Source organism: Tasmannia lanceolata, unplaced genomic scaffold (assembly GCF_043159265.1).
Source record: "Tasmannia lanceolata isolate RefF3 unplaced genomic scaffold, GAP_Taslan_0.1 ptg000003l, whole genome shotgun sequence".
NCBI lineage: Eukaryota > Viridiplantae > Streptophyta > Magnoliopsida > Canellales > Winteraceae > Tasmannia > Tasmannia lanceolata.
This window is the reverse complement of record NW_027518680.1, coordinates 3763160-4051517: the sequence shown is the minus strand read 5'-3', so window position 1 is coordinate 4051517 and position 288358 is coordinate 3763160. Positions and strand designations below refer to the sequence as shown.

Sequence of the window (288358 nt, the reverse complement as noted above, 5' to 3'; positions counted from 1 at the left end):
AATACAATGAAAAAATCCTTTTGCAGGTAGGTTTGGTAAATAAAATTTCTAGTTAATGTATGATTAGAACAGAAAGAAAAATTCCTTTTGTTGTGGATGACATACCTGTCCATTAGCTGTTCTTTAGGAGGAGTTGGAGGAAGGCCTGCCATGAACTTATTTCCCCAGTCAACCTGATCACCTGCATACTTTCTTAACCACTTTCTGAAGCCAACCACAAGGGCATCTGACTTGGTTGGCACAAAACAAGCCTTTTGCCAATTGGAAGGCCTGGCTTCGGCTATCTTGCGCTCCTGCAAAGAAACAATAAGTGAAGTGATGCAAACTGAAAGTGATACATGCTTCAAGGATAGCCGTCAGAATTTAATGATAATGGCATCGCAGAAACTATTATGAATGCCATGTGGATAAATAAAAACTTGCAGGGGAACTAAAAGCAAATCTGAATGAATTCTTTAGGCTCATGAAAGAGGGGATCTGATTAATATGCATGTCACATGGCATGCACATGTTCAATGGAAGAGATCGGTTTGTAAATAAAACAACCAACCAAAACGATCACCAATGAAAACAAATGGATCAGTTATCAACAACATCAAAGGATCACTCACACATTTCCTTTCGAGAACTTGGGACCATAGTTAATAGAAGCTTCCTATTTGGGTGGGAAGCTCACTTTGGAAGCTAAATTCTTCTCGTTTTCCAAATTTAGAGGAAGCGCACTTCCCACACGCTTCCTCTTAATTAAGGGTATACTTCCTATTTAGGTGACTGTTTTTTTTTCCTAAAAGAGTGGTTTCTCCTTTTGATAATGCCGAATGAGTGTAATTAAAGAAATGTATTAAAAACTTAAAAAATGTTTCAAATAAAACTTATGTGGGTCTTTTTCCAAAAAAATTAACATGAAATCTACATGAATAAAACAAGTAAAAATATAAATAGCTAAAACTTGTAATTAAATAGCTCTTTACTACTTGTAACCCTATCATGTATTAACTCTTTATTCCTAACCCAATTTAACCATATCTCTTTCTATACGCCCTTTGTTAGCTTCCAATAGAGCTCATTACATGTTTCATATCGACTTTTGATGCCTTTTGGTACATGTTTCCTCTGTACTTGGAACTTTTCACTTCCCACATTTTCTCTTTTCTACGCCCTCCCGCTTCCCGCTTCTGATTCCCAATAGCTCCTCGCACTCGCTTCCCACTCGCACAAACTAAGCAATGTTGTTAGTCAACAAGATTAATCAAACTTCAACATGCCAAGTGTTGATACTGGTATCCTTTTGCATATGCTCAAGCACATCAGTCTTTGTGGATACACAACTATTGCCACGGGCCTTTTATAGGTGAGACCTGTGCTATTTTATAGAATATGTACCATCACCTGTCTAAATACTGTCATCTACATATGACCAAAGCAATACCATACCATGATTAGTTATCCTGATAAAGAATGGGTCATCCATCTACGAGCTCAGCTTGTTTTGATACCATATCCTACTGCTTTTATACAACACACCTTTCACCTCCTTGTTTTGGTACCGTAATGCCTTGCTTCAGTTTAGCTTTATCATTGTCTTACAATTCCTGGTGAGCCCAAAAACCAATGAACGAGTCTAAAATAGAGAGAGTGTATCATATAAAATAAAGCGCTCTAAATATCAGCTCCCGAGATACTTACCTACCTACATACATGCATACACAGGCATACAAATATAGAGATACATAGATACATTCATACATACGTAAGAACTTCAAAATATTAATGGGAACTCTTAAATCAAAACCCTTCCGTCTATAAGAGGATTCACATTACACCCATTGAGAGACCGAGCAGTTCAATAGTATGAGAAGTGGCAAAGACAAATGTAAATACAAAATAGTGATTTCCATTCCACTAATCAACTGAGAAATCAATCTGCAATATAACAACATATAAATGGTCAAAATGACATTTGATAGATTATATAACAGATAGAATTTACCAAAAATTAAACAATTGCAATCCAATATCTGTATAAAAGATTCATCCATTATCGAATAAAATCATGAAACATATATGTGGGCTAAATGGAAGCAAGTTTACCCTAAGAGACGTAGTTTCATTTCTTTTTAGCTGGAATCTAATGGTCACTTTTTATGATACATGACTAAGAGACGTAATGTGATTTCTTTTAAACCTGTTCTGGGAATTTTCACATTAATTACATCCAAAATTTTATACAGAAATACATTTTTTTGTAAAAGGATAATAATGCTTTCAAAACCTTGTTATACAAATTAAAAGTAAGTTTGAATAACCAAAGCAAACTTCCAGCATCCACTTCTATTAAATTTGTCTGTTTCATTTATATGGTAACTCGGTGTGAAACATACCGAAGCACAAAGAAGATAGAGTTTAAGCAACATGAGAGGAGCAACTGGACAAATTAAACATCAAAATTCATTTCAGTGTTAGACAGATGCAATCTGTTAAGAGTCTTAAGACACACGAACCTTGGGATGCATGCAATGGCGGCATAGCCACATAGAGATTACAATGTTACATACGAGAACATTTGTATTCATACCATGTGAAATGCAAGTCAGAAGGAGCTTTCACTTGTTCTTGATTTTAAGTGACATTCATATGAAAATTATTGAATGTCAACAAAGCATCTATTAGTATGCAGCGGGAAGATCATGAGTTAATAAAACATCTTTATTCACTAAGAAGAGGTTGAAATTACCTCCAAGTGAAGAAGATACAAATCAGAATCAAGGATCAGATTTTGTCCCACATGAAAAACCCATCGTGGAAGAAGTCGATCTAACCAAATTGAGAAGTTTCTTGGGAAAACCCAAATTAATCGGCTTTTTCCTGGACTAACAGGAATACAAATAAATATCAAAAGAGCTCTCTGTTGTCCCTGGCTGGTATTAGCTGAAATTTCCTGAATCAACCCAAATAACAAATTAACAATAAATACGGATAGAGTTTGTGAAAATAAGTAAAAAGTCTATCATTCAATTTATGAATACCAATAAGAGAATCTAACACATTGCCTCTTATGATGCCCACCGATGAAGGAGATCCATTAGTTGGCTCCCACTTTGGAAAAGCATAAAAAACGCAAGGTGCTATGAACTTGCTATAACCATACTCCTGCTTTGCCAGGAAACCAGTGACATTTAATGTCTGTACAGTTATCTCCATAGGCCTACCACCTTCTCGATCAACCTTAGGTGTGAAAGAAGTTTATGAGTTAGGGAGACAAGCTCCATAAATAAGACAACAGTGGTCACAACTATTACAGAATCATAGCACAATATTATAGGAAGTTTTTCTACACAAAACAGTTTAAATTGTCTAAGGTTAAACTACATAAAACCAACAAACTGTCCCAGAATTTAGTTGTTATATTTTCTTTGTGTCTTCAGGACCACCTCGGTTCTGTTTTTCATATATATATATATTATTCTGCCCTTTTCAAAAAAAAGAATTTAGTTGTTATATTTATACCCTGTCTTTCATCTGATAAAGCAATAAGGCATCGTTATATTTGCCTTCCTATGGTACAGAGCATGCTGAAACAATGTATCCCACTAGCTAAACCAGTGTACAGTGATGAATATGTTGGCAAATGTAAAATTTCAGTCTGCACAGTATGTGTTGGTTGTGTTTGGCGGTATGGAGGGTGCAATGGCACTCATTTAGTTTCCTTCTTGAAATTTTAATAGTGAAATAAATTACTAAAATGCAAATAGAATCCTAAAAAAACAGAGAAATTCGCTTACTAAAGAAAGTTGAGACAATTGGTAGTTGGAAAAAGAAGATTTCTTTTTTTTTTAAAGGAAAAAAAAAAAAAGATTTCTTACAAAACCATATGCCCACTAAGAGAAAATTTCTCCATAAGTTTCATTAAATTAATTGAGAGAATATATCAACTGGAATGGGAATACATTCCCAAGAACGTATCTACCTGTGTCTCAAAGAAAAGACTTAGATATTAGACAATTGTCTGAAATGATATGTTGGGATGACAGGCACACTGTAATGGCCATGTAAATTGCCACATGGGAACATATACTAGGCAATATGACCAAAGATCCAGCCAATCTTGGTCGCCATGGCCAAGATCCACTCTGTCTAGGCAACAAGGACCACGAACAGTGATCTTGGTCTGATGTGCTGACTTGGCTCCTGTGGAGCAACAGCCCCATGATCTAAATATTTATGTAGGATGTGTTACTTGCTGTACTGTGGCCAATGCACAAAAAAAGAGTGCAGGTTGGTTCCAGATTCCGCGCCACAGCATGCATGCCCATGGGGATGCAGTCATGCAGGGATGTTCGAAAGAAATAGAAGAAAAAAATAAAAAAGCAGTAGAAAATTGACAGATAAAAAGTGAATAGAGACGAAAATACTAAAACAGGAAAGCCAAAATTTAACGCATAATGAAGAAATCCATTACCACAATCATTCAAAAAAGCATATTACGATCTTATCTTAGATCTAAATCCTTAACTTGTTGCTCAGGCAAACAAAAATTCTCAAACCTATTGGATTCTTAAGTTAGAAATGGTAAGATATACCGTATATGACACAAAAGCATCCTGCCTAATTCACTAATTCGTGGGAAGATACTTAATTTTTGTATTTGAAAAAACCGGACTGGCTCAGTCGGCATTATATCTTGTGCGACACTATATGTTGGGCTGACAGGCAGACTGAAATGGCCATGTAAATAGCCACATGGGAACCTATACTAGGCAATATGTCTAACTCTTTTTTTTTTAATGATTAGGTGATATGTCTAACTATCTACCGAATCTGGGTTGCCAAGAGCTAAGATCCACTCTGTCCAGGCAACAAGGACCAGGAACAATGATCTTGGTCCGATGTGTTGACTCTGCACATCTAAAGGTCTCAACAACCCATGAACAAAATATTTATGTAGGATGTATCATTTGGTCTACTGTGGCCAAAGAACAAAAACAACAGTGCAGTTTGGTATCAGATTCCGTGCCAAGGCAGCCCATGGGGACGAAGGGATGTTTCCAAAGAAATGAAAGAAAAAAAAAAGAGAAAATAAGTAGAATTTGACACAGATGCGCGCGCGCGCACACACACAATAAAAAATAAAAAACTGTTCGAAAAAAAGTAGAAAATTGACACATAAAAAGTGAGTAGATACAACAAGACTGCCTAGAATAGGAAAGCCAAAATTTATAGTCTAAATAAGGAAACCATTAACACAATATTAGCAAAATCATCTTATGATCTTATCTTAGGTTCAAATCCTTAACTTGTTGCTCAAGCATCCAAAACTTCTTAAACCTATTGGATTCTTACATTAGAAATGGAAAGGTATAACCCCCACCCACTCCAGAAATGGAAAGGTATAACCCCCAACCACCCCTCCCTTCCCCCACAAACTGACACACACTTCTCTACCAACTGGCTTAAATTTAATAAAAAAATCACCAAAAATCCCCTAAACAACATTAGTTGCCAAGTTCCAACCCAAACAAAGACATAAGCACACCTAACTTAAGAAATAAAAAGTAATCACTTTACAAATCTAATAAGAAAAGCATACAAAAGTGCTACTTTTATGCACACAATAATGACAGGAAGAGATAAGCATACCAGAGAATCAATTTACCAATCTAATAGGATGTCAACACACACACACAACCCTATGATTGGTGGGAATAAATATCAATCTTTGGAAAAAAGTCTCAAAAGCCTCAAATTTCCAACATAAATAAAAGTAGATGTAATTGAAAGCCCATGAGTTGAATTACTGTATTGATTCTCTTCCTATAACCAATAAAGGAAAAAAATGCCTTAGTAGTCAATGATAATCTAGATAAAATGCTTTCAATGACAAATATGAGAGAAGAGGCTATCCAAAGGTACATATCTGGATTTTGCTTTCGCATTTTTTGGCATGGGCATTATTCCATAGTGTGCATAAGGAACATGAGCAGGATCCATGAGATTTTCAATCAAAACTTCATACCTGTAATCCCAATTTTCTATGCATCAATGCATGGTGTACATATTAAAAAAAAAAAAAACTAAAAGTTCAAGGCACTTCAAACAAAAACATAATGAATCAACATCTGTAAAACTGCAAAACATACAAATGTTATTGTAGACAACCCCATTTTGTTTCACTTAGTTGGCGATAGCTATTTGTGGTGATTCCGATGACGAAGCTACGATGCACCTTCTTGTTCAAAGAACTTTGCTAGCCCCCAAACTCAGGCGATCCGGGACAAAATCCTATTTTGCAAAAGAGACGAACCTTTCAACAAAGAAACCTTCTTTTGAACTAATAAGGCCTGGACAATGAAGGGAATACTCCTCACATTTTCAAACAAAACCAACTCAGAACAAACCTGGCTGCCAGAAACCCAAAGTTTCTAAAAAAAATTGTATTAGAGTATCCGCGATCACAGCTGCGATCGCAAATGCCTGGTATAAACCCCTTTTTAAAAAGTTACTTTTTACCCTATCCAAACTTTCAAGACATGGGGAATAGTCCCACATCACCCAGAACTACCCAGATCCCGAGATTTGGGGCCTATAAAGGGTTCAAACACAAGAAAAGTGCATCAAATGTTGCCTTGGGTCTTGTGCTTAAAACATTCCAAAGTAAGAGAAGGTTCCATGGGACCCTCCAATCTCCTCGAGAAAAGCACATGAGACTGCCGTCTCTTCCGTCCTGATCATGCTTGGAGCGTAGGACCTGGTGCGGCTGAGGAATCACCATGACACCTGGACACGCCATACGTTGTTGCATTCTGAGGGTAATCTCTTGCCCCATCCTCTTGTCTTTTCCATTTACTTAGATTAACATAGATTAATTATAATTCTATTGCATTTAGTTACTAAATCTAGTTTAGTTGATCTTATTGCATTTAGTTGTCAAATCCAATTTATTTAATTAATCTCATCTAGTCATTAGAGATTTAAGGGTATAATTTATTAACCCTATTTAGTTTGTCAGGGTCGTGGCACCTCGAGGTAAGGGCCTGAATTAATGCTTGGACCCCGGGGAAGCTCAATTTGAGCCTTCAATTTAAATTGCTCTATATTCCTCTCATCTTCCCCCTTCTTTCTCTTTTACCAGGATATGAAGCCATGCTCTACTAAACCCCGGATTGAGACGTGCGTGGACCCCGAGGAATCCTGGCTCAAGCATTTAGTTTGAAATCATTTCTATTCCTCCCCATCTCCCCCTTTCTTTTTCGTTTTAACCGAGACATGAAGCACTCTTTCAGAGGAAATACGCTTGGACCCTGGGGAAGCCTGGCTCGAGCATTTAGTTTAAAATTCTATCTATTCCTCCCCTCTCCACCTTTCTTTTTCTTTTTAACCGAGATATGAAGTCCTCTTCCAGAGGGGCTAGGCTTCCGAAGGCCTAGCCCGGATTCCACTTGAATCTCACACTCCCACTCTTAGAAGCAGGAATCTTCCCTCATGGGTGTTGCTCCCGCCCCGGAACCATGATTCGGCGCTCCTTAGGAAGGAACTTCTCGGGAGAGCAACCTCGAAGAGACAGAAACCGCTCCCATGACACTCCCAACATGCTCCTATTACTCCATTAGTCCTACCATCATCAACTTCCTTGCATCAAACTCCTCCAACTTTTCAAAGTACTTCATTGGAGCAAGCACAAAGGCAACTTTAGAAGGCACGAGGATAGCGGGCACGAAAATGAAGATGATAAGAAATTACTGCTTTTTGACGTACTTCAATTTTGAAAGATACATATGAAAATAGTTAGAAATTACTATTTTTTATATACTTGAATTTTGAAAGTTATATAAAGAAAATATTACATACACGCTCCGCCCCCACCTCCGCCCCCGTATCAGCACCCGCTTCGTGCTTCTAAGCTCTCACTCAACTAAAAAATCGTGGGGAGAGAGCCAGAGGTATCCATGCACGGACCGAAAATGCCTTGCCATCGCATCGACGATCGCAATACTCTTTGCAATCACATATGCCTCAGACACAATTCATTATCCTCCACCAATGATATGATGTCAAACAAGATAAGGTTTGATATATTCATTGGAGTGAGACTGGTTTCTTTTCCATTGGCAAAGGAACAGCATTTTGTGGCTATGGCCCTGATTATGCATGAACACTTCAAGAACCAATCAAGCAGGAACACGAGTGGTGGTGGAACTTTATTCAACCGGCGATCTCATAGTTAACAAGTTTGCTTTAATCCGCCACAAATTGCAAACCGAGTTGGAAAACTATCTTGCAAGTTTATGATATTCCAATCTTAGTTTCAATGGAAATGTAGAGAACCATGAATGATCTTGGGCGCGATGTCTCCGTATTGGCTTTACATAAAAATCATTGCACTATCAATATCTTGGGCGCGATGTCTTTCGGCTTTCCGTTTTGTATCGGCTTATGACCTTTGGGAGGGGTGGAAGGAAGTTTGTTTTAGTTCGGATAATAGGCCTCGGATTGCTCAACGGTGGGAGACTCCTCCTTGTGGAATGCTTAAAATGAATTTTGATGGTTCGAGTCTTGGAAACCCGGGACCGGCCGGGGTTGGAGGTGTGTTTCGCAATGATTGTGGTGGAGTTGTGTGGGCTTATTCTGGCCCTCTTGGAATATGTGATGCTTCGGAGGCCGAAATAAAGGCGGCTTATCAAGGTATCAAAAGAATTGATAGAGAGAACATGGACAAAACTATTGTGGAGGGTGATTCACTCAATGTGATTCGGTGGTTAAGTAGGGCGGTGTTGCCTCCATGGAGATTCTATTCTATTTTTGATGAAATAGAGGATTTAATCTCGGGTTCGAGTATTGTGTTTAATCATGTGCGGAGGTCCGCTAATGGAGAGGCGGATGGTTTGGCTAGGGGTGGAGTTAGTCGTTCGGAATTGGAATGGTTTGATTTTCTCCCTCCGTGAGTATTATTTTGTAATTTTTCTTTCTTTTTCTTGTTTCCTGTATTCTCGGGTGTGGTCCATCTCGGTCCCCCCCTGTTCTTTTTATGATATTTTTCACCATTTCAAAAAAAAAAAAAAGAGAACCATGAATGATATACCCTTTCAGCTATATTATTTTTTGGATCGAATCATATTTTATTAGTGCATTGAGATTATCAGAGGGGGATTGTCAGGCCCGTCGTACACCAAAGTTTTAATTTCCAGATTTCTACTTTAACTTGCTTCCTCAATTGAAAAATCTGTCTTCTGTGAGTGAGAAAGGATTGCTGCCAACTATATGCCAAGAGAAGAATTGGTTCTGAGATTGACCATTGGACGTATCTTCCTTCCCCAGTGGAAACCAACAATTTTCTCACTAAAGACAAAAGAGGAGCAACGTAATTCCACTTTATCTCTTAATCATCTTTTACTCTCTGGTTTTTCTTTGGGCAACTTCTTATATGCTTTTCTCTTTCTTGCTTCTTTGCACTCGGTGTTTTCCCTCAGTCTTGTTTTCCCCTTATTCCCCTGTCTATAATATCTCTCGCTTATCTAGAAAAACAAAAAATAAACAGGTAAAATATGAAAGTGCCATGGAATGATCCAATAACAGATTCTTGTCGGCTGGATTAAGAAAACTCCTTATAAATCGGAGTGTTATCATATTGCAACCATGCCATTATCTCCCACATTTTAGTGCGGTGCCTCAAAAAAATATTTAGTGGAGATTTAATGATAAAGAGGTTGATTTATTCCCAAATGCATAATCCAAGTAATGCAGAAAACCTCACTGTGGTAGCTCCCTGTCAGGCCAATCCACAGTTTCTGGGTAAGCATTCGGTGCAATTGCTACATGTGTGATTCATTTAATGCAACATTGAAAGAAACCAGGTATTCAAAATCCTCAAATAGTTAATGTGTCATTATAAAGTTAGCGCACAGAATATTTTATAGAACTGATAGAAACCACCAATCCTACTGCAATACAACAAAAATAAAAATAGAAACATGGCTTCAGAAGTCGGACAATCAAGGTTAAAGATCAAGAATGACATACCCATATGGAATATCTCTATTCCCAAATGAACACGAAAAAGACGGGTCATCCAACTCTGGGATGTAAGGAGGTTTTTCCTTCATCAGGATATCTTTGTACTGAGGTTCGGTGCTTGGCCAAAACCACACAATCTTGTTCTGCTCACAACTTGGATAAACGGATACACATGCCTTCTTAAAAGTGTGAAGCTGCACATTTTGTGATAAGGTCAATTCCAGTCACGTACACGACAATTCACAATAATAGATAAACAACATACGAGTTGGTTGCCGATATTTACAGTACGAGATAAATTTAATTAGACAAAAAATAAGTATTACACTGAACACAAATTAGTAAATGATGCGTGTGCAGTAAAGAGTCCAGTAAGCGTATGCATTTCCTTAAGACTAAATGTTTCTGGAGATTACAATGCTTGAATGTGGATTAAGCAGAACGATTAAAATGGTAATCTAGATATGTTACTTGCATAAGGGTACCTCTCTATTTTCCAGATTCTTGGTCCAACAAATCCAATTACAGTTGGTAATAGCAAGGACCAAACAGCGTCCCATACTTTTTTTTTGTATTTTGAAATGAACCCCCATACTGTTGTTGTAACTCAAGCAGTCTGTATCACACAATGCTCAGAAAGGAGTAAAGTCCTAGGGTCTAAACTCACAAATGCTTTATGCACAGCTACAGAGGAGCTGGAGTATGTCTACCTCAGACTATGGGGTCAATCCTCATATCTCGATGAATATGACCTCCCACAGCACAAAATGTTCGGATTAAGATTTCCTCTTTTTTTGGGACAGATAATTCATTAAAAGAAACAAAGAGGAATACGAAAGGTACAAGAATGGCTGAAACAACATGAAAAGGAAAAATAAAAAGAAACAAAATGAAACCAAAAATTATTTGTTCAGAAAATTTTAAAAAAAAAAACAACCTCTAAAAGTATAGATCTTCTGAAATTAATTCCTATTGAATAAAAAACTCCATTCACGTTTTTTTCACATGGCCCACCAAAACATACTAAAGCTTTAACCAAAAGTTAAATAAAAATCACTAAAAACTCCATCATTCATGACAAAACAGCTAGCCAATATTTGTGACAGACAAAGCTCTTTATGGCCCCTGTTGACTTCAGCATGATGTTTATGTTATTGTTGCCTTCGGGCATACATTTGGAATTTTGGATCTTCGCCATCCCTTTCTTCCATCGAATCATTTTTGCTACATGATGGGTTTATTCATGAACAATTCTTGCATCACGAAGCAGCCAGTGTCTGCCAGACATTCAACTCCAAACCAAACTATTTTGAATTCATCCTTGATCACATGATTCTCACCACATGGACCCGCATAAGCCAAGACTATCCTACCATTAGAATCATAAATGAATCCCCAAAAGCCTCCCACTTAAACATCAGCATTGGTATATGGATGACTGTGCTGCAGGAATCAAAATTGAGTTTAAGCAAGCCTTCACAGGGAGCAATCTACACCAGGTTTTCTTTGAGACTAGATGTAATCCTTACATACACTGAGCTATTCATATACTAAATTATTAAAATATATGTCAACAAAAAACTTAGATTTTGAAGCTCTTTCGAGACTTCAATAATTATATCATTAATTTTGCTACAAAGGGTTTACAATGTTTAGTAAAAACCCTTAAAGAGCTTCCCTCTTTCCAAATTAGTAAGATAGATAGAGAAAAAATTTCCATAGGCGAATCAATCTTTTGTTAGGGCGACGCTAGAGGTCTCTAATCAGCTTTTACATTGTATCTAAATCCAATGTAGATCCTTCTCCTAGAATACCTCCCCAATCATATTCAATTAATAACATATGTTACTGTGGAACCCGATCCGAGAGAGGCCGGGGGACGTGCCCCCACGCAAGTCTCAGGATCATCCACGTGAAGGAGAGCTCCGCCAAGGAACTCTCGAAAGAGTGCCCCTCACAGCATGAGCGGCGATGTGAAGTGAGATACCTCTCGATTCGGGGACTAGCCCGGATTCGAGACGCACCTTAAACAAAGAAAGAGTCGCCATCCAAGGAAGTGGGGCCTGGATCCCATGATGTGCTCTGTCGCAACAGATAACCAGAGATATAAAAGGTCCGTGCCTGATGACGAATGGGGAAGGGATTAGGCGCCCCCGATTCGCCCAAGTGCGAGCACCTGGTCTCTTATGCCATTTATTATTAACTTTGAAGAGTTTTGGGTAAAAATCATATGAAATGGGAACGAATATCCCCGAGATAACGTCTAGCTAATCATGCATATCTCGGAGATGAATAAGAAGCACGCACAAAAAGAAATGAAAGATATGACACCTAAGAATAGCTAGGTTATGAGTGTCATGCCTAATTGGTGTCTATGTTCTGGTGGACAAACACATGCATGCTACAGCTAGAAGTATAGGATCTGTACATGAAAGTAAGAAAACACAGCAAAACATACAATATGACAAACCCTAGACTCTAATGCGATAATTGACTCGGACCAAGATGGCCATCCATCTTAGCTGCACTACGTATCCCGGCCTCGGGAAGAATCAGAGCCAACGTAGTTCGGCGACCTATGCTAAACTACAATGCCTAACCTTCTAGGACCGCTATCCTAGACTCGATCAACTAGACCTGACTAGTTTTTAAAGTTTCTTGCGCCATTACTTAAGTTCAAGTGAATGGTAATTTTTAGGACTCCCTATATGTCCTAACTAATGCGAGTGGACCCTACACCCTATGTGTGACTAGGCTGTGCGTTCTAAGGAAAACCATGGGCTCTCTAAGCGCGTCCTAGTCTAGCCATCGGCTCGACTAAGTGTCTAACCGACCACGACTCGAGGCCTCCTAACTCTGAGGACACTCACACGACCAGACACGGCAAAGCAACATAATCAGGACAGACTCCTAACTCTAAGACACCCCACACGCCTAGGACAGACTCCTAACTCTATGGAAAGATCTTTTGAAAATTGCTGGTAAGGTTATTTTGAAGAATTTTTGAAGTTTTGAGAGGTTTGAAAGATTTTGAAGCTTATAGAAGTTTTTGAAGTTGTGAAAGGTATTTGCAAAAATGGTAAAGTTGCGAAAATTGTGACTGAACTCAGAATGCCAGCTGCATGCCTGAGCTGCCTACGTACCCCTCAGCTAGGGATCAAGCCATCCGTAGTTCGGACTAGATTTTCCTAACTACACTCTCAATGACTCAAGATTTTTGCGATTTTTGATTTTTCAGATGCTTTTGATGTTTTTAAGTTTTGACACAAGAGGACGGAATCCTATCATCATAAGGGTAGGATAGACTCCTGATATCCCGCAAAGGTTGGACAGCATCCTATGCTTTGCGGGGAATTGTACAGAATCACGACTCTGCAAGGGTTGGACAGCATCCTATACCTTGCAAGAGCAAATAAAAATCACGTGATTTGATGAGAGGTTGGACAGAATCCTAACCCCTATGATGATATGACAGACTCCGGAAAGACTGAAGGACTGACTCCTGTACTGACGACTGACTCTGGAAGATGGAAGAACAGAATCCTAAACTCTACAAGGGTAGGACAGACTCCCAAACCCTAGGGTGGTAGGACTGACTCCTAAGCTCTCTAGGACTGACTCTAAAGAGGAAGAAATCCCTTCACCTGCGAAGACTCCAAGGCAGGAAGGGAAGGGGTTGGCTCAAGAAGCATTTCGTCATAGCCTGCGCCCGAAAAAGACAAATTCCTAGAGGCAAAGAGTTCTAAAACCGCGAAAAAGACTGATTCATGTTGCCACTGTACAAGGAATTTTCTCTTTTGCAATAGAAAAAAAACAATTCAATTGAGACCTTTGTTAATGTGCGATCTGAACCATGAACAGAACCTGCTTGGGCTTAATCAAAATATTCAACTGAAACGTGAAGACTACTAAAATGCTGTTTGTAGCAAAAAAATTATACATGAAAATCTGCTTCACATTATACCAGTAATCCTTGCTGCTTAATTCATAAGCTGACTATATATATATATATATATATATATATATATCAGTGTATTAGGAAGGAAGTTAAACTTTGCCAGAATACTATTTCCATGGACAATTTGTATCCACAAAGGCCTTGTAACCACAAAGGCCAAAGAAAAAAAAACATATTAATCTCAGGGCCTGATCAATGAAAACAAACATAAATTGAGTTCTTGCTATTATTAAACATGGTTGTACTGATATTATCAAATTTTTTTTTTTGAAAAGGGAGCTGCACTTGCATATTAATCAAGAGCTAAGAAACTAAACCAAAATCATGAAAGCAAACACTTGATTCTCATGAAACCATATAAATGGGTGTGATCAGGCTTCACACACCAAATTACCACGAATTGCTTAACACCATTGGAAACATATTTTTAAATAAAAGGGGAAGGTATTACCTATGACAAGATCGGATGATATTGACTCCGGCAATTCCAGCTCAATCCCTTCTTCTTCTTCTTTTTTTTTTTTTTTTGAAATCAAGACCCTAAAAGGGCATTCTGAAGTTCCTCAAATTGGGCATGGATTAAGCTCATCCACCCTTCTTCTACCCTCTTTTTCTTTTATACAATCCAAGCCCTAACAAATCAGCCCCTTTCTTTTCACAGAAACCCTAGCTTCCAACATCTAAAACATGAAAAATTGGAGGAAACCTGGCAAGGCGAAGAATGTGGAAACAAGAACCGAATGGGGTGAAGGTTAGGGTGATCGGAATTTGGATGGTTGAAGAATGGTTTTGAAGAAGAAAAGGGGTTTGGTGGAGACAGAGAAATGGAGGATATTGAGGTTGAGTAGCAGAAATGAGGTTCGGCCGCCGGATCTGACGAGGATCACCGGAGAAGATGATGCCACCGGTGGTAGCCTCCCTCACTCCCTCTTTCTCCCTCTCCTTCCTCTGTTTTTCACGAAAAATGGAGGTTCTGATGGTGACTTGGATGAAATTACAGAGGTGGTGGTATATGGGGTAATGGGGTTAAGGGGTATATGGTCGAGATGGGTTTGAGGAAGATGGTGGCTGAGGGTTGGGCAAGGTGGAGGCACGGAGATGCTTGGGTGGCCGGCGGCTGGATTTTGGGTTTTTCGAAGTGGGTTTGGTCTCAAAAATGGGTTTTGGGGGTGGTAGAGAAGGTGGCTGGGTGGAGAAGAAATGGGGTTGTGGATGGGGGTTTGGTGAAGATGAAAAGGCCGAGATGGAGGCGGCTTGGCTGGAGGTTGGAGGGTGGCCGGAGGTTGGAGGCGACGATGAGGGAGGTGGCCGGAGGTCTGGAGTTGCAGAGATGAAAGGAGAAGAAGAAGGTGGTGGCTGGCGGAGCCAAGGTAGTGGTGGCTGGTGGAGCCAAGGTAGAGGTGGCGGTGATGGCGGGTAGAGGTGGTTTGGTTAATGGAGGTGGGGTGGAAGAGAAGGTGGAGATGGGTTTGGCCTTGCCGGATTTCGGCTGGCGTGGTGGTGAAGCGGAGGGTTTCTTTGAGGTGTTGAGAAGAGGGGAAGAAGAAGAAGGTGGGGGAGGGATAGGCTTGCCGGAGAAGATGGCGGCTGTGGATTTCTCTCTTCTTTGCTTCTTTCTCTCTTTTTCTCAAACGAAAAAATCCTCCCTCCCTTTCTCTCTCTGGTTGGTTTTATAACCCAGATATTTTCATGGGTGTGATCCTAGCCATTCATTGCAAAGCTCATGTGCCTTGTGTAATTTCAACCTTTGATCTCTTCCATTGTCTTTACAAACCCTAATAAAAAATCTCTTCCTCACCTCATCCTACCCACACACTTTCCTTGTTGATCCTATGGCTTAGAATTATTACTTCTCAAGCAAGCAATGTGAACATCCAAGAATACCCTTAAAGATGGGTTGATTTCCTCTTTGCCCAAACCCCTATTTTGAAGAATGATATACTTGCCCCCCCCCCCCCTTTTTGCTCTAGACAGCCCCATCTAGTGTATTTTAACTACTCTTATCTCTACAGGGGGGGTGGCTCGGGTAGAAAAAGGGGGCGGAATAAATTTTCTTCTTCTTTGATTTGCCCATGGTAAGCTAGTATTGGCACACCCATGCCCTGCTAATTCATCCTCCCTTTTCATATTTCTTTAAACTACGCCCAGCTCGAGCTCGAGACACGGGTTGGGATGCGACTTGGGTTGATTCGTTAAATTCGGGTTGAGATTTTCAACTGGCAATCGGGTTAGGCTCGGATTAATTCCATTCATTTTCCGCCTGACCTCGGGATTTCATTCGAATACGCGGGTTTAGGGCCCTGTCAAAATGGGGTGTCTACAGTTACCAAACTTCATACAAACCAACCCAACTTCCAAAAGAAAAACCACGTGTTAGACCATTCAATGTTAACTACACTGACCTATTTCATAGTCTTATGACCCAAAATATGATTAAACATCCAAAACTCAAGTCTAAGGCACCCAAACTTAAAAATTACCAAGAAAATCAATTTTGTCACTTACACAAAACGCCTGGTCACTTAATAGACAACTGTATCGCCTTCAAATATTTTGTACAAGATTTAATTACTAAAAAAATCAGCCATCATTCATCAATGACAACTCTCTCGCACCCACACAAGCTCAAAGTTAACCCTCAATTATCCAACCACATAGACAATATTCTATGTTATAATCGATTCTCGTTACCCTCATTCCTCTATAATACATTCAATTCTCTCTGATCACCCAAAATCACAACTCACTTTCACTGATAAGCATTCTCGTGTACAATCCATACAAACTACTCCACCATTGACTCATAAAATTTCTCTATTTTATCTACTCCAATCTTCTTAGGCTCATAGGTCTTCATTTAATGGCATCCTATTAAACACCTTCGTTTCACCCACACTCTCACCATCTTATTTGAAAGATATCACACACTTTTCAACAGATTTTCCTATAAAACCTACAATTAATAACATTCAAGTTAGGTCGCAACCACAAACCCATACACCTATTGCCTTATCTACTCCTCCAATCTTAACATCTCCACCATCAACTCTACAAACCCATCACTCAAATGCTAAACATGATTATAAACTACATCGAAACACGAAAATCGTCTTATTTGTAAATAAGAACCCATTTTGGTTGTTGGGATACAATCAATGCGAATTGAATTATAAAAAGGAGGAAGGAAACATTACATTCCAATTTGAATTTGAATCCATAACCCTGCAAAGTATCAATTACATAAAAAATTTTGTGAAAAACACAAAAAAGAGTAAAGGGTACAATTTAGTAAAAAAAGTTACCAGTGGGCCATCAGGGGGCGCCTGAGGAATGAATTTACAGTCCCCAACTCCATCAAAACACCACCCATGATAGACACACTGTAACCGACCCCATTGATCGATTCTTCCTTCAGAAAGAGGTGCAAGACGATGAGGACACTTATCATCAAACACTTGCCATTTTTCCTCTATTTTATCCCACCACACCACCACGTCTAGACCCAATACAGTCTTAGCATGTGGGACCTTCTTGTCCAAATCACAAACAGGCATGAGTGGATACCAATTTGAATACCAATCGAATTTTACATTCTCTTCACGGATTTCAATCTCTGGAGCAATTGGGTCTGTGGGCTTGGATGAAATAGTAGAAGAAGAGGAAAAAACTTTGAATTGTATTTTGTTTCTGCATTTTGAAAGGGGATGGGATTTGGGATGCTTGGAGGGGATTGGGAATATGGGTTTTTGATAATGGGTTGAGGGCTTTGTTGGGAGGGTTGAAACGTGAAGAGAGAGGGAGGAGGAAGGGAGAGCTTCCATGGCAAGAATGGAAACCAGAGAGCTCATTTGAGATTTGACGTGCGTGGCTGTACTAAAATATATGGTGGTGTGGATTAATAGTTCTCGGACTACTTGAAATGGAAGTCCTCCTCATAAAGAGGGCACATAAAGGGAGATATTTTTTCGCCCCAATGTAGGATTATGCAACCCCTTGACGCTTTTGGACGTCAAATCATGTTGACAAATGGGGGCGCATAATCCTACAGTGGGGGCGAAACGTTAGCTTTGAATATTGACAGAACGGTGATATATTACCAGTTCAGATGATCCGAGGGAGTGGCTTTATTTTCTCGTAATTATATTTTATTTGAAATATCCTTCCCAACCGGGAGTAGATTTGTGTGTTGGAGAATGTGAGCCACTCACATATCGTGTATTGATTTGAATTTCATTAATTTAATGAGGCCCTCTTGGTTTTAGATTTTGAGAATTGATTTTTGAATCCAAATATGATTATTGGACTCAAAAAATGAGTTTTGAACTCAAAATCAATTCTCAAAATCCAAAACAACCAGGGCGTTATAAATTTAGAGAATTCCACCCCACCAGTCTTAATACAAGAGATCTGTTGGCCTTTTTGTAATGGGCATTCTGTGCATATCTCTGAAAAAAATTGCATTTATATATATATATATATATATATATATATATATATGAGGAAATGGTTTGTGTGCAGCTGCATAGATAAGCTATACGTGCATGGCTGCACAAACCATAGTGGGGGCCACATTTTTTGGGGGATCCAAAGCATTCATTTGGAAGGCCCGTCCATGGATAGGGTGTGTACCAAAAATCAGTCCTATAGAATCATCCTAACCCAATCAAACTTGAAAGGGAAAATGGACAGACACTGTTTCTGCCCATTTTTTCCTCCACAAATGGCAGGGTTAGGATGATCCTAACGGGCTGATTTTTGGTACAGCTGCACACAAACCATTTCCTCTATATATATAAATAAGAAAACGGTTTCTACACACGTGTAGATAAGTTATCTACACACTAGCTTAAAATACAATGGAGGCCCACATTGTTTAGGTGATCGAAACCATTCATTTGATTGGCCCTCACATAGATAGGGTGTGCACAAAAAATCAGCTCCATAGGATCATCCTAACCCTTCGAACCATGAGGGCAAAAAATGGACAGATTTGTGAAGGTTTATATGCGTCCATTTTACCTCCACAAATCGTAGGGTTGGGATGATCCTATGGAGCTGATTTTTTGTGGACACCCTATCTATGTGAGGGCCAATCAAATGAATGGTTTGGATCACCCAGACAATATGCCCCTTTAAGCTAGTGTGTAGATATTTTATCTACACTTGGGTGTGGAAACCGTTAAACTAAGGGAGTAAATATAGGAAAAGCTAAGTAATTTCAAACTTTAAAAATGCATTTTTTCCTACAGCCATTAAATACCTTAAAAATATATAATTTTATTGGTTATTTACTTATTTAGTATCTTATAAGTGTAAATTTCCCATTAGCTATTAAATGTACCTATACACAAATGGAAAACTTCCAATGCCATGCCAAATCCCCTATGCTAGTTAAAAAGTTATAAAAAAAATTCCCAATCCAAATAACGTAGGCTAGTTAAAACCTTATAAAAACTTCCCAATATAACTAGTAAATTTACACTCTCTACTTTCTATTTATACACCATAAATATTAAGGCTGTTGATATCAGCTCGATCATCTTGATCAATGGCCTAGAATCATTTGATGTCAGTAGGGATGCAACTCGGGTCAATTTTTGAGATTTCGGATTGAGCTTTTACCTTAAAATCGAATCGGGTTGGGATGATTCCAAATCATTTTTTAGAAAAAGCTCAACCCGACCCAACCCAAGTTGCACCCTTAGACGGTGGACTAGAAGCACTAGGTTGGACTTGTGATGGCCAACAAGATTCATGAACCCAATGTGGAGAACGACTTGACATCAGTACGATCTTCACCGCACACATGGCACATGTGTAAGATGATTGAGAAAACTAATGTATCTAGGGGGGACTTCACTTGAGTCCAAAAGATGCTGATAAAAAGCATTGTTCGAATACTATCAAAAGCATGTGATTGGGCCTACCCACATTACATCAATTAAATGCGGATTGTTCATTAAACGGACCCGACCCAACCGAAAATCAGTCATATGCTGGACTACTACTAGGAAAGATCTTTTGTAAGAGTATATTGCTTTCGATGTGGCTTCATTCTTTTGACGTAAAATAGGCTAAGACAAATTTTATTCCCATTTCCACAGAGCCTAAGGATTTGTTACTTTCGATGTAAATTTGGCATAAAACAAATTTTCCGTCCATTCCTATGGGACCATGTTTTCACTTTAAAATGGGCGTAAAATTTGTTTTACGCCCATTTGACATCGAAAGAAAGATAACCAAGGAAATCAATCATCATATTGATGAACACATTGGGACGTGTACTATCATCCAGTCCATAGATTTTGCTGCTTGTCCTTGTTTCCACTGTAATCAGATGATTCCAGACCTTTGATCAAGCATGACATAGAATATATTATTTTCAAAAAAAAAAAAAAAATGATACAAAATATGCCCTTTTAAGTTTTCTTCATGCCCTTGATTTTTGCATGGCTAATGAGATGTCTATTCAATTTCAGACCAAGACCATTGGGTAGTCCTATCAAATCAATGCCCCAAGCACATATGCCAGCCACTTAGTATTGATTGTCAAAGATGGAATCACACATCAATCACATTACTAATTCCTTCTCTAACCTCATCTTATCATTTCTTAAAGCAATTGATTTTTCATTTTGTTTAATTTTTATTAAAAGTCCTTCAATAAAATCTCACATAACAAGGTTCAATAAGATTATTTTATCTTAAACACAACAAAAATGGTAAACCTTCATTGTATACATTCTTTTATTTTCTCTCCACTTAGTCCTGTGAATGAGAGGGTTCTTCTTGCATAGTTCAAATCTCTCAAGTCATGCAGAATGTAAAGAGAACGATGGTGCATCAGGTTTTTGTATAATGGTAATGTTGATATATAATGGAAGGGTGATTTTGCTAAGATCTTTTCGACCTAACTTTATTTCATTAGATGCACAAATTCACCTTAAAGAGAGCAACCCAATCGTGTCTCATCTTGCCTTATAGAAAAGTTATCATAAACCCATCAATTTTTCTCTGCTTACACAAATTTAGATACATCATACATTTTTATTTATCAAGAAAAATCACCAGTAATTTGTTATAATTGCAAAACCTCTGCTATTTACTTTAGAACGGTTATAGCTCCATGAAAAAAATCCGTCGGAAAAGACAGATCAACAACAGATGTGATATATTAATTGAAACCATGACTTCTATCTATTGATTTTTATTTCGGTAGATAATCATATCTGTTGCCCATTTATATCTACCATGAATTCAATTGTCTTGAGTAATAGATGCACCGGTTCCTAAGAAGACAGATTACAGTATGCATTTGGATCCTTTTTTTTTACTCGTATATAATTCACCAGGAAACCACAGGAAGAATTTGAAGCTTGAAATTTCTTTAAAAGAAGGTAATGTTCTTATTAAGAGAAGAGAGCAAAGAAAGGATAACGCATAAACAGAAGAGTCCAGACTTGTTCCAAGACAAATCTGGGTTCCCTGGTAACTGGACTGCAAGGAAGTTTGATAGCTCTATTGCTATGAGGAAGGTAAGAAACCAAAGATCAGAAGCTTATAGAGTTTATAGAAGCAGGAAAGCACACATTTGGGTTCACTAATAAGTGGACTGAGCTAGCTCTTTTATAATGGGGAAAGTTAGAAACCAAAGCTTAAAAGCTCATGCAATTCACTAGACAAATAAGCAGACCCGAAATGAGCCAAATCAGCTAAATTGTGTAAATCTCAATCTCAAAATTGTGTACAAAATTAAAAGATCCATCCATCTTCGGATCAATCCTGACACAAAACTGAAAAATCCCAACTTGCCCTGATTGCCACACGGCAATATTTTCAATACAATCTCGAGACCCTAATGCCCAGTGTGACATGGCTATAACTTTAGCACTTAATATTAAATACATGACATGGATATGATAGCCCATTTTGAAATTTCTGAGCGTCATAGCTACAAAAAGTGCTATGAGTGCCTATCCACCAACAGGAGCAAATTCAATTCAAACTCATGACTATACCTCAATCACGTCTGCATCTCCCTCATTTTTCTGACTCTCCTTAATCATGAAAGCAGCACTCATTGGAGGTTTATCTACGGGAAGAGCACCTTCTAAAACCTTAACCACTTCCCCCATGGAAGGTCTAAGAGATGGTTGATCTTGCATACACCAAAAAGCTATCCTAATTGCGCTCTCGACTCCTTCCCATTCCACATTCCGCTCCAATTGTAGATCAATGGTTCCACCCAATGTCCCATCTCCACACATCTCATAGGCCAAAGAATGCAGATTGCCTACATCAGAGTGACTCTTGCCTACAACAATCTGTAGCAGCATCTCTCCAAACATGTAAATGTCTCTCTCCGGTAGAGTCTCCGATGAAGAAACAGTTTCCTTTGCTGATAAGCTCTGTAGGCCAAAATCTGTCACCTTAGCGACCAACTGCTCATCAAGCAACACATTCTGTAGTTTGAGATTTCCATGAGCTATGCATTGCTGACATTCTGCATGTAAATAAGCAATGGCGCGTGCTACTCCAACGGCAATATCGAGCCTTTGCAGCCAACTGCCCTTGTTTTGGTTCTGACTTGAGCTGAGAAGCCACTGATCAAGAGAACCATTGCTTATGTATTCATAAATCAGAAGCTTGTATTTTGGTTCAAAACAAAAGCCTTTTAAAGCGACCAAGTTTCTGTGATGGGTTCCACCTAATGTAGAAACAACCATTCGGAAGTCCTTCTCAGATGCCACAACATTATTTAGCATCTTAGCGACCACCGACATTTGGTTGGGAAGGGCAGCCTTAAAGACAGTTGGACCAAGTTGGTCCATGAAATTGTTGGTCAGCTCCTTCACTTCTTCAAATGATAATCTGATAAGAGCACTGTAATGAGGATTCATCTGAGCATCCTTCTGAAAGGGAACTCTACTTTGAGCCTTAATTTGTCTTCTCCGATAGATAAACCAAAATAAAAACATCTCCATTATAAGAAAAATAGATGCTGTTATCATGAATAGTACAACAGTGGCAACTATAAAATCCTCATGGTCATTGATCAGAGAAATAGACTGATGAGCTGATAATGGAATTGATGGATCCTTATGCAAATTAGTTTCTTGGGTAGACACTGCCTGAGGAACTAGACATACCTTTAAGAAAGATGTTGAGGAGAGAGATGCGTATCGATATCCACTAATAAAACCCGTTCTTTTGATGGTGCAAAGCCCCGAACCATCGTTTTTCGCAGTTGCCGCAAAGCAAGAACTGTCTTTCAAGCAGTACTGTTTGCACGCTACCATGCTTAACATGATATCAACATCGTGAGGAGGATAAAGGCCATAAAGAAGAGTCTGTTTCAAAACCAACATGCTTGTACCCATCTTGCAATTACCCACATCAACCATTTTCTTACACCCATAAGAACCATAATCCCCATTGGGAACGATTACCGAATTGAAAGAATCCTGAACCAGGCAATCACAAACAGGTCCAGTGGAATTGTAACCACAAATGCTATACAAACCACATGAACCAAATACATTGCACTGGTTTTCAACAGCTTGCCACCCAACCTTCCATGTATGAAGAACATCATCCCATGAATAAATCCTCAGGTTTCCATCGGCATCAAGCCGAAGATGCCTAAAAACCACAGATGGTTCGCTTAAATCCTTACTAGATTTATACCAGACAATTTGATTTGTAGAATCAAACAACCCCAAAACCCCATTGGACTCAAACCTTGCTTCCTCAACAATAACAGATGAGCTTAGTTGACTACTCCAATAGGTAACATTGCCATCCCACACAAGTGCAACGTCACCGGAGCTCCGAACCACAAAACTATAATAACCAGCAATATAGTTTTTGGAAGGGGCTTGAAGGGCTTGAGGGAAATGGAGAGACTGTCCAGGAAGGAGAGTATCAGTTGGGCTGTGAAAGCTCTCCCAAACTACTTTCTGCCCAAAATCCCTAAGAATTAGGTTCCCATTGTTCAATAGACTAGCCCCTTGAACTCCCAAACTACTAGTATTGCTGTTCCAAACAACCACTCCATTAGGGTTATCAAACAAGACAAAGCTTCCATCCATTGAAAGCTGAAATGTGGAGTTCTGAGAAACCCTAACTCCCCCACCAACAGTCCAAACAGGAAGCACCTCTTCATCACTTCTTTCTCTAAGATTATACCAAATACCCACAACAAAACCATCATCTTTCTGGTAATCAGGCAAAAACCCAAAAGCAAAAACCCCATTTTCAGATACCCAATGCCTTTCCTCATACCCAGAAATCTCAAATCCCAGAGGGACTGAAACCAATGAAAAATCCTCACAGAACCCACAAACGATAGAACCCAAAAAAACCATTACAACTAAAACAGACCCAAAACCCCCTAGTAAGAACTCAAAGAACAGGTTTCTGCAACACTTACCTTTGAAATGCTTGAGGGGGGTTTTAGGTTCCAACCCATTTCTCCAAATTCCATCCATTCCAGCCGAGAAAGGTTGGTGGCTAATATCCAAATTGATAAAGTGGAATCAAGGAAAGCGGATGAGGATATTTGAGTATAAAGTGGATACAATAGCCAAAGAGGCTTTGAGATAAAGGAAACTTTTGAGGAAGGAATGAAGGTTTGGATTCGAATCTTTGAAAATTGATTTGATGTAAAGAAGAAACAGGAAACAAAATTCAAAATCTTATTGAAAGGAATGAGAGCCCATTCCAAGGAGAGACTTTCCTGGTTTTCTTCCACCAACTATAATATTCTACATCGATTTTGTAGTATAAAAATATTTTTCTTGATTAAGGAGCTAAATAAAGCTGTTAGTGAGATTGTCAGGAGAACAAGAGCTCCTAAAAAACAACCTTTTCATAGGAATGACAAAGATATTGTAGTAACTAAAATAGGGAAGGTAAAGTGTCTGGTCAAATTATTTTGTTTCTTTTTAGAGATTTGTGCAGAAATTGCAGGGTTTTTTTTTCTTTGTTTTTTTGGTATTTGGTCTCTTGCAAAAAGACAAGTCACCCAACTGTGTACATGCACCATGTGCACCCTCATATTCCCCACTCTAATGAGTACATGCACTATGAATCTTACTAGTGGGAATTGATGTTAGAAGAGATATTAACAATATGTAGACCTGGCAAACGGGTGGGCCGGGTCACAAATGACCTGGAATGTTGCGGGTCACAAGGCTAACCCGAACCCACACGTAAGGGCCAGGTGGACCCGCGGGTCCTCAGTTTTTTTTTTTTTCATTCGCACACTATAATAGGATGATCCAAACCTTCCGTGTGATGGGCCATAACGTAATAGGTTGTACACCGGCCCGGCCCAGTTTTGATGGGACCCGTATGGGGCAAGTCAAATTTTAATGGGTCACTAATTTAGTGACCCGGACCCGTAAGTTACAGGCGGGCCGGGTGGACCCGCCGGTCCGGGTCACTTTTTGCCAGGTCTAACAATATGTCACACTCCTGAGACAACATTTTGATTAGGATGATCTAGACCTTTGTCTGATGGGCCACAAAATTGGAGATGCATATAGGGGTGTCAATGGACCTTGTACGCGACGCTAATGAACAAGATATGGGGACAAAAATTGGATCTGAACTGTGTCCATTGGATCTATATCCTAATTGTGTACAAAGTAAGAAGGACCAAAGACAGTTCGATAGATGATTCAAAATAGATCATGACCAACTCTAGAAAGTAGATCCGAAATGTACTCCCAAAAAGGATTTGACCATCGATGAGAGTTCCAAGCAGATTGTAAGCAAGAAATAGGTGGATCTGATCTAAAGTAGATCCGTAGACACCCCTACAGGCATGTGTAATTGAGACCGATGATCTTGTAAACCATTGTAGGGTACCCCACATTGTCCACGCCGAACTTGCATCCCATCGGTAAGCTTTTCTAAGTTTAACAGTAAACGAGACTTGGTGAATCATCCAACCAAGGTTGGGGAGGATGATTATGGGCCACACTTGTGTTGTCCTGCTGAATCCACATCCCGATCATGTCCAGATAGCATAGATGAGCCCAAAAACAATGCTTCCTTCACAATAGATGATCCTAATCCTCTAATTTTCTTTTTTCCTCAAAATTTATAATAATGTACAGTATAGGAATTTGTTAGGGACCATCACAGAAGGCATTTCACGGAAGGGCTGTTGCATGAGAGTGCAGCCACATCAATTAATAAGACAGAATCTGTTGAAAAGTGAGACTGTGGCTGCACTCTCATGCAACAGCCGTTCCACGAAATGCCTTCTTCGATGGTCCCTAGCAAATCCCTATATTATATGGTATTAGCTAGGTAATTTCGCAGAAAGCCATTTTTTCGCAAGAGAGAACGACTCACTTTTCAACAGATTTTGTCTCATTCCTTTAATTCATCTGAGTTGGCTGTTAAATTCCCGTGAAATTCTAGCAAATCCCTTATAATTGTATTATATGTGGGCTTTGCTAGTGACTTTCGCAGAAAGGCATTTCGCACTTTTTAGCAAGTTTTGTCTTATTCATTGGATTCATGAGGTGGCAGCTCTCACATGCAACAGCTAGACGTAAAATGCCTTTCTGCAAAAGTTGCTAGCAAATCCCATCTTTTGTTGTATAACATTTTTGCAATTTTATAGAATTTAAACTTATTTTTTCAAATATTAGCAGATATTTTTGATATATTGATTCTTTTTCAATATTTAAAAGGAAACTGCTAGCATCCATTGCAAAGGGCATTTCGCGGCTGGTCTGTCGCACATCAGACCAGCCACCTCGTGAATGGAGACAAAAGCTGGTATGTCGCACGTCTTCGTTGAGGTGCCTGGTGTGACATGCAATAGACCAGCTACGAAATGCCTTTCGCGATGGACCCTAGCAAATCCCTTTAAAAAATTAAAATAAAAAATATCAGCTACTTTATCGGACCAATAATCCATATCAAAGATGATTTGATTCATACTAATGTCTTGTGGGTGGGCCCTCTATGCATCTAATAGAGGGCCCATACTTTAACGGTCAATTTCAAGTCATTGATGAGTCGATTGAGATCATCTAATAAGTGTCATGTAGGTGAGTCTGTTTCTCGAGTAAATGAAATAAATTGTCCATATTATGTCAATGTCATGTAGGTGAGTCTGTTCCTCGTCTTTTATTAGCCATTGCAAGTTGTTGATCAGATAACTGGGATTATCCAATAGCTTTGATTTCGTGATGGTGCCTTCTCAACAATAGGGGGCCTAACACCTCTATCATGGGCTGAGACATCAATATAGTATAGGCACCCTTAGATGGGCTCATATATTAGAAATGGAGTGTTTTTTGTTTTCCCGGAAGGAGGATATGGGGTTACATACTCTATTTACACTGAGTGCATGTTTGACAAACAATGAATTTTTACACTAAGAGCATGTTTGACAAACGTGAATTTGTTTCATGCTAAACTAGTTTCTGAAGTGGGGGGATAGGACGGGTGAGAGAAGGAGAGACTTAAGAGGGCGAATGAGTAGAGGATGAGAAGTGGTTACAAAAACAAAGAAAAAAATCAATCAGATATTGAGTCGAGTTTGTTTTTTACACTTTCCTTACCCTCTCCTCACTCTTTAGTACCCCTTGTGTCAATCCATTTCCCACCCTCCCTCACCATTGGGTAATCTTAGGCTCTGTTCACTTGCGTTCTCAGGAAATCAAATCCCGGAAAAACACCTCTTTTTTTTCCGAGAAAGCTAAAATAATGGTGTTACTTGTTTTCCCGAGAAACTAACAGGATTAGGTGGAAAATATCAAAAATGACATGGAAAATTCCACAAATGATGTGGAAAAGAATCTTTTCTTACAAGTGTGAGAAACCATTTCCCACCATTTTGATGAGATTTTCTTTCCCGAGAAAACAAGTGAAAAAAGATGGGCAAGCAGTTTTTCGGGAAACCTTTTCCTACACAATTTCAAATGATGTTGGGCACTCACAATTTAGCCTATCCTTTTTCCACCCTCCCTCACCATTGGGTAATCTTAAGGGCATGTTTGTCAATCACGAAAAAAAAAAATTCCATGGAATATTAGTGGGTCACAATTTGGCCCATCCCTTCCCTTATTTTTTTCGTTTTGTAGTGCTCCCATTCAATACTCTACTTATAAGTTTTTAGATGAATGCTATTCTGAAGGGGTGCCCTTTAAAAAACCAGCCACAAGGGCGCCTCCGAAGGATCCAAAAAACAAAGAAGGCTACTTAAAAATCGATCCTTATAATAAAAAACAAAGGTGGCGTAGGCCCAATTTTAAGTCCAATAGTAAGTTTTGAAATGAAAATCAATCAATTACATTGGATTCGGCCACACGAAAAAGTGGAATGATTCAAATATAAAGTTCATTGCATACTTGCATCTCAATCATAACTACAACATCAAATGTGGAATGATTCAAACACAATCAAATCTCAATGAGATGGATCGTTATTCAAATATTTTTTCATAAGGGGGCCCTCATGGCTGAGGTTCGTTGCTTTATTTGAATTTTCAATCATGAAATGATTTTTTGAGAACCTTTAAATCAGATTGGAAAGCCCTTTCACTGATCGGGATATCGCACCTTAACTCTACAACATAATTGAATTAGTATAAATAAAGGACACATGGGGAGTCGATTTATCAATTTGGGGAGTTACAGCATTGATTATTTTTTAATTTAGCAGCAGTTAAGCGGGTGTATTATTTATTTTTAATTTTGTGGTTCAAAAGTCGAGTTCGACTCATCATTTCATTCCGGATATCATTTAATTTTTTATTAGAATAAAATCTTTATTATGCCTTTTGTTCAAGAAACACTAGACAAGGGAAATGATATCTGCACTTAGGATTTTTTTTTTTTATAATGGCACTCCTCTCTCCATCTCGCATTTTAATAGTCAGATAGGGGTCCAACTCGGGCTGTTTTGGGGGAAATTTGGTTGAGCTTTTACCATGAAATTGGGTTGGTTCTGGTTGGCTGAAATTCCTTTTTTTTTTTTTAACAAAATCTCATCCCGGCTGCACCGCTGTAGTCAAGTGCTGAGAGATTTGTAAGAAACCACAAGGACCCACTTAGAAAAGTGTGAATCAAAGAGTTCCCAAGATAATGGTTGTGTTGGGATTTTAAACCACAAGGACCCACTTAGCTCCGTTTGGTTGCCGGAATTTTTTTGGTTCTTCGGATTTTTGTGGAACAAAAAACTTCGTGGGAGATTGGTGGGGAAAAAAAACTCCCTGGAAGTATCCTAGTAAAATAAAAATCCCATATTTGGTTGACCGGACTATGGTGGGAAAAAATTGTTGGGAAGAAAGAAATCTTCTACAAGCTTATTTTTGGTTCCTGGGATTATTTTGGTTCCTGAAAGTTTTTTTTTTTTACTTCCTGGGGTTTCGTGTAGGGTTATTTTGGTTCCTGGGATTATTTTGGGCCCACCAACCAAACGTCGGTTTCCTATGAAAATTTCACAAAAATCCCAAGAATCAAAAAAGTTCCGGCAACCAAACTTAGCTAGGGCTAGAAAAATGGAAGGTAGACAAGGCAAGATGGAAGGTAGACAAGGCAAGCTGAAGTTTTCTCTTATGTACTTTAGTTTCCATACTTGTGCAGTTGGCTACCAGTATTTACTCCCAATGAAGGCAATGATTCAATGCCTATGCCAAAAACAAGGGTTTCAGCCCGAGTTCAAGATTACCAGTGTGCACACACCTAGGGTACGTCTGTTTGGATGCCACAAACCAGGCATCTACTGGAAGAGCCCTGGAAGTAGGGGTGGCACATCAGCAAGAGGAAAAACAAGAGAAAAGTGAAAGACGGCAGAATCATGTTTAATCTTCTTATATAGAAGATTAAAAAACACAAAGACACCCTTTTAAATAAAAGTACCCTTTCATTTTAAATTACTCTCTTAAATAATCAAAATGTCTTTTCACAAAAAAAGTTTCTATTGAATAGAAGAGAAATTATACGGTGCCTGATTGTGAAATCCAGTGCAGGACTGCAGGGGGTCACCACCCTTGATATATGATCCAACGGCGGCCCAGTTTTTAAGAGGATGCTGTTAGATCAAATATCAAGGGCTGTACTTCTGACATACTGCTTGCACTGGACTTCACGGTGGGGCACCATATAAAACTCTGAATAGAAATACCATTTCAAAAGAAGAAGTGTCTCCTTGAATAGACTTGTTACTATCTACCTCGTCAAACTTAGTTCTAAAATAAAATAGGGAGATGATAAATTCGCACCCCCTTTAGGATAATTCGCATCACTTCTAACGCCACAATTCACATTAAGAGGGGTGTGTATTATCCTACAGGGGTGCGAATAAATCATCGTCCATAAAATACTATAAGACCAAAATTTAGGCATTTCTGTAGGCGAAAAAATGCTTTACAAAAAAGTCACTTTTACTGTCCTTTAAACATGCTTATTGGGACCCACTTCTACGTCATTTATCTGATCAGTAGATCAACGGCAGCCACAAGGTCAGACTATGCCATTCAGAATACCTTGATTGGACGATCCTGCACCCTTGATTCCTCAAGCCTCTTCTAGGGTTTTACCAAAAGGAGGGAGATATACCATTGAATTTTTAAGCTTATTGAGATGGGATCAAGGCCGTGTGGGCCACCTCATGATGTTATACAACATCGACGCTCTTGATCTAACATATCTGCCCCTTCTAGGACCCCTTGCCTTTTACTGTTGATCATAGGAGTGACCTTCTCCGTGGCTGTTCTCATGTCAGTATGTCCTATATATAATAGCACGGGACTTGCTAGCGTGTCAAAATGTATTTCGCATATGGGCTGTTGCTTGTGAGAGCAGCCACACAGGCTCACTTTCCAGCAGGTTTTGTCATCATTCATGAGGTGGCTGCTCTCACATGTCTGCGAAATGCCTTATGTGATGGACGCTAGCAAATACCAAAAAATCCGCCAACAATAATCTTTCCCATTTATTTTTATTTTTATTTTATTTTTTTCATTTTACACAAACACATGCAGTGCTGATGCTACTGATTTGAAACTTTTGTTTTTTTTTTTTTTCATTTTTCTTCCTTCGAGTTAGTTTACTTTTTCACTTTATATTTGTTGTTGGAAAACACAAAACAAATTGCATGCCTGTGTGTTCTCGTAATAAAAAAAAGACTGAGGGCATGCTTAGTGATGCTGCTCAAATTTGCAAGTGTGTACACGGTCCTGATTACAAATTAAAAAGGTAACTTGAACCACGGAAGTTCAAATTTTGTTTAGAGGGACCTTCAATTTATAATGACACCCATCTAAGTAAGCTTGCCCTGTTTGGTTTATGGGATTTTAGTGGAAGAAGTAGTCAAAGGGGGAGGTGACAAGCATGGAAGTTTTGTAGGCTTGTCTTGGGGAGAAGAGTAGTAGTCAAAAGGAAAAAACGGTAAAGGCGCTTGGTTGCTAGAATATGTGTGGAAATATTTGGGGTGTCATTATCATAATGGTGGTAGAAGAGAGAGAAATAAAGGAAAAAAACAATGATTATAAAAGACAACCAAATTCTACTCTTTTTCTCATATAAAAACTCTAAAAATGAGGTTTGCAATTTGAATTTTAGTTGATGGGACAAATCGCGTCACATCAGCACCACCTAAGCAAAAGTGTAATAATGATGTCCCCTCGATGTTGGGTAGTCAAATGGAATTTGAGCCCAAATTTGACAACCAAACATCTTCCGGCATTTCAGAATACCTCAAAAGCCCAGCCGTTATCCATTTTTTTTGCAACCAAACAGGCCAATAACGATATCATTTTTCTCAAACTCATGGAGATGATAAAATTTTCTTCCGAATATACTTTAACATGAAATATTTTTCCCGCAATCCAAACAAGGCCTAAAAGAAACTAGTTCAACAAAGACACTTGTAAGCGAGGTTTTTATGAGATGTAGATGCCTCATTTTGTGTCCAACTGACCTGACCACAATTGAAACCCCTAGGGTTGCATTATAATGATGACTGTGTGCTTAAGTTATTGATGCTCATGTATTTTGATATACTTAGTAGACTTCGAGCATTAAACAACTAAAGACTATAAAAGATATCAAAACAAAAATTTTCAAGGTAGAAGATTAACAGTTATTTTAAACTGTTTCTCAATCAATGTTATCAAATGGTTGGATAAGAGATCTCCCCACAAATGAAAATTTTCAAAGTTTATAGATAAGATTTGTTACTGTAAAGAGGGCTATATATCTTGTTCGCTTCAATCACGAACGGAGATTTTTTACCCTCTTGAGCATTACCATCATTGTTGTGATTTTCTATCCTATATATATATAGTGTTCTTTTTACTACTATGACTAAGACATGGTGCCCTGCATTTTTAATAAAATTTTACCATTTCGAGAAAAAAAAAACTCTCTCAAAATCCTAGGCTTCAAAGAGTATTTTTGCAATATTAGAAGACATGGAAGGGAAAAACTGTGCCCGGGAGCTGTTGGAATGAAACCGACTAGAATGGAAGGAGAAGATGTGATTTAAGAGAAGATAATTGTTCTCTTGATGTCAAACACATAAAGAAAGAAGCTCAAGTTGATACACTAGTCAAGAACCTTCAAATTTCGCCAAAATGGCTGGCAAAGGAAGAAGATATAAGGCATAATATTTAGGCTACACTTCAAATCGAAGATTAACATTCCTTAACTATAATTAGCTTCCCTAAGCTATCACTGACACAATTACAAACGAAAAGTAAATGCCTTACATAATTCCAAAATAAGAAACTAAGTTCCTAGAATATTAACTCTCACAAAGGAGATTTCCAAAGTAGTCAAGTCCATGTTATAAGCTCCCAATGTAGAAGAGTTTCAATGTAGGAACAACAATGGTTGCATGACAAGCTCCGTGCATGTAGTAATTTCCAAAAAAGTCAAGTGGTCAAGCTTATATTTCCAACGAGAGCATCACTCGACGGAGGGTATATACCCAAACTCAAAAGGTTGTGAAAATATATAGTAAATGAGGTTGAACTATTTCCACCCCTTTTGGGTTTCTTTCCCCTTGAAAATGTCTTAATTTTGAAGAAAAGACAAACATTAGGGGTCAAAATGCTGTGTATGTGAGAGAGAGAGAGAGAGAGAGGGCCGGAGGGGTGTCGTGATTGCCTACCGTATTAACGAATTAGTCTTCTATGAAACATAACATGGTTCCTTCCGTGCATTTTAATCCACGGACTTCCATCACCCTCCAAGAGGAAGTATTCTAAATGAAACAAAAACCCAAACGAGAATGACGTACTTACCATGCAATCCAACGACCATGGTGCAAAAATACCAAGGTAGCAGTCAAACATTAGGTGAGATGTTCGTTCCCACGCCAAATCCCCAAAATAACCACTAAACGAGAAAACCCATCACGTAATCCGTAGATTAGAGATAGCATGCCGGGGCCCACATGGATTAGTCACTAACCTGTAGTATATCAACATCCCCGCATCGTGTGGTTTGCTTTTTTCAAAAGCGCCCTTCAGTTTAGCATTCTTCTATTAGAAAATGAAACAGCAACTACACTTGTCTTTCCTTGGTAATCATCAATGATAATAGAACAAATTAAGTGAATTAAAAATTTTGCAAGTAAAGCAAACCACACGATGCGGGGATGTTGATATACTACATGTTAGTGACTAATCCTTGTGGGCCCCGGCATGCTATCTAGTGTGGTGATGGGTATATCAACATCCCCGCATCGTGTGGTTTGCTTTACTTGCAAAATTTTTAATTCACTTAATTTGTTCTATTATCATTGATGATTACCGTGGAAAGACGAGTGTAGTCGTTGTTTCATTTTCTAATAGAAGAATGCTAAACTAAAGGGCGCTTTTGAAAAAACTAGGGATGCAACTTGCGTGGGGCACAACCAAATTTCGGCTCGAATTGGGTTAGCATTTCCTCAAGTTGGGTTGGGAAAAGCAAACCCTATTTAATTTCGAGTTAGGTTAGGGTTGAGGCCTTGGGTAATCCTACTCAACCCGAACCCGAACCCGACCTCCGTCCTCTAATTTTATCATGATTTTAAAAATCTTAGGATTATGTTTATTTTTGTATTGTTTTTAACTTTTACCCAAATTAGCCTGACCCAACCCGACCCGACCCGACCTGATTTGAAAAAAAAACAGGTTAGATGGGTCCAGTTAGGATTGAGAGATTTAGCGGTGGGTGGTTTAGGATTGACCATCCTTGACCCGAGACTAAGGTTGGATCAGGTTAGGGTTGAGGGAATGCTATCTCAGACTGGGCTAGGGTTGACCTTAACCCAGCCCAATCTGGCCCGAGTTTCCCTCCTAGCAAAAACTCTTCCATGAAAATGATTTTGCAAAATCTCAAATACTCAGCCATGACTAGCCTTTGCAAAAACTCACCTGTAAGCCATGAAAGTGCCTTTGATTCTCTCGCCCACTGAGTTTTATTTTCTATCCGTTGTACTCTTTGCGCTCCCATCTTTCTCAGTCGGTTGCTTCTGATTGAATAAATTCTTGCATTCCAAAAAAAAAAAAGGAAAAGGGTGCCCCACTACCTTAAATATATGGAAGGTAGGAGGAAGTAAGACTCAAAATTTGGGAAGTCAAATAAAATAGGAGCATGAAATAATAAAGTCGTCAACGGCGAATCAGAAACGTGAAAAAATAAAGGAGAGAAGTGGTATTACCGAAACAAGGGTGTGTGGAAATCATCTCTGTTTAAAAACTATTATTTGGCAGAGCATATATTAAAAACAAATTGTAGGTGCACCTATCAAAAGATAGGGTGTATATGTCCGTCCTCCAACTTAATTAATGACTTCATGGCCATGGGCCTCGATTACGGCATTCTACCTATGGTAACAAGTAGAAATAAGGCACGCTCGGGCGTTGTTCGAGAAACAAGGGTATTTTGGGAAATTCATATGTTGTTGGAACAACGGCAACGACTCTCTTATAACCCTATTAAAAGGACTTCTCGAGCTTCAGTTTTTAATCAGAAATTTCGAGAAGAAGAAGAATAGATTTCGCGATTGAAATGTAAGAAATCATGTCATATCTATCAGTTTTTAATCTCAAAATTAGCTGATTTTGCTGATCTTCAAATCATTTTCTTTCTCGAAATTCAGTTAGATTCACTTCCATTGATCTAAAAATTATCTGATTTTGCTGATCTTCAAATCATTCTCTTTCTCGAAACTCAATTAGATGTACTTATATTGATCTTACTACGCTAATTAGCTTCATTTACTCGAAATTAGGTAAATTCACCTTCTAAAAATTCGATTGAAATCAGACGCCGTAGATGCTTATTTTTCCTTAAATCAGCTTCGATTTCATGTTAAAACAAGATTAAGAACTATTTTTTAATCTTATGCTAACTGCCTCAAAATTGTCAGTTTTTACTGATCTTCAAATCATTCTCTGTTTTGAAATTCAGTTAGATGCACTTGTATTGATCTTTGTATGCTAATCAGCTTCAGTCACTCGAAATTAGGTAAATTCACCTTCAAGAACTTCAATTGAATTCAGACACCGAAGATGCTTATTTTTGTTTAAATCAGATTAGATTTCATTTCAAAACCAGATTAAGAACTCTATAAATCAAGTCAAATCAAGTCAAGTTCTTTACTCTATTTTGTTGAAATTAGGTTTTCTTCTTTTGCATTCAAGTTAGAAAAATTCCTGACTATTCACATCTGCCTTTTCCTTGAAGAAAATCTACTCAAGGAGTTGCAGAGCAGGAGAAAAAGACAACGAAAAAGAAGAAAAGCTAAAGAAGAGAGAGAGAGAGAGAGAGAGAGAGCTTTGATTTTAGTACCAGGTGTGAGGCGAGAGCTTCGATTTGAGTTACAGGTGGAAGACAATGGCGATATTGAAGGAGCATATACTGAAAAGGTCAAAAAGCAAATTATTTTTTTTCTTCCCATTGGCCGTTTTGGTAGTTACCTTTTGTTCCGATCATACCAACACAAACAAACATCCACTCTTCTTATTTCCAATTTCTCGCGATATGATGTTTCACATTTTTTTTTCAATTATAATATCTCGATAAATTAAAACTGGCTAATTACTGAAGCACCCTTCATTTTTTTTCCATTGACCAGGGTGCTTTTTGACAATTTGCTTCAAAGATATGGTGGATTAGGAAGATTTGGAATAGGAAAATATTAGGTGACCGGAACCGATTGTTCGTACCAAATTAGCAACGAATTTCTTGCTAGGTTACAAAATTGCGCACGATTATTTAAGAAGAGTACCTATCTAGGGAAAGTTACTGAGGCTATTTCGGTCATTTTATCTTGGCCCACATAGACATTCGTAGTGTTTTAGCTGATACCATTTGTATTTCTAGGGAACTTAACCAGGTAGAACTCGCTCCTAAAAGCTAGCCATTAAGGGGAGGGTGCCCATTCCCTTATAACCTATCCCCACCTATTTCACTTATTCAATGTGGGACTATTTGCTTCGGGTTGAAACTTGAAAGACAGCTCTAAGTAGATCAGACTTGCCACACATTTGTTTAATAGACAAGGAGAATTCAGTCATTAAAAGTTAAGTTTTCTCCAAACTATCGTGGCAAAAACTAACTCACGTAAAAATAGAAAATTCCCATCACCAAGCAATCAAGCACACGTCTATAAATAGCTCCCAAGTACCCTCTCCAATTTCCATTTTTTTTCTACTGCATCAGGCAAAAAAGCGCATTACAGAGAAAAAAAATACGAAAAGAATATAGGTATTCTCGATATTCAATGCTACTTTTATCTTTGCAGGATTTTTATTTATTTTTGTATTGAAGAGTGCCAAGCCTGCAAATTCCTATATATTCTTTTCTTTTCTATGGGGATCAAAGAAATTCTCTCTCCTTTTTTCTTTTTTGTTTTATATGCGATCAGAGCCGGCACAAGATTCTAATTGCAAACTATAATTTCACTTCTTCTTTTTTGGATTCTCGAAAGAAGAAGAAAAAAACATGGCCATTGGGTTTAGAAGAATATGGTGTGTTTTTTGTTGCAGGAGAATGGAAGACAAAGGTGGAGAGGTGAGACGAATCCACATCGTTTATTTCCTGAGTCGGATGGGAAGAATCGAACACCCCCATCTCATCCGAGTTCATCATTTGAATCGGAACGGTGTTCGTTTGCGAGGTCTGAAAAAAATTTCATCCGAAAAAAATCTCTCTTCTTTTATTTCTCTATCTCTTTTAACATTTTTCTCCTCTTGTTTTCTTGGTTTTAGATGTGAAACGATGGCTTTCAGATTTGCGTGGAAAAGACTTGCCTGATTCATTCTCCTGGTCTTACAAGAGGTTGGAAAATGGAAAATGGGTGTGCTTGGATAATCACTAAGAAATAATTCCCATTTTTTTCTATGCATTTTGGAGTAGGGGTATTGGGTAGTTTTCTGTTTCTTATCATTAAAATTCAAAATCTCTAAGGAAAATTGACTTTTGCAGGAGGTACAAGACAGGATATGTTTGGCAAGATTTGCTTGAGGACGACTTAATCACACCCATTTCTGACAATGAATACGTCCTCAAAGGCTCTGAAATCGCTGTTTTCCCTTTTGGTAACCCATTAAACCCCTTAATCCCCTCCATATTCCCTATTAGTAACCCATTAAACCCCTTAATCCCCTCTACATTTCTAACACTAAGTGGGGCCTTGGATACACGGATTTTAGAATCTTGGATTTCACCAAAATCTTGAATGGGAGATGAGAAAAAGGAGACCAACCGTCTTTTTTCTAATTTCTCGCCCTTCTTTCCGACATCAAGAGAGCAGGTGACCGTCCGTCCCATGTTTCCTGGTTTTAGAAATCTCGGGGGATGGAGGAGAGATTTCTAAAAATCCAAGAAACGTTGTCAGTACGGCAGCTTGATCATTAACCCTCTTTTACACTATTTTCAAACTAAAACCTGAATTCTAAAATCCGTGTATCTACTGCCCCTAACTGAATTATATTAAAACTAATTAATTTGGTTTAAACCCATTTAACAGATCCCTACTCTTTCGTCGAGAAGGCATCATCTCCGATCCAAAATCCTGATCCAGTGGAAGACAAGCAACAGCAATTTCCACAGGAAAAGTTTTCCAACAAACCGGAAACTAAGGCCGATATTTCGTCCGAAATAGAAGTGGAGGTGGACGATACGAGCAAAAAGGAGGTAGCTTTCAAAGTGGAAGAGCAAGAGAAATTTACGGAGACTGAGTCGTTGATAGAGAAAGTGAAGGAGAAAGATGGGGTTTTTTATTCTTCGTCCTCGTCCTCTCCTTATTCTTTGAAGAACAAAAACAGGGAGAAAGCGAAAAAATCACCCTCGTTCTCAAAGAGCAAGAGCTATTCAAGCGGAGCTTCACAGGTTTTTCGGAACCTGTTAACATGTGGTGCGGTAGAGACGGATGATTCAGCTGTTATGCTCATAAACAAGCAAAAGAAGACAGAAAAGGAGGGTGGAAGAGAGATTTGTAAGGGAGATGTTTTGGGTGGGTCCGAGAGGATTCTAAGCGGGGCTTGGAATCAGCAACAGGGTGGCAGGTAAATGGGTGGAACGTACTAAAAAGAAGAGACAGAACCAAAAAAAAAAAAAGGGCAATTATGGATTCGCACCCACTGTATGATAATTCGCACCCCAGTTACGTGAATTGGCCTCAAGAAGCGTTAAAGTCTGCCATCTAATTCACGTAAAAGGGAGCGAATTATCCTAGAGAGGGTGTGGATTTATCATCGCCCAAAAGAAAGCAACCTCTTGTGTGAAAAATGAAAACGACCATATTTTTGGCCCCACGTGTCCGACGTAGATGTGATTTGACCACTCCCGTTGACCCCACTTGATCAGATGATTTTTAATCGGACCGTTCATCCAAGAGGACAGTTATCCTAATCCAATTCATTGTTTTTGAGTTTTGAACGAACAATCCTAGCCCTTGCTAGTATTTTTATTCAATTGACCATTTGAATGGTAAAAATCGAATTTCTAGGTAGTTTTGTACCTAAACCCGCATGTTGGGAGATGATAGCTGCATCCTAACGGAAAACGAGCTACTCTAAAATAAACGGTCCACGCAAATCAAATCAGTAGGTGTGCGAATATCAAATGGATTAAAATTGATTTCGTCGATTTTTATTTTTATTTTTTTTAAATTGACTGTTTCATTCTTTTTTCTTTTCTTGCGAGGCAGGAAAAGCTTTAGCGGCACGAACACTTCGAAGAAGACGAGCGAATTCGGAAAACAGAAGCCAGTTTCTGCTAGTTATAAGCCTGTCGCCGAGCCGAATTGCTCGTAAGTGAAAACTGATTTTCTTTCATTTATCGCATAAAATATCAAAATATCCACTTATTTTCTTATATTATTCTGTTAAGAATTGTCACTTACTTGTTTTGGCCATTCCCACCCATCTATTTTGATTTGGAATTTTCTCATTGGCACATACAACTTACAGTTTTTCATTGCATATATGCTATATGGTGATAAGGTCACCTTGAGTTCTTGGCAATAATCTATGCATATGATGTACAGTTTCTACACTAGGCAACCAATTCTTCTCTGTAGTAGTGATGATCATACTTTGGGAAATGATATCCTCCCCCCCCCCCCCCCAAATAAACGGATAAAATCCCCGTCCCCCTTAACAGTTTCTTTGAGAATGGTTCACTGCTTGAGAATAAATTCAGCCCCTGTAATGTTTTTCTTTGCCTTTAAAACTTAACGAATAATGTTAAAAAGGGGGGGGGGGGGGTGTGGGTTATTTCTGGACGGATGAGATTGATTGTGTATTGCATTTAAATTTGCACAAAATAAATCACCACAAGTCAATGAGCTACACAAACTACTAGAGAGGGCAAGGGAGATAAATGTTGCGCGCCTTAGCTACTGGTGAGTTACTATAAAAAAAGCCGGTCCCACGACGTCTCGGACGGGTCCAGTTTCGGACCCACTTTGTAACTGCTTTCACTCTAGTTGCTCCAAGTAACTCTTTTTACAAGTCACTCCTTTCTTGGCTTAAACACTATATTTGGTATTGACTCTAGAACCGAATGTTAAGAAACCTAATCAATATGTATACGTCATAAGATAGTAAAACTGTTCAACATCGTATTAAAGAATTATCTATATTCCGTGCATGGGAGGCCGGTCATCAACCTTCCCAATCACCACACCCAAATTCCACTTGTAAAGTGGGCAATGGGATTAGAGAATTCTGTATATTGTTTGAGTAGCCGATCAGATCAACCTCCCCAATCACCACACCCAATTGCCATCACCGAATAAAAAGTCAATCTTATTCACTCCAATAAGATTTGCCTTCCTCAATTTTTTTCATACCTAGAAAGGTTTGAATAAGACTCGTTCCTTTATTCTAGTAGAGATTCTTTTTTATTCTTTCGGTTCATTGCTTGCTATTTTATTGATATCTCATGAGGAAATGACATTTCCACCTCCTTTGTTTGTCTTTTCCGGAAAATGAAATACAGTAATTTTTAAGAAGGGAAATGATTTCGCTACCATGTTTTGATAAGATGTGCGAAGGCGCACCTTATCTTTTAGTATTTAAAGGGCTGTCAGAAGATTATTTTGGTTTTCAAAAAGGTCTTACCGGCCTTTAAATACTAAACGACAAGATGTGTCGCCCATCTTTATCAAACCACGGTAGCGTTGAAATCATTTCCCTTTAAGAAAAGACAAATAGGGTACTTGCAGTTCTTTTGAGTTGTTCATCATTCAAAACGCACATCTAGACTGCCATGATTACATACAAAAGATCTGACAAAAATTAGATTACAGATAACTACAAAACAATCTATTCTAACCATGCAATAAATCTAGAATACATAGAAGATCCGAAATTTACCTCGATCTGGCATGAAAAATCTTAAGATCTAATAGAACACAGCAGAGACCAGACCCTTTATATATAGAAAAGGCCTCTTAGTGTTCCATTCATAACTCTTAGAAATTTAATCTATTTAATTAACTACTAATTCTATGCAGTTAATTTAGGACTACACTAAAATATCTGTGTTTTTAGAATAAGATGCATTGATTAAGCTTGTACCCATTATTATTGATCACTTTATCAATAGTTAAATCTAGAAATTTCACACTTAGTCCCTATTCGTTTGAGATTGTGACAACCGATTGTGGGCTTCCAACCTATTCTCGGGCTCAAAATCAATTTTGAGTCGTTTGAGATTGTGACAAGCGATTGTGGGCTTCCTACCTATTCTCGGGCTCAAAACAGGGCCTTAATCTTACTCTACAATCCAGTCCACTAATGTGAGGTCAACATTGACCACGCATAAGATCTTACAGTATGCATTTTATTCTATGCCAAAGCGTGCCATAGACTGGGCTTATGGAGCCTCCTGATCCAGGCAAAACCCCCTCCCCCAAGGGATTTGAAGGCGAAGAAAGGCCGATTCAAAATACCCCAACTGAAAACTTTCATAACTTCGTGGGCGATCTTCACGAAACCTTTCTGAAGACAAAAGCCCTTCAGAAGGATGGTTCTCCAACCCCTAAAATCTGCAAGGAAGACAGGATCCTCTCTTCCCCTGCTCCCAGATTTTCTGAAAAATCAGATTCTCCCCAAAAGATTCCTTCATCGCATAGGTTCCCTTGGCACTCCTCGACGCCCTTTTCCGCAATATCCGATGGATCCCCCCTTCTCCATAGCCTTAATCTCGAAATCAGTCTCTTGGAACCTATGTCTGAGTCCCATGTTCAAAAAGGAACTCGAAATCACAAAATCTTTTCAAAACCTGCCAAACCCGCTAGTGCCGTTTCACCAGCCAAGAAACCCTCTCCCATCAGGAGCAAAACCTATGCTCAGAATGATTCTCTCACCACGGAGGAATTTTCCCCCCCTCCAGCTCCCCTTGTTAACCATTTTTTTCATCTTTCAACTCCTGGGTCAGATCCTTTGCCTAAAAACTCACCCCAAATCATCCCCACCCCCTCAATCCAGCTAGAAAATTTCCCACCCCTTGTCACTGGAATCCAAATTTCTAATTCCCCACCTCAGTCTGCCATTAACATCCCCGCCCCGCCACTCCTCCCCACCCCGCCCTCTGAACCTAATGGAAACCCCTGGAAAAATCTTTTCATCAAAGCAAAGCCTTCAACATCAACCAATCTGAGAAGAGCCTTTCCAAAAGAGCCTGGACTCACCAAGTCCTCCATCGATTTCTCCATGGAAGAAGTCAGCATTGGCAGTAACAAATGGAACCACTGCCTCGTCGGATTCTTCCTGGGAAGAAGGCCATTTGTACAGCATCTTCAAGAAAACCTGCAAAGGAAATGGAACCTTAAGGGTAACATACAGATCTCCACCCTAAGAAATGGCTTCTTTCTCTTCCGGTTTAGCTGCGGGGAAGATTGCGATCAAATTCTCGAAATGGGAGGACACACTTATGCCAGTAGACCCCTCATCCTCCGTCGATGGTCTCCAGGGCTACCTCTCGAACAACCTGAACTATCTACTGTTCCTATTTGGGTAAAACTGCCTGGCCTCCCCTTACAGTACTGGAACAATGAAGGTATTAGTAAAATTGGCAGCGTGATTGGAAATCCCCTCTACATGGATTCCAAAACAGCGGATGAAACCAGGTTAAATTTTGCAAGGATTTGCGTTGAAATCGAAGCTGGGGACCCTCTCCCAGATTCTATAGAACTACATTCTCCCTTTGGAGTCGCAACCCAGTCATTTGAATACGAATGGAAACCTCAGTCTTGCAATCTTTGCAAGATTTTCAACCACTCAACTGAAAAATGCCCTGTTTCAGCAAAGACCAATCCCAAACCTGCCCAGGAATGGAGACCCATTTCTCGAAAAGAACCCCCTAAAGCTCCCTCTGCCCCTTCCTCTGACCCTGATCTTAACCAGGATACTTCTACCCCCGCCTCTTCCCCTAAACCCCAATCCCCACCAAGAAATGAGTCTAATCTCTCCATTGTAACAACACAGAACCCATTCGACATCCTCAATTCAGTTGACACTGACGAAAAAAATTCTGAATTCATTTCAGAGGATGAAGATGTTAGTGCCACCTCTGGCCCCTGTGCAATCCTCGGGAACAACAGGTCCTTGGGTCTTGATGGTCCCAGCTCCTCTGACCCTCTTTCTTTCCCAGGCCCCTTAACTGATCCAATAGAAAATACCCTCCCTCCTTCTGACACTGAGCTGAAGGACACCCACCCCGAATCCTCTGATCTCCCTTCCTCCCCCCATGTTGATCACACAAGATCAGCCCAAAACTCCCCCCTGCAAAATTCTCATGATTAAGCTTGGGACCTGGAACATAAGAGGGCTTGGTACCAAAAATAAGAGAAAGGACATAAGAGATATTATCCGTAAAGAAAAGCTTCCATTTCTCAGCATCCTTGAAACTCATGCTCCTATCCACAAAATCCATGAATACATGTCAGAAATGTGCAGTGGTTGGAATATTTCAACTAATTATAACAGCTCTGATAGAGGCAGAATTTGGATCATTTGGAACCCAAATTTGGTGCAGGTAAGAATCATCCAGGAAGCAAATCAGTTTATGCACTGTGAGGTTAGATTTCTTCAAACCAATATCACCCTCCTTGTTACCTCTGTCTATGCTCTAAACAGAGGAACTGAAAGGAGAGTTCTGTGGAATCATCTATCTCTCATTGCTAGAAGTGTCTCCCTCCCATGGATCATTATGGGAGACTTCAATATCATAAGATTCGCCTCTGAATTCTTGGGGGGAACTGGTCCCTCGGCTCGTGATATGGACGACTTCAACTCCTGGATTGATGAATGCTCCATCTCTGATCTTCGATCCTTTGGGCAAACTCTTTCTTGGAATAACAAATCGAATGAGAATAATTGGAAGTTTAGAAGGCTAGATAGAGTCCTTGTTAACGAAGAATGGCTTTACCAATACCCCTCCTCCTTCGCATCTTACCTTCACCCTGGGCTATCTGATCACACCCCTATTACTATCCAGTTAAACCAATCCCCTCAAATCCCTAAACCTCCTTTCAAATTCTTCTCCATGTGGCTTGAAGACCTCTCTGTGTTTGAAGTCGTGGAGAGAGCATGGAACATAGAGATCGATGGATCGCCTCTATTCATTGTAGTCAAAAAGCTCAAAGAAGTGAAAGAAAGTCTAAAAATCTGGAATCGTGAAAATTTTGGCAGAATAGACATTGAAGCTCCTCGGTTGAGACTGCTCCTTGAATCCATTCAAGAAAAGATTGCATCTTCCCTTTCGGATCCGACGTTGAGAGATGAAGAAGTCCGGATCAAAGATGAATACATTAGGACTGCTCGAAAGGAGGAGGCTTTCTACAGGCAGAAATCTCGATCCCAGTGGCTGAGCCTTGGGGACTCGAACACTGCTTTCTTCCATGCGGCCTTGAAAGCCCGAAAAAACCAAAACTGCATACAAGGCACTGTTACTTCTGATGGGTCCATTTCAACTAATCCCGAGAAGATAGCAGCAACTATGGTTGAGTTCTTCTCTTCTCTTCTCAACAAGGAGGAATCATCCCAGCCAGTCCATCCAAGCAGCATCCCCGAACCGACCAGATTTCTTTCGGAAGCTGACTCTCAGTGGCTAACCAGGAAATTTTCTGCTGACGAAATCTGGGATGTCATCCAAAGCTCCGATGGGAACAAGTCTCCTGGCCCTGATGGATTCAATGGGTGCTTCTTCCAAGCTTTCTGGTACTTAATTGGGCCTGACATTGTTAAAGCAATCCAATTCTTCTTCCAAAAAGGTAAAATCTTACCTCAACTAAATGCCACCTTTCTAGCTCTCTTGCCCAAAACCCCTGATGCGAGCTCCCCAGAGAAATACAGGCCCATATCTCTCTGCAATTTCTTGTACAAAGTCATCACTAAACTCCTGGCAAATAGACTTAAACCCATTATGGATAGCCTCATTAGCCCTTTCCAGTCAGCATTCATTAAAGGTAGGAGTATCCATGATAACATTCTCCTAGCTCATGATTTATGTCATAATTTCCACAGAAAAAACCCGAAAAAAGCAATGTGTCTTAAATTAGACCTCAAAAAAGCTTTTGATAGTGTCAACAGATCCACCCTGATTTCCTTCATGCGAAAAATGGGCTTCCCAGAACTATGGTGTCGGTGGGTGCATGAATGCATATCTACTCCCTCCTTTTCTGTCCTAGTCAATGGGTCTCCTCGGGGATTCTTTCGGTCTTCAAATGGCCTCAGGCAGGGTGATCCCTTATCCCCCCTGCTCTTCAGTTTTGTAATGGAAATGTTATCCTGTCTTCTATCCTCCTTCCAAGCCCAAGGCCTAATTTCCTCCCCCTTCTCTAAAGGAGATTTATCCATTTGCCACACCCTATTTGCTGATGATGTTATGATCTATGTTGAGCCTAACATCACTTCAGCTGCAGGGATCCTAAAATGCTTAGAGTCATTCAAGATTTGCTCGGGCCTTGAATTTAATCCTGGCAAAAGTGAGGTCTTCTTTGCAGGCATCCAAAACAGCAGCAAGAGAGCTATTTGCAACATTCTTAAGATTGGAGAAGGAAAGCTCCCAATAAAATACTTGGGTCTTCCCCTAATCACTTCAAGGCTCACCTCTAGAGATTGCCAACCTATCATGGACAAGATCAAACAAAGGATCTCGTCGTGGTCATTCCGTCACCTTTCTAGAGCTGGCAGAGTGGAGTTGGTTAAATCCGTTCTCAGCACTTATCAAATTTATTGGTCTGCAGCGTTTCATATCCCCAAAGCAACTCTCAATAATATTGAGAAAATCCTTCGAAACTTTATCTGGGCAGGCTCAAATCTTGAGAAATCTCATCACACAGTATCTTGGAACACAATCTGTAGCCCCAAATCTGAAGGAGGCCTCGGGATCAGAAAGGTATCAGATTTGAATCTGGCCGCCCAGATCAAACAACTTTGGCTCATCCTTACCAAGAGAAACTCTCCCTGGGTTACCTGGTTTGATCGGAAATATATCAGAGGAAGAAGTTTATGGACTCTCCCCATGCCTACATCCCCATCCTGGGCAGCTAGAAGCATTATAAAATCTCGTGACATGGCCAGCAAGCATGTCTGCTTCATTGTCGGATCTCAGTCCCCTCTGCAATTTTGGACAGATCCTTGGCATCCGAATGGTCCCCTCTCTGCCCAGTCTTCCATTACGACATCATTCATTCCCCAGAAAGCTTCTATTGCTGAGGCTAAATTTCAGGGTGGGTGGGATTTGATTCAAGTGCTTCCTCATCTTCAAGAGCTTAAGCAGATCATCAATTCTGGTCTTTTCACTAAAGCTGCTAATTCTAACCCGATTTGGAAGCCGGAATCTGATGGCAATTTCAGGCTACGAAGTGCTTGGAACACCGTTAGATCTCCTAATCCTAAACCTCCTTGGGCATCATCAGTTTGGTTCGCCGGTCACACTCCGAAGTTCAGTATCACAGCTTGGCAAGCTCTTCAGGACAAAATGAGTACCAGAGATAACCTTCATTTCCTCGGCCCCAACCTTGATCGCTCCTGCCTTCTCTGCAATTCTGCCTCCGAAAGTGTCAACCACATTTTCTTCAATTGCTCTTACTCGGCATGGATATGGCGAGTGATTCTCCGCCGCATCTCAGAGAGAAGAAAGCAAAAAAAATCCCTATCCGATGAGGAAAACTGGATTCGGAGCAAATTCAAGAAAAAAGGGCAGACCTACACCCTTGTTCGAACTCTTCTCACTGCTTCAATCTACTTGCTCTGGCAGGAAAGAAACTCAAGACTATTTCAAAAAAAAAAAACCCATAAAAGGTTCCTTTTAAGTAGAATTATTAGTGCAACTAGGTCTCGCATTTTGGCCCTCAAGCTGGAAGATGAAGACTCTGAAGAAAACCAAAGAATTTCCAACTCCTTTAATCTTCCCCTGTTCAGCAAAGCCACTGACCCAAAATTCTGCCATTGGGAGCCTCCTGCTGCCTATGAGATCAAGTTGAATCCGGACGCCTCCCTGGCTAGTGAAACCGCCTCGATTGGAGGCCTTCTCCGAGACCACAAGGGTACAATCCTATCTCTCTTCTCTGTTAACTGCAATCCTCACCCAATCCAAGAATTAGAAATTGAAGCCATCCATCATGGCATCAAATTAGCCATCAAGCACCAAGTTAAGAGTCTGTGGATAGAATCTGATTCGCTCATCGCTGTTATGGCCATAAACCTGCTTTGGCCGTGCCCATGGCGGAAAATCCCAACACTCGAATCAATTAGATCCATGCTCATCTCTTTTGAGAGCTGGAAGCTGACCCACATTTGGCGTGAAGGCAATAGAGCAGCTGACTTCTTATCCAAACCCAACTGTATCTGTAAAGGAGACTCAATTTCTCTTGAATTGGTTCCACAGGAACTTGCAAAAATTATTTCTGATGATGTATCGGGAATGATCTATCCTAGATTGTAGATTGTAAATTTTCCTTTTTCTAATATAGCTGGTGGGGGTCTGCCTAACCCCAAATTACCGATCAAAAAAAAAAAAAAGCGTGCCATATAAAAAGTCCCTACACCAAACTTAATTTCTTCTCTTATGTCCAAGTGGATCTAGTGTAGTGATCCCACTTTTCATCATCATAAAGAGTGATAAAGCAATGGTTGGCATGTCGGCTGGCATCGTGGGTTTGGTCCCCATATATGGGAGTTCGAATCCCCAGGCTAACCCGATGCACGTGGTTCAAGGTAGACATGGCAAAAAGTGACCTGGACCCGCGGGTCCACCTGGCCCGTCCGTAAATTACGGGTCCGGGTCACCAATCAGTGACCCGTTTGAAATTGACCCCCACCCGGCCCGTCAAGACTTGGCCGGGCCGGGTGGATCCGCGAGTGCCCATTGAGACTTGGAAAAAGGTTTTATTTTACCCTTTTTCGGTAATTCTCATATTTTTTCATTTTCTTTGTAGTTTTTTTCGTAATTATCATATTTTGTTACATTTTTCGGTATTTTTTTCGTATTTCTTCTACTTTTGTGCCATTTTGCCTTAATTTTTCTATAAAGTTTAGTAACGAATTATTTTTATCTATTGCTATTATTTATTGCTATATAGCAACCTTTGCACAAGATAACTCTCAAAAAGTCAACATGAATGGGCTAACATCACATGATCACATGTAATTGGAGAAGGCAGCGTTAGAGAAGGCGGCTAGCAAATCCCTTTATAAATAAATAAAAATCTTAAAAAATTATGTCAAAAATCCGGGTGACCCGCCGGTTGACCCTGCCCGTACGGGCCGGGTGCGGGTCCAACCTTAGTGACGCGTAATATTTCCAGGTAGGATTAGTCCATAGCCCTAAAAAGGGGTGGGATACCCTATTTCATTTTTTTTTTTCAAAAAAAAAAAAAAAAGAGTGATAAAGCATACAATCCCTGGGACATCTACCTTTCCACTTGAATCTTTTGCTGCCAGATGAGCACACATGGTCTTTTTCTTTGCCTACCAAAAAGAAATGTTTTCTTTGACAACTTATTTTGACTGGATTGATGCAGGCAGTGTGGAAAGGGATTCAAGCCAGAAAGGTTACATTCGCATATGAAATCATGCAAAGGTTTGAAAAGCAGGGGTAAGAGTTTAGCTTCAGGGAAGCTCTCACAAGCATCAACTGAAGAAGAGTTGGGCAAGAAAGCGGCAATTTCAGGGCCTTTTTTGACCCGCTAGCCAGTTATATCAGTTCAGATGAGTCCAGCGAGTTTTTTACGAGCTCCTCCTCATCTTATTCCTTCTTTGCCTATTTTATTTACCCAGAAAAAAGGAGAAAAAAAATTAAAGAGAAGAGATTATACACCATCAACTACCCTTTGCTTGCTGTTTGGGCAAAAGTGGAACATGGAAAGGGTTTGGTGTTGGACACTAACAGTGAGTTCCATTTGCTTTGGCATTTCTGTGGGTGGTCAGATCGAGGATCCCACTTCTTGTAGAGTTGTAGCCGGTGATTACTGTTCACGGCAGCAAAATTAGCTTCTTCTTTTTTTTTTGACAGGTATTGTTGTGTCCAATACATGATCATTTCCCATATAAAAATCTATGCTTTCTATAGAAAACTGTATTTTGGGTGTTTGTACTGCTTGAGGAATTTCATCCCTGCTTGTAAATTTATAGGAATTTCAGCACCGAATCGTGCTATTTGAGAGATTTATAATGATCTAAGATAGGATTTGGATAAAAATTGTGAGAGCTTATTTGTTCATATCTTCCACTCCCCCTCAATCATGACATTCCAAAGGGAGAGTTAGCATGGAAATAGTTAAACTTAAAATAGCAGGGTTCAAGTTTTGTTTGGGGTTGAGCCTTAGCTCAATTGGTAAGGCTTTGTTCTTCAATTTAAGGCTTTGTTCTTCAACACCTTGAAGGCGGAGGTTAAATCCCAGCTTACCAACTAGAAAAAAGTTTTATTTAGAGGGGCCTTCATTTTATGATAATATCCCTCTAAATTAAGCCATAATCATCATTTCCCTCAACAGTTACATTAATTAGTGAATTTTTCCCACCTTTTCCCCACTTGCTTGTAGAGATCCTGGCCCTTCATCTTGCAGGCCTTAAGAAAATACCATAATTAATTTGCTACAGAGAATTTTTAAATAGAGGAGCTTTTGGGAAGGAAGATGAATCATTCAATGGGACCCAGCGGAAACAACTATGATCCAATGCACAAGTGCCATATGTGATCGGTGATGGGGACCAATGATCTGATAGTCCATCAGAGGGTAACCAAGGGGGTTCAGTTCGGATGTTAGAGGTGGATCTCATATTCTCATGTGCAAGATAAGGCGTGCAACAATCAATGGCTTAAAAATATCTGCAGGACTTTTTCACCATGCTTGGTTAAAGGTTCAGAATCATACGAAAAGGGTGGGGTCAAGGGCAATAGGCTAGGCTTATGATGGCCAACAACATACATGGACCCGTCTATTTATTGGAAAAGGTAACAAAGCAACTATACGGCCTACTGCTATTAAATCAGCACCGCCCATGTAAAGCTGGTGCTTGTTGTTGCACAGGGCGCTAAAGTCCAGGATCTATATGTGGAACAATAGGCACAAATAGATACTGTTGAACAATTGGCAAAGGAACTATATGCAGTAATAAATTATGGAAGTATGCAACTGCTAAAACACTAGAGCTTTATATTAAGCTTCAATAAACATGGAGTTCTCACTAGCATTTAAGACGAAAAGTAAAACTGAAAATAACTCTTTCAAATAAGCCCCTCCCTAATACCTACTCATGAATGCTGTCTCATTCATATACCAATTCAAAAGTACTTCAAAAGGAAGTTAATAACCTGCATCAACACAAACCAAACAAAATCCCAATGAGAGGGGAACACAGCACCTTCAACGCAACCTCCTTGCTTCTCTTTCAGACTCGAGCAGGGTAAGGATGTCTCCTTCCCTAACAGGCCCCTTAACATTCCTCATGATGAGCCGATTCTGATCATCAAGAAACTTGACTCTGACCTGAGTCACTTGTCCTCTTGATCCCGTTCGACCCATCACCTTGACCACCACGGCAAGCTTCACTTGAGTATCCATTCTGCAAGCCTAAAACAAAATATTGCCACTTAGTAAGGAATCTAATTGGAATGCTGACAGAAGAACGGGCACATGATTTTTCTTTCTTTTTTTTCTTTTTTTCGAATGGTAAGAAAGGGGGCATGATTATTCATTAAAAGATAAAGATAAGCGTGTGTGTACGCTGGCGCACATATTTTTACCAGGGAATACTGTTTGCAAGTAATAGAAGGGTTGAAAATTTTCATCAAGTGATCAGAAAACTTAAGACAACATACAGTCAGAAAATATGCATTATAGGCAATGCATCTATGTGGCCAGAAAGTAAGCAAGTCACCTCTTCTCACTTTAGGGTGCGCTCAAGAACCAAATAAAAGAAATGGAACATTATTTGAGAGTATTGCAAAACAAAGGCAATGAAAACATTCTTAAGGTATTTTTGCCCTTATTGGTACAAACCTAGGGTTCGTGGATTAATATTCAGGGAACTTTAGAGCATAGAAATAGCTTTTAGTTCAAGTTAATAGCAACACGCATTCTCAAAACTAAATGCATCTTTGCCAACCTAAATCTAAAGCGGGGCTTCCACTATGGATCGTTGCCGCTGAATGTTTTTTTCCTGAATGGCTGTAAGTTACGTTATTTTGATAGTTGTTCTTTTGATAGTTGTTCTTTTTTCACTGCAAAATATTGATTGTAAAATAGAGAGTGGGCCCACTTATTTTGGGAAGATTGGGGTGTCTATTATATGAGGGCCCATATTAGATGCCTAGATAGCCATCTGTGGGTTCCACATGATGGCTGGGGTAAAGTTAGTAGATTTTTTGTTTATCTTCTACCCAACTATATGCATCATTCATATTTTCTATTTATTTCCCCTACGGTTTCCAGACAATTAAACCCCATCTCACATGTTTTCTTTTTCATTTCCTTTCTATTTCTTTTCCATTTACTTTCCATTTGCCACATCATTTCCATTTCCTTTCAGTGGACCAACTGAACGAGGGGTGCAACTTGGGTCAAGTTCAACCCGAACCCGACGTGTTCAACCCTATTTTGGCTCGGGTTGGGTTGGGTTGGGTTAGGGTTGGGAAAAGCCAACCCGATTTAACTTTGGGTTGGGTTAGGATTGAGGCCTTGGCAACCCGACCCTACCCAACCCCGACCCCCGATTCTGATTTTATCATGATTTTCTAAGGATTATGTTTTTTTCTTGTATTTTTACGTTTCTCCCTAGATGAACCAGAACCCAATCCGACTCAACCCGAACCCGACCCTATTTGAAGGCGGGTTGGGTTAGGGTTGAACATCCTCAATCCAAGGCTTGGGTAGGGTCGGGTTAGGGTTGAGGGAATGCTGTCTTGGGTTGGGTTAGGGTTGGCCTCAACCCGACCCCAAGCTGCACCCCTAAATTGAACAGACCCTCAACGCAAGTTGGCGGAAAAAAGTTGTTTCTGCCTCATTTTCTCATAAAGGAAAACAAGTGAACAATCCCTAACAGGCTTAAAATACACCTGGAAATTAAATTTGGACCTTAAGAACCAGTAACTAAAGATACCCTAATAGACAATTAGGACAAAACTAAGCTCTTAAGGAGAATTTGATCAAATACCTAAGATGGCATCATGGTTTACAATTTCAGCCGAAATATTTCGATTTTGGATGCAACAGAAACGAAGGACACTTGGATTCGGAAAAATACCCATATTTCGCAAGAAATTTTGAGATTTCGGCCAAATTTTTGAAATTCAGTTAATATCGAAATATGCGAAACATGCAACATTACAAAAAAAAAAAATAGTTTCTATCGAAATGTCGACAGAAACCCTGGCAAAAATCAACTCCATTTGCAGAAAAGAGAAGAGCAACGAGAATCCTTTTAAGATATTTCTAAAAATGACAAGATAAAATGAAAACAAACCAGTGGTGAAGAATCTTACGTTGACTTCGGCTGTGAATTCTTACCGAAATGCTTCCACGATTTAACAAGATTTCAGTAGAAATTTCGAATCAAAACCGAAATGTTTTTGTTTCGCTAATGACCGAAACCGACACCGGAATTCAAAACCTTGGATGGGGTATAGTTATGAAACTAACAAGGAATCTGAGGTCTGTGCCACAATACATGTTCGGTACAAACCTAGGGTTCACAGATTAATTTTCTAGGAACTTAGGAGCATAAAAACGGTTTCTAGTTAAATTTAATAGTAACACACATTCTCAAAACTAAGTAACAACACATGATAGTAAATAAACAGCAAAGGTTTTAATTATAATTCATAGCTTTAACATTCCATCATCAATAAACAGCCAAGGAACATTTTCAAAAAAAAAAAACAGCCAAGGGAGTAACAAGAGTTGGTAAAGAGACAAACAAAGGGTTGTAAAATAATTGAAGAGGCTCACAAATGGGAAAATATGGTTAGTGGTAATAAAATACGAAAGTAGAAAAAATTCGTACATGCCCATGTAGGTGGCCTTCAAGAGAGGAAATAGATATAGCTAGAGTAATCCAGATGTAGGTGGCCTTCAAGAGAGGAAATAGATATAGCTAGAGTAGAGAAAAAAGAATGATCAATATCATGAAAGATCTAGATTATAAATATCAAGATAAAAAAAGGGGTCAAGATAAAAGAGAGAAAAAGAAGATCGGATCCAGTGAGGATCAAGATCACGATCAAGAAAAGATTAAGATCAAGAAAATGGAAATGCAAAATCAGAGGGAGAGAGAAGATAACAAGGAAAGGGGGAAGCAGTTTATAAACCCAACCGGAAAGCATAGAGAGGGAATGGAAGAAAAGGATAAAAAATGAGAATACAAAGAACAAGACAAAGTCTCAAAGAAGCAAAATAGAGAGCGGCGTGGATGAATGTAAGAATAGATGAGGGGGGTTAGATAGATGGTGGAAAGTGAGAGGAGAGGGGGAAGGGTGAAAGTGAAGCAAAGTAGGATTTTAGGTATTATAAGAACCTTAAGTGGGATTTTAGGGGATTAGCTAATAAGAAATAAACCAAAACGCTATATCAGAGATGGGTTTAACAAGATAAGTACATCGTGGAAAGGGGCTTAGGTGCACCATAGGCTGATGTGGACATCCCTCAAATCTAGGCTAAAAAGACTAGTCTCAACTCAACTAAGCCTTTGTCCCAAACTAGTTGGGGTCGGCTAATGAATCCTCTAGAAAATTTTCACGAAGAAGGTGAAAGGATCTACCCAGCTCAAATTGACTAAGTCTAATCCTGACACTAGTTGGGTTCGTCTACATGGATCATTTTCTTCCATTCTATCCTATCTAAGGTCATGTTCTATGTTATGTTCCTAGCCATCAAGTCTTTCCTCATTGTTTCTACCCAAGTTGTTTCCGGTCTGCCCTTACCTCTTTTTACTCCAACTTGGCACACGTCACTTCTTCTCACTGGAGCATCCAATGGCCTACGTTGGATATGCCCAAACCATCCTTAAGTGGTGCTCTCTCATCTTCTCCTCAATTGGTGCCACCCCCACACCTTTTTACGGACGTCTTCATTTTTAATTCGACCTAACCTTGTGTGGCCGCACATCCATCTAAGCATTCGCATCTCCGCTACACTCATCTTATGCACAAGCTGCTTCTTGGTGGCCCAACAATCTGAGCCATACAGCATGGCTGGCCTCACAGCTATCTTATAAGACTTTCCCTTCAACTTGGTAGGTATTTTACGATAGCAAAATACTCCTAAGCATGCTTCCACTTTAACGAACCTGCTCTTACTCTGTGGTTAACATCCTCTTCAATCTCTCCTTCCTTAAATCTAGGCTAAATAAGAATGACAATAAATCAAATAAAATATTACCAAGAAGGAAAATAATATGATTTAATAATCTAATAGAAAAATAATAAATCTGATGAATAAAATGATGGCCGGATCATATCACGTATACTACCACCACTAGAGTATATGTATTCTCAGTCAAATATTTGTTATATCAATAACCATTGCACATGGAAACATAAACTAACCTTTACAGCCTGGGCATGAATTTGCATATGAGAGAGTCTTTTTACCGATTAAGGCATAGACCTGCTAACTAATTTGTTCAAATGGAACAGCTAGTCATATATAGAAACTTCTTGCGGATTAAGAGTGTCTTGCTGACTAATTTGTTTAGGTTTTTATAATATAGTAACGTGGACCAAACAACTGATTCAAATAATCAAAAATACTAATTCAAATGATTATTGAACCCAATCTAATAAGATTATTTATAAGTGGACACTGATTCAAATAATCTAAAAATGTTTGTCAATCGTTAATTGTGGTAAAACAATTAAGCATCATTCGTTTTCCGAATGCCCTTTGAAAAGAGCACGGAGAATTTGCATGATTCCAAAGGGCAACCAAGTCAAAGAAATCCCCTAAACATCATTTCAGTTAAAATCAAATTGTACCAGTAAAAAACTCCAATCACAGAGGTGAATTCAGATCAATAAGAATACTTAAGCCAACATCAACAAAACATTTGATCCAACTTTCCTAGAACACCTATCACCTTAAATACCAAATGACTGATTTGGAGCATCCTCTGCAACCCTTGAAATCGTGAATTTCTTCACTCAAGAAGAAACTTTTGAACAATGTTAAAATAGAAGAAATCTTCCAATTCAAATTTGATTACTTCCTTTTTATAGAATCTATGACTTCCCATCTTCAAGATGTAGAGGGGGCAGAGAGTAATCTAGGGTTACGACCACACAACTTTAGCGAACAAAGATTGAATTGGAGTATCCCATACAGTCACTAAAATTATGGATTTCTTAGCTCTAGAATAAACCTCTGAAAGGTCAAAGACTCAAAGCTAAAGAATTCTTCCAATTTAAATTTGATTTCTTCCTTCTTCGGGAAGGGAGCTATGATTTTCCCTCTTCGAGATGTAGAGGGGGCAAAGAGGGATCTAGGGTTTCTTCATTTTCTATTAGAACAAAATCTTGAATTAGGTTTGGATTTTATTTTTCTATCTCCCCCACCTTCTTCAAGAGGAGATGCCAAAAAAAAAAAGGAATCAATCTCAACAAAAAAAAATTCCAAAAACGGAAGTAAAATGCGTGTCTTGAAAGAAAAAGAAAACGTCAAGTTTTGCTGGCAAAGTTTAGGACACTCGAGGTTTTTGCTAGCACAGTTTAGGACACTCGAAGGGTATAAAATGGAGTGTTGTCAAAGTTGGGAAAATTCTTGCGCTAGATCCTAAATTAAACAAGGAAAACTAAAACCAATAAGAAGTGTCCACAGAATATCTTCATCGTTGCTTTTTCATCTTTCAACCCATGAATTGGGCAAAATGAAAGGTGTATGAAACTAAATTCTCAAGGGCTGACATTGAAATGATAATCCTTATGAATGGCAATGAGCCCATATCCTTTCGATGGTGATAGTAAATAGTCGTTAATGGTACTACCGCTGCCTGTATTACCAGAGGTGCTACTTACATCGCCATGAGGTAATGATCATGTGAAACATTCCAAAGAATCAGACATTCTAAGGAAATAAACCTTCGATGGAACCTGCAATTTTATTTCAACTAGCCCTGACCATATGACAGAATACACATTGACACAAATAGCAACCTCAGAAATTTAAGACATTCTATCTTTGAATACAACTCAACTCAACTAAACCTTTGTCCTAGACTAGTCGGGGTCGGCTAATGATTCGTTTGGAAAATTTCATAAAGAAGGTGAAAGGATCTACCCAGCTCAAATTGACGAAGTCTAATCCTGACACTAGTTGGGTTTGTTTACATGGATCATTTTCTTCCATTCTCTCCTATCCAAGGTCATGTTCACATTCTATCTTTGAATAAATCAAACAATTCATACCATTCAAAAATAAATAAAAATCAAACAATTCATGAGCAACTCCGGTCATCCAAGCTTCAATTTGAACCTTGAATCATTATCTGGTGACCTTTATTCAGTTTATACAACTGTACAAGCAGATTAAATATTAACAATTCCAATTCCAATTCCAGCAAGCATATACCATAGACATAGTAAAAAAAAACCTGGAGACCTCCACAATCCAAACAACCTATGCTTGTCTAAGTTTTAAAGTGCATACTTGTTACAGTCCTAAGTGGGGGGCCGCCTAGGTATGGGACTGGGTGGGACCCAGCCTGGTATGGGATAGGTTTAAAGGGCCTTGCCTAACGCGTTCCATCAACTCTGGAGCTTTTGGCGTATCGATAAGGTACCTAACATTTGCTATCAGAGCAGCTACCACGTCCCGTGTTCAAGTCACGGAAGGGGCGACCTGTGGAGAGGACTACCTGGAAAGGGCTACCTAGTATTAAAAATAATAAAAAATAAAAAAAAAACTAGAGTAAAAGCCGTCAGAGTGAAGTTGCCACAGAGTGGACCGCCGCGGAAGGGGCGACCTGTGGAAATGACTACTTGGAAAAAAGGCCAGAGTGAAAGCCGTCACAGAGTGGGCCTCCGAGGACAGCTGATTTGGAAGCGTGGTGGTATGTTACGGTCCTAAGTGTGGCCCCCCTAGGTATGGTACTGGGTGGGACCCAGCCTGATATGAGACAGGTTTAAAGGGCCTTGCCTAACCCGTTCCATCAGCTCTGGAGCTTTTGGCGTATTGGTAAGGTAACAATACTAACTGTGAATCCTTAATCATTCTCTCATTCTATCTCTACTTCCTACTTCCCACACGATTCTCGTATCTGCTTTATCCTATTTACCACATTTTCCCTAACGAGACTAAAACATCTCATTAACCTAAGATACAAGCACAATAGAATCAACCTAGTTAGAGACCTGTTGGATTTGCAAAAGAGAAAAAAAAAAACCCTAAAAAAATAACAAAATCGGAGTATGTTATTGCGAAATCAAAACGTATCATAACAAAAAAGGAAACAGAAGGAAATTTCACTCCTAAGACACAAGAAAAAACTCCATATCTAAAATTGCTTAATAAAAAACGACAAAGATAAGAGATCAAACCGGACTAATTGATTTAAGCAGTTAGATCTTCGATATTCTTGAAAACCAAGATGATAAAAAACAAAACCCTAACTGGAATACGCACCTGAAAGCAGTGGAGAAGACGATCTCTCTCGGCCGCTGCTCTCTCTCAAGAAACGAAGACACAAAAAACCCTAGGTTTGGTTTTTATATAAGGGACTGGAGGCGTATTGAAATGATCAAACATTTGAATGATCTGAACCGTCTATTTTATAGTCCTTTCTTCACATCTACCATAGCCCAAAAATCGTACGGGGAATGCAATTTTTTTCCCAGGAAATGATAAATGCGCTCTTTTCTAAGTAAAAATAAAAAAAAGGGACAGCCATAGGATGATCCAAACAGTTCAATGGGCCACAATATAAATAGGGCAATGATATTTTCACTCACCTGCAGTACGCATTCGCGCCCCTTTTAATGTGATTTGACGTCATGAAGCGTTAAAGTTACCCACTGTTCACATTATAAGGGGCGCGAATGAGTACTCCATGGAGAGTGAAAATATCATTACCCTATAAATAAGGGATGGTACCCAAAAATCATTTTCATAATACGGAGTTCCTCTATAGATTGGAGGGCTAGGATCAGCCTATGAAAATGATGATTTTCTGCACACAATCTATTTACGTTACCCTCCTATTTTCACCTATTTATAATTAGAGAAATTGTATGGTGCCTAAGCGGGCATGCTTCTCCAAGCGGTACAACAAACATGGCACCCTTAATATTTGACCCAACAACAACATTTTAAAAAGGGAAATGATATCACCACTACCATATTTTGATGATGCACTCCTCATTTTATTAGAAAGTACGGTGTGGCCCGGACCATAGGATGATCCAACCCGTCTACTAGATGGGTCACAGCCTAAAAAGGTTGCACTCAAAAAATCATTTCCATAGGTTGCGACCCATCTAATGGACAGTTTGGACCATCCTATGGTGCGGGCCATACCATACCTTTTAATAAAATGAAGAGTGGGATCGTCAAAATATGGTAGTGGTGATATCATTTCCCTATAAAAAAAAAACCGCATTTTGTCGTTAGACCAAATATAAAGGGATGAGCCGTCGCTCGGGCACCATGTAAAAACTCTTATAATAAAGGGATGTTAGGTTTCATCTATTTATAATTAGGGAAAACAGCAGTCCGAACAAAAATAGATATGAATGGATGACAAATAGATTATCTAGTGTGTGCTTATGGGGTGAGCTAAGGAAAAACATACAAATTTAGGCCATGGGGCAACCATGAATTTTTTTTTATTTTTTTTTTCCCATGATAAATGGGCACGCCTGGCTACCGGGAATTGTTTTTCATAATTATATGGGTACGAGGGTGGAGTGGCTAAAAATCAAGAAACCAAAGTATCCAAAACTAGTGTCTGGATTTTTCGTCACTCCTCATCACCGAATACATTAGTTTTCGGTATTTGGTTTGCTGATTTTTAGCCCTTCCATCCTCATTTCCACTCGGAGACACCAATTTATCATGAAAAACAATTAATGGTAGCCAAACGTGCCCCGGTGAGAAAGGGATAGTGTGTGGGGGGAGAGAGACTTGAGAAGACGCAGATGAGTAGAAGGGTTGAAAAGTGGCTAAAAAACAAAGGAAAAGTTGATCATATTTTGGGTAGAGCTTTTTGTTTACTTCTTTTTGAGGCTTTTTATATATGACTCTCCCCACACTAAGTCCCTCTTATATATATCCCTCTCCCAGCCTCCTTTACCATTGGGTAAGGCAATATTATTGGAAAAGAAATTCGTGGAAGCATAGTTTGGCAACTATGAAAAAATATTCCATAGAATATGAATATTATTAGTCTGCCATTTTGTGATAGGCGGGTTGCTAGGGACCACTGCAAGGCATTTTGGAGGCAAGGCAGAATCTGAGCCCAACCCGTGAAATGCCTTCTGCGATGGTCCCGGAAGGGTGGGAGTGAGGATAGCATGAACAAACCCCGGAAAACACAGGGGAAAAAACCTAATTCTATTGTTGCCAAACGTGCCCTTGTCATATAAAAAAACCTTTTGGGGAAAATTTATGATTGTCTAATTGTCACAAATTTTGGGCCATTTTGGAACCAATCAAAGGTGTGGCCTCTCAAATTAATTTTCCTTTCTGGCATCTCTTCTCTGTTCACTTGTTTTACCTGGAAAGGAAAATAAAAGGTTTCCTAGGAATTTGACGTGGCATTAGGAAAAGAAATCGAGGAAAACTGTGTAGGAAAAGGTATCCCGCGCCTGTTCACGTGCGCAGGAACTGTACAGGAAAAGGTTCCTGAGAGACTGCTTGCCCACCGTTTTTCACTAGTTTTTCCGGGAAAGCAAATCCGACCAAAATAGTGGGATTTGGTTTCCCACACTTGTGAGAAAAGAGACATTTCCACATCATTTTTGGCAATTTCCATGTCATTATTTGACATTTTCCACCTAGGCTTGTTACTTTCTCAGGAAAGCAAGTGAACACCAGAATTCTGTCTTGTCAAGGAAAAAATAGGTTGTTTTCCAGGGATTTGCTTTCCCAGGAACGCAAGTGGATAGAGCCTTAGGAAAAGAAAAGGTTTCCAGGGAATCTGATGTGGCCTCTGTTCACTTGTTTTCCCGGGAAAGAAAAAGAAAAGGTTTTCCGGGAATCTGACGTGGCATTAGGAAAAGAAATCCAGGGAAACTGTGCAGGAAAAGGTTTCCCGAGAAACTGCTTGCCCACCCTTTTTCACTAGTTTTCCTGGGAAAGCAAATCCCACCAAAATAAAGGAAAAATGAATCTCACACTTGTGAGAAAAGACTCATTTCCACATCATTTTCCCAATTTCCATGTCAGATGTGACATTTTCCACCTAGGCTCCTTCAAAATCCCATGAAGACAAATGAACATGCGAATTTTAGCTTTCTCGGGGAAAAAAGGGGTGTTTTCCCGGGATTTTAAGTACAAAACAGCAGTTATAAATACACTAGAGTGGGTTGTCCCAAGTAAAGGCGAATATGTCACCTCCATAAATAATAGATGGGGTCAGAGGGTCCCAGCATTTCTTCACCACACACTCTATTTTGGTAATTCCACCCGCCCATAAACAAAGATCGCGTTGTATGTCTCCTCTCAAATTGGCGAGTAAAAACAGACAGCTTTGCGTTGTCTCCTGATCTCGTTTCAAATTACCTTCACACCTCTGTTGAGTCTGTTCGGTTCAGCAAATAAAGAGCGAAACATATGGATATAAAAGGGAAGTAGCGAATATTACTGCCCTAATTTCCTCAATGGATCTTCTCTTCTCCTCTCGCTCTCCATCTTCCCTCCACACTTCTACCATTCCCGTTTACAACACCTCCCATTACCCCAGAATACCCATCAAACCCACACGCAAATCTATGTTGTGCTCTCTGCAGACCAATCGAATTACCAAATCCAGCTACTTTGAACCTTCTCCTCCCCCTTTTTTATCTATTTCAGGTGAGCCCATTTCCTTCAAAATCCATACTGGACCACTCCCACGCAGACATAATGCGCGTTTCGCCATCTGGGTATGTTGTTTTCCATCGATTCGACCATGAATTTAGGTCTAAACTTGCTGATGAATTGAAGAGTATTGCTTTTGGTAGCTATAATATAACTTCAATTCGACTAATTGGGTTAAAAGGGTTTTGACTATATAAGGAATGCACCTCATTTCAGAAACTAAGTATGTCTTTCACCATTCGTCGAACTGCTGATAGTCATACTGGATACCTAATTTTCAATACTCTGGTATTTATTTACTCTGTGATGAATCTCTTTACTGGTTATATGAGCCATCGCCTTCACATGGTATCGTTGCGTCCTGCACAAAGGCATGCTCACTAGTTCAATATTGGTACATGGGAGCATGAAAGAACAGAAGTGTGACAAGTCTGCTTCTTGCTCTCTTAACCAACTTTCTTTCACGTCGAGAAACTTCGCAGGCAAATCCTGCACAAGTAGATGGAAAAGTAAAAACAATTGCAAACCACAAGATGAATACCGAGATTTTACATGGTTTGGCCAAGATACCTACATCCATGGGTGAGCAAACTCTAGGCTAATATGAAGCGCATGGATTCAAGTTATGCCTAGGAATGAGAGACAATTCCGAATCAACTTTGTCTACGAACAAGGAAGCTATAAGTAATGCAACTATGAATCTCATGGAGAGTTTGATCCTGGCTCAGGATGACACAATCTTCAACTATGAGGAAAAAAACAATATACAAGGATTACAACTGATCCCTATTCAGAAAAGGATTACAACTGATTAACATAAAACCCTTAAACCCACAACCTCAGGATGACACAATCTCTCACTCCCTCCACACCTCTCTCTCTGTTTATTCTCCCTTGTCTCCTCTCTGCAGCCACCACACAAAGAGCCACTCCGCCAAGAGAAAAATGCCTCTCTCTTGCCTACTTTATATCTTAGGTTTTCTAAAAAACCTAAAAATGCCTTTCTATTTTACCTTTCCACTACACCATGGGAAACAAGGCAACTTTCCCAACAGCCTCCAACTCGGATTGTTTACCAGCCACCTAAAGATTTTCCGTTGATGTTGTCATTGGTCCGTTGTAACTGCAAACCTCTATTGACCTTTTGAAGTACCAACTTCACACAATCGAACCACCCCCACCTGATTCGATCAACACGATCAATGCACATATGTAGCTGCCAACCTATTGACTCACCCCGTCAACTCTGGAGAGGGATCTTGATTCATCCTCCCCAATCCAAGAATTGTCATCTTGCCATCATCTGCAAGCTGGAAACTCATCTCTGCACCAACTACGAAAGAGACCCTATGCGTGTGTATGACAATCCGTTTCCACATAACCATCGAGATCTTAGGAACACCAGTCATTGTATCCATGACCAGACGATAGCATGCGATACACTCAGTATCCATCATCTTCTCTGGCTTCCTACCATTTCTCATCAACTCCTTAGCCAGGCCCCGTTGGATAAGGATGCCCTTCACCCTCATCCGCCGTAGGGTGAAACTAACCTTTCCGTTAAACATGTCGATGTTAAATTGGTAGAAACCGATTTTACCGTCATCTCAGATCACCCTTGTTACAGAGCTCCACCCCAAACAAGAATTTCTCGGACAATTTTTTTGAGACCAATGATAGCTCGAACCGAGATCCAACCATGACATCCACGGTCACTCCAACTTGGGCCCAATGACGATTGCTCCAAGTAGTCTCCAACCACAGCTCTAATACCACTTGTTGAGGAAATCCGCGGGGAAAATCCAGCCTGATCGTACACAAGTAAATGAAAAAGTAAAGATAAGCGCAAACCGCAAGATGAACACTGAGATTTTATGTGATTCGGCCAAGATGCCTACATCCACGAGCGGGAACACGATCTTCAACTATGAAGAAAAAACAATATACAAGGATTACAACTGATTCATACTCAACTCACTAAATAACAAATCCTCCGGAAGAGGTCTAGAAATGCCCTCAGATGAATACAAAGATGTATAGAAGTTTAAGATCACGTTGGTAACCTCATCCTTCCCCGACACCTTAATTCCGTTATCCTCCAAATACTCAATCCTATTTTTCCGCCTTCTGGCACTAGCCAATGCGTGAAAATAAGCCGAATTCTTATCCCCTTCCTTTAACCACCTCACTCTCGATTTTTGACGCCAAGTGATTTCCTCATGAAGCAGCAAACCTTTGTGTTCTTCTTTCACTCTTCCCAATTCCTCCCTAGAGTTGACATTCCCTAATCCGGATTCCTCCAAAGTGGCTAGCTCCTCAATTCTACACTCCAACCATACCTTTCTATTCGAATCAACTAATCTCCTCTCTGCTACCCATTCCTTCAATTTTTTCTTTACATGTCTAAGTTTTTGCCCAATAACAACATCCGCAGGCCCCGGAACCTGAACGGATGCCCACCACTCCCCCAATCTTTTCTCCATATGGGGTAACTGAAGCCACGCGATCTCGAACCTAAAAGGAGGTGGTCCCCAGGATTCCAATCTTGGATCCAAAAAGAGTGGACAATGATCAGAGACAGAATGAATAAGGGCCTTTTGGTAAACCTCAGGAGCCAAATTCATCCAACAAGGACAAATGAGGAATCGATCAATCCTACTATGACTATCTCCTCTGTTCCAAGTAAACCTTGCACCAGTCATGGGAAGATCAATTAAATCATGGTTTGAGATGAAGTCGGCGAAAGCGACCATATTCTGGTTAGATCTCCGACATCCAAATCTTTCGCCGACAAATCTAATTTCATTGAAATCCCCCCCAATACACCAAGGGTAGGCCCATCTATCCCTAACTCTATTCAATTCTCCCCATAACAATCCCTTATCAGCCCAAAGAGAGGGACCATAAACACCAGAGAACAAGACTAGAGCTGCATCCACAACCCGCCGGAGAACAATAGAAATTGAAAATCTACCCTTCCATTCCTCCGACAAAACCCAACTAGATTCATCCCAGGCTATTAAGATACCACCCGAGGCCCCAATAGCTCCAACAAAAGAAAAACCCCATTCCAAGCTACCACCGAGACTTTTAATAACATTCCTATCAATTACCCCTAACTTTGTCTCTTGAATGCAAATGAGCTCCGGTTTAATTTTCTTGACTAACCCTTTTACTTGAGCCCTTTTAGCTAAAGACCCCAATCCATTTACATTCCAGGATAACATCTTCATAGAGAAACAAATTTGACAGATTTCCTCCCCTTCCTCGCACTCTTTTTCCTATTGGAAGAAGAGCTCAATGCCTCCACATCAACAAGAGGGACACCATAATTCACTCCGGATTTTAATCTAGTAAGCTCCCTCAGCTTTTTCTTAGAAGTGTCAGACGAACACCTCCTAATATTATCATTCCCTTCAGCATCCCTGATCTCAGAACATTTGATCATATCACGAAACTCCTCCATCGACCCATGATATATCACGCCTAGTTTTTGGCTAATCCCAACCGTATGAGTGACAGACCTATCTATATCCTCCTCTCTATCCTCCACCCCCGGTAAATTGGAACACTCAATCTCAAAGATAGGAACATCATTACTGATAAAGTCAGAATTATTATCCCGAATCAATTGCTCCGCATCAGATGAAACACCATAGGATCTCAATGAAAGAATACTAGAATATGGACCAGGGTCTTCACTTATCAGATTGCCAACCGGACTAATAGCATCTTTATTGCCTAATGCTGTATCCTGCATAGCAACATAAGAGGAAAAATTCGTATTACCCAAACCCGAATTGAAATTGTTTGTACCTTCTTCTGACATATCGCGGGGGCAGCAAGCCTCCAACTCCAGCAGTGGTAACGTGCCTTTGACCCGATTTGGATAGCCCCCCGAACCATGACTATATGGGTTATGGGGGCAGGGTATTTGCTTTTTGGAAGAACTCAAAAGCGAGTCCCCTATTCTCTTAAATATAGCTTCAACAGGAACCTCAGATTGTCGTGAAGTACTCTGATCAGGCAAAATTGGATCCGGGAGGGCCTGCTCTTGCATCGGCCCATGAACACACATATCCAGCTCTCTGCCAATTTCAAGATCAAACTCAGGGTCTTGGGTCGCAGAGTCCCTCACTCTAGATGACAGGATGAGATGATCCTGCCTACAAGGGATAAGGGTTCCACCACGCTTTGTAGGAGAGAACTCAATTAATGGAGTCATTACCATAGTGGAAGTGAAATTTCTTTTCTTCGTAATAGCAGGAGTGATGGGCCGGGCCATGCAGGAAGAAACCCTCTCAACCAAGCCCACAATATTGTCCACAAAAAGGTGCAACTGGGCTCGAAGTTCGTTAAAAGGCTCAACCACTTGATCCAAAGCCTCATCTATACGACCAATGTTAATAGCCTTCGTCCTCGGGCACCTGTCGGTACACATTTCATTTACACCGGTGATACCCGGTAGAGAACTCTCGGTATTTGAAAGCATCTCATTAAAGCTGGAAGCGTGCAAACCAAGGCACTCAGCTAGCACGTGATGTGCACACTCCTGACGAGATTCCCGCCCATCTCCAACCACTGGGTCTGAGGCAATTGGATCGAAATTTTGAAAGTCAAAAAAAGTGCTAACATGTTCCAGATTGCTATTGTAAGCCTCTAAGCGTGCGCCTTCTCTTACAAAGCTAGCATGTGCACATGTCTTCTCCGGGAGCAAGTCCGGCTGACCATCTTCACTCTGAGACAACCCATCTTCCACATACTCATCCACCGAGTTCTCCGAATCGCTAGTCTCGGTCGATTTACCATCTTCTAGGGATCCAATGTTTACAGAGACACCTTTCTCACACTTCGCCCACATCGTCTCCCCCTCAACGCATACCGGGACAGCCACGACCACCGGACAAATGCCACTAGTAATAATCCGGATTTTAGCCTTCGAATAACCCCTTCCCGATTTGCATGAAGGGTCTGTCTCAATCACCTTGCCAATCTTCCTCCCTATTTTCATAAAGTTTTCTGTGCACCAAGCTTGAGGAGGAATCCCAGAGATATACCACCAATCCTCTACCTCAGAGCTATCAAATTTCTTTGTCCATACACATAACTCCACAAAAGGTGAATTAGACGCTGCAGCCCATGCCATTTGAGAATCTATCACAGCCACCCTTTGATCTTGGATAATAATCACTTCTGATTTATCAATTTTATAGACCTTAACAAAACCCTCCAACACATTTCTTCTCCGGAGCCAATCTTCTAAGGCCGGAACGTCCCCTGACCATCCCGCTCTGATTTTACCCCACAAGCTCCGATTTGCACCTTTAATAGAGACCATTGGTACAACATCACCACTCTCAGGAACTCCCATGACTAAGTTTTGAGATAGAACATCAGAATCAATCTTGGGGGTATGACCTAAAATTTTTGGCTCCATTCTCGAACTTTTGATATTCACGTCCAGGGATGACCAAATTTTTCCGCAGCCCCAACATTCCACACGCTTTCTGAAGTTTAAAAACCCACATCGGCAACATCTCCAGTCCCCACGATTCTCACGGCTTCTCTTATCCCCCATTCGATCTATCCTTTTTTTCCTACGATTCTTCTGATCCTGCCATTGAAAATCCTCCTTTCTCACAAGCTTTTCTTTCGGCAACATTCTCTCACACCTTTGGGACTGTTGTTGGGCAGTGATGGGATTCTTACTAGGGTTTGTTGAGACTGAAGTGTGAGGGAAATTTCCAAAAAGGGTCTGATTTTTGGGTGGAATAGAAGGGCCTGAGTTCTTGCTAAAACCCTGGAAAGCCATTTCCTTGAACAGTTACTAGACCCTTTCTTATTCGAGAGATTACATGCTTCTGGATTTATTCTTTCTTAATTGTAAAACCCTGGTTTCCTCTCTTTATCTTTCTTCCTCCCATTGCAATACAGAGAGAGAGAGAGAGAGATGAATCACATAGCAGCAGCTGAAGAACGCATAGTCTCAGAGAGATTGAAAAGGAAACTGAATGAAGTAAATGTAGCAGCCCAAAATCAACTTTCAGTAATACAGGACCATGTCAATTTCAACCTTCAGGTTTTTCCTTCTTCTTCTTTTTTGTTTCCTTCCTTCTCTAAAACTTCTTTGGGAATCTTCAATTTTTATCAATCTGGACTTTTCTTCTGACTGTTTCATTCTCTTTTCTTCTGAATTTTTATCAATCTGGACTGTTTCATTCTCTTTTCTTTTCTTGCGAGGCAGGAAAAGCTTTAGCGGCACGAACACTTCGAAGAAGACGAGCGAATTCGGAAAACAGAAGCCAGTTTCTGCTAGTTATAAGCCTGTTGCCGAGCCGAATTGCTCGTAAGTGAAAACTGATTTTCTTTCATTTATCGCATAAAATATCAAAATATCCACTTATTTTCTTATATTATTCTGTTAAGAATTGTCACTTACTTGTTTTGGCCATTCCCACCCATCTATTTTGATTTGGAATTTTCTCATTGGCACATACAACTTACAGTTTTTCATTGCATATATGCTATATAGTGATAAGGTCACCTTGAGTTCTTGGCAATAATCTATGCATATGATGTACAGTTTCTACACTAGGCAACCAATTATTCTCTGTAGTAGTGATGATCATACTTTGGGAAATGATATCCTCCCCCCACCCCCAAATAAACGGATAAAATCCCCGTCCCCCTTAACAGTTTCTTTGAGAATGGTTCACTGCTTGAGAATAAATTCAGCCCCTGTAATGTTTTTCTTTGCCTTTAAAACTTAACGAATAATGTTAAAAATGGGGGGGGGGGTGTGGGTTATTTGTGGACGGATGAGATTGATTGTGTATTGCATTTAAATTTGCACAAAATAAATCACCACAAGTCAATGAGCTACACAAACTACTAGAGAGGGCAAGGGAGATAAATGTTGCGCGCCTTAGCTACTGGTGAGTTACTATAAAAAAAGCCGGTCCCACGGTCCCACGACGCCTCGGACGGGTCCAGTTTCGGACCCACTTTGTAACTGCTTTCACTCTAGTTGCTCCAAGTAACTCTTTTTACAAGTCACTCCTTTCTTGGCTTAAACACTATATTTGGTATTGACTCTAGAACCGAATGTTAAGAAACCTAATCAATATGTATACGTCATAAGATAGTAAAACTGTTCAACATCGTATTAAAGAATTATCTATATTCCGTGCATGGGAGGCCGGTCATCAACCTTCCCAATCACCACACCCAAATTCCACTTGTAAAGTGGGCAATGGGATTAGAGAATTCTGTATATTGTTTGAGTAGCCGATCAGATCAACCTCCCCAATCACCACACCCAATTGCCATCACCGAATAAAAAGTCAATCTTATTCACTCCAATAAGATTTGCCTTCCTCAATTTTTTTCATACCTAGAAAGGTTTGAATAAGACTCGTTCCTTTATTCTAGTAGAGATTCTTTCTTATTCTTTCGGTTCATTGCTTGCTATTTTATTGATATCTCATGAGGAAATGACATGTCCGCCTCCTTTTGTTTGTCTTTTCCGGAAAATGAAATACAGTAACTTTTAAGAAGGGAAATGATTTCGCTGCCATGTTTTGATAAGATGTGTGAATAAGATGTGTGAAGCATCTTATCGTTTAGTATTTAAAGGGCTGTCAGAAGATTATTTTGGTTTTCAAAAAGGTCTTACCGGCCTTTAAATACTAAACGACAAGATATGTCGCCCATCTTTATCAAACCACGGTAGCGTTGAAATCATTTCCCTTTAAGAAAAGACAAATAGGGTACTTGCAGTTCTTTTGAGTTGTTCATCATTCAAAACGCACATCTAGACTGCCATGATTACATACAAAAGATCTGACAAAAATTAGATTACAGATAACTACAAAACAATCTATTCTAACCATGCAATAAATCTAGAATACATAGAAGATCCGAAATTTACCTCGATCTGGCATGAAAAATCTTAAGATCTAATAGAACACAGCAGAGACCAGACCCTTTATATATAGAAAAGGCCTCTTAGTGTTCCATTCATAACTCTTAGAAATTTAATCTATTTAATTAACTACTAATTCTATGCAGTTAATTTAGGACTACACTAAAATATCTGTGTTTTTAGAATAAGATGCATTGATTAAGCTTGTACCCATTATTATTGATCACTTTATCAATAGTTAAATCTAGAAATTTCACACTTAGTCCCTATTCGTTTGAGATTGTGACAACCGATTGTGGGCTTCCAACCTATTATCGGGCTCAAAATCAATTTTGAGTCGTTTGAGATTGTGACAACCGATTGTGGGCTTCCAACCTATTCTCGGGCTCAAAACAGGGCCTTAATCTTACTCTACAATCCAGTCCACTAATGTGCGGTCAACATTGACCACGCATAAGATCTTACAGTATGCATTTTATTCTATGCCAAAGCGTGCCATATAAAAAGTCCCTACACCAAACTTAATTTCTTCTCTTATGTCCAAGTGGATCTAGTGTAGTGATCCCACTTTTCATCATCATAAAGAGTGATAAAGCAATGGTTGGCATGTCGGCTGGCATCGTGGGTTTGGTCCCCATATATGGGAGTTCGAATCCCCAGGCTAACCCGATGCACGTGGTTCAAGGTAGACATGGCAAAAAGTGACCTGGACCCGCGGGTCCACCTCGCCCGTCCGTAAATTACGGGTCCGGGTCACCAATCAGTGACCCGTTTGAAATTGACCCCCACCCGGCCCGTCAAGACTTGGCCGGGCCGGGTGGATCCGCGAGTGCCCATGGAGACGTGGAAAAAGGTTTTATTTTACCCTTTTTCGGTAATTCTCATATTTTTTCATTTTCTTTGTAGTTTTTTTCGTAATTATCATATTTTGTTACATTTTTAGGTTTTTTTTTCGTATTTTTTCTAGTTTCGTGCCATTTTGCCTTAATTTTTCTATAAAGTTTAGTAACGAATTATTTTTATCTATTGCTATTATTTATTGCTATATAGCAACCTTTGCACAAGATAACTCTCAAAAAGTCAACATGAATGGGCTAACATCACATGATCACATGCAATTGGAGAAGGCAGCGTTGGAGAAGGCGGCTAGCAAATCCCTTTATAAATAAAAAAAAATCTTAAAAAATTATGTCAAAAATCCGGGTGACCCCCGGGTTGACCCTGCCCGTACGGGCCGGGTGCGGGTCCAAGCTTAGTGACCCGTAATATTTCCGGGTCATTTTCACCCAGCCCGGCCCGGCCGTTTGCCAGGTCTAGTTCAAGGGTGGGTGATTGCATGCATCCGTAGGATTAGTCCATAGCCCTAAAAAGGGGTGGGATACCCTATGTCATTTTTTTTTTCCAAAAAAAAAAAAAAAGAGTGATAAAGCATACAATCCCTGGGACATCTACCTTTCCACTTGAATCTTTTGCTGCCAGATGAGCACACATGGTCTTTTTCTTTGCCTACCAAAAAGGAATGTTTTCTTTGACAACTTATTTTGACTGGATTGATGCAGGCAGTGTGGAAAGGGATTCAAGCCAGAAAGGTTACATTCGCATATGAAATCATGCAAAGGTTTGAAAAGCAGGGGTAAGAGTTTAGCTTCAGGGAAGCTCTCACAAGCATCAACTGAAGAAGAGTTGGGCAAGAAAGCGGCAATTTCAGGGCCTTTTTTGACCCGCTAGCCAGTTATATCAGTTCAGATGAGTCCAGCGAGTTTTTTACGAGCTCCTCCTCATCTTATTCCTTCTTTGCCTATTTTATTTACCCAGAAAAAAGGAGAAAAAAAATTAAAGAGAAGAGATTATACACCATCAACTACCCTTTGCTTGCTGTTTGGGCAAAAGTGGAACATGGAAAGGGTTTGGTGTTGGACACTAACAGTGAGTTCCATTTGCTTTGGCATTTCTGTGGGTGGTCAGATCGAGGATCCCACTTCTTGTAGAGTTGTAGCCGGTGATTACTGTTCACGGCAGCAAAATTAGCTTCTTCTTTTTTTTTTGACAGGTATTGTTGTGTCCAATACATGATCATTTCCCATATAAAAATCTATGCTTTCTATAGAAAACTGTATTTTGGGTGTTTGTACTGCTTGAGGAATTTCATCCCTGCTTGTAAATTTATAGGAATTTCAGCACCGAATCGTGCTATTTGAGAGATTTATAATGATCTAAGATAGGATTTGGATAAAAATTGTGAGAGCTTATTTGTTCATATCTTCCACTCCCCCTCAATCATGACATTCCAAAGGGAGAGTTAGCATGGAAATAGTTAAACTTAAAATAGCAGGGTTCAAGTTTTGTTTGGGGTTGAGCCTTAGCTCAATTGGTAAGGCTTTGTTCTTCAATTTAAGGCTTTGTTCTTCAACACCTTGAAGGCGGAGGTTAAATCCCAGCTTACCAACTAGAAAAAAGTTTTATTTAGAGGGGCCTTCATTTTATGATAATATCCCTCTAAATTAAGCCATAATCATCATTTCCCTCAACAGTTACATTAATTAGTGAATTTTTCCCACCTTTTCCCCACTTGCTTGTAGAGATCCTGGCCCTTCATCTTGCAGGCCTTAAGAAAATACCATAATTAATTTGCTACAGAGAATTTTTAAATAGAGGAGCTTTTGGGAAGGAAGATGAATCATTCAATGGGACCCAGCGGAAACAACTATGATCCAATGCACAAGTGCCATATGTGATCGGTGATGGGGACCAATGATCTGATAGTCCATCAGAGGGTAACCAAGGGGGTTCAGTTCGGATGTTAGAGGTGGATCTCATATTCTCATGTGCAAGATAAGGCGTGCAACAATCAATGGCTTAAAAATATCTGCAGGACTTTTTCACCATGCTTGGTTAAAGGTTCAGAATCATACGAAAAGGGTGGGGTCAAGGGCAATAGGCTAGGCTTATGATGGCCAACAACATACATGGACCCGTCTATTTATTGGAAAAGGTAACAAAGCAACTATACGGCCTACTGCTATTAAATCAGCACCGCCCATGTAAAGCTGGTGCTTGTTGTTGCACAGGGCGCTAAAGTCCAGGATCTATATGTGGAACAATAGGCACAAATTGATACTGTTGAACAATTGGCAAAGGAACTATATGCAGTAATAAATTATGGAAGTATGCAACTGCTAAAACACTAGAGCTTTATATTAAGCTTCAATAAACATGGAGTTCTCACTAGCATTTAAGACGAAAAGTAAAACTGAAAATAACTCTTTCAAATAAGCCCCTCCCTAATACCTACTCATGAATGCTGTCTCATTCATATACCAATTCAAAAGTACTTCAAAAGGAAGTTAATAACCTGCATCAACACAAACCAAACAAAATCCCAATGAGAGGGGAACACAGCACCTTCAACGCAACCTCCTTGCTTCTCTTTCAGACTCGAGAAGGGTAAGGATGTCTCCTTCCCTAACAGGCCCCTTAACATTCCTCATGATGAGCCGATTCTGATCATCAAGAAACTTGACTCTGACCTGAGTCACTTGTCCTCTTGATCCCGTTCGACCCATCACCTTGACCACCACAGCAAGCTTCACTTGCGTATCCATTCTGCAAGCCTAAAACAAAATATTGCCACTTAGTAAGGAATCTAATTGGAATGCTGAAGGAAGAACGGGCACATGATTTTTCTTTCTTTCTTTCTTTTTTTTTGAATGGTAAGAAAGGGGGCATGATTATTCATTAAAAGATAAAGATAAGCGTGTGTGTACGCTGGCGCACATCTTTTTACCAGGGAATACTGTTTGCAAGTAATAGAAGGGTTGAAAATTTTCATCAAGTGATCAGAAAACTTAAGACAACATACAGTCAGAAAATATGCATTATAGGCAATGCATCTATGTGGCCAGAAAGTAAGCAAGTCACCTCTTCTCACTTTAGGGTGCGCTCAAGAACCAAATAAAAGAAATGGAACATTATTTGAGAGTATTGCAAAACAAAGGCAATGAAAACATTCTTAAGGTATTTTTGCCCTTATTGGTACAAACCTAGGGTTCGTGGATTAATATTCAGGGAACTTTAGAGCATAGAAATAGCTTTTAGTTCAAGTTAATAGCAACACGCATTCTCAAAACTAAATGCATCTTTGCCAACCTAAATCTAAAGCGGGGCTTCCACTATGGATCGTTGCCGCTGAATGTTTTTTTCCTGAATGGCTGTAAGTTACGTTATTTTGATAGTTGTTCTTTTGATAGTTGTTCTTTTTTCACTGCAAAATATTGATTGTAAAATAGAGAGTGGGCCCACTTATTTTGGGAAGATTGGGGTGTCTATTATATGAGGGCCCATATTAGATGCCTAGATAGCCATCTGTGGGTTCCACATGATGGCTGGGGTAAAGTTAGTAGATTTTTTGTTTATCTTCTACCCAACTATATGCATCATTCATATTTTCTATTTATTTCCCCTACGGTTTCCAGACAATTAAACCCCATCTCACATGTTTTCTTTTTCATTTCCTTTCTATTTCTTTTCCATTTACTTTCCATTTGCCACATCATTTCCATTTCCTTTCAGTGGACCAACTGAACGAGGGGTGCAACTTGGGTCAAGTTCAACCCGAACCCGACGGGTTCAACCCTATTTTGACTCGGGTTGGGTTGGGTTGGGTTAGGGTTGGGAAAAGCCAACCCGATTTAACTTTGGGTTGGGTTAGGATTGAAGCCTTGGCAACCCGACCCTACCCAACCCCGACCCCCGATTCTGATTTTATCATGATTTTCTAAGGATTATGTTTTTTTCTTGTATTTTTACGTTTCTCCCTAGATGAACCCGAACCCAATCCGACTCAACCCGAACCCGACCCTATTTGAAGGCGGGTTGGGTTAGGGTTGAACATCCTCAATCCAAGGCTTGGGTAGGGTCGGGTTAGGGTTGAGAGAATGCTGTCTTGGGTTGGGTTAGGGTTGGCCTCAACCCGACCCCAAGCTGCACCCCTAAATTGAACAGACCCTCAACGCAAGTTGGCGGAAAAAAGTTGTTTCTGCCTCATTTTCTCATAAAGGAAAACAAGTGAACAATCCCTAACAGGCTTAAAATACACCTGGAAATTAAATTTGGACCTTAAGATGGTCCCAACCAGTAACTAAAGATACCCTAATAGACAATTAGGACAAAACTAAGCTCTTAAGGAGAATTTGATCAAATACCTAAGATGGCATCATGGTTTACAATTTCAGCCGAAATATTTCGATTTTGGATGCAACAGAAACGAAGGACACTTGGATTCGGAAAAATACCCATATTTCGCAAGAAATTTTGAGATTTCGGCCAAATTTTTGAAATTCAGTTAATATCGAAATATGCGAAACATGCAACATTACAAAAAAAAAATAGTTTCTATCGAAATGTCGACAGAAACCCTGGCAAAAATCAACTCCATTTGCAGAAACGAGAAGAGCAACGAGAATCCTTTTAAGATATTTCTAAAAATGACAAGATAAAATGAAAACAAACCAGTGGTGAAGAATCTTACGTTGACTTCGGCTGTGAATTCTTACCGAAATGCTTGCACGATTTAACAAGATTTCAGTAGAAATTTCGAATCAAAACCGAAATGTTTTTGTTTCGCTAATGACCGAAACCGACACCGGAATTCAAAACCTTGGATGGGGTATAGTTATGAAACTAACAAGGAATCTGAGGTCTGTGCCACAATACATGTTCGGTACAAACCTAGGGTTCACAGATTAATTTTCTAGGAACTTAGGAGCATAAAAACGGTTTCTAGTTAAATTTAATAGTAACACACATTCTCAAAACTAAGTAACAACACATGATAGTAAATAAACAGCAAAGGTTTTAATTATAATTCATAGCTTTAACATTCCATCATCAATAAACAGCCAAGGAACATTTTCAAAAAAAAAAACAGCCAAGGGAGTAACAAGAGTTGGTAAAGAGACAAACAAAGGGTTGTAAAATAATTGAAGAGGCTCACAAATGGGAAAATATGGTTAGTGGTAATAAAATACGAAAGTAGAAAAAATTCGTACATGGGCAACTGGTAGGGCCCAAACATTGTAATCCAGATGTAGGTGGCCTTCAAGAGAGGAAATAGATATAGCTAGAGTAGAGAAAAAAGAATGATCAATATCATGAAAGATCTAGATTATAAATATCAAGATAAAAAAAGGGGTCAAGATAAAAGAGAGAAAAAGAAGATCGGATCCAGTGAGGATCAAGATCACGATCAAGAAAAGATTAAGATCAAGAAAATGGAAATGCAAAATAAGAGGGAGAGAGAAGATAACAAGGAAAGGGGGAAGCAGTTTATAAACCCAACCGGAAAGCATAGAGAGGGAATGGAAGAAAAGGATAAAAAATGAGAATACAAAGAACAAGACAAAGTCTCAAAGAAGCAAAATAGAGAGCGGCGTGGATGAATGTAAGAATAGATGAGGGGGGTTAGATAGATGGTGGAAAGTGAGAGGAGAGGGGGAAGGGTGAAAGTGAAGCAAAGTAGGATTTTAGGTATTATAAGAACCTTAAGTAGGATTTTAGGGGATTAGCTAATAAGAAATAAACCAAAACGCTATATCAGAGATGGGTTTAACAAGATAAGTACATCGTGGAAAGGGGCTTAGGTGCACCATAGGCTGATGTGGACATCCCTCAAATCTAGGCTAAAAAAGACTAGTCTCAACTCAACTAAGCCTTTGTCCCAAACTAGTTGGGGTCGGCTAATGAATCCTCTAGAAAATTTTCACGAAGAAGGTGAAAGGATCTACCCAGCTCAAATTGACTAAGTCTAATCCTGACACTAGTTGGGTTCGTCTACATGGATCATTTTCTTCCATTCTATCCTATCTAAGGTCATGTTCTATGTTATGTTCCTAGCCATCAAGTCTTTCCTCATTGTTTCTACCCAAGTTGTTTCCGGTCTGCCCCTACCTCTTTTTACTCCAACTTGGCACACGTCACTTCTTCTCACTGGAGCATCCAATGGCCTACGTTGGATATGCCCAAACCATCCTTAAGTGGTGCTCTCTCATCTTCTCCTCAATTGGTGCCACCCCCACACCTTTTTACGGACGTCTTCATTTTTAATTCGACCTAACCTTGTGTGGCCGCACATCCATCTAAGCATTCGCATCTCCGCTACACTCATCTTATGCACAAGCTGCTTCTTGGTGGCCCAACAATCTGAGCCATACAGCATGGCTCGCCTCACAGCTATCTTATAAGACTTTCCCTTCAACTTGGTAGGTATTTTACGATAGCAAAATACTCCTAAGCATGCTTCCACTTTAACGAACCTGCTCTTACTCTGTGGTTAACATCCTCTTCAATCTCTCCTTCCTTAAATCTAGGCTAAATAAGAATGACAATAAATCAAATAAAATATTACCAAGAAGGAAAATAATATGATTTAATAATCTAATAGAAAAATAATAAATCTGATGAATAAAATGATGGCCGGATCATATCACGTATACTACCACCACTAGAGTATATGTATTCTCAGTCAAATATTTGTTATATCAATAACCATTGCACATGGAAACATAAACTAACCTTTACAGCCTGGGCATGAATTTGCATATGAGAGAGTCTTTTTACCGATTAAGGCATAGACCTGCTAACTAATTTGTTCAAATGGAACAGCTAGTCATATATAGAAACTTCTTGCGGATTAAGAGTGTCTTGCTGACTAATTTGTTTAGGTTTTTATAATATAGTAACGTGGACCAAACAACTGATTCAAATAATCAAAAATACTAATTCAAATGATTATTGAACCCAATCTAATAAGATTATTTATAAGTGGACACTGATTCAAATAATCTAAAAATGTTTTTCAATCGTTAATTGTGGTAAAACAATTAAGCATCATTCGTTTTCCGAATGCCCTTTGAAAAGAGCACGGAGAATTTGCATGATTCCAAAGGGCAACCAAGTCAAAGAAATCCCCTAAACATCATTTCAGTTAAAATCAAATTGTACCAGTAAAAAACTCCAATCACAGAGGTGAATTCAGATCAATAAGAATACTTAAGCCAACATCAACAAAACATTTGATCCAACTTTCCTAGAACACCTATCACCTTAAATACCAAATGACTGATTTGGAGCATCCTCTGCAAACCTTGAAATCGTGAATTTCTTCACTCAAGAAGAAACTTTTGAACAATGTTAAAATAGAAGAAATCTTCCAATTCAAATTTGATTACTTCCTTTTTATAGAATCTATGACTTCCCATCTTCAAGATGTAGAGGGGGCAGAGAGTAATCTAGGGTTACGACCACACAACTTTAGCGAACAAAGATTGAATTGGAGTATCCCATACAGTCACTAAAATTATGGATTTCTTAGCTCTAGAATAAACCTCTGAAAGGTCAAAGACTCAAAGCTAAAGAATTCTTCCAATTTAAATTTGATTTCTTCCTTCTTCGGGAAGGGAGCTATGATTTTCCCTCTTCGAGATGTAGAGGGGGCAAAGAGGGATCTAGGGTTTCTTCATTTTCTATTAACAAAATCTTGAATTAGGTTTGGATTTTATTTTTCTATCTCCCCCACCTTCTTCAAGAGGAGATGCCAAAAAAAAAAGGACTCAATCTCAACAAAAAAAATTTCCAAAAACGGAAGTAAAATGCGTGTCTTGAAAGAAAAAGAAAACGTCAAGTTTTGCTGGCAAAGTTTAGGACACTCGAGGTTTTTGCTAGCACAGTTTAGGACACTCGAAGGGTATAAAATGGAGTGTTGTCAAAGTTGGGAAAATTCTTGCGCTAGATCCTAAATTAAACAAGGAAAACTAAAACCAATAAGAAGTGTCCACAGAATATCTTCATCGTTGCTTTTTCATCTTTCAACCCATGAATTGGGCAAAATGAAAGGTGTATGAAACTAAATTCTCAAGGGCTGACATTGAAATGATAATCCTTATGAATGGCAATGAGCCCATATCCTTTCGATGGTGATAGTAAATAGTCGTTAATGGTACTACCACTGCCTGTATTACCAGAGGTGCTACTTACATCGCCATGAGGTAATGATCATGTGAAACATTCCAAAGAATCAGACATTCTAAGGAAATAAACCTTCGATGGAACCTGCAATTTTATTTCAACTAGCCCTGACCATATGACAGAATACACATTGACACCAATAGCAACCTCAGAAATTTAAGACATTCTATCTTTGAATACAACTCAACTCAACTAAACCTTTGTCCTAGACTAGTCGGGGTCGGCTAATGATTCGTTTGGAAAATTTTCATAAAGAAGGTGAAAGGATCTACCCAGCTCAAATTGACGAAGTCTAATCCTGACACTAGTTGGGTTTGTTTACATGGATCATTTTCTTCCATTCTCTCCTATCCAAGGTCATGTTCACATTCTATCTTTGAATAAATCAAACAATTCATACCATTCAAAAATAAATAAAAATCAAACAATTCATGAGCAACTCCGGTCATCCAAGCTTCAATTTGAACCTTGAATCATTATCTGGTGACCTTTATTCAGTTTATACAACTGTACAAGCAGATTAAATATTAACAATTCCAATTCCAATTCCAATTCCAATTCCAATTCCAGCAAGCATATACCATAGACATAGTAAAAAAAAACCTGGAGACCTCCACAATCCAAACAACCTATGCTTGTCTAAGTTTTAAAGTGCATACTTGTTACAGTCCTAAGTGGGGGGCCGCCTAGGTATGGGACTGGGTGGGACCCAGCCTGGTATGGGATAGGTTTAAAGGGCCTTGCCTAACGCGTTCCATCAGCTCTGGAGCTTTTGGCGTATCGATAAGGTACCTAACATTTGGTATCAGAGCAGCTACCACGTCCCGTATTCAAGTCACGGAAGGGGCGACCTGTGGAGAGGACTACCTGGAAAGGGCTACCTAGTATTAAAAATAATAAAAAATAAAAAAAAGCTAGAGTAAAAGCCGTCAGAGTGAAGTTGCCACAGAGTGGACCGCCGCGGAAGGGGCGACCTGTGGAAAGGACTACTTGGAAAAAAGGCCAGAGTGAAAGCCGTCACAGAGTGGGCCTCCGAGGACAGCTGATTTGGAAGCGTGGTGGTATGTTACGGTCCTAAGTGTGGCCCCCCTAGGTATGGTACTGGGTGGGACCCAGCCTGATATGAGACAGGTTTAAAGGGCCTTGCCTAACCCGTTCCATCAGCTCTGGAGCTTTTGGCATATTGGTAAGGTAACAATACTAACTGTGAATCCTTAATCATTCTCTCATTCTATCTCTACTTCCTACTTCCCACACGATTCTCGTATCTGCTTTATCCTATTTACCACATTTTCCCTAACGAGACTAAAACATCTCATTAACCTAAGATACAAGCACAATAGTATCAACCTAGTTAGAGACCTGTTGGATTTGCAAAAGAGAAAAAAAAAACCTAAAAAAATAACAAAATCGGAGTATGTTATTGCGAAATCAAAACGTATCATAACAAAAAAGGGAACAGGACGAAATTTCACTCCTAAGACACAAGAAAAAACTCCATATCTAAAATTGCTTAATAAAAAACGACAAAGATAAGAGATCAAACCGGACTAATTGATTTAAGCAGTTAGATCTTCGATATTCTTGAAAACCAAGATGATAAAAAACAAAACCCTAACTGGAATACGCACCTGAAAGCAGTGGAGAAGACGATCTCTCTCGGCCGCTGCTCTCTCTCAAGAAACGAAGACACAAAAAACCCTAGGTTTGGTTTTTATATAAGGGACTGGAGGCGTATTGAAATGATCAAACATTTGAATGATCTGAACCGTCTATTTTATAGGCCTTTCTTCACATCTACCATAGCCCAAAAATCGTACGGACAGTGCAATTTTTTTCCTAGGAAATGATAAATGCGCTCTTTTCTTCCCAGGTAGAAAAAAAAAAAAAAAAGTGTGGGGGGGGGACAGCCATAGGATGACCCAAACAGTCCATTTGATGGGCCACAATATAAATAAGGCAATGATATTTTCACCCCCCCAGTACCCAGTCACGCCCCTTTTAACTTGATTTGACGTCAAGAAGCGTTAAAGTTGCACACTGTTCACATTATAAGGGGCGCAAATGAGTACTCCAGGGGGAGTGAAAATATCATTACCCTATAAATAGGGGATGGTCCCAAAAAATCATTTTCATAATATGCAGTTCCTCTATAGATTTGAGGGCTAGGATCAGCCTATGAAAATGATGATTTTCTACACACAATCTACTTACGTTACCCCCTATTTTCACCTATTTATAATTAGAGAAATTATATGGTGCCTAAGCGGGCATGCTTCTCCGGGCGGTACAACGAACATGGCACACTTAATATTTGACCCAACAACAACATTTTAAAAAGGGAAATGATATCACCACTACCATATTTTGATGATGCACTCCTCATTTTATTAGAAAGTACGGTGTGGCCCGGACCATAGGATGATCCAACCCGTCTACTAGATGGGTCACAGCCTAAAAAGGTTGCACTCAAAAAATCATTTCCATAGGTTGCGACTCATCTAGTGGACAGTTTGGACCATCCTATGGTGCGGGCCATACCATACCTTTTAATAAAATGAAGAGTGGGATCGTCAAAATATGGTAGTGGTGATATCATTTCCCTATAAATAAATAAAAACCGCGTTGTCGTTAGACCAAATATAAAGAGAGGAACCGTCGCTCGGGCACCATGTAAAAACTCTTATAATAAAGGGATGTTAGGTTTCATCTATTTATAATTAGGGAAAACAGCAGTCCGAACAAAAATAGATATGAATGGATGACAAATAGATTATCTAGTATGTGCTTATGGGGTGAGCTAAGGAAAAACATACAAATTTAGGCCATGGGGCAACCATGAAATTTATTTTATTTTTTTTCCCATGATAAATGGGCACGCCTGGCTACCGGGAATTGTTTTTCATAATTATATGGGTATGAGGGTGGAGTGGCTAAAAATCAAGAAACCAAAGTATCCAAAACTAGTGTCTGGATTTTTCGTCACTCCTCATCACCGAATACATTAGTTTTCGGTATTTGGTTTGCTGATTTTTAGCCCTTCCATCCTCATTTCCACTCGGAGACACCAATTTATCATGAAAAACAATTAATGGTAGCCAAACGTGCCCTGGTGAGAAAGGGATAGTGTGTGGGGGGAGAGAAACTTGAGAAGACGCGGATGAGTAGAAGGGTTGAAAAGTGGCTAAAAAACAAAGGAAAAGTTGATCATATTTTGGGTAGAGCTTTTTGTTTACTTCTTTTTGAGGCTTTTTATATATGACTCTCCCCACACTAAGTCCCTCTTATATCTATCCCTCTCCCAACCTCCTTTACCATTGGGTAAGGCAATATTATTGGAAAAGAAATTCGTGGAAGCATAGTTTGGCAACTATGAAAAAATATTCCATAGAATATGAATATTATTAGTCTGCCATTTTGTGACAGGCGGGTTGCTAGGGACCACTGCAAGGCATTTTGGAGGCAAGGCAGAATCTGAGCCCAACCCGTGAAATGCCTTCTGCGATGGTCCCGGAAGGGTGGGAGTGAGGATAGCATGAACAAACCCTGGAAAACACAGGGGAAAAAACCTAATTCTATTGTCGCCAAACGTAGCCTTGTCATATAAAAAAACCTTTTGGGGAAATTTTATGATTGTCTAATTGTCACAATTTTTGGGCCATTTTGGAACCAATCAAAGGTGTGGCCTCTCAAATTAATTTTCCTTTCTAGCATCTCTTCTCTGTTCACTTGTTTTACCTGGAAAGGAAAATAAAAGGTTTCCTAGGAATTTGACGTGGCATTAGGAAAAGAAATCGAGGAAAACTGTGTAGGAAAAGGTATCCTGCGCCTGTTCACGTGCGCAGGAACTGTACAGGAAAAGGTTCTCGAGAGACTGCTTGCCCACCGTTTTTCACTAGTTTTTCCGGGAAAGCAAATCCGACCAAAATAGTGGGATTTGGTTTCCCACACTTATGAGAAAAGAGACATTTCCACATCATTTGGCAATTTCCATGTCATTATTTGACATTTTCCACCCAGGCTTGTTACTTTCTCAGGAAAGCAAGTGAACACCATAATTCTGTCTTGTCAAGAAAAAAATAGGTTGTTTTCCAGGAACTGTGCAGGAAAAGGTTCCCGAGAAACTGCTTGCCCACCGTTTTTCACTAGTTTTTCCGGGAAAGCAAATCCGACCAAAATAGTGGGATTTGGTTTCCCACACTTGTGAGAAAAGAGACATTTCCACATCATTTTTGGCAATTTCCATGTCATTATTTGACATTTTCCACCTAGGCTTGTTACTTTCTCAGGAAAGCAAGTGAACACCAGAATTCTGTCTTGTCAAGGAAAAAATAGGTTGTTTTCCAAGGATTTGCTTTCCCATGAACGCAAGTGGATAGAGCCTTAGGAAAAGAAAAGGTTTCCAGGGAATCTGATGTGGCCTCTGTTCACTTGTTTTATCGGGAAAGGAAAAGAAAAGGTTTCCCGAGAATCTGACGTGGCATTAGGAAAAGAAATCCAGGGAAACCGTGCAGGAAAAGGTTTCCCGAGAAACTGCTTGCCCACCCTTTTTCACTAGTTTTCCTGGGAAAGCAAATCCCACCAAAATAAAGGGAAAATGAATCTCACACTTGTGAGAAAAGACTCATTTCCACATCATTTTCCCAATTTCCATGTCAGATGTGACATTTTCCACCTAGGCTCCTTCAAAATCCCACGAAGACAAATGAACATGCAAATTTTAGCTTTCTCGGAAAAAAAGGGGGTGTTTTCCCGGGATTTTAAGTACAAAACAGCAGTTATAAATACACTAGAGTGGGTTGTCCCAAGTAAAGGCGAATATGTCACCTCCATAAATAATAGATGGGGTCAGAGGGTCCCAGCATTTCTTCAACACACACTCTATTTTGGTAATTCCACCCGCCCATAAACAAAGATCGCGTTGTATGTCTCCTCTCAAATTGGCGAGTGAAAACAGACAGCTTTGCGTTGTCTCCTGATCTCGTTTCAAATTACCTTCACACCTCTGTTCACTTCACAGTAAGTCTTATCGGTTCAGCAAATAAAGAGCGAAACATATGGAAATAAAAGGGAAGTAGCGAATGGATCTTCTCTTCTCCTCAATGGATCTTCTCTTCTCCTCTCGCTCTCCATCTTCCCTCCACACTTCTACCATTCCCGTTTACAACACCTCCCATTACCCCAGAATACCCATCAAACCCACACGCAAATCTATGTTGTGCTCTCTGCAGACCAATCGAATTACCAAATCCAGCTACTTTGAACCTTCTCCTCCCCCTTTTTTATCTATTTCAGGTGAGCCCATTTCCTTCAAAATCCATACTGGACCACTCCCACGCAGACATAATGCGCGTTTCGCCATCTGGGTATGTTGTTTTCCATCGATTCGACCATGAATTTAGGTCTAAACTTGCTGATGAATTGAAGAGTATTGCTTTTGGTAGCTATAATATAACTTCAATTCGACTAATTGGGTTAAAAGGGTTTTGACTATATAAGGAATGCACCTCATTTCAGAAACTAAGTATGTCTTTCACCATTCGTCGAACTGCTGATAGTCATACTGGATACCTAATTTTCAATACTCTGGTATTTATTTACTCTGTGATGAATCTCTTTACTGGTTATATGAGCCATCGCCTTCACATGGTATCGTTGCGTCCTGCACAAAGGCATGCTCACTAGTTCAATATTGGTACATGGGAGCATGAAAGAACAGAAGTGTGACAAGTCTGCTTCTTGCTCTCTTAACCAACTTTCTTTCACGTTGAGAAACTTCGCAGGCAAATCCTGCACAAGTAGATGGAAAAGTAAAAACAATTGTAAACCACAAGATGAATACCGAGATTTTACATGGTTTGGCCAAGATACCTACATCCATGGGTGAGCAAACTCTAGGCTGATAGAAGCGCATGGATTCAAGTTATGCCTAGGAATGAGAGACAATTCCGAATCAACTTTGTCTACGAACAAGGAAGCTATAAGTAATACAACTATGAATCTCATGGAGAGTTTGATCCTGGCTCAGGATGACACAATCTTCAACTACGAGGAAAAAAACAATATACAAGGATTACAACTGATCCCTATTCAGAAAAGGATTACAACTGATTAACATAAAACCCTTACACCCACAACCTCAGGATGACACAATCTCTCACTCCCTCCACACCTCTCTCTCTGTTTATTCTCCCTTGTCTCCTCTCTGCAGCCACCACACAAAGAGCCACTCCGCCAAGAGAAAAATGCCTCTCTCTTGCCTACTTTATATCTTAGGTTTTCTAAAAAACCTAAAAATGCCTTTCTATTTTACCTTTCCACTACACCATGGGAAACAAGGCAACTTTCCCAACAGCCTCCAACTCGGATTGTTTACCAGCCACCTGAAGATTTTCCGTTGATGTTGTCATTGGTCCGTTGTAACTGCAAACCTCTATTGACCTTTTGAAGTACCAACTTCACACAATCGAACCACCCCCACCTGATTCGATCAACACGATCAATGCACATATGTAGCTGCCAACCTATTGACTCACCCCGTCAACTCTGGAGAGGGATCTTGATTCATCCTCCCCAATCCAAGAATTGTCATCTTGCCATCATCTGCAAGCTGGAAACTCATCTCTGCACCAACTACGAAAGAGACCCTATGCGTGTGTATGACAATCCGTTTCCACATAACCATCGAGATCTTAGGAACACCAGTCATTGTATCCATGACCAGACGATAGCATGCGATACACTCAGTATCCATCATCTTCTCTGGCTTCCTACCATTTCTCATCAACTCCTTAGCCAGGCCCCGTTGGATAAGGATGCCCTTCACCCTCATCCGCCGTAGGGTGAAACTAACCTTTCCGTTAAACATGTCGATGTTAAATTGGTAGAAACCGATTTTACCGTCATCTCAGATCACCCTTGTTACAGAGCTCCACCCCAAACAAGAATTTCTCGGACAATTTTTTTGAGACCAATGATAGCTCGAACCGAGATCCAACCATGACATCCACGGTCACTCCAACTTGGGCCCAATGACGATTGCTCCAAGTAGTCTCCAACCACAGCTCTAATACCACTTGTTGAGGAAATCTGCGGGGAAAATCCAGCCTGATCGTACACAAGTAAATGAAAAAGTAAAGATAATCGCAAACCGCAAGATGAACACTGAGATTTTATGTGATTCGGCCAAGATGCCTACATCCACGAGCGGGAACACGATCTTCAACTATGAAGAAAAAACAATATACAAGGATTACAACTGATTAACATCAAACTCGTAAGCCCACAACCATTTCCCTGTCCTCTCAACCGGACTGTGCACAAGAGGAAACCTAGAAAAGGTATGTGTGTTGTGCTGTGTGTGTGTGTGTGTGGGGGTGGGGGGGGGGGGGCACAAAATACATTTTTTTCTTCTTCTTCGCTACTTCTAGCAACACCTAGGGCCCTAGGAGTCTTGCCTAGGGCTCCAATACCTTTTTCGAGGTTTCATGAGAGAGAGAGAGAGAGAGAGAGAGAGAGAGAGAGAGAGAGAGAGAGGGAGGGAGGGAGGGAGGGAGGGAGGGAGGGAGGGAGAAGAGAGAGAAGAGAGAGAGAGAGAGAGAGAGAGAGAGAGAGAGAGAGAGAGAGAGAGGGTATCTTCTCCCTCTCACAGAATAACAGAATATATATGTGTGTGTGTGTGTGTGGGGGGGGGGGGGCTTGCTAGGGTCCATCACAAAAGGCATTTCGCAGAACGTCTATTGCATGAGGGAGCGACCACCTCATGAATAATGACAAAATCTGACAAAAGTTGTTGGAAAAGTGGGCCTATGTGGCTGCTCTCTCATGCAACAGACGCTCCACGAAATGCCTTTTGTGATGGACCCTAGAAAATCATTTTATATATATATATGTGTGTGTGTGTCACGCCCCGGTTAGTGTGCAGATATTATCCAGTTCTAGGTCACAACCCTCCCCAGTTTTAAAACGCGTCTACACAGGGAGAGGGAGAATCCACATATATAGCCCAGAAACTTTTCCTCCCTTTCCGATGTGGGATCTCACAATCCACCCCCTGGGCCCCAGCGTCCTCGCTGGCACACCGTACTAGAGGGAGGTCTCGCTCTGATACCATTCTGTCACGCCCCGGCCACTGTGCAGACATTGTCCGGTTCTAGGTCGCAACCCTCTCCAGTTTTAAAGCGCATCGCCGTCTACACAGGGAGAGGGAGAATCCACATATATAGCCCATAAACTTTTCCTCCCTTTCCGATGTGGGATCTCACTATATATATATATATATATATATATATATATATATATATATAGAGAGAGAGAGAGAGAGAGAGAGAGAGAGAGAGAGAGAGAGAGAGAGAGAGAGGTTAACCTCATATAAGCTTGTATGAGGTGGCGCTCATAAAACATAAGACGCCCACTTTGTTTGGATGATCCAAACCTTTCATTTGCAAGGACCCATCATAGATAGGGTATGTACCAAAAATCAGCTCCATTGGATCATCCTAACCCCTCCAAAAGTGGAGGAAAAAATGGGCAGATTTGTGGGCAAAAAGTGTATCCATTTTGCCCTCCACTTTTTGGATGGGTTAGGATGATCCAATGGAGCTGATTTTTTGTACATACCCTATCTATGATGGGGCCTTTCAAATGAATGCTTTGGATCATCCTAACAATGTGGGCTCCTTATGTTTTGTGAGCACCACCTCATATAAGCTATATGAGGTTAACCTCAGGAACCCTTTTCTCATATATATATATATATACACACACACACAAGGGAGCCCTTGCATAAAGAGCCGCAGAAGGGCTCTTGATTGGATCCACGTCATCAAATATAACTGATTTTACTTTTTCAACCAATTTTAAATATAACCGAATATGATGTGGATCCAATCAAGAGCCCTTGTGCGGCTCTTTATGCAAGGGCTCCCTTGTATCTATCATTGCTCATATATATATATATATATATATATATATATATATATATATATATATACTCCTAGTAGGGTATGTAAATTACACCACTCCTCTAACAAAATGATAAAGCGAAGTATATGCTTGCTATTTTACTTTTTAATTGTTTTCACTTTAATTTTGAAAGTCTTATAAATATCAAAAGTATTAACTTGCATTGTCTTTCAGTTTGAAAGCTTGGACTCAGTCTGTTGTAATTGAGAGAAATTATAGTTTAGTTTATTGACTGAAGTAAATTATAGCTTAATTTTGGCTTTCTTGGGAGTAGCAATTGCTCAAGAATTTACTTGTTAGCTGTACACTAGATGCAAAGATTTTGATTTGTCAACCTTGGCGAGGACTTTTTTCTTTGCAGAATAAAAACAATTATGCAAAAGATTGTACTTGAGAATTTTTGCATTTGACTTAAAATTTTTGCAAAATGTCTTGTACCCTTTTTATGTAAATTTCATCCTTCTGTTTCCCCCCCTTTTCTCTGTTTGGAAAAACCGAATTGAATTTCTGTTTTAGCTAAGCTGTGTTCGAACATGCAACCTCAAGTTTGTGACACTGATCACATTCCAATTGAGCTAGGATCTGATAAGAATGTGCTTGCTGCATGCTGCAACACCGGCTTTGGTTTATAGAATTGAGTTATTCTCAAATCTGGATATGGTCAGCAAGTGAAAAACCTTTCTTGCTATTTTAGCTATTGTGCAGATACATATTTTTCTGCATTTTGTATTTAGGTTGATTATACTTTATACTTGTAGTGAATATGAGGTTTTTAACCACGATGAGACAGTATTTATTGTCTTTCCCTATTTTATATCATAGTTATTGTTTGCCAGTTGCTCCTCAAAATTGTCATATTTTATTATACTCTCATGAGAGCGAATGGTAGGCAGGCATGTACTCAAATTGGTGCTTCTGGATATGATCCCTTACTGAAAAAGGTTCTGGAGTTCAAAGATGCATTTTGGAGATTTCTAAGGCCTCATACAATCCGTGGAACTGCACTTGGGTCTACGTATGTATATTTATCTTTCACTATCTCAGTACATTTCTAAATATGAAGAATTTGTATCCTTGCTTATACCTCAGATAGCCTCACTGATTATAGCATCATTCTGATGTTCACTTTTTGTTCCACTGACAGAGCTTTGGTCACAAGAGCCTTGATTGAGAACTCACAGCTGATAAATTGGGGGCTTCTGCCTAAGGCACTGTGTGGACTTCTTGCACTTATTTGTGGGAATGGATATATAGTCGGCATCAATCAGATATTTGATATTGGAATCGATAAGTATGTACAACATCTATCATGTAGATGTAGATTATCATGTTACTTGATTCTTTGTACAATGCCATCATCACAGTTTTTTTTCCTCAAACTCACATCTTTTTGTTTATTCGATACTAAAAGATATATGATGACATTTTTCGCGAACCATCTTTCCTCTGCTTGGTAGAGTTTTCAGCAATCTTAAATCTCTATTTCTTTGTTTCTGTTGGCAGGGTAAACAAGCCTTATTTGCCTATAGCTGCAGGCGACCTTTCAGTTCAGTCGGCATGGATTTTGGTGTTATTTTTTGCAGTTATCGGTCTTTTGATTGTTGGGTTGAACTTTGGACCATTTATTTCTTCGCTTTACTGTCTGGGTCTCTTTCTTGGCACTATTTACTCTGTTCCTCCATTTAGATTGAAGAGATTTCCGGTTGCAGCATTTCTTATTATTGCCACAGTAAGTTACACTTCTCTTAACCTTTTCTTGTTTCCTATAGCTAAAATATACAATGATTGGTAATCTATTACGAGGAAATATCTAGACCATCTTCTTCAACAATATCAAAATTCCTCTATTTTTTAAGTTGGTAAATGTAGTCATCATGGATTCTGAGAAATATGTAGACCATTTTCTACTTTAAATTTCCAAATATCCACAATTTCTTCCTTAGCACACTAAGAATGAGTGCACCGTGCATGGTCAAGGTTTATGAGATTTTTTTTTTCTTATGCTAATGGGTCTCCTAACTCAAATTACATACCTCGTCCAAGATTGTCAGAACCAAATTATACTTTAACACAATCACATATATGTGTCCACGGAAGAAGAGTTTCACTATTTCGGCTTAGGGTTGCAAAACCCTCCTTGGCCAAGAAATCACAAAGAAAATATCACACCCATAACCCTCATATGTGACTTATATATCAATGGCACTACCTTAAGGGGCCGTTTGGATACGCGGATTTTAGAATCTAGGTTTTAGTTTGAAAGCAGAGTAAAAGAGGGTTCATGATCAAGCTGATGTATGCTGTCTTGACAGCGTTTCTTGGATTTTAAGTAAGAGATCCAGGTTTTAGAAATCTCTCCCCCATCCTGAGATTTTCAAAACCTGGAAACATGGGACGATCTCCTGCTTTCTTGCTGTTGAAAAGAAGGACGAGAAATCAGAAACGAAGGCTGGTCTCTTTCTTCTCTCCTCTCCCATCTACAATTTTGAGGAAATCCAAGATTCTAAAATCTGCGTATCCAAACGGCCCCTAAGAAAATTACCGAAGTACGCTCACATTAGTCCGTCATGGTACCGTATAATGCCATGATACAAGACATTTACACAACACTTAGGTAGAAGAGTCATGCATGCCTAAATGGTTTTTTTTTTTTTTTAAATTTTATCAGTACATGATTTTGGCAGCTGAGCCTGATGCATGCAAGTTCAGAAGAGTTGCAGTTTGATTTTTGAACTATTGTCTTCTCTTTCTTCTCTTCATCTTGAGAAATGATAAAATGATATCTTGCATTTATAACTCTTTCTTAATGCATTTTCTCACCCTTCGTCATTGGAATGTGAAAGCTTCAGCATGTGCGTTCTTTCCCTTTTTCTTTTCTGGTCTTTTTTCAGTTATTGATTACCATTTCGTGTTTATGGCGGATGGTTGTTGCAACTTCTCCCACCATTGTTTTGCTGCTCATTAAGAAAATGTGAAACATTGAGTTGACCTTTCAGTTTCACTTTTGTTTTTTGTTCTCTCATCTGGTTTGTATTGGACCATTTCACCTGTTTTTTATGGGTGTGGCCAAACAGAAATATTATTATTATTAAATTTTTTTTTTTTTGGAGTTCTTTGATCCAGTATCCTCTACTGAACGAGCTGCCCTGAGGAGTCTCCGTGGGAGTTTTGAGTTCAATCAAATGTTGATTCTTCCAACCTTTTCTTTTCAAAGAAGTCTGATAGCATGAAATGTGGCTCATTTCAATTGATCAATAAGATAGGGACCATATATTAGAAATTTATGAACCATTTCAACAAATAAAACTATTTAAATCAATGACCATTCAAAAAAAAGTGATTGTATGCTTTGGTTCATGCAACTGGAATTAGACTTAAATTTTCATTTTATTTTGTATGAATTACAGTTTGGTTTTGCAACATTTCATCTTATTTATGCTCCTATTCGTTGAAAACTGAGCATCTTTAAAATTTAATTCCTGGATGTGTTCTTCTGGTCACCTTTCTCAGTTATTTCATGAAATTGGATTTGGCAGGTACGAGGTTTTCTTCTTAATTTTGGTGTATATTATGCCACTAGAGCTGCCTTGGGCCTTGCATTTGAGTGGAGGTGCTTGTCATTTACTATTTCATTGTTTAGGCCAATAAAACGAAGCCATTTGCATATCTCTCTCTCTCTCTCTCTCTCTACACACACACACACACACACACACACACACACATATGCATGTGTTTATACATGTGCGTATGTACATTCTCACATACATCTCCATACACACACATGTGCGTTTATACATGTGTACGTAACTATACACATATGTGCGTTTATACATGTGTGTATGTATGTATACTATAAATGCAAACACACATGTATATATGTATGCATTTATACTTGTGTGTACACATCTATATACACACATGTATAAATGCATACACACATATGTATAGCTATGCGTGTGTTTAAAAAAATACATGTGTGTATATGTACATCTACACATACATACACACACATGGAAAATTCTAACTTCCACCCTGCTTTAAAAAGTTAAAGAGTTGGGTGAGGGATATAATACACACACATAGTGCAGGAATGACAATTAACAAGGTTCTCTCTCTCTCTCTCTCTCTGTGTGTGTGTGTGTGTGTGTGTGTGTGTGTGTGTGTGTGTGTAGATAATACACACACACGTGATAAAATCCAATGTTCACGTAACCTATTTCTATCTGCAGCTCACCTGTTGCTTTCATCACAACATTTGTGACACTGTTTGCATTGGTCATTGCAATAACAAAAGATCTTCCAGATGTAGAGGGTGATCGCAAGTAAGTTAAGTGACCATCCTCTTAATATGGATGCACGAGATGGAATGTTTACTTTTTGCCTGTGGAAGCTTTTGAAATCCTCTCCTATTTTGTTTTTTCTGGTTGTGGTTCCCTCAATGAAGATAATTTCTGATATAATTTTGGTCATTCTCTTCTATTGGAAATGTCCTGGATCAATACCTTTTTTTCTAAGCTTTGAATTTTATATGAAGACATGATGTAGTGACTGATTTACTGTCTTCATCATAGAAAGCTTAGTTACTAATTGACCTGCCACTATGCTAGGTGTTTATGTACGGCGCTTAACACGACTGCCAATGTCGATTTGTTAAATGCTCATTTTTGTTACCTTATGGGAAGGCATCTGGAATTGCTTTGTACGTGTCGTTGCATCTATGCCAAGATGAAGTCCAGTGACATCCTTTGTCACGTCACGTGAAATTACTTGCTGTCTACTTTATGATGGTTTGGTGTTAGGAATATTAATTTGTTGTCAGTTAGATATTACCAAACTACAACGTGAATCAAATATAGAAAATTTCTTGATTTTGAGAAAAGGAAGGTGGAGTTTGACTTCTATATTTCCCAACATTGTCCTTTGATTTTGCACAACCTTGTTTTCTGTTAACTTAATCTGATGGAATCCTTCCACTAGCTGAAGCTAAAAAAAGAAAGTACCAAAATCTTGCTTACATCTTTCCATCTCATCTGTACCATTTATAGGTTGTTTGAGCATCAATTCATGAGATGGGATGATGAAAATGGAGAAGTGGCAATTTGATGTTAAATATCATTGTACCTCAAGATCACGTCAAGCTCCACTACATTGAGCACCGTCTTTTGCTTTTGCTGTGCCACAAATATACCAACCTTAGGTTAAAATGTCCTTTGTTTTTATTCACTGTCAGAGTTGGAGAGTAATGCTTATACTTAATGCCCATGCTTTGTAAGGAAATGAAGCAAGTTGGTGCTTCATGTACTTTTTGGATTTTAATTAGTGTTCCCTCACATGTATGAGGCAGGAGCTTTGATTTTTAATTATTGGTTCTTTTTTTACTTTTTTAGTGAATTGTGTAAAAACTTTATTAAATACCCCGCCTCGGGAGGCAAGCTGAAAGGTGTGTTGAAAGGTAATCGTATGACCGCCGATGTGTTCTAACCCCTCCTCAAGAGCAACATTGAGTCTCCATGGAAAACTCATCTCGTCCTTAACCCATTCAGTCACTTTAAGTGAATCACCCTCAATAATCACAAAATCAAGGGCATCATTAGGATCAATGAGTAGTATCCCATTTCTTAAGAGTCAGCACCTCTGCCTATTTCAAATCTTTGATAGCAATCGAAATCGAAAAAGCACATCTAACCCCACTGTCATGACCACAAACAATGCCCCTAATACTCGTCAACTTCAGATATCCTCAGCTCGTACCATCATAGTTGAGCTTTAGAGCACCAGGAGCTTGGGGAGAGACTTCCTAAGAGAACCAAAGATCCGAATCTGTAACCATGGTTTTAAATTTCGGCCGAAATACCGAAATCACCCAAACCCAAAATTTCGGCCGACCAACCAAAATCACCCAAACCCGAAATTTCAGTACAATAATGAAATTTGCTTTGATTTGTTACCGAATTTCGGCTGAAATTTAAGTATTTTGGCCGAAATTTCGGTTTCGGCTATGTCCAAAACCAAAATCGAAACTGAAATTTAAATCCATGTCTGTAACAACTCTGGACTCGGTACCATCATTGCCCAATGAAGGATGGAAGAAAAGATCATCTAAAGGACCAAATGCATCAATTTAGTAACCCCCCTGAAGATACTGCACTCACCTTCCACACAATCCAAAGTGTAGCCATAAGCCAACCTGTTCAAACTCTTCCCTCTACCAGACTGGGGAAAAGACCACACTATGAACAAGAGAGCCAACTAACTGAGAGGAACGTAGGATACCCCAACAGGGATGAACAAGGATCCAAAAATCTCACTCGGAAAATCACAATGAATTAGAAGGTGATCGACCAACTCCACCTTGCCACAAATGGCGTATCAACTGATGGTGACACGGTCCCTATCTCTCAAGTGATTGACTGTGATGATATTGTCTAGGCTAGCTATGTAGCAGAAGGCAATCACCTGACGGGGAGCTGAAATCTTCCATGCCCTATGAGAGGGGGTGTAGGGACCAACGGGGCCAGCCAAATGAGAAAAGAAGGATCTAATTGAGAAGGGACAGTTGGGACATAGTCCACACACATTTGCAATTCATCATTCAGAATTTTTTTAGCAAAACTACAGCACGCTTTCTTTGTGGTAATTATGTTCCATCATTGGATTTCTCGAATTCTATTCGAAGGAAGTTATGCTGATGTCTCAAATCCTTGATATCAAATGTTTCTGTTGGGAAAGGTGCCTTATTTCCCTGACTCTTTTGGGAAGGCAGAAACAGAACAAAAATAGAAAGTTGTTTTTTAGGAAAAAAAAACCTAAGTATAGAAGATGCTATTCATCACACGAATAATGGTGTGTGGCTGCAAGAGAGAGGTGTATCTCTTTTGGTGTCACAGCTAGAGAAAGGCAAGGCAAGAGGTGTGTTCGGCTGCCTTTGGTAAGAGAGAGAAAAGAGAGAGAAGGGAGGGAAAGAGAGAAATAGAGGAAGAGGTAGAGGAAAAGTGGGTTTCTTCTTGGATTTCTCTTGGGTATTCTCTTCGGGTTTTCTCTTGGGTTATTTCTCGGAGTTCTCTTGGTTATAGTCTTGGGTTTGAGAGAAGCAAGGAAAGGGTTGCGAGTTTGTGGGTTTGTGATTAATCCATTGTAATCCTTGTATTTTGTTTTTCTCATAGTGGAAGATCGTGTTTCTTGCCCGTGGAGTAGGCTTGGCCGAACCACGTAAAATCTTGGTGTTCATCTTGTGGCTTAATTTGTTTATTTTATCTTTTCCGTTTAATTTGTGCACGATCGGATTGATTTGCCTGACGGATTTTCTCAACAGTTTCCTTTTGGTTGCTTTTAGTCTCTAAATGCCAACACTGCACTCCTTGTGATCATATCGTCAACATTCACTATAACCAAAACTATCAATGATTGAGTGAGCTTGACAAGGAAAGAATTATCAAATTTGCTTCTACTATACTTGTTTTCTTCCTCAGAGCATGATGTAGTTTGTCGAACCATGCACTTGGATCCTATGTTATTACATAAATTACCTTCTCGAATCTGCGCACATATTTATTTTTGTCTGCAACTTCAAAGCCTTTTGGTTCTTCCACGTATACCTACTCCTTGACGGATTTGCATGCAGCCATGCATGTATACTCTTATCTTCAACTTCAAAGCCTTATGGTTGTTCTACATATGACCCCTCCTTGAGAAAACTGTTAAGAAACACATTCTTCACAATTATCTGAGAGTCCACCCAAATATGTTGTCTGGGGCTATTATGAAGTAAGAACACACTCTTATACTCTCGATTATTGGAGTAAAATTCTCCTTGTAGCCAATACCACATCTTTGATTATACTTCTTGGCCACTAGTTTGGCCTTGTTCATATCGATGTTTCCATCATGATTTGCTTTACTCTGTAAATCTGTTTGCAGCCTAATATGTTTATGTTTTAGAAGTTTAGTCAGTATCTACCATATGTTTCCTTTAATCTCAAGGCCAATGGTTGGTGGGTCATAGTGGGACTCATCAAACGATACATGGAGTGAGATTAAAATCTTCCTCGTAAACAATGGATAACATATGTAGCCCTTATGGTGATCACTCTAGCCTAAAAAGATGTAAGCGATAGTCTTCAGGAGAAAATGACCAAATACTCCTAACACCTAAATTAACCACTCCTAACTAAAAAATATATAAATTAAAAAGTTCTCTACATTTATTGATCATCATTTCTAATTTCAGTTTTTTAATTATTGAAGTTCATATTATCACCAGTAACTGATTTTGTAAGCTGTTAGAAGCATAGAATCCTCACAACCTAAGAATAAGTTATTTTTTTGCTGTTGAATGTTGTTTATCGTTTGTTGTTCTTATAATTCATTAGATCATCTTTTATTTCTTTTTACTCACTTTATATTTTTTCTCTTACATATATGTGAAGTGCTAGACGCTAATGAAAAGAGTAATCATATACAAATTCGTAGAAGTTGAGAGAGAGTCACCGTTTACATCACATTGTTATATATAAGGTTCTGCTTTGTCAGGTTAAAATGCACTGTGCTCTGAAGATGACTACATCTTGTGCATCTTGATTAATTAAAGACTCTATTTTATTGTAGCCAAATAATATTCAAATTAGTTATCATTTAAAAGATATATATATATATATATATATATATATATATATATATATATATATATATATATATATATATATTCAAACTAGTTAATCCATCTACTCATTTATGCACCTGTTTGATTTTATCATGGCTCTCATTTTCATTAAAAAAATGCCTTTTGTAGGTTTCAGATATCAACTTTGGCAACAAAGCTTGGTGTTAGGAATATCTCATTTCTAGGTTCTGGGCTTTTGCTGGCAAATTATCTCGGTGCTATATCTGCAGCAGTTTACATGCCTCAGGTGAAGGCTACTTAGATCATTTTCTTTCTACTGGTCTTAATTTGTACGTGGTTGTTGACAGTTTTGTAGATGAAGCCATTGTCTTAGTTCAAGTATTCCAGGACCAAGTTGCATTACATTTCTGTTTTGCTTGATAAAGCCCATCCAGCAAATATGTCTAGTGTTTGTCTCACATTGCATCTTATGCATCTGATTTCAAGACATCTAAGGCCAATTTTTCTGGAAACACACCCAGTGTTTCTGCAGACTGATTCAAAGCATTTTATCTGCTCCATTTGTGTATTTCCTGACTACCTTTAAATTTGTCTTGCAGGCCTTTAGACGCGGCTTGATGATACCTGCACATGCCATCTTAGCAATGGGTTTAATTTTCCAGGTCTTTTTTAATCATTTCTTGTCAGGTCTTTTTTAATCATTTCTTATTGTTGGACATAACATGCATTCCCATATAGAATTCATGTTGAAAATATGGTCTTATACATCTTGTGTTGAAGATTTAAAGAGAGTGACACACATACACACAATATTTTGTGAATTATGAATCTATTCATTGTGTAAAGTCATTTATGAACGGTAAAATTTGTTTGATTAAGCATTTGTTTTCTTGTGTTTGCAGGCATGGGTTTTAGAACAAGCAAATTATAGAAAGGTAAAATGTAACTACACTTGACATGAAGTTGCATCAATAGCTACACTTCAAAATCAACCTTTTTTTTATTTAGAATTTGTCTTGAAGGAATATTAGTTATAAGATTTGCTTAGAGGAAGGACAGAGATTACACAAGATGTCAAACAAAAGTTAGCTTTGAAAAGGGCATTGATAGGTAATTTAGAATTTGTCTTGAAGGAATATTAGTTATAACATAGAGGGGGGACAGAGGATACACAAGATGTGAAACAAAAGTAGCTTTGAAAAAAGGGCATTGATAGCTAAGTAGTTGTGCACAAAGTTGACCCAGGAAACATATCCCAATTCCCAAGCAACAATGTTGTTTGGATATGGATGACGGGTATGTTGTGCATGTGATCGTGTTGAGTGCTAGTTCAATAATTGGTTGTTATCGTATTGAGTGCTAGTTCAATAATTGGTTAGTAATAAGAAGTCAAACTGATTAAGCATGTTTAGAGTGTCGATGACCGCTGTCATCCATTCATTTAGCTGTATAAATATTACCTCTTAGGCCAATGTAAGATACACGTGCTTTCCATATAGATATGTCGGTGACACCAGTTCTGGATCTGGTCTCTTTTGAAGCCTGATCTGCTTAGCTTTGAAGATAGATCCAAATCTTGGCAAACACGTGAGTGATGGGTTTGCCAATCCTTCCAATTCATGTTTTCAATTGAAGATGATCTTTGAACAATTTCTTATGAATATTCTTCTATTATATTTTATATTTTAAAATATGTTACAGTCCCCTACCTTTGTCTCGAAGGGATATCCTGTCTATGTTTGTGACCCTGAAACATGCTCTTTCAAAGATAAAATTATGTCAAGACATCACATGGCTCGTAATTGTTATGCATTATAGTTTGTTATCTCATTCCTGATCATACGATCTTCATTTTGCAGGAGGCAATTGCGGGGTTTTATCGGTTTATTTGGAATCTCTTCTATGCCGAGTACTTCATATTCCCTCTTATCTAATTAAGTGGGGATCACTTATTTGCTTATTTACAGGGACATTGGGAAAAGATAGAGAGGGAATACTTGAGTTTTGTTGGGTATGTGTCGTGTATATATATTCACAAGGACCAGGAATCATAGTCATAAATATCTCCAACATTTTAAAAAACATCGCAATATTTTGCGATTTTTTGATAAAACAACATAATTTAAAAATTTTCCCGATATTTTTCAAATCGTCAAGAGACCTTCATTTATTATTTTTTACCGCAAAAAATATCGTGAAAATGTCGAATTAAATTCACGATATTATATGTTTTCCTAATATTGTTCTTAAATTTTATTTTTATATATTTTAAATATTTTATTTTTCTAGTTTTCCCGTATAAACTCGAAATTAGCAAGAAAAAAAATTAAAATATCTCGAGATACACTCTTCCCTAAAAATTCCCAATACAAATATTTGTGATTATGCTTGGAATGAAGCTAATCCCTTCATTCCTCCAACTAAACATATAACAATTGGTCTGCAGTTCCCTTTTTCAAGAGAAACTGTTCATGAGTCGAGTACAAAGCAAGCAATAACATATATTTTGGTTATGATTGGAAAAGTTCAATATTGGGTGATCACAGCCATTCAATTGATGAGATGTGAATGATAAAAGTCTCCTTATGGTTGGTTGGGCCTACCTGACAGTGTCGTGCATTTCTTACTTTAGATTTTCAAATCTATCTCAACAAGATTTCAGCGCCCGCCCTGCATGAACATTATTCATGTGAAAAATTCATGCTCTGTGGATTGGACACAAAATTTTGTTCCATAAAACTAAGGAGCAGCAATAAAGCAGAGGAGGAACACAAAAATATAAAACACCACAGCTTCTTTGTGGTCCTCGGCCAATCAACGTTAATGGGTCTGATCCATTCGAGGCTGCTAATCGAACGGCTATGATCATCTAACGAGTGAGATTTTCTAATGGGAGAATCAGAACAAACTTTGGTGTTCAAAGGGGACGACCGTTCTTTCTTTGCTTAATTCCAAGGTCTCCCACATCTTGGATTGGAAGGGAGAGCTATAAAAACAAGAGCCACTGAAGATTTTGGTGAAGAAAAACTCGAGAAAAGAAAGTAAGGATAGATTGGTAGAGCATAAAACAAACAAGAGGATGTTAACCTTTGAATTAAAGTATCAAATGTGCTCTCTCACTCATTTATACTTTCTTTGGTGAGAACTCACATGAGCTTTTTCTCTTCGACCTCACATTTTCTACGTGATTTTATTTGCTTGAAAGCTCATAAAACTTCTCTCATCTTTTAATTGAGATGCTCTCCTAAGGACTTGTTTATTTACTCAAGTTTCATGTAATGTTCTAACTAATAGCATGTTCATTCAAACTCTCATCTTTGAAACCTTATGCCATGTTTCATGTGATGTTCCATGGAGTTTTTTAAATATGTAATCAAACAATGGAAAAGTAGGAAATTTGGGAAAAGTTTTTCCTTTTTCAAACATTTTTTTACAAAAAATCCAAACAGGACCTCAATGGTTGGTGAGAAAAAAGAAGCCATGGCCTGTCTTTATCAAGAAATCTTCTACAATTTGCAGGGTTAGAATCTGTAAATTGGGGTGAATTTTACTCCATGGACCATCTATAGCAAGGCGTAGGAAGTAGGTAGTTTTTCATGACCTAGGTCCCCAAGAAAAGGTCCAAATGAGTGTATTAATACAAAGGCGTTGACAACAAATCAGTCTCAAATGTTGACTGCGAGGCATCACCATTACCATCCTTATCCATGAAGACTTATTCTTGATTCAAGCTTACCCAAGAAGAAAATGTGAAAAACTGAGTACATTAGGCATCACCATTACCATCCTTATCCATGAAGACTCATTCTTGATTCAAGCTTACTCACCAAGAAATGTGAAAAACTGAGTACATTGAATATCTAATCTTATTATTATTGCCATTATAAAAGAAAAGGGAAATGATATATGTGCCAAGTGTTTCGGTAAACATGCGCTCCACTTGTTTGTCGTGTAGTATTTAAAGGGTTTAAAGAGCTTTTTGAGAACCGTAATATCTTCTGAAATCCCTTTAAATACTACACGACAAACAAGTGGAGCGCTTGTTTATCGAAACACCTTGGCGCAGATATCATTTCCTGAAGAAAATTCTTCCTTTGACTAATGTATATGATATGGTGACATTTTACGCATAGAGGTCATGCAACGCGAACACCTCTATGCGTGAATTTTTTGGAAAAGTTTGGAAAGGAAAAAATTTTCAGCATTTCTTATTTTTTCATTGTTTAAGTACGCATAGAAATTTTTTTTTAACTTGAACAGAGTCTCAATTTTTATTTAGAGAAGCCTTTAATTTATGGTGATATCTATTTAAATTAGGGCTGCAACTCGGGTCGGGCGGGTCGGGTTTTGGAGAACCCAACCCTACCCGAGAAATATCTCGGGTCGGGTCGGGTCGGGTTTTGGAGAACCCAACCCTACCCGAGAAATATCTCGGGTCGGGTCGGGTCGGGTTTTTTTTCGGAAAACCCACGATTCCCAAACCCGGCCCTACCCATGATAAATCTCGGGTCGGTTCGGGTCGGGTCGGGTTTTTTCACGTTGACGCAAATTTTTAAGGAAAATTCTTGTTTGGCAAGGCAACTCAACTCATAGAAGCAGAAATTACACTCACATTACACTTGAATCAAACAATGATGTAATTACACTCACATTACACTTGAATCAAACAATGCTGTAATCAAACAATGTTGTAATTACAATCAAACAATGCTGAATCAAACACTTGAATCAACTCAACTCATAGAAGCAGAAATTACACTCACATACAGTAACAGTGGGTGCGTGGGTTTTCACTTTTAACTTTGGGATAATTACATTTACACCCCCTCTAGCTTCTGACACATCCACTTCTACCCCTATAGTTTAAAACGTGACAAATACACCCCTGTAGTTTCAATTTGTTTAAGGTTTGCCCCCTCAGCTGAAGGTTCGTCCATAGATTGAAGGGTTAGGATGATCCGATGGAGCTGATTTTTTGGGCACACCATATCTATGTCAGAACCCATCAAATGAACGCTTTGGATCATCCAAATAATGTGGGCCTCTACCCGAATCCAAACACTACCAAAAAATCATCCAAATAATGTGGGCCCACATTGTTTGGATGATTCAAAGCGTTCATTTGATGGGTCCTGACATAGATAGGGTGTGCCCAAAAAATCAGCTCCATCGGATCATCCTAACCCTTCAATCTATGGACGAACCTTCAGTTGAGGGGGCCTACCTTAAACAAATTGAAACTACAAGGGTGTATTTGTCACGTTTTAAACTATAGGGGTGGAAGTGGATGTGTCAGAAACTAGAGGGGTGGTAAATGTAATTATCCCTTTAACTTTTAACTAACAATAGAAAAAAATGTACATACTATAACTTATGTAACTCGGGTCGGGTCGGGTCGGGCCCCTTCAAACCCGGCTCGACCCGAGATTCATGCGGGCTTTTGAATGCTGAACCCGGCTCGACCCATGAAGACTTATTCTTGATTCAAGCTTACCCAACAAGAAATGTGAAAAACTGAGTACATTAGGCATCACCATTACCATCCTTATCCATGAAGACTCATTCTTGATTCAAGCTTACCCACCAAGAAATGTGAAAAACTGAGTACATTGAATATCTAATCTTATTATTATTGCCATTATAAAAGAAAAGGGAAATGATATATGTGCCAAGTGTTTCGGTAAACATGCGCTCCACTTGTTTGTCGTGTAGTATTTAAAGGGTTTAAAGAGCTTTTTGAGAACCGTAATATCTTCTGAAATCCCTTTAAATACTACACGACAAACAAGTGGAGCGCTTGTTTATCGAAACACCTTGGCGCAGATATCATTTCCTGAAGAAAATTCTTCCTTTGACTAATGTATATGATATGGTGACATTTTACGCATAGAGGTCATGCAACGCGAACACCTCTATGCGTGAATTTTTTGGAAAAGTTTGGAAAGGAAAATTTTTTCAGCATTTCTTATTTTTTCATTGTTTAAGTACGCATAGAAGAAAAAAAATAACTTGAACAGAGTCTCAATTTTTATTTAGAGAAGCCTTTAATTTATGGTGATATCTATTTAAATTAGGGCTGCAACTCGGGTCGGGCGGGTCGGGTTTTGGAGAACCCAACCCTACCCGAGAAATATCTCGGGTCGGGTCGGGTTTTTTCACGTTGACGCAAATTTTTAAGGAAAATTCTTGTTTGGCAAGGCAACTCAACTCATAGAAGCAGAAATTACACTCACATTACACTTGAATCAAACAATGATGTAATTACACTCACATTACACTTGAATCAAACAATGCTGTAATCAAACAATGTTGTAATTACAATCAAACAATGCTGAATCAAACACTTGAGTCAACTCAACTCATAGAAGCAGAAATTACACTCACATACAGTAACAGTGGGTGCGTGGGTTTTCACTTTTAACTTTGGGATAATTACATTTACACCCCATCTAGCTTCTGACACATCCACTTCTACCCCTATAGTTTAAAACGTGACAAATACACCCCTGTAGTTTCAATTTGTTTAAGGTTTGCCCCCTCAGCTGAAGGTTCGTCCATAGATTGAAGGGTTAGGATGATCCGATGGAGCTGATTTTTTGGGCACACCATATCTATGTCAGAACCCATCAAATGAACGCTTTGGATCATCCAAATAATGTGGGCCCCTACCCGAATCCAAACACTACCAAAAAATCATCCAAATAATGTGGGCCCACATTGTTTGGATGATCCAAAGCGTTCATTGGATGGGTCCTGACATAGATAGGGTGTGCCCAAAAAATCAGCTCCATCGGATCATCCTAACCCTTCAATCTATGGACGAACCTTCAGCTGAGGGGGCCTACCTTAAACAAATTGAAACTACAAGGGTGTATTTGTCACGTTTTAAACTATAGGGGTGGAAGTGGATGTGTCGAAACTAGAGGGGTGGTAAATGTAATTATCCCTTTAACTTTTAACTAACAATAGAAAAAAATGTACATACTATAACTTATGTAACTCGGGTCGGGTCGGGTCGGGCCCCTTCAAACCCGGCTCGACCCGAGATTCATGCGGGCTTTTGAATGCTGAACCCGGCTCGACTCGAAACCCATGATACCTGAACCCGACCCAAGCTATTTTCGGGTCGGGTCGATGCGGGTCGGGTAAAACCCGGCTCGAGTTGCAGCCCTAATTTAAATAAGCCATAACCAAATCATTTCCCTCGAAATTGTGGAAAGTAAAAAATGTCCAAGGAAAAGCTTTTCTGCGAGAAATATTTTTCCTGTAATCCAAACATTGCCTTGCCAGAATTTTTTTGGTTCTTGGGATTTCTGTGGAACAAAAAACTCCCCGGGAGATTGATGGAAAAAAAAAACTCCATGGAAGTATCCCGGTAAAATAAAAATCCCATGTTTGGTTGACCGGACTATGATGGGAAAAAATTTGGTTGCTTGAACTGTTGGGAAGAAAAAAATTCTTCTGCAAGCTTATTTTTGGTTCCTAGGAGTTTTTTTGTTTTTTTTTTTTTTTTTTTTCAGGGTAGGGTTTCGTGCGGGGTTATTTTGGTTCCTGGGACCAAAAAAAAGTCCCAAGAACCAAAAAAAATTCCGGCAACCAAACGGAGTTGTTTTAGATTTTAAGAAATGATTTTGAGTCCAAAACTGATTATTGGACTCATAATCAAATGCAATTTGAGTCCATTTCTTCAGATTGGAGGAAGTCATTTCAGGGTAATATGAACCCTATTGCCCATATCATCGGCCATGAAGCCCTTGAACAAAGTGGAAGTCTTCATCCACATCACTAGGTATTTTACAAATGCATCAGATATTTCAATACTGAATCAATAAAATGAAATGTACTTTACTAATACTTTACAAATTTCATGCCCACAATCACTAAGGATCTACAAAAACAAATGCCAATGAAATTATCTATCTTCACTATTCATACAAAAGAATAAGAGAATCAAAGAAGATCAATTTTATCTAAAAGTGGTTGTTGTTGCTACTGGTTTCTTTTAACAAAGAAGACACCAACCCCCTCGGACTAGGCGTTGACATGTTTCGAGGGGAGAAAGCTCTTGAGTTCCCAGCACTTCTTGGAGACAAGTTAACTTGCTCTAAAGCACGATTTTGAAGCTCTGTAGGGTAGTCCCTCACGCATCCGATTCGAGGTCCAGCTCCCGTTGTCCATTTGAAAGACAACTGCCTTCCAAGTTGATAAGACTTCATTCCTTTCTTCGAATTGATCCTGCGGAGGATCGATTCTTCTGGTACAACTTCTTCTGCATCACCCTGATCCTCAAATAAATTCCGCTTATTGGACATGTAATGTTGTTCACGACTAGATGATTCTTCTACTGTTTCATCACCACCTGATTGAGATTCAGTTGAGAAACTGTTGCGACTTAGACCTCCCATAGGTCGACCTTCTGTCTCTGAATGCTCAAACAAATTCATGTTTTTTGGTATTGTAATGTTAGAAAGATGTGTCTGTATGTTAGGAGGTTGCTTTAACTCAAGTTCCTGTTCCCTGTTGGTGTTATTTGTTTCCATCTCAGTCATCTCTCGACACAAGTCTAGTTCAGACATGTTACTTCTAAGACCCCCATGTTTGCTCTCAAAATCGTCGGCCTCGTCTGTTGGACTATTCTGAATGAGACAGAAATAGAGGGAATGAATTAGTTTGTGCCTTTTTTGCCCTTGAAATTATACGCAACTATGTACCATTTCAAAAAAAATTAATTATAGGCAGCTATGTTTATATTCTAACCTTGACATCAGTGAGATCAACTTTTCTTTCCTCGAGAAAGGTAACAAAGTCCTGAAAATTTTCCTTGGTTGGGCGATAATGCCCGCTGTGTGGCCAGACAGCCTGTTCAAAGATGTGAAATAAGCATCCATATTATCAATCATATACTCGTAAAACTATAAAAATCTGCAGAAATCGGCTTAGGAAGTCATACCTTTAGGATTCCATTTTCTACGACTAATCTCCCAGCGGCAGATGTCGCTCCTCCAGCCAAAAAGCTTGAATGTTGAAATACCCCTTTTTGTTTCTGAAGCATGAAGAAGGCAAACAGATGAAGTAAATTCACACAGAATGCAAACATATTTGTGTGGTTTTGTGGGGAATAGAAATTCACCTGCCCGACGTATAAGTTCTTGCTAGTGCTAAGAACAAAGATCCACTTAGTATCTTTGGGTTCTTCAGTTGTATCAAGGAGACTTCTGTTTTGTTTGTAGAGAAACTTCCCATCCTCCACAATAACTTCATACGCCTCTCTTTCTTTCTGCAATATGAGCCAAAACTTTTCACTAAGTTGTAGTTTATAAGGACAAAACCTTAATATATCGAGTGACTTGATTTGTGTCACAGTTACATCCACCAAATCATTTCCAATTTATACTACAAGGAGATGGGTCTTACAAAAGGTGACTCACCGGACCGAGATATTTGATGCACTGTTGTTGAAGCTTCGGTCGAGGGCATTGATCGAGATTGAACTCTTTCCCCTCTCCCACATCCAACCTACAAATACAAAAGTCATTTCCATGAGCCTTTCGCCTTGAGTGGTTGGAGAGGCCATGGTATTTCGCCTTGAGTGGCTATTTGTTAGGATTTTTCCGCTTTGCTATATTTAGCCTTGGGAGGAGTATTTCAATACGGCTGATGAAATTTTGGTATTTTGTGGTGGGGAGATTATTGAGTAAAGGTAGGCATGGTGTAAGACGATGGTACCATGGAAATTCTCTGGGTCGCACTTGGTATTCTTTCGTTCTTGGTATAATGGAGAAAAACAGGCTATGGGTATTGTATTAATTTCTGCTTTTAAGTTTCCTGGTCCATGGTATGCCCTGACCAGCCTTTCAGATACTTTGTAATACAGGATGGGACTTCTGGTCCCCAATGTAATCTTAGTATCAATGAAAATTGTCATCTTTAAAAAAAAAAGAGTCTAAAATTTTAAGATTCAATTGAATGGCTAGTTCCAAGTACACATACATAATCTTTTTTTTAAAAATGTATTGATAGGTATTGTGTTCTTCAAAACTGACCAATAGAAGAACATCTGCCTGCTGTCGCATTGGAGCCAACTATCATAATAGAACTGGAGATTATGCCCATATCGATGGCGTGGATCAATCTGTGTACAAGAAAAAAATATTACACTTAGATGACCTACATCGACAAGTCTAACACAATCTAGACAATGCTTACAAGTTGGAAACAGTAAATAAACTACAAATCACACACAATTAAGACACAAGTCGTGGTTCGGCAAGATCGCCTACATCCATGGGAGAGACCATCTTTCACCGTGACCAACAAGTGCAAGAGATTACAAGGAGATAATCGTCAATTCCTTAACCCAATCCTTACACGCTCAACACTCACAACCCAGGAGATCAAACCCAAGAGCATCCAACTTCCAATTGAATCCCCTTCCTTTTCCCACACGTTCAATCTGTCTCTCCTCTCTTTGCATAATATATAACAATACCTTATATAGCCTGGGTCAAACACCAAAGCTTCCCTACAAGCTCCTCTCTCTTTGTTTCTTATTCAAATAAGGAAATCCCCATGAGGAAATAAAATCTTAGTCAAACTAGGATGGGACACACTTGTCTCCAGTGGGATAAGAGACACAATCCCAACAAATACAAACTTATGAATATGTACAAAAGCATGTTAAAGCCTTCATATTCAAGACATACCGCTTCGAGCCAATGCTGTAAAGCAAGTTTCCGAGCCTTCTCATCCTTGGATAAACCTTTCCCAACCTACAATAAAAAGCAGAAAAGCTTACAGCCTAGACATAATATAAGAAACATATGATAACAAGTTTTTGCCAAATTCTTTAACATTTCATCCAGACATAGCACATGATTAGTTACCTTAGCAGCCCTGGTTCTCGCCCTCGACCAACGAGAAATTGCTGATTCTGGTTTACCAATGTCAAAAAATGACACCGAACTTCGATTGAGTGCTGCAAAATCTAACAACTTCCACCTACAATAGGCATTAAAAATTTAACATTTAAAATGTCGAAGAGCAAAATAAGGGAGAAAAATCTTAATAGGAGATCCAAAGAAACATACCAGCACTCCTCTGCAAGAACAGCGCAATCTGCAAGCTTTCGTCTTGTGCGAAAGCTTTTGTACACTTTCTGCAACTTAATTGCCGCTTCATGTTTTGGGCTGTTCAAGCCCAATGTGGGTGACCCCGGGATCCTCTCAGTTAAACTGTTTGAACTCTTAAACCGATTGCCAATTTGTTGGTCATTGAAGCTATCAGATCTCATTGCACATTCCTTGGCCAAAGAAGGGGTCTTTATGGAAATCATGGTTTTCAAATGGAAGGGATCCAACTCCCTTCGCTTAAAACTCAAAGATCCTTCTATGATCATCTTTCCAGACCCAAAAGGATCTAATACGGTGGGTTCAGTACCTTGACCATTGAAACTTACTGATCGATACACGGTCTTCACATCGTCGCCCTTGAAACTGATGGATCTCACAATAAGAGCTTCAAACTCCTCATCCAAAGCATCATAATCAGCTCCAGGACAGGAGAAAGTTATCCCCATTTTATCAAAGAGAGATTCTCTCTTGAACTTTTGCTGACAAAAACTAGAGATTTTACCAAAAAGATCTGTGGGTTTTGATAGGCCAGAAATGTCAAACAGATTTCCTAATTCCTGATAAGACAACAAAGTGTATAAAAATTTTGGTATGTCTTGCATTAAAAGTGATTACTACATATACAACAGCATTCAAATCAGACTTTTCAAAGCTATGAAATACAAAAATAAAACAGACAGAAAATTGAAAGAGGGTTATGAACCTCAATCAAGAAGACCCAAAATTAAAAAACATGAATGTGAAACAAAATCAGGAAATAAAAGATCTCAGAAACTAATTCAAATGATGCAGGCAAGACCTTTCAAAACCATCTAATACAAAAATAAACAGAAAAAAAAATGTTATGAACCTCAACACAGAAAACCCAAAATTAAAAAACATGAATGTGAAACATTATCAGGAAATAAAATATCTCAGAACGTATTACAAATGATGGAGGCAACAAAATGATCCAAGAAAGATCTTCAAACACAACTTATTTCTACTCACTCAAACAAAAATAATAAATCCAAAGAAATATGTTGAACACATATTCGCCACGCCAAATACACTCATAAATTCAGAGAAATATCACCAAACCCCCTTCCATCAACAAATTCAAAAAATGAAATATCAAAATTAATATTTTTAAGGAAAGAAGTAAGAACTAAGAGACTAATCTAAATGTCGCAGGCAACAAAAAATGACCAGCAAATGATCTTGAAACACAAAATGCATTTAAACCAAACCAGAAAAAATTCTAACATCCCACACAAAACCATTTCCACAACAAGACATAAACTCGGTAAATCTGAATGAATACACAAAACCCATTTTCATTCAGCTGCATAAAAATAAAAATAAAAATATAAGGAAACATAAAAAACCCACTTCCATAGAAGTAAGCAAATTCAATAAAATCCAAATGACATAACAAGCAAACAAAAATAAAAAAAAACATGTTATGAATTAAAATGGCGCATACCTCTATAGGGGTCCTCGAGATCAGCTCAAAGATGAGAATGCCAGAGAGAGGTTGGAATGAGAGAGGGAATGAATGAAGAAAGAGAGGACCCAAATGAAGAGATGGGTTTGTTGTGGAATATTGGATACAAAAACCCCGATGAAAATAGGAAGTTGGTTTTTGAGGCTTGAAGGGAAAAACGGGTCGTTTTCCCTCGCTTCCCTCGCTGGGTATACGGTATACCTGTCTGATTTGTGTTAACTGTTAAGTTGTGTTTTCCAAGCTAATCTCTACCGTCGAATTTATAGGCGAGGGGATGAGAGAGAGAGAGAGAGAGAGAGAGAGAGAGAGAGAGAGAGAGAGAGAACAATACATGAGATCCAAAGTCTCCAACCACGTGTTATTGACTTTCCAAGTAGTTTGTCGTCTCACACCGTAAAAACCCAGCGGTCATTTCCTATTTCTTTTTTTTTTGGGGTAGGTATGATGGGGTTAGCCGACCAGATACTGATCTTGTTATTAGTATGGATTTGATATTGGCACTCCCACTTTTCTGATTGGTCGGTTGGTCCGAGGACCAACTATAGACTCTGAAAATAAAAATAAAGAGTCACTATAAATAAATAAAAAAAGAAAGAAAGAAAAAAGGAATGATAGTGCAAGGGTGCCCTTGCATAAAGAGCCATAAAAGGGCCCTTGATTGGGTTCACATAATTTTCTGTAACCTTTTAAAATCGGTTGAGAAAATGACTTGGATCCAATCAAAGGCCTTTTCCGGTCCTTTATGCAAGAGCGCCCTTGTAACTATCATTCCTCTTAAAAAATGGAATTCATTTATCATCTTTCTTTGTGATTTGCTAGGGACCATCGCAGAAGGCATTTCACCGGCCCGCTGTTGCATGGGAGAGCAGCCATATATGCCCATTTTTGTCTTATTCATTTAATTCATAGCTGGCTGCACTCATGCAACAGCCTGTCCTCAAATGCCTTCTGTGATGGTCCCTAGCAAATCCCTCTTTCTTTTATTCGAAGTAAGCCATTTCACAGCTGACTTTTACATGAGAAATCAGCCACCTCATATGTTTTATTTTCATGGTCATTATAGAAAACTTTAGTTTTAGTTAAACATGTCTTTGTTTTTTTTTGTTTTTTTTTAAATAGCAATTTGTATTAAATGACAAGGAAGCACCCGAGAAGAGGCAACCCGGAGAACAAAAACAAGAAAGAAGAAATAGGGAAGAAGAATAAAAGATACAACAAAAATAACAAAACTAAACTACGGAGGGATGATCGAAATAGGGAAGATGATCCTTAAACATATCTTTGTTTAAGGATTATATCATGTCAAAGACCCCTCATTATCTAGGGCTTGTTCGTTTAAGATTATAATAACTGATTGTGAGTGTCAAACCGATTACTCTACTCAAAATTACCTTTTAATTTGAGTCCAATAATTGGTTTAGCACTCACAATCGGTTGTCATAATCTTAAACGAACCAGCCCCTAGTAAGCCATAAACGTAACAAGATAAATCAATTTACTCCTTTTTTGACTTTGAAAGAAATATGCAATTTGATCTTCTTCTTTTCTTTTTTTTTGCTCTGATATCCATATTGGAAGGGGAAATTACTTCCTACTATCATCATCAACCAAAGGTGGGATAACAATAAGGTGCTGTTTGTTTTGGATTTTGAGAACCGATTGTAAGTACAAAACTGATTATTGGACTCGAATTTATGTTTAAATTATGGGCCTACCATATGTCATCTCGAAGCTACAACTAGTAACGTGGCGTATGTTGCAAGCTATTTAAAAATACAATTATTAAAAGGAATTTCAGTTTATTGTGAAGTATTATTAGTAGAAGTTATGTTTTATTGCATAGATGATGTAAATGCACACGAAGAATGCCAAGTCTGTCAAATTTCAATTAGAAGGAAAACGACCACTACGTCAAATTAGAAAGGACAAAATTTCAAAGGGTTTGTAAAAGAAAAAACACATGAAGTTTCCATGCATTTTAAGGCACGACTGACTTCACAATTGACTTCTACAAACCTAAAATATAAAATGCACTTTCTATCTTATCTCTTGTGATGGTGAGTGAAAATAACGTGCCCTAGAAAGGAATGTATTTGCAAAGCACAGTGAAAATTTTACAATAAACTAATTTTAAAAAAATTTACAATAACATTTTGGGCAGTGATAAATCGACCCCCCAAAATGATAAATCGACTCCCATGTGCCTATCTCTCTCCTCTTTCTCTCTCTAACCCAGAGGAGAGAGAAAGACACATGGGGAGTCTATTTATCACTCCCCTAACATTTTTTAAGAGAGAAAAATAAATCCAAATATTAAAAACATAAGGCATTTAATGGTAATGGAAATGTACTTGTATAAGATAGTTAATTGCAATAAAAACATATAGATTTATAGGGCATTAAATAGTTTGAAGTTAAGCCCGGACGGGTGTGGCTCTTCGGCATAAGTCTCGGGTATGCTCCCTGGAGACCAGTGATCGAATCCCACCCGGACTTGCCCGATGCACGTGGTTTACGGGCGATTGCGTGCATCCGTAGGGACTAGTCCTACTCCCGAAGGGGGTGGGGACATTCTACGTTATCAAAAAAAAAAAAATAGTTTGAAGTTCTACCAATTGAACACAGACTGCTAACACTGTGCATTAGATTAAGAATTTGAATTTTAGTCAAATACACACCATTTTTATTTCATGAAGCACCAGTTAAACCTAACCCTAAAAAACAATTATGTTCTGCTTGTAAGAACCCAAGTTTAAAACCCTTAACCCTAGACCCAAAATCCAATTCAGAACATTTGATTCAGCCATTTAAAAATACAAGGCAGTGTCGGAAAGTACTCCACCGCTGTGCCTCTTAACAAAAAAAGGAAAATAAACTGATATCGGCACCCTTACATAAATTCACAGGCCTCTGAAGTCAATGAGTTACGCCCCGACTTTCTTACGGTGAGACAAACACATCGTCATATCCAACTGGAATTTCAAATCCCTATGCAGAGTACTTTAAGACGTACGGAGTCTCACTGTGTTCACGTGTCGATAGCCAAGCATATCGCTGAAAGGGCGCCGGTAAACGGATGCGAAAATGGTCTGTTTATTAAATTCTCGCCATGCTATGTTTTGATATCGGCACCCTTGTTTTATTTTCAAATATCCTCACACATTTTGCTGGCTGATATGTTCCCAATAAAAGCTTGGAAGTTGATTGGATTTGTTCATCCTAGTAAAATGATGCCCACTTATGCCCAGAATTAGGGAGTAGAATTGGCAAGTAATAATTTAAGGGTTCTAATAACAAGTGCCCTAATTAAAGGCACCCCGTTAAGGTGCATTGGAAAAGAAATTTTACAATCATTTTACACATATTTTCATACTTTGACGCCCATTTTAATTATTTGACTAATTAATTAGTTGAGGTTAGCACTTAACATGAGGATTAATTAATTCAAGGTGGATATACATATGCATAAGGATGATCACGGTCCCCTATCCGTGTGATGCACATGTACATTAATCTGATCTATTGATCTGGGGGATAGCCATGGATCCAATTCTAAACCCTAGATCAGACTTTAAACAAAAGCCGTGTTTTAGGATATTTTGTTAGAAAATTGCACATGATCTATAGATAGGATCTTCGCAAGCAGCCAGAGGGCAGCAGTCACATCGGGCCGGGCCAGGCCATGGGCGAAAAGTATATGAAATTAACATTATAATCATGCTTATTCATTTTTTCGACCAAAATTTTGATTAAGTCCATTCGTTGATACCCTTAATTATGTTCCAGTAAGTCGCTTGGCAGGTGACCCATCACCTCCAAACAACTGCAACCCATGTAAGGGTTTGTCCACATAGTTGAATTATTACTTAATTACACACCTAGAAATCCTTAATATTTTTTATGAATGATAAATGCTAAACTGAAGTGTGCCCTAGCAAAAACCAGCCGCAAGGGCACCCCTTTAGATCCACATCACCAACATGCATTTATAACAGCATTGAAAATGTAAAAGTAAAGAAATAATAAGGGAAATGATATATTCACTCCCTTTTCTCTCATGGGCCACCCCCTCTTGTGTATTTATGACTACTCTTTTTACACTACAACGGAGTGGCCCGAGGAAGAAAAGAAGGCAAATAATAAATGCACCCTTCACTTTAGCATTCCTCTATTTTTACGATCTCCCAAATAAGGTTGTAATGAGTTGATTAATTAGAGCATGGGAATCAGGGGTATTCTCATATTTTATAAGATTGAGGGAGGTGAGTTCCCTAGCTCTTGTAATTAAATAAGAGACATAAGGAGCTGGAACGCATAGACACAGAATATTAGAGTCAATACATCAAAACAGCTGTATTTGTATGTCGGGATTTTATTTTCCAAATCTAACCAAACGCCTTAAATTCTCCGTTTCTATCTCCTTTTGAGTCCAACGCGTCTTCTGCACAACACCACCGACCCTGTCACGAGACTCTTATGTCTCTATCCAAATTTCATTCGGCAATTTCTTAACTTTTTGCCCTTTTTCTGGCTGATAACAGAATAGTACGTAGCAGTGTTGACTAATCCTTAAATAAACCATTACCTACAAAATACCACCCAATATGCATGTCTTGCTTCACGTACCTTGGATTTAGGCCACCCTCAATAATTTATGAATAGCATAGTATACTTAATCGGACGCCAGGGAGGATAAGTGGCCCCACTTGACCTCACCCCCCCTACTTAAAAGTCAAAACCAAGTGAAAGCTTGGTGTAGGTGAATCTTGAAACGCCCAATTTAAGATGGACAGTGATGAGAAGTTGAGACCGTGATCCTTTTGGAATAGTAATCGGGTTCACATAGCAAAATGTTTGGTACATAAGATTATATGCAAATATTTTGCAAAAACTTTGGCATATAAGATTGTATGCAAATATTTTTCTGGAGGTGTTCAAAGAGGCATTAGAGCTCTTTTGTGAGCTGCCTCATGGTTTAATATATGCCATATATATCTAGCTCGTAGTCATGGAGTCAAGATTCACATGTGGAAACTCCATGACTAAGAGCTAGATATGGCATATATTAAACCACATCTTGACTCCATGACTACGAGCTAGATATATATGGCATATATTAAACCATGAGGCAGCTCACAAAAGAGCTCTAATGCCTCTTTGAACACCTCCAGAAAAATATTTGCATACAATCTTATATACCAAAGTTTTTTAAGTTAAATATGATTATATATTTCCAAATAATGTCCATTTTCACATAAGATTATACTAAAAGAATCTTAATTGTAAATAAGGAGCAATTTGGGTGGAAGGTTGGAGCACAAACAATTGCAAATATTTTTCCGGAGGTGTTCAAATAAGAATTTGCTTCATATCTAACAATATTGATATATTGTTAGATATGAAGCAAATTCCCTTATACTTCAACTGCGAACACTCTCTCCCACCCCTGGGAACACTCTCCCCCCCCCCCCCCCCCCCCCCCCCCATCTTTTTGGGTCGATCACACACACAGCACATGTGGCCTCTCTTTTGGGTTGGCCATGCTCTTGGATCTTTAACATCAAGGAGTTGTTGGGTTTAGAACTCAGGACCTCTCGTGAGGCAATAGCTCTGGATCCTCTGATACCATGTGAAATGACCAATTACTTCAAAAGCTTAAGCTATTAGAGTTGGTGTTATTTAATCATTTATCCTTCAACACCAACATCCCAAACTAATATTACTTTGTTGAATGATGGTAGTACTAATGTAACTTTGTTACGTTGACCATGATGGTAGTTTATTAAAGCAGTGCTAGTTTGATTTTAAATCCAAAACTGATAATTGCACTTGAAATTGCATTTAATTTTGAGCCCTATAATCAGTTATGAACTCAAAATCAATTCTCAAAACCGAAAACGAAGAGGGCCTTAGTAAACATTGCCTAGGCGTGTGGATACTTTAGAGTGCATTTGTGTGCACATCCAAATTACAATTAAGAGGCAAACTGCAATCTAAAAAGTCTCATATTGCACCCAAATTGCAATTTAGGTTTACATCCAAACGAGGCCTCAAGAGTGTTTCTGTTGATATGTGCTTTTGCGTGTACTAGATTATATTTGGTGTTAAGGTTAGCATAGCCGGACCAAAACATTTATTTTGTCCAAAAACAAATATGCTCGAATCAATCCAAGCCCAATTACAAGGAAAATTTTGGGTCCGATCTGGCATGCTGAGTCCCCTAGTTAAGTGACATTATTCCTTTAATTTACAAAATAGCTTCTTTGGCATGTTGATTACTTGGATTAAGAGGTATAAGTACGTGTATGGTATGTGCCACTGAAGTGAAACACATGGATCATGTGTAGGGAAAACATGGATGCTCAAAGAAAATCCATGAAATGATTCCATTTGAGAATTAAGAGCCCGTTTGGATGCCGAGAAGATTTTGATTTGGATTTCTCACATTTAATTTGCAGCCCTTTTTGCATTGTAATTTGGATCGGATCAAATTCTTGGATTTCTAACTCAGCAGTTGACAGTGAAAAAAATCAGATTTCTAAATTTGCTGTGGAAATAAGAAATTGGAAATCCACATATATGGCAGTTTCCTTCACCCTCTTTGCTCCTCTCCACAAGAAAGTACAGCCCCCCCCACCCTCCCTTCCCTCTCTGTCTCCCTCTACATGAGCTGCCGGATCTACTCAATTTGTATTCAAAACTCAATTTCAAATCAAAAGACAAAATAGGAGGTATCCAAATGGGCCCTAAGAGTAATTTCTAATTATTATTCCAAACCAAGTCATACATGGTAGCATGCTCGTAAATGTTAAGTGGGTCAGCTTTGGGAAATGACCCATTTAGCACTTACAACTGGCAAGTGCAAGGCATGCTCGCACTCGGATTGGGATGACTAGAAAAATACAGGTAATATACCTATCTTCTCTCACCAAGTTTTCATGCAAGAACTGGGGCTCCACAAAGCTTCACGTGCATTGACCTTAAGGGGGGGTTAGTCGGGAGGGATTTCAGCGATCTTTGGCGGATTTGAAGAATCCGCTGTTAGTCGTAGGTGCCTTTTTTAGCGAACTCTCAAATGCGCCCTTAGTGGAAAGTTCGGCAAAACATGAACTTTCACCGCTGCGCGAACTTAAAGTCACGGGTTATATGTAAAAACCTTGCTTATAATGTTCACCCCATCGAGGTGAAACTTTAGAAAGTCCACACGTTTACGTTTTCGTTTTCGCACAACCCGTCTCTCCAAAAAGAAGAACGAACCCTCTCTCTCTCTCTCTCTCTCTCTCTCTCTCTCTCTCTCTCTCTCTCTTTGTGTGTGTGTGTGTGTAAAAAGAATAAACCTTAATCTCCCTCTCTCTCTCTCAAGAACAGGGTATGCTAATCTGCCTCTCTCTCTCTCTCTCTCTCTCTCTCTCTCTCTCTCTCTCTCTCTCTCTCTCTCGTTTTTCCTTCCTAATCTCATGAACCCTAATCTTACAGCTTGGTCATGGAAAAAAGAAAGGAAGAAAGGGATTTGTTGTGGTCTCCCCCTGCTCTTTGTCTTTCTTCCATCTCCTATTGTTTTTGCAATCTTGGGTTTGAGGGATTTACCATGCCTTTGTTTTTCCTATTTATTATGTTGTTTTTAAACTTTCTGCTCTGCTCTTTTTTTATTCTTTCTGTTCAGTTTTAATCTCAGGATCTTGAGTGCTGAAGGAAGGGATTTTTTTATATCTCTGGATCTTGAATTTGCTTGTATCCATATATAATAGACCAACTAGCTCAGTGAGTAGCCATTGTATGAACATGGAGAAGTCTCATGAGATTAATGGAGTATTGGTCACTATCAACTTTCCATCCCAAGGGGTTTTCATAGCTAACGAATACTTAGGATCAAGAAAGAGGGAAGAGAACCAGACATCCTATGCAAGCTGGACCTTTACGAGACCATGTTGATTGGAACTCCTTAAATTACATACTAACTAGGATGGGTTAGGATGTGCACTGAAAGTAGTCATCAATTCCTATATACAGTAGCAAACACATGTTTTAAGTCCGGACTGCAAGCAGACATCTATGTGTTTTTTAGTGTGCATTTTGCAGCAATTACTTCTGTCACTAGAACTGGTAGCTTGGGATTTCTCAAATGTTTACAACATTTTATTGCATTTAAATGTCAATAAAATGGGGAATAACTTCTTATCATGGAAACTTAGTATATGAACCATCTCTATCACCCAACAACTGCACATGCTAATTGATGGGCCACTTCTTGGATGGGTCATAACCCGACCTGTATGCAAGAACTGATGAACATGGTAATGGGCAAAGATAAATAAAGGGTATGTTGATGAGATGGTTAGGACCACTTGATTGTTTGTGATGGTTTTAAGGCTATCATGTATGAAAGAAGTAACCATTGATCCATCCGTTGGACTGTTTAACATGGTGCGTGCATAGATGTAGAGATGGTTTATTACTCTGAGTTTTGGTATATAGCTTATTGCTCATGTCTTCACTCAGATGTAAGATGGTATATAGCTCAATATACGCGTATGTGCACATCCTCAAAAACATCCCCATGATTTTCTTTGCAAGAAGATCTTTTTGTGAATATGCATTTGTGCCACAATTACTTCTGTCACTTGAGTATCTCATTAGATTAACAACATTTGAGTATTTGTTGCAAGCTGCAATGCCTAGTATCTCATCATATTAGCTCAAATGAGTTTCTCATGTCTATGCTATCTCTTGTAGAATGTGCTTTTTTCAATATGTTGATCATATTAGCTCTACTCTGAGTTTCTCAAGTAGAATGTGTTTCTTTCAATGTGTTTCTCATCATATTAGCTCAAATATGAGTTTCTCATGTCAATGCTATCTCTTGTAGAATGTATTTCTAGCAATGTGTTTCTCATCATATTAGCTCAAGTATGAGTTTCTCATGTCAATTCTATCTCATGTAGAATGTGTTTCTTGCAACCTCCTAATTTCAAATTATCAAGATTCTAATAAACATTAATTTGTTTGTCTCTATTGGCATGCCAATTATGAATGCTTTTTCATTTTGTTAGTTGCAAGTGAGAAGACAACATCTCCCTATAAGCTAGAGAGAAGACATTATGTTTGTGAATTTGATTACCAATGACCTTTCACTAGGAAAAGAGAGATAAAAGCTACCACACCAATGTTCACGCAATCAGATTCTGTACTGGGCAGTTGATTGTTTGTCTTAATTTAATGTGATAAGTGCTGCATTTGACCATAGAGTGGCAGCATTGGCAACTTATCTTTTTTGTTGAAACTATAAATTGTTATAAAGATTATATTCTCAAGATTCTAACAAATATCAATTTGTTTGTAGATGTCAAAGCCAGGAAGAGCCAAGGGTGCATACGAGCAATGGAGTATTCAGGAATCTCGAGAACTACTGAGGATATTGGTGGATGAAGCCAATAATAGAGCAAGGCAAACCGATGGGTCTTTTTCCAAGAATCACATCACGACTAAAGTCTTGCCAATGTTGAATTCAAAATTTCGATGTAACAAAACATATGACCACGTTAGGAATAAGCTCAGAGTATGGAAAAGAACTTACAAACCGATTGCAGAGTTAATGGCGTCCAATTCAGGATTTGGTTGGGATCTATTTAGTAAAAAAATTACGGCCCCAGAAGAAGTTTGGGATGCCTATATTGCGCTAAGAAAATAATTTATTTTATAATTGTTGTATTTTTTTTACTGGAAATAGTAACTAAGAACAAATTTTGTCTTTCTTTGATGTAGGCCCACCCAGAGGCTGCCATCTACAGAATAAAGACAATTGAAGAGTTTGAGGACTTGAAGACAATCATTGGCCAAGGATTCGCTGTTAGTTCATACGCTGCACAGGTTTCAGAGACTGGCATAAATATAGGTAATGAGGGAGATGACTTTTTTAATGTTATGTTGGATGATGATATAGGCAATGGGGTAGATGCCTTTGCTGATGATGCACCTTCACATGTGCCGCCTAGTCATTCTACCTCATCCTCAATGCAGCAAAAGAGTAGCCATGAGGGGGTCACTTCATCTTGTCAGAGGGCACGACTTGGTACAGGCCTCAATGAAGGGCTTGTAGAATCATTTACTGAGCTAGTTAGAGAAATGAAGGACCTTAATCCCAAAAATGCCAACCACGCCAATTGGCTAAAGGCACTGAATGAGACTCCAAACCTAGAGCGCAACCTTCGTTATAGGGCCCCTGAGTTCTTTAATACCCCAGAATTCAAAGAGCAATTTGTAGATATGGATGTGGAGGCTCGCAGGGATTTTTTGTTCTGGAAGTGCGAAAATAAAAGCTAGTAATTGGGAGCATGAGGAGAAAGTTGCTTATTTAGACTGACATCTTTTTGTGATTTTGTGGGGATGAAAGTTACTAATTTAGATTGATATCTTTTTGTGGTATTGTGGGGTTGAAAATTGGTTATCTAGACTGATTTGTTTTTGTGGTTTTGTGATATTGTGGGGATGAAAGTTACTTATTTAGACTGACATATTTTTTAGGTTTTGCGGGGATGAAAGATACTAATTTAGACTGATGTCTTTTTGCGATTTTGTGGAGATGAAAGTTACTTATTCGATATTTTGGATTTATATGACAGTTTATGCAATTCTTCTTTTTTTAATATTATTATGTGGTAAAAGATGCTTTGGATTTTATGGATTGATAGTGTGATTTTTCTTAATTTTGTTATATGTTAAATGTGGTAAAAGATACTTATTTTTTTGTTGAGTTGAGTTGAGTTAAATGTGGTAAAAGATACTTATTTTTTTGTTTATCGGATATTGTTCTTCAATTTATTCATGCAGACGAATTATGTGCAACTGCGTTGTAATCGTTATTTCTAAGTAAATGTGCAACCAACTATTTCAATGAAAATTTTCTAACCATTCAATCATAAATCTTGGAGAAATGCTTACCTAAATGGGCGGTTCAGATCCGACCTTGGAATGATCCAGCTATCCATTTGATAAGTCTTGCTTTGGGTCTCTTGTGGCCTCCATTGGAGATCCAGAGCAGGCCCTATTAAGTGGGCGGTTTAGATCGACGGTATAGTTGGCCAGATTTTGGGGCTATAGGAGATCCAAACCAAGCCCTATCAAGTGGACGGCTCAGATCAATCTAACAACTAACTTATTACTGGCTTAGACAGGTGACCCTATGACCCTGTCCAAAGTGAAATGACTACTTTGGCCTTGCACTTTGTAGGACCCACTAATGCATAATATTACTTAGATATTTTAGTAGGGCCCACAAATCCATGGGATCGTAGTAAAAATAGATTATTAAAAGTCAAGGACTTCAAATTCATGTATTGTTGATGACTAACGGGTGATTTCAATGTCTGCATGACTCTAAAAAGTCCCGCTGGAGTCCCCAAAGTCCAAAGTGTCCGCACATTAAAGTCCAAGTCCCCAAAGAGTCATGGACAATATGGAGAAGTCCGCACATTAATGTCCGCACATTTAAATCCCGCACGACTAAACCCCCCTAAGTGTAGTGAAATCTCTCTCTCTCTCTCTCTCTCTCTCTCTCTCTCTCTCTCTCTCTCAATGCTTTATTGGGATTGGAATGAGTAGTAGACCAGTAGTAATGGTGTTTCTAAGAAATTCAAAACCCACCACGTCAAAACAATTCCTTTCTTAGCATTGGAATGAGTGGTAGACTAGTAGTAATGGTGTTTCTAGGAAATTCAAAACCCACCACGTCAAAACAATTCCCCTTCTTAGCTTCTAGCTTTACACCCACAACTTCCCCTACAAGTTAGCCGCTGACTTCCAATCTTTTATGACGTGGTCCTTTCAACTTCGTGTCTTATCTTGATGCGATCCGTCTCATCTTGTTTTGGCACCGTGCGAAGTAAAAAAAATTAATTGCTTATGGCCCACAACTGGAAAATTTTCACGATAGTAGCCTACGAGGTATGACGATACCCTGCACCAATCCTGCAAGTCTCACAACTCTGCAATTCAAGGCACAAATCTATGCCTTGAACCGATACGTAGGGACCAAAGTCCCGCAAGACAACTCCAACCTTCTTGAAGCGAGGCAAGGTCCTGCAATGCTCTGTTACGATAAGCCTAAAGACTTAGGCGCTCACACCACCGCATCGAGGGACCATTTGGCTAAAGCCACCTTAGCACAAAGTCATGGAAACGCATAGAGATTGACCTAACCACAAGGCGAAACTCTTTTGCCCTAATTGAATTATTGGAAGGTTTTTCTCTTTGGAGGATTTTTTTTCCTTTCCATAATTTAGAGGAAAATTATATGGTTATAACTAATTTAGAGGGAAATCATCATTAGTTGTAGGTCAGTCTAAATAAACCTTGAACCACACTAGTTTAAGTAATTTTCTTTCATGTGTATTGAAGCAATGGAAGAGCAGGAAATCTTCAAGCGTTTTTCCTTTCTAAACTTTTTTCCAGAAAATCCTTGCAAGCCAAGCAAGGCCTCTATTTCTCACGGATGGTTGCTTGTCAAAACGTTTTCATTTACATGGACTGTCTCCTAATGGTGGTTACTGACTTGGGAAAACATACTATAGATTACTAATTTGGCCTAAAACAGGGATCATGTGTCAATCCACGCTAAAGAAGCCCATCCCAATTACTAAAAAATCCCAACAAGTGCAATGCAATGTAACGGACTTACTTATAAATCCAACAAGGCCCTTGAAGAAAAGGTATTTGTCGTCCAAGGTCCTTTAGTTTTGGATTTAGAGAGTAATTATGAGTTCAAATTTGAGTCCAATAATCAGTTTTTAACTCAATGAGTTCTAACAATCCAAAACAAACATGGTTTAAGATTGGGTAGGCCATGTTCGTTTGAGAATGACAACGAATTGTGGTTCCCAACCCAATTATTGGACTAAAACTTAAACGTGGTTGAGTCAAGTAATAAGTTTGGGGAGATGAATTTTTTGCCCCCGTGTAGGATTATGCGCCCCTCTTTTTGCGTGAATTATGGCAGACTTTGACGCTTTTGACGTCAAATCACTTGAAAACGGGGCGCATAATCCTACATGGGGTGAAAAAAAATCATCGCCCTAAGTTTGGCACTTACATTCGGTCGTCGTAATCTTAAACGAACAATGCAAGTGTTTTGGATTATGAAAAGCAAAAAAAAATTCAATCAGAAATGCTTTTCTTGCAATCCAAACAAGGCATCGGGTCGTATACCATTTGAATGGAGCAAGACGTCTTTATCTATGATTTATACAAATTTGCGTAACAGACCCGATAACTCCTAATTATATCTCACTCACTCTCTATAGTCTATACAATTTGAATGGAGCAAGACGTCTTTATCTCTGATTTATACAAATTTGCGTAACAGACCCGATAACTCATAACTCTCTCTCTCACACACACACACACATCTGAAAAATTAAATGATAGGAGAAAATAGGTGAAAAGTTCAGCATTTCCTAGTCTTTTCTTTACACTGATATCCTCTCTTTCTCTCTCATCTGACAAATCGAATGAGAAGAGACTTTGGTTGGAGAAAGAATTAACATGACTAGTTGAGCTAAGTCAACCATGAGAGCATTTCCGAGCCTTTTCCTCTCTCTCTCTCTCTCTCTCTCTCTCTCTCTCTCTCTCTTGTGGGAGGTTTGACAGAGTACATGAGAGGAGATTAGCAAGAGAAAGAGAACACGGAACTAGTTGAGCAAGGCATACACCATCATCCTGTTCCCGAGTATTTTCTTACCACTTGTATCTTCTAAATGCTCGATTGGGATTGGAATGAATAGTAATAAATGATGCTTCCAAGAAAATTCAAAACCACCAAGTCCAAACAATCCATTCATTTGGCCTCTCTTATCTTCTAACTCTATGCCCGCAACTTCTACAACTATTTTGTTCTAGAACTTAGCCAATGACCATTCAATCCCTCTTGTTTTACCTTCATGTTAAAGGTTTTATTTATTTATGGGTTAAAGTGAGCATGTTTTTCACAGATGTTGGTCGTTGATTAGTTGAGACCAGTGGCAACAAGGCAAAAGATCTCCACATCATGGATTTTTTTTCTTTTCAAACACTCATTTTTGTATTCCTGTATGTGGTGGCCATCAACGAAGAATCCAAGGGCCTCACCACTATGACATTAGATGGTTTGATGGGTTTTCTATCATAGGTGTAGAAGTCAGAGGAAGGTGATCTTCAAAGCTAATTTACCTTGAAAAGGGAGAAAATAGAGTTTCGGGATATGCCGATGAAAGTAAAAATGTATGAAATTCAAAGAATAAACAAAATGATAAATATAGATCTTATCACAAAAAAGGAAAGATAATGACTCAAATCGAAGGTACATTTTAAAATTACTCATTGATGAAACTTCTTCCACACAAACACAATTTCAAAGTAAACCCTCGATCATCAATCGCATACCTGCAACAACATCATAGGTCAGTCATACTCTCCACATTCAACATCAGCACTTTTACCTCCATTCAGTCATAGATAATCACAACTCTCATACACTTGGCATCTTTATTCAATGCAACCTGTACAACTCTCGTATGAGTTGATCCAACCTTTCAATAAGTTGTACATGGATGTGTTGAATATATGTTAATTTGTATGAGAATTTATATGATGGGTGGCTGTGAAAACACGTGAAGTCTCAGAAAACAGGTGCAGCCCACTTTTTTTTGAAGATCCAAACCTTTCATCTGTTTGGGCACAACGTAGATAGGTTGTGCCCCAAAAAATCATTTCCATAGGATGATCCTAACCCTCCGATCTGTAGAAGATTCCATAAATGGTTTTTGGAAATCTCCATATTCAGATCAGTTCATATCGGAGGGTTAGGATCATTCAATGGAAATGATTTTTGGGGCACAACATATTTACGTTGTGCCCAAACAGATTAACGGTTTGGATCATCAAAAAAGTGGGCCGTACCTACTTTTTGAGACTTCACGTGTTTTCACGGCCACCCATCATATAAATTCTCAATTTGTATAGAATAATAAATATGATTACATTTTTCTTAAGCTGTGATATATTTTCATTGGTTATTTTTTGGTAAGTAAGTGAACTTGAACACACAATCTTGCGCCAACATAAAGCAACTTCCACTGAGACATGGGCATATGCCTTTGTTATTGGTTATTTGCATGCTTATAATGATGAATGTTATAAAACTAGGACAGTTAGCCAATTTGTTACTTAATTAACTAACGATCATCAAAAGATTGGTCTGCTACTCGTACAGAAAGACCAACGTCGTTGAGTTGGTTTAGGCTAATTGTGGAGAGGTGAGAACCCACTCTAATTCCATAAGAGATCAAAATGAATGTAGGGCTATTTATATATTGGGATGGGATATCATATATGAGGCAGGCAATCCGAGTGGATGAGAACTTAACGAAACACATAGTTTGAGATTGTTTGAGTCTTTTGAAGTATAACATGACATGTTTCATACCACACGGGCAAGAGAACAGTACATATAGTTAATAATCTGTCCATATTTCTATTACTGTGTAAGAAGTCAGTCTCATTGTTGACCCTTTGCACCCTTAGCACCCTCCAGGTTGTTAGGAGGCTGATGTTGGGTGGGTGTAACTTTGGAATGTTTACCCATGACCATGATTGATGCGGCCAACTAGGACATTATTGGGAAAGTGACTAGTCTGATATTAAATAATATATAAGCTTAGAAAAGATTGTGTGATATTACATTATGACAATTGTAATATAGGGGAAATCTCTATTTTCTAGCATTAAATTCTTAATAGCATATTTTACTTTGACATTTCCATATTATGATTCACACTATAGATGCTAGAAGTATAATCCATGTAATAGTGCTTTGAATGATATTGTAGATATTTCATTTTGTTCTAAATTGGCCTGATAAGGGTCAATAGTTGAAGATATAGTTCCAATGAGATGTGTGTCTCCAGGGGCGGGGCTACATATAGCGTGGGCGTGCTCCGCTCCCCCTCTCCAAGTGTGGGGGTGGCCACGGCCACCCAATGGAATGTTCAAATATTCTGAACTTTTTAAAATGAGAAATTATATGGTGGCCGACTGTTAAGGCCCATGAAGGTGGCACGATGGACGTACTATCGTTGATATTTGATCCAACAACAGCCTCTTAAAAAGTGTGTTGCTGTTGGATCAAATATCAAGGGTGGTACCACTTTGATGGTCAGGCACCATATAAAAACTCTTTTAAAATAGCTCATCTTTCAGGCCCCACCCTCCCCCCGGTTTCCCTCACTCTCCCTCTCCTCTCTTATGTGTGCTGATTGTGTTTGAGCATAATCCCTCTAGGCTTTGGTTGGAATGGAGAAGTTGGATAGTTTTATCATAATTAATCTAGGCTTCATTTGTCATAGATAAGTGAATGTCCATGATCCTAAAATTCTCTCTCCGGTCCTGGTCATCTTTATCTGTCCCCATATCTAATAGGAGTAATGATGTGAATGCCCAAGGGGGACTAGTAAACAACTCCTTATGTGTGCCGACTGTGTTCTAAACCTTCGAACTGTTCTCATTGCGACCATATACGTGTGACTTCACAGGTGGTTCATATGTCCATGGAGAGGTTTTTAAAATTTACTTCTGAAACACTTATTTTCAAATTTTCCTAGGCAGCATGCAATAAAGAACATCCAAATTCTGCCACAATCATAAAGCAATATGCTTATTCATAAATCCAATAATCCAATTTTACACCTTAACCATCAGATACAAGCCTTCTTCTCTAACACTTGAAATAGTCAATACTAATATTTCCAAAAAGAAACACATCAATTGCCTATTTTATCTCATAGCCCTAGACAATCACATTCTACCAAAAAAAAAGAATATTTGATCCATCTCTTCACAGACTATAAGAAAAACTCTGTCACACTCAATCAACTCTAGCTCTCAAAACTACCTATCATAATATTCACTAAATCAAAAGACCAATAACAAAATTAAACTACTGCAATACTAATAAGAACTCTGATTCTCTACCTTATTCATATATCACAATCTTTGTCCTGTAAACAGAGTAAGGAGAAAGGGCTTCATTCACAGCCAGGAAGGGGGATTCACTGCAAATACTACCTCGGTTCATTATTCCTGACACAACGGTCTACTTCTACAATAAGAAATTTTTAGGTCATAGACATGGAAATGTCTGTGCAATCTAGATTGTTGATCTTGCAGCAGCAGCAGCACATCACGACACGGCCCACATGGTCTTTGTCCCATGCCGAAGGAAAATCCCATGCACAATAAAAGGACCACAAAAATCATTCATTTAGCTTTTCTTAGTGGAACACTGATCATTTAATCAAGGTGTGCTCAACATAATTTGACTGGCAATTCTCTCCAACCAATATCCCAACACTATACGCATTCGATTTACCACCCTAATGGGCATTTTATCGAACATCTGGTGAGCATTGTTTAAATCGTCAGTTCACCATTGATTTTGCTCCTTCTGGGTTGATTCCTGTTAATGGGTGTTGGATATATTCGGGTTACCTCTTTCACCTTCTTGCCATTCCCACAATATTCCCGTTGCTCTGTTACCGTTGCATCCTTGTTACTATTTATATTCCCTTGACAGATATGTAATCTCTATGAATGAAACACAAAAGAAACAATCTCTCTTCCCGTGGAGTAGGCCATTGCCGAACCACGTAAAAGTCTTGTCCCATTTGATCTGCTGTGTATTTTTAATGGGGAGGTTAGAAAACGAGTGAAATTGGCAGTGATGAGTGCAGGGTGTGTGGTTTTATCGTTTTTATCTCGATATAAAAATGAGCTTCGATGAGCTCGAGAGAGCTTAAGCTCAGCCATGGGAGAAAAAGGAATAGAGATTACCTTGCTTGCACTAGGAGAGATCAATCGGGACAGTTGTTGAAGGAGGTGCGAGTACATATCGAGACCGAGAGAGAGTTGGTGCGGTGGTGATTGAAGGTCACGAGAAGAGAAAATGAGCGAGAGAGTGAAGATAGGAACATAGTTCTATCTTGGAAAATGGACGTTGTTTTCTGGAAGTAAAACTTTTTCCAGCCAATTTTTTTTCCTAGGTGCCCCAGATGTTAGAGGGAACCTTGTTTGGAAAGCAAGAATTTTTTTTCCTTTTCACAGTTCAAAGATAAATAATAAGAAAAATTCTCAAAAAATTGTGATTTTTATCTGAAAATCTCAAAAAATGGTAGAGTTGGCTAATTTTTCAAAAAGGGGTGAAACGCATCCCAATGAGTGTTTAAGGACAAAAATGCCCTTATGTTGCCTTTCCCTCCAAGAAAGTAAGCAACAAATCCCAATGCATTTCACATACCATTTTGACTTTTTTACCTTCTTCTTCCCATGCCAAAATCAAACTCCATTGGCTGTTGTAAAAATTCCAAACGAAATTCCGTTGCAGAGAGGTGAAACTCCCCTCTCCTAAAATGTAGATTTTATTGGATCTTTTATTTTTCTTTGGCTATCAAACATAAGCTTCGCAAGTAGGTCCATTGTGATACATTTGCATACATTTAACATGTTCCTTACACTGCTATGGTGTATTGTCATCATCTTATTTACTTGTTAGGGATTTGTTATGGTTGTGTTAGGCATTTGTTATTGTCATCATCATCTTTCCAATGCTATAGTGTATTGTCATAATCTCTCTATCTCTCTATTGCCCTCTGTGTTTCTATTTGGAGTAAATCAGGATGAAACTCATGTCTATACAATTACAACCACTATTTAAATGTGTAGAAGCAATATTTTGTTCTTGGAACCACTGTTGATATCTGGGAACCGGTATTTAAACACTCAGAAGCAGCAATTATACCTATGAACCACTATTTACCACTATGTGGTGGTTCCAAGGTATAAATAGTGGTTTCAGAGTAGAAATATTACTTCAGACAATCTAATATTACTTCAGTAGATGTCAAAGTTGCAATGAATTTATGAACAATGGGTTAAATAGTTGTCTAAACAGTAAGATCTTATCGTGGTTCATAGTTTAGATGGCCTAATATTTGTTCCGTTTCGAGAGTTTAAATTGTGAAATTGAAATAGTTATGCAGTCAAAACCACAATAAAAAGTGAGAATGACTGTATTTATTGAATTTTAAATACTCGGAACTACTAATTAGACCTATGAACCACTAATTATACATAAGAACCACTAATTTTACCTAGGAACCACTATTTACCAATATGTAGTGGTTCCAAGGTATAAATAGTGGTTACAAGGTAGAAATATTGCTTCACACAATCTAATATTACTTCAGTAGATGTCAAAGTTGCAATGAATGTATGAACAATGAGTTAAGTAGTTGTCTAAACAGTCAGATCTTATCGCGGTTCATAGTTTAGATTGCCCAATACTTGTTCCGTTCCGAGAGTTTAAATTGTGAGATTGAAATAGTTATGCAGTCAAAACTACTATAAAAAGTGAGAATGACTGTATTTATTAGATTTTAAACACTCGGAACTACTAATTAGACCTAAGAACCACTAATTATACCTAGGAACCACTAATTTTACCTATGAACCACTATTTACCAGTATGTAGTGGTTCGAAGGTATAAATAATGGTTCCAAGGTAGAAATATTGCTTCACACAATCTAATATTACTTCAGTGGATGTCAAAGAAGCAATGAATGTATGCACAATGGGTTAAATAGTTGTCTAAACAGTCAGATCTTATCGTGGTTCATAGTTTAGATGGCCTAATACTTGTTCCGTTCCGAGAGTTTAAATTGTGAGATTGAAGTAGTTATGCAATCAAAACCACTATAAAAAGTGAGAATGACTGTATTTATTGGATTTTAAACACTCGGAACCACTAATTAGACCTAGGAACCACTAATTATACCTAGGAACCACTATTTACCAGTATTTAGTGGTTCCAAGGTATAAATAGTGGTTCCAAGGTAGAAATATTGCTTCACACAATCTAATATTACTTCAGTGGATGTCAAAGTTGCAATGAATGTATGAACAATGGGTTAAATAGCTGTCTAAACAGTTAGATCTTATAGTGGTTCATAGTTTAGATGGCCTAATACTTGTGAGAATGACTGAATTTATAGGGTTTTAAACACTCATTATATATAGGAACCAATAATTATACTTAGGAACCGCTATTTACCATTATGTAGTGGTTCCAAGCTATAAATAGTGGTTCCAAGGTATAAATAGTGGTTCTAAAGTAGAAATATTGCTTCACACAATCTAATAGTATTTCATTGGGTGTTAGTGTTGCAATGAATTTATGAACAATGGGTTAAATAGTTTTCTAAACTCTCGGATGTCTGTGGAACCCGATCCGAGGACGAGTGCGGCGAGGGACGCGAGGTCCCCACAGCAATCCTCAAAGATCTCCACAACGGAAGAGAGCTCTGCCAAGGAACTCTCGAAACGGATGCCACCCTCACAGCATAGCATGAGTGGCGATATAAAAAGAAAGAGATACATCCTGATCCGGAGCCAGGGCTCGAAACCGAGATATATCTGAAAATAACTCAGAGTCGCCATCCATGGACACGCCATGGAACCAAAAACAAATGCTCTGTTTGCAATGGATAACCAGAGATACAAAAGGTCTGTGCCTGATGACGAATGGAGAAGGTCCGAAGAGCGCCCCCAATTCGCCCTAGTGCGAACACTTGGTCTCTTATGCCATTTTTCATTAACTTCGAAGAAGTTTGGGTAAAAATCATGTGAAATGGGAACAAATATCCCCGAGTGAACGTCTACCTAATCATGCATGACTCGGGGATGAAATAATAAATACACATAAAGTAAGATAAAAGATGTGTCGCCTAATCACAACTAGGTTATGAGTGACATACCTAACTGGTGTCTAAGTTCTGGTGGACAAACACATGCATGCTACAGCTACAGGTATAGGTCTGCACAAGAAAGTAAGAAAACACAACAAAACACACAACATAACAAAACAACAAATCCTAAGACTCTAAACGATCTAGCCCAAGTCCTCGGATGGTCTGATATTCATCCAAAGAAGCCTACGTATCCCCGCCTCCACGAGAATCAAGGCAACGTAGTTCTTCGCGCCTATTCTAAGCTATGATGCCTAAGACACCTAGCCCTCTATCCTTAACTCGATCTAAAAGACCGGACCAATTATTAAAGTTTATTGTACGATTATTTAAATTCCAGTGAATTGTGAATTTTAGGACACCCTATATGCCCTAGCTAAATGCAGGTTAGCCCTAAGCTAATGCAGGTGGTTCCTACAACCTATGTGTAACTAGGCTGTGCCCTAAGGAAAACAATAGGATTGCTAACGTATCCAAGACCTAGTCATCAGTCGGCGATGTGAATCGCCAACTGACCGGACGGAGGCGTAACAAACCCCTAACTCTAACACAAACACAAACAAGCACACAACAAATCAAAGACAAACTCCTAACTCTAAAACTCTCTATCTAGGACAAACTCCTAATTCTAGAGGAAGATCTTGTTGAAAACAAGGTTTTAAAGGTTTTTGAAGAAGGTTTAAAATATTATTTACAAAAGTTTGGCTGGACTTGGGATGAAGATCCCAAGCTGCACTACGTACCTCGTGAAAGAGGATCAAGCCAACGTAGTTCGAAAATCGAACTCGCCTAATACGCTTCTAAAAGAAACACTCACACTTCAGATTTTTTAAGGTTTTTTATATTTTCAAATATTTTTAATATTTTTAAAGTTTTCAAATGTTTTTGAGTTTTAAATTTCTAATGTTTTTTGGATTTTAAAGTTTTTCCAATACTCTAAACCTTTAAAAGTTTTCAATCTTAAAGGGAACACGCAAGAACAACCACAAACTAGGGCAAAGCCCTAAAGCAAAAGGGGAAACCCCGAATAAGCAACTAGCGTATCAAAGAGATGATCCACAACAAGAAAGATAGTGCCCCAAGAACAGAGAAAACGATCCAAGATCCCAAGCAAGCAAAGCTCTAACAAGACTGAGTTAGTCTCTAATCAAAGTTAAGAAAAAGGTTATCAAGTAAACTCAGATTTCCATTCAATTATTATAAAAATAAATCAAGTGTTAAGCAAAGAAGAATTTTCAATTAAAAAATACACAACCTATAGCAATCATAAAATGATAAACAACATAAATTAATCCAGACCAGCCGCTGGATAGCCTAATAAAGCAAAAACAATATCAAACACTTCTATGCCCAACCACAAACACCACCCCAATATGGGGATGAAATCAGATGATGCTAAAGTAATCATCTGATATCATAATACACATGATAATATTTCTAATCCCGCCTTGAAATCAGACAGTACTCATGTCGATAATATCGAATAGAGTAGTCATCTGATCTCCTTCTTTCCTAAAACAATTTATTTAAATAAAATTAAACAAACATGATAAGCTTCAAGATAATCTCACCTGAACAGTCCATTCATTATTGTCTTCAGAACCTAACTCAATGCTCAAGATAAGAAGAGTATTAGAAATATCAAAAGATTATGATAATTCCAATTAGCAAAAATTTCAGTGCATACAGGGGACATCAACTTGTGCAGATCCAAGTGCGAAGCGGTGAGCCACAAAACATAAAGACGGGCTCCAAGTAACCTTATCATTGCCCAGAGAAGGGTTCTTTTTTTTAAAAAAAATGGTTAAAAGAAATCCAAAAGGCTGGGTAGGCCTACTAAACAAAGAGGGGAGCGCTACTTGGATTGAGCGAGTCCCCTAAAGATGGGCTTGGGCTAGCGCCTTCATCGCCCACGGCGATCTGAGATTACATACCATCTTCAACAATAACAGCAAGCTAAAAGCTCCAAAACTATGGAAATAGACTATCCCTCAGTAGAATAGATGAACTTATAACGAAATCAAGAAGTCGTGGATTGAGTAAAGATGGAAAGTGGCAACTTCTCTTCCCACGCATTTGCGCTTTGACCATCTGCTGATGATTCACAAAGGGCTAACAATTTATCCTGCCCAATTGCCTTAGTAACATCTAGTCAATCTTGACAGACGAGAAAAGATAATGAACAAAGTAGAAGGACATGAGAAAGTCGATCATGCCAGTGGATAACATGATAACAAGGGCCATGGCTAGTGAGTAGCCAAGGTACAGAAGAGCTGACACAAGACCACTCAAACTGCGGAGGTTAAACATCCAGTAGTTGATAGAATGTACGAATACGCAGAGGGTAACGAAACTAGAAGCAAAGAATGCTTTCCGCCACCATCACCAGTCCTCCACACAGAGTTGCATGCACGTCAAGACCACGGACACCTTGGCATAAACGATAACAAACCAGAGCATGACGACAAGCAAGAAACTGAACACATAGTAAAACTTGCCAAACCAGAGGCTAGAAAGGATGAAGAAGAGCTCAATGAGGAGGCTACCATCATTCCTACAATCCGAACGCCATCCCCAACCATCACACAAAGAAGCTTCAGGCAATTTGTCTCTCTAACTGCATCACCCACAACAAGCTTCCACCCAGAGAGCTCCTCATTCATTTGCAATCATCAAATGCCTCAATTATTCTACACAATCTCAGAGCTTATATTCGTCAAATACGATCAACAATATCACAACGAATTACTGAGCTTGAACCCCTACCTAACACTAGATTAAACAACATAATCCTCCTTAAATTCAGCATGAGATCTACAAAATAATCGCCTACTTGCTACAGCCCCAAGATTGGATTAACAAGAAAATTTTAAAACAGGTTACCTGATGAAGATTTAAAACCATTAGCTTATAGCTGCAGTTGAAGAGATCTCTTCTGAAACAGATTCTGATTTACGAGCTTGGGCACGAATCTCTCAGCTAATAGCCTTCTTGATGCTCTTCTACCCGGCTGCAAGAGGGGATATGCCGATCTTGACCAAAATTGATGGAGATGAATAGGCCTATACCAAGATGAGGGTTGCTGATGAAGATAAATCAAGTGGATTTGACAAAAATGGTAGATTCTAATAATGGCTGAGAAGGAAAAACGAAATGGGTTTTGGAATGGGTTGAGAAGAGGAGATGGGTTAGAAATGGGAAAACAAGGGGATTAATGGTTTGGACTCACCGGATTCTGGCAATGTGATCGGAGAAGAGGGAGGCTGCGTTGGTGGCTTGGATGGGTGGAGCTCAAGCTCTGCAAGTTCTCCCTCTCTTCCTCTGCTATTTCTCTTCCTCCTTCCTGGATTTTCTCTCTGGAAGAAAGTGAGGAATAGAAAGGGATTTAGAAATGAGGTGGGTTTCGATGAAGATCAGGGGAGTGCTCGGTGAGATGAAGGCTTGGGTTTGGGAGATGTGGGTTTCAATGGGGGTTGGGGAAGATGGTGGAGATTTAAGGTGGTGGATGGCGGAGGCGATCGGTGATGACCGGCGGAGATGGCGGTTTCCTCTCCCTTTCTCTCTCTGCAAGCTTCTCTCTGCAATTTCCCAGGCGAGAAGGGAAATCCACCTCTAATCTTTAAAAAATGAGGGGTTTTGGTGGCTGGCCGGAGGATTTGATGGACGGAGATCCAGCGGATCTGCCGGAGAAGAAGGAGCCTCACTCTCTCTGCTTCTCTTCTCCGATCTCTCTCTGTTTCCAACAAAATGGGTTTCGAAATGGGCTTGATGGTGTGCTGAGAGAGGGGGTTTGATGGAGATGGGGTTCGTGAGGGTAGGTAGGAGAAGAAGCTGGGAGATGGTGGTGGTTATCGGATTCACAGTTGAATGGGAATGAGGTGGTGGTCGGAGGTGGGTTTGGGAGAAGAGAAGGAGTTTGAATGGTGGAAGAAGACCGGAGCTCCGGCGAGAAGGCCGGAGGATGAAGCTCTCTCTTGCGGCTGCCTTACGAAGAGAAAAATCAAGCCCCTCCTTTTCTCCTTTTTTTTTTTTTAAACCCTAGTTTGGTGGAGGCTTTATACTTAGGTCTTTTTTTTTAGGTTGATCTTAGCCCTCCATCTCTCTCTCTCTGTTTGGCTGCCACGATGAGACTCCCCTCTTTGAAAGCCCTAATTTGCTTGCTTGGAAAACAAGCAAGATGCTAAATTTACACCCCTCCTTATTCCATGGACAGCCCATACATAGTATATTTGTAACTATTTTTTTTTTCAACATAGGGAGTGGCTTAGGAAAGAACATGGATCAGCATTTGGGTCCTGTTTCATTGTATACGATGTTAATAATGGCACACCCTGGCTGGGTAATTCACCTCTCCTTTTTGCATTGGTCTTGGGATAACAATAAGAATTGGGGGGGCAACTCGGGTTAAATTTCCTGGGATTCAAGCTATGCCCTCAACATAAAATCGGATCGGGCTCAGGCCAATTAACCTCATTTCTTCACAAAAATTTTAACTTGAAATGACCTGAATTGCACATTTAAGCGCGATGTATCAAAGTCGGCGATTCAAGGCTCGAATAATAAGGTACCGGCATCAAAGCCATTTAAGCTTCATAACAATGGTCAAAGATATTGGGGAAACTAAACAAGGGTCTCAATAGGCACTTGGGGACCATTCAGGCTTCAAGAGATTTCGAAAATTATCCACCAATGAGAATTCTTCAAGATTTATTTCATTTCGGCACTTCGACTCAACTTCAGAAATGTATTCGATTTTGGGGAAAAGGGTCCGGTCAAAATGGGGTGTCTACAGATGTCATGGTGGTTCATAGTTTAGATGGCCTAATATTTGTGAGAATGACTGTATTTATAGGGTTTTTAACACTCAGAAGCACTCACTATACCTAGGAATCACTAATTATACATAGGAACCACTAATTATACGTAGGAACCACTATTTACCATTATGTAGCGGTTCCAAGGTATAAATAATGGTTCCAGAGTATAAATGGGGGGGGGGAGGTGTGGAAGTGGACTTTATGGGGAGTGGTTTCCACAAACGACGTTTGGTTTTTTCTTAAAATCGCATCGAATCGGGTAGACCCGTTTTCACTTGTTTTACACCTGTCTGACGGAATTGTGGAAAGGTCGACCTGCAGGTCGACCTTTAATTAGTCTTCCTACCTGTTTGGTCAAATGGTGAAAAGGTAGACCTGCAGGTCGACCCATTAAACCAATTTGGCACCTGTTTGCGAAAAATGAAAAATGAACGACCTTCCGGCGAAAATCTCGTCTTTTCCGGCCAAGAGCTCGTCGTTTCAAGATGAGGGAGATTTCAGTTTAAAAAAAGAGTAAAAAACAAGAGAGATAAGGGAGAAGGAAAGAAGATGGTAGGTGAAAAGTGCCCAAAGGGCATTTTCGTCAAAAAACACTCATGGATGGGTTTCCCCCTTTTTTGAGAATTTTCCCTAAATAATATGATTATAGTTAATTTAGAGGGATATCCCTTTAATTAAAAATTGGATAGGTTGGTTCGAGATGTCCCTATCCCTATTAAATAGGGATATTGTTTTGAAAGCTTAGTTCTCCCTCTCCGGTTGTCAGATCGACTTGAAACTTTAGGAAGTGACTCGTCAGTCGGAGATAAACAAAACGGTGCCAGCCGCTCCCCAGAAAACTTTTTCGGCCGGCCGTGGTAACCAATTTTCTTGGAGTTTGTATTGGTAAGCTCCCTATACAAACTCTTAGGTCCCTTTTTCCAATGTACTTCAATATAGCTTAGTTGTTCTACATTTCCTAATGTTTAGATAGTATGCTTAGGTACTATTGTTACTTTTCCCAAATGCTTTAGTTCTTCTTTCCCAATTAAAAACTTTTTCTCACGAGCGGTGAAAGGAAATGAGAAAAAGGGAAAAGTAGTTCCTAGGAAAGATCTTTCTGGGTGGAAAGGGATTTCATTCGGCAGGAAAGATCTTTCTGAGTGGAAAGGCTTTTCATTTGCTTTTCCGATTTAAGAGCCCCTATCATATATTCATATAAAAGACCCAAGACACAAAACAGGGCACATGACAACTCGTCACTTTCTTTTGTGGAGTTTTCGCGAAAGAATTCTTCTACTTTGCTTTATTTGCAAAAAGAGTCTTTTAGTTTGAAGATTTGCAAATAGAGTCATCAGATGTGAGTGAATTTCCCAAATCAAGTCATTCCATCAATTTGTGACCAAAACACCCCAGTGGATTTTTTTTTTTCTCATAAAAGACCAAAATGTTCTTATACTTCAAAACGGACAAAAATTACCCTGTAAAAAGACCAAAATACCCACGACAGTCAATCATATGTTTCGAATCAAAGTTGTGGGATATCATTTCTATATATATACATGCTAGTATTCTTGGCCCATGACGTGAATGTAAATAAAAATAAAAATGGGCCCACCCAATCAAAACAAGGTGTAGAATGGTGGGTCCCACCCTATCCATGGGCTCAAGTGGAGATTACGTGGGACCTGCCCCATCAAAATATGAGGCAAATGGTGGGCCCCACCCAGTGCATGGGTTTGAGTTGGGTTGATGGCACCCACGGTATCAAAATAATTCACCGGCATTTTGGTTTTTTACAGGGTAATTTTTGTCTTCTTTTTTTTTTTTTTTTTTTGATTGGTAAGATGGGGTTAGGCAGGACCCCAACCAGATATCATAAAAGGAAAAGAGTACAAAGATAGGGGGGCTCGAAGGCCACACCACAGGGAACAAACTCCCTTGGGATTACAGTTAAGCACCCATCAGCGTTGAAAAAAGTGGGCCTACAAAATAGGGGGCAATCCACAGCCTGGAAGGGACAAAAGAAAATGGACAATACCCAGATAACAAAATAAGAAATTGTACCCGAGTCGTCGTCGGAAGTGATTGCGACCAGATCTTGCGGCAAGCAGTGTAGGTGAATGTCTTCTCCTTACATCGATCTGTCATGATTTGATATGAAATCTGCACCTCTGTTGCTTCTCGCCATGAGTGGGCAAGAGAGAAGGCCGCAGGGATTTGCACACATTGAATTCGAAGAGAAAGGGGAGATTACAACCGAAGGTAGGATTTTCCAGAAAAATCCTCTGAGAGAATCACAGAAAGATCAGAAGGCATGAGGTTAAGAGGGATCGGGTTCCCTTTACATAAACAGTTGCTTTTTGAGAGGTAATCAGCAGCTCTGTTACCCTCTCTCCAAATATGAGAAATTTTCCAAGATTCCAATCGATTGAGAACGATGAGAAGGTTCTCTAATGCGGGAATTAGCTTCCAAGGGCAAGGCCATTCTTTTCTAATTATCTTCACTGCCAGGAGGGAATCAGATTCAATCCATAGATTTGGCGTGTGCCAGGAGGGAATCAGATTCAATCGCGTGGAGGGAATCAGATTCAATCGCGTGGGTCCCACAGACTGGCGACTCTGCTGGGGATAACCTAACTTCATTACAATTCCAAAGGATTACTCATTTGAATCTATTTCAACTGGCTCATGAAAACTCTATCTCTTTTATGCTTGTTAGATTAGTTTGTATGCTTTATTTTCTCATCACATTTACTCAAACTTAATCTAACAAAACCTGAAGGCATCATAGATTGCGCGAACTTATTGCACACACTTACATCACTTTCATCTAAACCCCTGCATCTCACATGCACACACGTCCTATTTTAGGAACCCGGAGTGTTATCTAGCATGGTTGACTGGGATTTCATCACCTGGTGCCTCTGTGCTAGAGAAGCATTCCACCCTTAGCCTAGTACCTTTATGGTACGTAAACGGATCTCTTGTTCACGTACTGATACGCCGGACACTGGTACAGTATATCGAACATGGATTCGCGCTAAGGGAACTCTTGGCCTTACCCCTAGATTAACCCACACATGCATGTAGTATACGAACACATGTGCATCACGTGTGTGAGCCTAGTTTAGGATATCTTACCCATTTGTGTCTAGATTAGGCCGTAGTCCATCTTTCAATGGCTACGATCGGTCCTAGGTACACAAACAAAGTCATGAGTCGAGATCCTCTCTCCACTCCGCTAGATTAGGGTTAGGGTTGATGCCTTCAGGTAACACTGATAAAATGTGCGAAGATTAAAAAACTTTTCCTTTGGGGTTAGGATGTAAATCCCATTCATTTCCAAAGATCTCATAGGATTACTCATTCATGATCCATCTGTTGAAAGCAATCTTATGCTATCTCATCTCATCTTGATCTCATCTTGTTGTTGATATCCATCATTCAGATTTTAGATCTGGTCCTTGACCCTACTTTTGTCATTCTTATGGCCATGGTCTATTATCTGAGCCATTGATTGATCCAATGTTTATCATATATCTTTTACCCCTGGATCATATCGAAATCATTGATGAAAAAGTTTGATCTCACCTGTATTCTTTGAGTGCATGATCGTTGTTGAGATCGAAACTTATTTTGATTAAGGATGTTTATCGTTCCTGACTCTTTCATTCCCAAAAGAAGAACGGTTATACCCAAAGAACACCTTAAGGAATAGATTGAGGATTCTTTCCAAATTAACATACCCGTTGATGTATTTCAAGATTACTCTTTTCTCTATTTGTTCAGAATCTTTATCTCATGATTATTGATCTAGTATGTTAACTTCCAATCAGGATTCTGAAAGATAGCAACCATCGCTTCAAAAAAGGGCACCCAAGCTAAACCTACCTGGTCTAGACCTACCTCAGTGTCTAGACTTGTTCGTCATTTTGATCCCACTGTGTCACCAACAGCACCTTTACCATCTTCACCAGAGTTGTCAGGTTCTTTTGAAGTCAACCAAATGGCTAATGATCCAGTGGACCCCATGATAACTATACAGGAAATGTTGAGAAATATGTGTCGAGATATAGCAGGGTTGAAAGATGAGGTGACTCATCTAAAAGACCAGAGTACTCAAAAGGTCTCTACTTCTAAAGATCCCACCATTCAGCCTCCTCCGGCCACATCTCCTAACCTCACCAGACCAGTCATCTCTCCCGTAGAGATCGATCTAGAAGATGAGCAATATGCTGGGGAATACTTTGTCCCTCCGGTTAACAAGGAGAATGAGTTGTTCGATAAGTATGAGAAGATGGCTCGTGACATTGAGAGCATGAAGGTTCAAGCGTCCAAGGGATTCGATATTTCTGAATTTCTGATGTCCCCTAATGCCATATTCCCGCCTAAGTTCAAGGCACCAGACTATGACAAATATGATGGAACTGGGTGTCCGAGAAACCACGTCAGATGGTTCATCACTCTTTCCCAGCAGCATGGCTTAAGTCGAGAGCAGATGGCTCATTTGTTTCCTATGTCTCTTATAGGGGTAGCCAAAAGATGGTTTTTGAGGTTGAAACCAGAAGAGATTAGGACATTAGAAGAAATCTCTAACCGATTCGTAGAACAATTCTCCATGGAGGAAGGGATCGAGGTCACTAAAAGAGATCTGAAGCTGTTGAAGCAGAATCCTCAGGAGACATTCACATCTTTCATTAGGCGCTGGAGGCGCAAGTCTGCCCAACTGAGCCATAGAATGTCAGAGGAAGACCAGATAAAGTTGGTCCTCAAGAGCTTGTCCCCGCAGTACTTTCACTTCATGGCGCCGCAGCACTATCAGAATTTCGATCATTTGATTAAGACCGGCACCCAGATCGAGGATGCTATTGCTAAGGGCCTCCGAGCCAAAACGCTATCTGATGTCTGAGAGGGGAAGAGGCCTATGATCCAACCAAAGGAAGTACAAGCAGTCAGTTATACCAGACCAGTGGCCAAGCCTGTTGATGAAGTTGTTAGACCAATGGTGACGAAGCAGTTCAGGCAGTTTGACCCATTACCATTTCCACTGCCCATGATACTTAAGAAGTTGATCAGAGACAAGAAGATCAGACTTCCGGATGTCAAACATGTACCTAATCCGCTGCCCGGAAACTGGAGAAGGGATCAATACTGTGAATATCACAGGGGCCCGGGACACATGACTGAGAACTGTTTGGCCTTGAAGCACGCGATTCAGAACATGATCGATAAAGATGAGCTTGCAGTTGAAAGGCCGAATATCACTCAGAATCCTCTCCCCAACCACCGTGCTGTTGCTCCTCCCACTACAAACGCTATCTTTGTAGATGAGCCCATCCTTGATCCCTCTACTCTCATTTGCGCTATTACATCTGATAAAACATATGTTTTGAAGTTTGACGATGAAGAGCTCAGAGAATTCAGAGAAAAAGAACCTTATGTGCTGTCGTTTGACGATGCTGAACTCACTGAGTCATCTTCAGCCCAGTCATATGCGCTTCAGAATGTTGGTCTGGAAGAAGCAAAGGAAGCCACCTATGTTCTAAGGATGGAGGACTTTGAAGAGGATGTCAGTAATGCACCTTATGTTTTCAGAACGGACGAAGACGAACTGCTGTTGCTGGATGATCAGTGTAACGAGATGCGTCACATGACCCGAGGTGGGCGAGTGTTCAAACCACCAGAATTGAGTGTAGAAAACCCGGCAGGGGTTGCAAGAAACTCAGAAAATCAGAGGCAGAATAAAGTGAGCGCAGACGAAGAAGATGAGAGCCTGTTAAAGCAGCTGAAGAAGACTCAGGCTAATATCTCGGTATGGGGTTTACTAATGGCCTCATCGAAGCACAGAAAGCTAGTCCTTCAAGAGCTTAATGCAGCACAAGTTTCTGTTAATACCTCACCTGACGAGCTTGTCAGTCTCGTAGCCATGGCCAGAGCTGCGAAAACATTGTCATTCGCTGATGACGATTTACCTCCTGAGGGCCGAGACCATACTAAGCCTCTTAAAATCACAGTCTTCTGTAACAAGAAGAAGGTGCCAGAGGTGTTGGTTGACAACGGCTCTGCACTGAATGTTTGCCCATTAAGCACCGCAGCAACCCTGGGGTTCAGTCCTGAGAATTTTATTCCATCCGAGCAGGGTATTCTAGCATATGATGGCACTCGCCGAGATGTAATCGGGACTTTGGTCACTGAGATACAGATTGGCGGAGAAGACTTTGAGGTAGAATTTCAAGTCTTAGATATTAAGGCTTCATTCTTACTGTTGCTTGGCCGTCCTTGGATGCACAAGGTCGGGGTTGTTCCGTCTACTCTCCACCAAAAACTGAAGTTCATTCGCAGGAACAGAGTGATAACGGTAAAGGGGGATCCTGATCTCGAGATAGGGCAGATCACTCCGGACATAACTGGGGAAAGATCCGAAGATATCAATTTGACGGGGTTTTCACTAGAGGTGACTACGATCACTTTCAAAGAGGCTTTGAATGAGGAAATTTGTTTCCTGACCAGTACGAATTCGAATGTCATCAGAATGATTCGCCGACAGGGCTATATGCCAGGCGCCGGGTTAGGCAAATATCATCAGGGTTTGACCGAGTTTCCTGTGTTCAAAACATTCAATGGTTTGTTCGGACTGGGTTACAGCCTACAAAGAAGGAAATTGTAGAGATGAAGCAGTTGATGCTGAAATGGGCAGAAAACCGTCGTCGGGGCTTGGGGTTACCAATGGCACCCATTGATTTGAAAATGAACGGCCGATTCCGAAAAGAAGGCGCAGCCTTTCCTTTCTGTGGCTTTGCAGAGTTTTGGTTGGATGAGAGCACAGGGCAGATGCTTCCGGGGTTTGAGATTTTCTTCAATCTTGAGCTAGAAGATGAGCCAGTGGGTATGCAGATTGTAGAGACAGAGTCTGAGGCTGATTGGACAGAGCACATAGAGCCGAGTCTTCTGAATTCACTTTTTCAAGAAGGGTCACAGACTGTGGCCGTGATTGGCAGGAGCCCGCTGATACTAGACCCAACTCGTCTTATCACCCCGGCTGAGGAACCTCTGACTAACTGGACTTCTCAAGTCCTACCCCAGGTTATTTTCCAGTACAAACGAATCCCTTCAGAAAAGTCAGTCGTCCATAAATACGTGTCAGTCTCCGGGTTTGATTCAGAGTCTATATCTTCTAATGAGTCTTTTGATGCAGGTACCATAGATGACCATTCACCTGAGATCGGCGACGTTTCTTCCTTTTCAAGCGAGATTGAGTTGGAGTCTGTTCATAATAAAGCATCTGTTGCTGTTTCCTTTTATAGTCCTGAGTCAGTTGACGCAGGTGTCAACATTTCCATCGAGTCTGTAAAAATGAGTCCAAAGTTCATTGTACCCCCCGATGAGGGTAATTCGTCTGTTGATGTATATGATTCAAATTCCAATGAAATGAAGGATTCTTCTTTTGAGTACATTCCTGTCTCTATTTCATCTGCTGAATCTGCTCTAAAATCTGATAATCTTAATAATAACAATCAAGACTCCCCCTCTGATGAGGATGCCGACGAAACTCCCCCTGAAATCAGACATATGATCCAACAGGAGGAGAGTCGCCGAGCAAAACCACTTGATGAGGAAGTTGAAACTGTGAACATTGGTGATGAAACCTCAATTCAGGAAATAAAGATCGGCAAAACTTTATCTCCTGAAGAACGTGAGGAATTGATCACCCTGCTTAAAGAGTTCAAAGAAGTTTTTGCTTGGTCTTACGATGATATGCCAGGATTAAGTGAGGAAATCGTCCAGCACAGATTACCCTTAATCCTTGGTGCTAAGCCAAAGAAGCAAAAACTCCGAAAGCTCAAAACAGAATGGGAGTTGAAAGTCTATGAAGAAGTGAAGAAATTGTTAGAAGTAAAATTCATCCAGGTGGTGGAATATCCTGAATGGCTCGCTAACATAGTACCGGTGCCCAAAAAGGACGGGAAAGTCAGAATGTGTGTTGATTTTAGAGATTTAAACAAAGCAAGTCCTAAAGATGACTTTCCTCTTCCAAGCATTGATCTCCTGGTGGATAACACTGCTGGACATGCTCTTTTATCCTTTATGGACGGATTCTCAGGGTACAATCAGATTAAAATGGCACCTGAAGACATGTTGAAGACAGCGTTCATCACTCAGTGGGGTACATATTGCTATAGAGTGATGCCGTTTGGCTTGAAAAATGCTGGTGCTACATATCAAAGAGCTGCCACGACTCTTCTTCATGATATGATTCACAAAGAGGTTGAAGTTTACGTTGATGACATGATCGTAAAGGGGAAGACTCGGCCTGAGCACACTGTTGCCCTGAGAAAGTTTTTTGAGCGGATCAGGAAGTATCAGCTTCGTCTGAACCCGAGTAAATGTGTATTTGGCGTTACGTCAGGAAAACTCTTGGGGTTTATGGTCAGCGAAAGAGGGATCGAAGTGGACCCGCAAAAGATCAAGGCGATTCAAGAAATGCAGCCGCCGACGACAGAAAGGCAGATCCGAGGTTTCCTTGGCAAAGTTCAGTATCTGAGACGGTTCATAGCACATCTGACGATGACGTGTGAACCCATTTTCAAGCTTCTGAAGAAGAATTCCTCGAACAAGTGGAATGAAGAGTGCCAGGAGGCTTTTGAAAAGGTTAAGCAATGCCTATCATTGCCCCCTGTTCTTTCGCCAGTTATTCCAGGCCAACCGTTGTTGTTGTACTTATCTATCACGGATACAGCGATGGGTTGCATGCTTGCTCAGCAGGATCTTGAGTCTAAGAAAGAAAGACCCATTTACTACATCAGCAAGAAGATGCTAGAGTATGAATTAAAATACACTGTTTTGGAGAAGACTTGTCTCGCATTAGTTTGGGCAACCCAGAGGCTTAGACATTATTTGCTTTCAAACAAGGTTCTTCTGCTTTCACGAATGGACCCTCTAAAGTACTTGTTTGAGAAACCTGCCCTTACAGGAAGGACTGCAAGGTGGTTATTGTTATTGTCTGAGTTCGACATCACTTATGTCGCTCAGAAATCAGTTAAGGGGCGGGTTATAGCTGAACAATTGGCCGATGCTCCAGTTGAGGAGAATGCTGTTCTAAAAGCCGAATTCCCTGATGAAGAAATTATGGATATCGAAGAAGAAGAGGTTCTCAGCACCAAGTGGTTAATGTACTTTGATGGAGCCGTAAACAGTCGTGGGCAAGGAGTAGGTGCAGTCTTGGTCTCCCCGAAGAAAGAATACATTCCTATCTCCATCAAGTTGCAGTTCGAGTGCACCAACAACATGGCAGAGTACGAAGCCTGTATTGCCGGACTTGAAGCAGCCTTAGCTTTGCAGATTCAAGATATTGATGTGTTCGGGGATTCCATCCTGATCATTTACCAGATTAATGGGCAATGGAAAACTCGAGAAGATAGATTGATCCCTTATAATATGTATTTGGAATCTCTAGTCCAGAAATTCAAGAGCGTCACATTTACTCACTTATCAAGGACCAGAAATCATTTTGCTGATGCTTTGGCCACTTTGGCCTCGATGTTAGATATCTCCGCTACAATGGAAGTTCAACCGTTAGCCATCAGACTGCAATGGGCACCTGCGCACGTAAATGCTATAGAGATTTCAGCTAGATGTCCAGATGGGAAGCCTTGGTACACAGATATCAGAAACCTCATTTCAGGCAAGGGTCATCCTCCGGAAGCTTCAAGCAAGGAAAGGAAAACTCTCCAGAAGTTATCTGCGAATTTCATCATTTGCGGTGAAGAGCTGTATAGAAGGTCATTTGATGGCATACAACTCCTTTGTGTTGATGAAGATAAAGCTGCGGAGCTTATTGAGCAGACTCATGAGGGTGTTTGTGGACCTCATATGAACGGGAAGATGCTATCTAGAAAGATCCTTAGACTTGGATTCTATTGGCCTACAATGGAAACAGACTGCTTCGCATTTGTAAAAAAATGCCATAAGTGTCAAGTCTATGCGAATCTTATTCATGTTCCTCCTTCGGAGTTGCACTCCCTGACTTCGCCGTGGCCGTTTTCGGTATGGGGAATAGACATCATTGGGAAGATTTATCCGAGATCCTCGAGCGGACATGAGTACATTCTGGTGGCTATTGATTATTTCACAAAGTGGATAGAGGCTGCATCTTATGCTTCCATCACTTCGAACACAGTTGCGAAGTTCATCCGTACCAATATAATTTGCAGATACGGAGTACCTCACGAGTTGATTTCAGATAATGGATCACATTTCAAGAAAGAGGTGTTACACCTGTGTGAAGAGTTCAAGATAAGGCATCACAAGTCGTCTCCTTACAGGCCGCAGACGAATGGGGCCGTTGAAGCAGCAAATAAGAACATCAAAGTCATTATCAGTAAGATGACTGAGACATATAAGGACTGGTCGAACAAACTTCCTTATGCCTTATGGGCTTATAGAACATCGATCAAGTCTTCAACAGGCGTGACTCCGTATTCTTTGGTGTACGGAATGGAGGCTGTTCTCCCTGTTGAGTTAAGAATCCCCTCTTTGAGAGTGATGGTGGAGGCCGATCTGCCAGAGTCAGAATGGGCAAAGGCCAGACACAATGAGCTACAGATGATAGATGAGAAGAGGCTGAGAGCCTTGTATCATATCCAGGGATATCAGAGACGGATTGAGAGAGCTTTCAATAAGAAGGTTCGTGTCCGAGATTTGAAGCCTGGAGATCTTGTATTGAAGTCCTACAGGGCACCGGTATTTGACCCAAGAGGAAAATTCAGGCCAAACTGGTCTGGTCCTTACATTGTTGATGAAGTCCTGCCTGGAAAAGCCGTAAGACTCCTCAATGAAAATGGAGAAAAATTAAATGAACCTACAAACCTGGATCAATTAAAGAAATATTATGCTTAAATACACTAGGAGGCCATCCTTGGACGATTTAAGCTTCAAGCCATACCCAAATATTTTAAACTATTTGCAAACCCTTTGGGCCTAGAAAAGAATGAATGATGAAACCCCCTTTTGCTAAAAGAACCTTTGAGCCAAAAGAAAGTCAAAATTTATTTGTTAAACTTAAACCAGGGGCATCTTTTATGACTTTTCGTCATAAAAGATTTTACGTCCGAACTACACGTGACCTGATTCCCAATTTCTTTGGGGATACGTAGGCAGTCCGAAGGATCCAGATTCGGTCAAAATACATGCAAACATACCAAAATTCTAACCGGTTTGAACCTAAGCCTACCCGAAAGTCCTTCTAGTGTACTCAGGCCCAGGTTTGTAGAGAAACAGAAATAAAGAAAAATGATGGAGTCTTAGACCCGCTAGACTGAAAACCCACAAGGGCGGTCTAGGCAAAAGTTAGGATCATTCACCCGCTAAGCTGAAAACCCGAAAGGGCGGCTTAGGCAAAAATCAGGGTACTGAGCCTGCTGGATGGAAAATCTGCAAGGGCAGACAGTCCAGGCAAAAATTAAGGCATGCGGTCCGCCGAATCGAAAACCTGAAAAGGCGATTTGGTCATGGCAGTGACTTCATGAGGAGATGGCAGAGCTTTAAAAGCCAGCTTAACTTTCAGCTTCTTTGGCACCTTCTCAAAGTCTAAGTAGGCGCCATCAAGACTTCTTCTGATACTCTTTGAGTTAGAGAGGTTGAAACCGAGCAATCTAAAGGGATAATAGCCATGACGAAAATACCAAAAAGGGGGTTGAAGTACCTTTAAACGCGGTATTCAAAAGATTCCAAGAGTGGTTGACTTTTACCATTTAAAAAAAAAAAAAAAAAAAAAATCTTATCAGACTAAGAAGCAGATTTCAGTCTCTCTTAATGTTCGAGTCGTGTGTTCGTCAGTTGTCTCGTTCGTGGTTTGTCAAAGTGTTTCCTTGTTGAGTCGAGGTCAGTTGTCAGAATCCTGTTTAGTTAAAATCCCTCCCCAAGCCGGGGTGGCAAGAAAAATAAAGGGTAAAGCAGAACTCTCAGGAGAAGCAGAGAATTTGTGGCTTTTGTGAACAAGTACAAAGTAGAGCAGAGTTCGGAAGATTGATAGGCTTTTAGCCCAGTTCCAACGTTAGCAGATGGCAGTGATGAAGCAGGATTTTGAGCAGAACCATGTTCTTGTATTTTTAAGAGCCTTATAAGCCCAAGTGTTCATCAGAAAAGTTTGTAACCCCAAGTGTACATTAATGAAAGCCTTTGGCCCATTTTTCTTGTGTTGCTCTCCAAATGAATTTTGTTATGGAAGTAATCATACTAGGGGCATCTTTTATGACTCACGTCATAAAAGATGTCAAATACACATTGATATTTGAAATGGACATTCTCCTCAAATAGAGACTAGAGAGTTTGAACATGCTCTTTTGGTTCAAGCTCTCCTGTCGAGTATTTGGTTCGTGCTGCTTTGGTAAAGCTTCAATCTCTAAAAAAAAAAAATAATAATAATAATAATAAGAAGAATGACTCTTTGAGCGTGGCATTTGGGACTTTTTAAGTGTCCGCAGTGTGTCCCTACCTAACAAGTTGGGAGTCAGGCATACCTGCGAGGGGGTTTGTATGGATCCGTGTTGCATGACGGGCATACAAATCTGGATTTATATGGAACCGTGTTACACCACGGGCATATAAATCTGGGATCTTATGAGATAATTTAGCAATTCCTTTGTTGATGTGAGACTCTTTGAGTAGTTGAGACCCTTCGAGTGTTACAGACTCTTCGGGTAGTTGAGACTCTTTGAGTATAAATGTTTTGTGTTGATTTGAGACTCTTTGAGTAGTTGAGACCCTTCGAGTGTTACAGACTCTTCGGGTAGTTGAGACTCTTTGAGTATAAATGTTTTGAGACTCTTTGAGTAGTTGAGACCCTTCGAGTGTTGCAGACTCTTCGGGTAGTAGAGGCTCTTTGAGTATAAATGTGTTTTGTGTTGTAATTGAGACCCTTCGAGTGTTGCAGACTCTTCGGGTAGTTGAGGCTCTTTGAGTATAAATGTTTTTTGTGTTGATTTGAGACTCTTTGAGTAGTTGAGACCCTTTGAGTGTTACAGACTCTTCGGGTAGTTGAGACTCTTTGAGCATAAATGTTTTTTTGTGTTGATTTGAGACTCTTTGAGTAGTTGAGACCCTTTGAGTGTTACAGACTCTTCGGGTAGTTGAGACTCTTTGAGTATAAATGTTTCGCCATGATTTGAGACTCTTTGAGTAGTTGAGACCCTTCGAGTGTTACAGACTCTTCGGGTAGTTGAGACTTTTTGAGTATAAATGATCTTTGTTGATTTGAGACTCTTTGAGTAGTTGAGATCCTTTGAGTGTTAGTTGAGACTCTTTGAGTATAAATGTTTTTGTGATGTATTTGAGACTCTTTGAGTAGTTGAGATCCTTTGAGTGTTATAGACTCTTCGGGTAGTTGAGACTTTTTGAGTATAAATGATCTTTGTTGATTTGAGACTCTTTGAGTAGTTGAGATCCTTTGAGTGTTACAGACTCTTCGGGTAGTTGAGACCTTTTTTTAGTATAAATGTTTTGCGTTAATTTGAGACTCTTTGAGTAGTTAAGGCCCTTTGAGTGTTACAGACTCTTCGGGTAGTTGAGACTTTTTGAGTATAAATGTTTTGCGTTAATTTGAGACTCTTTGAGTAGTTAAGGCCCTTTGAGTGTTACAGACTCTTCGGGTAGTTGAGGCTCTTTGAGTATAAAGATTTCTATGTGTTTGAAGCTCTCTGAGTGTTTGATTTGAGACTCTATGAGTGTTACATACTCTTTGAGTAATTTGATTTGATATTGTTTGAAGGGTTGATTTACGTCTGCATCGATAGTGGTCTGCTTTCTTTGAGGTAATTTCATTGGGTTCGTTTTCTTAAAAGCTTTATTTTAACAGAGTATGTTTGTGTTTGCTTTAAAAGAGTCTTTGCGTATTGATTTAAATAGTTGAGTTGTGAGTATTAGAGAGAAGCCATCTCATTGAGATGTCGTGATTGTCGAGTTACGGGTCGGTGAGAGGTTATCTCCCATTTGCTTGTTGTTTATGAGTCTCTTAATGTTACTTTGTTGTGTGCCCTTGTGAATACCACCCTTAGAAACCGAGAACCCAAAAATTTGCTTTGCTTTTGGGTCAGTCAAAATGTGTCGTCTGTTCAGCTTTGCCATTCGCGTGTTACACACGCTCTGCCAAAGAGGGGCATCTGTAGACACCCCATTTTGATCGGACCGAAGTTCGCTATGCTTGGGCGAAACCCCATCCAATCATTTCCGCCATGTTTCGCACTTTTCCGTTAAGTGTTGAGAGAGATTATTCCCAAGAATTCGAGCAAGAGAGAATTTGGATCCGATTGATGGGCCCGTCTTGAGCATTTGTTTAGATTTGGATCAAACAGGGTGGCCCGCGCATTGTTTTAGTGAAAAATGAGTTTTGAACCTACTTCGATCCAACACCTAAAGATGATCATCAAGAGAACGGTCAAGATCTCAGAGAAGTCGTTTTAACAACCAATTTTGTTACGATCATCAGGTTGAGTTACTCGGATCAGCCCATTGAAATGATTTAGGAGGACACAACCTACTTAGGTAGGGGACCCATCCATTGGATGGTCTGGATCGTCATAGAGGAATGATTTAAGGGGGCACAACCAATTTACATTGCGACCCACCATTTGAACGGTCAAGATCATCAATTGTCGCCCATCAAATGGACGGTTCGGATCATCAAATGGGAGTGATTTAAAAATGGGGTAACATATTCACATTTTGATCTATTGGATGGCTTGGATCAGCCCATAGGATTGATTAGCGGAGCACAAATTAAATCACATTGTCGCCCATCAAATGAACGGTTCCGATCATACTTTGGAGTGGGGCATATGATTTTATGCACAATTGGGAATTTGGTCACATATGGGACCCATTTGGATTATCTTTTACCTACTCAAAAGGACTTTAAAAAACATGCATGGGGCCACACACATGTCAAAATTCAATGTCCACAATGGTGGCCACCTACCATGGAATATGTCCACAATGGTGGCCACCTACCATGGAATAAGTCCACAATGGTGGCCACCACCCTCCCATTCCTTTGCTATAAATGGTTCAATGAGGGTGAGTAAGAGGAAGAACTCATTTCTCTTCTATCATGTGTTCTAACAAAGTTGCTATGTGGGGTTGAAAAGAAAAAAGAAAGAAAAAGAAACAAGAAAAGAAGAAAAAGAAACAAAAAAGAAGGAAAAAGAGAAAGAAAGCGGAAGCGATCGCACGGAGGCGGGATTTTCGAGTTTTTCGGCTCTCGGATTCGGCGAGGATTTCGATCACAGGTAGGTACACCGTTCTCGGAATTTTTTTTAGAATTATTTGGTATATTTTCGGATTTTTGCATGATTTTTAACAAAGAAAACTAAACGATATACTAAACAGATTCCAAAAATAATGAAATTTCGTGGGAAAATAATATGATAATGATACATTCTACCATGAATTTGTGAGAATTTTTGGATTTTGTTTGGTATATAATTTTATGCTTTCTTTGAAAATCAGCAGATTTTGGGGGAATTTGTACTGACATTAGATCACAAAGAAAATTCTTAAAATTTTTACAGTAGTCTTATATCTCATATTTCTTGCTTCTATAAAAGTTTCAATTACTTCGGATCTTGTTTTACATGGGATGTAGTGTTAATTCATAATCTGGTCTAACAATTGAAAAATCCGAAACTGATAGTAAATAGTTTTCTAAATTCATGAAAATCTCACAGCATGCTACTTTCACTTATATCTTACTAATTTAGAAATTTCATGGAATTTAGATTTCTATTTCTAGTAGTTTCTGTGTTATTTTTTCAATCTGGTCAATTAATTGTTAAATCAAAATTAAATATGAGCTTAATGTAAAAAACTATTAAAATCTTCCAGCAAGCTACATCTCATCATATCTTGCTGCTGTATAAGTTTCAACTCATTTCGAATTCGTTTGCAACAATTTCACTTGTAAAATCACTCATATGCTTAAAATTGATAAAATCCATTGAAAATCCGAAATTAATTGAAAATCACCTGAAAATCTCTAAAGAACCTTAAATCTCTGTCATATATTAATCCTTAATACATTGAAACAGAAATCTTGGGATCTTTAGATTTCCCTGGAAAAATGGCCAATGCATCCATAATCGTATCTCAATTGCAACCGATCTTTGACAAATTTGAATACTTAAGCTATAGCACGTTGTTGGCTCCGAGGTTCACTGTCCACGGAAATCCTGAGATATGCCAGGCAATAAGATGCTATAACCTAAGTATTAAATTGCGCAAGGAAAGAGCGCACGATTCCCTTCGTTGGATGCTATCCTGGGCCGAAACTGGTGAACCCTAGAACCATTGGTAATCCTTGAATGTCCAAAAACTGAAAATCCTTGAAATCTAAAATTCATTAACCTCGAGAATTTAAATCGATTTGTCTTGTGTCTCTCGGAACCATTGGATTATGGTTTCCGTCTTAAGAACCATTAGAGCCCACTTTAGGAACACTGGTGTCGTGTAGTGTCCTAAGTTTTAGGGAGTCCTAGAGTTAGGAGTCCAGCCTCATCACGGACGCTTGCTATGTATAGCAACCGTGCCATAGGTCTAGTTACACTAGTCACCCGATCTTTCCGTAGGACAAGCCTAGTAAACTAGGATGTAGGCTAACCTGCATTAGTCTAAGGGACAACTTGCATTTAGATAAGAATCATATAGCATCTTAGATGGAATCCTAAAATAATAAAATCCTCAACTTGAATTAAATAACTTCTCTTAAAACTGTTGAAACAGTCAATCCCGTCTAGGTCGGTGTCTTAGTTGAGTTAGGCATATGTAGCTTAGCTTAGGTGCACCGAACTACGTCGACTCTGATCCCAGTGAGGCTTGGGTACGTAGGCAGCTTGGATGTTTGATGGCATACCACCCGCGAGTCGGCACCACAACAAATTGTGGTGTTTTGGATATTAATTTTCTTATAAATGCTTAATCAAATCATTTAGGGCTTTCCATGAAATTAGAATTCTAGGAGAACTTTCACTTAGATTGAACCCAGACAAATTAATAAATCAAGACACACATTTAGGATTCCCATTGAAATTAGATTTTAGGATGCATGTCACTTAGTTCGCACATTAACATAGGGTTGAATGAGCCATTTAAAATAAATTTAAAAGAGTTAACTTTTAGAATTGAAGACCGATTATCGGGCAGGAATGGTGCATATGGTGGATAAATCCCCATACCTTCCATTCTTGTAACCAGGTAGCGAGTCTAGATTTCTGGTTAATTATGGGTCCTAGATCCCACATCTAGGTGGCGACTCTGTCAGTCTCTTTTGTGTGGAATTCGGATTGTCTTAGTGATCCCAAGTTCACATAAAAGACGAATTAAAATCAATAATGAAAGGCACACGCCAATCGCGTGTCTGCCCTCACGTATAACTATATAAAGACATTTTGGTCTTTTTATTAGTTTAGAAAATCCACCTTGGTTATTTTGGTCACAAATTGATGGCACGACCTGATTTGCAAAATTTATTCAAACGTGATGACGCTTTTGCAAATTGACAAAATAGGAGACTCTTTTTGCAAATAAAGCAACGTAGAAGACTTCTTTTGCAAAACTCCCTTGTTTTTTCCTCTCTCCAACTAGCTCTAGAGAGAAAGCATCAAACCCTAGCTCTCCCCAAACCCTAGCTTTTACAGGAAATCTAGAATGGCGATTGCAGACATAGGTACAGAATCAAAAGGCGTCCATTACTTAGCAAAGTGCGTTCTCAGGGGAAGCGTCGTTCTTCAGGCCGTTCAAGGGCATCTCCGTTCTCCTTCCTCCTCCGATGTCGTCTTTGGAAAGGTATGCCCTAAAATCTTCCCTTTTCCCCTATTTTCCTTCTGAGCACTTGAATTCAAGGTTTCTGATGTAATCTACAACTGACTGACCCTAATCGGCACACTTATCTTTCATTAAACCTAGTTTATTGTTGATAATTGCTTTCAGGAAACATCGATTGAGTTAGCAGCGATTGGTGAAGATGGAATTGTACAGTCGATTTCTGAACAGACTGTTTTCGGTACGATCAAAGATCTCGCCATCTTACCTTGGAACGAGAATTTCCGTGCGTCATTGCCACAGGTTTTTAAAGTCTCTTTACTCTTTATTTCTCAAAGCAGTTGATTTTTTGTTCTTTTGATTTGATTGCAACCGTTTTTTTTAGACGCATGGGAAAGATCTTTTAGTTGTTCTTTCAGATTCTGGGAAGCTCTCTTTTCTTACATTTTGCACGGATATGCACAGGTTGTCTACTCTTTCTTTATTGCCTGGTTCTTAATTTGAATATGAAGTGATTTTGATTCGGTATTCGTTTAATGAAAGTTGACTCTTGTTGTAGGTTCTTCCCAGTGTCACATATCCAACTTTCCGACCCAGGAAACTCAAGGCATCAGTTAGGAAGAATGTTAGCTGTTGATTCCAAGTAAGTTGTGGATAGGGAATTCTTGAGCATTGTTTTTATTTTTTTTATTTTTTTTTGAATATGCAAATCTTCTTATGTTATGGTCCTAAGTGGGGTTATAGGGCTGGTTTGTGGGCCTAGCCTAACATGTTCCAATATGCCAGAGCTGATGGAGTACATTGGGCTATGCCCTTTAAATCCTACCTAGGCAGCCTCCACATAGGACAGTAACATCTTATCAAACAAGATTCGTTTGTTGTACTTTTCCTTTTATCCATCAGTCTATGAACAGACTGGTTTGTAATACGTGCCAATAATACTAATCGTTGTTTTATGAACAAAAAGCCGCACATGATCAGCTACAAGTTATTGTGGTTTCCAATTACTTTCTTTCCACTACTTTTTCTTTCCTTTGCTTTCAAACAGACGCGAGTTTCATCTATGCTATGCGGTATAAATGACCTTTTTGAAGAGGCAAAGTATAAGGATATTTGTAGTGTCAGGTTATCATAAAGCTAGCAGGGGAAATTTCTAACAAGAGATCCCGTTGATCGTTGGCTAGCTTATTAATTTGGTTTGACTAATTTTGTTAACCACTTGAAGGTTCCAATCAATGTAACTTTTCCATTTTAGAAACCCTTGTTTTAGTAATGATTTCTTTTTACTAATTTATCTCCTCTGGCGATCTTTTCTTATTACATTTCATATTATAAATAAAACTTCTGATGGAAATATGAGTGTCTCAAGGATCTAGCAAATGCTCACCAAAGTTGGTGGTATTGACTGGATGGGAATTAGAGGGATGCCGTTTTGGGGAGGTAATGTTTTTTTCTTTTTAATTTGTTGGAGAGCTTTGAGCGTATTGAATTTATCTTTAGAAATGAGTTTACTGAGAGGTGACCTATATTATTCTGGACTTCCTCAAAATGTCTAGCATCCCTAAGAGACATTTTTTTTAGTTAGGTGGAAGTCCGTGTGATCTGTAGTGGTGTTAGGCTGATCCCTAGAATCAGTGCTTCTAAGTTATGGAATGATGGTGATTCTCTCGACACTATTCATTGGCACAGGATGGAGTATTCCCCATCTTGGACGTTTGGATCCTTATTCAGAGAGATCCTTGACATTTTGAAGGAAGTGGAATGTAAATTCTCTCATAGTCATAGAGAAGCAACTTCTCCATAGATTGCCTCACAAATTATAGTGTTTTGATTCCAATATTGATGTTTGGGCATGGGATGCCTATATTCTAGGTATTTTAGCTTGGTTACGTGGTTTGTTTGTTTGTTTTTTTTTTGGTGGTGGGGTTGCGCTGCTGCTCCCCCTTTGTTTGTATGGGATTTTGCCCTCTTTTCTTCACTCTCTTTTTCTTAATCTTACATATTCGAGAAAATAATATTTGGGAAAATCTTGCCAAAAAAAAAAAAACAATTAGAAAATGGTAAAAAAGGTGAAACTTATAAATTTAACAATTTAATATAATTGACATGGAAAACTCGTATAACACTGGGATAATTTTAAAATATTATTAGGAATCTTTGGCATCTTGTTTTTTGAAATTATTGGGAGAAAAACTGTAGACATATTGAAAGATTTTCAAACTCTACAGACATTTGTCACCATGCTGTCTACACATGACTTGTGCTCATCTTGCTTTTTGTGCTGCAAAATTCTTCATATTCAGATGGCGTTATGCTTGATTTTGGACATTTTGGTTGTGTGGAGTACTACTGGAATTGGATATTAAGATCTTCGCGGATCATTTTGAATAATTGTTTTGTGAACTATAAGATTACTTTACCTATATGTAAATAAGGTTGCACATGAATAGTCCATTCATAGGTTTCGTAATATAATTTTAGTGTCCAAACATCAATTCATGGAATCAATGGGTTTCTTTTGGTTTGAATTCTTCCCTACTTCTCCGTAGTTTATTTCTCCATGACTTTGTTTTGAATGATTCTTCTCCATCACTTTATGAGGGGTGCTTGTGACTTCATTGAATGTTTCTGACCCGAGTCCTCTACTCTTGGCAGTGGCTGTTTTGTTGCCGCTAGTGCATATGAAGACCAAGTGGCTTTGTTCTCTGTGTCTATATCAGCTGGCAGCAATATTGTTGATAAGGTCAAATTAACCTATTCTCTGATTAATCGAAATTTCTGAACGAGTTTATATCAGAATGAATCTTAGTATAGCATCTTCTGATTATTTATATTCAACCTATCTGATATGTTATAGTACTTATTTCAGATTTTGAAGATCTTCCCATATGTCAATTTCAGAAAATCCTCTATCCGCCAGAAAATGGAGGAGATACACGCACAGGAAGGGATAGTGAGAGACACAGTATCTGTGGCACGATTTGGAGCATGTGCTTCATTTCAAAAGATGTCAGGCAATTAAGCAAGGATGGATTTAGTGCTATACTGGCCTTAATTGTGCATAGGTATGACATTGTTAATTTATGTCCTGTTGTTTCTTGTACTGCTCAAAGCCTCAAAAGTCAAAACAGTTGCAGGAGACTTTTGATGCAGTGTGGACATTAATTTAGCTCATTTGCCCGATATTTTTTTTAATGTTTGTGACCTCATGAGGATTAAAACTTGTCATTGCAGGAGGGGCTCAGTGCTGAATGAGCTGTTGTTGTTGGGATGTGATCCTAGGGACCATACTGTTCATGTTATTTATCGGCATATGGAACCTGGGCCACTAGCTTTGAGCATCGTTGAAGTTCCTCATGCTTATGGCTTCGCTTTTGTGTTTAGGGTTGGCGATGCACTTTTAATGGACCTTAGAGATCCATGCAAACCCTGCTGTGCTTACAGAACAAGCTTAAATCTACCCATCACGGTTGAAGAGCCAAATTCTGTCGGAGAGTCTTGTAGAGGCCTTGATGTTGATGATGAAGGTATTTTCAATGTTGCTGCCTGTGCTTTACTGAAGCTGAGAGATTCTGGTATGGATATGGTTCAGGTGGATGATCCTATGAGTATTGATAGTGAAAGTGGAAATGTAACCTCAACCTCCAAACTAGTGTGCTCATGGAGTTGGGAACCAAACAACTTATCAAGCTCAAAGTTGATTTTTTGTTTAGATACAGGAGAGCTATTTATATTAGACATTTCATTTGATATGGATGGCATCAGAGTTAATTTATCAGACTGTCTTTACACAATTTCACCTTGCAAGACACTTTTGTGGGTTAAAGGTGGGTTTATTGCTGCATTTGTTGAGATGGGAGATGGGCTGGTCCTCAAGTTGGAAAATGGAAAGCTAATCTGCAGAAGTCCTATTCAAAATATTGCACCAATCCTGGACTTTTCAGTTGTGGATTACCATGACGAGAAACAAGATCAGATGTTCGCCTGCTGTGGAGTGGGTCCAGAGGGATCATTAAGGATTATTCGAAGTGGTATCAGTGTGGAAAAGCTTTTGAGGACTCCACCTATTTATGAAGGCATAACTGGTACCTGGACAATGCGGATGAAAGAAAGTGATCCGTATCATTCTTTTCTCGTGTTATCATTTGTTGAAGAGACCAGGGTATTATCGGTCGGTTTAAGCTTTTTCGATATAACTGATGCCATAGGATTCCAGCCCGATGTTTGCACTTTGGCTTGTGGCCTGTTGGCAGATGGGTTACTAGTCCAGATCCACGGGAATGCTGTAAGTCTTTGTTTGCCTACAGCGGCTGCTCATCCGGAAGGTATCCCTTTATCTGCCCCAGTTACCGCATCTTGGTTCCCAGATAATGTGACTATAAGTTTGGGAGCAGTTGGGCGTAATTTAATAATTATTGCAACATCTAACCCTTGCTTCTTGTTTATTCTTGGGGCCAGATCATTATCGGCTCACCATTATGAAATCTACGAGATTCAACATATTAGACTGCAGTACGAAGTATCTTGCATATGCATACCTCAAGAAAGTTTTGGACATGATCTGCAAACTTCAATGACTAGTTTAACAGATGATAGTAATAAGGCTGCCCTGCCAAGTGAAATGGAGATTGTTAAAACTTTTGTTATTGGAACACATAAACCTTCAGTAGAAATTCTGTCATTTTCACCCAAAGAAGGCTTTAGAGTCCTTGCTATTGGGGTCATTTCACTAACCAACACAGTGGGAACTGCTATCAGTGGGTGCATACCCCAAGATGTGAGGCTCGTATTAGTTGATAGGTTTTATATTCTTTCAGGATTGAGAAATGGAATGCTTCTTCGGTTCGAGTGGCCTACAGTCTCTCCGGAACTTCAGTCAGAGTCACCCAGCCAAAGCCCTTTTATTAGTTCCTGTTTTAGTAAAATGGACACTTCTTTATCAAATGCGACAACTCAATTTGTTATGGGGCTGCAATATTGTGCTCCGAATATGCCAAAGAAGGCTGCAGATTCTGTTCCTGTTCATCTACAATTGATTGCCATTCGTCGCATTGGCATAACTCCTGTCTTTTTGGTTCCTCTGCAGGATTCACTCAATGCAGATATAATTGTTCTCAGTGACAGGCCTTGGCTTTTGCAAACTGCAAGGCACAGTCTCACTTATACATCTATCTCATTTCAACCTGCAACTCATGTGACCCCTGTTTGCTCTTTTGACTGCCCCAAGGGGATCGTATTTGTTGCTGAGAACAGTCTACATCTGGTAATTTTTCTGATTTTGAATTTTTCGTGATTCCAAGTTTCCTTCCTCCATTATGTCGGGTCTACAGTTGCTTATTCATCTAGACATAAAGCAAAGTTCCCTTTTTGGGCAATCATGTAAAGTGCAGATCCAAAATAATAGTAGCAAAAACTCCATGTTTACTGTAGCTGTACTTACAACATAGTAATCTTCTGTTGGCAACCTTTTCAAGATTCTACGGACGTGTGTTTTCATGAACTTGATGTGCATCAATTTACTACATGCATCAGAATTACTGGTTGTTTGTTACTATATATGTCCTGCAGAAATAATTACATTGTTCAACGGTGAAGTCTTGTACTTGCCATATGCTGTCTAGTTGGTGGACCATCTCATTCATCCAATCCATTTAGTGTCATAGACCCCCTCCTGGATTGGTCATAACCCAAAATGCCATTGGTTGGGTGATATTAACCATCTTGATGAACCATCCATAGATGTTTGGTTCATTAGATGGTTACGATCTTCTAGTTGATGTGATTCTCATGCTATGACCCATTCAAGATGTGGTGGATGGATTGAACAGCTTGTGCCAGTTGGATGGGAGATGTAATAGTTCCTTGCTTAGAAGCAGGAACCTTCTCTCGGGGTGCCGCTCTCACCTCGCAACCTTGATTCGGCGCTCCTTAGGAAGGAGCTTCCAGGGAGCGTGACCCCAGAGAGACGGAAACCGCTCTAATGATGGTCCCAGCCTGCTTCTATTACTCTATAAGTCCCACCATCATCAACTTCCCTACATCGCACGAGGAACGAGTGCACACAAATGAAGATGGTGAAGATGGTTAGAAATTAGCTTTTAGATGTACTTAAATTTTAAAAGATATGTATGAAAGTGGTTAGAAACTATTATTTTTTTATGTACTTGAATTTTGAAAGATATATAAAGAAAATATTGCATACACGCTCCCATGGCACTCCCAAACTTAGACTCTTCTAGACCCCACGCCTCCGCCTCCGCCCCCGCCCCGCTTCGTGCTTCTAAGGTTCCTTGTAAATCGATACTCAACTCAACTCAACTCAACTCAACTCAACTAAGCCTTCGTAAATCGATGAGAAGGTTAAAAATAATGGTCTAGAGTGATCATATAAATTTGAATGTCGAAAATTGACCTTTGAACAATGAAAATGGTGATCAGCATGTATGTGTTGTGCTACTGGAAATGGATGCAAATGCTTATACCATTTATGGACACCTCAAAGTTTGGATGTGTTGGAAAATCTGATTTAGAAGAGTCCCTTCCTATGATAACACAACTTCCTTCTAGGAACTACTGCACGTAAGATTGGAATATCCAGTCTAGGAATTTTATATGGTAATGGACTGATATCTATGATCTATCTCTTTTGTATTTGCAAAATCAATTATAGTAGAAATGGACAAATACTCTATCCACAATGGCCCATTACCTATTTGTTCTTTGAGGTGTTTAAGTTTTAAAATGTGGGATGCAAAATCAAATCCAGTGTCCCTTCTGGGGCTTGGATGTGAGGCAGCCTTAAATTTAAAACCTGTTGATTTCAATTATAGGGCATCTAAGAGTTGTAACAGGGCAATTGGGAATTTAAACTAGATTCTGGCCATGAGAACTTGGAATATTGAGGAACATGTAGTGTTAGAAGTCAGTTTTGATATTATTGCTTCAGGGGTTTCTTGGGCTTGGGGCTTTGGTTCTTTGTTAGGAGCCTTGGTTTCTCTTGGTAGTGTTTGTAATTGGGAACTTGAATCAGATCCTTGCCATGGGACCTTGGAGTCTTGAGAAACATATAGTTTTAGAAGTCCTTTTTTTTATTGTTGCTTTCGTGGTTGCCCTGAGCCTGGCCCTTGGTTTTTTCAGAGGAGTAAGGGATTCTCTTGATACTGCTGGCAACTGGAGGTGGGTAGAGCATTAGTCAACGATGTTTCCTTGCATATCCTTTTTAAAATCTGTAGAGGTTATTTCCTTGCAGGGGTTGATGTGAGGCTTTAGACTGCAGTGCTTTGCTACTGAAAACTTATGTTTTAGAGAACGAGAATGATTTATTTGGGATTGGAGTTGGCAGTCTTCTAGATATTAGTAAGGGGGAAGAAGCACAACAATGTGGTTAAGTGGGCTAGCTTCAGCCAAATTGGACTCCTGCTTCTCGTTCCTCAAATGTGGCTGGTGAGGATGTCATTGGGAGGAATTGTTTAATGTTCTCACGGTCTTTTTCATCTGACGGTGTTATACAGGTGTGATTAGACAAGAAGCCATCAGAAGGAGGCTCTATGGCACATGTTAATTGGGGACAAATATGGACAGTGGTGAGTACAAAGTTCCCTCTAAAGTGGCTAAGGGCATAGAAAAACTGTAGAGAGACTTCTTATGGGAAGGAAGCGAGGAGAGACGCAGATTAAAGCATAGTCATGAGTTGGAAGAAGGTGTGCAGGTTGAAGCCACAAGGAGGAGTGGGCATCAGTCAAATCAAATTAAGGAACATATCTCTTTTGGGAAAATGGCTGTGGCGGTATGGCGAGGAGGAGGCTCTATGGCACATAATAATTGGAGACAAATATGGGCAGGCGTGGGAGAATTGGGATTGCAGAGACCCTAGTGCAGACAAAGGATCCGATGCATGGAAATCTATCTGCAGTGGCAGAGTTTTCTTCAACCCATGTGTTAGAATGTCAATGGGCAGAGGGGAGAACACTCGTTTCTTGATGGACCTTTGATTAGGGGACTCCCCTCTTAGCCTCGCTTTCCGTGGCCTCTTCCTGTTACAGTCTGATAGAGAAGCTCGAGTTTGTGATTTACATGGATAGAAAGTTGGACTGGAGGGATAGATTGGATAATCAGACTCTGAATGAACCTAAAGGAGCAACAGGTAATTAGACTAGCATGTCTATTATCCCTCCTTGAGTCCAAGTATTGCTCACTGGCATGTCAGGATCGCAGGATTTGGGCTCCTGACACTTTTGACAGTTTCTCTGTCCGATCTTTCTTTCGCAGGTTGGTGATCGGTGACGGATCAGAGCCCAAATGCTCCATCATTTGGCAATCATTGCGCCCCTCCCTCGAGCGGCGGCTTTTTTCTTGGACAGTGGATCATAGGCGGATAAACACATGTGATTGCCTCAAGAGGCGCAAGGTGTCTATTGTTAGCAAGTACATTCTCTACAAGTCGGCAGATGAGTCTCCGAATCACGTCCTCCTTCATTGTTCCTTTTCATCGGCCGTGTGAAGGGCGATTATCAGGAGTTTTGGTTTCTCCTTGGTCTTCCACAGATCCATCCCAAGAATCCTGCTTTATTGGCCCAGTTCTCCTTTCGGCGAGACGGGCTAGTCTATTTGGAGTTTGGTACCATTTGCTACGATGTGGCATATCTGACAAGGGAGAAACAGGAGAATCTTTGAAGATAAAGGTAAAAGCATCGCCATAGTCATATTGGAGATTAAGATAGATCTTATACCTTGGGCAAAAACTGGTGATCTTTTGGCATCATAATCAACAGCTGTGTTGGGGATCGTAGACGTCCCTTGAGGGTTTATTCTAGGCGGGGCCGCACTCATGGCCCACCTGGGGATGTTTTTATTAGTTTTATGGTTATTTTATTGTTCTTATTTTTGTTGTTCTGAGGCAGGGCTGCACTCATGGGCCCACATGGGGATTGCATTCGAAGTTTTGGATGAATAAAGATTGATTGACTTCTCCCCTCTATAGGTTTCTTCTCCTTCCTCTATTCCTCTTCTATTCTTCTCCTATTCTTCTTTTTCTTCATCTTCTTCTTCTTCTTCTTCTATTCTCCCCTTTCTCTTCTCTTCTCTTCTTCTACTCTTCCACTTATTCTACTCACTTTTCCCTCTTCTTTTATTTCTCCTCCAGTTCTACATCAGGCTGGTATTATGTGAAACTGGCAGCCGATAATTTGAGAGAAAAGAGTTAAACCCTGACTGATACCTTCTCGGAAGCCGCCTCCTATTGGATGGCTCAAACTCAATTTTGATGGAAGCGCCAAAGGTAAGCCTGGCTCGACAGGAATTGGAGGATTAATTCGTGATGCTGAAGGCAACATCTTGTTCTCATATTCCGTGTTGGCCGGGATATGCGAGTTCAACGAGGCGGAAGCGAAAGCCTTATTGCACGGTCTCAAGTGGTTTGTGTCTCATCAATCCGTCCCCTTGATAGTGGAGGGAGACTTGTCCAACATTATTGCTTGGGCAAGTGGAGCAGCCTCAGGCTCTTGGAAACTCACAAATATCATTTTGGAAATCTGGAGAATTGTTCAATGTTATTGGTTGGGCAAGTGGAGCAGCCCCAGGCTCTTGGAAACTCGCAAAATATCATTTTGGAAATCCAGGATTGCTGCTTGGCTTTTCAACATCACTTTTTGCACACGTGGATGAGTTAGCAAAAGCCGGAGTGGAGAATCAGTGCATTAAAGGTTCTCATCAGACGGTTGCTCATGCGTCATAGGTGGCGGTATTGGGAGACATTGGTTTTTTAGATCTATAATCTGTATCTCATCTAGTGATGGGGGACAATTTGTGCCTTTCATCACATTGTATGGATGTTTAATTAATAAAGTTATCTCTTTCTAAAAAAAGAAGCCATCGGAAGGGGATTCAAGTTCTGGATTCAGGTAGGCTTTCTAGTGGTAGCTTATTGATTCAGGAGATATGTAGTATTTCGGTTGAAGATGTCCTTAAGATTCGTTTAGGGAGTATTGTCTTTGAGGTTTTCTGATGTGATCCGGTTTTGACCATCACTATTTAAGAGAACTTCTATTTTATTAGTTTCCTTTTTGGACATTTAAGATAATTTATATTTTTTAGAGCACTTTCTATTTTGATCTTATGTCTTTTTTGGGAGCCTAAATGTGGTGGTTGTCCACATCACCTAGGGTCCATACCACCCTATCATTTCCCTTGTCCTACTTATGCCTTTCTCATGATTCCCATAATCCCTATATTAGCCTTGAGTGATTGTCTTTGCTTAACCATTTTGCAGGGGCATTTAAGTTGTTAGCTAATGACTTAAGTGAATATATCCTATTGGCTAATAGGGAGGGCCCACTAGTCCATCACTTAAATCACTATAAACACTGCACAATGGTGTATGTCCGTGATGCATAAAGTTACTTTCCACAATATTATGTTATGTACATAAAACGGAAAGGCATAAATATAAACTAACATAAACTTGTAACACTCGTACACAGACAGGTGTATACAAGTCATGTACAATACAATAAACCGCGACTTATAAACACCACACAATGGTGTATGTCCGTGTTACATAAAGTTACTTTCCACAATATTATGGTTCTTCCTCTATTCTAATTATAGTGATTTCTATGACTAAGCTATTTAAATTTCTTTTATTACAGGTGGAAATGGTTCATGGTAAGAGGCTTAATGTGCAGAAATTTGACCTTGGAGGCACCCCACGAAAGGTTTTATATCATAATGAAAACAGAATATTGCTGGTAATGAGGACAATGCTTAATGGTGATCCTACTTCATCGGATATTTGTTGCGTAGATCCTCTCAGCGGCTCAGTGCGTTCGGCACATAAATTTGAGAATGGGGAAATGCCAAAATGTATGCAATTAGTGAAGGTGGGAAGTGAACAAGTCTTGGTGGTCGGAACCAGTCGATCTGTTGGTCGGGCTATCATGCCTAGTGGGGAAGCTGAAAGGTTATTTCTGCCATGAATTTGTTCTAAGCTATTATCCTTTTCTTAATTATTCTTCCAGTTAGGTGGTCGACTTACTTTGACATACAAGGTTTATTTCATAGCAGTCACAACTATTTGCCTCGGGAATTTCCCTGGAAGTGTATATCTCTAGAGATTTTAATTTTTTATTATTTTTGGGCTTATATCATAAAAGATCGGAAGCATAAAGTCTTAAACAATATAAATTAAAAAAAGAAAAAAGAAAAATATAAAATGTCCTGAAATTGTGGCAATATTCCATGATATTTTCACAACAAAAGATGAAAATATCAATATTTTTGAAATCTTGGGCTAAATTCAGGTTTTTTTTTTTTTTTTTTTTTTTCATTTTACAAAAATATTGCAATAAAAAATGCAATATTTTGAAAAAATTGGATATATTTGTGAGTGTGTTTCATACAATAGAGATTGATGTGTCTTAATGTGATAATGGCATTTATCAAAGAAGCTCCTTGACTATTTCTGTAAATGTTTTTTTCTTAGTTATCTACTTGACAAATTTCTCTACTTTATCGATAGGATAGAATGGAAGAAAATGATCCACGTAGAAGAACCCAACCAGAGCCAGGATTAGAGCCAGGTAGATTCCGTCTTAGTGAAATTTTTCTTAAGGATTCATTTAGCCGACCCCAACTAGTTTGGGACAAAGGCTTTGTTGAGTTGAGTTGAGATCTTGAGAAATGACTTAGTTACATTCAGTCCACAATGATCCATTCCAAGGTTACCTGGAACGCGGTTCATTCTGATCTATGTCACAAATGTCGTTCTCGGGAATTTCTCGGCAGGGGAAAATTTCGAGATATATTAATTTTTATTATGTTTTCGGGTTTATATCGGGAAATAAACAGTAAAATTAAAATTATTTAAAAATATATAAAAATATTAAATTTAAGAAAAAAATATAAAATAAAAATATTGTTAAAACATCGGGATGATATCGCGATATTATCGGGATATTTTATGATAAAAACGAAAATATCGCTATATTTTTAAAATCTCGGGATTAGTTCGAGATTTTGTCGTTTTATCAAAATCTCAGGATAAAACGCTATATTTTGAAATTATCGGAGATATTTGTGACATAGGTTCTGATACGCGGTACGGGAACATGTATGGGGTACGATGGTAGCCCAGTATGTGGTAAGATGAGGATAGGCTAAGTTGGTTCACTATATGGGGTCGCGGGTCGGTTTGGACTTGGAGCGCTAATCCGAGTCGTTCTGGTGTCTCTCTCTAGTTTAGTGTTACGTAAAGAGATGATAAAGCATTGTTAGGCCTTATCTTAAATATGACGGTGAAGCATATCAACTAGTGCCTGCTAACAGTTGTTGGGAAAGGTAATCACATTTGACAGCTATTGGAAAAAAGAGATTAAGACTTGTAGTGACAATATCAGTTTTTGGGAAAGGCAATAAGATTGGACAACTTTTAAAAAAGAGGTTAAAACTTGTAGTGCCAGTATCAATACGCTTGTGGTCGGATTTTTTGTTTACGGTTTTTAAGTGGATGCATGCCTTCCATGGTTTCCCTTTTCCCTCCTCTCTTATGCCATTTACAACCCCTCCCCCCTCTCTGCAAAAGTAAGGAAGCAGGGAATGAGGTTTTACCATACTGTAGGCGATCTTCAATGGAAGTTTCTGTCGGAACAACATTTGTTTTGGGTTGGTCTCTTTACCTGTTCTCAATTTCTTCTTTTTTTGAGCCTCCAATGAGGTATGAATGATTAGATTAAAGTTGGGAATAAGAGTTGTTTTTTTTGTTCTCCTTCAATCTTCTTCCCCCTCTCTCTATGCATGTCTCTCTTTCATGCAGGTCGCCCGCGTCGAAAATGACCCATGTTTGGGGTCGACGACCCCGGATCGCGGGTGGGAGGGTGATTTGCTTAATTGTATATCTTTGAAATCGATATCAATTAAATCATGTACAATATGAAGATATTCAAATAATTGTATAGATTTGCTTAAGGAAAAATCTTTTAATACGGGCGCCATTTCCATTAAGGAAAATAATCATGTACGACGTGGACCCACTGTCTTGTTTAGGTTGATTGGGTCCATAATATTGTTGGCCATCACAAATCCCGCCTGTTGCCCTTGGCCCCTCACTTATGGAATGATTCTAGACCTTTGATCAAGTATGATGAAAAAGCATCCTTTAAGATCACCAAACAATTTCATTTGATCGATATTGAATAAAATGCCCAAAATCATCAAACGATTGAAGAATAAGAACAAGAAAGGGTAATTGCCACCATTCAAAAAGAAAAAAGAAGAAGAAAGACACATTGTCCACTTTCTTGGCCGGCAAAAAGAGAAATAAAGGTTTAAGTAGCTAAAACGGAGCAGATAGAAGGTTTCATCATAGAATGATTGACATGTCAGTAAATGAGTTCTCTTTGCCAAAGCTATACCACCAAGGATGAGAGGGGCACACTGACAATTGAATTATGGATATTATCCTACAGTCCACCATTCTCATTTTCTCTAACTTTGAGCCTTTGAGCAAATCTGACTGACGCAGTAGCCATAGGCAAACATCTGGAGACTAATGGTTGCTAAATAACTTGACCAGAGGCGCCTCTAAAATGATTTTATATCCAATCTTATCTTTGCCCATTATCCTATTCATGAACAATATTTTCCAACACATGGCTAGTCATTCACCAATACACAAAAATATGACATGGAGCTCAAATTATTCCTTCGAGGCTAATCCGCATGTTATGCATCGACCGTTCCATTCATGCATTTGAAAGCTCAAATTATTTCTAATGAACTTGTTCTTCCTTTTTTTTTTGAATGTCAAACTCGTTCATTTTGTTATGGGCCCCAAATACTTTGGAGAGTTATTCAAATGCCTCTGCATGGTATCCTTTTCTTTTTTTAGAGGCGTACATAATAGGCTCTCAGGTGGTCTATGAAAGCCCCCTTTTTTTGTTTCTTCAGTTTGAAATCACCTTGATATACATATGTACGTATATTCATCCTTAGGATACCATTCAATATATATATATATATATATATATATATATATATATATATATATTCCTTAGGACTACAATTTCCTTTGCCTCACGACTGCCATTACTGTCTTGCAGTCCTATTGCACATGTTTGCAACCAATCAATTTTCTGGATTATATAACTAAGTTTTACATATTTATTCTTTGACTAACTGCATATCTTCTTTGGCAGTACCGAGGGACGCCTACTTGTGTTCAGCCTAGAGCACATGCAGAATTCAGATAGTGGTTCCTTGATCTTCTCTCCAAAGCCGGGTTCATCTTCTCAAATAAACTCTCCATTTCATGAAATTGTTGGGTATGCCAGTGAACAGTTATCAAACAGCAGCCTTTGCAGCAGCCCAGATGATAATAGCTGTGATGGAGTTAAACTTGAAGAAACTGAAGCTTGGCAGCTGCGAATACTTTATGAAACTAAATTACCCGGGGTAGTACTTTCTGTATGCCCATATCTTGATCGCTACTTCTTGGCATCTGTTGGTCACACTGTAAGAATGATTCTCTATATTTTCCTGATTGAGAAATAATTCATTCTAGTGAAAGTAGCCATGTAGTCGTGTCATCATGGTGAAATATGTTTCTGAGCTTACTTGCTTATGGTCATAGCTAATGGAGATATCAGTTTTTTGTTATCAGCTTTATGTATATGGTTTTCTGAATGAGAATCCTCATCGGGTGAGACGGTTCGCTTCAGGGAGGACACGCTTTACTATAACTTGTTTGACTGCACTTTTTACAAGAATTGCAGTTGGAGATTGTCGAGATGGTATCCTTTTCTATTACTATCAAGAGGTATGCTGCATTTACTGATTTTATATATGGTTCAAGATGCTTGAGATAGTCTTAAATAATGGGTATCCTTCCTTTTTTTTTTCTATGGAGACAGATCAAACTTATCTTAGTTGGCTTTATTTGTGTACTTGCTTGTTACTTAGCGTATGTGTGTGTATGAGGAATGATAGATTGAAGGCGCCCTTGCAAAAAAACCAGTTACAAGGGCGCCCCCATTGGTCCTAAAATAAAATTTACCCCATTTTTAAGCCGAAACAATGGGTGTAAACTTATTTTCATGCCCACTTTTAAGTAGAAAAATGGGTGTAAAATTTGTTTTTTTGTCATTTTACGTTGAAAGAAATGGAGCCACAGGAAAATTATGAGGAGGAAAATGTATAAGTGGGTGTCACTTGTACAATGATTGAAAAAGGCCTAAGAAATAAATGATTTGTATCATTGAGCAAGTGACATCCATTTTTCGATTCTCCTGCTCATAATTTTTGTTGGAAAAAAAAGTGCGCATTGATGCAGGACAATACTTAATTTAGGGAAAATCCTACACTCTTAATGGGATTAAGGCTTTAGGACAATTTAGGGCTTACGCAGAAAATTAAAAGAATACTTAACAACTTACCTAGGGCCGGATTAACGCCTAATTAATCTATGGGCAGCAACAATAATGAGACTTAAATAGCATAAATAATTGTAAAGATTGTAATTAAGCATGAGCTAAACTTTATACAAATCAATCAAAGCGATAAAGATTCGTAAGATGAATTGATAATAGAAAGATTAGTCTGAAACTAGGCTTACGCATGCAACCAATTAAAATAACTAAAAAGCTAATGCAAGTACCAATGAAATATATGTCACACAAGCATGAAAATAATAATATCCAATGAAGAAAAACAAAAAAAATGTCCAGCAGCAGTAAAAAGCTCAAAACGGTCCAATTTTGGGTTGTAGGGGTATTTTGGTAATTTTGCAGATCTGGAATTTTGGTTTAATACTGCTGTCCAAATCTTAGGTTAAGGTTTAGAAGGTATAAGAAAGGTCAATCTAGGGTTTAGGCTCCGGTTTGGTGGTAGGTTTAGGCTAAGGATCTTTTAAAAGGGTTTTCGGGCTTGAAAATGGTGCAAATTATCAGTAAGGCTCAAAAAGGGTTTAAAGTTAGGGTTCTTGGGTGTCTAGGCTGAGGTTTAATCATAAAAACAATCCTTCAAAGTCTCGAAACGAGATCTTGAAGAACGAGAGAGATCTATGGATTTTGGGTTTTTGTATTTTAGGGTTCAAGAACAAAGAAAAAAAGAAAATTTGATTTACTAACCTTCTTTGTGCTGATTTGATTGAAGAAATAGAAGATAATAGAGGAGAAGAAATGAGAGAAGATGGTTCCAAACCACCAAAAGGAGAAGAGAAGAAGAAGTCCAAGCCACAATAGCTCTCATAAAAGAAAATCTCAATTCTATTCAATATTCAAAAGTCTCTTACATTGCTTTCATAAGATATATTTATAAGAAGAAGAAAAAACCCTAGAAGATAACCTAAAGTTAAGAACTAATCTCTACCAATCATCGAATCTAAAGCAAAGCTAAATAAAGATAAAAACTTACCAAAAATAGTATTACCATAATTGACCTATATCCCTTTCTTAAAAACACTGATAACTTGCTCAAATGACATCCAAATCATGTGATCTTGGGCCCATTAGATAGGTAATGGAAAAGCCTTTCTAATTATACCAAAAACACACCAAACGGGTGAGATTTGATGCCTAAAAAGTAGGCAACAAAAAAAAGACGAAAATATAAAGTAAATAAAAAAAAAAAAACGGCAATGTCCGTGGCTCATGCTAGAGTCTACGCCATCATTCTCGTCCACGTTTGCGCTTGTAAACCTTGAATCCGCGCCCGTTGTTGATGTCCCCATCATGCATCCATCATATAAGAACCCCACTTTATGGTACTTATCTCAAAGACAAATGCTACATGGGTTGAAATTGGTGAGACTAGACGTCAAATGGAGAGTCCATTTCACCATGAGAGTGGGTGGCGCTACTAGATTTGTACAAATTTTAACAAGGAGAAAACGAGGAAGAAGTATATGGGTGCCGTTTTAACAAGTGCACCGTTGCCCACATGAGTGGATGGCATGGCAAATAACTTTAGAACAAGCGAAGTATTGGGCACGTGACTAGCTAGATGCCTATATCTTGGCAACCACATTGTCCTCTAGTCTAAGTGCTTCACCGCACTCCCCGTCAGATTTGAATATGAAGTTTGTCATTGCCCATAATCTTTGCATAAATAGGACGTTTGGCATTCCCATTCTCTTTGGTTACCTTTTGAAATAGAAAGTTTCTCTTGCACTTTCCCTGAGATGGACCAATGGGGGCGCCCTTGTAATTGGTTTTTTGCAAGGATCCCTTCAGTCTATATGTTTGTATCAGTGATTTCATATTAGGTTCAGTATGCTTGGGATAGTCTTAAATAATGGTTATCCTGCTTCTTCTTTTTCTATGGAGACATATCCACCTTACCGTAGTTGGTTATATTTGTTTACATGCTTGCTATTTAGTCTATTGTAATATATATATATATATATATATATATATATATATATATATATATATAGAGAGAGAGAGAGAGAGAGAGAGAGAGAGAGGAAACTGTTGGTGCGCTTGAGTGCCCAAAACTCATGTGGGCCCACTTTGTTAGGATGATCCAAAGCATTCATTCTGAAAGGCCCTTACATAGATGGGGTGTGTACAAAAAATCAGCTCCATAGGATCATCGTAACCCATCCATTTGTAGAGGGCAAAATGAACGTACACTGTTTGTCCACAAATCTTCTGATTTTTGCCCTCCACTTTTGGAGGGGTTAGGATAATTCAATGGACCTTATTTTTGGTACACACCCTATTTATGATAGGGCGTTGCAAATGAATGGTTTGGATCACCACAAAAAATGTGGGACCCATGTGATTGGGCACTCGAGCGCACCAACAGTTTCCTTATATATATATATATATATATATATATATATATATATATATATATATATATATATATATATGAGAAAAGGGTTCCTGCGCTCGAGTGTAGATAGCTTATCTGCGCTCGAGTGCTGGAAACAAGGGTGGGGCCACATTGGGGGGGGGGATTCTTAGCATTCATTTGACAGGCCCCATCCTGGATGGGAGGTGTACCAAAAATCAGCTCCATTGGACCATCTTAGGGTGTCCATTTGTGGGGGAGAAAATGGACAGATACTGTTTGTCTACAAATTCGCCCATTTTTCACCCCAAAAATGGACACCCTATGGTGATCCAATGGAGCTGATTTTTGGTGGACACCCGATCCATGAAAGGGCCCATCAAATGAATGCTTTGGACCCCCCGCCCCCCAATGTGGCCCACCTCTGTTTCTGCACTCGAGCGCTCTCTCTCTCTCTCTCTCTCTCTCTCTATATATATATATATATATATATATATATATATATATATATATATATATATATATATATATAGAGAGAGGAAAGTGTTGGTGAGCTTAAGCTCACCAAACTTATGGTGAGCTTAAGCGCCCCAATGACATGGGTCCCACATTTTCTGTGGTGATCCAAACCATTCATTTGCAAGGCCCTATCATAGATAGGGTGTGTACCAAAAATCAGCTCCATAGGATCATTCTAACCCCTCCATTTGTGGAGGACAAAAATGGGCAGAGTTGTGGCCAAATAATGTCTGTCCATTTTGACCTCCACAAATGGATGGGTTAGGATGATCCTATGGAGCTGATTTTTGGTACACACCCCATCTATGTAAGGGCCTTTCAAATCAATGCTTTGTATCATCCTAACAAAGTAGGCCCCAATGTGATTGGGCGCTTAAGCTCACCAACACTTTCCTCATATATATATATATATATATATATATATATATATATATATATATATATATATATGACAAAAGTGTTGAGCGCACCATTTTTTTGGTGCGCTTAAGTTGTTATAACGCCTCCCATTCGTTTAAATGTTTGGGTCCCGCTAAAGCGCACCAATGAGAGGCGTTATAACAACTTAAGCGCACCAACATTTTTCTCTCTCTGTCCATTTGTGGGGGAGAAAATGGACAGATACTGTTTGTCTACAAATTCGCCCATTTTCACCCCACAAATGGACACCCTATGGTGATCCAATGGAGCTGATTTTTGGTGGACACCCGATCCATGAAAGAGCCCATCAAATGAATGCTTTGGACCCCACGCCCCCCAATGTGGCCCACCTCTGTTTCTGTTTCTGCACTCGAGCGCTCTCTCTCTCTCTCTCTCTCTCTCTCTCTATATATATATATATATATATATATATATATATATATATATATATATATATATATATATGAGAAAAGTGTTGAGCGCACCATTTTTTTGGTGCGCTTAAGTTGTTATAACGCCTCCCATTCGTTTAAATGTTTGGGTCCCGCTAAAGCGCACCAATGGGAGGCGTTATAACAACTTAAGCGCACCAACAATTCTCTCTCTCTCTCTCTCTCTCTCTATATATATATATATATATATATATGAGAAAACGGTTCCTACACATATGTGTAGATAAGTTATCTACACACTAGCTTAAAATACAGTGGGGGCAACATTATTTGGGTGATCCAAACCATTCATTTTTAAGGCCCTCACATAGATAGGTGTCCACAAAAAATCAGATCCATAGGATCATCCTAACCATTCGAACTGTGGAGGCAAAAAATGGACTAATTTGTGAAGGTTTAAAGACATCCATTTTGCCTCCACAAATCGTAGGGTTGGGATGATCCTACGGATCTGATTTTTTGTAGACACCCTATCTATGTGAGGGCCTTTAAAATGGATGGCTTGGATCACCCAAACAATGTGGGCCCCCACTGTATTTTAAGCTAGTGTGTAGAGAACTCTCTACACATGTGTAGGAACCGTTTTCTCTCTCTCTCTCTCTCTCTCTCTCTATATATATATATATATATATATATATATATATATATATATCGACACGCCTGAGTCAACTCGGTTTTGCCTTGGCCGAGTTAATGAAAAATCGACTGCGTAAATCATTGTCTTGCCCAAGTTGACTCGGTTTTACGTTGGCTGAGCTCTTGTCCGAGTGAGCTTTTAAACCTTGATACATATAATCCCATGTTTTGATAAGCGCTCCCTATTTATTTTTGGGAAAATTATTAAAAAAATGCAAAGTTTATGCTAAATTGTGAACAAAGGGTGGACATTTCAAATCTATAAAAAAGGGCTGTCATGTACGAAAATAGACCATTTAGGACGAAAATACCCCCCTTTGCTTTTTCCCACCAACTATATAGGATCTAATCCCTAAGCAATTTCACCTACCACCTTTTCTTTTCTTTCTTCTTCCCCAAGCAAGTTCCAACGTGAGAAACAGCCATTGCCAATACCTGGGTTGATGAAAAACAGCCATTGCCAATACTTGGGTTGATGAAAAACAGCCATTGCCAACGTAAAAAACAGCCATTGTTCTTTGGAAAAAAAATGGGAAATGTTATCCGCACTACCGTATTTTGATGAGGACACTTCTCACTTTATTAAAAGTATTGTATGGCCCACACCATAGGATGATCCAAACCGTCCATTAGATGGGCCACAGCCTAAATAGGTTGTGCCCCAACAAGCATTTCCATAGGTTGATCCTAACCCTCCGATCAGAATGTTAGAGGGTTGATCCTAACCCTCTATAGATCGGAGGGTTAGGATCAACCCATGGAAATTATTTTTGGGACACAACCCATTTAGGCTGTGGCCCATCTAATGGACGGTTTGGATCATCCTATGTGAGGGCCATACCGTACTTTTAATTAAGTGAGGAGTGCCCTCATCAAAATACAATAGTGTAGACAACATTTCCCAAAAAAAATACCATTACTTACTAAACTACTTGGGTGATAAACATAGCTTCAAGTATGTCTAAATTATGGTTCCAAGAGTGATACTTGTGATGGGGACATTCTAATAGTATGAAATTGGTTTTGAAACTGATCATGAGTGTTTTAAACCTTTGGAGCCATTACATAGGCCCCGGAACCACTAGAGAACCATATTATAGTTGTTCCGAGGTGTTAAGTGGTTCGAAGAGTCTAAATTATGGTTCCAAGAGTGCTACTTGTGATTGGGACATTATAATAGTATGAAATTGGTTTTGAAACTGATCATTAGTGTTTTAAACATTTTGGAAAAAGTACATAGTCTCCGGAACCACTTGGGAACCATATTATAGTTGTTCCGAGGTGTTAAGTGGTTCCAAGAGTCTAAATTATGGTTCTAAGAGTGGTACTTGTGATGGGGACATTCTAATAGTATGAAATTGGTTTTGAAACTGATCATGAGTGTTTTAAACCTTTTGGAACCATTACATAGGTTCCGGAACCACTTGGGAAACATATTATAGTTGTTCTGATGGTGTTAAGTGGTTCCAAGAGTCTAAATGATGGTTCCAAGAGTACTACTTGTGATTGGGACATTCTAATAGTATTTTGAAACTGATCATGAGTGTTTTAAACCTTTTGGAACCATTACATAGGCCCCGGAACCACTTGGGAACCATATTATAGTTGTTCCGAGGTGTTAAGTGGTTCCAAGAGTCTAAATGATGGTAGAAAGAGTGCTACTTGTGATTGTGACATTCTAATAGTATTTTAAAACTGATCATGAGTGTTTTAAACCTTTTGGAACCATTACATTGGCTCCGAAACTACTTGTGAACCATATTATAGTTGTTCCGAGGTGTTAAGTGGTTCCAAGAGTCTAAATGATGGTTCCAAGAGCGCTACTTGTGATTGGGACATTCTAACAGTATTTTGAAATTGATCATGAGTGTTTTACACCTTTTGGAACAATTACATAGGCTCCGGAACCACTTGGGAACCATATTATAGTTGTTCCGAGGTGTTAAGTGGTTCCAAGAGTTTAAATGATGGTTCCAAGAGTGCTACTTGTGATTGGGACATTCTAATAGTATTTTAAAACTGATCATGAATGTTTTAAACCTTTTAGAATTATTACATAGGCTCCGGAACCACTTGGGAACCATATTATAGTTGTTCTGAGGTGTTAAGTGATTCCAAGAGTCTAAATGATGGTTCCAAGAGTGCTACTTGTGATTGGGACATTCTAATAGTATTTTGAAACTGATCATGAGTGTTTTAAACCTTTTGGAACCATTACATAGGCTCCGGAACCACTTGGGAACCATATTATAGTTGTTCCAAAGTGTTAAGTGGTTCAAAGAGTCTAAATGATGGTTCCAAGAGTGCTACTTGTGATTGGGACATTCTAATAGTATTTTGAAACTGATTATGAGTGTTTTAAACCTTTTGGAACCATTACATAGGCTTCGGAACCACTTGGGAACCATATTATAGTTGTTCCGAGATGTTAAGTGGTTCCAAGAGTCTAAATGATGGTTCCAAGAGTGCTACTTGTGATTGGGACATTCTAATAGTATTTTGAAACTGATCATGAATGTTTTAAACCTTTTGGAACCATTACATAGGCTCCGGAACCACTTGGGAACCATATTATAGTTGTTCCAAAGTGTTAAGTGGTTCAAAGAGTCTAAATGATGGTTCCAAGAGTGCTACTTGTGATTGGGACATTCTAATAGTATTTTGAAACTGATCATGAGTGTTTTAAACCTTTTGGAACCATTACATAGGCTTCGGAACCACTTGGGAACCATATTATAGTTGTTCCGAGATGTTAAGTGGTTCCAAGAGTCTAAATTATGGTTCCAAGAGTGCTACTTGTGATGGGGACATTCTCATAGTATGAAATTGGTTTTGAAACTGATCATGGGTGTTTTAAACCTTTTGGAACCATTACATAGGTTCCGGAACCAGTTGGGAACCATATTATAGTTGATCCGAGGTGTTAAGTGGTTCCAAGAGTCTAAACGATGGTTTCAAGAGTGCTACTTGTGATTGGAACATTCTAATAGTATTTTGAAACTGATCATGAGTGTTTTAAACCTTTTGGAACCATTACATAGGCTTTGGAACCACTTGGGAACCATATTATAGTTGTTCTGAGGTGTTAAGTGGTTCCAAGAGTGGTTCCGAGGTATTAAATGTGGTTCCCTAGTGGTTCCGAGGTATAAAATGTGGTTCTGTAGTAGTTCCGGGGTATAAAATGTGGTTCCCTAGTGGTTCCAAGGTATAAAATGTGGTTCCGTAGTAGTTCTGGGGTATAAAATGTGGTTCCCTGGTGGTTCCCTAGTGGTTCCGAGGTACACAGTGGGCCCACATTGTTTGGATCATCCAAGGCGTTCATTTGATGGGCCCTCACATATATAGGGTGTGCCGAAAAAATCAGCTCCATCGGATCATCCTAACCCTTCAATCTGAGGACGTACCATCGGCTGCTAGCCCTACTCGGAAGTCCGAACAAAATTTCGGACTTCCGAATGGAGTCCAGTACAATGCCCATTCTACTGGACTCCATTCGGAAGTCCGAAACGTTTTTCGGACTTCCGACAAAATTTTCGGACTTCCGAATGGAGTCCAGTAGAATGGGCATTCTATATATGTGAGGGCCCATCAAATAAACGCTTTGGATGATCCAAACAATACGGTAGTGCGGATAACATTTCCCATTTTTTTTCCATAGAACAATGGCTGTTTTTTACGTTGGCAATGGCTGTTTTTCATCAACCCAGGTATTGGCAATGGTTGTTTCTCACGTTGGAACTTGCTTGGGGAAGAAGAAAGAAAAGAAAAGGTCGTAGGTGAAATAGTTGGTGGGAAAAAGCAAAGGGGGGGTATTTTCGTCCTAAATGGTCTATTTTCGTACATGACAGCCCTTTTTTTATAGGTTTGAAATGTCCACCCTTTGTTCACAATTTAGCATAAACTTTGCATTTTTTAAATAATTTTCCCTTTATTTTTTACTTTTGTGGTTGGATGTTGATAGCCGTTTGGCATTGTAAGAGCATATAAAAGCTGATTAGAAAATTGTAAATCAAATGAAATGAATGCCATTATTAAAACAATGTGATGCAAATATCACTTTCTTATATGCAATATATATATGATTTGCTATGGACCATCGCAGAAAGGCATTTCGCGGCTAGCCGTTGCATGTGGGAGCAGCCACCTCAAATGAATTAAATGAATAGGACAAAATCTGCTGAGAAGTGAGCCTTTGTGGCTGCTCCCGCATGCAACAGCCTGCCGCGAAATTCCTTTCTGTGATGGTCCCTAGCAAATCCCTATACCACACACACACACGCATACATACATACATGCATATACACAGTTCGGATGTTGTATGCTGATTATGGTCCTATGGATTTGCCCATATGCTTTATTGGGTATCAGGAGTACCGAAAAGTTGAACAGATGTACTGTGATCCGGTGCAACGAATAGTTGCTGACTGTGCCCTTATAGACTTGGACAATGCTATTGTATCAGACCGTAGGGGAAATATCTCTATTCTATCAAGGACAAGCCTTTTAGAAGGTAAAGAGTAATGATGCTAATATGGAGTGTTTAATTTTCCTATGCATTATGCTTGTAATATGTCCATTTTCTATCCTTCCCGTGGCCACTGATGACTATTTGTAGGTATTAATCTGACACCAAAGCAAAGTCAACCTAATGCTGCTAATCATGCTTATAAGCTTCCAGTAATGCTAGAAACTTAGAGTTATGTGCCAAAATTTTACTGGATGAGTGTATTGCACGTGCATTTTTTTTGGGAGTTATTTAAATGTTATAAGCTTTGTTTGTAAAGTCTTTAAAATGCACAAATAATTAAGACAGAGATAAGGGCGATGAGAGCATGCGTTTTGATCATCCATATTTGTTAAAAGTAACTAACTAGGCCTTAATTATAAATTCTATTTCGTTCTAGTGTCCGGAACGGAACATTTCGGTGTTTCGTCCGTTTCGTTTGAAATTTTTCGTTCCGCTACGACGATTAAATTTTTTTAATAGTTAAAAATATGAAAAAAAAATCCAAAAAATCAGAAATTATTAAAAAATATAAGAAACAATTAAATGAACCAAATATGTAAAAGATCCAACATTTACTTAAAAGGAAAATCACTATCAGCTGAAATGCCTTTGTTGACCGGTTCCTGAGAAGATGAAAATTTTTAGAGACCAAATTCTGAGATTTTTTTAACCTGAATTTTGGGATTTAATAATGTTGGGACATGATAGAATTTATGAATTTTTAAAATTGGAAAATGGCCCCATCATTTGGAAGGTAAGATTTTGACCCAACCTATTTTTTTTTAATTGTATACTGGAATTGAAAAGTTGAATTTTTATCCTTTTAAATTGGGTCTTGAAACTATTTTTAATAGATCTAAATTGGGGATATTCCCTTATTTACATGTAAATCTTAAGTAAATGGTCTTTACATGTAAATACTAAGAAGAGGAAAGAAGAAAAGTGAACTAAGAAGAGGCAAGAAGAAGAGAAGAAAAACAAATATATCAAGAGAGAGAGAAAGAGAGAAGACAAACAAAAACAAAAAAATGGGGTACTTTTTACTAAACAAGGGATTTCGTCCGTTCGTCCAAAATACCGGATTTCGGTCCGGAACCAAACGTTTGACGAAACGAAACAGAATTCATAACAATGTTGTTGACACTCATTAGACTAGATATTGGTTGATCTTGGTAAAGTGATATATCAACAATTCATTATGGAAACGTATCCAGTGTTACAAAAGGAGTATCATCTTGTCACACAAATTATGGGAAAACAAGTCTGCTATGGATATCAAACACGAATATTATACCCATATTATTGATAAATCTTTATATGCATCACAATCAGCCTTTGGTCAAGCTCCAACATGTAACCCTTACTGAAATTGTTAAAGTATAAAAGATAAATAACGCCTTTCTCCAACAGCTTAAGCTTTGGAGAAGTTGGTAAGTGTTAACATGGTATCAGAGCCAAAAGTCTCGAGTTCAAACCTCCCAGATAGAAAAAAATCCACATGCGATGATCGGCCCAAAGTGGGACCACATGTGCCACGTCTTTGCCAAGTGGGCCACGTGCGGGGGGAGTGGTAAAGTATAAAAGATAAATAACGCCTTTCTCCAACAACTTAAGCTTTTGGAGAAGTTGGTAAGTTAACAGAAATGAATTGAAAAAGTAGGTATAAAATGGGTGAAAAATATAAAAAATCCCATTCTATTGTGCGAATGGCCACTAAATGACACTATAGATCACAATACTGCAATAAGAAATTTACAGCTAATTTTTTAGAAAGAACAGCTGTACAATATTGGTTAAAGCATAAGAATGTAGGTCTAGATTTCATAAAAGAACTAGAATTGTGACTTGACATTATGAGTAAATGAATAGTGCAACTCTAACATATAAAACAAGTAATTTGTAGGAACTGTTCAGTTATCATTATAATCTTATTCCAGATGCTGTATAGAAATTCTTCTGTCCTTATATCGTTCTGCTGCTCCTGTTATCTTATTTTCATCATTATAATACTCATAACCTTATTTTTTGATGGTGTATCTATGGCTATGTTTTACTATTTTTGTATCCTTTTGACTTTCTTACGGTTTTGGTGTTGCGCGTCTGTCAGAAGATTATAGATGCTTGACAATTTCTTATGATTCTGTATTACAGATAATGCCAGCCCTGAATGCAACTTAACTCAAAGTTGCTCATATTACATGGGGGAGACAGTTATGAGCATCAGGAAGGTACATCCTTATCAACTATGGAATTGTTGTTTGGATAACGATGGATGATGTTGTTAATGTCTAATCAATGAAGTGATAATAATGAATTTGCAGTGGAAGAACATATGAACAACAAAGGAACTCCCCTCTAGCTTGATCACTCACTTCAGTCCGTGGGTTATGACCTGTCAAACTCACTTCATATGAGTTGTGATACTTATGAACATAGATTCCATTTACTGATTGATATACACAACATAACAGAATAGTATTGTATTTTTTACAATCAAATTGACCATATTATTTAGCATTATCAATGTTTTGAAAATCGGAATCAAATCGTAAATTGTAATAGGGTCGAATCATATCATATCGTAAATCGTAAGATTTATTGAGAAACATATGCACACACACACACACACACACACACACACATATATAATAAAAAATTATAAACAATTAAAGAATAAAAAATATCCACTTACAGTTGGGGCTCTCATAATTAATGCTTCATAAATTTATAATCTCTATATCCTATTACTGGACCAGGAACCGACATTGTTCCAATGTTGGTAATTTATAATCTCTTATTTCTAATATTTAATAAAGAAAAAATAGAGAAATCTAGTGATATAAGATATAAGAGAGTACCTTCTTAGAAAATTTTGTCCTAAGTACATATACTTCTCAATACTATATGTAGGTGCAACATAGGAGAATGAAGAGAAAAGAGAAAAGAGAAATGAAAACAGGTGTCAAAATTCACAGATCCTGCATTTCATACCACTAACATTGTGACAGGATTGGTGTGTGTGTGTATACGGTTTGTTTCTAACCAAAGAGCGTAAGGGGTGGTGAGAATGCAAGAAAAAACAGGTAATAGACTTATTTTCTAATACTTAATATGTTCTAATATTTTATATAAACAGATGCCACCAGAAATATAAAATATAAGAGACCCAACTGTATTCATTTATCACACAAATTCATTAATTCAAATAGAAATTACCATTATTAGCATTCAATATCGTAATATGAATTGTTTGCTAACAAACTTGACATAACCCATCATCTATTTCTCATCCAAACCCATGCATATTGGATAATAATGTTAAAAATAAAAATAAAAAACACAAGATCATATCAACTCTCAAAGTCTCAAACATCAAATGACAAGTATCAATCGTAAAAGGCTAGAGTAGTTCGTGTTGTCTTCATTATAGTTGTCTCCCAACTCGATGTAAGTAATGCCCTCAAGCACATGCATTGTGGTTCGATTCGTTCGAATTCCTACACCTTCTCTGTCTTCTTCCTTCTAATGAGAGGGATTTTGAAGGCTTCTTGTAATGTAGAAAGGAAATGAGATTTTTCAAATGAAAGTCTTATTTTCTTTTATACAAAACAGAATTTGGGTAAATCGCGTGAATCGTTCGAATTATGATCGAATCGTAAGATTCAATAGAAAATCATAGTACTCGTACAAATTAAGATTCAATCAAGGGATTCAAATCGTTATGCATAAGATTTTATTTGAATCCTAAATCGTAAGATTTTCAAAACAATGAGCATTATGTTGAATATTATGTCAGTTCTATATCTCCTATATGCAATACTGTAGGAGCATTCATCAAGAAGATAAAGTGTCTAGAGGGTTTCTTTTTATCCGAAATTTTAGGGTTTTTTATTTTTCATTTTTCTTTTATGTATGTAGGTATGGTAATTTTTAATTACTTTAGGATGATTATAGGTGGTCTTTTGTCGGTCTATTTGAAAAACTGTGAATAATATTGAGTTTTGGGGTCATTAGGTCTTTGCTTGGGTTGAAAATTGGAGGTGCAGGGTGGTGCCTTTATGATTTTAAGGGAGTGTTAGTGATTGTAATTATATTTTATATTATGTTTAGGTTTTGCGGGCCCTATCAAGACCAAACACAAGTTTCAGATTTCAGGTTTATCGTTGTGTTTCTGTTTTTAAAGCCCTTTGGACTGCAGGGAAGTGTCTTTTTTTTTTTTTTTGAAGATGTGTCTTTAGGTTATTTTGAATGGTCATATTAGAAAGAGTCAAGGGTTTAAATAAAATGGATAGTAGGTCGAAATCAAGCCTTTGAGAAAAGAAGGATCAAGCCTGGCCACTGCTGGAGGACAATTAGACCAACCGAAACATGTAGGCTTTCTTTCTGAAGTTGTCTCATGGGGGCTCATAGTATGAGCAGTGTTTTTTTTTAAAGAATATGGTTAGAACCTGTTAGTCTGGAAAGGGATCGGCTGGTCATCAAACAAATTCTTTTTATGCCAATTCGGGTCAAGGTATGAGTCGAATCTCATAGCGCATACCCTAGTCATCACCACCACCAGCTAACATCTCAGCACAGTGGAACACGTAACCCGCATTCAGCTGTTCTTCAAGATTAGCTTTCGACGGAGTATGTAGGATCATTCTGTGTTAGTTCAAAAGATTGTGACCCATGTTACTATGTTGGTGGTATATGTGGATGCTATCGTTCTTACCGAGGATTGTACTGAAAAGATTCTAAAGGTCAAGAAGTATCTTGGCAGTATTTTTGATATTTATGTATGGTCTTCTGAAGTTTTGTCTTGGTATCAAAGTTGGTTGATCAAGGAAAGGTATTTTTATTTCTCAGTAAAAGTATGTCTTAGAGATTCTTACAGATGCCAGGCTTCTTAGAGCAAAGCTTGTTGACAGTCCTATCGAGCAGGGATTCTCACAGATACCAAGCTTCCTAGAGCAAATCCTATTGAGCTAAATCATCAGATTCATGGGCAGATTTCATATCCATTAAAAGATGTTAGTCGCTATCAGCAAGTCAGGAAACTCATTTAATTAACTATTGCAAGTCCGTACATTACTTATGATGCGAATATGGTAAGTCAATTCATGCATAAACTTTGTAAGCATCATTATGAAGCTAATCATTCACATTCTAAAGTTTTTGAAAGGTTCACCAAGTAAATGCATAATTTATCAGAATCATGGTCACTTGAATGTAAGAAGGTACTATGACGCTGACAGTGTTTGCTCATCTACTGATAGGAGGTCTAACAGTGGGTAATTTGGTGACATGGACGAGTAAGAAGCAATCTGTTGTTGCTCATTGTTCAGCTGAAGCTGATTGCCAGTCAATGGCTCATGCTACATCCGAGTTGTTGTGGCTTTGTTCAAGTATGGGTGTTGAAGTCCTTACTCTTAGGTACCTCTATTGTAATAATCGCGCACTCATCTGTATTGTTTCTAACCCAATCTTTCATGAGAGGACTAAGGACATAGAGTGATACAGGACAATTGAAGGACGGACTGATACTTCGATATGATAGCAAGTCTTATGTAGGACAAATATATGGAATGGACGTTAGGCGTGAAAATTAAGGTTTGGGTTCCTAAAATATATTATGAGATTTGAAAAATATTGTTACTAGGTTTAGTGTAGGTTCAGAAGGGTGCAGACATGTTCCTAGAATGTTCAGATATATGTCGGATAGGTGCAGACATATGCCGGGAAGGTGTAAAATTAGTTTTGGAGCAGAAAAAAAGGCACAAGGTATGAATAGATTTGAATGATGTCTCTAAGGTAGGGAAATTTTTTATAATGGGTATTTTAGGGATTTTGTGAAGAAGATAGGTGAATAATAGTGCAAGAGAGGTTATGGGCAAGATTAATGGAGGTGTGGAACTGGCGTCCATGTGGCACTCATGTCCCCCCTTCTCAAATTCAAACCAAATTCTACCAGAAAGGTAGAATTTCGGTAGAAGAATAGTGGAAAAGGTCTCTCTCTCTCTCTCTCTCTCTCTCTCTCTCTATATATATATATATATATATATATATATATATATATATATGAAGAAAATGATTGTGAGCTTGAAGCTCATATAGCTTATATGAGCTTGAGGGCCCAAACACGTGGGTCCCACATTTTTTGTGGTGATCCAAACCATTCATTTGTAAGGCCCCATCATAGATAGGGTGTGTACCAAAAATCAGCTCCATTGGATCATCCTTACCCCTACAAAAGCGGAGGGCAAAAATGGGCAGATTTGTGGCAAACGGTGTCTGTCCATTTTGCCCTCCACTTTTGGATGGGTTAGGATGATCCTATGGAGCTGATTTTTTGTACACACCCTATCTATGTAAGGGCCTTTCAAATGAATGCTTTGGATCCTCCTAACAATATGGGCCCACATGTGTTTGGGCCCTCAAGCTCATATATGCTATATGAGCTTCAAGCTCACAATCATTTTCTTAATATGAAGAAAATGATTGTGAGCTTGAAGCTCATATAGCTTATATATATATGTGTGTGTGTGTGTGTAGCTAAGTTAGCTACACGTATGTGTAGCTACACTTTTCTCATATGAGTTAAGTGAAGCTACACATACGTGTAGCTAACTTAGCTACACCAACGGCTTAAAATACAGTGGGCCCACATTGTTTGGGTGATCCAAACCATTCATTTGATAGACCCTCACATTGATAGGGTGTGCCCAAAAAATCAGCTCCATAGGATCATCCCCACCCTTCAAACTGTGGAGGCAAAAATGGACAGATTTGTGAAGGTTTTTACGCGTCCATTTTTGCGTCTACAAATCGTAGGGTTGGGATGATCCTATAGAGCTGATTTTTTGGGCACACCCTATCTATATGAGGGCCCATCAAATGAATGGTTTGCATCACCCAAACAATGTGGGGCCCACTGTATTTTAAGCCGTTGGTGTAGCTAAGTTAGCTACACGTATGTGTAGCTACACTTTTCTCATATATATATATTGGTAATGACACCCCTACTTTTCTACTACTCTCCGAGAGGACTGCCACGCAACAAAACACTACTTACCACTATTCCACTATTATCTGAGAGGTAATTCCAGACAAATCAAATGCTTGTCTCCTCCCTTTGGACTTCTTATTCTACTACTCTCCGAGCCACCCCCGCACAACCAAACCTAGCGTTAGGGAAGATCAAGGCATCACACCTTGGTAAGGAGTAGGCATCACATCTACATGAGAGAAGAAGCTTTGAAAATCTCTGTTCAATCATCATTTATTATCATCACTATTCATTATTCGAAAAGTGCTCTGAGGATTAAATTATATAACATAAAGAAGAGAACTAGAAAGTTCTAAAATCCTAAAACAAAAATCTAACAGCTTTGGACTAAAATATCCTCTAATGACTTAAAAACTCTCTCCCGACTTGAAATTCTTGTAATGCATGTGTGGGCCTATTTAAAACCCTCACAACTCAAAGAAACCAAGTGATATTGGTGGGAAAAGACGTTGATACCTCTCCTATAACTGAAGGGACTTAAAAGACACTTAAAATTAAAATATGGGCCCTAGGATGCTCCCCATCATAGAGGTGGATTGACATTTCATTTGTGAAAATGTTTCATCTCAGATTATCTCCAGTCCATATGTTCAATCTGTATCAAAGTTGGTTAATACATATGCTAAAGCTTCTGGTCGTTCTAGTCTTCATTATAATCTTGGCAAGCTAGGCACGTGTCGTATTATTAATCTTGTTTGAGGATGAGTGTAGAATGATGTTCGAAGGGGTCTTTTGAGGTTTTTTATCCAATAATGTATTCTAGTCGCTTAAGTTACTTAAAATTAAGCTGTGGGCTCACTTTGGGTTTTGCGCAGAAGCAGGTTAATAAATGGAGTTTGTGGGTTGGATTTTTCAACCATACAAACATCCTCTCTCCTCTCTCCTCTCTCCTCCTATCTTCTCTCCCTTTCTTCTTCTAGTCCTATCTTCTCTCCCTTTCTTCTTCTAGTCCTATCTTCTCTCCCCCCCTTCTTCTCCTCCTTTCTCTCCATCTCTTATCCTCTAAATTCCTGCTTTTTCTTCCAAACTTCTATTATTGATTTTTGTCAGTAACAACTAACAGTGTATTTTTTATGAAGTCCGTATTCTATCAAGCTCCCCATTTAGAATTGTCCTACCTACGATACCAAACTGCTTTAATTCTCTTCCCCTATCGCAGATTAGATCCACTTTCCACTATGATGACGAAGACCTAAACATCTCCAAATCTCGACAAAGTATCAGCAATTTCAGGGACAAAATACTGCCCAACAGTGTAGGCCGTGGAGGTTTAGGTTTTGAGATGATTCGTTGCGTCTCTTAAACATCTCTTCTTATCTTTGCCTAACTCTTACTCTCTACCTTTTAGTCTTTTATTCTCCTACTTTCTTCTCTCAATCTGTTCTACCAAACCTAACAGGTGGGGGCAGCTTGTCGTTTCATAGAATTTTAATATCTAGACTATAAAACACGTGGTATGTCCCAATAAAAAAAGTACAAAACATTAGCCACTTCTAGCAATAAATTTGTTTTATTTTGATATTCTTGTGATGATATCGTGTCACATGGTTGTCATGTTAAATGTCCAGGTATAATTTCACCAGGGGGTAGCAGGTCACTACAGGATGATTAGCATCATCCCAACAGGAAAGATGTTTTGGGCATGATCCATCCACGGTGTAGCCTTCCAATTTAACTGCCTAGCTTATGAATTGTTTCTAGTTGAGCACCTCTTTTATTAATATCTTTATCATCCAGAAAAAGAAATGAACTATCTAGCTCCGCAAACTATGGTTCCCTGCATTTTTCGCTGGTTTGAGACTAAAAAGTCGAGCAGTGTGTAAAGCCTAAAAAAAGGTCGAGCACTGTGTCGTTCGTTATTGATATCTTTATTATCCAGAAAAAGAAATGAACTATCTAGCTTACCAAATTATGGTTCCTACATTGTTTTTAGGCCATAGACAAAAAAGTTGAGCACTGTGTAATTCGTCTTGAATAACACCATGCTTTGTTTTGTATTATACTCTGAAATATTTATTGCATACTAATCCGATCATATAGACCGTGTTTGCTTAAATCTTTGGTTTGCGTTAACATTTTATCAGTGTTCTTACATTTTATATAAATTTTCATTACTTGCATTTAATGTTACTGTAAACTTAAGAAATTCAGTGTTTGAAACCCGCGTGTTAGTCTGACACCAATTAGAAGACCCAACTAGTATCTCAGCACCAGTTGTCACTTATCTCTCAACATTGAACAAGCTTGGGCATTATTGTGTAGTAAGGTAGCTTTCAGTTGGAACATTCTCTCTTCATTTTCTAGCAGTGGGATTCTTGAAGGATGGTGCTCAGTGGTTTTATGGCAATTCTTTTTCTTTTCATGCTTTGGGGTATTTGCAAATAAAAAATAGAAGAATTTTCCACACAGAATCTTCAGAGAGTAAGAGGTCTTGCGAACCAATTTTGTCCTATCTTTGGACAGTGGGAAGCTCCCCCATTGTCGCCTGTGCATGCTAAAGTTTTGAGAAGACTAGTAGTTGAACCTTGAACTCTGTACACTTGCTGGCATTGTCCATGATGGAAATTGTCATCTATTTCCTTATGGGGGATACAACGACTAATTCTGAAGCCTTTATGAATTGTATTAGATAATATTCTGGGATGATTTATTGTCTACGCTATGAGTTGACAAATTTCATTAAATAACACCATAAGCTCCAAGAATGGAGAATCTAAACCCCTACATTATGTATTGAGCGAATTTTCGTTAGTTTCGTTCATTTAGTTTGTTTTGCCGGCTGTCAAATGTCCCATGTGCTAAGGAAGACTACATCCTAATGTATCAGATTTTGCAGAAAATGTTTTCAGGGAAGAAATGTGGGACCATGCCTTCCGTCTTATAATTGATTTTAATGGCAAGGTTGTTACAGTTTACCTTGTTGTAATGCCTCCAATGGGCTGTTTCATTCCTTTCCTGTATGTGTAGGGATTGTTCTCATACAAACTTCCCGCGGATGATGTACTGAAGTGCTGCTATGGTACTGAGACGATCCTTGATTCTGCACACAACAGTATTGTAGCAAGTACGCTGTTGGGAAGCGTGATGATCTTCATTCCTATCTCAAGGTAGGATTAAATATTTCAAATTCTCAACATTTCCAGAAAGGAGTTCGGTAGTTGATTGAGATAATTTTAATCGTTGTAGGATACGGTAAGAGTTACTTCTGATAAAAATCTTGAAATTTGATGGATGATAAATTGAGAACTTATCTTCTTGTTATCATGTTTGTGTTCACTCATCTTTGCCATGCCAAAACTGTATAAAGTTGGTAAAATTTAATTGCTACAATAGTTGAGAGAGAGGTTATGAATGTTGGCATGTTTGACTGAAACTTGGTACAAATTTCTTTTGTTTTAGTTGTTTTAACAATTTGAAAAGAAATTTTATTAAAAGAATGTACTAAAAGTACATGAATAAATGCTGAACTTTGAAAAAAAAATGTGACGGGGCACTCAATCAATTGGGATCCTTTGCCAACAAATCAACTCAAACAGTGATACTTGTTAGTTTGCCTGCCCAAAAGCATATCTTGGACCAACATCCCAAAGGTTAGTAAATCATCAAAACAGGATAGATTATCATGATATTATTTGTAAGGAAAAATGCACTATAACACGAGAATATATACTCCGTCAGCTTAAAATACAGTGGGGGGCCACATTGTTTGGGTGATGCAAACCATTCATTTGATGGGCCCTCACATAGATAGGGTGTGCCCAAAAAATCAGCTCCATAGGATCATCCCAACCCTTCAATTTGTGGAGGTTAAAATGGACGGGTATAAACCTTCATAAATCTGTCCATTTTTACCTCCATAGTTCGAAGGGTTAGGATGATCCTATGGAGCTGATTTTTTGGGCACACCCTATCTATGTGTGGACCTATCAAATGAATGGCTTGGATCACCCAAACAATGTGGGCCCACTATGTTTTAAGCCGACAGAGTAGATAACTTATCTACACGATGGTGTAGGAACACCTCTCTCTCTCTCTCTCTCTCTCTCTCTCTCTCTCTCTCTCTCTCTCTCTCTCTCTCTCTCTCCACACAGATATATATATATATATATATATCGGGAAAAGTGAGCGTACTCAGTCGAGTAGATAAGCTTATCTACTCAGTCGGCTAAAAACAGTGGGGGCCCACATTTTTTGGGTGATCCAAACCATTCATTTGAAAGGTCCTTACCTAGATAGGGTGTCCACAAAAAATCAGCCCCATAGGATCATCCTAATCCATCCAACAATGGAGGGAAAATGGGCAGATTTGTGGACAACCTGTGTCTATCCATTTTTCCCCTCCACATTTGGATGGGTTATGATGATCTTATGGATCTGATTTTTTGTGGGCACCCTATGTAGGTAAAGGGCCTTTCAAATGAATGGTTTGGATCACCCAAACAATATGGGCCCCCACTGTTTTTAACCCGGCCGAGTAGATAAGTTTATCTACTCGACCGAGTAGGAACACTTTTCCGATATATATATACGGTTTGTGTGCAGCTGCAGAGATAGCTTCTCTCTCTCTCTCTCTCTCTCTCTCTCTCTCTATATATATATATATATATATATATTGAAGTTTGTGAAAGAAAATGCTAAAAGTCCATTTTAGAAGTTCAATGTTAACAAAGAGGGAAATCAGGTATTTAATTTTTTAGTGGAAAAGGGAATAATCGTCCAAATGCTTTTCTTTTCTTTTTTTCTCTTCTTTCTTGAATATTTGGATCAGGTCTGAGCGTGAAGTTTTTTACCGTGCCTTTGGAGGCTTTTATTGGTCTGATTGATTTCTGGTTGATTTGAAACACCAAGGCAGAAACTGTCTGACCTGGAAGAAGTGCTGATACATAGAAAGCACAGAAGGAATTCTAACCTGGAGGAAAACAGTGAGGTTATTTTGGAAAAAGTTAAATATTGTTATTAGAACCATGAAATTACTACTGAATTACAAAACAGTATTAAACGGTAATAAATTACAAATAGTTCGATCATCCATTCAAAAAAAAAAAAAAAAAACAGTTTGATCAAATGTGCGTATCAAAAGACCAGAAAAGGCTTTTTATACACTCCTTCAAATTCCTAGCTTGTTTATGAAAAGGAAAGTTTAAGGAACGGCATCTTAAGTTGCTGCTGCTAATCACAGTGGTACACTTCATGTGTGTGCCACAAATCTTCTGATCCATCTCCTATCTTTCTTGTTATTTAGGCCCACAACTCAACTTAGCGGCTTTGAGACAGTTTTCTTTTCCTTTTTCGTCAATGGATGTCAAGAGGACAGATCATCATCTTTACAGCTTTACACTGTTCTCTGTGGCATTAAGGATATCATTATTGCAATCATTATGCTACATATTGGTTCCATTGCCACTTGGGCGCAGGCAATTGTATCATCTTATGTTCATTCATGATGAATTTTGAATAATGCTCCTATTATTTATGTGAAATATGCAGGGAAGAGCATGAGCTATTAGAAGCTGTACAAGCTAGACTTGTGGTTCATCCATTGACTGCTCCTATCTTAGGAAATGACCACAATGAGTACCGTGGACGTGGATCTCCGGTATGTAAATTCTCTTAATATTTTCACTTCATTTTCCAAAGTGAATCCACGGAGTTTGCATTTCCATAGAGACTGATTGGATACATGAATTTTAGAATCCAGGCTTTAGTTTGAAAGCGGTGTGAAATTCTGGGTTTTACAATCCGTTATCCTTGATTTTAACTAAGAAGTCAAGGTTTTAGAAATCTCTCCCCCCATCCTTAGATTTCTAAAACCTGGAAACACAGGACGATCTCCTACTCTCTCACTCGACGGAAAGAAGGGCGAGGAATCAGAAAATGACAGACGTCTCCTTCTCTCGTCTCTCATCCAGTATTTTGAGGAAATACAAGATTCTAAAATCCGCGTATCCAAACGGCCCCTTTAAGTTTCAAATTCATTGATGTTAAAAACACTGATTTTAAAATATGTTGTTTGACTGACATCCTGTAATTTCAATGGATGCAGTTTTACGCTGGATGGAACTCTGGATTTTAGAAACACTGATTTTGATTTGTTTGACTTACATTTTCATAAACATTGTTAGTTAACCAAATGAGTTAGCAATTCATTGGTTGTTCCAATGCGATTTAACATTACTACTTAACTCTGCAAGAGGATTTCGACCTTGATTTTTTCTTAAGTGATTTGATCTAGTTACTCCAGGTACTCGTATGATTAGTTGAAACATCTTTACATCATTCAAGCCATTATTATCGTTAGCATCATTGGACTCCATTATAAGCTCCTCTAATCTTGAGTACCTTCCTTCCAAATGCCATCCTAAGGTCACATTAATGTTGTAAAATCCAGATTTAAAAAACATTCAACTCAAATCAGCGGCGCTCTACCATTTAAAAAACTAGTCGTGAAGGAGAAATTTAGAATCAAACCCATATGCAAGAACAAGTTGAAACATATCAATACTACAACCATAACCTTATGTCGGTGAAAATGAATCAAGTATACACATTAGGATATATTAAAAGAAGCCATAACCATTCTTAAACATAGAATAATAATTGTCATATTAGAAATTTAGTCTATGTCTGTAAGATAAGCATAGGCCTGCATGAAGAAGAGATAATCTATGATTAGCTTACTCTGTGGGTAAGGTTTTAAATTTCGTTTTCAGTTTTGGTCCCTAAACATATTCTGAACGTATTCTTAAAGCTCAAAGAGCATACAGATTCTCGATGAGTGTTATAATTTACTAAGGTGGGTGAAAAAACGCTTTAGGTCCTTGATGCATTTCAAGGCATATTAACTCCTTAGTTTCTTTATTAGAATGGATGATGTGGGGGCTATATGTTGTTTCTGCTGTTGGATGTCTTTGGAAGGCATAGTGGAAGGTCGCTGGAAAAATTGATATGCAAGGAAGGTCAGATGTTGTTGGAGTTTTGCGACTCTGTGAGATGTTGGAGGAAGTTTGTATACAGTCTTTTATGTTTTTTCTTTTGGGATCAAGGAGTATGCTCCTGGATCATCATACTATGTAATTTGTAGTGGGACTATTGGTCCCCATTTATATTTCATGGTATGAATACAATAGTCACTTATCAAAACAAAAAAAAAATGAACTTACAGATTCCACATAGAGAAAGTACTTATCCACCTTCTGTCAAAACTCTGCAGATAAGTTGTTGCTTTCTTATCTTTTCTTGCATAGTTGCTCGTTTGAAGCCCAATGGGTTGCCCGATAAAGTTTTTTTATGCGATGTTTATACACACGCCTGCAAAACAATAAATTACGAGTGGGAGCAAAAAAAATTTCCCTGTAGTACTTTCTTAGTTGCAAACACTCAGTAGATTCACTTGTGTGATATTTTTTGTGCATTATATAATCTTTTGCGGCATGCTATAGATATCAAAAAAAAATATTATACTGTGCTTCCATTGAGGCCTTCTTCTACTATTAATGAGCTAGGAGTCTTTTGATTTTGTGACTTTGGTTGCTTTGAAACTCAGCTTAGATTTAATCAATTACCAACTAACCTTGCAGGCAGGAGTGCCTAACATACTTGATGGGGACATGCTAGCCCAGTTTTTGGAGCTAACTAGTGTGCAACAAGAAGATGTACTGGCGAACTCTGGAGTTTCAAATTCAAAGTCATCTCACTCATCCATCTCTGTCGACAAAGTCGTTCGGTTGCTTGAACGAGTTCATTATGCTCTTAACTGATCATTCACTCCCACTTCAAATCATATGCAGAAGAATTCTATGAACTACTGATGTCTACCTCACTTTATGACCTACCAGCATTCCTTCATTTTCCTCGTGCAAGATAAGAGTTGAAGATTAAATCATTTCTCACTGACATCTGTAAAAATTTGGAGGCACTCATCTTCCCGGAGATGTGTCTGGTCACAGAAAGACGATGGCTCCGGCGGACCTTGAGTTTCAGGATCCTGGTTAGGCCAGTTCATACAGAATACGTTTGATTTTCTTGCAATGTAATGTCCAGCCAATGTCTATTATTAGTGGAAACCTGAACTTTGTAGAAATATTCGCTTTGATGAATGCTGATATGACTCTCTTTCATATCAAGCAGTACTTTGTCTGAATATAAATTAGTTTTGGATGCTTTAGTATTACCGGTCTCTAGGCCCTGTTTGGATTGCAGGAATTTTTGTGGGAAAGTTTGGACAGGATATTTTTCCAAATTTCCTGCTGTAACATTGTTTTATTTGACATGAATAAAATAGCTTCAACGAGCAGGGTTCAAGTCTATTTTGGGGGCCTTCAATTTATGATGGGGATCCCTTTAAAAAAGTGATAACCAAGGTTTTAAATTTCGATCAAAACCCGAAATTTCCTTTCGACCGAAATTTCAAAATTTTGTTTTGCTGAAATTTCGGTCCAAAATTTTAGGAAAATCACTTTAAAAGCGGGATTTTATTCATTATTTAATATTTCCCTAAAATTTAAGGCAAATTACCAAAATTTCAGTAATATCGGCCGAAATTTTGTATGGCATAAAATATTACGTTTTTTTATTTCGTCGGATTCTGAACGAAATTTTGAAATTTCGGCAAAAACTTCGGTTTCGGTGAGGGGACTGGCAAGCATTCCGAAACGAAATTTAAAACCTTGGATGAAAGACATCATGACTTGGAAGTCCTCGATGTCTCCAAGTTGACTATTAGAGAATCCATTATGTAGACAGCCATGGACCACTGCACATGTGGCATGAAAGTTAGGTGGTTGGAACCAAGGTTTTAAATTTCGGTTTTTGAATGCAGACCGAAACTGAAATCCCCGAAATTTCGCCGAAATTTTGGTAATTTCGTCTGAAATTTCTGGATAATATTAAATAATCAATTTAAAATTGATTTTTTTGGAGATATTCCTTAAATTTTGGCCTGAAATTTTGATGATCGAAATTTTGTAACGTTTCGACTTTACCCAATTTCGGATTTCGGTCGAAATTTAAAACCTTGCTTTCATCATGAGGGCATATCTGGTTTTTCTCAGACTAATGCAAAGCTCCAAGTTCCATCAGAGAAGTTGCGTTAGAAATTTTGTTGTATGTAGATCTACAATTTCTTATGATTTATGCACTAAAATTACAGGTTATATATGTTTTTCTAAATACCACAAACTTTTGTAGAAGTCTCAGATCTCCTCAGTTTTGCCCTTCTTCTCTATAGTGATTTGACTTCCACAACACTGACGTTGCCTAGAGAAAATATGATGCAAGTGAGAAAAATCTCTCAAGGCTTGCGGAGAATTTATTCTATTTGTTTGACTAACTAAACTGAGACCGTCATAATTATACAATCCTATATTTTCTCAATGGCAGTGACTGCAAAGGGAGCTATTTAAGCAGTATGGATGCTCATAAAGGCTTTACCGAGATGTTTTAACCTGATACTTCAGGTTGAATTGTTTGCTATAGCCAGGAGGAAATTTTCACGCCATGGTTAGAGTCTATGGATGTAAATTCCATATGAATAAAAAAAGTGACAGATTTCTCACTAAATGAGTGGATGCATTTCTGAAGTTGTTTGCGGATTAGAGACTTTTGCCGCAAATGCAGTTGTCCTAGCTATTGGAATCACCACACTCCAATGGATTGTCATGAACATGTATCTCAAAAATTCATTATCTTTCAGTATGCCACCCTTCATCATAGTTATTTAATTTTGTTTTACAATCAGTAATTGTGGTTTAGTTAGTTTTTTCCTAATCTAATATAATCTAATCTATCTAACTTCTGCCTATTCTATATTCTATCTGTTCTATTTCTATATTTCTATTCTATATATAAAGGCAAAATGATGGGCTAAGTTCTTCCACCCTTTGCCGTTATTTCCGCTTGTGTCCCACTGCCATAGTTCCAATTGTATCCCACATGTAAGGGCATCTGTGTCATTTGCCGTTATTTCCGCTTCTGTCCCACCTTTTGATCCACACGTCAGCATTACTCTTTTACCATTAACCCCTTTGCTAATATGTCTCTATGAGAAATTATTTGAGCGTAAAATAGTAATCTACATACATAAAGTCCCGACATAAGGTACCTGTCCATGACAATTACGCCAAAAAACTACCAAGAAGAGGTACAGACATATGACAATGACGAAAGAACTACTTTCTATTACTCGTGCAGGACACTTGGAAAATATTGATGGATTCCGGGCACCTGAAGAGGAACAACAATTATGGAAACCCCTATCGATTGGAAGGCTAGGATCAGCCTATATCGATTGGAGGGCTAGGATCAACCTATGGAAATGGTTTTACGGGCACAACCGATTGATGTTTTGTTCCATCGCATGGACGGTTTAGATCAACCTATAACCCTCTATAGATCGGAGAGTTCGGATCAACCTATGAAAAATATTTTTGGGGCACAACCTATGTAGGAAGTGGCCCATCAAAAAGAAATTTCTTTTCTTTTTGTCTGGGATTTACACGTCAGCATTACTGTTTTACTATTAACTCCTTTGCTGATATCTAACATCTATCTCTATGATAAATTATTTCAAGGTAAAATCGTAATCTACATACGAATAGTACCAACACGGGTATGGGCCATACCGTACATTTTAATAGAACGAGGAGTGCGATCATCAAAATACGGTGCGCAGTGCCATTATAAAATATGGTAGTGAGTACATTTTAATAGAGTGAGTAGTGCCAATATAAAATATGGTAAAATTGTAATTTGAAACCGTCGTTGTTACTTGAATGTTCCCACGTAGGTTAGTTTAAACCCGAACCCGACGAGTTAAACCCGGATTTGGGTTGGGTCGGGTTAAGCTTTTTCGCAAAAATTGGGTTGGGTTGGGAAAAATCAACCCCAATTGATCGGGTTGGGCTGTCGGGCAACCTGACCCGACCTGAAACCCGAATTTGGGTTCCATCTGAAGAAGTTCTGTATATGTGTGTTTTTCTTTTTTAACATTCAAATAGTCTCCACAGTCCACAATGGACGGTTTGGATAATCCTATGGTGCGGCCCATACCGTACTTGAATAAAGTGAGGAGTGTGATCATCAAAATATAGTAGCGCGAATAATATTTTCCTTTGTTAATTGTTAGTCCTCGTTTGGTTTGGATTTTGAGAACCGATTGTGAGTTAAAAACTGATTATTGGTGACTCACTATTGATTCTCAAAATCCAAAACAACCCAGCTTGAGTTGAGGTGGTCAACAATTGGTACCATATCAAATCGAGTCAGCCCGACCCAACCCAACCCGAATTGGGTCGGGTTGACACCCAAGTTGCACCTCTAACGATGACGAAAAAACTACTTTTCCTTATTCACTATGTGTGAGTCAAATTATAGAAATGTTGGTATTACGAATGCAGGACACCTGTAAAAATATTGACGAATTATAGACACCTTAAGAGGAACAACAATCATGGAAACCTCTATAGATTGGAGGGCTAGGATCAGCCTATAGAAATGATTTTACAGGGACAACCTATTGATGTTGTGTTCCATCACATGGACAGTTTAGATCAACCTATGATGTTGTCTGTACGATTTTAAATGGATAATTTAATTGGATAGCACGTGCATTTTTACTAGTGTTACAAAGGTGCCTTATCACTTGAATTATCAGTTTGTAGGCTATGTTTATATAGTGACCACAGAGACAGGTCTATGTCGTTTGCAAATAAATTGGACTTTCTTCTACATATACCAGAAAACATTGCATATGTTTATTGTTGGAGCTCTCTCTGTTGTCGATTACTATAAAGCTATAATTTATTATTTCTATTCTACAGAATTTTAAAATATTCCATTTTCTTTTATAATTTTTGAGTTTCAACTGACCTGTGCATCGCACGGGCTGTACACTAGTTATTCATATAAACGGGGTGTCAATGGATCCACTCTGGGTCGGATCACCTATATCACAGTCACGATCCATTCAAATTCCTTATCGGTCGGGTCGGATTCGAATTGTTCTTCGAATCCTACTTTCCATGTCATGATCACGATCCATTTTAATTCGGACCGTTCATCGGAGTGTCCTATTCTATCCCACTAAGCTAAGTAAATAATTTTTATTTTTTTTAAAATAGTTAGGATGGCAGTCCACTTTTAGTGTGTCTCTATGCATTTTCTTCAACTAAATTAAAATTTTATCTATGTTTAATCTATGTGTAAAATAATGTTTGTATATAAAAGAATATGATGCATAACAATAACACTTAGTAATAAAAAAATAATGAACTAATAATATATTCATGACGGCATATATGTTCAATAGACTAGCATAATGAAAGTAAGAATTGAGAAAATGAATCAAGAAAAAAAGATTCACCGAACCATCCAAAGATAGTATTGCTCTTCTAAACCATTTCTAAATAGTATTTCATTAAGTGATAAGAGAGGTTTTGACCAAAACACCCTTCATAGAACGGTTAGCATTAACAAAATTTGGAGGGTATTTTTGCAAAACATTTCGGATCGTAACTATGCGATGGGCATCTGTGGGGTGTCCATACACAATCCGAATTTTTTCAGATCGCAGATTTAATGATCCGAAACATGCCCATGCATCCTATTCATATGTTTAGATCCCATTCATTAACGTTCGGAGATCCGAACGGACCGTCTGGATCCATTGACACCTGTAAGGCTATTGCAAGCTTGCAGAAGCCGATTAAAAAAGAGAAGACACAGAGGGCAGTTTCGGCAATCAAGACATTTTCGGCAATCAAAATTTTGGGAAAACGGGATTCCGTTTTGGGAAAAAAATGGGCATCTTGTATTGAGCCACGTGCACTAAATGACAAAAGAAGAGCTCAAACCCCATATAAGCAATAAGATTGCTTGCCACGTACAATGCAGTTGGGTGTGCTGTGCATTTATCATTTCCCCAAATAAAGCCTTTGAAAAAGTTAAATCAACGGTCATGTCACGGCTGTTTTTATTTCCAAAACGGAATCCCGTTTCAAAGTGTTTTCCCCACTTTTTTTGGGAAATGATATCAGCACAATCATGTTTTGTTAGTATGCACTAACTCACCTTGTCCTATATGATTTAATCTATGTTGCAATTCCTAAAAAAACTGTCAGAGTGTCAACAGCCGGACATCTGATAAGTGCATATAGAACAATTTGATTTCGTATTGGTTATCAAAAATGATTGTGCCTATATCCTTTGCTTTTTCTCTCTTGCGTCACTTTCTTCTTCGATCTCTTATTAGACTCATCCGAAACTGGAGAAAACCTAAAACCCTTCAAAACCCTCCGCCGCTCTCTACTGAAGTGAAAAAGCAAAGGTTTTAGATTTCACAAATACCAGAACAGAAATTTCCGATTTCTGCAGAGTTACAAAACACCAGTAGATCCTCCAATGGCAGCACCTCCCAAGAAATCCACGACGAGAAAAACCAAAGATGGACTGAAAGCTCAGAAGACCACAATGAAATCCAAAAAGAGGAAAATGGATTCCAAAAAGGCCGTTCAATCCGAACTCTTATCAATGCCAATCCAAGACGAGGCTCCTGATTTCCCTCGAGGTAGGGTTTTCTCCTCTTCGCTTTTTCTTCACAAGAGGAAGATGATTTTAGGACTTATTAGATTTTTTTTCCTTCTTTCTATGGAAATGATATGGTTCTAGTTAATTTAAAGAGATATCATCATAAATTGAAGGCCCATCTAAGTAAAATTTGAATAGTTCAAGTCATCTTTTTCATGTGTAAAAAGTAGGCAATCCATTTTTCTACAAAACCCTTTCTTTGATTCTGAATTTCTCCTCCAAACCCTAACCCTAATTCTCACCATTTCCAAAAAAAAAGTAGGAACTTTTAGAAATATTTTTCTTTTCCAAACTTTTCCAAAAAATTCTTGCATTCCAAATAGAGACTTAAGGTTCTTCTTTGGGTTTTTTTTTATTGTAGGAGGAGCTAGTGTTCTGACACGTCAGGAGGAGGAAGAAGCTAGGGCGGAAGTGGATGCGGAGTTCGAAGCTGAAGAGGGGTTAAAGAAGAGAAAAAAGACAAGAAAAGCTTATGCCCAAGAGGACGATTTGGGTTCTCTTTTCGGTGATGGGATTAAGGGGAGGTTGCCAAAGTTCGCTAATAAAATCACTTTGAAGGTATAGAAATGAAAATGTAACATGTTTCATGTTGCTGCCTCTTCGTTTAATTTGAATTTGTCTGATGGAGTTCGGAATTGGCATAGGCAATTCAGTTATTTATGATTGTTTCTCACATGCCGCACTCTGGTTGTACGAACATTTATGAATTCGATGTCATGGAAAAGGTTAATTATTGTCCGGCCGCATTGAATTTCCTTGCCAACATCGTCATTTTTCCTTTTAATTATTTCAATGGAATTTATTTTTTTCTCAAAAAACAATAACATTTATGTATTGATTAATGATTATCATCATAAGAAAACTAAATTTACATTGCAATCGACATATGGACTACTTTGTATAATGTCTTGTCATCCATGTACAAACTCAACTCAACTCAACTCAACTCAACTAAGCCTTTGTCCCAAACTAGTTGGGGTCGGCTAATGAATCCTTTAGAAAATTTTCACGAAGAAGGTGAAAGAATCTACCCGGCTCAATTGACACAGTCTAATCCTAACACTAGTTGGGTTCGTCTACATCGATCATTTTCTTCAATTCTCTCCTATCCAAGGTCATGTTCTCTGTTATGTTCCTAGCCATCAAGTCTTTCCTCACTGCATCCAAAGGCCTACGTTGGATACGCCCAACCATCTTAAGCGGTGTTCTCTCATCTTCTCCTCAATTGGTGCCACCCCTACCTTTTTACGGATGTCTTCATTTTTAATTCCATCTAACCTTGTGTGGCCGCACATCCATCTAAGCATTCACATCTCCTCTACGCTCATCTTATGCACATGCTGCTTCTTGGTGGCCCAACATCCTGAGCCGTACAACATGGCTGGCCTCACATTTGTCTTATAAAACTTTCCCTTCAACTTGGTAGGTATTTTACGGTTGCATAGAAGTTCGGAGCATTCTTCCACATGGTCCCGAAGACACTTAAGAGGATGACCAATGCAAAGAGGCAACCTCAAATAGGTGTCGGGAATAGAGGTGACTGTGCATCCCAAGATCTTAGCAAATCTGCAAACTATCTGAATAATTGCTATGTAAGCATTTCCCAAATTATCAGTTTATTTTTATGGATTGGTTGAGTTGGTAAACTGATCCAGATTGTTCTTTTTGACTGATGTTGACCCATGGAAAGGTTACATTCTGAATGATATATATATATATATATATATATATATATATATATATATATATATATATATATATATATATATATATATATAGAGAGAGAGAGAGAGAGAGAGAGAGAGAGAGAGAGAGAGAGAGAGAGAGAGAGAGAGAGAGAGAGAGAGAGAGTTGGTGAGCTTAACCAAACTTATGGCGAGCTACCTTGCCCAATCACATGGGTCCCACATTTTGGGGAGTGATCCAAACCATTCATTTGCAAGGCCTTATCATAGATAGGGGGTGTACCAAAAATCAGCTCCATAGGATCATCCTAACCCCTCCATTTGTGGAGGAAAAAAATGGGGCAGATTTGTGTCTGTCCATTTTTATCCTCCACAAATTGAGGGGTTAGGATGATCCTATGGAGCTGATTTTTGGTACACCCCCCATCTATGTAAGGGACTTTCAAATGAATGCTTTGGATCATCCTAACAAAGTGGGCCCCCATGTGATTGGGCAAGCTAGCTCACCAAACTTATGGTGAGCTAGCTTGCCCAATCACATGGGTCCCACATTTTGGGGAGTGATCCAAACCATTCATTTGCAAGGCCTTATCATAGATAGGGGGTGTACCAAAAATCAGCTCCATAGGATCATCCTAACCCCTCAATTTGTGGAGGACAAAAATGGACAGAGCAAATGAATGGTTTTGGTACACCCCCTATATATGGCATCTAGTGGCCATGGTTTTAAGTTTTCCCCCGAAATCGACATAAAACGACCGAAATGTTTTCGTTTTCATCCCCACCGAAATGATACCGAAATTGAGACACGTACCGAAATCAAGATTGTAAGTACATTATTGGTATACTATATGAGTATGTATTGCATGAGAAATTATATGATGAAAGGCCGTATAAACACGTAAAGGTGGTACGATAGAAGTACTACCCTTCAGATTTGATCCAACAGCAGCTCCTCAAAAATTGAGCTGCTGTTGGATCAAATATCAAGGATGGGATGATGAGTACGTGTTTCTACGGCCCTTCATCATATAATTTCTCGTATTACATAATTATATTTATTTGAATTACATGTGAAATGTGGTGTATGAATTATATATCCACATTCATATGAATTACATGTGAAATGTCATATGTATTGATTATCAGACTTGCGCGACGACTTATGTCAATAGGTGTTCGTTGTTATTAAACCATTATGGATGACTGTCTTGCTTATGATGTGATTTGTGGTTATTCTACGATTCCCTGATGTTTCATTTTAAAAATCTATCATTTGCGTATGTTCCATACATTTCCATGATTTTCCAGGATTTCCATCGAAATTTCCATTCGAAACCAAAACCGAAATTTAAAACCTTTCTAGTGGCTTGATAATTCGAACTAGCATGCCAAACTGTTTTAGCTATTTTGCCTGATAATTAGAATGAGCAAGCTCAACTCAACTGCTTTCTGCTACTTTGCCAAGTCAGATTTTCTAAACTTATTTTCTATTTGCTTCTTTTATTTTCTTAGGATTTTTCCCATGGGAATAATATTGTTTAGTCTTTGCATCCTTCCCACGTGCCTGTAGGTGTGAGAGAAGTGTCTCTACAGTGTTCACCTGTCCTTGTTCTTTCAGGGAAGTCTGTCCTTTGATTTATTTTTCCTTTACCTTTCTTATGTTAGAATCTCATCGTTCAAACTTCAAAGTTATTTTATTATCTTTCTGACATGAATTTTCTTTCTATATGTCTATTTGATCTTATCCCATATTTTGGTGGAGATGATATGTACTTCACATGCAAAACTTGTGTATGTATCTCCCTTTTTTTTGAATGATGCATCCTTTTCAATTTTGCTCTGTTTAAAATTTCTGTGGCTTTATTTCATTATATCATGGCATGGAATTCCAGATTTGGAGAGTAGTTCAGTTTTTTTGTCCTCTTCACATGCACTACATATGTAATAGACCCTTTCTTTACTGAACATTCAGTCTGACTTTAGTTCTCTCGTTATTTGAGCTTACTATCTAGCTCTAAACACTTCTCGAATATATCATTGTTCGCCTTCATTATCCTGAACATTGCTTTGTTTCCATTTTTTTTCTTCATCTGTGCACTTATTCTAACTTTTATGGCTGTAGAAAATTGACTATTCTTACTGTAGATTATTTTGCTCGACTTTTTATTTGTTTTTGATTCCTCAGAATATTTTAGCTGGAATGAAGCTTTGGGGAGTCATTGTGGAAGTAAATCCAAAAGACCTTGTAGTTAGTCTCCCAGGGGGGCTACGAGGATTTGTTCGTGCAGAAGAAGCATCCGACCTCTTTTTAGAGAGTGGAACCAAGGTATTGTAGTTCAATTGTGCTTCTTTTTCAGGGAATGTTGCAGTGGATGATAACTTTTTTTATTTACTACCCTGTTACTTTAAATTCATTGCTTCTCTTTGTTGGTTTAACTTTTCACTGCGGGGTTACTGTTGAGTATGCAATTGGTTCCATTTTAAGAATTTCCTTCTCTTCTTATGTTGTAGGATCCTGAAAGTAATTCTCTGTGTAGCATTTTTCGAGTTGACCAGCTTGTGCCATGCATTGTATTACAAGTGGATGATGACAAAAAGAGGGCAAAAGGAAACAGAAGAATTTGGCTCTCGCTACGTCTTGCTTTGTTGCATAAGGGCCTCACATTGGATGCTGTTCAAGATGGGATGGTATGGCGCTGGACTTTTTACAAGACCAGAATAAAAACCTGCACTTGAAAAGATTTTTTTGAAAAAGTACAAAAAATTATAATTTTCTTTTATTTTCCTTGACCTTTTGATTTTTTTTTCTTTTAATTTCTTTTCCCATGCAAGACTAGAATAAAAATCCTGTATAGGAAAGATTTTTTTTTAATTATTTCTATAATCCTTTTTATATATTTAATTGCACCGATTTGATCGTATTTCTTTACATGAAAACATGCCATTGATATTATCTCGCAGGTGAATACTCAATCTTGGTCTTGCAAAATTTATTGAGTTCTGTTTTTCTAATTATAGTCTTGCGAACTAATAGCTGATAAATTCTCTCATAATAACCTAATAGTGATTGTAATATTCCAACCCCTCCCGCCAAACGCTCCCCAATCCTTCATTGATATTATCTTGCATATGAATACCCAATCTTGCTAATTTCATCAAGTCCATTTTTTCTAATTATAGTGTTACGAACGAATACCCAATGTTGCTATTTCCTTTTCTTTATCAATAAAGTTTCACCATTCAAAAATAAAATAAAATGGCGAGTTTTGTGACAGTATTTTTTTTTTACAGTCCTTGATCAATAATCAAAGAAAAATGATGAGAATATCGTTGCACGACAGCAAAATGACTAAATACATCTAGCTGATTCTACGATAAACAATAAGTTCTAAAAGGGAATACTCATTAAAATTACAAGAAATAAAAGGGCGTACACATCAAAATTATCTGTTATATTACATATATGTATATTTCAAACATATTACAAATAAGAGCCAAAATGAAGTTGGGAAGTAATGACTGAGAAGCGTGAGGCTGGGAAATTATTTTCCCAAATCAACTTCTTTATCTTGGCGGCAATTTAGGGGAGTGATAAATCGACTCCCAAATATGATAAATCGACTCCCCATGTGTCTTTCTCTCTCCTCTGGGTTAGAGAGAGAGAGAAAGAGGAGAGAGATAGACACATGGGGAGTCGATTTATCATTTTGGGGGGTCGATTTATCACAGCCCCTTTATTGGCACCACAAAGCTTTGAAAGATCGGGGTAATCCTTAATCTTGTGCCTGTAAGATCCACTTAGGGTTGTTAATTCAAATTAAGAGCATTTTGTAATCAAAGTATCACAATCAAATCCATGCTTGTTGGAATGCCCCCATGAGGACCACACTAGTGTGCATTTTATGTTAGTTTTGGAACTGATCCTCCTCTGTTATGTAGATCTGTATCATTTTGCTTTATCGTTATCCTTATTGCTTTCAATAATTGATTACTCTTTAATTTCATGTGTTGAATTATCTTTATTCGTTAAAGGAGTTGAATGTGATGGTTATGTGTTTTTGATGGCTTTGAGATGATCTTGGGATTCAGAGGATGAATAGCAAAGCTTTTGTTTGATAATTTGTCATTTGCAGGTCCTGACAGCATATGTGAAAAGCATTGAAGATCATGGCTATATTCTTCATTTTGGATTATCTTCTTTTTCTGGTTTTTTGCCAATAAAAAGCCAAGGGGGTAAATTACACTCAACCCAAATGTTCCTGATATGATATGGCCTTCCTTTCGGCCCACATGAGTTTATTTTTTCTCCTTATTGTTATGGTGTGGAGAGATGTATCTTTGACACAAGCTTTAATGCTGAACAACTTGTGTATTACGGTTTTGGCTAGGAAAGGCCAGTACCATGTGTTACTGATATATTGCTTTGTTATTTATGCAGACAGTGACGGGTTTAAGATGACCACTGGGCAGCTGTTACAAGGGGTTGTTAGAAGTATTGATAAATCTCGAGGAGTTGTTTATCTGGCTTCGGATCCAGATCTGGTGTCTAAATGTGTGGTATGTTTCGGGACCTGCTATCATAGGTAGAGTTTAGGAATGATAGGTGACGGTATGAAAATTTAAGAATTTGGACGCAGATAGATTGATGGGGATGGAGTTGGAAGATCGGAGTTAGAAGTTTTTGACTTTCTACCTCCGCGATTTGATCTTTTGCTTTTAGCTACTGTTTTCTTTATTTTGCTCCCTGCTTTGTCTTCTTTGCTGACTTCCTCGGTCGGCTTTGTACATGTTTCTTCATTTATTAATGATTAATTACCTTTCCAAAAAAGAGGTGACGGTATGTGAGTTTTTTGTACCCGATTAGGATCAGAGACTCTCTTGAAGTTAACTCTTCATCCCAGTTTGTTGTTATGAATTATCTTGTAAGCTTTTGGTCGAGGGTGATTCCTCTAATGGCTTCGCCGAAGTCCAAGCTCGTAGGGTATTGCCCATATTTTTTTTGAATGATTGAAATTTCATTAAAAAAGATGGTCGAGAACAAACAAGAGAAAAGAAGAAAAAAATACAGGAAAAAACACATAAAAGACAAAGAACCGGAGGACTTAAGGTGGTAAAAAATCGAACTGTTCAAATGCCGATAGATGAACCCCATCCCTTGCAAACTTCTCCGCAACCCCATCTCCTTATATGGCGGAAGGAGATACTCACATTCTCCAAAATGTCTTTAATCTCCTCAAATAAATCTGCAAATCTCCATGGAATACATGTGAACGATTTAACCATCGGATAACATTTAGGGAGTCCCCTTCTACCACGACTCTATTTAAATCTTCTCCCTGTAGAAGTTTTATGCCTTGATGAGCCGCTCACGCCTCTGCCTCGCTTGAGTCAGCCACTCCAATGGGGCATGCGAAGCCCACTTTACTACTCCCCCATCATCTCTTAATACGCACCCTACTCCAGCCAGCCCCTGATTACCGAGACTAGATCCATCAAAATTAAGTTTCATGAATCCAATGGGAGGCGGCTCCCACTCCTGCACAATCGAGTGGCTCCTCTCTGTACACAAACACACCTCCCTCCTCCCGTTCCATAAATCAAAGGCTGAAACAAATCTAAAACTTCGAATTATCTTCACCCAAGAAACGGATGGAGCTACCACCTTGTTACTGAGCACATATATGAAAATGTGTAGTTTAATCACACATAGAGGGAAGTAAATGAGGTAGAAGACATATAATAAACTAGAGAGATGGACCATTCCAAAAAAAAAAAAAAAACTAGAGAGATGGAAATAGATTTGCATATGGACAAGCTCCACCTACATTGTTACTTTTCTGTTTTTTACTTTATTAATTTTTTTCTGAATTGTTTCTTTGAGCTGAGTTGCCACTTGTTCCTTGTTAGTGATTTGTGTTTTTGTTTCTTGAAATCTTACTTATTGTATTAACATCATTTATTTGTTGTATCCTTCTGTAGACCAAGGATCTTAAGGGTCTCTCAATTGATCTTCTCGTTCCTGGTATGATGGTTAATGCTCGCGTACAATCAACCCTTAAAAATGGGGTTATGTTAACATTCCTGACTTATTTCACAGGGACAGTAAGTGTTGTTGCATTGTACTTATAGCAACTCATAGATGTATACACTTGATTTCTGATTATTACATTTTTAAAGTTATGATCTATTTCACACCTGGAAAAGTCTGTTATCACATTCACAAATATTTTCTTTTCTACAGGTTGATATTTTCCATTTACAAAATTCTTTCCCGAGAGTGAACTGGAAGGATGACTATAACCAAAATAAGAAGGTATTTCTATCACGTTAACAATTTTTGTCAACTTCTGGTTTTGATGATTTCCTTCTCGGCTTATTTGAAAATGAAATCGTGCATTGACAATATTGTTTTGCTCCAAGTTCTTGACTAGTTGACTTTTGTTATTTAAATTTTATTTGGTCTGCATCGAGAATGCATGGATGTGCTGTTCGTTGAAGCACTGACATGTAGAACATGAAATTTGGAATATATTTTGATTAGGAGAGGTGAATGGTTTAAATGCCCATAACCTTGTCTTTTATTGTAAATGCCCATATTCAAAATAATCTAGCCGCTTTATAATAAAATAATCTAGCTGCTTTTGCATTAGATTACTTATATTTCGTAAAAAACTGGAAATATGAATGCATTTTATTAAATTATCTATTTATTAATATATCTACTATTGTTATAATTTTAGTTTCATTTTTCCTTCTTTCTCGACTAGCTCTCGTATCTTTTCTTATTTTCAATAATTACCTCAGAATTATTTTTGGAAACCAAACTTATAACCATAGTTTTGAATCTAAAGGTTTTAGACTGAGTAGGACTAAGACAGAGTATATGGAGTGCAACTTTAGTAATGTAAGGAGACGGGATGAGGATGTAATAAATATGACCGGACAGAAGGTACCTAAGAGGGATATCTTTCGCTATGTTGGCTTAATTCTACATAAGGAAGGAGAGATTGAAGAGGATGTTCACCATAGAATTAGAGCAGGTTGGTTGAAGTGGAAGCTTGCATCAGGAGTTCTGTGGGACTGTAAAATCCCTACCAAGTTGAAGGGAAAGTTCTATAAGACAGCTGTGAGGCCAGCCATGCTGTATGGCTCAGAATGTTGGGCCACCAAGAAAAGCAGCATGTGCATAAGATGAGTGTAGCGGAGATGCGAATGCTTAGATGGATGTGCGGCCGCACAAGGTTAGATAGAATTAAAAATGAAGACATTCGTAAAAAGGTAGGGGTGGCACCAATTGAGGAGAAAATGAGAGAGCACCGCTTAAGATGGTTTGGACATATCCAACGTAGGCCTTTGGATGCTCCAGTGAGAAGAGGCGACTTGTGCCAAGTTGATGGAGTAGAAAAAGGTAGGGGCAGACCGAAAACAACTTGCGTAGAAACAGTGTGGAAAGACTTGATAGCTAGGAACATAACAGATAACATGACCTTGGATAGGATAGAGTGGAAGAAAATGATCCACATGACCTTGCATAGGATAGAATGGAAGAAAATGATCCACGTAGACGAACCCAACTAGAGCTAGGATTAGAGTCGGGTAGATTCCTTTCACCTTCTTCATGAAATTTTTCTAAATGATTCATTTAGCCGACCCCAACTAGTTTGGGAAAAAGGCTTTGTTGAGTTGAGTTGAGAAACTTATAACCATAGTTGAAAGCAAGTTGGCGGAGACATCATTTTCCCAAGTCAGTTGCTAACGATGGATATGCCATTTGTCCATCAAGATGTTTGGTTGCCCTGTTTTATATGTTCTTGATTCATCCTTTTATTCTGTTTCATGGAATTTGTACTCTTTATTTGTCTAACTTTTGGCATTTTCTTTGATGATCATGCGGTCAGAAAGCATGCTTTATTCTATCAAATCTTCAGACAGCATGCTTTATCTTCTCAAACCAAGTTGGGCTTACAAGTGTCTTGACAAATTGAAGATTTTGGTTACAACTATTATCCAAGCTTCTAAGCATAAAAGTCACAATTGCATTGCTTTCAATTCCCATATATGTTTGGAAGTTGTTGCTGTTAGTGAAATTTTGGAGTTGGCCTTGAGAATTCAATTCTAATTTAGGTATACATTGTTTTCTCCTAAGGATCCTTTTCTTTCAACGTAAAATGGGTGTAAAATTTTTTTTAAGGCCCATTTTGAACCTATAAAACGAGCTTAAAATTTGTTTTACGTGCATTTTATGTCGAAAGAAACAGAGTAAGGAGAAAATATGCTAATGTGAGTGTTTTTTAAGTGAGACTTGCTGACATGCACTTTAATTGAGTTGGAAATTAGCACGGAGAAAAATAGGATAAATATAACTTATGACCAAAAAAGTTTGCAAAAAAAGAGGTGATGATTTGTTGTACAAGATAAGGAAAATGATTTTTGAACTGGGAATACTTGTATGGAATAAGAGAAGGTTTTAAGAAAAATGAAAATGATGAGATAAGTGAAAGAAAAGGAATTAGGATATTGAAATATGATAATGTTTGATCACTTGAAAGAGGAAATTGAGGGCTTTAAAAAAGGATGGAAATTTAAAAGAAAAGAAGCTGACTTTCATTGGGAAAGAAAGAGAATGATAGTAAGAAAGAACTTGCATTGATAGAAGGCTTGTACCCTTTCTATTTGTACATGGTGGTCTGATGCTGTGCAAACTTTGTAGCCTTCGATGCAAGAATTAAATAAAATCCTATTTATGAAAGGGGAAAATGAAGATAGAAGGGGATTTTGTTTATTTGGGACAAACTATGATCCTTATATAGGTCCCAACGTATCCTGTTCAATATGCTACGATACCCAGACCCGTGCCATATACTACATGGATATTTCTGTTTGTCAAATCACTAAGCTTGCTTCAATGGTATGCCACCCATCAAATTAACCATCATGCTTCCTATATCTTAGTGTTACGTATTTGCAAGTGGGTCTTATATAAGCTATAACCAATATATTGTTAACTTTTTTCTAAGTTGAATCTAAGTCTCTAATTTTTTCCCCCTGTATATCTCCTCCTCCTCTCTCTATCTCTCTGTCTCTGTCTCTCTCTCTCATTGTATTGCACACCCATGCTTGTCCCCTGAATTTTAGAAAATGCCTAGTCAGATCTCAGTTCTATTTCTCTGTGATGACAGTGACCCCATCCTGTGCAAAACCTCCTAGGGAAGAGGACGGGCTGGGATGTATAGAAAGAAGATAGATGACTAGCATTTGTTACAGGGTTTAGAGTTTTTTATTTTAAAATGTTTTTACCCATATGTATATATATGTATTTAAGTGTGATTTTTTATTTTCGTCTATTTGTTATCTCTCATTAAATAGATAATTTGACATATGCTTTGCTAAGGGTTATGAATCCGTCCATTGGTATTTCTCCTATTTTCTCTTTTATATTCATATAAATACCCTATCAATTTAGAGTCTTATATAAATTATTTTTAGGGCGTAGTTTTTTTCTTTTCAACTAAGCCGACCCCAACTAGTTTGGGACAAAGGCTTAGTTGAGTTGAGTTGAGATTTTCTTTCGATTTATGAGAACTATTTTATTTTTAGAGTGATTTGTCTATATATTGGGATGCATTCCCCATGTTTCATGTTAATTTTCACCTTTAGGCCTGTTGTATGCTTGTCTTTGGTTTGATTTCGTCTTACTTTTTCTTACTTTTGTCTCGAATTTGGTTTGATAATTTTTTGTGTTGGTGATGAGGACATCTAGCTAGGATTTCAAGTATACCGGCGTTGACAGAGGCGGCGGCGCTCGCCATTATCTCCATTCATTTTGTTGATGGATTTTCTCGCTTTGATCGAGATGGATCCGAACTCCAGAGCACATATCTTCTAGAGCCTCATAGACCGCTAGATTATTGGTTAATTTGTGCTAGACTACTACTAGGGCACCATGGGGTGTAACGTTTCGTTTTATGTGTCTTATGTGTTTATTTTTATTGTAAATTTATAATATTGTATTCCGACAATTATGGTGTACCATGTGTCAGTCTCTTTTTAAAATAAACTCCCTACTAGTTGCACAAATATTTATATCGTTCCAAAACCACCCTTTGCCATCTGTCCTTCTCTCTTTTAAAGATAGTCCCAAGTAGTTACCCAATTAATTATGTCCTACCAAAACCAACCCAGGGTTTTAAATATCGGTTTCGGGATGCGTTTCGGTCCTCACCGAAACCGAAATTTCAGCCGAAATCCATCGAAATCAGATGACGTAATATTTTGTAACATACCAAATTTTGATAATTTCAGCTGAAATTTCGGGATAATATTAAATATTAAACAATATCCAGATTTTTTCGTGATATTCCTTCAATTTCGACCAAAATTTCGGGGAAAATGAATTTTGGTCGAAATTTTGTTACTTTTCGACTTTACGCCGTTTCGGTTTCGCTCTTGACCGAAACCCAAAATTTCAGTACCGAAATTTCGGATTTCTGTTACTGCGTGAGGGTTCCGCATAACAACGCTTTCCCTTTTGATTAGTGCGTGAGGGTTCCGCCTAATTAAAATTCCACCGTTTGTTACTATGTGAGGGTTCCACATAACAAATTTCCATCACTTGTTACTGCGTGAGGGTTCCGCATAACAACGCTTTCCCTTTTGATTAGTGCGTGAGGGTTCCGCCTAATTAAAATTCCACCGTTTGTTACTATGTGAGGGTTCCACATAACAAATTTCCGTCGCTTGTTACTGCGTGAGGGTTCCGCATAACAACGCTTTCCTTTTTGATTAGTGTGTGAGGGTTCCGCCAAATTAAAATTTCTGATTTCGGTCGAAATTTAAAACCTTGAACCAATCATTGCCTTGTGTCATCCTTTCTTTTAAAAGAGAGTCTCAAGTAGCTATACAAGTAGTTATGTCCTTCCAAAACCACCCATCGCCATGTGTCATTCCGTCTTTTAAAGAGAAAGTTCTGACTAGTTATGCAACCACTAAAACCTGCCATCTCTTTTACCTTCCACCTCTTAAAAGATAAATTGTTGTCATTTTTGTAGGAGGATGGAATGAATTTAGAATATTGGGTCTGCCTCTCACTTTCTTGCAGGGTGTGACGCTTTGCAGATTCCTCAGTGTGAAACCAATGACTCGTTGGTGTGAGATCAATTTTTTTTGTATGAAACAATGTACTTCTCAATTACTTCTCTCTTGTCTTCACCTTGTCTTCCTTTTCTTGAACTTCTGATTTCAAATTCCCAACTTGATTAAAATTCATTTTCATAACATTGATTTTTTTATTCTAATCCTCTCATCCCCCCCCACCAAACACACACGCACACACAGTTTTCTTTTTCCTAAAAGACTGAAATGCCCTTCTACCCCAATTTGTCTAATCTATTCCAAATTGATAGCATATTTCAAAATTAATTTTTGAACTGTTCTTTTTGCCTTCTTTAGATCCTATTGCTACTTTTAAGTTGCTAAATTCCCAAATTTTAACTTGCTCCATTGGAATTTTCCCTTGAGGAGTCGGATCCTCCATAAGATACAGCTTTTTACACTTATCCAAAGTTTTACTACTAGTAGGCACCTGTCCTACTTAGGTTTTTAGTATCAAAAGCTGTAGAAGTAGTCAAGATGTGACATGTTATCTATGATTTGTGGACACGGACATGAAGTGTCGGACACGGCAAACCCCAAAAATTTAGAAGCGGGGACACGGCTAAAATAGAAAGTATATATAATCTTGATTTGTGTATATAGATTTGTGTGCTGAGTTTTGACGCTGATATGGGGTGTCTGACATGGCTAACCTCTAAAAATCTAGAAAAAGTGGCACGTCCATACTCCATACAAGTATATACACATAAAGTTACCTACACTTCTAGCAGACATTTAAAAGTGTCGAAAAGAGTGTTGACACGTGTGGACACGGGTGTCGTGTTGGACACGACACGACACTTGTGTCAACAAGAAATTCAAAGTGTCGGCCAAATTATAGCCTGATATACATCAGTTCTATGAGCAATAATCCATGCTCGTATCTATATTTGTAATTCTGTATTGTAGGGACAAATGGCCACTTTTGCAATAAAGAAAACAAAATACCAAAATCCTTTCAATGTATAAAGGCACATATCTTAACATTTTTGACTGCTTAAAATCTGTTTTGTTGACCATATTATTGTATGTCCAATCTGTAATTCTCGTCCTTTTTTTTTCAATTTGGTTTTGAGAAATGATTCACTTGAAGTGCTGTGGCTGCTGCATGTCAGTATCTTCTAAAGATTTTGATCCGTGTATGAGCTTGATTGGCCATTCTGAACTAATCCATTTAGACTGATCTAGGTTCGTTTTTAATATTTGCTTTAACGATTGCTCAAATGCTAAGGACTTTCTCTGTCTTTGTTATTTCTGTTCTGGGTTTAGGTGAATGCTCGGATATTGTTTATTGATCCCTCAACAAGAGCTGTTGGTCTGACCATGAATCCTCACCTTGTTCACAACAAAGCTCCTTCTTCAGTAAGTTTTATGTAGTTTGTATTTGATGACATGCTATTTCCTTCCATAGAGGGGGCGAGCCTTGGCGCAACGGTAAGGTTGCTCCATTCTGACTTGGTGGCAAGGTTTTAAATTTTGGTTTCAGAAAAATTTGATCAAATCGATCGAAATTAAAATAAGGCATATTTTATACGTTTCGACGAAATCCCCCAAATTTCGGCTGAAATTTCGGGATAAGATTAAATAATAGATAAGGAACTGATTTTTTGGAGATATTCCTTAAATTTCGGCCGAAATTTTGTGGGAAACAAAATTTCGAAATTTTGTAACGTTTCGACTTTAACCAATTTCGGTTTCGGCCGAAGTTTTGGGTTTCGGTCTAAATTTAAAACTTTGCCTGGTGGTCACGGGTTCGAGTCACGGAAACAGCCTCTCTGCAAAGCAGAGGAAAGGCTGCATACATCTAGCCCTCCCCAGACCCCGCAATGGTGGGAGCCTCGTGCTCTTGGCCGCCCTTTTTTATATTTCCTTCCATGCTTATTCAGCTTCTGAGAAGTGAGAACTACTATTTGCATGCAAGAAGTGAACTGTTGTCCTAATATCTATTTCGAGATATTGCGGTGCACTTTTGAAAATGAGTTTTGCAAGGGTTATTTGCTCAGGGCGCTTCTGGAGATATGCTTGCTTTTCAATATATGTGCTGGAATTAGGAATCCAGCTTTGTTCCTGACTTTATTGCTTTCCTCTTATAACCATTGGCCCAGTAAGCTTTCTCTTTCTGAACTAATATTATGAATTTGATTTAGTATGTTAAAACTGGAGAGATATACGATAGTTCAAGGGTTGTCAGGGTCGATAGAGGATTTGGTCTTCTGCTTGAAATTCCTTCTGCTCCATTGCCAACGCCTGCATATGTCAGTGTATGTTCATTCAAAAACTCTTCTTGTTTGTTGCTTGATTTTTTTACTGTGATTGTTGCTGTTTGGCGTATGGACTTGCTTTAATGTGATAATTGGCTACTCTTCTTCATAGATATTTGATGCAGCTGATGAGGAAATTCGGAGTCTGGAGAAAAAGTTTAAGGAGGGGAGTCATGTTCGTGTTCGTGTTCTTGGTTTTAGGCATTTAGAAGGATTAGCAATGGGTGTTTTAAAGGTAAGTGTACGCTTTTTATTAGTTCTTTTACCAATGGAATGACAAAGTAGAATTTTCCTTTTATTTTGGAGCTAGGCTTTAAAATTCACTAGGCTAATCGTTGACTCATCAAAGTTGGCTCAGTTTTGACCCTACTGAGTCTACTTAAGACTTGTTAGACTTGGCTGAGTCGGTGAAATCTCGATTAGTTCATCAAGTCGTCTTAGTCAATCAGGGTTTACCTTGGATGAGTTCTTGACCAACTACGATTTTTATTCTATTTCATGGTTTGGTAGTCTTTCCTCTTTCTTATATTATCAATTACTAGTCACATAGCACATTAGGAGTAGGTTCTGAGAAAGGTGAGGTATTCTATTACATATTATCTTACATTTTCAGTCTTCAGAAAGGGAAGGTAGGACAACCAGGGCTGTATAATGCAAGAAAAAGGACTTGAGTGATATCAATTGGGTGGCATATTGGTTACCTAGTTGGTCAGGAGGGAGAACTTGGTGATATAATGAGGGGGGAGGAGGGATCAATGGGGCATTAATTCGGTGCCAGTGTTTCTGGATGATGTTGGGAGGATGAACAAGAGGCATGTAGAGAGTGGGAAGGGGATGCGTGGGATATCCATTGAGTGAGAATTTTCGACTAATGGGCTTGGGGCATATGTTAACACACTAACAGGAATGGAGCAGTACAATAAAGGGAATCAGTTGGGTGCTATATTGGTTCTGGATGGAGTTGGGGGATTGGGCGGGGTACAAAGGGCATGTAAAGTGGATGATGGGGTGTCATGGGGTATTAATTGGGTGACACATTGTTGACTATGGGCCTTTGCGCATTACTTTACATATTATTTCGAATAAAAAAGTGTGCTATTTAAACCCCTTTAATGCTTCTTCACTTTTCCTTTCGTTATAGGCTAGTACCATTGAAGGGCCTTTCTTCACCCATTCAGATGTCCAGCCTGGCATGCTGGTGAAGGCAAAGATAATTGCTGTGGAGAGCTTTGGTGCAATTGTGCAATTCTCAAGTGGTTTGAAGGCTCTTTGCCCTCTTCCACACATGTCAGAATTCGATATTGCGAAACCTGCAAAGAAATTCAAGGTCATTTCTTAATATCATATTGCGTTCTTCAGGGTTCCGTGTAACCATTTCCTTGCTTGGTTTTCTTAGGCAGCCATCTGTTAATTACATGGATTCATACCCATTATTCCTCTGGTTTATATTAGCATGTTTGTCTCTGTAGATAAGACTCACCCCTTCTCTTTGCCTGGATTTCTGTATAGGTGGGAGCTGACCTGCCGTTTCGTGTGCTTGGTTGCAAGTCAAAGAGAATAACTGTCACACACAAGAAAACCCTAGTATGTTTATTCCTGCTTCGTTTTTAAATTTTTGTTGGCCCCATACTAATTAGAAAGATTAGGTTTTGTGGGCTGAAAAATCAGTTCTATTTCAATATATTGCATTTATGTATTATTTCTTTTCCTTCTGCAACCTATTTGTTTGCAGAGTGTTGAATGCATTTTAGGACATTTCATCATCTATTATGATTTTGTCGGCCTCATGCTAATCAGAAAGATTAGGTTTTGTGGGCTGAAAAATCAGTTCTATTTCAATATATTGCATTTATGTATTATTTCTTTTCCTTCTCCAACCTATTTGTTTGCAGAGTGTTGAATGCATTTTAGGTCATTTCATCATTTATTATGATTGCTGTGTCTTAGCATATTATAAATTTTGGATGGGATTCAATATGAAAATTCCTCAGCTCATGCAAGGTGGTTTAAATTTCCATACACATGTTACAATTGTCATTACTTGTCTAAGTTTTGCTAGGTGTTGTTATCATAGAAATCGTGTGCTTTGCATGTCATTTTGGAAAATTTTACCAACTTACTGCTTTTCTTTGCGTTCCGTGCAACATAATTTTCTCTCAGCCTTAACTTTTGTAGTTGTTATTCCCACATAATGGTCATTCTTTATATGTCTTCGCCCCAACCAGCACACCGTGTCCATTTTAGCATCTGCTTCTATAAGATGTTCTGGCCTTGGATCTATAACCAAATCATGACTTTCGCTATTTTTTTCTTTACATGTCTTGTTTGTGAGTTTTGTTAATTGTACACTTTTTTCTTTTTCTTTTTAATTAGCTTTTTGTGCTACTTTGCATCATAGTGATTGCCCATTTCCCAATGTCAAACGTGTTCATAATTTTTCTTTAAATGGTACATTAAAAGTGCTGATTGGTGGTTTTCCTCAGCTGAAATCAAAGCTGGCGATCCTTGGTTCATATGCTGATGCCATTGATGGATTGGTTACACATGGATGGATTACTAAAATTGAAAAGCATGGTTGCTTTGTCAGATTTTACAATGGAGTGCAGGGATTTGCCCACAGGCTCGACTCTTACCTATTCCATTCCATTCTTTGTAGTTTTGGGGTTTGCATTTCTTTTTTGTTCATTGTAATGTTATCTGGACTTTTTTTCATTGTTGGCATTACACTTCCGGTATTTGATTTTTTTTTAAAAAATTTCTTGCAACTATTACATACCTGTGAGTTATGTTTCCACTTCTTATTGGTGGTGTTTGTTTTCTTTATGTTATTACATTTGTTTGGATGGAAGAGTTTAAGTGTACCATCATTTGAAAAAACTGGTTTTTGGAATTGCTAAAAGTATTTGCAAGACATAAGTACATGCAAAATATGATATGGCCAACAGCATATAACATCCTTAACAAATTTCGGTCAATTTGTTGCTTTCCATGGTATGTCTAGGAAAGGAAGAGATGCGATTGGTAGGTGGTTCTGCAATTGGTAGGGTTGAGAGGAATTGTGAAGGGCTAGCTAGCTTTACATTGTCCAATATCAGGGACGGTCCGGTGATGGGAAGATTGGAATGATATTTGGTGTCCAAAGATTGAGATATCATTTTTCTTTGTCAGATGGAATTGATTGGGTCCAAGGCCTTTTGGTTAGAGATTGATGATCGGTGGATAGGGATTTTGTGATCCGTATTTAAAAAGGATGGTTTTTGGCAACCAATGAAAGTAATCACATCGGCACAATGGAGATAATGCCACGAGATACATCCCTCTTCTAAATCTTCAAAAAGGACTTCATCGCTTCTGCCAAAGTTTAGCCTTATCTATCCATTTGGACCACTTTCTTTCATTATCCTTTCTAGCTTTCTCAACAAAATTCTTGCAAACACCGAGCATATCAGAAATTAGTAGTAGGAGGAAAATTCCTGAGGAATAATTGCACATAACAACCATTAGAATTCAATCAAGATAATATAATTCTTTCCTTCTAGACAAGTCGAGACACTATAAGAGAAAGAATACTCCAGAGGCATTCCTTTTCCTTGTTGCTAAGTGAGCAATGCCACCTAAACAAAAATCTTTGATGCAAAGATCAAATAAATAAATAACTATATATATTATATATCTTTGATAAACAAATCAAATAAATAAATTATTATATATCTTTGATGCACAATCAATACATAATTATATATTTAGCTCAAAAAATAAATAATTATGTTTATTCTTAATAGTCCAAAAAATAAACATTGTTTGGTCTTAGTTCAATGGACAGCTCCATCACGATCATTTCCTTGATTGGTTGAGTTATATATTGATTTTTCGATTATGCAAATGCGGCCGAAGAATGAAAGCTAATGTTGTCACTATTAATTTTAAAGAAATGCATTTTCATGATGGGATCATATCCGAATTTGTGTGCTCAATTCAAGATTAAGATCACTAATTGCATAAAGATGGAGAAAAAGTTGAAGGAGATATTCTCACCTATCAACTAGGATCTCCCTGCCCATTTAAAATCTAGGCTCCTTATAGATATGTAATGGGCTACACTATTGAGTTTTATGGAGTTATGGTAATATTTTCAGTTTTTCCTTTTCTTTTTTTGTTGTAAAATTTTCTTTTCATTTGTTGCAAGAAATGTAGTGGGAATAATGCGGTGTTAAATAACACTAGAGCGACCAAAGAGTGGGCCCATGAAAACAAATTACCAGGAAGGCATTTACTGCGAAGCAATCACATCAGCGCAATAGGGATAATGCCACCAGATACATCATTCGCCCAAATCTTCAAAAATGACTATTGCTTCTAGCAAAGTTTAGCTTTATCTATCCAGTCATGGACCATGGAAACGGTAACATTTCGATTTTGGTAGGAATTTCATTGGAAATCATGTAAAATAATGAAAGCGTATGGAAACATGTGTAAATAATAGAATTTTAGGATGAAACTTAGGGAAATGCTGGAAAAAGCACAAATACATGCTTGGAAACCATTATGTGAGCAAGTTAGTCATCCATAATGGTTTGATTAACCATAATAGTTTGATAACATCAAATACCTAGTGACATGCGTTGTCGCACATGTCTAATAATTTAGTACATACCACATTTCACATGCCATTCATATAAATATAAATGTATAATTCATGCACCAGATTTCACGTGTAAATCCATACATATAATTACGTAACACATGCTAATATAGCATACCTTTAATCCACTTGCGATAGTGGTTTCGTTATGCGTTTCAGTTTTGGTATTGTTGCAGTGGGGATGGAAACAAAAACATATCGGCTGCTTCGTGTCAGTTTCGGTGGAAATTTAAAACCATGACTGGAGTAGCATGAACGACTTCAAAGGCAAGTTGATGATTTGTTAAAAAATGAGATGGTACTAGCCATTGCAACATACTCTCTTGACGCCAAAGAAGGGTGGTTTGTGGAGAGTGTGCATTGGTAATCATGCCATCGGTAAAATCACTATCAAGTATATGTTTCCAATTCCCAAATTGGATGATATGCTTGATATGCTCCATGATTTAAGATGTTCACAATGATTGACTTAAGAGGCAATTATTATCAAAATTGAAAAGGACCATGGTGACTGAAAAACAGCATTCAAAACAACTGATTTGCTATGTGAATTGTTAGTTATGCCCTGTGGGTTACCAATTGCAACATGACTTCCATGCATTTGATGAACCAAGTGCTACCGCTCTTAGGGGAATGTGTTTTGTTGTTTACTTCGACAATATTCTTACATCACAAGCAAAGAAAAACAGTTAAATTATCTACAGCACGTCTTGAAAGCCTTGCAACAAGGAAGGTTATTTGTGAATTTGAAGAAGTATTGTTTTATGAATATTTTTTTGGTGTTTCTGTCGTCATTTATTCACAACTTAAGTGTCGGTATTGTTCTTTACCGGTCACATGGAAACATGTCTTTAAATGGAAAAGCTGATGCAAGCGTGATTCTCATATTGCTGGATTACTCTTAGAGAGGGATTCTGATGTATTCACAAACATAGGTTTTGTCTTACGACTAAGCATGATTCAAACTCTCTTTTAAAATCTTTAGGCATTGCATGTCATCATTGTCCAAAGCAAGTTGATCCGTTGGCATGCAAATGAGTTTTTTTTTTTTTTTAATATATTCAAGGTACCTTTATTATCAAACACAGAGCCAAAATTAGGGCTGATGCACTTAGTTGATATGCTTCGTTGCATTAAACGAAGAGTGCTATTCTAGCAAGCTTTGTTTGAGTCAAGGACCCATGGAGATGGATATTTTGGTCCAATTTGGTGATCACTTCGTGTAATGCAGCAAGATGATTTTCTTCTAGATGAAATATTTCTCTTCAACAGAATCGGTATTTGTTATCAATTGTTCCCTTAAAGGAGGCATCAGCCTAGAGATGCATGGAGTTGGACTTGGAGGGCATCTTGGGTGAAAAAAACACTTGCACTCGCGGAGGATAAATAATTTTTGGCTTATACTATGGTTTTAATCATTAATTCGTTCTGAGTTGCCCAAAATAAGAAGGAAAAGCTCAATATCTAGGTTTTTATATAAATAATTTTTGGCTTATACTATGATAAAATATGGTTTTAATCCTTAATTGGTACTGAATTTGCCCAAAATCAGAAGGAAAAGCTCAGTATCTAGGTTTTTATCTTGATTATTAGTGTTAGATTTTGTAAAATGGCTCACTTTGTTCTTGTAAGTAAGTGATCGGTGCAAGAGCCATTGCTAAACACTGTTTGAAAGTTGTAGTTTGTCTTATGGTTGTGAAATTTGATCACTTGTTACACAATCATCAAATTTTTAGCCAGTTTTGGAAGACATTGTGGAAGTAGTTAGGTCAAGTCTTCAGTATGGTAGAAATTTTTTAGCCACTAGCATCCGATGCACTTGGCTTACGGATGATTGCGTGCATCTGTAGGGATTAGTCCCGCCCTAAAAAGGGTAGGGGATACCCTATGTCATAAAAAAAAGAAGTCTTCAATATGGTAGTGTCTGTCATTCGCAAACAAGTGGAGAAACGGTGTTTGTGAACTGGAGCTTGGAATTCTTTTATGTTGCCTTGCAGTTGACAATGCGGAGCTACTCTTTGTGTTCGTAACAAATTTCATGCATGAATGAGACGATTATACGCAAAAAAATACATTCAGATCAAATTTCCCTCTTGGAAGAAGAGGTTTTATTAAAATGGTGGGGACTTACACTTTCAGCTCTAATGACCTTAAATTACATTTTTTAAAGAAAGAAAACACCTCTGATCATCCATCATGAGGTTCTCTAGATGGGATTTTTAAGTAGGTTTTAATGGGAATGTCTACATTTAGTGTTGACATTACTATTCACAAGTGCTATTATGAAAGAATTTGATTTCCAGTTGTTTCTATAGGTCAATCTGATCTTCTGGTTCAAATGTATGCTTTGTTTGCACTTTTATTTTGTTATTTATTGTATCTGTTCTCAGGGTAAGTCATTTATGACATTTGTGGTCAGAATAATGTTTTATGTGGTCTTAGAACAGTTATTCGACATTATTTTAGTGTTATGCTTTGATTTTCATCCCCTTTGTTGATTGTTTCTTCTTGATTAGCCTACATTTTGTAATCCACACTTCGAAAGCATGCCTGTATAAAGTTTTAACATCATCTGAGATCTGCAACTGCTGTGTTCTTTTGGGAATTCAAATGTTTGCTTCCTTTCTAATTACTTTTTTGTCTAGTATCTTATTTTTTTAATTAGTTATCATGGGTATTTACTTTACTGGATTAATTTCTTTACCAGATCTGAGCTTGGATTAGAGCCAGGAATTGAGGCAAGTTCCATGTATCACGCTGGACAAGTTGTCAAATGTAGAGTAATAAGTGCAGTTCCTTCTTCGCGGAGGATCAACCTTAGCTTTGAAATTTCTACTAAAAGGTTCACTTATTTGTCCATAAATGTAGCCATGATTACCATTGATTCTGTTTATGGCTTGATGTATCTGCTACAATGGTCTTTACATATATTTCCGGAGATCTATCGTTATTTGGAAAATATTTCTTTATTCTTGTGAAATGCTTCTCTTATTTAGAAGTAATTATGACAACGTAAATGATGGGGGGACATGTTTTGTAATGAAAATCACTGTTGGAAGATCGTTTTATTTGAATGACTTCATATAATTATTTATAGTGATGCCTTCGTTTTGCTCATGCTTGACTAAATAGTCCTTGTTTTCCAAATTGTGAGTTCATTTGAATCGCACAACAAATCACAATGTATATAATTATCACATTCCTTTTTTTTCAAAGATAAATATTTCTTGCAATCTAAACTTTTTCTGGAACATCTCTGGATTTTAACTCTATGAAAATAATCCAATCACTTTCAGCGCGCGCGCGAGGAGGGGGTGGGGGTGGGGGCCAGTTCTAATAACCATAGTTACCAGCGTGGGAAACAAATTCGGGAAACGAAACGTGAAACGGAAACGGGAAACGCATGGGAAAAAATATAGGGGAAACGAGAAACGAGAAAATGATAGAAAATCGTATGAGAAATGTCTTAGGAAACGCATTAGAAGTGTTTCAGTGATAGAAACAATACACATGAAACACAAGGAAAACACGAAATATGTGGTTTTGTTGATTTAAACACGAAAAACATTTCTCCAAATTTTTTTTTTTTTTATGTTTCTGAAACGTTTCCGAAACGCATTTCCCGCGTTTTATGGGAAACGAGTTTCCCACCTGCGAGAAACACGTTTTAGGGGAAACGGGTTTCCCACCTGCCCAAGGAGTTTCCGGCAACTATGCTAATAACTACCTGAGGGTTAGTTCTTCTTCTAGCTGGGGAGATAACTTCGATCCAAGTAGACTTAGACTACATCTAAGTCTCAAAACAGGCAAGTCTAGCAATTTTGAAAACTAAATGTTGTTGCCACTTGAGATGGCTACAATGATCTAGGTTTTAAATTTCGGTTTCAGTTTTAGTTTCGGTCATCAGGGAAACAAATACTTTCCGCTTCGATTGGAAATTTCAGTGGCAATCCTGCAAAATCACTGAAATGTATGGAAACACGTGCAGATGATGGAATTTTAAGATGAATCTTCAAGAAATGCTAGAATAAGCACAAATGCACACTTAGAAACCTTCACATAAGCAATGCAGCTATCCATGATGGTTTAACAACATCAAACATTTAGTGACATTTGCTGTCATGCATTTCTCATAATTCAGTACATATTACATTTCACATGCAATTCATATGTATATTTATGAATAATACATACGCCACATTTCACATGCAATTGATATAAATACAATTATGTAACACATATTAATATGGTATACCACTAATACACATACGGTTTTGGTTTCAATATGCATTTTGGTTTCTGTATACGTTTCGGTGGGGATGGAAGCCGAAACCGAAACATGTCGGTTGTTTCGTGTTGGTTTTTGTGGAAATTTAAAATTATGGCCATGATAAATGTGATTGTCAACATAAGGTTTTAAATTTTGGTTTCGACTATAATTTTGGTCTTCATCGAAATAGAAATTTCAGCCGAAATCCCGAAATTTCTACCGAAATTACCGAAATTTGGGTAATTTCGGCTGAAATTCTGTAAAGAAATAATAAAAAAAATATTTTATTGAAATTTCTGCCGAAATTAGTCACGTTTCGTGGATTTCGGTTTCGGAACGTTTCGGTACCTTGCTTGTAATATCATTTTGTTCTAGCTATTCAACTGTCAGTTAGTATTTCTGACGCTATGAGGATCAGGCCCTCATCTCATGCATGGTAGTAGGCTTAAAGCGTACTCAATAGGCCCCAATTGCATCACACATTGGCACAATAATTGGGATGTTAACTACATTGTAAGAAAGGGCATTTACATAAACAAGCCTTCCTACTTTTCTGCAAACATCATTTCTTTTCTCTACCTTCAATTTAGAGTTGCTTGTTGCGCTTTGGCAAGGACTGATCAAATAGACCCCCCTCAGTCTGGGTGGTTGGAAAACACCATCACCAGTAGGAGTCCCACTATCCACACCTTCGCTGCTTGAAGTATTAACCGTCAAAATAGCCAGGCTCTTGGATTTACAATCCTTTGAGCATTTTTACATTCTTCACAAACTTCTATTGGACACTTGGTGCCTGGTTTTATGCCATGATGTGTTCCTGCTAATTGATTTTGAGACGGTCAAATACCTTCTGTGAACCTTTGACTACAACATTTGCAAAACAACATATCGCCTGGGTTTATCCTCAATCTCCTCATCTGCATATCTCCGTGCATAATCCCTTTTCTTTGCCATATCACAACTCCAAAATGTAAAAATAGTTCACAGATTACAAATGATTGGAAAAAAATAAATCCAAGGGATGAAGGTAGAAAGAAAGAAAAAGTCAGAATAGGGATGTATTCTCATCTTTTGAATAGATGCTCATTCATCTAAAAATCCACTACTGAAAACATGTTCTTGATGAGAGAAATCCCCTATAAGAGACGGATATTGATTTCAAGTTGTTTGGGAGTGATGAAGAAATTGATTTCTCCAAAAGCTTTTCCTCAAACTTCATTTTTTTTTTGAATCATGATGTGGATATTACACTCCCCTCTTCCCAAAATAAGGGTTTATAATAGTTTTAAACTTCAATTTTAAAAATTAAATTTCAATGTCATGATTTTGCAACTTAGCAACAACCCTTGTGACTTGCCTCTTTTTGGACCTTATACTCATCCGATGCGAATCCAGAGAAGAGCCCTCTGTCCTTTTACGGCCTTTTGTGGAACGTAAATGATGTCGAACTCCGAGATAAGCAACGCCCATACATGAAAATAAAAGGAATTTGAATGGTTGTTCGAAAACAAGAGGGAGCCTAGGGATTCGAGCAAAAGGGGGGTAAAAAGAAGAAGGTGAAATATTGGTGTTGCCCCACAATAAATTGTGGAAATACGAGAGGATGGGAGAGTACGACAGTTTTAGATGATGATGATGAAAGTACTAATAAATGGAGATGATGTACGTCAACGCTATTTGAGATTTCAGTGTAATGGAAATTTGCAAAGAGAAGATTTGAACATGGGGAGTAGATCCTTTACTTTCTTTAAAGAATGAAGCCCATAGCCGAAACTTATGTAAGCCACTTACAAGCAACTTAATGTAAAATGGAAAAACTAGCCTGGGTGGTGCTTATAAATACAGAAACCAGTCATATAACTAAATTTATTTAATTTCAGTCAGGGTTGGAATTTTATAGCTTTCAACAGTTGGTGTGTATGGGGTATCAGTGATACATTTGTTGCATTTCATTGGAAGCATGTTGGAGCACATGAATCTGCTCATGCTAGAGCATTTACATTTGGCTCTGGTATTGGATAGACGCTGATAAAACTATTAATTTTGTTATCTTTGATGGTATTAGTATGTTAATGCAATCGATAGTTATTCCCATTTACTACATACCTAATTGGCATTGACTTTAATGATAAGCTCGTTCGCCTCTGATTGATGTCCCTACCATTGCCTATTATTGTTTTGAGTTTGCCTTTATTAATTTTGAAAGGAATGGTTTTTTTTTGAATGATTTGAAAGGAATGTTAATTTGAATTAAACTATTATTTCAATTGTAAGGGCTTCTAATGAAGATGATGCCACGAAGTTGGGTAGTCTTGTTTCTGGTGTTGTTGAACGTCTGACTCCTTCTGCGGTGATAATACATTTGAATACCCAAGGCTACTCTAAGGGGACTATATTTTCAGAGCATTTGGCAGACCATCAAGGTCCATATTTTTTGAAATATTGATCCTATGTTGGTTCTGTATGGATGTTGTGTCCTGATTATGTTTGTTCTATTTCCATTCATATATTGTTTCAGGTCATGCTGCTTTGATCAAGTCATTGTTGAAGCCAGGATATGAGTTTGATCAGCTTTTGGTGTTAGGTATTCTCTGTTTTCTTTATTTTCTTGACAAAATTGATCATAAGCTGCTTTTATTTTGGTGTACTTTATAGTTTACTTTTGTGTATGCGTGCACATGCGCGCGCACACACACACACACCATAGATTTAAAACTCCCTCGTGTCCGCGTTGACTCCCACGAGTCGCCTCCCTTTTACTTTGGCCACATTCTGCGTTGCGCCGCATCCGCGTTTTGCCCGCCAGAGTCAATAAAAACTCCTTTGACTCTCCCAAATTATGACCGCATCAACCGAGTACTAGACTGCGTCGTGCCGAGTCCACTAGGATTTTCTCCGGCTGCCTTCCGCATTGCATGCATCCGCATTTTAAAACACTGTTATATGCATTTAGGCCTTTGTTATTCGCTTGGTCGTCGATCTTTTCATTGATTAGGGACGACTTGTTGCCACAAAAATTTCAGTAAAATATTTTCACTAGTTAATATTTTTCTGCAATGTATTATATTATCTGTTAATATTTTTGAACAAGTTTTTGATTGTTTATCTTCAATTTTATTTTATTTCCTTGCTCACTATTTTTTTTGTATTTTTTTTTGTCTGAGATGTGGTATTTTATTAATTGCTGTTGAATAACAATGTTTGTCAGTTTTATTAAAATATCCCATTCTTAGTCCCCTCTCATATTCTTTTTGATTCTCTAAAATATATCATTACTTGCAGATGTTGAGGGAAACAGTTTGATTCTTTCGGCAAAATATTCTCTTATTCATGCTGCGAAGCAACTTCCTCTGGATGTTGCACAGGTTCATCGTCATGCAGTTGTCCATGTAAGAAGTTTCTATGCCAGTTTACGTAAGCATGGTTTTAAATTTCAGCCGAAATACCGAACTTTCGGATTTCGGTGGGGACCAAAACGGAAACCACAAAAATCCTAATTTTCTGCCGAAATTACGCAGTGGGGACCAAAACGGAAACCACAAAAATCCTAATTTTCTGCCGAAATTACCGTAATTTCGGCACATAAATGAAATTTGCTTTTTTTTTTTACCGAATTTCGGCTAGGTCTGAAACCGAAACCGAAATTCTATCTTGTATGTAAGTTGTTACTCTTGTGAACTATGTGGCATGTTTGTGTCTGTATTAGTCTAGCTAGCTTGCAGGGCTATTATTTTTACTTCTGTTCGATTTTACTCTCTTGAAGCATTACCAACCTTGAGTTTTTATTGACTGAAACAGGGTTACATTTGCAACTCAATTGAAAATGGTTGCTTTGTTCGCTTTCTTGGGCGTCTGACTGGATTCTCTCCTAAGAATAAAGTAATAGTGTAGTTTTATTTTTGGTGTGGTTTTACATGTTTTTTCTTCTCTGTTTTTCTAGATGGTTTGAACTATGAACTTTCTCTTGCTGCTTGTTTTGAAGGCTACTGATGACCAAGAAGCTGATCTTTCTGAAAATTTTTACACTGGGCAATCGGTTCGCAGTCAGATTCTCAATGTATGTGAACAAAGTTAGATATTAATAAGATTTTAACGTTTGTATTGGTCAGTCTCATTATTTTTAATTCTTTAACTGTTTTTCTCCAGGTTGATGGTGAAAGGGGTAGAATAACACTATCTCTGAAGCAGTCGTGTTGTTTCTCAACAGATGCATCATTTATTCATGGATACTTTCTGTTGGAGGAGAAGGTAAAAATCATGGCTAATTATATACCTTCTTCTTGCTTATACTTGGCACCTTTTCTGTTCCAATCTGCATGTGCATACACAGTTTTAAATTTCGGTTTTGGTCTCCATGGAAACCAAAATGTTTCAACACCGGTTGTAAATTTTGAAATCCTATAAAATCATGGAAATGTTTCATCCTCTTGGTTGCATCGTCTTACCATAAAAAAAAAGTAGCTCCATTGTCTTTTGCCAATTTCATATTCTTTTCTTTCTCAATCAAATATTTCAGTTTTAAGAGTGCATTGTCATCAATTCAGTGTATACTCTAGGTTTCTTCTCTTGGTTTGTTTATCATATCAGTTTATTCATTTTCTTTATATGCTATTTCTTCTAAAAGTTGTCGTTGACAAATATTTATTTCTTATCTGGCTAAACTTCTTTGTACTGATACCCATGGGGCAGATTGCAAAGCTGCAGATGCCAGAGTCCAACGGTCCTGGTTTGAAATGGGTGGAAAGATTTAGTATTGGAAGTGTGGTTGAGGGTGTGATTCAGGAGAAGAAAGAGTCTGGCGTCGTTCTTAGCTTTAAAGAGCATGGTGACATTGTCGGTTTTATCACACATTATCAACGTAAGTTGTTTTCTTTCTGGCTTTTAATAGCTTGGGTTGTTAATCTCCAAAAGACTCATTCCTAGGTTTAATATATTCTTTGCAGTTGGTGGAACAAATGTGGAAGTGGGCTCTATTGTTCAAGCTTTCGTTCTTGACATTGCTAAGGCAGATGGCCTTGTAGATTTGTCTCTTAAACCAGATCTGATTGGCAGTATCAAAGAAAAGGGGTCTGACTCCTTTCCTTCCAAGAAGGTTGTATATATTATCATATGGCACGCAGGAGCATAATGACATCTGTGCCTTCAAAACAATGTTTTTTAATAATTGCTCTTGGTGGTTTGCAGAGTAATTTTATCCATGGTTTTAAATTTAGGACGAAATGCCGAAATTTGGGATTTCAGTTGGGACCGAAATCGAAACCACCAAAATCTGAAATTTCGGTAATTTCGGCCCAAATTTCGGCACATTCATGAAATTTGCTTTTTTTCTTTACCGAATTTCGGCCGAACTTTCTGCTTCTGCTAGGTTGAAACCAAAATTTTAAACCTTGGTTGTATCGAGATAATCACCATGCTCATATTTGGTTCCTGAAAGTGCTTTCATTGTCTTTGTTTTTCTGAGTTCTTTTGGCTTAATTTACTTTTTCATCCTTTCCATTCCAGAAGCGCCGAAGAGAAGCAGGTGGGGACTTGGAGCTGCATCAGAGAGTTAATGCAGTCGTTGAAATTGTGAAAGAGAACTACTTGGTAAGTGTTTCACCACATTTACTATACTTATTGTTCTACCCTATGTCACAAATATCTCCGATATTTTCAAAATATCGCGTTTTTATCGCGACATTTTGATAAAATGACAAAATCCCGAAATAATCCTAAGATTTTAAAAATATAGTGATATTTTCATATTTTATCATAAAATATCGTGATAATGTCACGATATTATCCACTGAGGATAGAAATGACCCTTAAAGTCATTTCAACAACTATTTCCCTTTTGCTTTACATTTTACACAGGGAAGTGATATATTTGCCCCCCTTTTTTGCTTGGGACACCTCCTCTAGTGTATTTATGAATTCACTTTTACACTATAGGGGGTTGTCCAAAGTGAAAATGGGTGCGGATATATCACTTCACTTTCACATTACGTTTTACACAGGGAAGTGATATATTTGCCCCCTTTTTACTCGGGACAACCCCCTCTAGTGTATTTATGAATTCTCTTATACACTATAAGGTGCTGTCCCAAGTAAAAATAGGGGGTGAATATATTATTTCACTCTCTCTCATCTCCTCTCTCCTCTCTCTGCTCTCTCTCCTCTCTCTTCCCTCTCTCCTCTCTCATCTCTCTCTTTATTTAGACACTATGAACGACCATTAGACCCTCTAACCACTATGAACCACTAATTACACCGTCTGAACCACTACGAACCACTATTGGACCCTCTGAACCAGTATTTAGACAATACGAGCCACTATTAGACACTATGAACCACAATTTGAAATGGAATAAGGTTGACTGTGCGGTCGACCTCGTATTAAAACTAATTTAACCAGTCGACCTCATTCCATTTCAAATTGCGGTTCATAGTGTGTAATAGTGGTTCGTATTGTCTAAATAGTGGTTCAGAGGGTCTAATAGTGGTTAATAGTGTCTAAATAGTGGTTTAGAGGGTCTAATAGTGGTTTGTACTTTGTAGTGGTTGAGAGTGTGTAATTAGTGGTTTAGAGGGTGTAATTAGTGGTTTGTAGTGGTTAGAGGGTCTAATGGTCGTTCATAGTGTCTAAATAGAGAGAGAGAGAGAGAGAGAGAGAGAGAGAGAGAGAGAGAGAGAGAGAGAGAGAGAGAGAGAGAGAGCAAACAGAGAGGAGATGAGAGAGTAGATGAGAGAGAGTGAAATAATATATTCACCCCTATTTTTACTTTGACAACACCTTATAGTGTATAAGAGATTCCATAAATACATTAGAGGGTCTTGTCCCTAGTAAAAAGGGGGCAAATATATCACTTGTGTAAAATGTAAAGTAAAAGTGAAGTTATATTTCCGCCCTCTATTTTCACTTGGGACAACCCCCTATAGTTTAAAAGTGAATGCATAAATACACTAGAGGGGGCTGTCGCAAGTAAAAAGATATTTCACCTTTGTGTGTAAAATGTAAAGCAAGAGGGAAATAGTGGTTGGAATAACTTTAAGGGGCATTTCTGTCCTCAATGGTAAAAAGTAGTCAACATCAACCTTTTTTGGCCGTTTAGATAACACCCCCTCATTTTGGTCATTTTAGTGATAAAGTCCATTTTGTAGGTCATTTTCCCTTTTTTCTTAAATTATATATACATATATATATATATATATTAAATAATTTTATTTTTATCGTTTTTTCATGATATAAACCTGAAAAAAATAAAAAAAAATAAAAAAATAAAATAAAATAAAAATATATATATATATATATATATATATATGAGGAAACTGTTGGTGAGCTTAAGCTCACCAAACTTATGGTGAGCTAGCTTGCCCAATCACATGGGTCCCACATTTTGGGGAGTGATCCAAACCATTCATTTGCAAGGCCTTATCATAGATAGGGGGTGTACCAAAAATCAGCTCCATAGGATCATCCTAACCCCTCCATTTGTGGAGGACAAAAATGGGGCAAATTTGTGTCTGTCCATTTTTGTCCTCCACAAATGGAGGGGTTAGGATGATCCTATGGAGCTGATTTTTGGTACACCCCCCATCTATGTAAGGGACTTTCAAATGAATGGTTTGGATCATCCTAACAAAGTGGGCCCCCATGTGATTGGGCAAGCTAGCTCACCATAAGTTTGGTGAGCTTAAGCTCACCAACAGTTTCCTCTATATATATATATATATATATATCCCAAGATTTTCCCTTGCTGAGAAATTCCCGTGAACCATATTTGTGACGTAGGTTCTACCGAATATATGATAGGAATGACATGTTCCATTCATTCACCAAATTATACCTTTTTATCAAGCGCATTCCTTCTTACCCAACAGGTTCTTTCACTACCAGAGCACAATCATGGTATTGGCTATGCATCAATACATGACTACAACACACAGAAGCTTCCACTGAAAAGCTTTGTGAACGGGCAAAGGTGTGCTTCTTTTGTTATAGCTGGTTTCATTTTAATCTTATTTGAGTATAATATTGAGAACTATTATATACATCTTCAGCTAGCATTAATGGTATTTTTTATTATATGCAATGTTGTATGGGTTGTTTTCATTCAAGATTATTTGAATTTCTTAAATGCGATGTTGTATGGGTTGTTTCCATTCAAGATTATTTGTATCCTCATATCCAATTCGCCTAGGTGACTCTGCTATTACTTAAATTGTGGCCAATGATCAAGCCTAGGGAAGAACAAACTCTTTTAACTTTTATCTGGGCTGTATCTTCTTTCTACGTTGGGATTATTAGTGGTACGCACTTTTTTCAGAATAGTTCATGACTACTTCGATGATCCAAACCATTCCCTTTCTTGACCCACCCCACTATGGATGGGGCATTGCCCAAAAATCTTCCAATCAGATGCACGTAACTCTTATATTTGAGAATACTTTTCGGCTAAATGTTGAAATTTACCTTTTTTTAATATCATTTAGCCGTCTTTTGGGGGCAGGGACCATCCATCTTGCTTTGGTATGAACAACTCATTTAGCATTGCTTGAACATTCTGGAATTCATGTTCTTAAGATAATGATCGTCCCTCAGCTTATGGCTTCAAACTCTTAAGGCACTCTAATACCTTCGCTTTGGGATTAAGAGCATTGCCTAATATTTCGGGGAAGAGAAGGGCAAAAGGACATTCCCATCACCATATATCTGGCCACAATATATATATATATATATATATATATATATATATATATATATATATGAGGAAAGTGTTTCTACTCGGCCGAGTAGAAAAGCTTATCTACTCCTCCCTTTAAAAAGTACAGTGGGCCCACACATTGTGGATGATCCAAAGCATTCATTTGATAGGTCTTATCATAGATAGGGTGTGCCCAAAAAATCAGCACCAAAGGGTCATCCTAGCCCTTCGTTTCGTTGGGCCTTGTAGAAACAGAATGGACGCATCTTACGCATCTTACACAGTGCGTCCATTCTGTTTCTACAAGGCCCAACAAAACGAAGGGCTAGGATGACCCTTTGGTGCTGATTTTTTGGGCACACCCTATCTATGTTAAGACCTATCAAATGAATGCTTTGGATCATCCACAATGTGTGGGCCCACTGTACTTTTTAAAGGGAGGAGTAGATAAGCTTTTCTACTCGGCCGAGTAGAAACACTTTCCTCTATATATATATATATATATATATATATATATATATATATATATATACACACACACACACACACACACACACACATATATATATGAGAAGGGCAAAAGGACATTCCCATCACCATATATCTGGGACCCATGTGTTTTTGGTCGGCGGTCTAGAGAATGATCTCTAGTCGGCCGACTAGAAACACTTTCCTCTCTCTCTCTCTCTCTATATATATATATATATATATATATATATATATATATATATATATATATCTGTGTGTGTTTTATCTTCTACATTGGATAATGAGGAGGGGAGAAGAGATAGAAGACGAGAGAACGGATGTGAGAGTTGTTCACCCTCCCACACGAAAATTATATTATATATATGATAGATGAAAAATTACAAGTATGCATTTTTATAAGAAATATGTCTAACACTCCCCTTTAAGCTGGAATGTATATATCATACATCACAAGCTTGTTACAAGCATCTTTCAACCTAGCAGGCCCCAACGATTTGGTGAACATATCTGCAAGCTGATCTGCAGATCGAGTAAACACTTTGCAAATTTTGCCTTTCTGAATTCTCTGACGAATGAAGTGGCAATCCACTTCAGTATGTTTGGTTTGCTCATGGAAAACTGGATTTGTAGCGATATGGATTGCAGCCCAGTTATCACAATACAACTATGCTGAAGATGAAGATGAAATACCAATATCTGATAAGGAGGAGCTTTGCCAAATCAGTTCTCTAGTCATACAAGACATGGCTCGGTATTCTGCTTCTGCACTTGATTTGGCTACATCTTACTTTTTACTCTTCCTAGATACCAAGTTACCTCTAACAAATGTACAGTATCCAGTAGTTGACTTCTTGTCTACTGGAGATCTCGCCTAATCTACGTCAGTAAACCCTTGTATTTTCTCATGGCCATATTTCTTGAAACACAAGCCTTTCCATGGAGTACCCTTCAAATACTTAATGATTTGAATCACTGTTGCCCGATGGGAGGTACGTGGAGAACTCATGAACCGACTGACCATACTTACGGCAAATGAAATGTTTGGACGAGTTACAGTCAGATAGATCAACTTTCCAAATAACCTCCTGTATCGACTAGGATCATCCAACAAATCTTTCTGATCCGGAAGGAGTTTTGCATTCGGATCCATAGGTGTAGCTGCAAGTTTTATCTCCATTGAATCTGTCTCCTCTAAAATATCCAACACATATTTCCTTTGCGAGAAAGAGAGCCCACAACGGGAGTATGCTATCTCACTTCCAAGGAAATACCTGAGAAGGCCCAAATCTTTAGTGGAAAACTCTCCTTGGAGGAAGGTCTTTAACCTCTGTTTGCCAACAATCTGATCAATCCTTTGATCGTATTTATGTGGGCGTCCAACTCGTTGCACCGTTCTATCTTCGTGTTGTCCCATTCGTTGATATCAAGATCTTGGAACCAGATTAATGTGGATCTTCCTCCGAGAGGAAATATAAAAGTAGCCCCTTTCTACAAGGGCTCTAAACGGAGACACGTTATCTGGACTTAAAGGATTTCTTCATCTGGAGGTTCTCCTTTACTGTAAAAGAGTCAAAGTAGTTAATATTACTCAAAAGAGATTTTCATCAGTGGAGTTTATTTTACAAGAGCTTAAAAAATGCAAGTTTGTTAAGATTCTTTTCAATTCAAGAGGGTTCCAATCTTGAGAGGGTCCTTTTATGAATGGGTTTGTGAGAAGAATATTTACGTTACAACTTAACAATTTCTTGTTCATATTTAGTTAGGCAACCTCTTCATGCATTTTATTTCTTTGAGAAATGTAAAACGACTACTAGAGCCATAAGTGTGGGTCTTTTGCATTTTTGAAAACCCTCTTCTTGCAAGAGGGAAATTTGATCTCACTATCTTTTATGTCTAATCTGTGTTCATGCATAAAAGTTTTTGGAACTAGTTATTGATAACAGATTATCAAAAGAACTAGTTATTGAAAAGTTGCGATTTTTAGAAAAAAAAATCTTGAAATTTCAATTATTCATCATTTTTCCTTGAAAATTTCTATTTACAAAATATTCATGAACTTTTGAATATTAACAAGGCTTTAAAACAATAATTTTAACACATAATATACATGTATGATTATTTGTATATGGTGAGTTTTCCTTGAAATTCTTGTTTTGGTGCAGTGTTGTTGCCACCATTGAGGATCTGCCAAGCCCCTCAACAACAGGGAGACTTTTGCTTCTTCTTAAATCTCTAAGCGAGGTTGCAGAAACTTCTAGTTCAAAAAGAGCCAAGAAAAAGTCTAGCTACGACGTGGGATCACTCGTTGAGGCAGAGGTGCTATATTTTTTACTTTTTAATGCTTTGATAAATATAGGTACTGTAGGACTTACACTTTGTTTTTTTTTCATGTTTCATCCAGATTACCAATATTAAGCCACTTGAATTGCGACTGAAATTTGGTATTGGTTTTCATGGGAGAGTCCATATTACAGAGGTAGACATTTTCTTGTATAATTTTTTTATCATGAATTATGCAATATTTTTAGTGATGCAGAGGTACCTTCCATTTAGCTAAATTTAGGTTTCCACATGAACAGGTGGTTGATGAGGATCAGTTTGAGGAGAACCCATTCAGTAAATTTAGAATTGGACAATTGCTGAATGCATCCATTGTTGCAAAGGTTTACCAGTCTGGGAAGAGAACAAAAAGTTACCAATGGGAGCTCTCTGTCAAACCCTCAATACTTGCGGGTAAACTGATTTTAGCTATACTCTTGTTATCTTTAGCCACGAGCATTTTAAATCTTTCCCAGCCTTTTTTCTTTCACAAGAAAACAGTAATTGCTCCTTTTCTCAATGGCTGTTATTTGTTGGATTGCCAATCATTCATGTATGCTGTATACTCCAACCACCATCGACAAATATGCTAGCGAGAAAAGAAAAAGGAAACATGCTGCGTACTCGCATTTAATAAGCATGCTCAACAAATATGAGAGTTTACATATGCTACACTTTTACTATGAACTACATATTCAAATTGTATTAGGGGTTTTATAATCTTCTCATTTTTTTTTTCATGGGAAAGATATTCCCTTCATTCGTATTGATGATTTATTAGCCTGTTATAATAGTAATGGCTGTACTACTATTGTTCAAATGTTCATCAAGGACTTTTGAACAATAGTAGTATAGCCATTACTACACTCCAATTGTTCAAATGTTCATCAAGGTTTATTTTCAAAAAAAAAAAAATGTTCACCAAGGACTAATAAGTAGCTGTGGCATCTTTCTCTATCAATCCCTTTGCCCCTCATTCTTTGAGAATCAGAAAAATCGTTTTCGAGTTTGAATTTCTTCATTTGGAATTTGGGTTTTTCTACTCATTTATTATTTTTTTACTTATTTATTTTCTTTGATTCTTTATTTTGATTTTTTTCCCTCTCTTTTCTTGTTATTCATTTCTTTCTTTATTCTTTTTAAAATAAAAAAACATTCTATTTTTTTCCTTCATTTGTTTCTTGTAGTCTGACCTGGCATGCATATCCAGGAACCAAAGGATCGGGGGATGGGCTTTTAGCAGAAGATTTCAATTTTGTGCTCGGAAAAGTTGTTTCTGGCTATGTGGTTAAGGTGGATAATGAGTGGGTCTGGTTAACAGTATCTCGATCTGTTAATGCTCAGCTGTTTCTTCTAGATTGTTCTTGTGAGCCCGGTGAGCTTCACAAATTCCAGAAGCGTTTTTATGTGGGGAAAGCTGTTTCTGGTCGTATAATAAGTGTTAATAAAGAGAAAAAGCTGCTAAGGTTGACATTACGTGAACAATCCTCTACATCTCTCGATACTGTTAAGATAGATGATGCCGGAAGTATTATTGCAAATAATAACGGTATCGAACATATATGTCAGGGGGATATTCTTGGTGGCAGAGTAAGTAGTGTACTTCCAGGTGTTGGCGGGTTGATTGTCCAGATTGGACCTCATCTATATGGGAAGGTTTGCTTTACTGAACTCACAGATACGTGGGTATCTGACCCTCTGGATGGCTATAAGGAAGGGCAATTTGTCAAATGTACGGTCCTAGAAATCAGCCGTTCATTTAAGGGTACAACGCATGTCGATTTGTCTCTGCGCACTTCTTTAGTAGATTTCCAGTCTGCCAACTCAGTGGGATCGAATAATCATGTGTAAGCGGTTTAACGATCTGTTTCGCCTTTATGAAGCTCATATATGTAGTTAAACACTCATATAATTGGTTGTTTTGAATTTTTCCCTTAAATTAATATCGCTGGAATTGGATATGTTTTATTCTGGTTTCATATTGGAGGAATGAGGTTTTGTTACTACTTTCTTTCTTGGAGCTATAGTTTTTGTTTAGGAACTCCTTTTTCGTGATGGAAAATGCAATCGTTTTACCTGGGATGTTTTTTTTTCTTCTGAATTGTTTTTACTTAGAATACTTGTTTTATGGTTTCCAGGGATTTTATTAATAAGCGATTTGAAAAGATTGAGGATCTTCATCCTACTATGGATGTCCAGGTACATTATTACGTGATGTTCTGATGGAACTATTTTATTGTTCTGTTATCATTAATAGTCGTCAGAGTGGAAAACTAATTGGAGTAATTTTTTATTGCTTTTTCCATCGATATACTGTTTGTTCGAATTGTTATTGCCGAAGTATACGCTTCTTAACTTGTAGCATTCAACATCCAATATAATGATTTACTTGCAAATTTTGCCTCTTTTGCTACTGGATGGTGAATCTACTATGATAATTAAAAAGCTTAGAGTTTTCATGCCTTCTGTTTTATTTTCTTTCTGTCTTATTTTCTCGTGCCTTTTAGAGTACTTTAAACAGGCATTCAAGGAATCCTTTTTAAGGCATATATTCTGTGCACACCCTCTATGTATGTTCCCCTAATTGGTTGTACTTTTTTTAGGTGATCTTTTACATGGTCCCATATTACCGAAGTATATACTTTGTATCTGTTTGAGTTGCTTGTTCCTTTCTGAGAGAGGTCCTATATCTGCCCCTGTTCTTCTCTTGTTTTTTGTGTATTTGGGGCAGTCTGTCATCCATGGGGTTTCACATTTTCCTTAATCTCATATATTTGGTTTGATTGCCCAAGGGAATCCTCCGCATAGTCCAAGTTTTGACTTAAATTGGTTTGTGGCTTCTGCATCTTTTAATCAATTTTTTGGCTCTTCAAGACCCATCCCCTCCTCATTCTTTTGTTTCTACGGTATTTATGAAACTCATTCCTGATTGAAACATAAACTATCATTCTTACTTTTACAGAATATTGCAACATCATATTAGGGCATCATGAAAACTGGTTCGTGGCACTGTTTGGCAGTGCTTCTAGTTTTAATATTGTTCTTCAATAACATATTCGTGGTTGTTCCGTACCTGATTGAAACTCAAACAATTTTCTCACAAAAAAAAATTTGTGAACAAATTAATTATTTTTGTGAGGAAAATTACTTCCCTTTGGATGTTAGTTTAGGGGTTGTCATACTGTTTCTGTTATGCATAATCCGATGATGCTTGGGATTGAAAAGTATGCTTATTAGTAGTTTTAAAAATATACATTGCAGAAGGTGTCGAGGGGTAGCACGTTTACTAATTGGGTGAAATGGTTTCTTGTAGGGTTATATTAAGAATGTTACTTCGAAAGGATGCTTTATTATGCTTTCAAGGAAGATTGATGCAAAAATTCTTTTATCAAACTTGTCTGACGGATATGTTGAAAATCCTGAAAAAGAATTCCCTGTTGGAAAACTTGTAACTGGGAAGTAAGTATCTTAACCATTAGTGATATTAATTTCTATCTTCCAAATGTAACATAATTTTGCCTGCAGGGTATTGTCTGTGGAGCCTTTGTCAAAGAGAGTCGAGGTTAGCTTGAAGACAGTCGTCGGGAAAAGGGAATCAAAATCTGACATGGGGGATCTTAGGAAGCTACCCGTTGGAGATGTTATCTCTGGTAGGATTAGGCGGGTCGAGTCCTATGGCTTGTTTATTACAATTGATGACACAAACATTGTAAGTTTATTCGTAAACTTGCTTTTGGAATAACACATGATTTTGCACATCAATGTGATAATGTACTTCTCATCCTATGTTTCCGAGATTTCTGACAATCACATCGAGAACATTGAAACTAAATATAGGGCAGGCGGGAGAGTTGTGGCCAAGATTCTGAAGGTAAATTTGATTGCTATGGCTAATTGAAAATAGTCTCATTATCCAAAGCATTTATTTATTTAGCCAGTTCAGTATTTGACCACACCTTCGTACTTGAGCTGGATTGGATATTAATATTGAGCTAGTGCATGTAAATTAGAGGTTAATTTGAATTGATCTAAATATTTCCATTGGCTCATAATTTCTTCCTAGAAATTAGAAGGGTGCATGAAAGTAACTCGAGCACTCTTATTTTTTCCGGTTTCCCTCATATTTTTATTTTGTTGTGTTTAACCTATGTTATCAGGTGGACAATGAAAGGCACCGCATAGCACTAGGAATGAAGAATTCATATGTAGGGGATAATGCTGGTGCTCATGATATTTCGGACAGTAAAATTAGTGGTGTCATTGATGACAATGGTACTATTGATGATTATCAGCTTGGTATGCAACTGGACCAGGATGGCGACTTACCGATTACTAAAGATGTATATGGAGATGATCCAAATAATAAAGACTACCCTATATTTGCACAAGCGGAATCTAGGGCTTCTGTTCCTCCTCTCGAGGTTCATCTTGATGAAATTGAGGGTATGGATTTAGGTACTGGAATTATTGAAACCCAGGAATATGCCAATGGTACAAAAATTATTGCTGAAAAGAACCACAAACGTGCGAAGAAGAAGGCAAAGGAAGAGAGGTCTTTTCATTTCTCCTATTATTCTCCGTTAACATCTTTCATTAGAAAACTCTCTTCTTCTTTTTTGAGATGACAAACTCTCTCTCTTCTCTCAACCACATATTTAAAATTTCCCCTTCTGTACACTTTTTGTGCAGGGAGCTGGAAATTAGGGCAGCTGAAGAAAGGCTTCTAGATAAAGATATACCACAAACTGTTGATGATTTTGAGAAAATGGTGAGGAACTCTCCAAATAGTAGTTTTGTCTGGATAAAGTACATGGCTTTTATGCTCTCCCTGGCTGATGTTGAGAAGGCCCGCTCAATTGCTGAAAGGTATCTTTGTAGCACTTTTAACAACATTGAGGATTTATTCATTCTCATGCTCTTTTTTATGAGAAAATGAAAATTAAATAGTTCCCGTGAGAGCTCACCAATCTTTCAATGTTCTTTTCCTTAAATTCTGTTTTGAGCTAACAAAGTTAACAAATTCTGTTATTTCTTCATAAGCTGTTTAAGAAAAGTATTCATGCTTGTTCATTTGTACTTGGTTTGGATTGTCTTCCTCAAGACAAAAGAAGCGTTAAAAATTAAAAAAATGGGGCAAAAACAAACTTTAGAATTTTGTTATTTTATCTGTCATTAATTTTCTTTCCGGGTTTTCTACTCAATTTTTATATTAACTGATTGTTTCTTTCAAAAAATGAACTTCTAAGGAGCAGAGATAGATGATCTCGAAAAAGAAATTTTCAGAGAATCCGTTTTTGTAAACTTTGGTAGTCTTAATTGTGGATGATGGGGTGACTTATGTACACCATTACAGGGTGGATACAAGTCACATGTAACGATATATTTATTATTAATGTGCCACAGCTTTTACCTATGTAATGTAAGAGGAATGTACCATTCTGCTATTTCTATTATGTACAATTCATCAAGGGTATACTTGTAATCTGTCAATGGAATATTACATATAGTGAAGGGGAGACAACTAAAGACTCAACTTGTCACTCATACCCTAGATCTGCTACGCAAATCCATAGATCTAGAACCCAAACCCCGAGATTTACACCAAAACCCATTAGATCTGTTACCAAAAAACCTAGAGCTGTACCCCACACCCCTGGATCTGTAACTGAAACGCCCAGATCTATAACAGCCCCTAGATATGTTGGGTTTTGGATCTAGGATTCATGAAGGGGTATAGTGGCGTGGTTGTTCTTGGATGGATGTATGAGTAGAGATAATGAGGGGAAAAAGAGAGAGAATGGAAGGAGAGAGACTTGCTTAGATTTTTTTGAGAACTACCAAAGACTTCAATTGCTTCATGTCCCTGTCTCTAATACCATGACAAACTCTCTCAATATTGAAGATAAGAGAGAAGAACGAGAACCCTAGGGCTTGCACATGAAACTGAGGGAAATGGGAGTATCAAGCTGAGTCTTAACTGTATCCCCTTCACTTTGTATAATATTCCATTGACAGATTACGAATATACCCTTAATGAATTGTACATAAAAGAAATGTACATTGCTCATACATCATATAGGTTGTTGTCTACACAGATCACTGCGTATGCACCCTGTAACGGTGTTTATAAATTGCCCTATGGATTTTCCATTTTTGATGATTAAATCTTTTTGTTTTCTTTTTGGAAAGGGCTTTGAAAACAATAAATATCCGAGAAGAGGGAGAAAAGCTGAACATTTGGGTGGCTTATTTTAATCTGGAAAATGAGTATGGAAGCCCACCAGAGGTAAAAATGAAATATGCCATTATTTTGTTCTTATATCCATATTGGCTCTGCGACTGGTTATGAATTTTCTAACTAAATTACCAATCAGGAGGCCGTCATGAAAATGTTCCAGAGAGCATTGCAGACATGTGATCACAAAAAGGTACATTTTGCTCTCCTTGGGATGTATGAAAGAACCGAACAACACAAGCTGGCAGATGAACTTGTGGACCAAATGGCCAAAAAATTCAAGAAATCGTGCAAGGTAATTTGTTGTTGCCCTGACGTTCTTCCTTCCAAAACATTAAAAAGCCTAAAGGCTTCATTTGTCGAACTATAGGTTTGGTTAAAGCGTGTACAAAGCCTCTTGAAGCAAGGAAAAGAGGGAGTTGAATCTGTTGTAAAGCGTGCTCTTTCCAGCCTTGATCCTAAAAAGCATATCAAGTTCATCTCACAGACCGCTATCCTTGAATTCAAATGCGGTGTTCCTGATAGAGGACGATCCCATTTCGAAAGAATATTGCGAGAATACCCAAAGAGAACAGACCTGTGGAGCATTTATCTTGACCAAGTAAGATTTATAGCTTTCCTTGTAATCTACCTTTCTATCAACATAGTCCTCATTTAACATGTGCTGACTAACCTTTTTTCTAATGTGACAGGAGATTCGCCTGGGAGATGCAGAAATAATCCGCTCACTATTCGAGAGGGCTACCTGTTTAAGTCTTCCACCAAAGAAAATGAAGGTATGTTGTGGTCCTTGTGGATTGCATTAAATTTTTTTATTTTTTATTTTTTATTTTTTATTTTTGGGTTGTGGACAGTCGCCATGTTTAATTATATTAACTGTACCTGGAACGTGGCATTTACAGTTTATTTTCAAGAAGTATCTAGAGTATGAGAAATCTTGCGGCGAAGAAGAACGGGTAGAGTATGTAAAGAAAAAGGCAATGGAGTATGTGGAGAGTTCATTATCATGATGTGTCCTGTCACCTCGAGACATGCCACCAGAGTTCAACGAATGAAACTTGAAGCAAATGTGGTTTTCATACACCCAAGATGTGGCCTCACTGGATCAACCATTCTCGGATGATGACGAGGGAGAATCCAACCATTCTCCCATGATAAAGAGGGATAATCGATTTTGTAAGTTATTGCATAGATCACAAGGAATGCAGCTGTGATAATGCTGTAATATAAATTTTGATTTCACTATGGAAGAGTGGGCTGGCTGAATTCTGATACAGTGGAGGCAGACGCACAATTGACAGGTGCTGGGCATAGAATTTTGATTTTCATTCTATGCTCATTATGACTGCAGGATTAGTTTTGACTTGTAATTGTAGCCCCAAGCTTAAACATTCAAAACGGTAAACGCGCATCTCCACTCTACATTTGGGCCACTGTATGGTTATTTAAATAATTTAATTGGTGGGGCTTGAGTATGATGGGCCAGGGCCTAACTTATTCAAGTTGGATGAGCCTAAATCGGCTTGCAAAAATAAAGGATTTCCAGTCATTCTCAACAAATCCATAAGAAGTGATCCAATTTGTTTCATTGGGTCCAGGTGGAGATCAAAGATCTTGAGCGACCGATCCGGCAGAACAACTAAAAAGATAAAGAACTATCATTAAATTTTACTTTGTGTTTTTTTATTTGAAATTTTGGATTTCTATATCGAAGATATACTTACGAAGTTGTTCCAAGTTATTGATTGGCACTGACCCTAGATCCTTCCCCTCTATAAATGAAACAGGAAAAATGACTACTTCTCTAAACAACTCGATGAATTTAGTAGATCCTTTTAGGAGGCCTCAATGACCATAGATCGTATCTATCCAATTTTTACAGTGCGCAACTGGTTGGTCGTCCACGGACTGGCTATACCTACCATTTCTTTTTCCGGAAATATTCCGCCATGGTTAGGGCAGCTAAACCAACTTTCATACGAGCTCCCAACTGTTCATTCATCTGACCATGGACTAGAGCTACTTTTGATTTTGCAATATTTTCTTCATTAATAACTCCAGATTCTTCATTTCCATGTAAAGATCATTTCCTTCACTAGTAGGTTCGCCTACTCCGCCAAATATACATACACCTCCATGAGCCAAATACAGATACACCTCCATGAGCTTTGGCAATGTTGTTGATAAATTCCATGATGAGTACTATTTTGCCCACTCCAGCTTTTCCGTCGATACGCCTTGCAATTTGCACTTGAATTCCTTTTATATCAGCTTGTTCAGTTAATTCAATAGCTTTTTTCGTTGCCTTTCGAAACGAAACTCTATTCTTTAATTGTAGAGCTATATATTCTGCAAGAATATTAGGTTGTCCATAAGGTTTTGCAACTCTTGTGATAGCAATGTTAAGTCTCCGGTTCTCTTACTTTGTCTGTGTTAACAAACAATTCGAAATACCTCGACTTTTTTAGAGTAAGTATGAGTCAAATAGCAATGATTCGAAGCACTTCTACGAGGGATGGTCATAATAAAGTTTACAAGTCGTTTTCGGATGTAATTGAAGGTAAAGAGGGAAGATTTCGTGAGACTCTCCTTGGTAAACGGGTCGATTATTCATGGCGTTCGATCATTGTCGTGGTCCCTTCGCTTTCATTACATCGATGTGGATTACCTCGAGAAATAGCGATAGAACTTTTCTAGACATTTGTAATTCGTGGTCTAATGTGACAACATATTGCTTCAAACATAGGGATTGCAAAAAGTAAAATTCGGGAAAAAGAAGCAACTGTATGGGAAATACTTCAAAAAGTAATACTTATTTAGATAGGAAATGAAATAGTAAAACGATTATGCATCGAATGACTATTCATCTATGGTTATTTTATTGTATTTTCCAAATAGGGAGCAGGAAGGCTCAATGGAAAAATGGCTAAACTACTCTTTTACACTACCAGAGGGGGCTTTTCCAAATGAAAAACAAGAGAGCCCTCTAGTCCTGAATCCTGACTGTGATTGGGGGTATTTGAGCCACCAGCGCATTCTAGCCACACCCCTCTACAAATGTGATTTAAAAGAGAGCATAAATCGAGGAGCAAAGGAAGCTGAGAGAGAGAGAGAGAGAGAGAGAGAGATTCATCTGATTTTCCTTTCGCTATTGGTGTCTTTTGAGGTATTATTTCTCTGCACTATTTTTTGCCTCTTTGCTAGGATTTCCAGATCTTTCCCTTTATTTTTTTTCATCACAATCGTCTCTTTTACAGTCGCCTAGGGTTTTTTCAACACAATCGTCTCTTTTACAGACGCCTAGGGTTTATCTAGAGAGAATTTCCTGCTTACGCTTTGTTATCAATTATTATATTTGCAAACACACATTTGCAATGATGTTTTCTTCAATCACACTCGCACACATCAATGGAGCTTCCAATAACCTATCTATATTATTTTCTACATTGAAGCCCCAACCCTAGATGTTCTTATTTTGCGGCGTTTCTGAATGTCGTCTTTCCTTTCCTTTCCTTCTTTAAATCAAGAGCTATGTAAAACATAAGTGCTAGGTTTGGAACATCTAGGTCATACACATCTATTCAGTTTTTCCTCTCTATGTACGTAAATGTCTCTGGACAAAAATAATAATCTCTATGAGCTTCACCTGTAGATCAAATCCCGAAATATTGAACCCAAAATGAGATCGATGGAAATTACTCCTATTTCTGTTTTGCAGGCTGATTATTAATATTGTTTTTGGGGTATTTTCTATATTTTCTATCATATTTGTTCTTACATTTATTCATTGCAGAAGTCATTCCTATAGGCTATAGCATGTTTACTCATTAATTTTTAACGAACTATAGTGTGAAGGAAATCACATATACTGTACATTCGTAACTGAACAAAGCACAGAGACTGTATGTTCGTAACTGGACATGTCTTTTGTCGTGGAATACAGTGGATCTGCTCCCTTTTGAATTTTTTTTGGGGCACTGAGATTTCCTATTCTTGGTTGGATTGAAGAGATAATTTTCTTAATGGTTTTCTGATCTTCTTAATGGGTTCTTATACAATGGATGCTCATATTTTTTCGGGAAAAAATACGATTGATTAGAAATACAATGAGGCCCACTTGTTCAATGATCCAAACTTGATTGGCTATGTATCAAAATCCACTCCCGTCTGGTGATTCTAACCCTACCATTTGTGGCCATTAAATGGTCGGTGTGAAAATATAGAATCGAGTAATCAACAATCATTATTTTTCATCATAAATCAAAAGGTTAAAATCGTCCGGTGGGAGTGGATTTTGATGCATGCCCATCCATTGAAATCCCTAAGGCTTTGTTTGGATACAGGTAGTTCCCTTGTAGATTAGTGGTATAAGTAGTCAATAGGGAGGAGACAAACATTTGATCTACCTTGTAGAATAGTGATAAGTAGTGTTTGGTTGACAACCTCGTAGAGCAGTGGGAGGTGTCATTATCAATATAAAAAGAAAAGAGAGAGAAGGAAGAGAGAGAGAGAGAGAGAGAGAGAGAGAGAGAGAGAGGAAAAGCAAAATTATCCAAGCCAAATTTCTCCTTTTTTGAGAAATTCGGCTTGGAAAGTATAAGGAGGGGACATTGATGCCATGTCACCAGACATGCAATTATTACCTCTGAAACTTGTCTGGTAGTCTCCAGGGATTTGGGTCCTAAATTGGCAACCAAACACCATAAAGTTGAAGAAAAGTGCATTTTTTGCTTGGGAAATCCTTGAGGATGCCAGGCATGTGGCAACCAAACAGTCGCTAATAGATAAATGGTTTGGATGATTGAACAAATGGGTCCGACTTTCCTTCTAGCTGCTCATATCTTTCCTTGGAAAATTATGTGCTTCCATCATTTAGGCTCTGTCTGGATACATGTAGTTACCTTGTAGATTAGTGGTATAAGTAGTCAATAGGGAGGAGACAAACATTTGATTTACTTAGAATTTACCCTGTAGAATAGTGATAAGTAGTGTTTGGTTGCTAACCTCGTAGAGCAGTGTGAGGGGGCATCATTACCGATATAGAAAGAGAGTAGGAAGAGAGAGAAAGAGAAGGCATAATTTTCCAAGCCAAATTCCTCCCCTTTTGATAAATTTGGCTTGGAAAGTATAAGGAGGGGACATTGATGCCACGTCAACGGACATGCAATTATTACCTCCGAAACTTGTCTGGTAGTCTCTGGGGATTTCGATGCTAAATTGGCAACCAAGTACCATAAAGTTGAAGAAAAGTGCATTATTTTGCTTGGGAAATCCTTGATGCCAGGCATGTGGCATTCAAACAGAGCTTAAAGAACCCCTTCTTAATATAGTAGAACCCCTGCTCATATACAAAAAAAAGTGCTTCCATCACTTAGTATATAAATGAATGCAGTTATTTAAAAAAAGGCTTGACTTCTTTCGGTGTTATATGTTCTGTCAATAAAGCATAGTTTTTCAGGTGTATTGTATGTAAACATTTCATTAATCATTTGTACACAATACTATTTATAAGTTGTTTTAAATGTTCCCCTTTTATTCTAGTTTTGCATGCTGTGCTTCTTATTTTCCTAAATAGTAACATGTGTTGGGTTATTGTGCAGAAATGAGGGAACGAAGCTATAGTTACAGTCCATCTCCACCAAGGGGTTATGGAAGAAGAGGTCGGAGCCCTAGCCCGAAGGGTCGCTATGGAGGTCGTAGCAGGGATCTTCCAACTAGCCTTCTAGTTCGCAACCTTCGCCATGATTGTAGGTTGTTCTCAGTTACTTTTCTCATTGCTCGGTAACTGTTGTGGTTGTTTCTCATCTAACAAGACTTGGTTCTGGCTGTTGCCCACTTTTTTTGTTACCCACTTTTTACATCCTTTTTCTAGTTCTTAACTGTGTAATTATTCTCTCAACTCAACTCAACAAAGCCTTTGTCCCAAACTAGTTGGGGTCGGCTACATGAATCCTTTAGAAAAAATTCATGAAGAAGGTAAAAGGAATCTACCCGGCTCTAATCTTGGTTCTAGTTGGGTTCTAGTTGTGTAATTATTGTACTTACCAAAAAAAAACTTTACTTAATTATTTTAATTTTGTTCCTATCTGTTATTTAACATCTCATTGGAACTCTATGAAAATTGTGCTACTAGACTTATATTTAGGATTTGATCCTTAGTTGTGGTGGCAATGCCCTTGCGTTGTACTGTTGTTGTTTTTTTTGGTTAACATAATCTGTTTTTCTTATTAAAAATTATTCCTAGTTGGTGTCTACTATATTGTCCGTCAGTATTGTTAAACGCCTTCTCTTCATTCATTATCCATTATTTACGTGCTTTATTGTTTAAAGTTGTGGGTTTACATTTTGCAGGCCAGAGGATCTTCGCAGGTCATTTGGGCAATTTGGTCCTCTTAAGGATGTTTATTTGCCACGTGATTATCATACTCGGTATGCATATCGTGCCAACTATTGTTCTTCAACACCTTGAAAAACTCAAAACTCAAAACAAAAAATCATATAATAGCTGGAGACTGCTGGACATTCTAGAGTTAGTCCGTTATTTCAAATTTAGTCTGTTTTTGTTTTGTTCTTCTTTTGGACCTGTATTATGGGTGTTTTTATGTTGAATGAAGTTCAGCTGTCATCTTATGATCAATTGAAAACCCTCTCTTTTCCTAAATTATCATTTGGATGGATGAGCTTGTCTTTATAATCTACTTTTCTTTTATTGAAAGTTGGATGTTTTTATTATTAGATCTAGCAGTGAAAGTAAAGTATTGAAGACTTCAGTCAAATCATAAGACTTCTGTTGAAGAGGATGTTAATGTTTGTGAAGAGTGTGGTTGGTGATATTGGAAGAGGTTGGGTTTGAAATTATACATATTGAAGATATTCAAGTCTTGAAGGATTTGAAGTCATCTTTAAACTCTGAAGTGTGAAAGGTCAGCAGCCAGGTGCTTGCTTTATTTGAATTGTATGACATTCCAGGGGCATATATCTACTTATGACCTCCTACATTTCTTGGGATTTTCTTGGCAGTTTTATGGGTTAGCATTATTTTGTGTTCTTTTACTGTGTGGGGATCTGATGATAATGTTTATATGCATTCCATTCTTTTGATACTGACACTCGCATCTGTTACAGAGAACCACGTGGTTTTGGTTTTGTCCAATATGTGGACCCTGCTGATGCGGCAGAAGCCAAGTATCAAATGGATGGGCAAATCCTTCTTGGCCGGGAACTAACTGTTTTATTTGCAGAGGAGAATAGAAAGAAGCCATCCGACATGAGGGCCAGAGAACGATTTAGGTAAACTAAGCTTATCTTCGTAGTCCAATGTTTAAACTCTCTTGACCTATAAGTAAAAGGAACAAACTAGAGAAGCAATATATAAATTAGCCAACTTGCTGCTTGGGCCCCCTACTGTTAGCTTCTGGGTTGTATTTATAACCCAGAGGATATTATGACAGTAGTAATGGAGGCATTGTGGAAATATTTGAGAATCTTGCTTATTTTTTTTCTGATTGGGCCTTATTTGCCCATGATTGGATTGTTAGGGGCCGATCGTATGATCACCGTCGGTCTCCACGCCATTCGCGATCTCCAAGATATGCAAGAACTCGTTCTCGTAGTCCTAGCTACGATTCACCTTCACCGCAACAAAGGCATTACTCAAGGTAAATGTAACAGTTAATTAGATTAAGTTGTCACATTTTTGCATGGCTTAATAATGGTCTTTGCTCCTCTGCTGTCACAGGTCCATTTCACCAGAAGATAAAAGGTACAGAGAGCACTCTTATTCCCGTTCGCCTTCCTATCATGGCTCTAGGAGTCAGAACCCTGTAGACTACTCAAAGAGTCGAACACACAGAGAAAGGTCCCTGTCTTTTAGTGAATAAACACAAGGGGACAAGTTAGAAATTGCAATCCTAGTCTTTTAGTGAATAAACACCAGGGTATAAGTTAGAAATTGCAATCCTAGTCTCTCTAGTTCTGTTTCTGTGTGTTGATTAACTGGATGTGGTTGGATTGCTGAGGTGGGCTTTTCTAAGCTATCACCAACTTGCTAGCTGTGTAGAAATTGGCCGTCCTAAAGTGGTTCTTACCCTGTTCACTGCATGAAATGTGATGCGGATTTATTTCTGGTACTAAATTTTCTATAACTACTTTATGAAGACGAATTATACGGTGCAATTTGTTTGCTCTGCATTACCGTTCTATTCTATTCTGGTCATGGAGATTATTACCTTATCAATTGATCAGGACCGTCCATTCTGTTACCACCTTCACCATGGATGCAGCCCATGGCATGCAGATTCTGTGTTAACTAACCATTTGCAGGCCATATTTCTTGATAGTAATAGTAACGGTTGCACCGTTGTATGGTGCAAGCAACTTGCAGCTTGTTCTCTTTGGTCGGTGTGTGAAGGATATTTGGGCTGTGTTTTTTGCATTGCTTCTGATGAACATGACCGGGTCTATAATAGAACTATACTATTCTTATTATTGCAGGCATTAGAGAAGCCTAAGGTACAGCTTAGAGGTTTTAGACCTCTCTTACTGTTCCAGCTCTCTTTGAGGCCCTGTTTGGATTGCAGGAAAAACATTTCACGCAAAAAAAAAAAAAAAATGTGGGAATATTTTCCCTTTTCATGACTTGGAAGGAAATGATATGGTTATGGTTTATCTAGAGGATTTCATTATAAGTTGAAGGACATTATTTTTTTCTGTGTAACCAAACAGAGGGAATGCAGGAAATTCTGGAAAAGGTTTTTCGTTCCTAACTTCTTCCGAAAATTCCTGCAATCCGAAGGGGGGATTAAGGAGCAAATCTAATTTTAGACGATGAATTAGTTCCCAAAAACTACTTGGTTCTCCTAAGATTTTGGCCGAATACTTTAAACCGTTGATGTCTATCTATTGTATTAATGCATCACTGAGTGCCACAACAGATTTGGCATTTTCCAGCAACATTTGGGTTTACAATTTCTGATTTTTGTTCGAGATAACGTCTTTATGCTGGTTTAAAAACCGTGTACTATGGTTTTTAGTGCACCTCTGTGGTGAAACAAAACCAAAACCAACGCCTGCAAAAGGCAAGATTGAAAAAGCAATTTTCACAATCTTTAGGCCAAATTCAAGACCAACAATCGCCTAAAGAGTTATTGTAAGACGATGACCAAAAACATTAAATTGATTATTGAGATGGATTTTATACAAGACCATCCATTCCATGGGCTAATCGTAAATAACCGCCTCTCCTTCAAGGATGATATACAAAAGGTACCCTACTGTTTACAATTTTGATGTCAAAAGACCACCACCCCTTAAGTTTGTCAGAGAAGGGTCTTAGCCTTTGTTTATGGAGGAATTCTAGAGTGAAGGGAGGCCTTGCAAAAAAGAGGTGAGAGGGCTCTCCTATTGGCTACACATCACCATCATGTTTGCAAGGGCTGCTGCAGTTTAAACTTCCTCTTGTTTATGTAAAGAAATAATAAAAAGGAATGTGCAGTGTGGTTACCTTTTGGCGGGAAAGGCAGAGAAAGAGAATAAAGACGGTGAGGAAAGGACACCATTTTTTCCACGTAGGAGGAAAGAGTTATAAAAGTAGAAGACTTTTCATGTCATGCACTCATTATATTGTTTGCCTTTACACCAAGAGTTGATTTTGTCTTTCAAGGTCTACTTTGATGGTCCACCGGACTACCAGCTCAGCCACTCTTTGGGCAGAATTTGGATCACATCCACCATTGTCTAGGTAATGATTTTCTAATACCTTTGGTTGCATGTATTTTACCTGGAGCTTACTTCATAGAATAGTGGTGTTTGGTTGGCAACCTCGTAGAGTAGTGGTATGGGGGTCATTACCAATATAGTGAGAGACAGGGAGAGAGCATCATTCCCAATAAATCCAAGCAAAATTCTATCTTTTGTGGGGTTATTGTCTTGGAATTTTTAGGGAGAGGAAAAGGGTGACACATCAGCAAAGATTCAATGATTAGCCTATATTGGCAACTAAACAAGGAGTTCTGGCACCCAAATGCCAAGCAAAACTCCTTAGTCATTATAAGCCCAATGGTTTCCACCTTGGCATTCACATCTTATTTTGATGATTCCAATACACAAGTGATTTATGATCACTAATGTGTTTGATTGTCTAAGTTGTAGATCACATTGGTGCTAAGACAACATTGCTTGGATTGAGGCCAAGAAGCACTCATTGGACCACTTCAGGAAGGCCAAAGACATTAAAATCCAAGACAAATGAAGACTTGAAGAATCCATTGAAGATCAAGTTATATTAGATTGTATTAAGATCCAATCTTAGTTTTAGATTTGAAAGGCATAATTAAGTAAATAAACACACACCCTAAAAATATAAGTGATTGTATTTGTGGAGTTCCAACACCTTGGAACCCTCATAGCAATCCCATCTTGGTGTTAAGTTGGAAGCCCAAAAACAGAAATGAAAATCTGCTCAGACATAGGCTTCTCGGAACTCCGAGAGTTTTTCTCGGAACTCCGAGAAATGGTCCAGTAGACATTTTTTCATCTTCTGTTTGAATTCCCGGAACTCCGAGATTTTTTCTCGGAACTCCGAGAATTCCGGAGCTCCGAGAAATATTCTCGGAACTCCGAGAACACTGTAACGGTCATATTTTGAGCCGTTGGAAATTTTGCTGGAATTACCACAATGCCATTGAACGGTCATATTTTGGTTTTCCTATATATATGGGCATTCTAAACTTCCAAACCATCAATCCTTACACTCTTAAACTTCATTTGAACATCCAAAGAGTGAATCAAACTTGATTATGCCTCTCATCATCTAAAGATTAGGATTTGGATCATAGGCTCAATTTGTACATCTTCTACCATCTTGTAAACCCTTGTGAGGGATTGTTTTATGTTCTTTCTTTCTTTTCAAGAACTTGTAATGGGCGAGTGTTCGGAGAAGCGTAGCCCACTCTCCGTGGTGAAGATCGCCACCAAGGTTAAAGGTGGTTGGAATTTGTAATCGGCACCGATCTTCGCCGAAGTTAAGAAGATCACATAGTGAAGCCATCAACGGGTTTGGTTGGTGGAGTGGAGTAGGCCTCACGTTTGGAGGACCGAACCACTTTAAATCTCGGGTGCAATCTCTCTTACTTGTGCTCTTTATTTTGCATTTGCACTTTAGATTTAACTTGCATACTTGAATTTTATTGTTGATCTCTTAATTTCTAAAATTGGGTTTGAGTTTTTCAAAAGAATTAAAACTTGTTATCAACCTAATTTCGCACTCCTCATAAGTTGCCGTACTCGGGACCACCCTTGGAATTTCAGTCATCCTGGCTGTTGTGCAACCAAACATACCTTATACATATGGATGACAAAGGGGAAAAGGGCTGTGCACACTGAGACCATACTAAATGGTGGTCTCAATGTTAAGGTGGTTCAGCATTTTTTATGATGAGCAACAGTCCCCAAAGAAAAATATCAAGACAAGGAAATTGGATTTCTCTTTGTGGAGTCTCCTGTAAAGGGCAAAAAAAAGGAAAAAACCTTGTCTTTTAATCTTTGCCAGCTCTAGAAAACAAAAAATACTCACATTCCCTTTGTTATGATATCTGCACCCCTCTTTACTTTAAGCTTCCTTACTTGGCTGCTACAACCAACATGCTGTCAAATATTCAATCACACAAATGGAGATGTTTATAAATTAAAACAGAGAAGAAGGGTTGACAAATAAGGTATCTTGAGTAGAAGTTCACATTTAGGCTCCGTTCATTTCGGCCTAAAAATTGACGTAAAATTTGTTTTATGTAGTAAAAATGAACATCAAAACAAATTTTACGTCCATTTTTACGTGGAAAGGAACGGAGCCTTAGTTAAATATTTTTCATAGATTTTTCTGGAGGCTCTGTTTCTCTTGACGTAACATGGGCGTAAAATATATAAATAAAATCTTACAATGATTTTTTACCCGTCCTAAATTTTGTTTTATGCCCATTTCATGTCGAACGAAACGGAACCTTAATAGATTTGGCATCTGAAAAAAAAGCACTTGTTAAGAACTTTTCAAGAAAATAAAAAAGGAAATTTATGTGCTAGAGAAACACTTTAAAAATGATGTAAAATTTGTTTCTTTGGGAGCCTTATTGGAAAACTTGTTATGGTAAAAAATGCAAAAAGCTTTTGAAAATTTGTCATTGAAGAGTCAATGTGTGCAATTTAGCCAATGTTTAGGACTCAAATTCTTTCAACATTCAAAAACATCAAATGCATATGCATATAATAATATTTCAAAAAAAAAAAATGTTTTTATGTAGAAGATTTATTTCCATGTTATTACAGCTTCAACTAACAAAAAATTTATCACTTCGGTTGCCTTCGGAAACCATTCTCCACCCAATTTTTTAGGTGCAGAGAATGAGAAAAATAAAATAAAATCGGAAGGCAATTCGGCAACCTGATTCTGCAAAGCCTGATTCTTTCGTTTCTGCCGCCATTTGTGCGGCTAAAAAATTACAAAAATGAAAATTTCCAAAGCAACTCGGAGTCTTTCGAAGATTCTCATCATCAAGTTTATGTCCATTTAGTTGAGGGAGAATGAGAAGCTTTACCGAACATGCCTTTTATTCTAAATTTCTAATCGAAATTAGACCATTAGAAGTTTCTCATGGGCTCACCCCCCACATGATGCCATAGTAGCCATTAATTGAAATGACATAGCCCGAACATACCCAAATTAAGCACTATAACCTTTTTATAATATGACTTGAACGTGGAATGTCCCTCATTTTTTTCAATCAACATTAAGTGGGCCCAACTGGAAGAAGGGTCTAGATCAAGCTAACATCATGTGGGTGGGCTTATATGAAGCTTCGCATATTTCGAAAACTGTCATGTCATTGAGAATTTGCATTTCCCATGGGAGATGATTTTTCGCCCCCCTTCTTTTTAATGTGAATTGTGGGCAGACTATAACGCTTTTTGACGTCAAACCTAGGGGTCCAACTTGGGTCGGGTTCAAGTGTTCAACCCGATTTTGGTTCAGGTCGGGTTGGCATTTCCTTGGGTTGGGTTAGGGTTGAGGCCTCGGCAACCCGACCCGAACCCGCCTTCCGTCCTCTAATTTTATCTTAATTATCTTTGGGTTATTGTGTTTATCTATTTTGCCCAAGGTGAAACCGAACCAACCTGACTCAACCCGACCGGACTGCGGGTAGATGGGTTGGTTTATGGTTGAGAAATTTAGAGGTGGGTTGGGTCAGTGTTGACCATCTTCAACCCGAGGCTCGGGGTGGGTTGGGTTAGGGTTGGCCTCAACCTTACCCCAGTTGGCCCTTTGCCAATCTGTACATAGCCAAAAAATTTGCAACTCTCTTATTTTGAAAACTGTCGTGTCATAGAAAATGAAGAGGCAAAATGCTTTTCTAATATATTTCCCCCCTCCCTTACAATGACCTTTATAACTTTAGCCCCAAACACGGAAGATAGAGACTTTTGAATTGAGAAAAAAGGCACAAAAGGGACCCTTTAAACTACCAACAAATAGAAATGATCGGCGATGATTTCTATACCTTATAAAAAAATACGAAGATTTTTAATACATATGATGGATATGTTCTTAGTTCCTACTATAAATATAGAAATGTCCTTTGCAGAAGAAATAAAACCACTAGATTCTAGCGGATTTTGCCGGGCTTTTCGCTAGTACAAAGCAAAGTCCAGAGGCTCTGCTTCTGTTCCCTTTAAAATCTTGCTTTAAATGGCATTCATGCTAAAAATCAGTTCACCTTCCATGAAAAACAACCAAACATGAAAGCTTTACTTTTGACCTTCTAGAATCGTTCTGAATTCTCTCTCCATTTGTTCTTCTCTATCTTTTATCTCCATTGTCGAGCTGGGTTTAAAGGGGTTTTGTACTGTTTTGGAGAATAGCTTGGTTTTTGGCTTGGGGAGTTTGGGAACAGGTACTTTCTGGTTCTTCTTCTTTACTGTAACTGGGTATTTATGTTGATGATGGGTTCTTGCTTTCTGGCATCTGGGTTGTTAGAATTAGGTTTTTTTTCATCTTGGTTTTCTGTATTTTCTCTTCATTTTGTTGCTTAGTGGTTTTATAATGTGTTTGTTTATGCAAAATAGAAGGGGCTAGATGTTAGGAGATTCAGATGTATGAAGCTTGGAGTTACTAGTATGACTGCTTAGTATGCTTTTAGGATTCCAAAACAAGTAACTTAGTATGCTTAAGGATGGAGTTCTATCATATGTTTGATTTTTGCTAGAATATGTAGTGATTGTATTTTCTGTTTTTTTTTTATGGTGTTTTCCTATTTTCTATTTTTTTTATGGTGTTTTCTGTCATTTTCTTATCAGTAACATATATTTGCTATTGTTATATTGAACTCAGAAATTATTTATGCTGATGAAGAAATATTTGTTTTGCTTCTGACACACAGGAAAAACAGAGATTGATTTCTACATTTTTATTAAAAAAATGATATTTTTAATACTGAGGGCTAAACATATGCTTTAGCACCAAGGTCGACCTCAAAATACATTGTCTAGCTAATATGCAATGTGCCTCCCCCTCTTGGTCAGGTTAAACTAAGCACTGATGGTGGATACAATGCTGTCTAAGTTGATAGTAGACAAGTTAATAATCTCTCTATACTCGACTCAACTCAACTAAGCCTTTGTCCCAAACTAGTTGGGGTCGGCTATCTTAATAATCTCTCTATCTTAATAGAAAATCACTGGTCCAGAGATCTCCTTGGATAAGTAAATAACCTCTATATTAATACCGTCTCATTGGTTCCTAGGGCTGTTAACTTTGACAGGTTCTACTGTATTTAATTATGTCAGAAGATTCGGAACATTAAGACCCAGACATAGGATAGCTTGGTAGGTGCCTACGCCAACTTGACTTAATCGAAATTGACTACATAATTAGCAAGATAAGTTTCTAGGAGAACATAAAATGTGTCATTTTTATCTTGCAATTCTTAATTTAGTAGCTTCCTATAACTCCATATTTACTGTTTTTATTTCTCATGTCTTAGTTACTAGTGGTTGCTATTTCTATTTTTGGGTGATATTATGTGCTGTTTTATCGGTGTTATTACAGACAATTCTGGCACATTCTTTCTATTGCTATCTTGAACTCAGAGTTGTTTGTGCTAACGGATAAATATCTGTTGTGTTTCCGAAACAATCAGAGGAGAAATAGATTTATTTCAATCTTATTGTTATTTAAAAGGAAAACAGTTCCAAAACCGAACTCCTTTATGAAATAAAAACGAATGTGGAAATGGTGCGGCGCTTTTTTTGGAAGACTTTGCGAATCCATGTCGACTTCCATCCCATACGCAATTGCATGGCATATATGGACTGAGTGCAATAACCGGATATTCTGTGGGAAGGAGCGGAGTCGCTCATATATTCGCTCATATATTACGCTTGATATTAAATTGTCCATCATTAAATGGGCTCATGCTAAGGGTGGTAACCCTTACCCTGTTGGGGACGTTATGAGAAATTGGTTCACAGTCAGCTCCGAGAAGAAATCGCGCGACAAAAACACGCCAAGGTGGAACCCACCTCCAGAGGGGTGGTTCAAACTAAACTTTGACGGGAGCTCCCGCGGCAATCCGGGTAGGGCCGGTGTTGGTGGGGTCATCCAGGATCATAGCGGTTCTATCATAATGTCGTATTCCGGCCCAGCAGGTGTATGTGATGCGAACGAGGCAGAGGTGTCCGCTCTTCTATTTTGCTTGAAATTGTACGTGCAAAACAACCTTGGCCCACTCATTGTGGAAGGTGATTCTGCAAATACCATTGCATGGGCTAAGAACAAGAGCTGCGGGCTGTGGCGCACTGCCTACAAGATTGATGAGATCCGGGTTTTGGTCTCTATCATCCATCCCTCGTTAACTCACATGCGTCGATCGGCGAATTGCATGGCTGACGAATTGGCCAAGGAGGGGGTCAACCGGGACACCATCTTCATTCTCGACCACGCCTGTCTGTAGGGCATTTGGTTACGTTTTTCAGCTTTATCATGTATTTCAGTCTTTCTGTATGGTCATAGTTGTTTTTTGGGGAAGGCTCGTCCCCTAGTAATGACTCTGATTTCATGCAATAAATTCTGTTATCTTTTCAAAAAAAAAAAAAAGACAAATGTGGAAATGATTGTTGATTGCGTCATTTTCACAATGTTTTTTTTTTCTTTTTTTGCATATATGGGGATTTAAGCTCTCTTCTTTGTTTTCTTGCGCACGTGTCACGATAGAAGATCCTATCTATTTTTACAAAATGGATTTCCGTTTTGCTAGCAGTCCTTTTTCTAACAACATGATGCTTTAAAACTTAGCACCTTAGTTGTGGATTATATTCCAGTGGGTGTTCCGAGACACGAATTATAACATAAAATAGAAAAAAGAAGAGAAAAACGATAGCAAAAACTAAAGCAACACATTACTACAGATTGTAATGAGCCTACCATTTATTCATATCAAATTAACATCTATAAAAAATCAACATAATGTATCATTTATATTATCCATATAAAGAAAGGTTTCTTTTATTATTAACCCTCCCAACTTTAATTGGAGATGGTTTCTAATCTGAATAAGCCCTTAAGGACATCAAATTTTTGTAGAAAAACTGGTAAAAAAATTAAAAAGTACTGATCAGAACAAACCGGGACAAGTGGAATGATCGGAGCAATCAGCAATGTCCAAAATTGGCCAGAACACAGGCCAATACTTTCCGATACAATTTTTTGTTTTGTTTTCCTTACGGCAACGGAATATTCCAGAAATGCCCGGAACAGAATTGATAACTAAGCTTAGGACCAAAACAAGATACTTTACGGCTAAGATCAATTTCAAAATACAGTAACTAGATGATATACATTACTCCGAGCTGCTTGTAAAGCAAATTCACCTTAATACTCAGTCTTCTGATCTGGTGCCTCTAACATGTATTGTGCTTTTAATGTGCAATACAGCAATTTTCAGTTTCCATTTGAGCATGATTTTTTGAACAAGTATAACGCAGTCCAAAGAGCAGTTCTCAGTCTAAGAACTATTACGTGTTTTCGGCATAACGAATGTGTTGTGCCTGCCATGACAGTTCTGTCTGAAAAGTAGCGTCCATATGAAGTTCTTGAAAATCAATCATGGAGGAGCTGTCAAATATGGTAACATATTATGTAGGAATGATGGTTTCTCCTACTTATTTCATCCCATATTGTTCGGAATGTTTTTTCTTTCCTCTTATACAAATATTGCTTGCACTTTGAATTCATGTTCCATACTATTGCTCTATCTAGGACTCAACATGCTCTTATGCAAGATGCTGTTCTGGTTTGTGAACTCTGTTTCCCCATCATTTTTATCCCTTGTAGAACTTTATGTCCTTTTAGGGTCAAGGGCTGGTGGCCACTTGTAGGGTTGCCATGTTACTAGCATTTGATTTGCTTCCCTTGGAAGCATGTGTCACAAGAGAAACCCAAGGAAGAACTGCAATAGAAAACCCAAGAAGAAACCCCGAGAAGAAACTCTCTCTCTCTCTCTCTCTCCCTCTCCAAGAGGTAGCCGACACACCTCAAGAAAGAAGCCCACGCCAAGCTCTTGACGCACCGAGAGAAATCTCTCTTTTTTTTATACCTTAGGTTTTGACGAAACCTAAAAAACCTTGGTCCTAATTTTGTTTCCACTGACTTCCCACAAGCCTTGGGAAACAAGGCAACTTTCCCAACAGTATGGAATAGATGGAAGCCAACTTTGTCATTGGAGATGGCAACAGATTATCTTGTTCAAAGATGAGGAATGCAGGGAGATATCTCTGACTGGTCATTTCCTTACCATATTCTATTAAGACTCTAGACCCAAACTTCAGGGTGGGTGGCTATTTATATTTCTAGGAATTGGTCCATTCAATGGGTTCCCAGTATTGAAACGGAATTCAGGGTAGGTAGGCCTCTTCATCTCTGTTAGAGTTCTTATCCCTTTAAGAGAATTAAAGGATACCTTCATAATTCACCTTGATCTTTGTAGTCCAATCGGTTCTTTATTTTATTATCCAATGGCTTCTTTATTTTATTGTTTGGTTGCTCCAACTTAAACAACATCAGCTCCATCCTATATCCTCTCCTTTATGGAAATTAGATGTATCACATTGAGCTAGCATCTCAGAGAGAAAAAAAAAACGTTTACTGGTTACCATATAGTAAAATGAGACATTGCATCAAAGATTTCTTGTTTTTTGTGGGAATCCATAGGAGACATTATATTAGTTCATTGTCTTTAGACATGAAAATATTCTTCTATAGGTTTCTAATATCTTTATTTATACTTTGATTAATTCTTTGTCCACGCTGAGGTGTAGGTGTTGTGCATTTGGAAGTGAAAGGATTTGTTATCTATTGAAATTCCTTTTCCCATTGACCATCAATGATCAGTGGAAGGCGACGAATGTTAGGCTAATCACATACCAAGTGGTGGGTGAATGTTAGGGCCATCATAATTGGTATGTTTGAGAGGGATTTTTCTACCTTTTTTGAGTAGTTTCTATGGGAGTGGGACAGAGTCTCAAGATCGAATTGATCATGTATGCTCTATTCTACAGTATCTTAAGATTGAATTGATCATGCAAGATCTATTCTCCCTATTTGAGATTATGTGTATATGTTTGCCCTATCCCTAAATGGGTGGTTCGAGATTAACTTCTATGGAAGCAACAAAAAAGCGAGAGGTCCATGGAAGCGACAAAAAATTGAAGAAGTAACACGTCCTTTTCCTGACCTTGTGGGCAAAGCTCACACAATGGAGGATGAGGTTCAAACCAGGGTCAGTCCTCCTCTGTGCTCAGAAACACACTTTCTGGAGTAAGTTTCTTCATTGATTTGAAAAAGTACTACTTACATGTTAAATAGAAAACCCACTTTGTAGCCACTTACTCTAAAACTTCTACCCAAACCAATCTAGATACTGTAACCCTTAGATACTGTAACCCTTATCTCTTAGACTCCTACCCATACCAAACAACTAGATAGCAAACTCACAAGCTACACAAATCTAAACTTATTTATTCTACCCTAGTGGGGCCCATGTATAACACGCATACATCCTTCCCCCTCCCTTCGAATAACCTGGTCCTCCAGGTTAGCATCTCGATTCAAAGCATTGTTCCTACTCTCTTCATGAATTTCTTTCTGCTAGTAACCCTCCATCAAATACAACATTTGTGTCTTGCACCTACGTCCCGAAGAGAACTTTTCGTTGCAGTTATAGCACAATCCTTGGGCACGCCTCTCCTGAATTTGGGCCGGAGTAAGTCACGTAATAGTTGGGTTTGGGATGAATTGTGGGCAATCATGCTGGAATCTCTCTGATTTTTGTCATTGTCAGGTGTCAGGTCCAGAAAAATTGCCTATGAGCTTTCATTTTCTCCTCTTGTAGCCGAGCAAGCCCAACGCCGGCCGAGGAAGTAGGTTGAAACATTTGAGCATCTAACCGAATATCTTCCTTAAGCCCTCCTACGAAGCAACTGATCATGAAAGCTTCATTTAGACCCTCCGTACGATTAGCCAAAGTTTCAAATTGTGCTTGATAGTCTTGTACATTGGAGACTTGTCTCAACTTGGCTAATGTGGCCGTCAGATATTCATACCCCGTAGGTCCGAATCGCACTTCCAATGCTTGCGCAAACGCGTGCCAGTTTATCACAACATCCAACTTCTCCATCCATCTATATACCATTGAAGAACTGCTCCTTCAAGGTGGAAAGAAGCTATCACCATTTTCTGATGGACGGGAGTTTGGTGAAAAGCGAAGTCGGATCTTCATAATCTGTAGGTCCGAACCGCACTTCCAATGCTAGTGCAAACACGCGCCAATTTGCCACAACATCCAACTTCTCCATCCATCTATATACCATTGAAGAACTGCTCCTTCACTGTGGGAAGAAGCTATCACCGTTCTCTGATGGACGGGGAGTTTGGTGATAAGTGAAGAATTGATCCTCTTGATAAATCTACCCAGATGAGTCTTGGCCATCGAATGAAGGAAAATCTAATCGCATCGCACAGGTTTGGATAGTTCCACCATGTGTTGTGTAACAAGTCTCATCCTGTCGATTGACGGAACTGTTTGTTGAATCCTCTCGTTTATCACGTCCCAAATCTCTAGATAACTGATCGTACTTGTTGTCCATGGCGGTGATCTTGTGAGCTTGGTAAGTAGTTGATTAAAAAAGAAGCTCGGTGGTGTTTTATATTGATAAAAGAAGAAAAAAAAAGAAAAAAAGAAAAATCTGGTGTTGTTTTGCATTGATCATAAAAAAATTAAAAAAGAAAAGAAAAGAAAAAGCTGGTGGGGATTTGTATTCATCTTCTAGCTTGAATAGGGAATTACAAAGAGTATTATGTTAAACCATGTCCACGAGAAGGGTGATCTTTTGTGTTTTCCTTTCTATTTATTCATTCTAAATTTACTCCCAATGTGCTCTTACCATCATCGACGGTGAAATCTTATTCATGATAGGAAGGATCTCCAATAGAACAAACAAATGGGATTCGATGAAGACCGACATCACCTTTGGGTGAATGATCTTTTTGATCTCTCCGCCTCTCATTCGCATACCTTCTTATTCTTCTTGTTCAGGCTTCATAGCAATCGTACTTGGACTCTTGTCCCTCGTTATCCTGGTATGAACATTGTTGGTAGTCATTGGTATATCAAATTCAATCTCGTTCTAATGGTGGAATCGAGCGTTAGTTGGCCCGGCTTGAAAGTGCCCGACCCAAATCTGGATGATCTTCCCTTTCTCAATGAGTGAGAAAGCAAGAGCCAGTCAGAGAGTCACCATATATACAAAGCTATGAACTAGTGATTTTTTCAGAAGTATGTGTATGTTTCTTTTGTTCATGAACTGCAATTATTTTCTTAGAGTTTGATAAAACTTTTGATGCAATCTGTAACACAGGAAACATGTCAGTGCCAGCAGTATGTTTGAATTCTGTATGTTTTTTGGTGAAGCCATTTGTGTATATTTTCACTTATTCCTGAGGTTAATATAATGACCTTTCCTCTTATAGACTCTTTGAATCAAATCGCACGTAGTTGGTTATTTACATTTTCAAACATCAATTGCATTTGTAGTTGCTCTTGCATCTTATTACAGAAGTTTAGTAGTTTCCTTTTTTAGCTTTAAAAGTCAATCGTAATTCACAATTAAACTGTATTTTGCCTTCCTGATTCATTACTTATCTGTTATTTTTATGTTAAATCTCAGTATATAACTGCCTTCTATCTTTTGCATGTGCTTTAGTGAATTTCTAACGATTTAAGATCTTCTAGTGAAGAGAGGAAACATCACGTGTGTGGTCTCGGTTGAAGTTCTTTGGGCGAAATGTTGCTTGAAAAGTGGAGAACCAACATGTTTTGCCTCCTGATCTTCATCTTTTCCTGTGTATCAGGTATTTCAGTATATTTGTTTAGCAATATTTTGTGCTCAGGTCTATACTTCCTTTGATACGCAATCGAAATTCTGCCCATAATAATTAATCAAATAAGAGAGTTTCCAGTCTCTAGGATGAGCATTTTATAAGATTTCTTCTACTTATTTTGGTTCACCCAGGTTTTGGTTTGTTGACTTGAAATTTTTTTAATCCATTCTTAATTTTTTTTTCCATAATATGTTGGTGCCCATATTATCTCCTATTAATTAAGTTGTTACATTTACTGAATGATATTTGATATGCTACCTTTTTACCATAATTGTAACTCTTAAGCTTTTCTTCCGGATCAGAATTTAGAGTTTCAAGTTCAAGTATGACATAAGACAAACTAGAACATGTTAAGATCATATTTTCTTAGCTGTTTCCTGATTCTCTTTGGTGCTATGGTTTGAACTGTAATAATTTTTTATTTGAAATTATTCTAATTTTTCTCTTCCCTCTCTGTATGTTGTCTATTCATCTTTTTTTTTTTTGATGGGTAAGCTGGGGTTAGGCAGGGACCCCCTACCGGTCTATTCATCTTTTTGGCATGCAACAATTGCACGAACCACACTGTGCTCTTCACCATTGTATGTTTTCTTTTGTTTAAGTTTTCATTGGCATCTATCTCTTTCTATTGCACATATATATATAGCTCTTTTTTGGTTGGATTTATCTTTTCTGCAAACTGTTAATGAATCTTGTTTTCAAACTTCATAGGTGCATTCGTAGGGATTAACATTGGCACAGATCTTTCCAACATGCCGGCGGCAGCGACTGTCGTGGAAATCCTGAAAGCCCAGAAGATCACCCAAGTTCGCCTCTTTGACACCGATAACCGGATGCTAAGAGCTCTTGCCAACACCGGAATTGAGGTCATGGTTGGGGTTCCCAATGACCAACTTCTAGGGATTGGAGAATCTCGATCAACAGCCGCTGATTGGATCAACCGGAATGTTGCAGCTTTCTTGCCAGCAACGAATATCACAGCCATTGCTGTTGGCAGTGAGGTCCTGACTTCGATCCCCGACGCTGCCCTTGTTCTACTTCCATCCATGCAGTTCCTTCATTCCGCTCTCGTGGCCTCTAATTTAAATTTTCAGGTGAAAATCTCAAGCCCCCAATCTATGGATATGATCCCTAAACCATTCCCCCCGTCAACAGCCACCTTCAATTCCACATGGAATAATATTACGTGCCAGTTTCTTCAGTTTTTGAAGAACACAAATTCCTTTTTCATGTTAAATGCCCATCCATATTATGGTTACATCAATGGAAATGGGATCTTCCCAATCGATTATGCACTTTTCCGGCCTCTCTCTCCAACCAAGCAGATTGTCGATGCCAATACTCTTTTTCACTACACCAGCATGTTCGATGCCATGGTTGATGCTGCTTATTACTCGATGGAGGCACTAAATTTTTCGGGAATTCCAGTCCTTGTGACGGAATCGGGATGGCCTTGGCTTGGTGGGGCCAATGAACCTGATGCCACAGTTGACAATGCAGTGGACTACAACAGCAACCTAATCCGCCGTGTGGGCAACAATTCAGGCACCCCGAGCCAACCATCTATCCCCACAAGTGCATACATCTACGAGCTCTTCAATGAGGATCTTCGACCGGGGCCCATATCTGAGAAGAACTGGGGAGTGTTCTTTCCAAATGGGACCGCTGTTTATGGTCTAACTTTCAATAGTAATCCAGTTGGTGGGGTGAACTCATCGGGTGTTGGAGCCTTCTGTGTGGCCAGCACTAAAGCGACTGATGATGGGCTTTTGAGTGGTTTAAACTGGGCTTGTGGGCCCGGAAATGCAAATTGTAGTGCCATTCAACCTGGGCAGCCATGTTATAGTCCTGACACTCTTCAGAACCATGCTTCCTATGCCTACAATGATTATTACCACAGAACACAGGCAACTGGAGGAACCTGTGACTTTGGTGGTACAGCTATGATTAGTTCATCTGATCCCAGTGAGCTCTAGATTCTTCTTTGAACAGCATTTCTTGAATTTCTACATTAAAAGCAATTTGATCAATTTGTTCATTGGTACAAATTGATCATTTCTTGTGAATCACTGGTTTGAACTAGTCTCCCTACTTACTTTTTGAAAAGAAAACTTGCCTCCACCTAATGTCATGAATTTCATTCTTTTTTTTTTCCACATGAATTCCAACTTTAGAGAAATGTCTTTCTGATTCCTAATGGGTCACCCTTTGCAGGCTATGGTTCATGCATTTTCGCGGGAAGGTGAGTGTTCTACAAGTTCAATTTCAAATGATTTTCTTCCCATCTATCTAGCTCACCAAGTTCAATTTTTGTAACAGCTTGAGATCGAATACAAGCTTTGGTAACACACCTCCTGCATTAGAACCTTCACCCACTGGCAGTGGAGTTTCGACTCTGAGAGTTTCCAAGATCGTATTTCTGATATCAGCGATAATTCTTTGTTTTCTCTGAGTGGGAAAAGCTCATCCAATTTTGCACCAATGTGCTGTTGATTAAGGCAGGACTGCAGTGGCATCGAGTCATAGAGATTTGGGAGCTCAATGTGCAATTTCAGTTATATTGTTCCTTTTTTTTTTTCATTCCTATGACTGCATTTTACTTGGTTCTTTTCTTCTCTAGCTATGCTTCAAATGGTGTGGTGTTTGAAGTTGCTGAATGTTACTGAATGTTCAGTTACTGAATGTTCTAAACCTTCAGACAGAAGTTTAAATGGATTTATTGATTTGTTGTATGGAGCAGGATTATTTTCATCCCTTCCATTTTGGACTTGGGAATAAATATCTTGACAAACCATACTGTGCCCGGCTCTATTGTTCCTGAGTTCTGGTACAAGCAGGCCAGAGTTCATTTGGGCTCCACCGAACGATCCAAAGTCCAAACCATCCAACCGCTAGGACCCACTGTGGATGGACAGTGACTCAAAATTCCCTTCCATCAGATAATCATTGTTCCTCTTACTTGGCCCCATCTGTATTCCTTTTGGAACACAGTTATTTCCCAGAGTTATTTTCATGGATCTTTGAAGGTGAAAATGATCTCTCATATATGAAGTAGACTTCATTATTCAATACCCACCAAAGATTCCTGTATGCATTTTTCATCTCATGTAATGAATTCTAGTAAGATCAAATTTTATTGCAACTGCTTTTTTAACCGAAAGCAAATGATGATAAGAGCTTTATGGTTCTGCAATTGAGAAATTTAAGCAAAAACAAGCTCCCATTTGCAGATATTAAAGGCAGCATCTTGGGAAATGATATATGCTCTCCCTCTTTTTCTTTTTTTTATTGGTAAGCTGGGGTTTGGCGGGGACTCCTACCGGTTTATTAGAATGAGAAAGATGATACAATCAGCATACAAACTCAAACCCTATCACAAGAATAGGGATACGAACCAAGAGAACAACAACAAGACCTATCCTTAGAAGCAGTATATAAGGAAAGGAAAGATGGAACCTAATAATCAAGGTCTATCATCCTCTTACTCAACTTCATAGCTCTGTGGCTCTTCTGCAAATTCTGCTAGTTCTTTCTACTTATTTCCTGCCGATCTTCATTTTCGTGGAGTTTGTGAGCAATATGGTTTATGTGACTTGGGCTCTCACCTTCCACTGCGCTTTCGTCTTCTTCCTATGCTTCCTCTTCCTTATATAGCACATCTGCTCTCCCTCTTGTTAAGGATGACAAAAATTGACGGTTTGGCTCTTTCTTGGTGGAACCCTAAATAAGGCTTGGCTTGACTTATGATTGTGGTTAGGGTTAACAGATCTGATTATGTACATGAGGTAGAAATGGGGTCCAATAAATGCCTTTGAAGGAGCATAAGGGCCCCATTTTCCTTTCCCGAACATAGGATGATCCAAACCATTCATTTGTAAATAGGCCGTGCTCCAAAAATAATTGGTGATCCTAACCCTCCAATCTTAGTAGACGACACATTATATAAACCTCCAATGAGCAGAGGGTTAGGATCATCCTATGGAGATGATTTCACCAATTTACGTTGGGGCCCAACAAATGAATGGTTTGGATCATCCTATTGCGTGTACCCCACAGTTCACCATCCTCTATTTAGTCGACCTTTGTAATTGGATAAAATATTGCCAGAATAACCAGCTAGACAATTTCAAGATAAGTTTATCCAATTACGATAGCCAATCCTGGAACAGAACATAATAAGGCATCAATTTTTCATTTCTCATTCACCAGAGGGTGGAAGAAGGCAAAGGAATGTCGGGGGCAAATTGTTCGTGGGCTTCAACAACGTCTGTGTCAACTTCAGGGAAGAGGATTCAGAAGGAGATGTTGGAATTTAACAGTGACCCTCCTGCCGATTGCTCAGCTGGACCCAAAGGAGACAATCTCTATCAATGGGTCTCTACCATTTTAGGCCCTCCAGGTCTTTCTTTACCTTCATTACTTTTTTTCTTTATATCTTGTTTCCATTCTAGCTTTAATAATTCCTCCCAAGTACTTCCTAAATTCCATTTTTATGTTCCAAGAAGAAAACCCAACTGAAATATAATCTAATCAACTTATTAAAGTACCATAATATCTTCAAGCAAGAAGGAGATGAAATGGGGTTTTAGCTGATTTTTTATTTTCTTATTTGCAGGATCACCATATGAAGGTGGTGTCTTTTTTCTTGACATTACATTCCCAAGTGATTATCCATTCAAACCTCCTAAGGTATGCCTGATTTTCATGGTTTGTCATTCACTTGTTTTCTATTTTTCCCCCTTTTGTGAGGACATGATTTTACTACCATGTTTAAGACTGACTTCATCAAAATTTGGTCTTCTATATATATATATATATATATATATATATATATATATATATATATATATATATATATATATATATATATATATATATATGGTATGGGAAGTGCAAATATTGTGGGCTAATGAACCCATAAGAGAGAATACTCTGCTATTTACCAAATGTTCATTGGAAATGAAAGTCATACACTTGATTGTTCCCGTGTCTCCTGCACTACTCATCCTCAACTTGGTGCCTGAGTACTGGTCATGCCAACATTTTTTACTTCCCTAAGATCCTTGTTAAAGAGACCTTCCAACTGATCAGATTTTCATGTGAAGTCTTGATGATCTTGTCCATTGCTTTCTTTCTTACAAAATGTTTATGAACTTACTATATGTTTGGTGTGCTCACAGAAAACTGGATTGGTAGAAATATGTGAAGGTATTTGAATTATCATAAAACATGTTCATGGGATAAAATGGTTTGTTCACCTTTTGACAGTATTCTAGTGATATGAACTTGAAAATGCTTGAAAACACTTGAAAACATTACCCTTTGCTTTAGATCTTGATATGAAAGGAATGATCTTTTTCTTGTTAGGGCAATGGCATTGTCCCCCAACAAAGGTTCAATAACCTGTGGCTCAGTTTCTATTAGTCATACAGTTGGCCCGCTGTGCAGTAGCATATATGGGTACCTTATAGATGATTCTGCCTCCTCGTTAGCCAACTTTGAAGGCCTTATTTATCATCTATGGAAGATGATATATGTTTTGAAGCAAGCTCCTATGGCAGTTTTTGCATAATTCACCAGTCATTGAAAAAGCTGCTTTTTAGCTCTCTTCATGTGATGATACAATGTTTATTAACAATTTTGGGTTAGCGGGGGTTGTATATGAGTTTTTTTGGATAAATTTTTATCCATCAGGGAATGTAAGGCTGGGGGAAACCATAATTGACAGGTTTTGAATGTTGGCATCCTAACTCTTGATCCTTTACTCACTGTTCCCTCAGCTTCTTTCCCTAACAGGTCTTGGCCAAAAGGATTTTCATTTCTCAGTCCAAGTTCCAAATCTGTGTTTTGTGTTTATATTGGACTTTATCCTTCAATTGAGAAAGATGTCATGTCTCACCATGTGGACAGGGAATGCTTTCTTTACTCCTATGATTGACTAATCCTGTACTTTTTGGACGAGACTAAAGGGGAGAATTTTCAAGCTTTCCTTGCTTTCTCAGCCAATGATTCATCTCTCAACATCATGTGTCCCTGTCTCACCCATGCCAGCCTCAATAATTATTGACCTCTTTGCCTGTTCTCGTTGTGTTCTAGCTGGTGGCTCTTATAGTTTACTAATACATCTGAGACACCGGTGCATTTTACACCATACACAACTTTCTAAGTTTGTTAGTCATCCAGAGGCTAGTATCCTCTTGGTTGCTTCGTTGTTTGTGCAAATCACTCATCGAATTTAGTCCCTTTAGCTAAAACATTGTTTTTCAAAAAAAAAACTTAGGATAAAAGTAGGGGTGGCAACGGTTCGGTTTGACCCCCAAACCGAACCGAACCGGAATTTGAATCGGTTTGGTTCTACCAAACCGAAACCAAACCGAAATTTGAATCGGTTTGGTTTAACCAAACTGAAACCGAATTTTCGGTTTGGTTTCGGTTCAATTCGGCCAATTTTGCCACCCCTTACTCATAATCATTGGAAATCGGGGGCAACGGTTCGGTTTCGGTTTGGTTTGACCCCCCAAATCGAACCGAACCGGAATTTGAATCGGTTTGGTTTAAGCAAACCGAAACTGAATTTTCGGTTCGGTTTCGGTTCGCCACCCCTAGATATAAGGTGATGGTAAAGCTTAAACTATAAAAAAGACACATACATTGAATCATAACTTTGTGTTCTTTCTGTAAATAAGTTGGGTTCAACAGATAGAAAAGAGTACACATGAAGCTGTCATATTTGAAAATGGATAATGAAGAATAGCTCCATTTTGGGATGGATTATAATGTAATCTCCAGTTGTATTTCTCAAAAGACTCAAAACTTGTATAATTAGATCTTATAAATACTATATATAAAAAATCCTTGAAAGTCGATGTAAAACGCCATTATCTGAAGCTGTGTGAATATGGTTATTCTGCCATGCATCTATTTCTGATCTTCTTTCTTATTTGGGTGTGCAGGTGGTATTTAAAACTCGAATCTACCACTGCAATGTTGATTCTGCTGGCAATGTTAGTCTTGACATCTTGAAAGATAATTGGAGTCCTGCTTCAACAATTTCAAAGGTTCTATTGGCGATCAGATCGATATTCACCAATCCCAATCCCGACCCAAGTATTGTTGTATTCTTCTGCAAGTCCTTTGAATTAATCTTGGAGATTTTCTTTCTAAACCTGAGTTATTTCTTTCTCACAGATAACCCACTTGTCGTCTCAAGCATTGCTCACTTGTACTTGAGCAATAGAGTTAAACATGATGAAGTAGCTGCAGAGTGGACTATGCGATTTGCTAGGTAAAAACTTGTTTACCCATCAGATAAACTGGTATGGATATGATAGGACTTGGACTAATAAAGGACCAAACAGATAGTGAATTCACGAACTAGGTTATGGTTTATGCAATAGTTTGGTGTTTCTCAACAAATATATCCCTTCTCTTCTATAGGCATAATGTATATTAAGTGTTTTCATTGTAAATAATAGTTTTCCAGCAAGCATACTATCTGAACAGTAGTAGTCTGGTTCTGAGTGAGGCCAATGTAGAAAGCATTATTAATACTATACGCTGATCTGTTTTAATGGAAGAATCTAGTGTTGATCTTCTTTGGTTTTGTACTCCAATGTTATAATTATCTGAGATCAGAATTCTTCTTCTTTTTGAATGGCTGAGATCAGCATTCTCTCCAGAAGAATTTCCATGACATCCTTTTTGTTTCTGTACAAGTTACTGTTTTGACAGCATGGCATTCTTTTGCTCCTATTTGTTAAGCAATCTGTCTGGTCTATATTTTCATAGGCAGATTGAAGACTTCAGATATTCTGACTAAATGAATTGTTGCATATAAATCACATCTAGTTTCTTGATTAATGAATTTAATTGAACTAAAGCAATGAAGGTTTCTCATTATACATTGCACAACTTCATCTCAATTGTGTATTTGGTTTTTCTCTGATAATTACTAATGATGCTCTGGCTCCAAACTTCAGTTGATCTTTTTGCTACCCAAGATGGCACTAGAGGATTGAAGCTGGAAATTATAGGTTCCCTGTCAAATGTTCCTCTGAAAATCCTGCACCAATGTTTCACAAAATTGGTCCAGTCACTAGGATGTGTCAACATTTTGGATTTTCTGAATGCAAGTATGCCTACCATAAGAAAGGGGCAAGAAGAAAGTGAGAGATGGATTTTATTGTTTCTTGAAGAGAAATTATTGGGCATTATGCTATATGCATCGGGCATTTGGTTCGGTCTGTAATCTTTATGTTATTTGCCAGTCTAGTCATGACAAAACCAATCTAAGGTCTGTTCCTCAAGCCATAGTACCCTCACTAAATTAGATGGTTGTGATTGACTACTCACCAAGTTCGGCACATAATTCCTCTTCGAAACATGTAAGTTGCGTCTAGTTCACGTAACGTCTACTTCACCTTATGACTTGAATGACATCTTTAATTACCAATTTCAATTCCTGCATTATGATACATTGTAGGGCATACATACACACGACTATGGCATATGAATTCTTGAAAGTTCTAACACAAGTGTCTTGGTATCATCTCATGCTCAATCAGCTGTCATTAGGGGTGATCTTTCAATTATTTAAACCAATGAAACAGACTTTCCACCTTTTCTATTCCCTAATCAACCACCTTAATCAACCACCAAGCGAAAAAGAAAGATCATATACCCACCTTTTCTCTTCTAAGCAACCTAATCCTTTTCTCTTACCTTTGTTTCCCAAGCCCCAAAACAACACCCTACTCTGGTCAGTTGATTTCGATCTACAATGGGAAGCGAGTGTAATCTTAGCAGGCGACATTACGACCTCAGCATGTCAAAGAGAACAAGGAAACCCACAGGTGAAACCATAAGATCTCCAGATCAAAATGGTGATCAGGAAAGCATGGTTCCGTCTACATGGGTCGAAGGGAAGGATAATGGACTCGATCGGAGAAGTTTGAAAGAATTGATGGAAGGTGAAGTCCGCGAGAAACATGGAGAAGCGAAACAATGCAATTCACTTGCCCACCACTTTATTGAAGAAGAGAAGCATCTCCCATTGGCGAAAAAGCAAGGAGATTGTCTGGAAGGAGCTAAACTGACCGGAATGGTTAATCGATATGTCAAGGTCTTGAACCATTTGATCAAGGTCAAGCGCGACTCCAGTTTGGGCTCCCGGAAAAGAGCGATGATCCGGCTATCGACATAGATTTGCGGCAGGTGTTCAAATTCTATGACCTGCTGGAGTTGGAATGTGGGCATATATGGTGGCCCTTGTCATAGTTCGGATGGTTGGTCTGTGTGTGATTCTGTATACTTGGCCAGCCTATGTTTAGTGGCATAATATGATGAGACTCACTGGGGTGAGGAAACAAAATAGAAGCACTGTTATTGGCTACATGCAGTAGCTCCAAGTGCATTCAGGTGAGCTGTTTTGTGAGGAGCTCTAAATATATTTAGCCTATTAGTGAAAAAAGAATATGAAGGCTATTTTCGTATGATATCAAAATATATTCATATCTGGGAGCCTTCATGAGAATTAAGGGGCGTGTGTCTATGTCCCACATGAGACCCTTCGTTTGTATATGCCTCACACTCGTTGACGTTCAGATCCAAAAGATTTGTAGAACTATTGCCTAAATTTTACCATTTTAAGAACACCTGGCTTCAATCCATAAATCGCCCGAGAGTCAGCTCCCTTTTACTCTTACCTTGGCTGAGTGTTTGCCCAAGTTCATATTTTATTTTACTTAACAGTTTTTTACAGTAACAGTATTTTTTTTTTCCAATTTCGAGGTTTGAATAAGCATACACGGTGTTAATTTCCAGCAATGGGGTGAGTGCCTTACTATAGGGAAGTTAGTTAGGGCCTGTTTGTTTTAGATTTTGACAACCGATTGTGGAGTCCCCAACTGATTATTGGACTGAAAATTGAATTTGAGTCCAATAATTGGTTGGGACTCCACAATCGGTTGTCATAATCTAAAACAAAAAGGCCCTTACTAAAAGAAAACAAAAGGTTTTAGTGAAACTTATTAAAGGTGACATGGATGATCTTATCCTCCTGGCAACAAAACTCCTCGGTGTACAGGGGCAGAGCCAGGAACTTACACTTGGGTCCGGCCAGACTAATTTACACTTGCATTGATTGGTCTTTGCGGGTGGCGTGGTGGGCGGGCATGGCCCCCCCCTCATGCTATATGTGCCTCCGCCCCTGACGGTGTAGTTGGGCAAGTTCTGATCCACCTATTCTTATACATGTTAGTTCACTTGTCTAGCTTTGATTGCCTAATCCAAGAACTGAATAATCCAACAGTGGGATCTAATGTCTCATAATTCTCCTAATCATGGTTTTAAATTTTCTTGAAATTTCTCCAAAATTGTCAAAATGTTTCCGTTTCATCCCTACCGAAACGAAATCTACATGAATGCTTTCCATGTTTGAAATTCTCAAAATTTTAACTGGAATTTCCTAAATTTGACTGAAATGGTTGGAATGACAAAAAATAAAATAAAATGAAAAGATGTCATTAATATAGATAATGATATTTGGTAGGAAACATCATTGAACTGCGGGACAAACTAAAATTAGACATGAGACCAACGCATGTCAGTAGGTCTTTAATGTGTAGGTCTTTAATGTGATTAAGTCATTACATATGGCTTCCTTGCTTATATTGCTTAGGTGTTTGATTTGATCATCATTTACATATGTTTTAGGAAACGAAATGTTTCAGTTACGGTGTGCTGACCAAAATTAAAACTGAAACTGAAATTAAAAACCTTGCTTTAAACTAGCAATGATAGATGCAAGGGAGCCCTTGCATCTATCATTCCTCGCTCTTAACATATGCCAAATTATTGTTTAGGTGTCTCTTCACGGATGCTGTTTCACCTCAAGAACCTTAGCCCAATCTCAACTGATTCCTTCTCTGTGGATGTCTGAAATCAGTCTCACTGAAAAACCAGTATTTTAATCTCATCCATTCAGGGGAAAGTGAACGGCTGAAATCCGCTCCTCAAAAAAAATAAAAATAAAAAATCCACTCACCCCTTATCAAACAACCAAAACGTACGAGGGAATATGAAAAACCCATTGCATAAGTACAGACCATTGCATAAGTACAGATGACCCAGATCAGAAAGACATATATATACCCAGAATAGAGAAAAGAGATAAATCAGGAAACCAAGAAAGGAGACGAAAAACAAGAGAGAGAGAGAGAGAGAGAGAGAGAGAGAGGTTAGGGAGCGTCTTTGTTATGTGGGCCGGTGTAATTGTTGATTATAGAATCTGTCAGTCTCGAACTGCGTGAGCGTGCCAACAGAGGAGCATGACGATGCAGCGTCGGAATATGTAAAAACGAGTCCTCTGCTTCTTCCCGATCCTCCATCCCGCGTTAGTGCTGCTGTTGTTGCTGCTCCTGTTCGAACAAAAACTCGATAATAATCTAACTTCTTTCATCTCTCTCTCTCTCTCTCGCGATAGAGAAACGAAAAAGAAAAGGTGTTGGAGGCGGTAGTTTTAGAGAGGAAACATGGAGAAGAAAGAAGGAAAATCTGCCTAGTGAGGCAGAGAGAGACGAAATGGGGGTTTGGAACGGAGACAAATCGACCGACTTTAGAGAGAGATTCATGGAACGGAGACAAATGGGCCGACTTAGGGAAGGAGTGTGGCGGCGTCTTCTTCTCGAACGCGGGGTTATTAATCTATTCTACACCAAAGCATGGGCGTCATGCACACGCCCCATACACTATTTGTATTTGGAAAGGGTTGGAAACTTGGAATTACCATTTTTTTACTACTTTTTTACACTACCTACCAGCTGGGGCCCGCCAAGGGGTGCAACTCGGGTCGGGTTGAGGCCGACCCGACCCGACCCGAGGAACCCATTTTTTCCCAACCCGATTTCCAACCTGACCCGAGGAATCCATTTTCCAACCCGAACCTGTCCCGACCGAACTTCAACCCGAGTTTTCAAGATTAAAAAAATAAAAAAATATTAGGTTTCACTCGAGTCAGGTTGCCAAACCCTCAACCCGAACCTGACCCGGGTTGGGAAAAGTCAACCCGAACCCGAACCGACCTTTTTCTGGTTGAACCTGTCGGGTTGGGGTTGGGGTTGAACCCTCAACCCGACCCGACCCGACCTTTTTTCTGGTTAACCGTGCTCACACAGTTGGACCCGTGATGATCCATGATTCCATGGAATGATTTTTCGTGGTTGCCAAAATGGTCTTTAATGTCTTCGTTTCATAAACTCATTAGGAAGTAAACATAGACCCCACTGTACCTTTTCGTAAGCGTTAAAGAGATAGTTTCATCCAATGCTTCAATGATCTGGACCATTCAATATTATGGACCCCACAAGAGTGGGCCATGGAGTGAAGAACACAGTGATTGGACAATCCATGACAGACCCACCAAACAACTGATTTAGTGCAGCATCCAAGTGCTAGGTGTATATGAGTGACCACTTGGTATAATTTCTCCAACAATATACTCAATTGTTAAAGGGAAAGGGAAATTGAAGGCAGTTCTCTCAAATGCTAATATGCCTGGTGGGACCCAAAGCTACAATGCCAAGCTAGTCTATCAACATTGCTTGCGACATGTAGTGAAGGTGGCCGTCCATCTAGTGGGGCAACTTGTGCAGTTGATCACTCGTAAAAAATGACAAGATTTTATGATCCTAACCATTGTATTAGAGGAGGCATTTTGGGCTTCTTCCTTGTTGATTATTGATAAGAGGAAGGTTTTTCTAGTCGGCCGACTAGAGAAGCTTCTCTAGTCCGCCGACCAAAAACACAGTGGGCCCATGTTGTTTGGATGATCCAAAGCATTCATTTGATGGGCCCTATCATAGATAGGGTGTGCCCAAAAAATCAGCTCCATAGGATCATCCTAGCCCTTCGATTTGTGGAAGTTAAAATGGACACGTATAAACTCCACAAATCTTTCCATTTTTAACCTCCACAAATCAAAAGTTTAGGATGATTCTATGGAGTTGATTTTTTGGGCACACCCGATCTATATCAGGGCCTATCAAATGAATGTTTTCGATTATCGAAATAATGTGGACACACTGTGTTTCTTAGTCGGCGGACTAGAGAAGCTTCTCTAGTCGGCCGACTAGAAAAACTTTCCTCTGTTGATAATTGTCTATTTACAGGTTATAGTGTGATTGCCAAGATCACTCGTTCATAAAAGAAAATTCAGGGCAATAGTAGGGAAGTGATATATTCGCCCCCTTTTCTTCCCAAGGCCACCCTTCTCTAGTGTATTTATGACTACTCTTTTTACACTAGTAGGGGGTGGCCTGGGGAAGAAAAAGGGGCCAATATATCATTTCCCCAATAGTATTGTAGACTTGGTGGGGTCACTGAGACTTGCACGGTTCAAGCATCGGGAAGAGACTTAGCTAATGGTGGCCCATCAGATCAAATAGCCCCTATCTGCACACGCATTCTTAGTGTAATATTACACTTAGTGCTCAACATTACGAGGAATTGATTACTTCCCTTCAGAAAACTAACTCTTGTAAGTGGGATTGTTGAATTGATTCAATTTCACAATTCATCTACATAAAAAAAATACTGAATAGTTGAATGGCGTGGTCTAAAACTCCCTCCTCTGCAGAGATTTTAATGACCGTAATATGTTGCCTTTGGGATAAAAATCAAGCACAAAAACTTGATTTCTGTTTGCATTAAACCATCTCCAAAGATCCAAAAATACCATCTCCAATTTCTCAAGCAAAACTCAAAAGAAGATGAAAAACCCACTTTAGATTTCCACATATTCTTGATAAAATACAAAATACCCAGATCAAAAACCCAAAGATTCAAGAAAAAGAAGAGAGAGAAAAAAAAAGATAAGAAGCAGCAGAGCTTTTTACTCTCTATATGTTGTTAATATGCAATCAATCTCGAATGGCATGGGCTTGCCAACAGAGTAGCATAGTGATACAACGGCGGAGTATGTAGAAGCGAGTCCTCTGCCTCTTCACAATCGTCAAGCACCGATTCCCAATTCCTGAGTTGGTTGAAAAACTCGAAAATCTGCAACTTTCGTTCATCTCTTTCTCTTTTGTTAGTTCTTTCTCAATCTTCTCTCACGAGAAACGAGAAACGATAGAGGTTTGGTTTTATAGATGAAACCATAGAGAGAGGACGTAAGCATTGAAATGTGGTGTGCGCTCTGTTCTGGAAGGATGACTATGGAGTTTGGATTTAAGCACTAATTTATTATTTAGGACATCTTTAGGTGGAAGAGATTTTTGTCAAAGCATTAGCTCATGTGGCCATCACTGGTTAGTGTTGCGTTCATGTATAGATAAACCCACTTCGTGTTTCCTATTTTTTGGAAAGTGACCGTGTTAAAGCATAAAAGAAAAATAATGCCTTTCTCCAACCGCTTAAGCTTTTAGATAAGTTGGTAAGTTAACATCGTATCAGAGCCAAAGGTTTCGAGTTCAAACCTTCCGAATAGCAAAAATCCACATGCGATGGTCGGCCCAAAGTGGGACCATATGTGCCACGTGTTTGCCAAGTGGGCCACAGGTGCGGAGGAGTGTTAAAGCATAAAAGATAAATAACGCCTTTTCTCCCACAGCTTAAGCTTTTTGAGAAGTTGGTAAGTTAATAGACCGGGGCAGACCGAAAACAACATTGGTAGAAACAGTAAGGAAAGACTTGATGACTAGGAACATGATAGAGAACATAACATTGGATAGGAAAGAATGGAAGAAAATAATCGATGTAGATGGACGAACCCAACTAGTGTTAGGAGTAGACTTAGTCAATTTGAGCCGGATAAACTCTTTCACCTTCTTCATAAATTTTTATCTAAAGGATTCATTAGCCGACCCCAACTAGTTTGGGACACAGGCTTAGTTGAGTTGAGTTAGCCCCATGTAGTGTATTAATGACTACCCTTTTACACTACAAGGCGAGGGGTCCAAGGAAGGAAAACAAGCGAATGTATAATTTTCCTCATCAGAGGCCATCTTTGGTACGTTAGATTAGTTCATCTCACATCACAGCGTTACATGTGGATGTGGGATCAGATGGTCCATCAATATAATAATGCAGAATAGTATGGAACTCACGGCACATAGGGCCCATCAGATGTGTTGTCTAGATCGTGTCACATGTAATGTGTCAGATGGGATGTAATGTGTAATGCATCCGTCTATCCTGCGGCTGTATTTGTCCAATCTATTGCCCCTGATCATATGACCCTAGATGAATGGGCACAATCACAAATTCAGCGTGCCACATGTACAGTCCCTTATATCAAGAGAAAAAGGAGTCCTTTCCTTCTACTTCTATAACTAACATCCAAACAGACCCTCATTGAAAGTCTTTGGTGGTGTGCAGGCACAAAAATGTAGACATAGTGTGCAAGCAAAAACATCCCAAAAGTCCTATAGTTGGTTGAAGAAGCTCCACTAAGTATTCAACTTCAAATGTAAAGAACAGACTAAGTATTCACTTTGAAGGGTTGTAAGCATAGTTTTACTTGTGCATTTTTTATTAGTAATTCAAAGTTAATTACTTGTTTTTTCCTAATCGAGCCTTAGTAGAGACCCTTGTTGGCCCGAAAGTGTGACTACAGTCCCTTCTCTACGTAATTGAGGTGATCATAGACTCTGTGGTTTGTTATTTTGACCTTTACACACTTTAGGTGTGCATTCACACGCAGGTATAAGGCATAAGTGGAAACTTTGTACCTAATCTCATATTAGGGATGTCAATGGATCCTCTTGGGATCTACCATCGATCCAATCCTTTTTGGGGGCCGCACTTTTTGGATATTACTTTTGAGTCTAGGTCACGATTCACTCCGAATTGAACCGTCCATCGAAGTGTCGGCCTGGGTCGTAAGTGCTTTGTACATAGGGCTTAGGAGTAGGGAAGAAGAAAGAAACTAGAGAGACGGAGAGAAGAGAATTGTCGTTGAATTAAAAGGAGGAAAAAAATGAAATGATGCTTGTGATTTTCAGTATGGTTTTTAAATATTACAAAGATACTCATGAATAGACAAATGAATGAAAATGCGAAGAATGTTTTTGTACATTGGTGCCCTCTATTCGGATCTAGGACGTTCGATCATCGGATTTTGTGGCTACATCTGGTTCAGGATCCAAAACAATTTCGGACCTCAGGATATGAATCCAATACACATGGTTTCATCCAGTTGTTGTGGGCAAATCATGTTCATTAACATTAATTTGTATCCTTTGAAGCTATTGTAACATGGCTGAGTCGAGCAACAAAAATATGGTGGTTTTGGCTTGTCCTCTCCACATATGGGTTATGCATGGGGGATCCTTATTTTTTGATGCAGTGGACTACTGTCATGGTGCAACTCATGCAAAATCAAAATTTCTTTGATAATGGGGCTGTCCGTGATGGCCTAGCCCTATGCTAGTCAAACCAACCAAGTTTGCACACACAAAGATCACACAACAAAACAAGAACACACACAACATAACACAAGAGACTTTTTTAACGTGGTTCGGCCAAATAATACCTACTCCACGGGCAACTCCATTTCCATCCTCTTTCTCAAAGTCTTTAGGCAAAAGCTATTACAAAGGAAACTCACAACATATTGCCTATCAGTTGCCTATCAACAGCGTACTTGTTGCCGATCAACAACATACCTGTTGCCTATCAAAAGCCTACCTTCATTTCTGTTGCCCATCAACAGACTTGGGCATTTTGCACATAAAACGCCAATTACATACAAATTACACAATCTGTGTGCGTAAGCACTTACAAATGACAAGCCACCATGTGGCATAACAGTTGCCCCAACCACTCAGCCATGATTGCCTTAGGAAGTCTTCACAATGTGCAAGTGCATGCCAATGCCTTGCTGTCATGTGTGCAAAATCGCCCACCAACTGCCTTTGCTTTGCCTTCCTTGTGCCCAAGCCTTTGAACACGACCAAGCAATGCCTTGGTTTGAATCATAACCGTTTACAATTGTTGCCTCCATGTGCCAACACATCCAGGCACTTGCCAATTGTCACATGCATATTGGTGCCCTGGTTTTGCCTACCCGTTGCCCACCAGTCAGTGCCCACCAACCAGTGCACACTATGCAACGCCCACTAGCTAATGCTCGCCAACTAGTGCTAACCCTCCAGTGCCCATCGATCCAGTGCCCAACCCAACCAGTGCCCAACCCTACTGATCAACACTTGAGTTAGGTTAGGTTCCCACTAATGCATCCCCGTGCAAGCTATGCATGCCTACATCTATGCTCTAGGCCATACCAAAGTCTTGATCCCATAGCCTTCTTCCCATCTTGATGTTCCAAGTGCACATTGGCAATGTTGAAGGTGCCACCACAAGCCAATATGTGTGCCAACATTTTAAAGGTGTGGCAACTACCATGAGTTATAGAGCACAAATCATGGTGATGATCTCATAATCCTAGTCATCTGCGCATTTAATTGACCATTTTCCATTAGTTGTTTACTTTTTGACTGTTCACATGCTAATATGGCTAAATTGCTAATTGGTCCACCAAATCAACTGTGCAATTCACCCATGTCTGCCATGTGTATGGGGGGATTTATATATAATTTGGCGTAGAGATTTTTCCCATTTTTGGCAGGTTAGTTTTGTACTAACGTTTCTTCTAGTATATATCTAGCAAAATTAAGGGGATGATATTTTCAACCCCCGCTGCGGTACGTATTCGACTGAACAGTCTCAACTTTAACGCTTTTTGACAACAAATCACGTTACAGTGGGGCGAATGCGTACTCCAAGGGGGTGAAAATATCATCGCCCAAAATTAATGTTGGAATTTTTTCCATGAAATATTCTTTTCAAGAGATTGTTTATGTGATTTTGCAAAAAGCCTGCATAGAAACGTGAAAGAACTTGTTTTACTAGCACAATTCTAGAAGAAAACAGATTCTGGCAAACTCGCGCTTGACTGCTATAATTCCCAACCACCTTATCAGAATTTTGGAAAAAAAAGGAGGGGTGAGAATAATCAAATAAGGGGTGCAACTTCCAATTCCCTTCTAGAATTACGAGGAAGAAATACACAAGAAACAAAATTGAGTCGTTTTTGTTATATATCAAAGTGGAACAGTCGCATTTAAAATAAATCCCTTTTGAATTGTCTAGAATTCTTTGAAGTGATGTATTGGCCTCCTTTTCTTCCCTGGGCCACCTGTTATGTGTATTTTCTTATGTTGTATGTGGGGTTAGTCGGTGCATAGTAGTGGGTATGTGTTTTAGTTTAATGACCATTAGTTGTGGCTAATGTGTTTAGGGTAGTGGGAGTTAGTTACTTGTGATGTGTCTTGTTAGCGGGTAAGTGTACTTGTGATGTTGCACACCATCTTGCTTGTATTTATGTAGTAGCAATTCAATGAAAAGAGGAGAAGAAGATAATTTTACGGCAAAGGAAACTTTATAGGAGAGTTATGGTTCCTCTCGAATCGAGCCATTAGAGGTCCGGTTGCCTCGAATCAACCTCTCTCCCCGTCATTTCTATTTTCTATTTTGTTTATTTGTGCTACGGCCGATTAGGCACGTAACACCACCCTCCTCTAGTTTTTATGCATGACACTCTCTTCATAGTTCTTACTACAAATGGGTAGTCCAAGGATTAAAAAGGGGTGAATATGTCATTTCCCTTCTTAGAAATGTGCTTTTCATAATCTTTCCTTGTTCCATCTAACCTTGAGCATACTAGTTCACTATTGCACTGCTTTTTTATTTATTTTTATGATGGATGATTTATTAAAGAAGCAAAAGAAGCAAACTTACCTGAACGTGCTGAGAGGAGTTAAGGAAATACAAATAGAGATTAAAAAAGGGAACCTACATAAAAGAAATTAGTTCACTATTGCACTCTAGGGTGTAGCTCTAGATCGATGGTTGTGGGCATTTTATCATATGGAGACTTTATTTCTTTGTAGCTACCTCCAAAAGTGGAGAGTTGAAACTATTTAAAATTAAGCTTTAATTAGCTTAATCCTTCACTATTTATTATGTGATGGCGAAAAATAATATCCGTCGCTAATTTATTTTTCTAAAATAAAAAATAAACATATTTATTTTCAGCTATGGAACATAAACAGTAGCTAAAAAGGAATTACAACGACGAACTACAATGGTGGTATTTTTTCTCAGGGAATTGATATTTACGCCCCTTTTGATTACTAGGGACAACCAGCGCCAGCATATCAATGACTAAACGAGGGCTAATGTACTTGACGTCAGAAGAATCTAGTGGGTTTGATTGCCACGTACATTGGCCCTGGGTGTCCCCGGTGATCAAAAGGGGCGTAAAGATCATCTCCCTTTTTAGCATTGTTTTCGACTCATTTCAGCTGTCAATCTTGATGGTGAAAAGCAAAAACGCCCTTCTCAAGTCAAATTGCCTCTAATTCCCTGTCTTTGTTTATGATAAAGGAAACCACTTCATTATTTCTAGGCTAAAGCAGTAAAATAAATGCAACAGAATTCTAAGGCTACAAGCATAGCCAAGGAACACTTAAACTTGGGCTTCTAGATGTTATAATCGGAAGCAGTTTGGATTTTATATAAGAAAAAGTAGAAACCAAACGTATAACAAGACAAAGAACAAGAAAACTAGTTTGCAAAGTTAACAAGAGTATCGTGGGATCCGAGTCAGACTTCATTTGGAAGGCATGTTTGATGAGGACAGATTCCTAACTGACTCAGTTCATGAAATGTCACGTCCAAAATGGATGTTTAAGATTATCTCCGAACAATCAAGAATGGACTCCATGCTTGTCCTGCGTATGCGGTCCGATCTATTAATCCGATGGGCGACGATAAGTCCAGCACGTTTCAGTTGGTCCCACCTTGATCGGATGATTCTAGCTTCTGATGTATAATGCATCACTTAGACATTCCAACCCATATGTGTTTCTTTTGTTATATTCACTTTGGGAATTCCCCTTAGACGGGGAGCAAGGGGCAATGCTTCACAGGTATAAACTATGAGTATTTTTTGTCAAGAGAAAATCATATAGTTTCCATATTTGAGTAAGTTGTACCCTTGATCACCTTTGGTCGTAGGCAAAGTCAAAGAACACGACAAATCATGTAAATCTCTGGTTTCTTGATCTTTATTCACCTTTTACTATCTCTTTGCTTATATTTTGTAGTGAACCCTAATCCCCGTTTATATGAACTCTCATAAGTAAAAATGTTGTGGTTAGATATTGAGTCTAAGTAAGTTGACGAGTTATAGTCTAAACAAATTACCAAGTTAAGGCAAGTATATATATATTTTTTTGATGGGTTAAGTATATGTTATTAAGCTAGAGTCCAAGTAAATTAGCAAGTTAGAGCTCCACTAGATAGTTGAGGCTGAGTCAAAGTTAGACAGAGGTTAAGACGATTTTCTTATAAATATACCCACCTTCAAGGGCTGTCTGCACAATATCCATTTTTTTCAAATAACAATTTTCAAGATTTTTTAGAATAGTAGTGATTATATCTCTGCCCATCAATCCGATGATTATCTTTATTGGATTCAAAGATCTATTGATAGGAGGTTGACGGCGATCAAACTATTGGAGCCATTGGACAACTTTTTCTTCCAAATGCAACAAAGCTAAGGCCACCTTTTGTTCCATATCAATTCCTAAATTTGATTAACCCCTAAAATTTTGTCACAACCATAAACCCTCTCTTTTGGATCGTCACTCGTAAATTTACAAAAGTCAATCTATGCATTACGAGGTTGGAAAGTACCTGGAGGAGCAGCCGAAGTTCATAGGAAAATAACCTCATTCTGGTCGGCATTGCTGCCTCAAATTTCTAAATAAGAATACAATCCAAATGGTTGCCGCTCCCAAGCGTCGCAGAATCTCTGTAATATGTATTGTAGTAAAAAACGTCAATCGAGCAACAACATCCCTCAGGGTCACAACAACTTCACGCATCTTTGTGGGCTCTTCTGAGTGATGAAAGACGGTCTCTTGCGGTTTGAAAATTGTGAGTGATGAAAGACGGTCTCTTGCGGTTTGAAAATTGCGGTAGAATAGAGTTTCGATTTCACCTCAATTTGTTTAAGTCTGGTTCCATCTACAATGATCATAGATACACAAAGTTGAGGATCATTGCTCGATACCAAATGTTAGGTACCCAACCAATATGTCAAAAGGTCTAGAGTTGATGGAAAGCCTTAGGATAGGTCCTTTAAACCTATCATGTACCAGGTTGGGTCCCACCTAGTCCCATACCTAGGCAGGCCACCACTCACAACCATAACAAATCCTAAGATTTGTCAAGATTTTGGGTAACGTTATTCAATATCAATAGAGGTGTTACAGCTCACAATGGATAAGATATTTGGGGGCAGACAAATAGACCAACAAATGAATGATAGCGTGTCATTAAAAAGTTGTCTCCTCTTATTCGGAAAGGAAAAAATATTTCTCTGAGTATGGATTGCGAGAAAAACATTTCGGATGGAAAATTTTCTCTTTCCATGAATTAGAGGGAAATAATGTGATTATGAATAATTTAGAGGGATATTATCATAAACTGAAGGTCCTCTTAGTAAAAATTGAATAGGGTTGGCTCAAGATAACTTTTCCGTGTATTAAAAAACTAGGGAATTTTAGAAATATTTTTTCTTTCTAATCTTTTCCAAAAATTTCATGCAATCCAAACATGTCCAAGGTCCTACTTTTCACACACACACACACATATCTAAAAACATAAAAACTTGAACTAATCCTATTCAACTTTTACTTAGAAGGAACATCTTCCCTATAAATAATGGAAAGAAAAAAAATTTCTGTTGGAAAACATTTGTGACCGAATGTTTTTCTTAAGAACATTTTTTCATTCCATGATTTGGAGGGAAATGATATGATATTGTTAATTTAGAGGGATATTATCATAAATTTAAGGCCCCTCTAATTAAAATTATTGATTAGGGTTGGTTCAAGTTATTTGGGGGAAAAGTAGGAAATTTTAAAAATATTTTTCCTTTCCCAAATTTTCCTGGAAATTCATGCAATACAACATCGCCTTGTTTTATTTTGGGTGATGATCCCCCCCCGCCCGCCCCCAAACCCCTCGTAGGATTATGCACCCCGCGTTTAATGTCATTTGGCGCCAAAAAGCGTTAAAGTCTGCCAACAATTCACCTTACATTGGGGGCGCATAATCCTACAGAGGGCGAAAAAATGATCTCCCTTTATTTTTATTTTTAGTTTTTTGTAAAAACTAGTTGCCAACACCATATAAATTCACTAGCTAGAGGGGTGCGACTGGGTATTTTTTTATCCATGTTTACTAAGAACATAAATGTATTAAAATACGAGCTGTTTGTTGATCCTCGGACTTGTTAAAGTACATTGCTGGCCTGGGCCCGTCCTACAAGCCAAATTTGGGCTGGTTTGAAGATCATCCCCCGTGTTTGTTTTGGATTTTAATAATCGATTTTGTATCCAAAACTGATTATTCGTCTCAAAATTAAATACTTACAATAATCAGTTTTGGACTTAAAATTGATTATCAAAATCCAAAACGAAAAGGCCTTCATGTATTCATAGAAAGTTTCTCAAAAAAAAATAAAAAATGTTTAGGTCCTCCTAACAAAACCACCTCCCTATAATGTGTAGTTCATTTAAAATATCTACAAATTGGAGGGTTAGAAGATTTTAAATATCCCACCCGGGCTTACCCGATGCGCGCAATAGCCCGTAAACCACGCGCATCAGGTAAGCCCGGGTGGGATTCAATCACACGTCTCCAGGGAGCAAACCCGAGACTTATGCCGAAGAGCCACACCTGTCCGGGCAACTATTTGCATATAAACTTGTATGCAAATGGTTTTGATATTAAATATAGTGATTAATAAAAAATAAAAAAATTATAAAAGGAATGCTAGACTCACAGGAGCCCTTGCAAAAAATAAGGGAAAGGGCTCGGGGCTCCCTCATTGGTCAAAACTCCTTTAGTTATGACCGTGATTTTCTGCGCCATCCTAAATTGGTTTTGACCAATGAGGCCGCCCTTTCCCTATTTTTTTTTTGCAAGGGCTCCTTTGAGTCTAGCATTCCTCTAATTAGAATTTTATTAAAAATGATATAGTTTGGACTTCCAAAGAGGTCTTAATCTCTCATTTTCACATAAGATTAAATTCAAATAATTTTTTATTTTCAACTGAGGGCCTTATCAAAAGGGATCCTTAGTAAACTTCCAAAGTGACCTTAATGACCCATTGGCAGATAACACTAACCTTAAATAAAATCTTATTTGTAAACAAAGACCCATTTTGGTGGGTCCCTAGAAAGAGGTCCTTATCCATTGCAATTTGGGTTTCAAAAAATAAAAATAATATGAGGATGTCCACAAAGGCCCATGTGGGCCAGCACCATCACTCCCACCTATGAAGTGGGCCCGCCCTCGATTTGGTCCTAATTTCCTCGATCATAATCGTCCATTCAATAAGCATTTGGCCGTTGGATGATTCTAGCCCTTATCTCCTCATAATGGTTAGAAACCCTTATCTTATCTCCTGGTAAATGTTAGGAGATAGGGTTAGAATCATCACCGTGGGCCCCACCTCATAGAAAATCATCTCAACAACCGGGCCCCACACTATATTGACACCCTTTTTTAACAATTCCGTTCTTCACTCTCGCCCATAGTTTGAGATTGATTGGGTTGGCTGTTTGGTTTTATGCTTATCTCGTTATCCGTCCGAATCATCCGTTTGTCCTATTATGGCACAAAATTCACCGAATGTGACGTGGCAATCAGTAAAGTATGTGAGCCACGTGGCATATATGTCGGGCTTAATACACGGATAAGTGCCACGTATGTCCTTATCCTTCCAAGTTCCAAACAACCAGTGAAGTTTCCGCATCTCTACTTGAAAATAATAGATTTTTTTTACTCTCTTGGTTCATAGGCACGATAGAAGTGACACGTGGCAGCAATGTATTGCATCTTTTAGAATGTTTATCTACAAGTTAGAGACTATAAATTGCACACATTCGTTCCAAGCTCAAGTAGAAGAGATGACTCTATCCAATACAATGGAGCTGATTCCAACGCTACCGGAAGAAATCGGAATGGAATGCCTGGTTCGCCTGCCGTACACGTGTCATCCAACGGCTAGGCGCGTTTCCCGGACATGGAAGAAGGTGATCGACGGTGGAGATTTCTACGATCAGAGGAAGAAGAGTGGCAATACCCAAATGGTGGCATGCCTAGTACAATCACTACCGTCGGATATTTCATCCGATGGCCTGAAACCGGTTGGACCACCGGCTTACGGTATCAGTGTGTTTGATATGGGGAGAGGTGAATGGGAGAGGTTGAAACCAATCCCAAAGTACCCAAAGGGGCTACCCTTATTCTGCCAAGTGGTGGGCATCGGAAGGAAGTTAGTAGTGATTGGTGGGTGGGACCCATCAAGTTGGGAGCCTATATGCCACGTGTACGTCTATGATTTCACGACGAGGGAATGGGCCCAGGGGAAGGACATGCCGGGGCCCCGGTCTTTCTTCGCCGCGGGCGCGATCGATGGCCGGATTTTGATCGCCGGCGGCCACGACGAGAGCAAAAACGCATTGAGATCGGCTTTCGCGTACAGTGTGGAAAGAGATGAATGGGAGGAGATGGATACAATGGGGGAGGAGAGGGATGAATGTGAGGGGGTGGTAATTGGGGGGCAATTTTGGGTGGTGAGTGGTTATAGCACCGACCGGCAGGGGAATTTTTCCGGCAGCGCCGAGGTGTTTGATCCGGCAACCGGGCGATGGCGAAACGTTGAACGGTGTTGGGATTACGGCCGGTGTCCGAGGGCGTGTGTGGGAGTGGCAATATCAATTCCACCCGGAGAGGGAAAATTGGTTTGCTGGTCGGAGGAGGAACCTGCGGTTCGGGTTGGGGCGTGCGCGGTTCGGTTGGGAGGTCGCGCGTTGTTGATGGGGTCTGTGTGCCCGGGTGCACCCCATGGGTTCTATCTTGTGGAGTTGAGGGGAGGGCAAAAAGGTAAATTGGAAAGGGTAGATATGCCGGAGGAATTCTCTGGGTTTGTTCAATCAGGTTGTTGTGTGGAGATTTAGCTCTTGAAGGGGGTGGTGATATCAATTCTACCCTTTTCTTTATTTTCTTAGTTGAAGGAGGTTTTGCGTGTTATGTACGGTTTTGGATACAACTATGTGGGAAAAGCGGATTTCCTTGTATTTAATTTAATGCAAGCAAGTGGATTTCCCTATTGATAACTTTTCGTATGGAAAACTACCTCTGTTCACCGTCGATCAGTATGGACTGAATTCTGGTCGTTAGATCATGAATATACGGTCTGGATTATCCTCTGATCGGACTCATCTGCTAGTCTGATCATCAGAGGACTGTTAGTCGGCTGTTACAAAGCTGCGGTCTAGATCACTCTACATCTTGATCGTCTTCTATTGATCATTATCTGATCACATCTAATGGATATAACTGACTAGGATCAAGCCTAACAGTGATAAACGGCCTAGATCTCAATCTAAAAGATTTTAGTGTCGCAAGATTGTACCTTGCCACAGTCTTTATGTGACGAGTGCAAATCGCGCCAAAACCGCCGGTGTCTGCGTTCATAGCCCGACAGCATTCCCCATCTCACATGTGCAGACAGGTGCGTTAAACTGGCCCACCGCACGAGCGCTGAGCTCATAAAGTAAAAACAAAAATATGAGAGCGTTGGAACTAAAGCTCTTGTCTCCACAAGCAATTTACAATAGTGCTATGGAAATTTTACAAGCAATATTTTCTCTAAACATTGTGCTTTATTTCTAAAATTATTTGTGTAGTGTAGTAGTTCATAGTCCAAACGACTCTGTGCCCTTACATGCATATAAAGCAGAGAAATAGGGTTTATATGTTTTCTCTTTTTTTTATAAATGCTCCTTCATTGCGGCCAAGTTCGTCCCCAGCCCGTGCATAGCCATTCAATGCCATCCCTGGCAGAAGAAGAGGAGGAAGTAACAGGAAGGAAGAAGAATTGAGGTCGAGAAAAATGGAAGACATTGGAAAAATGAAAAGTAAGAGAAAAAAAAAGAATTGATGCCAGAAAAAATGAAAAACACTAGGAAATTTTTATTTTTATTTTAAAAAGAAGGAGGATAAGAGAAAGTTGGGGTCGTGTTAGGAACTTGTGGTCATCTTGTTGAAACTTGGGGTCGCCTCGCTGAAACTTAGGTTGCTTTGGAAAACTTGGAGTCATCTAGAAAAAAAAAAAGGGTCGTCTCCTTTAAACTTGGGGTCACCTAGCTGAAAGCCTGAAACTTGGGGTTGCCTTAGAAAACTTGGGGTGATCTTGTTGAAACTTGGGGTCACCTCGAAAAACTTGGAGTCGTCTTATAAAATTTGTATCAATTATTCTTCCTGATGGGGTCCAAAATCTGCAACCAATCGGCTGTTGACACGTGGCCCTCACAGGGACCACTGCAAAGCCAACACCTGTTCCTGCTAGGTGTGACACCTGGACCAATCAGGGACTTCCACCTGCTCCTCCTAGGTATGAAACCTGGTCCATACAGGGGCTACCACCTGTCCTGGACAGGTGGCTCAGGATCACTATAAATAGCCCTCATTTGTGCTAAGGTGAGGGATCTGAGATCAAAACCCTAAGCTTTTTGCTCTGACATTGTTCTGCACTCCTGCTCATACTGACTTGAGTGTCGAAGCGCCCGTCCGGAGCACCACTCCGGGTTGGTCTTCTGACCCTTTGTATCCTTGTCTGTGCTTGTGCAGCGCAGGACTCCATTAGCCCTTCAGCTGTGGCTTGCCAGATCAGCCCTTCCGGCCTTACCATAACCTGTTACCAATTTTAGACCTAACACTTCCTATTTTCTCTTCTTGCTTCGAGTTGGAATGATTGTGGTGGAGATGGAAAAGCAGAAAAAATTTGAGAAAAAAGAAGAAGAAAGGACATTTCTATGCTTTTTTTTATGCGCAAGTTGGGGTCAAACATGACCCCTACTAGAATTTAATGAAGAAAAATATTACAATCAAGTATAGAGAACTCCACTAGAGCCCTTACACACAATATCTAAGATAGCAGATGGAATAGATACTGGATCAATATCCATCCCTTTACATGGACAATCAATCTTAGAAAAAAAAAAAAAAAACAACAACAACAGTTTTGTTTGCTTCTCTCCATGTGTGGGATACTTTCCGGTGCAAGAATGAGTCAAGGAGGCCTCTGATCTTTACCCATAAAGGTTGAGCCCACCATGGGCACCCAAATCCTCCCATGATGAATAGAATCTGATTCAATCCAAATGCTGTTAATATTTTTCTTCTTTGCAAGGGCGAGGACTTGGTAAATGGCTTCCATTTCCAGCGAGGGGTGCAACTCGGGTCGGGTAGGGTCGGCCTGCCAACCCGAACCCGACCTGAACAACCATTTGCTCAACCTGAACCCAAACCCGACCTGAGTTCCAACCAGCGAGGTTCAACCCAACCCGACCCGAGGAACCCTTTTTGCCAACCGAACCCGATCCGAGCCGATTTCAACCTGACCCAACCCGAGATTTTAAGCTTAAAAAATAAAAATAAAAATTATTAAAAATGTGGGGTTCACTTGGGTCGGGTTGCCCAAGCCCTCAACTCGAACCCGACCCAAACTCAACCCGGATCCGACCTGAACTCAACCCAACCCCATTTTTTTTCCGGGTTGAACCTGTCGGGTTCGGGTTGGGGTTGAGCCCGCCCGAGTTGCACTTGTATTTCTAGCATATATATGGGAGCAAGATGAACAGTCACAGAAAACATGCCAACTATGTTTCTTTGACGATCACCGAGGATGCCCCTTATTCCAGCCCTCTCCTCTGTAAGTGATGCATCGGCATTCAGTTTGATCACATCATCATTTGGAAGTTCCCACCTCAGCACATTGGGATCAAATTTGTTGAGAACAGGGGGCAGGCCAATTTTGCCGCAACAAGATCATTCCGTTCAGAGGGATCATCATGAAGGCCGAGGTGAAGGACCCTGGCACGAGTTGTTTCGATAATGTTTTTTAGCACAACCTGCTTGTGGCTATGCCCTTTATCATGATATCTACTATTTCGTTCATACCATATGTAATAAATTGAGGCTGCGAAGGCAATCCTCATAGCAGTGGCACATTCACCCTTCCCTTTAAAACAATTTCTGATCCACACCTCTTCTTCACCCATAGAGTGTCTTGGTTTTCGTCTGTGATTAAATCGCCAAAGAACCGATCGCCATATCCATGAGGTGTAGAGCAAGAGAAGAATAAGTGGTTTACCGTCTCTCGGTCACTGTTGCAAAGCAAGCAAGTAGTATCTCTAGATGTCCCCAGGAAAACCAGTCGATCTTTAGTTTCGAGCTTATTCAACATTGCTTGCCAAGCTGTGAAACTATGTTTTGGAATATGACCTTTGAACCAAATGGACGACGTGCCAAGGAACTTTGAGATTCCGTAGCCGAGTCTCATTCCGTGCCGATTTGAGTATGAATTTACCATCCAAATTGGGTTTCCAAACTGGAACATTATCCCCTTCCGGCTGTACAAAGGATGTTCTTTAGTTCATCCAGGTTTGGATTTTCAAAAATATCAGACCATTTCCCATTTTCTATACTTACATGCAATTGAGG

The 288358-nt window shown here is 38.7% G+C and overlaps 17 protein-coding genes across 26 annotated transcripts in view; 11 read left to right on the top strand and 6 right to left on the bottom strand.

Moving 5' to 3' along the window:
* ACD1-LIKE (ACD1-like protein) overlaps window positions 1–17826 on the bottom strand; it is a 19090-nt gene extending 1264 nt beyond the window's left edge. Inside the window, exons 1-6 of the mRNA XM_077357096.1 lie at window positions 17269–17826; window positions 10015–10202; window positions 5915–6013; window positions 3067–3232; window positions 2735–2938; window positions 106–293 (exon numbers count right to left, since the gene is read on the bottom strand). Of these exons, the coding sequence (XP_077213211.1) occupies window positions 106–293; window positions 2735–2938; window positions 3067–3232; window positions 5915–6013; window positions 10015–10202; window positions 17269–17814 (1391 nt within the window). The 5' untranslated portion in view covers window positions 17815–17826. The remainder of the gene's footprint in view (window positions 1–105; window positions 294–2734; window positions 2939–3066; window positions 3233–5914; window positions 6014–10014; window positions 10203–17268) is intronic.
* A 3839-nt stretch (window positions 17827–21665) lies between these two features.
* Window positions 21666–24830, bottom strand: LOC143860273 (G-type lectin S-receptor-like serine/threonine-protein kinase SD3-1). The gene has a single exon (XM_077370844.1). It carries the CDS (start codon window positions 24454–24456, stop codon window positions 21979–21981), a length of 2478 nt encoding a protein of 825 aa, XP_077226959.1. The 5' UTR covers window positions 24457–24830; the 3' UTR covers window positions 21666–21978.
* A 10044-nt stretch (window positions 24831–34874) lies between these two features.
* Window positions 34875–49133, top strand: LOC143848188 (UPSTREAM OF FLC protein (DUF966)). 3 transcript variants are annotated; one of them, XM_077357085.1, is made up of 8 exons: window positions 34875–35000; window positions 35677–35858; window positions 36981–37111; window positions 37203–37272; window positions 37420–37532; window positions 37964–38501; window positions 39146–39247; window positions 48480–49133. In XM_077357085.1, the coding sequence occupies exons 2-8, from the start codon at window positions 35827–35829 to the stop codon at window positions 48520–48522; spliced, it is 1029 nt and encodes a 342-aa protein (XP_077213200.1). In that variant the 5' UTR covers window positions 34875–35000; window positions 35677–35826; the 3' UTR covers window positions 48523–49133. The 3 variants fall into 3 exon arrangements, with proteins under 3 accessions (XP_077213200.1, XP_077213187.1, XP_077213195.1); XM_077357072.1 differs by having other exon boundaries at window positions 48476–49129; XM_077357080.1 differs by lacking the exons at window positions 34875–35000; window positions 35677–35858 and adding an exon at window positions 36318–36699 and having other exon boundaries at window positions 48476–49129.
* Window positions 49134–50090: 957 nt separating this feature from the next.
* On the bottom strand, window positions 50091–57726 carry LOC143860262 (small ribosomal subunit protein eS28). The gene is made up of 2 exons (XM_077370834.1): window positions 57569–57726; window positions 50091–50527 (listed from the first exon to the last, which is right to left on the bottom strand). The coding sequence occupies exon 2, from the start codon at window positions 50516–50518 to the stop codon at window positions 50321–50323; it is 198 nt and encodes a 65-aa protein (XP_077226949.1). The 5' UTR covers window positions 50519–50527; window positions 57569–57726; the 3' UTR covers window positions 50091–50320.
* Window positions 57727–62913: 5187 nt separating this feature from the next.
* Window positions 62914–64188, bottom strand: LOC143859364 (uncharacterized). The gene has a single exon (XM_077370087.1). The coding sequence runs from the start codon at window positions 64186–64188 to the stop codon at window positions 62914–62916; it is 1275 nt and encodes a 424-aa protein (XP_077226202.1).
* Window positions 64189–66648: 2460 nt separating this feature from the next.
* LOC143860255 (protein SOSEKI 1-like) lies at window positions 66649–70996 on the top strand. The gene is made up of 3 exons (XM_077370825.1): window positions 66649–67040; window positions 67206–67307; window positions 70445–70996. Exons 1-3 carry the CDS (start codon window positions 67021–67023, stop codon window positions 70611–70613), a joined length of 291 nt encoding a protein of 96 aa, XP_077226940.1. The 5' UTR covers window positions 66649–67020; the 3' UTR covers window positions 70614–70996.
* Window positions 70997–72059: 1063 nt separating this feature from the next.
* LOC143848182 (small ribosomal subunit protein eS28) lies at window positions 72060–79690 on the bottom strand. Its single transcript, XM_077357060.1, has 2 exons — window positions 79538–79690; window positions 72060–72496 (listed from the first exon to the last, which is right to left on the bottom strand). The coding sequence occupies exon 2, from the start codon at window positions 72485–72487 to the stop codon at window positions 72290–72292; it is 198 nt and encodes a 65-aa protein (XP_077213175.1). The 5' UTR covers window positions 72488–72496; window positions 79538–79690; the 3' UTR covers window positions 72060–72289.
* A 3159-nt stretch (window positions 79691–82849) lies between these two features.
* Window positions 82850–97639, top strand: LOC143848173 (homogentisate prenyltransferase). Its single transcript, XM_077357048.1, has 10 exons — window positions 82850–83272; window positions 87764–87885; window positions 88015–88161; window positions 88374–88599; window positions 90407–90480; window positions 91100–91192; window positions 95659–95776; window positions 96090–96152; window positions 96393–96425; window positions 97350–97639. Exons 1-10 carry the CDS (start codon window positions 82988–82990, stop codon window positions 97422–97424), a joined length of 1236 nt encoding a protein of 411 aa, XP_077213163.1. The 5' UTR covers window positions 82850–82987; the 3' UTR covers window positions 97425–97639.
* A 5682-nt stretch (window positions 97640–103321) lies between these two features.
* On the bottom strand, window positions 103322–108320 carry LOC143860247 (calmodulin-binding family protein). Its single transcript, XM_077370815.1, has 10 exons — window positions 108085–108320; window positions 106578–107176; window positions 106374–106488; window positions 106194–106259; window positions 105534–105622; window positions 104919–105006; window positions 104621–104767; window positions 104441–104533; window positions 104248–104349; window positions 103322–104126 (listed from the first exon to the last, which is right to left on the bottom strand). Exons 2-10 carry the CDS (start codon window positions 107063–107065, stop codon window positions 103461–103463), a joined length of 1854 nt encoding a protein of 617 aa, XP_077226930.1. The 5' UTR covers window positions 107066–107176; window positions 108085–108320; the 3' UTR covers window positions 103322–103460.
* A 9125-nt stretch (window positions 108321–117445) lies between these two features.
* On the top strand, window positions 117446–118425 carry LOC143859354 (uncharacterized protein At2g29880-like). The gene is made up of 2 exons (XM_077370078.1): window positions 117446–117661; window positions 117868–118425. Exons 1-2 carry the CDS (start codon window positions 117446–117448, stop codon window positions 118423–118425), a joined length of 774 nt encoding a protein of 257 aa, XP_077226193.1.
* Window positions 118426–151336: 32911 nt separating this feature from the next.
* LOC143848153 (Cleavage and polyadenylation specificity factor (CPSF) A subunit protein) lies at window positions 151337–191200 on the top strand. Of its 5 annotated transcripts, XM_077357001.1 has the most exons (15): window positions 151338–151562; window positions 151707–151841; window positions 151924–152003; window positions 152098–152181; window positions 154194–154281; window positions 154440–154603; window positions 154773–156801; window positions 162185–162495; window positions 165728–166043; window positions 166192–166347; window positions 175721–175862; window positions 178011–178087; window positions 185875–186014; window positions 188395–188503; window positions 190485–191200. In XM_077357001.1, exons 1-15 carry the CDS (start codon window positions 151425–151427, stop codon window positions 190662–190664), a joined length of 4149 nt encoding a protein of 1382 aa, XP_077213116.1. In that variant the 5' UTR covers window positions 151338–151424; the 3' UTR covers window positions 190665–191200. The 5 variants fall into 5 exon arrangements, with proteins under 5 accessions (XP_077213150.1, XP_077213116.1, XP_077213126.1 ...); XM_077357011.1 differs by lacking the exon at window positions 151924–152003 and having other exon boundaries at window positions 151424–151562; XM_077357020.1 differs by lacking the exon at window positions 151338–151562 and having other exon boundaries at window positions 151737–151841; window positions 151958–152003.
* Window positions 191201–196120: 4920 nt separating this feature from the next.
* On the top strand, window positions 196121–239702 carry LOC143848144 (RIBOSOMAL RNA PROCESSING 5). Its single transcript, XM_077356990.1, is given in 39 exon segments — window positions 196121–196468; window positions 196850–197046; window positions 200362–200502; window positions 200688–200864; window positions 202310–202409; window positions 202615–202733; window positions 204156–204278; window positions 204418–204489; window positions 210597–210689; window positions 211475–211588; window positions 211701–211823; window positions 212730–212915; window positions 213098–213172; window positions 214072–214208; window positions 218938–219072; window positions 222775–222923; window positions 223019–223084; window positions 223783–223889; window positions 224299–224379; window positions 224483–224557; window positions 224647–224748; window positions 225190–225358; window positions 225444–225592; window positions 226003–226086; window positions 228361–228461; window positions 231836–231989; window positions 232075–232149; window positions 232253–232406; window positions 233203–233839; window positions 234131–234191; window positions 235306–235451; window positions 235518–235863; window positions 236150–236544; window positions 236682–236858; window positions 238182–238278; window positions 238367–238522; window positions 238598–238828; window positions 238920–239003; window positions 239130–239702. Coding segments are annotated over 39 exon segments (5862 nt in total). The 5' UTR covers window positions 196121–196302; the 3' UTR covers window positions 239238–239702.
* Window positions 239703–241145: 1443 nt separating this feature from the next.
* Window positions 241146–246463, top strand: LOC143860233 (serine/arginine-rich SC35-like splicing factor SCL30A). Of its 2 annotated transcripts, XM_077370799.1 has the most exons (6): window positions 241146–241393; window positions 243828–243978; window positions 244579–244656; window positions 245353–245517; window positions 245766–245885; window positions 245966–246463. In XM_077370799.1, the coding sequence occupies exons 2-6, from the start codon at window positions 243830–243832 to the stop codon at window positions 246105–246107; spliced, it is 654 nt and encodes a 217-aa protein (XP_077226914.1). In that variant the 5' UTR covers window positions 241146–241393; window positions 243828–243829; the 3' UTR covers window positions 246108–246463. The 2 variants fall into 2 exon arrangements, with proteins under 2 accessions (XP_077226914.1, XP_077226922.1); XM_077370807.1 differs by lacking the exon at window positions 244579–244656.
* Window positions 246464–251739: 5276 nt separating this feature from the next.
* LOC143848118 (O-Glycosyl hydrolases family 17 protein) lies at window positions 251740–262849 on the top strand. 3 transcript variants are annotated; one of them, XM_077356965.1, is made up of 5 exons: window positions 251740–252167; window positions 259565–259678; window positions 260420–261673; window positions 261923–261950; window positions 262028–262849. In XM_077356965.1, exons 2-5 carry the CDS (start codon window positions 259612–259614, stop codon window positions 262158–262160), a joined length of 1482 nt encoding a protein of 493 aa, XP_077213080.1. In that variant the 5' UTR covers window positions 251740–252167; window positions 259565–259611; the 3' UTR covers window positions 262161–262849. The 3 variants fall into 3 exon arrangements, with proteins under 3 accessions (XP_077213080.1, XP_077213072.1, XP_077213063.1); XM_077356957.1 differs by having other exon boundaries at window positions 259531–259678; XM_077356948.1 differs by having other exon boundaries at window positions 251741–252167; window positions 259560–259678.
* A 1002-nt stretch (window positions 262850–263851) lies between these two features.
* Window positions 263852–267302, top strand: FUS9 (Ubiquitin-conjugating enzyme family protein). Its single transcript, XM_077356978.1, has 4 exons — window positions 263852–264107; window positions 264324–264397; window positions 266662–266815; window positions 266897–267302. The coding sequence occupies exons 1-4, from the start codon at window positions 263939–263941 to the stop codon at window positions 266995–266997; spliced, it is 498 nt and encodes a 165-aa protein (XP_077213093.1). The 5' UTR covers window positions 263852–263938; the 3' UTR covers window positions 266998–267302.
* A 1185-nt stretch (window positions 267303–268487) lies between these two features.
* On the top strand, window positions 268488–268910 carry LOC143859336 (uncharacterized). The gene has a single exon (XM_077370060.1). The coding sequence runs from the start codon at window positions 268488–268490 to the stop codon at window positions 268908–268910; it is 423 nt and encodes a 140-aa protein (XP_077226175.1).
* Window positions 268911–283728: 14818 nt separating this feature from the next.
* On the top strand, window positions 283729–284960 carry LOC143848112 (F-box/kelch-repeat protein At1g15670-like). Its single transcript, XM_077356940.1, has one exon. The coding sequence runs from the start codon at window positions 283756–283758 to the stop codon at window positions 284806–284808; it is 1053 nt and encodes a 350-aa protein (XP_077213055.1). The 5' UTR covers window positions 283729–283755; the 3' UTR covers window positions 284809–284960.
* Window positions 284961–288358: the final 3398 nt, after the last annotated feature.

What these genes read in the sequence shown, in the direction of transcription:
- LOC143848118 (XM_077356965.1), top strand. Translation starts at nt 259,612, where the DNA reads ATGTTGCTTGAAAAGTGGAGAACCAACATGTTTTGCCTCCTGATCTTC. An exon ending in CATCTTTTCCTGTGTATCAG is followed by an intron (nt 259,679 to 260,419) that starts GTATTTCAGTAT and finishes CAAACTTCATAG; the next exon opens with GTGCATTCGTAGGGATTAAC. An exon ending in GATTAGTTCATCTGATCCCA is followed by an intron (nt 261,674 to 261,922) that starts GTGAGCTCTAGA and finishes CACCCTTTGCAG; the next exon opens with GCTATGGTTCATGCATTTTC.
- LOC143859354 (XM_077370078.1), top strand. Translation starts at nt 117,446, where the DNA reads ATGTCAAAGCCAGGAAGAGCCAAGGGTGCATACGAGCAATGGAGTATT. An exon ending in ACGTTAGGAATAAGCTCAGA is followed by an intron (nt 117,662 to 117,867) that starts GTATGGAAAAGA and finishes TCTTTGATGTAG; the next exon opens with GCCCACCCAGAGGCTGCCAT.
- LOC143848173 (XM_077357048.1), top strand. Translation starts at nt 82,988, where the DNA reads ATGGATCTTCTCTTCTCCTCAATGGATCTTCTCTTCTCCTCTCGCTCT. An exon ending in ATGCGCGTTTCGCCATCTGG is followed by an intron (nt 83,273 to 87,763) that starts GTATGTTGTTTT and finishes AATGGTAGGCAG; the next exon opens with GCATGTACTCAAATTGGTGC. An exon ending in CAGCAGTTTACATGCCTCAG is followed by an intron (nt 95,777 to 96,089) that starts GTGAAGGCTACT and finishes TTTGTCTTGCAG; the next exon opens with GCCTTTAGACGCGGCTTGAT.
- LOC143848112 (XM_077356940.1), top strand. Translation starts at nt 283,756, where the DNA reads ATGACTCTATCCAATACAATGGAGCTGATTCCAACGCTACCGGAAGAA.
- LOC143848182 (XM_077357060.1), bottom strand. Translation starts at nt 72,487, where the DNA reads ATGGATACGCAAGTGAAGCTTGCTGTGGTGGTCAAGGTGATGGGTCGA.
- LOC143860262 (XM_077370834.1), bottom strand. Translation starts at nt 50,518, where the DNA reads ATGGATACTCAAGTGAAGCTTGCCGTGGTGGTCAAGGTGATGGGTCGA.
- LOC143860273 (XM_077370844.1), bottom strand. Translation starts at nt 24,456, where the DNA reads ATGGATGGAATTTGGAGAAATGGGTTGGAACCTAAAACCCCCCTCAAG.
- LOC143860247 (XM_077370815.1), bottom strand. Translation starts at nt 107,065, where the DNA reads ATGGGGATAACTTTCTCCTGTCCTGGAGCTGATTATGATGCTTTGGAT. An exon ending in GTTCTTGCAGAGGAGTGCTG is followed by an intron (nt 106,489 to 106,577) that starts GTATGTTTCTTT and finishes TGCCTATTGTAG; the next exon opens with GTGGAAGTTGTTAGATTTTG. An exon ending in AGAACTTATACGTCGGGCAG is followed by an intron (nt 104,534 to 104,620) that starts GTGAATTTCTAT and finishes TTCATGCTTCAG; the next exon opens with AAACAAAAAGGGGTATTTCA.
- LOC143848153 (XM_077357001.1), top strand. Translation starts at nt 151,425, where the DNA reads ATGGCGATTGCAGACATAGGTACAGAATCAAAAGGCGTCCATTACTTA. An exon ending in CCGATGTCGTCTTTGGAAAG is followed by an intron (nt 151,563 to 151,706) that starts GTATGCCCTAAA and finishes AATTGCTTTCAG; the next exon opens with GAAACATCGATTGAGTTAGC. An exon ending in AAGGACAAGCCTTTTAGAAG is followed by an intron (nt 175,863 to 178,010) that starts GTAAAGAGTAAT and finishes TCTGTATTACAG; the next exon opens with ATAATGCCAGCCCTGAATGC.
- FUS9 (XM_077356978.1), top strand. Translation starts at nt 263,939, where the DNA reads ATGTCGGGGGCAAATTGTTCGTGGGCTTCAACAACGTCTGTGTCAACT. An exon ending in ATCCATTCAAACCTCCTAAG is followed by an intron (nt 264,398 to 266,661) that starts GTATGCCTGATT and finishes TTGGGTGTGCAG; the next exon opens with GTGGTATTTAAAACTCGAAT. An exon ending in CAATCCCAATCCCGACCCAA is followed by an intron (nt 266,816 to 266,896) that starts GTATTGTTGTAT and finishes TCTTTCTCACAG; the next exon opens with ATAACCCACTTGTCGTCTCA.
- LOC143860233 (XM_077370799.1), top strand. Translation starts at nt 243,830, where the DNA reads ATGAGGGAACGAAGCTATAGTTACAGTCCATCTCCACCAAGGGGTTAT. An exon ending in AACCTTCGCCATGATTGTAG is followed by an intron (nt 243,979 to 244,578) that starts GTTGTTCTCAGT and finishes TACATTTTGCAG; the next exon opens with GCCAGAGGATCTTCGCAGGT. An exon ending in CCACGTGATTATCATACTCG is followed by an intron (nt 244,657 to 245,352) that starts GTATGCATATCG and finishes CATCTGTTACAG; the next exon opens with AGAACCACGTGGTTTTGGTT.
- LOC143859364 (XM_077370087.1), bottom strand. Translation starts at nt 64,188, where the DNA reads ATGTTATCCTGGAATGTAAATGGATTGGGGTCTTTAGCTAAAAGGGCT.
- LOC143848188 (XM_077357072.1), top strand. Translation starts at nt 35,827, where the DNA reads ATGGCGATATTGAAGGAGCATATACTGAAAAG. An exon ending in GAACGGTGTTCGTTTGCGAG is followed by an intron (nt 37,112 to 37,202) that starts GTCTGAAAAAAA and finishes TCTTGGTTTTAG; the next exon opens with ATGTGAAACGATGGCTTTCA. An exon ending in GTCGCCGAGCCGAATTGCTC is followed by an intron (nt 39,248 to 48,475) that starts GTAAGTGAAAAC and finishes GGATTGATGCAG; the next exon opens with GCAGTGTGGAAAGGGATTCA.
- LOC143860255 (XM_077370825.1), top strand. Translation starts at nt 67,021, where the DNA reads ATGTCAATTTCAACCTTCAG. An exon ending in ATGTCAATTTCAACCTTCAG is followed by an intron (nt 67,041 to 67,205) that starts GTTTTTCCTTCT and finishes CTTGCGAGGCAG; the next exon opens with GAAAAGCTTTAGCGGCACGA. An exon ending in GTTGCCGAGCCGAATTGCTC is followed by an intron (nt 67,308 to 70,444) that starts GTAAGTGAAAAC and finishes GGATTGATGCAG; the next exon opens with GCAGTGTGGAAAGGGATTCA.
- LOC143859336 (XM_077370060.1), top strand. Translation starts at nt 268,488, where the DNA reads ATGGGAAGCGAGTGTAATCTTAGCAGGCGACATTACGACCTCAGCATG.